This window comes from Lygodium microphyllum, chromosome 21 (genome assembly GCF_053477565.2).
Source record: "Lygodium microphyllum isolate KBCC chromosome 21, Lygodium_microphyllum_v1.1.10, whole genome shotgun sequence".
Taxonomy (NCBI): domain Eukaryota; kingdom Viridiplantae; phylum Streptophyta; class Polypodiopsida; order Schizaeales; family Lygodiaceae; genus Lygodium; species Lygodium microphyllum.
In genome coordinates this window covers 67835794-68124151 of record NC_141155.1, presented here as the reverse complement: position 1 = coordinate 68124151, position 288358 = coordinate 67835794, and the positions used below count along the sequence as shown (strand labels likewise).

Here is a 288358-nt window from a genome sequence, read left to right as displayed (position 1 = left end):
TGCTAGCTCTTCCTAATGCTACTATACCAATGGATAGCGAAATGGCTCCATTAAATAGGGGAAGCTAAATGACAAATACCAATGTAATGCCAACTAATTAGACACCAATACCTAACTAGGTGGTAAAGCCATGGGGACACCAAGTGAATGATTACAGTTATGAGTCTAGTGCATCAAACATTATTGTGAAAGTTAAGGAGATGATGAAGCATTATACTAACATGATAACTGAACAATATTTATAAATAGTCATAGACATAAACTTTTTGAAGAAGCAACAAAGCTTAATAGGAAGTCAATGCCCTAAAGAGGGTGGTCCATCAAGATTTAGTTGTAAGTGGTGTGGTGATCAGCACCTCCCACAAAATTAAGGACATGATGAAGCATTATACTAACATGATAAATGAACAATATATATAAATAGTCATAGACATAAACTTTTTGAAGAAGCAACAAAACTTAATAGGAAGTCAATGCCCTAAAGAGGGCTATCCATCAAGATTTAGTTGTAAGTGGTGTGGTGGTCAGCACCTCTGGGGTTGTTCGGTGTCGAGACACTCAATGGGGAGGCCACGCCTATCCCATTGCACATCATGACCTGCACCTAGACAAAGCAGGTCGGCATATAATTGCCAGGGCCTAGTAACCTTGACGCAACCTTTGGTGGAAAGAAGAGTCAGAGACGGAGGAGGAAGAGGCCAGATGCTAAGATCACTCTCAAAACCGAAAGTGCCACAACACTACCTGTGGAAAGAGAGCCATTGACATAGAGGCACAGTTGTCGGCTCCATGGACAGCTGAGAAGGGGAGTGCTAAGCTCGGGGAGTACTGTTAGAGTGCAGCTATGCGGAAGCGTAGGACAAAGACTAAGAGAGAGTGAACACAGAGAGAATAGAGAGAGAGAAAAGGAGAAAGTGTAAAGGCAGAAAATCTGTGGTGTAGTATGATATATAAGAGTGTAGAAATACACAAGGGGGGAGATGAAATATCTGCGTATGTCTTTGACTTGATGACCTTGATCTCTGTCAGCCCGAGCACACTCTGTCTTAGCCACCAATAGATCTCAAAATCAGAATCTAAAAAATAATGAATGCTGGAGTGTGCCACGAATTGGCTATAAATAGCCAAAAAATAAGAAATTCCCAGCACTAGGCTGCATTTAATGCAGTCGACTGCAAAAATTGTGCCATGTGGCACCCTGTCCAACCAACTGATGTGGCATCCACTTTGGTCATACTGCTTTGCTGTTGGACTGGTCAACTGTCCAGGAAATGACATTGTCTAACACCCCCTCTCAGATCCTAGACGAGTCAAAAGACTCACGGATCTGGAATGCTACCAAAGAAGAGCTTGGGAAAGCACCTTCATAAACAAATTCACAAGATTATCCTCCGTCTTGCAATACTCCACATCAATGGTCCCATCTAGAAGCTTCTCCTGCATGAAGTGATACTGGATCTCAATATTCTTCATCCAGGCATGGAATGCAGGATTCTGTACCAAGGCAATGCAACTCTCATTGTCGCATCGCAGACGAGTAGGACAAGTCTGGGGGCAGCCAAGCTCCTCCAACAATCTTTGAAGACACACAACCTCACATGTGGTGGAAGACGCAGCCTGATACTCCGCCTCAGTAGAAGAAAGGGTGACTGTGGGTTGTTTCTTGTTACTCCAAGAGATAACACCTATACCCAAGATAAAACAGTAGCCTGTAGTAGATCATCGATGATCCACACCGCCAGCCCAATCCGAGTCACTCTAACCTGCAAGAACCAGATCAAAAGCAGTTGTACCTACGGGATAAGAAGTCCCTAAGTCAGAAGTCCCCCTCAAATACATAAGAATCCTCAGGGTAGCCTGCCAATGCACTTGTTTGGGTTCCATCATAAACCCTGCCAAAAGACCCATAGCAAAAGAGAGATCAACATGAGTGTTGAGAAGCCAAATCAAGGATCCAATCAACTGACGGTAGCGTGAAGCATCCATCACAGGAGAATCTGAGTGTGAAGTGGCCGTCCAATTCGGATCCATAGGGAAGTAATGGGCCGACAAGTCTCCATCTCAAAAGTCACCAAGAGCTCCTGAATGTACCTCTGCTGAGAGATGAGAATCCCCCTCTAAGACTGATAAATCTCGTGACCCAAGAAGAAATGAAAAAGCCCCAAATCCATCATCTCGAATGCTTGATGTAAAGCTGTCTTGGTCTCTTGAACCTTCTGTGCATGATTCCCTATCAAATCATCAACATATAACACAAACAACACACGGCCAATCTTACAAGTGTGCACATAAAGCTAAGATCGGTTGTATAGTGCCGATATCCCAACTTCGACTGAAAAAACGAGTCAATCTTCTCGTTCCATGCACAGGGAGCCTGCTTGAGGCCATACAAGGCCTTCTTCAACCTGTAAACTTTCCCATCCGAGGATCCAAAGCCAGGAGGCTGCTCAATATAGATCTCCTCCTGCAAGTCACCATTAAGAAAGGTTGACTTCACATCCAACTAATAAACAGGTCATCTCCTATGGCCAGCTAAGGCAAGAACATCTCAAATAGTTGCCATACGAGCAGTGGGGGGCAAAAGTATCATGGAAATCAATGCCTGGGCGATGAAACACCATATTGGGGAATATGGAAATTTCCCATAAGTTTGGGACACGTGGTCAAATCTTTGGATTTGTCATAATTTGAACACTATAACTCCAAATCGAGCGCTCTATATCTCAATAGATTCCATTTTTCAAGCACTTTCCAATGATAGGTCACATCATATGGTTTTGAGAAACTTATGGGCATGTTATCTGGGTGCCACCTTCTTAGTATTCAAAAAATGGAAATTGGGAGATTCCCAAACTCACTAATATTGTGTTATGAGAAAAACCCTTAGCAACAAGGCGAGCCTTATGCTTGTCCAAAGAACTATCGCTAAGGTACTTGGTCTTGAAGACCCACTTGACACTAATCACTTTCTTGTGAGAGGGACGAGGCACAAGAGACCAAGTGCCATTCTCCAACTCGGCTTCCATGGCCTTCCGCCAATGATCAGATTGCAAAGCCTCCTTCACTGAAGTGGGCTCACGATCATGCATAACACGGGCCAGCAAACAATACTTGGAGCAAACAAGCTCTAAAGTATGTGATTGGGTTCTCCGTGACCTCCACGGTCCATCCTCCGGTGCCCACTCCTTAGGGACCCCCTCGATCCCTAAATCGCGGAGTGTGTCACGGGCCCAATGAGGAGGAGGATGAACCTCTCCTCATCGCTCTCCACCTGCTGAAGACTCAGGAACATCCACTGGCGAAAGCTCCTCGGGGGTTTCCAGTGGAAGAGAAGACTTTGAAGCAGAAGAAGAATCTCCATCAAGAGGCTCTAGCTCCCAAGGAACTGTCTCGAGAGCCCAATTCTCCCCTGGATCTCCAAGGATGGGGTGCTCCTCACCCCCCTCTGTGGTGGCTGGAACTTCCACGAACCACACATCTCAACTCGTGTAGATATCCCACTTGACAGGATTAAACAGACGATGTCCTTTGGACTGGGAGCTATAGCCAACAAAAACATGTCATCGGGAAGCTACCTCGAACTTATCACGCTGCGTCTTCGAAATGTGCACATAAGCGTCACACCCAAAGATCTTGAAATAAGAGACATCAAGCTTAGTCCCAAAGTAAGCCTCAAAAGAGGTCATCCTGTCCATGACCGAAGTGGGAGATCAATTGAGGATGTGAACTGTGGTAGCCATTGCCTCGGCCCACAAAAACTGACGTGTTTATCAGTGCTCCATCATGGTGCACACCATTTTGATCACACTGCGGTTCTTCCGCTCCAAAGTGCCATTCGGGAGTGTTGGTGTTAGCAAACTCCTGGTGAATGCCCCTATCTGCACAAAAACGAGCAAACTCATTAGACATAAATTCACTGCCCTTATCTGAACACAAGGTCTTCAGTCGCCGACCTGAACAGTTCTCTTCAAAGAGAAGCCAATCCTTGAAGTGAGAGAAAGCCTCCTTTTTCAAAGTCAAGAAATAGGCCCAAGTCGTCTTGTTGTAGTCATCTATGATCAACATGAAGTACAAGCTCCCCTTCAACGAGTCGGTCCTCATCGGGCTGCAAAGATCTGTAGATACAAGCTCCATGGGTGAAGTAGACCGCCTAGAAGCTTTATTGGGAATCACATCCCAATACAGTTTCCCACAAATGCAGGAGACACATGGCTGATGGCTCACCATTATGTCTAGCGAGCCTCAGACAAACGACCCTCGTAATGCCTTCCAAAGGTACTTGTAGTTTAGGTGGCCAAACCGAGCATGCCATAGCTCGAACTGTGTCTGAGAAGTAAGAAGAAGAGAAGTAAGAGCTAAAGAAGACTTCAATTTGTAGACTCCATTCTCCTCATACCTTGCAAAGAGAACCTTTCTCGATCCACAATCAAGGACTTGAACAGTATCACTGTCAAACTCCACCAAGAGGCCAAGAGTACAAATCTTATGGACCGCAAGTAAATCATACCCCAAACATGGCACATGCAACACTTCTGAGGTGTGGGTACCACCACGTCCATCTGGAATAAGCTGCATCTCACCTCACGTAGCAATAGACATAGAAGAGCTATCTCCAATGAGAATCTGCCCACGCGAAGGTTGCAAATGGGCAACACCAATGGGAGAAGGAGTCATGTGCCAGGAGGCACCACTATTCATGATCCACTCTCGAGCTTGGGGAGCTATCATTGCAGCATCAGAAGTCTTGGGTATAGAGTCCTCAATGACTACTAAGTGTAGAAAAGCAGCTAATGAGGGTGCAGTCACCGCTCAAGAATCCTTCGTGTCCTTCTTCTTGGTATCCTTCTTGTCTTTGTTGAGGCAATCCTTCTTCCAGTGACCGGTCTTTCCACAAATATGGCAAGTCGATTCCTTCTCCTTGTCCTTCTTGGATTTGTTGTCCTCCTCAAACCCGCATCAAGCTCATCCTGATGAAGAAGGGTCTCTAGGCCATCACAAATGGCAAACAGAAGAAACCTCGAGATGTGGACCTTGCAGTTACTTGGCAGAAGAATGATGACAAGGCACAAGCCATCATTAAACTCGAATTGGATGGCAGCTACATCCATCATGTGGATGCCTATGACACGTCCCATGACACTTGGGACAAATTGGATACCTTATTTGGTGCACATTCAAAGTCGTCTAAGTATGGTCTATTAATTGAATTTTTTCGACTTGATATAAAGCCTCATACATCCCTGGCATCCCATCTAAATTACATGGAAAGTCTCCTAACCCAACTTGCAAGGATAAAGCTAAAAATGGATGAAGATGTTTGTATTGGTGTCTTGTTAAAAAGTCTGCCTCCTACCTATGATAATGTATCAACCACTCTAACCAATATGCCTGATCCTCAACTTGTTGATATTAAAGCCTCTCTGCTAGAGGAAGAAAAGAAACTTAAAAGCAAAGAAGAGCCTAGCACTTCAAAGGATGAACAAATGTTATATGTAAACAACACATACAAAGGCAAAAAGGAACCGCTCTTCTGTGGCTTCTGCAAAAGGACCAGACACACTGAGAAGTTTTGTCATGCTAGGAAGAGGTCCCAAAAGGCCTATCTTGCAACTGTGAACGAAGAAGAAGACCATGGACCAAAAGATGAAGATGAAGACCACCAGGATCGGAAGGACAAGACTCATCAGTCCTTCTACTCTCATTACTCTGATAGACTATTGAAACCACTCTCAGCAAGGTGTCACATGAAAGGACACACCTGAGTCCAAGAGCCAACATTGTGCATACATAGAGTGTATCTCTATCATCTGCAAAGCACTAGAAGAAGCTGCTAGGATATAATCATCATCATCAACATTCTCAGGCTACATAACATTGATCTCTTCAATTTTAACAATGGACTTTGCAGGTACTATGCTGTGATCAGAAGACTTATCTTACACTTTGTCTTTCCCCTTATCTTTGCGTCTTTCATTGCGCAATTCATGGCATTGTGGCCTAATATGGCCCTTTTTTCCACAATGGTGACAAGTAACATTTGCATTCCTACCACGGGATTTGCTACGTGACTTCCCATGAGACTTGGACCGAGATTTCTGAGAATCCCGTCCACAACCACTACCACTGCCATGCTTTCCATATCCATCATTCCTGCATCTAACTGTCATAGCATAAGACACACGAGAGGCATCCAAATTCTTACGATTAACCTCTTCCTGCAGAAGAGCACTCTCAATATCATATAATTTCAAGGTAGCAGTAGAGGCACATAATGCAGTGTGGAATATATCCCATGACTCATTAAGAGTACCAAGCAAGAAAAGAAGAGTGACATTCTCTGCAAAAGTGATGTCCTGCGAAGTCAAGTTCTTGATTATAGCATGGAACTGGCTTAACTGAGCAGACATAGTCACATTCTCCTTCATGCGCAGATCCATAAGCTGCTTCAACCAATACATCTGACTCGCTGGACTTTTCTTGTCATAGAGATTTTTAATCTTTTCCCACAACTGCCATGCACTCTGTTCTTCCTCAAAGACATCATAGTGAACCTGTTCTATGAGAGACAATACAATAGTGGACTTGCATAGCTCATCAAGCTCAAGCCATTCCTCATTTGGCATAGTTGCAGGTGGATGCCCGCTTAACCTCAAAGGTTTGATTTGCGATTTCTGCACCAACACCTACCAAATTTGGCTCTTCCAATAAGAGTAATTCATACCATCAAGCTTAGTGATGTTGAAAATAGCATGATCAGTGGACGAACTCACCATAATGCCGGTTGGAAGACTGTAGACAGTTCAAAACTGCTTGTTGTTTACTGCAGAAAATGACCAAAAAATCACCAAAATCGAGAAAAAATGGCAAAAAAAGTGGAACCAAAGCTGCTGCCCACCAAGTACTAGTGAAAGTACATCATTTCAGAGTGTTTCAGCATGAAAAATCCATGTCAGTCCATACATATATGCTTGCTGTAATAAATTTCAAATTTCAGTAAAAGAGAGCTAAAAGTGCCAAAATTGGATCCCAAGGCAATTACATATTGCCAAGACCAAAGCCGGTATCATGCGGGTATAGCATAAGCATATGACAGTCGATAAGCATGAATCCAACACCCAACTATGTCATACAAACATCTGCCAGTAAGTAGGCACACCCCTCAGTCGGGGCAAAGTGTTCTTGCCACTACCAAAACTTGACACAAGTAGGTGTCAGTTCACAAAGATATGGATCCAAAACTGAGACTTAGCTCATAAGCATACAGTGAACCAAGACATATGATGTATCATCCCAAAAGGTAAGAAGTCTCAAAGTCTCAAGTGTCTGTAACTGCTCAATGGCATTAACAGCTCAATGCATAAAAGTATCACCTACTCAATGTCTGATAAGCATTCAAGAATGCTCCCACTGGCACAAAAGTCGTATGTATGAGCCCAAGAGCTCAAGCCAAAGGCAAGACATAGTGCCAATGACATAAGTCCAAGACAATATATCAATAGTACATCCCGAACATGTAGGCGGTAGAGCATCCGTATGTAGCATCCGTAAGCATGTAAGGCATCAAATACATCCCAATCCAGACTCTGACAAGCCAAGTAACATCCAAGACTACTCTAGATAATCCAAAATGCATCCAAGGTGGAGCTTCAATGAGCACTCAAGCTCAACGTATGCATAGGGTAATCAACTGTGACATGAGCATCAAGCCATAGGCAATGGGTATGCATAAACCCAAGAAGCATCACTGTCAAAGCATATATCAATGTCAATAAGTATGGGCTGAAATAAGCTCAAGATTCCAAAAGCATCCGGATTCAATGACAAGCTCAAAGTCGTCCCTCGATGATCAATACATCATAGTATAACCCAAGACATACATCCGGAACCAATAGGCATATGTCAAAGCATGAAAGATAGCTTCAGCCCAAAAGTATTCAGCATGCATTTACTGTTATAAACTGTGTATTTCCAGCCCCAAAATGAGGCCAAAATCATAGCATTACATGTAGCTCAATCCCCCAATCAATCGGGATGCAATAGGCATCAAATCAGTTATGTAGTCATACCGAAACAAGCATAGGCATACAAATACATGCTGTCTCAGACCTGAAATCTGTTGCAGAAGATTCTATCATCAGAATTTGGAAAATTCAACATAACCATCACGTCCGGAGCGTGCCAAAACCCCAACTTAGACTCTTACCTTGCCTGAATCGGGTTCCGAATGCCCGAGATATGACAAAAAGAGTGATTTTTGGGCTAGATTTTGAAACATGCACAAAAAAAACGTGAGCTGGCTGGGGGGTCTGTTGTCCCACGTGTCAACAATACAAATGAGGGCCAAAGAAGGCCTACACCAAGCCTCAACAAGCCTTGATAGGTTGGAAGCAAGATCCAGGTGAAGGAAGCTCCAAGAGGTGTGAGCTATGGCTGCCCACAACTTGTTTACAGCCTGTGAGACCTGAGAATTGAAGTAAACCCCGAAGAAAATGATCAAATACCTCTGATGTAATGCCGAGAAGGTGCTCAACAATGCCGAGAAGGTGCTCGGGAAGCCGGGGAGTGACGGGAGCTCGAAGGAGTCGGATACTGCTGCCGGGAAGGAGACCCAATACAAGTAGGGAGTCGATGGGATGCTGAGAATGCCACGAACCAAGCTCAAGAGTTGAAAAGCAAAGCTCTGATACCAGTTGAAAGGGACCGATGGATCGAAGGTTGGACTTGAGAGCTATGGCGGGAGAGCAAGAGCAAGAAAGGGAGAGACTAGAAATGGGAACTCCAGCAGTCACAATGTGTGACCGGGCCTTCCTTTATTCAAACTGTCACTAAAAGAATAAAGAATAAAGTGATGGTGATGGGCACCCGCAACCTGCAGTGTGTAGTGGTGGTGACTGTTAGTGTAGTAATACACAGGCGGCTAGGCAGAGGCGCCTTTACCCCCAACATAAGGGATGCTTTGTATCGTTGAAGCTCCTTTTGTAGTTGCATTAAAAGTCTATGGGCATATGTTTGAACTCTTCTATTATGTCCTTTGTTTAAAGAACATGTTAGAATTTCATTGAATAAAAAATGATAATCAAAAGCATGAGTCTTACAGACATATTAACAGTGCAAAGACCCTAAGGTTGATATCTCAAAAGTTTGTTGCGATCTTTGTTTGAATGTTGAAATATGATCATCTTCTTGTGTCCTTGTGAGCAAAAGATTGTCAACATAAAGACATATGACAAGCAAGGATCCCCCCTCTTTCTGTATGTAAAGTGTAGACTTTGATGAGCCATTAATGAACCCTTGGCTAAGTAAAAAGGCATCAATATTTTGATACCAAGCTCAGGGAGCTTCAAACCACACAAAGCCCTTTTTAGCTTGCATACCAAGTGTTCGGTTCCCTTTACAAAACCAATGGGTGGTTGTACATGCACTTCTTGAAGTTCCCCATGTAAAAATGTAGTCTTAATATCAAGCTAATGCACAGTCCAATGATGATGGGTAGCCAAAACAACTATAGACCGAATGGTAGTCATGCAGGTGTAGGAGCAAATGTCTCCTCAGCCAATGCCTTTCTTTTGTACATAGCCTTTGGCCATAAGGCTAGCTTTATACTTATTAATGGATTCATCTGCATTCCTTTTCAACTTATAAATCCACTTTGTGATCAATGAATTTATTCCCAATAGGCAAGGTCACTAAATCCCATGTCTGATTCTTTATTATAGAATCAAGCTCAATTTTCATTGCTGCCATCCAATGCACACTTTGCTGTGCATCCTCAAAACATTCAAGCTCCTCATCATGAAGAGTATATGCTACCATAACAAAATCCATTATATTAGCACCATCATGCAAACAAGCTTGTGTCTTCTAGTATGACCAGCAATAGAAGCATCCGAATGACTATCTTTCATAGTCTAGAAGTACCATTTGGGTATCTGCTTAGCTTTTTGATTGTGTACAAGCTTCTATTGAACCTCAAATTTAGTATCCTGTTGAATACTCAGATCAACCATAGACTAAATTTCTACATTGCTCAATGGTGCATCTGGCAAAACATTATGTTTACTTGTTAAAGCTCTAGCTGTATCACTAAAAGGAATGGGCATATCAGTCCTTTGAATACATCATTGGCAGCCTGATATGTATCAAAAGTAGCAAGGGATAACTCTCATTTTTCATAAAAAACCATATCCCTACTAACAAATAACTTATTGGAGACAAGATCACAAAATCTATAATCTTTGCTATTGCTGCTATACCCTATAAAAATGCATTTAACAACCTTGTTGTCCAACTTCTTTCTTAGTACCTTGGGAATGTGAACATACGCAAGATACCCAAAAGTATGAAAATGTCCAACAGAAGGTTTCTTGATGTTCCAAGCCTCAAAAGGCGTAACATTCTCTAATTCCTTGGTATGATACCTAGTCAAAACACGACAAGCACACATAACTACTTCCATCCAAAACTCTTTGCTTTCAGTATACATCTGGCCATCTCGATGAGAAACCGATTCTTCCTCTCTGCAACCCCATTCTTTTGTGGAGTATATGTAGTAGTGTATTGATGGAAAATGTCTTTTTGCTTCAAAGAATTATTCAACATGGAAGACATGTATCGGTCCAAACTGAGAGTCTTAATCCTGTAGCCAAATTGATTTTCAACAAGTGTTACAAAAGCTAAAAATGCATCATACACCTCTAACTTTTTCACCAATAAGTAGATCCAACAAAAACGAGTAAATTCATCAATGAAAGTGACAAAATAAAAATACCCATCCTTTGACTTTGTTTGCATAGGACCACATATATCTGAATACACAATCTGTAATTTGGTAGTTTTCTTAAAAGAAACATCACAAGGAAATGAAAAATGATGCATTTTTTCCAAAATGCATCTATCACATATATGCTCAAGAGGTCTCTTCAAGAGAGGTAGGCCATCAAGCATCTGTGTATGCTACATAAGCATCAAGCTACCATAGTTAACATGCCCCATGCAAGCATGCCATAACTCTGCTTGTGACATAGCAGAAGTAAGAGTAGATGTTAGATAGACCGATTGATCAACTGAATAAGCATCTAACTCATATAGTCCATGACATAAAATGCAAGTCAAAATCAAAGTCATGAGTTCTTTATCTCTAACTATACATCTGTCATCATTAAATGTGACTTGCAAACCACACTTTGCCAAATAAGAAATAAACAACAAATTCTTCTTTATGCCTAGCATAAACAATGCATCTTGCAAATGGAGAGTAGAGTCATTAATGACTATCAACACAATCTCCTCAATACCTCTAATAGGGTATGATGTATTGTTGGCATACTATATATACTTGCCAAAAGAACATAAAAAAACAAATCCCTACGGGATGTAAAGTGCCTAGAAGCACCCATGTCAAAGAACCAAGTGCTCACATCCTCAGTAGAGACATCCTTGACTCATTCTTCTTCTCCTTGGCTATGTGCTTCCCACATTCTATGATGTAATGGCCTAGCTTCTTGTAATAGTTACACTTGCCCTTCTTGGCTTGTGTGTCCCCTATTTCTTGCTACTCTGTGAAGTACCTGAAGTCTCATAGCTCTACAAAGTATTTTTAGCTTGACTGCCCTCACCCTTCTGTGTTGCTATAAAAGTTTGCTCAGAGGCTATTACATCCACCCCGCTATTCTTTCTTGTTGGCTCTTCTTCTAGAGCAAACTAACCAAATGAAGGAAAGTAAGTGGCTGTGGGGAAATCATCATGGTGAGATTTAAGGCTGTATGAAAGGCCAAATACGAGGGCAACAATGAATTCAAAGTAGTATAGATCAACTATGCATTTAAATAATATTCATCTACATTCATAAGCCGCTAAAAAAGTCTTGAATTTTATTGAGATGATCCTGCATAGAATTACCTTCATCCATCTTCACATTCTCAAGCTTTTTCTTCAAGAAAGAGATACATGTCTCATTTTTCCTAGCAAACATCTACTCAAGTGCCAACCATGCTTCTCATGAAGAAATTGCAGACTGTATGTGCAGAATGATAAACATTGAATTGCCAATGCAATTTGCAACAATGCTTGGGTATCCCATGTGTCCCAAGCCTTTTGTGTTGTTGGTCTCTTGGGAAGCGACTAAGCTAGAGTGGGCTGAGTAGGTTGAGTGGTCCTTTGACTTCGTCTTCTTCGAGTAGGTTGAGTGGGCCTTTGACTACGTCTTCTTGGAGGAGGTGTGATGGGAGCCATAACTCCAAACCAAACTTCTTCACCACCAACATAATCCCAAAGATTATTTGCAATCAGCACATTTTTCATCATAAAAGACCATAGAGAATAGTTGTTGCCATCCAATCTATCCTCCTTGGACAAATATGTGAATACATCACCTTGTCCGTGATTGGCTATGGTACATGTCACTGATGAAAGAGAATGAGTAATACTTCGAGCTGGACCAACCTGAAAATCTAAGAATTTTCAAAAGTTATAGCAAACACCTTGCTGTAGTTAGCCAATCTGATCATGCTCTATAAAGACTATCCAATGTGCACGTTGTGCAATGTACAAGCAATGCTTGGCAGCACAAAAAATGCAATAGCCCCAAAATTTGTTGTCCCAAAATTCACAAATTCAATCTTTTACAGATTGGCACTAATGTACATTTGCCAATGTTTGAACTAACTTCAAAAGCCCCAAATTTCTAACCTGAGATTCATGAAATCTTTGCAATAAATGTGTACTAGACACATGCAGGAACAGAGTTATACTGCTAAGAGAAAGGTCCCTTTCAGAGGATCAAATCAAAATAAAATTTAATAATTTTTCGTTTTTACCTCTGATGCAATCGATGCCGAGCTGAACCAGGCACGTGGACTTGGTGGCTGAGTTGGCGATTTCCAGTCCAAGGGGCTGACTATTGGAGGAGGCGACTACAGCTTTGTTGTGGTAGTGGACAAGACTGCAGGTGGCGGTGCAAAGCGTTTAGAGACTGGGGCCGCGACTGAGCTGGAGGCGGCGGCGCATAGGACTGGTGGAGGTGCAACCTGTACGAGGTTTGGGGCAACGCCACATAGGATTGGAGCAGGCGAGCAGGGAACTGGAGGCTGGCTGGACGCATGTTTGTTTCACCTGGTGGTGGTGGTGCAACCAGAGGTGCTGCCTGGATTCTGTCCGACACTACTAGTGGTGGACGTCCTAGCGTGGCTGGTGGCGAACCTATTGTTGCAGATGGACAGGCTGCTGGTGGGACTAGAGCTACTGTCACTACGCGTGGCGGCTCAGTTGGTGGTGGCAGCCTTCAACGCTGAGCTGAAGGCCATGAGCTGAATGCCAGCACTAATACCACATGTGAGAGGTGAGAGGATGCAAAGAGATCAAAGCTCAACCGAGAGTACAGTTGACACTAAAGAGAGTGTGAGAGTGAAGACATTACACCAAATGCAATAATCAAAAGAGTGTAATGTGCAAGTACAAAGTATAAACCTTAGGGTTGCCAATATGTGTTCACACCCAAAAGGTGTAAAACACAATAAATGCCCAAACTATGTAACATAGGCACGTAAAATAAAAGAGAATAAAGCTTGGGGGGGGGGGGGGGGGGGGGGGAAAGTCTCTTATAAGGAGAGTAAAAAGTACCCCAATGTCTTACCGAGGATCACCGACACTCCTCTGTGAGCGTAAGCATGAGTAAAACCCATCATCTCCCTAGAGATGATTTAGCCTCATGGCATACAATAGTTTCGTTGGTCCCTATCATATCCATTTAGTCCATTTGTGTTATGTGGATCCACATAAAGCAATACTCCTTATGTCTACTCATACCTATTGGACATACTGTAGATCCCTAGTGTATAGAAGAATGACTCCCCCTAATCTCTTAGTGCCTCCTTGTGACCATGCCTAAGAGCAAAAACTAGATTCCATTTGTAAGTTACATAGTCAACAAACTTAAAAAATAATAACTTACAAAATGGAAAGAAACAAGTTTCAGAATTTTGGCCATTTGAAAATTTTGTGGAAATTGGGTTTGAGAATATATGTATATATATATATATATATATAAAATAGGCAATATATGTGTGTGTATGCATACACACACATGTACATGCACATGTATGCAAAACATATGTGAAAGGACATGGCTAAGCATACTAGAGTCACTTAACACTCTTAACTTTTAAGACAGTGGACATGAGTAGTTCAAAAATACAAAATGTGCGATTCACAATTTCACTTAGTCTTAGGTTACAATTGCAAGGTTGTACAATTACCCAAAAATTACTAATAAATTACAAGATTCTAAACAAAAGGATGCCACATGTCATATTAAACTTGAATTAAAAGAGTAACATTCGAGAATCATGGCTTGAAGGTTCATGATTACGTTATGAATTAAAGTAAGACAATTCAAACTACTAATGTCTACCACATAAGGGACCAATCATGGCAAAAAGATGTCTTGTTTTATATCTAGCACATACAAGGTATCTAAAAGTTTGGAACTATTGCTATTAGCAACAACAATCAATATAATTTTACCAGCTCCTTCAATAGGATAAGAGGAGTTATTGGCATATGTATCTTTACTATTAGTTAAGGGGAGGTTGGGGGCGGGTGCCACGTGGCAGCCCCCAGCCTCCCCACAAAGAATGGCGGGGGCAGATGCCACGCGCCCGATACCCGCCCTCCCCGCGAAAAGGGCGTCGAGGCCCGACAGCACCTGCCTGTCCTCGACCTGCGCACCACCTCGACCTGCCCTCCTCGACCTGCACCAGCCCCCGCCATTCTTGTATTACCCTCAAAGTAGGCTCAATAGAAGTAAACAAATTGTGTTGTAAAGTAGTTTGTTTTGTGGCATCATTGTTAAGGTACCATACTTGTGCATCCATAATAGACATGCAAAAATCATGTAGCAAAGGTCATAAAAGTACATTGCGTACTAAATGCCCATTTTGCATCTTGCTCAACACTTAATATTTTGAATTAGAAGGAGAGGCATCTACAACAACCTTACAAGCCTTACTTCTTCTTGGCCTCTTTTGCAACTAGTTTTGGATAATCCTTATGGCATGATCTCTTGCCTTAAAATACTTGGCAAATCTTTTACTCCCATTTTCCTTCTCATCCTTAGCAATCTTTTTTCTGTGAGGAATATTTACAAATTCTTACTAGTAGAAAAGATAGTTTTTCTTTTACCTTTCTTACCATCCGCAAAAGCTTGATATGTCATACACACAATGGATGTGTTTTGCCAACATTGGTCCTCTTGCAGTAAAACAAAAACCAACTCCTCAAGTATCAAAGCATTGGGATTGCCCTCTGTCATCAAACAAAGAGTTAACCAACTCTTTAAATGACAACATTTTGATTGCCTTATTTCTTTCTTAATACACACATGCAAGTGTATTCCAAGCCTCTTTAGATGTCTTAGATGAGGGAATGTGTGGAATCATTGTACGTGTAAAAGGTAATGTAATCAGGGCATGAGTCTCTACATCTTTACCATCCCAATGAATTTGCTCAATAGTAGGTGGTGGTGCTCTAGCATTAACTATAGCAGAAATCAAATGTGGAATATCCTCAATAGCACTTGTTTATGCTACAATTATACCTTCTAAAGCCACAATAAATGCACTTCAACTATTGGGAAACCCCACAACTTGGTAATTTAAGCATGCCATTCTAGACAGTTATCCATATTGTAGAAGTCTTTGCATCAATGTCTCTCTGATAGTATTGCCACAAAAGGATTGGATTGGATCCTTTCTATGAGTGTTTCTAATACTCCTTGGTTGCACTATTTTATAGTGCTCAACTTTGTTCTATATTGTACATTGATATAGAATAGTCTTTTTTACCCAAACTAGAGAGAAAGAAAGAAGGAAAGAAATATATATTAAGCTCTAAATAAGGCCAATGTGACGTATGAGACAAAATCCAAAGTACATCCATATCTAATGTCATCTCATTAGTAAGGTAAAGATAACATTAAAATAAGTAAGTGGCCTTTGAAACAATGCTTAGAAATAACTTTACATGGGACTATGCTAGACTAAAACCATAATTAGTGTTGTCCCATTAGTAGAAAGAAAAAGGAACCCAAATGTGATAGACCTATGCATAGAAAAATGTGGTGGGGACTGTAAAATGTAGCCAATCTCAAGGTCTCCACATGATCTCAGCTATGATCCAGTTCCTAACTACTCCACTGATATGCTTAGTAGTGAGTCTTCATTGTTTCATGATAATGGCCCTGATTTGAGTGTGGTGCAGCCTCCTCAGATGTATTCCTAGCAAACATGGCCGTCTTTCTCGACAAAGTGAAATGGCTCTATCAAATGTGACTCCATGGCATGGAATGAGAGGTGTCTAGCAAGGTGGCTCTATCTCCACAAGGCTAGTAGTGTTAATAGAGTCGAATCTATGAAAACAATTTGTCACACTGCTCTTTTTATGGATCCCTCTAGGTGAGCTAGTTTCATGTCTCACAATAGTGCTTTGTGGTGCCTTTGGAGATCCAGGAGGAAAAGACTTGGGTATCTTTGGTCCTTTTATTCCATGACACAATGAAGAGGTCCAAAACCACCAAGAAAGAGGAAGTGGTACCGTCCTGGTATTCCATAGTATATTGTACATCTACATATGCAATGCTTCTCTATCTCAAGGTCTGAGGTACAAAGTTGGTAAGTCCTATCCTCTATTGGAGCATCTGTCCATCTACGTGTTTCCATCTATCATCTATGAGGGGAGGTACAAATCTGTCTGATAGTAGCCCATATGCTACACAAGAAATGGGTGCCCATGTATGCTAGCCGAATAGTGAATCCATCATCAAAGAGACAAGAGAAGTGACTCTAGTAAAGCTCCATCCTCAATCCTAGAGAGAGTGGTGGGCCGATCTATATCCTTGTTATTTCAATCCTTGGGATATCAACTCTGATCATCTAGTTCATCCAATCAGCTAAAATGAAATGTAGGGCAATCAAGGCTGTAGTCAAAAGGTGGAAAGAGGTTAATATCCAAACCATGTAGGCTCATCCAAATACTCATATGTGAAAACCGAAAATTCTTCTCGCTCTCCACTGCTAGTTTTCTAGATGAAGTTAGTGCCAATTTAGAGTTTTCTGATGTGGGAGATCCCATAATCTATGCCAAAGGTCACTGCCCTAAAGAGTGCCACCGTGACTATAGATGATGCCACTAGCTCTACTCTAATAATGGGATGTGGGGTGGAAGGCTTACTCCTAATCATAAATCCTATCATCATGATCAGTGACCTTTTCCTTGTGCTATCCCAATGATCATAATAATCTCTCTCTATTATTCCGGTCTGATCAATATGTGGACCAAGTTGTTTGTGGTACAAGCTATAGCCCCATACCTTTGCTCCATATAGTACTATAGGTGTGACCAAGGCGTCAAACAACCATAGTTTGGTGCGAGGCTCCTGGAACTATATATGAGCACATTGACTCTCCAGTGCACCTAGTGCTGCATAACCTCATGCCAAATAAGCCTCTGTTGCCCCTCTCAATGTAAATTGTGGGCCAGAGAAGGTAACTCCCAAATAAACATATTCCCTCACATGCTCCACTATGTTCTCTCCAAATGTCAACTGGTACATGGATCTAGTCACCCATGTTGTTGAAGTATTGAAGATCATGGTTTTGGTCTTTTCAAGGTTTATTGTGAGATCTCTATCTCTACAAAAGATACACAAAGCATCCAGGTGGTGTTGCAATCCCTCTGATGAATCCAAAACAAGAACAATGTCATCTACATACAATAATATATGTATCAACACTCTTTCCAGGCTAGCTTTGGATCCTCCACCTTGGTCAATGTACTCAAACACTTCATCTATATATAAACCAAACAATGTTGGTGAAAGCAAGCATCCTTGTTTCACTCCTATGGTACTATCAATCCTCTCAAATAGCCCCTTGGGTGCTCATACATGACCTATCACACTATCTAATACAATGCATCGATACCCCATCGTATGCCTTCTAGCACTCCAATATCCTGCAATCTCTACATAATGTGTGTACGAGGCACTATATCAAAAGCTTTGCGAAAATCTACAAAAAGCAATAATCGATCCTCTTATGTTGAGCTTGACTCTCCTTGATAATGACTTTGAGTGTGAGGATATGGTCCAATGTGGTATATCCACATCTGAAACCTACTTGTCCTTGTGCTCTCTTACCTTGCATCTTAGCCCTCACTGAGTTTGAGAGGTGGATTTTAGGAGCCGATTTTGAGTTGTGCTTGAAGCATTTGAGGCCATTTTGGAGCAAAAAAGTGCTCGGAAAGCGTCAAAGACCAAATTATCCTGAAAAATCAAATAGTGGCAGATGGTCGAGCTAGAGTTTTCCTAGATGCATTTCGATGTCATGAATCCAATGCAAGTCTTGGTTTGTCAACAATCGGAGGTCGTTTGACCCTTCATTTAATTCGCGCAAGGTTCATCTTTCTAAAGCAGCTACTAGATCTAGGAGCTGAAAAACGCATGATATGGCCCAACTTTATAGATTTCGACGTCATGGAGCCAGCCGTCCAGACGGATCTCGATTCCAAGATCGTTTGCCCCTTCAAAATCAAAATATCCACTCGCTGGACAATGTGAACATGAGGAGTATGAACTAGTTTCTTTAACAAATGAAATGAAATGTTAATGAAACTTTGGCTTAAATGGAAAAACATGCACAATAGAGGGGGGGGGGGAGGGGGGCGGCACAAATTTTTTTGCACCCCTCAAATTTCCAATTTGGCATCTCTTAAACGCTACATAATGTAGAGAGAGGGTGGAGGATTGCTAATCTACGAGGGAAGAGCAAGATTTTGACTGTTCATGCATGTGATATGGTTCAGCCAATCAAATTTTGAAAATCTAGTATTTCTCTCTCCTCTCTCTTCTTGCTATTTGTTCATATGCTTCAATGTATGGGAGAAGGGGGGGTGTGTTGAAGGATGCGCATCAAATGATGATGTGGGAGTGATGAAGGGCGTAGATCCGGTTTGAGAGAGTGCATTAGTGGTAAAGAACGAGCATCAACGGCCTCCCATCTATGAGATATGAGCCTCAAAATCACAGTTGCTATGTGTAAGTGATATTTCTTTTGCTTTATGATAGATAGTTGGAAGAAATTGCTTGAGAATGATTGTTTTTGGTTCCCCATGTTGTGTTTTCTCAGAAATGCTAACAAAAAAATCAAAAAATTTAGAAGTACAAGAATTTTCCCTTAAATACACAAAACCCGCAAGTTGCCATTTTCATGGAAATAATGGAATTTTGGGTTTTTGTTAGGCTTTTTGGGTTCATATGAGATGAAAATAAATATGGAAATAATGCTGAGTATACTTGATCAGAAAAAACCAATAACTTTGAAATATCATAAATTTTTGGACAAATAAAAAAGAAAAAAAGAAAAAATAGGGAAAATTTTAGTTTTTATGCCTAAAAAACTTGGAAAAATACATTTTATGTTCGTGAACATATAACAAGGCTGGAACATGAGGATCACACCTCAATCAAGCCTTGTTTCTATGCTATCGTATGTTTTTATCAATTTTTAGATGAAAATTTTACATAAAAATGAACCCTACACCTACCCAACAAAATCAAAACCTAAATGGTAGAAGGGAAGAGGGTTTGTGAAAGTGGTTACTTGCTAAAAATGACTCAAATTCTGATCTGTTTGTCTATGCACAACATATAGGAGGTACTATCATTTGAGTTAAGGAGACTAGTAGCACGAATAAATTCGGTGCTAGTCTCTATCAACACCGCACGTACGATTAGTTGGAAAATCATTGAAGGGTTGTCTTTGCACTTTATCTAGTTGGTTTCTAATGATAAAATGCTTGAGCACAATGGGCATCCACACTTTCATTAAGCATAATATGGTATCAAACCTGGACGTATTGCAATTGTTTTCCAAGCATTGACCTACATGGTGTGTGTAAGGAAACCTGAGCTGTAGGTAGATGAACGGTTTCTTGGGGCAAGCTTGGTAAGGAAATATCGAATCTCTTGGATCGTTCAAAATAGATAAGAGTGGAGATGGTTGGTATGTTCTTTATGTTAGAGTAGTGTATTGAGGGACCAATCCCCTCGGTATAGGAGAGCTACAATGAGGGCCATGGCATTTAGCCGGAGGGGTGCCTCCTTTATGTTTGTGTTATGTGGTATATTATACCAAGATGTATGGGATCACCCTCTAAGGAGTAAGAAAGGGCAATCGTTAGACTATGTTCTACTACAAACGCGATATCTATAGTAGTAATTATGGCAGTGTGTCCTCCTGGCCATTGCGAAGTCGTGTGGGGTTGTTGTGTGTGTTATAGAGGCTCAACTAGTGCCTATAGCTAGTGTCGTGCCCATTTTAGGTCCTGACAAGTGGTGTGTTTGCCAAGAGCTACTAATACGTGGCAGTTTCGGTGCCTTGGTCAATTGGGACCTATTCTCTAGTGGTTTCCAGAAATTAGTGAGCTAGACTCACAAGACCGTCAAGCAGAGCTCCAAAAGCAAGAAATTTTGTCAAAGGGTAGAGTGAGAGTTGTGGAATGGTTTATTGTGTATTTTTTGTATCAGCTTGATACTTACTTTGATTGTTGTCTATGCACATCAGTTTGTGGAATTCAACTGGATGAGTCACCCTATCCCATGGTCGCCAATGAGACATGGATTTTAGGAGTCGATTTTCAACCGTGCTTGAAGCATTTGAGGCCATTTTGAAGCAAAAAATTGCCCATGAGGAGTCAAATATCAAATTTTTATGAAAAATCAAACGGTGGCAAATGGCTAAAGATCGAGTTTTCCTATATGCATTTTGACGCTAGGAATCCAGAAGTCTTGGTTTGTCAATCGGAGGTCGTTTGATCCTCCATTTAATCCCTGCAAGGTTCAACATTCTAAAGTAGCTACTGGATCTAGGAGCCGAAAAGTGTGTGACGGGGCCCTAGTTTATAGATTTCGAATGAAAATTTGGCTCAAACGCCCCCTTAAATTCCCAATTTGACACCTCTTGGCGGCTGCACAATGTAGAGAGAGAGTGGAGGGTTGTTGATATATGAGAGAAGAGCAAGATTTTGATTGTTCGTGCATGTAATATGGTTCAGCCAATCAAATTTTGAAAATCTAGTCTTTCTCTCTCCTCTCTCCTCTCTCTCCTTGCTGTTCGTTCATATACTTCAATGTATGGGAGAAGGGGGTGGGGTGTGTTGAAGGATGTGGATCAAATGATGATGTGGGAGTGATGGAGGATGTAGATCGGGCTAAGAGAGTGCGTCAGTGGCAAAGAACAAGCGTCAGTGGCCTCTGTCTATGAGATAAGAGCCTCAAAATCACAGTTTCTATGCGTAACTGATCTTTTTTTTTGTTTTATGATAGTTGAAGAAATTACTTGACATGGATTATTTTTAGTTCCCCACGCTGTATTTTCTAAGAAATGCTAAGGAAAAAATCAAAAAATTCACTAGTATAATAATTTTCCCTCAAACACACAAAACTCGCAAGTTGCGATTTTCATGGAAATAATAGAATTTGTGGTTTTTGTTGGGTTTTTCGGGTTTATATGAGATGAAAATGAATATGGAAATAATGCTGAGTATATTGATTAAAAAAACCAATAACTTTGAAATATCATAATTTTTTGGACAAATAAATATGAAAAAATAGGAAAAATAGGGAAAATTTTAGTTTTTATGCCTTAAAAATTTAAATACATTTTATGTTCGTGAACATATAACAAGGCTGGAGCATGAGGATCACACCTCAGTCAAGCCTTGTTTCTATGCTATCGTATGTTTTTATCGATTTTTAGATGGAAAATTTACATAAAAATGAACCCTACACCTACCCAACGAAAGCAAAACCTAAATGGTAGAAGGGAAGAGGGTTTGTAAAAGTTGTTACTTGCTGAAAATGACTCAAATTCTGATCTATTTGTCTATGTACAACATGTAAATATCCTAAGTCTTTGGTACTCTACACATGCTTGTGGATCAACTTTGAAGTCTTGACTCACCAAAATTACTGATGTGCTGCTCTATAAACCATAATGCCTAGCTAGAAGCATGTCAACTTGAATATGGCCTAAATGATCCATATTTTTCTAGACTGAAAAACTTAACCATTCGTATAAGTACCAAGAGTCTTCATTCACAACCTCAAATTGTATTCAACTTCTAAAACTTGAAGTCATATTGCAATGAAAAATATTTTATATAGGTAATTTACCTTGGATTTGACTTGATTGGATACATTCTTTTCTTGATTTGAGAGAATCAAGGATTTACCTTAGAATTCACTTGAGTTGGATACAATATTGCTACTTGAATACCTCAAGCATACCCAAAAACTCCTCTATCATTTTTTGGAAGGACTAACCAAAGTGGAACTTGGATTTCTATCCAAGGTGAAGGTCTCATCACCTTGAGCTATTTTCCTTGAGTAGTTTTGATGCAACTTGGTCAAGGTGAAGGCTAGCTTGAGTAGCACTAGTTGTTACAAATGATTAAGGAGGATGAGTTTCCATATTCACCATTAAGATACTTGTGGAAATATAGTCAAGGTGATGACTACCTTGATCAAGGTCATGATCACTTTGAGTGGAAATGCTTTTTGTTTACCTTGATCAAGGCGGTCTTATCAAGGTGATGGCTATATATCAAGTTGAAGGATCACCTTGAGTGGATTTGTCCAAGTCTATATACTTAATGAAAGCTAAGTGGAGATTTCCTTGAGAGTGACATGGGATAAGCTAATGTGATGATCACCTTGATCAAGATCATTGGATTCTAATCAAGCTAATGATGTGTTATGACCATCTTGAGTAGTTGAAATAAAATAATTATAGTAAGATGCAATAGATGTGATGATTTTCAATCAAGATAATGACTACCTTGAGTGGTTTTGGATCAATTTAAAAAATGTATTACCTTGATTGGGGTGATCTGAATTAGTAGAGGTGGTCCATTCAAGGTGATAATCATCTTGAGCAGAGGTGATATTGCTCAAAGAGAGAAAGAGACAAACAAAGACATGGAGCTGCCAACCGAGAGCTGTGTACTCTCTTATTATTTTATTATTCAATCATATTATGTAATATACACCAAAGTCATGTGTGACTATACACCTAATTATGTAATATATTATTTTATTATGACTATACTATCTAATTGTGGTTGAGTTTAGCTGACTCATTTATTACCACATACATGGATGATGACAGCTAGAACTACAATTTTCTAACAGAGTAGATAATACTAATGAGCTTGATTCTCAACACCCCCCCTCAAGCTTAAGTCAATTGTTAAACTCAAAGTAGCTCTCTAAAGTGAATAAACTTATCTCTACCAAGTGATTTTGGTAAATATGTTAGCTACCTAGTCTTCAATCTTCACATAAAGTAGATATATATGACTTGCAAGTACCATTTTCTTGATGAAATGATATTGAACTTATATGTGCTTTGATTTAGCATGAAAGATTGGGTTGCTAGCCAACAGCATACTATTTACATTGTCGTGCTGCTATACGCGCATCGCGTGAAAAACTCTAGAGTGCGGCTTTCTTATAAGTCTAGAGAGCCAATGCTACTTTAGACATTAGTGTTAGTGTCCATATTCAAAAATATTAGATTTTTGGACAAGGTTTAGCCAATTTTTGATATTTTAGATATTATCTCTTGTAAAAATCCATAAAACTGTAGATGACTTCTAGATTAGGATAACATGTAAAAGAAACCATGTAGCTTTCAGCGATTTTGAGAGGATTTTATGTAAAAAGAAAGATTATCGAAATCACACGACATGTGATCGTTGTTTTCAGGCAGTGAACATCACTCTGAAGTGGGAGATGAAGAGGGAGTGATCGGGTAGAATTCTGGCCATGTGTGCTAGTATTTTTTCCCCCTTTTGAAGCCAATGGAACCTTCAGATTGGTGATCTGAGCAGCATAGAGGAAGGTATTATTTTATATATATTTTTGTCTACAATAGTTTTTTCTTCTCATAATGCATAAATAAACTGACAAGCTTCATCTATGTTAGTATTATTCAAGCCCCTTCTCTTCCATCTACTCCTCTCCCTTCACCCTATTGTCTCTTACCCCCGTGGTAGACTTTCGACACCAAACACACCGACATTGTGTTAGGGGTAGTTTATGCTATCATCAAAGGTGAATTTCGAAAGATATTTGGGCTGATTTGGAGCTAATATCTTCAGTCATATTTAGAGAATTAGCTACAACAATGTTCTTTTAATTCATTTCTTACTCTATCGAAGACATCTTGTCAAAATATGCAAGTATTATGTGCCCCTATGGTAGGGCAATGTTTGTAGATCATTCATAGATGCTTTGAGTTGAATTAAGAGGAGATTTTTCTCTTATTTCTTGACTGTGGTAAATTATCCTTATCAGGAACTCAATTTGAAGCTCTCTTGAAGCAAGTCTCTTTGCCCTACAAGCCTTGTAATTGACTCATAAGCTTTTGTCCCTAACAGTCTACATTGAATGTAATCATGCAAAGTTGATTCATGCTATGGCATCATGTATGAATGATGGGATGCAAAGTTGTTTATGATACATGACAGCATATTGTACTTGATTTTATAATTTGTGATTGCTCTTACAGTCAAGAAAACAAGCTTGATTTGAGCTAGAACATATGAGATAATACTCTTGTGATCTTTGTTAAGAACATGCTGTTGGAAGCTCTATTAACATATTCAAGAACTTGGCTTGAAACCTTCAACCCTTCTCTTATCTCTACCATTTCCAGAGTCTAAGCTCTTGAACCCCCATACATTCTTCTCTCTCAAACCCCTATGATTGATCGTGAAGTACCTCTTGAACCTTTAAACATTCACTATAATCTACTTATCTCTTGAAGACACATCTCTATCTATCTTGTCCAATTTTCTTGCCAAACCCTTGTGGTGACCTTCAACCCTACGCACTACGACATTGGTGAAATTGATGTGAAGGTCGGTGTAAGAGAACTCCAAGATGGGGGATTCTTCAGGAGATACTTTACAATAGTTGGTGTGCATACTGCAGCAAACGCAGCAACAAAAAATCCAAATGTTACAACAACAACAACAAAGGCAAGACGAAGAGAATATTGATTCCACAGCTATCAAGGCCCTAGAGGAAGTTGGGCAGAAATTAAAACAATTTAATGGTCAAAATGTCTATGTTTTCATTCGCTTATATGTTGAGAAAATGCTCTTCTTTGGTGTACCGCAGCATGCATGGAGTCAATATTTTGCCAGACTAGCCAAGCATGGTCTTCAAGAAAGAATCCATGGTCTTTTTCAGCGAGATGTGGATTGGGTTACATTTAAAAAATCCCTATGCGAAGAATTCTTCTTAGAAGACTCTGGCCTCATGACAAAGAAAAGTTTCACTGATTGGGTTGAGAAACCCAACAAAGGTTTAGCTGCAACAGCTTTATACCTGTAAATTTGGACAATTTTATGCTGAAGACCAACAAAGTATGGAAGGTCATAAGATTGAAATATTCCTTAAGGCTGTAGATTCCATCCTGCAAGAGAAGCTTGTTGATCGCCTAGAAGATGCTACCTCCGAATTAGGAGTCAAGACTGCATGGATAGATGATACTGATGCAGTTAACATGATTGCTAGAAGAGAGCGGATTGGGCTCTACTTCAACTTCAACAACTCCATTGATGGAGCTTGTTCCATGTTCAAAATCCCCTATTCCTTTGACTAATCAACCAACCCTTTTTTCTTCTGTTCCTTCTAAAAATGATGTCATGGATGAACTCATTAAAAGTATGCGTGACCTTCATCTAAATCTTACAGAAATTAGTTCCAAGGTGGAGAAGTTGGATGTCAAAGTTGAAGAACGAGGACGATCATCAACTCAAAGACCTATGAGAGAAGGCTATAGGAGGTGTTGTATTTGGTGTGACAGCCAACAACATGACAAGAGGGAGTGTTCTGCCTTCCGTGAGGCTAAAGTAGAAAAGCTCGTCTTTTGGAAAAATGAAAAAATTCATGTAGCTGAAACTGGTCTTCCACTGGAGCCAAATGTTGGCAATGGTGGAATGAAGAAAATATTAGAAGATTTAGTTGTAAAGAATGCCTACGCAGCAATTGATGCAGCTACCTATGGGTTGCAAATTGAGCCAACTAAATCAAATTTGAAAGCATGTAAAGATAATGTGCAATCTAGAGTATGGATGCAGGCATTAGATCAAATGGAACGCGGCAAAGTAGCCAAAGATGATTTGACTAACGCCACTTAGTGCATTCGAGGAATAACTGGCTGGAAAGAACCGATAGATTCTTTTTCTGCCTTTGCACATTTGGCTGACGTCAATCATAAAGAAGTCTTGATTGAAGAAAAGAGAAGAAGAGAAGATGAACCAGAGCCTTCCTCTTCTAGCCCTTTGAAACGGGCAACTAGAAGAACGCCTGAAAACAACCAAAGCTTGCTGAAAATATAACCCAGATTAAGAGATGGAAGATGTGCCACAAACAAAGAAGACCAAAGAAAAGAAAAAAGGCAAGTAGTCATGCCACAAATTGCAGTCTGACATAGAATCTGCAACCTATCTCAAACGAGTTCTAGAAGAATGAATTCTGGGAAGTAAAATTGATTTCACCTTAGGTGAAATTATCAAAATTGCCAAATGTGAATTTCTTGATGTAATTATTAATGTAATCAAAAGAAAAAGACAATATGTTGGTGATGATGCTGAAGAAATAGTGTATGATATTTTGTAAGCTCTTCGAGTCTTTGTGTAGGATGAAGAGAAGCTGACTGCACAAGAAATTCAACTTGAAGCAATTAAAGAGTTAATTGCAGTAATTGAAGTTGAAGATAAAGAAAGCATGGATGCAAAAATTAAAGAAGTGAGGGCTGAAAATGTAATGGTCGGCTAGTCCAAACTAGTTGGGCAACCCACCTCTTAAAAAGAAGGTCATCTACATCACATGCATGATGAGGAAGAAGCCCAAGCAGCCACTACTCCCATACACATTGGGCAAGAGCAACAATGGAGACAGTCGTCAAAATTGGAGAAAAAGAAACACCATGTATTGCACTCTTAGACCATGGTTGTGAGATAAATGTCATGGCAAGGAGTCTCTATGAAAGCGGTGGATGGCCCATAGATGTTGATCTAGGTTGGTGAGTGAGAGCTGCAAACAACTCTTCTAGAGAGTTATATGATGCATGTCCTAATGTGCAGGTAACTATTGGAGACATAAAAGATAATTTTCACTTTTTTGTTCAAGACCCTTGTAGTTACTCTATCATTCTTAGGCAACCTTACATTTTTTAAGCCCGCTTGGAAACAAAAGCTCTTGATGATGGTTCTTCCTATGTTCGAATCCTAAGCAAGGATAATGAAGGAGCTATCCAATTTCTTACTATGTGTGTTAACCATCATCAAAACAAAGATTGACTGCATGATTATCATGAGCCTCCTAATGCCCAAGAATTCAAGGGTTTTCAGGCTGCGCTGTTGTAAAAGGAGGCTATGGTAGTGCGTTATGTAAAAAGATTGAACCTCCTTATTCTATAGAAACTGTGTCTCTAGCAAATCTGTATGTATATACAACCAATAGTATGGGCTGTTATAAGTCTCTTCCAGCCATGACTAAAGCTAAAAGAAAACATTTGTCATGTAAAAAGGATGCTGAAAACTTATGACATGATGGCTAAAAATGAAGACATTTCGAGCTTTTTTTTTTGGATTGATTACTACTAACACATTGGCTGAAATATATGCAGCTGCTCATATAGAAAATCAGGCTGAAAATTAGTCCATAGAAGTATATAGATTGGATTTTTATCAAACAATTCAAGAATTTGTTAAGCAAGAATACATTGGTTTACTCAACAAGATTGAAGCGCAAGTGGAGACAAAATACAAGACGGTGGATAAGAAAGTTAAGCATGTGGTAGTCCCACTATCTCCTGAAAGTGAAGGGCTAACTGATAGGGCAAAAAATCAGCCAAGTCTTCGTGATCCTTCCAACATTGGTTACAAGTTCACATCTGAAGCTATAAAAGAGCTCAAAATAGGTGAAAATTCTTTCCTTTCGCCTGCTGAAAACACTCTTTTATGCAAATGTTAATGAAACATGGAAAAGCTTTTGCATTTTAGGCAAGTGAAATAGGCTGTGTGGATCCAAATATTGTGGCTCCTATGGTCATTTTTACGATCCCACATGTGCCTTGGAACCTCAAGCCCATTCCTGTTCCAAGGGCGCATTTGCCCAAATAATTAGAACTTCTAAATGAGAAGATCAGAATAAAGATTTTAGAACCTTCTTTAGCACCTTACTCAAATCGATGGTTTATTGTGCCCAAGAAAAATGGATCCTTACAATTCATTCAAGATCTACAACCTGTTAATTGTGTCACAATCTGAAAGGTTGGTTTTGGTCCAATTGTTAACGAGTTTGCTGAAGCTTTTGCAGGTAGAGCAATTTATTCTATGGACGACCTATATTCAAGATATGACCAATTTCAGCTTTCATTAGAAAGCCGAGACATTACCACAATCAAGACACCTCTTGGATCGGTCCGCATGTGCACTCTACCACAAGGTTCAACGAACTCCGTAGCCCATATGATGAATGCCATGCACAAAGTCTTAAGAGACTTTATTTCCACAACTTACTCTTCTATTTCTTAATGATGTACCTATCAAGGGATGTGAAGTCAATGAAAAGAATGAGGAGCTTGACGAATATGGCTACAAGACATTTGTAGTTAATCATATTCATGATTGTGGCAGGATTTTGACAAGGCTAGAAGAGGTACATCTTACCCTTTGTGAAGCTAAGTCGATTTTTGGAGTAGAAGTAGTCCTAGTGGTCGGACATCTGTGTGGCCCCTACAGACATAAATCTTCACCAATCAAGATAGATGCCATCAGTAGAATGCAAGAAAAATGCACATATATTTCAGAGGTGAGAAGATTTCTTAGCGTATGTGTATTCTATCTTGTATGGATATCACATTTTGCTCATGTAGCCAAAAATCTCTATCAAATATTAAGAAAATGCCAAAGATTCTCTTGGGGGAAAGAGCATACTCTCACTATACGCAAACTAAAAAAGTTGTTAATTTTAGTCCCCCACTCTCAAAAGGGCTGATTATGCAAATGGTCAACCCATCATTCTTATTGTGGATATAAGTCCCATTGGGATAGGATGGGCTGTTGACCAAGAAGACCTTGAAGGTAACATGTATGCAATTCGTTTTGGAGCAAAGGTTCTCAATGAATGTCAAAGAAGGTATGGACAAGTAAAAAGGGAATTGTGGAGAGTTGTAACAGCATTAAAGTGTGATTGTGAATACTTTATAGGTGCTTTTGTAGTGGTAGAAACTTATTGTCTTCCACTCTTGGGCATGATTGCCAAGTGCTCTACACCCGACATTACTATGCTAAGATGGATTGCATATACTAAATATCTCAACCCCAAATTAAAGCATATTGTAGGAAAGGTAAATCCAGTTGCTAACATGTTGTCATGTGCAAGATATGACAGTGAAGAAGAGCTTATGGAAGAAGATGAAGCTGAAGAATCTATACTTGCTAAATTTCATTCCATGGCTACTGAAAGTATCTTTTCAATTGCTGCATATACAAACTCAAAGCTGAATCTTGTAGGTGAAGCTGATCTTTTTAATGGTATAGCATTAAGTACAGTAAGAATAGGAAAATGTACTATTGTAAATCACCATACAACAAGAAAGATCAAAGATTTATCTATGGAAGAAGGGTGGTCAACTAGAAGCCAGCATGCTCATTGCATTGCTCAAGTTCTAGTTCATTTCCTTGAAGAAGATTGGCTGAAGATTGCAGCCAATATTTGAGCACAATGAAGAAGAAAGAGACTTTGGATTGATGAAGAGTTCAAGCATATTAAGAGGAAAGATGATGGCTTCTTTCATAAAAATGGGCATCTATGGAAGCACGCAAAGAAGAAGAAAGGAGCGTCTGTTCGAGTTTTAGGTAATAAAAGGTTGCAACTACAGGTAATGAAGAAATTTCATGAAAGCTTGTGGGCTGGCCATAATGGGAAACATTTATTAAAGTCAAAGAAAAATACTAATGGCAGAATATGTATCGAGATATAGAGCATTTTGTTGAAACCTGTTATGTGTATCAGATGTATTCTATGGTCAAGCATCGAGATGGGTTACAACCGACTTATCCCTTGCCTATACATTATAGATGGATTATTGATCTTGTAAGCATGCCTATAGGGATATGGAATATGTGGTACTTTTGCTTGAAGAAATATTTTGTAGATATGGATGTGTTGGCAAGGTAACTGCAGAAAGAGGAGAATTGGATGCCAATGAGGCACGCAACTTCTTCGCTCAATCGAGTATCAAGTTGGCTTTAACATCAGCCTACAATCCTGAAGGCAATGGAAAGAGTGTGAGGTGACATCAACCTATTCTCAAAGCTCTAGCAAAGTCTTGTAGAGGAAAGATCAAAGAATGGCCTAAAATGCTACCTTTTGCATTATGGGCTGACCGGACTAATCATAGTACAGTGACTGGCTATATGCCAACTAAACTTATACATGGACAACAACCAATTATGCTAGTTGAAGAATCTATTCTCACATGGAGTCTTCTACCTTGGGAGGAAGGCATAATTAGAGAAGAGTTGCTGACTTTGCGCATATGCTAGCTAGAAAGAAGGCCTGAAGATGTTCAAGTAGCTATTAAGAAGTTAAAAACAACAAGACTAAAAAAGAAAAGAAGATTTGATGGGCAACATCGACTTCGGCCAAGAGCTATCCAAGAAAATGACTAGGTGCTTTTCTATGACAGTAGCCTAGATAATCAATACAATGCTTCTAGGAAGATAGTAAAACATTGGTTTGGTCCGTATGTGGTAAAGGATGTTCATAACAATGCCACATATTCATTGGCTGAATTGGATGGGACAAGCATGAAGATACCTGTAGCTGAAAAAAGAATCAAGCTCTTCAAATGAAGAGAAAGTTCAAAATATGAGTTAGAAGACTTGGATATAATTCAAGAGCATGAAGACATAGAGGAAGAAGAAGAGGCAGAAGATGAAGACATTGACAAGGCAGAAGATATTTCTTATGACATTGTAGATCCGTAAGACTTTGGTACATGCCAAAGTCATGTGCATGTTAGGAGGGGGTGGATGTCGTGTCGCTACATGCACATCGTGTGAAAAACTCAAGAGGACTTCCTTATAGATCTAGAGAGCCAATGCCACTTTAGGCATTAGTGTTAGTGTTCATGGTTCAAAAATATTAGATTTTCAGAGAAGTTTTAGCCAATTTTTGATATTTTAGATATTATCTCTTGTAAAAATCCATAAAGCTGTAGAAACTTCTACATTAGGATAGCATGTAAAAGAAAGCATGTAGCTTTCAGCTATTTTGAGTCAGCTATTTTGAGAGGATTTTATGTAAAAAGAAAGATTAGTGAAATCGTGTGATGCGCGATTGCTGTTTTCAGGCAGTGAACAACACTCTGAAGTGGGAGATTAAGAGGGAGTGATCTGGCAAAATTCTGGCCATGCGTGCTAGTATTTTACCCCCTTTTTGAATCCAATGGAAGCATCAGATTGGTGATCAGAGTAGCATAGAGGAAGGTATTATTTTATACACATTTTTGTTTACAAGAAATTTATCTTCTCATAATGCAGAAATAAACTGACAGGCTTCATCCTTGTTAGTATTCTTCTACATTTTCTATTTCTTTCTATGAGTATTCTTCTACGTCTTCTATTTCTTCAAACCTCTTCTCTTCCATCTACTCCTCTCCTTGAATCTCCCTTCACCCTGCTATCTCTTACCCCCGTGGTAGACTTTCGATACCAAACGCACCGACACCATGCTAGGGGAAGTTTATGCTATCATCATAGGTGAATTCTGGAAGATATTTGGACTGATTTGGGGCTGATATCTTCAGTCATATTTAGAGAATTAGCTACAGCAATGTTGTTTTAATTCATTTCTTACTCTACAAAAGACGTCTTGTCAAAATATGCAAGTATTATGTGCCCCTATGGTAGGGCAATGTTTGCAGATCATTCATAGATGCTTTGAGTTGAATTAAGAGGAGTTTTTTCTCTTATTTATTGACTATAGTAAGTTATCTTTATAATGAACTTACTTTGAAGCTCTCTTGAAGCAAGTATCTTTGCCCTACAAGCCTTGTAATTGACTCATAAGCTTTTGTCCCTAACATTCTACATTGAATGTAATCATGTAAAGTCGATTCATGCTATGGTATCATGTATGAATGATGGGATGCAGAGTTGTTTATGATACATTACAGCATTTTGTACTTGATTTTATAATTTGTGATTGCTCTTATAGTAAAAAAAACAAGCTTGATTTGAGTTAGAACTTATGAGATAATACTCTTGTGATCTTTGCTAAGAACATGCAGTTGGAAGCTCTATTAACATCTTCAAGAACTTGGCTTGAAACCTTCAATCCTTCTCTTATCTCTACCATCTCCAGAGTCTAAGCTCTTGAACCCCCATACATTCTTCTCTCTCAAACCCGTGTGATTGACCATGAAGTACCTCTTAAACCTTTAAACATTCACTTTAATCTACTTATCTCTTGAAGACGCATCTCTATCTATCTTGTCCAGTTTTCTTGCCAAACCCCTGTGGTGACCTTCAACCCTATGCGCTATGACAACGTTCTCAGAATGCAATTTGACTTTCCTATCCAACTATATACCCAAGTCATGTAGCAATTTCACGAGCCAAACTGCTTTGCATGCAGCTAAGGTTGCACCTCCATATTCTACCTCGATGCTAGAGAGAGCAATTATCAATTTCTTTTTACTACTCCACTTGTTCATACTACTTCCAAGACTGAAAGCATAATCATTGGTTGATCTTTTATCATAGGTACCACTAGCCCAATTAGCATCTATATATCTTGTCAAATCAAGTGGCTTTCCAAGCTCATAAAACAACACATAATCAGAATACCCTTCATGTACCACATAATCCTTCTGAGTATATCCAAATGTGACCTATGAAGCTTCTACATAAACTGGCTTATCAACCCTACTAAGTAACTGAGATCAGGATGGGTAATAGTAAGATAGATTAGGATGCCCATACATAGTAGCATTCCCTATCTCACTTCCAACCTAAACTCTAAGTTTGACATTCTGATCAAGTGGTGTTTCCATGGGCTTACATTCCATCATCCCATATTTTAGCAACATATCTTGTGCATCCTATTTCTGTAGTAGCTAGATTCCTTAAGGTGTAGACACAACCTCAATACCAAGAAAGTATTTCAGCTCTCCCAAATCTTTTACCTTAAACTCAACTTGTGACATGGATTTAATTTTAGCAATGCCATGGTCATCATCTCCAATAATGATAAAGTCATCTACATAAATCACCAAGAATACATGACTTGTCTCTATCTTCTTCATAAATGGACTATGGCCTTTTTCAGGCCTACACACATGATTCGAGTAGTTAGGGTGCATATAGCCTTTAGGTTGTTTCATATACACCTCGTCAATCAAATCTCCATTTAGAAATGCATTATTGACATCCATCTCCAAATCTTCCATGCCTTAGATGCTACTAATGTAATGACAGTTCTCATGATTGCAATCTTTGCAATTTGGATGAAAGTCTTCTCATAATCCAAACATACTACTGTGCATATACCCCTTAGCAATGACCTAGGTTTTGTATCTTTCCAACAATCCATCTGCCTTGAAATTCACTTTGCAAACACATTTACAGTCAATGGGTGTTTTGCCTTCAGGTAGACCAACCAAATTTCATGTGTCATTTTCAGCCATAGTTGTGTACTCCTCATCCATGGTAGCACACCCATTTTTATCTCCAATTGCCACATTGAACTTCATAGGCTCTTTGTGACCCATCACTTTAGTCATGTAAGAAAAATGTCTAATTGAATACCCTAAGTAAATCAGCCCCTTTCTGACCTTCTTAACTGCATTTCATTATGTGATTGCCTCTCGTGAGGAGGTACATACCTACTTTGCCTTACTCGAAGTGTCATAACGGATGGTATACCCAATTCACTATCAAGACTTTCACTACTAGGTGACTCATATCCAAATGTAAGTGGGCCAGTAACATCATCAAACATCTCCTCTTTGCCTTTATCTAATCTCCCCCTAACTAACATATCCATGTTAGTGGTGGATGCAAAACCATAACTACGCAGTCATCACAGATCACCTAGGTCCACTCAATCATTGTATAACTAGAGGAAGGATAACTTTCATCATGAGTATGTCTAGCTGGTCCATTAGAAACCACTATATTTTGATCACCATACCATGATGCCAACTCATCAAATACTACATCCCTACTAATTAGTATCTCATGAGTAGATAGATTTAGCACTTATAGGCTTTTTTGTCTTGTGCATAGCCAAAAAAGACACTCTTAACAGCTTTCAGATCTAACTTATTTCTCTTCTCATCAAGCACACGTACATAAGCAATGTAGCTCAAAAAAAAGTTCAAAGAGAGGGGAGGATACATATAAAGGCATGGAGCTACCTTTTGATGGTATACTTAGCCCAGTACCTATCAAACTCCTGAGAAACATACTCACCACCTCCATAGATCTCAAGCATGAGATATAATATCCAAATTCATTTTTAGTATGCATTTTGAAATGCTTGAAAACATCTAGCACCTCATTTTGTGCTTCAAAATATACAACCATATATATATGTTGAAATCATTAATAAATGATACATACTATAATGCATCACCAAAGGATGCATTATGGGCTAGACCCCATACATCCGAATGCACAAAATGCAAAGGTCTAGACCTATCTTTGACATGTCTGACAAATGAAAACCTTTCTTCCTTTCCAAACTGACAAAGTGGAAGATATATGTCCTAAATCCATATACTTGAACATTGGCATGTCAAGTATGATCTCTTCTACTACATAGCTTTTCACTTTTGTATGTTTACATGACCAATGCGCTTTTGCCAAATTTCCACATCTCTAATTGCTTCATTATCATGGGTAAACATGGCTACCTTTAACTTAGGAATAGAAGCATCCATGCTATCTTTTTTGCCTTTTAGCAATCAGCTTGTAGCAATTTCCATACTCTACAATAAAATAGTCATCTCTATTGAATCTATGACTTACAAATTCAGTTTTTGTCCAACAAATAGTAGATTCTTAGTGATAGATGGTACATGTAACACATCATACAAACTCTTTTTCTTGCCATCATGCATGACTAATGGTACCACACATGTATGCTTGATATCATGCTATGTATCATCACCACTATATACATAGCCATGAGAACTTGTAGTCATTTCATCAAACCACTCACCATGTGAAGTCATATGATTGGATGCACATGATTCTATATACCATTGTTAATCGGTCTTGTCTTGCTTAGGCATATCCTCAGAAACATATTGAGAATCTCCAAACATTTGTCACACCCTCTGGGGATAGTGGCACTTCATATAGATCTCATTGGATGCATGAAGCTCATGTAGGTATCTCCCAATAACTAATGATAGATAATAATTTGAAGAAATTAGAAATGAAATATATGCTAAAACCCAAGTGTTCTCTACTCATAACAACCTCAAAACATATTAGGTATGTTTCATAACCTCTAGTCAATACATGGACATACAATCATCAATGCTTCTACATTCTTCTAGTGGCAATGGAGAGAAAGACTTCAATTAGGCTATAACCAGCCAATAGACTTGTTAACCAAGCTATAAATTAGTCTTGATCTAAGCATTCAGTGCTCAAACATTCCACATACCATCCACCACTCATGTAGCAACATCCAAGCATAAGTAGGTACCAAAAATAAGCTTCATGAGCTCTAAGTTTCAAGTACAAGCTATCCTAAATTTTAGATAGCACTCTTCCTATCAAATACATCTAATTTCTAAGCTTCAAATACTCTAAGGGTACCCAAGTGTATGGAGATGATGCTATGGTTGTTGCTAAACACCTCATTGATGTTTGAGGATGCCAATGTCAAGCATTTGTGGGCCGAAACCTTCTAATCCACTATCAAAAAATGGCACATTTTTTTACACTGATTTGTGGGCTTATTTGGGGTATCTAATATTGTTGCTAATGATAGCTATGATGATGTTAAATAGGCTCTTGATGACAAGCTTTAAGTGGCCCTCAAAGGTACCAAGTATGCCAACTATATCAAACACAATGATCATCATTGTTGATGTTGCCATTTGACTCCCAAGAGAAACAAGTGCAGTTCTAGAAGAACCATGTTGATCTACTAATGTTGATGCTATTATGAGCACTTTTCAAGCTCCAATGGATGCTAATGAACTCATTTTGGAAGCCTTAATAGGAACTGTCAAATGTAGACACCAAAACACACTTATACATACCACATCAAGTGCAAGCTATGGCTACCAATGTTGCAGGGGCAATCTTCTTCATTGGCTGCAGGTCACAGTCACCCTCTAGCTTCTAACTCCTCTAAGACTGAGCTCTTATGCACTGTGAAGCCAAGCTCTCTAGCTTTGATACCATGTTCAAAGAGAGGGGAAGAGACAAAAAAAATGCATGGAGCTACCAACCAAGAGCTATGTACTCTCTCATTGTTTCATTATTCAATCATACCATATAATACACACCCAAAGTATTAGTCACACATGATTGAAGGAACTAGGCTATTAATTGCCCATATTACCCAACTATGGTTGAGTCTAACTGACTCATTTCTTATCGTGCACAAGGATGATGATAGCTAGGATTGCAGCTATCTAACAAAGTCAGTGATATTGATGAGCTTGATTCTCAACAAATGTAATATAGTTAGATACAACAATCTAGATGGAGGCAATCAAGGTGAAGGATCCCATTTAGTGGAGGTAGTATTATTTATCTTGAGCTAATAAAAGTCAATCTTGGTGTGTAGTTGAGGTGGTGTGCACATTGTTTATACCACCTTGATCAATGTGATAGATAGTGGAGGTGAAAGTGACTCAAGGTGCTAACCACATTGAGCGAAGGTGATGGATAGCATGCAATGGTTGTAGTCAAGTTGATGACCACTTTTAGTGGAATGGGTCAATCACTTTGAGTGAGTTTTTGTGGGATCCATGGGAGTGATGATCACCTTGATCAAGGGGATTTTGTATGGTCAAATTGAAGATCACATTAAGTAGCTTTATGTTAGTTAAAGCGGAGGATAACCTTGAAATGGCATGGATGTATCAATGCTCCCAAGTTTACATTATATTGAAATCAAGCTCAAATCTAGACTTCTAATATTTTTTATCTCTTTGCAAGAATAAAAAAAGAAGTGAAATCTTATTCTAATCTACTCCATAGTCCATGTCTATTTCCATTTAACTTATCCTTCTTACGTATACTGTGTATGTCTTGGAAGGAGTGTCTATTCGAAGAGTGAAAGACTCGTTCATTTTAACATGCTCAACCCTCAGTTTGTTATAGTGGGTTGTCCTAAATTCATGAAAGTATGAGTAGCTACTCAAGTAAGAATTCCATGCTTGGTCTAAGCAATGAAACCAGAAATGTTGATCTTTTCCATGCAACATTGGGACTTTCTAAAGACACTTATTATTTTGAGAGCTTGTATATGGTCTACCTCTCACATATCTTATTCATACTCTAGCTTTGAGCCATCTATACCCCCCTCTCTCAATCCCATAGCAAAATGACAAAGAAAACTCAAAGTCTATAGTAAGCTCACCCAAACTCACCCTTCTTATTATAGTCCACCACTAAAGAAAATATTTATGGTCTAACGACTCAAATGTGCTTCTCTTGCACTTCAACTATTGCAATTTGCAACTACTTTACTCCTCTCTATGTTGCCAAGAAGAAGAAGAAGAAGTAGTACATAAATATAGGGGTAGAAGCTTTACCCTCTTGGTACTCCTTCACTTACTTTATTTCTCAACTAGAAATGGAGATGTAAGAACACCATGTGGTATGCAAGTAAAGAAATAAATAAGAAGAAAGGAAGCAATAAAAGTGTTGGCCATAATGAGAGCTCAAACAGTAGCACATTAGATGGATACTCTATTTGACTCGTGGTCTCACTTCTTCCATGGCTCAACTACCATCTCACTTAGTTGGCTCACTCTTTCTTTGAACCATTGAGATTATTCTTGCACTCCCTATGTAAGCAAGAAATCAAGAGATTTGAGTTGTAGTAGACTTGTCCCCATATTGTAATCCAAATCTTGAAGGCTCCTAGGTTGGGCTCACAATCAAGCGGTGCGCTACTCAAGCCACAGCTCCAAACCATTCATTTTCATCATCGAGAAGCCCCACTATAAAGAGGAGAAGATATCATAGGAGGAAAATGAAAGGAAGGAGAAAATCTTCTCTTCAAATGATGCCTCACTGTCTCATAATCTCTCCCTCACATAAACTCATAGTCATAGCAGTCCCCCCCCCCCCCCCCCCCAAAAAGTAATGGTGCATAAGAAGTTTAGAAAAAAATTTAGAAGAGTGGAACCTCTAAAGTTTACCCACATATGCATGAGCCCTTTGTTTAACTTTTTATATTATGGGTTAAGATTTTCTACTTAATGCTAGGTAGTTCACCCTTTTTTCACTAGGCTTATAGGTGTAATAAAGCAAATTTTCATGCTACCTTAGTTAGGTAATTAGCCTATTTTAAACTAGAGTATGAAAGGAAAGATGGTGCCAATGTAAATCATATTTTAATCATTTTTCACATCTCCACTTCTTGGAGCTTGAAGGTATTTCCTTCCCCACCATTGTAAGGGGTGAGTTCCTTGCAGCAGCAACTACCATCAAATGATTCCCAAGCTTCCATGGCTTCAACATCTCTTGTAATTCTTAGTTGTAAGACATCTTGAATTAAGAAATGGCAAGCTATGGTTTCCAACATTTCTTGTTGTTTAGCATTTCTTGTTAGTCTTTGTGTAAATTTCCATTAAAGAGGCAATCTTTGTTTCGAATGAGAGCTGAAAACAGGTTTCAATATAATTTTAGCAAAGTTCCAACTTACCCTCTAGCATATGCTTCAAAATAGGGCAATAATTTCAGATATAATGCTAATCCAAAAGGAGAATTCAAGAGGGCCAAAGTTGCAACTAACCAATATCCCAACAACAACAGCAACAAGGCACTTCCCAATGACAAATCCAAGGGTCTATGTTATAAATGTGCAGAGAAATGGTCTCTTGAGCACAAGCAGAAGTGTAAAGGATATATGACAAAGTCTAATATGTTGAATATTGAAGACTCTGATGAAGAGGAGACACAAGAAGGAAATCTTTTGCAAGTAGAGGCAGTTGCTACTTGTGATGAGATGCATGAGCATGATGATTAGGACATAGAGGAGGAGTTAGAGCCAGTTAATAGTTTCCCTTATGATCTAGGTGGTCCATTTGATCCTGGTGGATCAGAGATTGATGACCCTTCTATGGTTTCTTGTCATCCCATGTTATGTTCCATATCTCAAGATGCATGGATGGGTTGTAAAGGTAAAAATACACTTCGGCTCAAGGGTACTATAAATTCAAAGATGTCTCATATTCTCATTGATACGGGCAGCACACATAGTTTTGTCAATGCCAAATCATTGTATGAGCTGAAGTTACTACCTCAAGAAATAAATGCCCTACTGAAGGTGCAAGTGGCTAATGGTGCTCAAGAGTTGAGCAAAGAGATACGCTGGCAAACTCCTATTGAATTATCATAGTCTTGCACTATTATGATGGACTTGATTGCAGTCCTAGATATGGGTCCTATTGACATCATCATTGGTTGCAATTGGCTTAAACAGCTTGGAAATTTTTCTTTGGATCTAAATCAGATGTTCATGGAGTTTACTTGGAATGGGTAGCAAGTAAAACTTAATGACATGGAGAAAAAGCAAGTGGAAATAATCAACAAGAAAAAGATGAAGAAAGAAATTAATGCTATGTCTTACATTTTCACACTTCTTCTATCAAAGGCAGATGAAAATAAACAATCTACTTCACCTAAGGAGCAAGATCCACGTCTATGTAAACTTTTGGAAGAGTTTAAGGACATATTCTAGCCACCTACATCATAGCTTCCTCAGTGGGAAGTGGATCATCCTATTGACTTAATGCCTGACACTAAACCCATCAACAAACCTCCTTATAAGTCATCCAAGTATGAGAGAGAAGAAGTAGAGAAACAGGTTAAAGACTTGATGGAAATAGGGTTTATTCAACCTAATCAGTCACCTTTTGCTTCTCCCAAACTACTTATCAACAAGAAAGACGGGTCATTTAGGATGTGTATTGATTATAGAGACTTAAACAAGAGTACCATAAAGAATAAGTACCCAATCCGCCGTATTGATGATTTGTTGGATGAACTCAAGGATGTAAGAGTTTTCACTAAGATTGACTTAAGGTCAGAATATCATCAAATCAAGATGAAAGTAGGGGATGAGTACAAGACAACTTTTAGAATAGAAAGAGGTCTCTACCACTTCCTAGTTATGCCATTTGGACTTCAAATGCACCTACAACTTTCCAGGATCTTATGAACAAGATTTTGCAGTCATTCTTATATAAACCAGTCTTAGCATCCTTTGATGATACTCTCATCTATAGCAAGAATAGAGAGGAACATTTGAAGCATGTCAAAGAAGTCATTCTTACCTTGAGAAGACACAAGCTTTTTGCAAAGGAAAGCAAGTGTACTTTTATGGCTGATGAAGTAGAATACTTGGGTCATATAGTTGGTGAAAAAGGGATTATGGTTGATCAAATATTTTATGACCCCCTCAAGATGGATAATATATGCTTTATTTTTAGCCATGCAGTTGGATAGCAATGAAAATCTATATAAGCCAAGAAGGTTCAATGCATTAAGGATTGGCCCATACCACATAATTCTACTTAATTGCGAGGATTTGTTGGACTATCTTCTTTCTTTAGGAGATTAATCAAGAATTATGCCCATGTAGCACCTCCTCTCACTGACAAATTGAGAAAATAAGCTTTCTTTTGGGATGCTACAACCACTAAAAGTTTCAATGAGCTAAAAAGTCTTCTCATCTCAGCATCTATCTTAGTGTACCCAGACTTTTCCAAGGAGTTCACTATATTTGTTGATGCTAGTGACAAATGTATAGGGGATGTTTTATGCCAAGATCATGGTGCTATTGCTTATGAAAGTAGCAAGTTGGATGATAAAGAAAGAGAAATCCATGTCTATGAGTAGGAAATGTTAGCTATTCTTCATGCAATCAAGAAGTGGCATCACTACATTTATGGCAACCATTTTAAGGTGAAGAGTGACCATCATGTGTTGAAGTATTTCCTCTCTCAACCAAATCTCTCTCCCAAACAAAGAATATGGTTAGCTACACTTCAAGGCTATGATTTTGAGATTTCTTATATGGCAGGCAAGGATAATGTAGTGTTCCATTTCTAGCATCTCTACCACACATAAGGATTGGATCCACGACATTCAATAATAATATCTTTTAGATGAGCACACTGCCAATATTGTGAAGAAATTATAACAAGATGATGGATCTGAATTTTCCAATTTCAAATGGCAAAATGGAATTCTTTGATTTAAAGGGAGAGTATACTTGACCCCTTAGTCATCCTTTAGGTCTCGAATTCTACAAGAGATGAACTCTTCTCCTTGGCAAGACATATTGGATTGTTTAAAACCTTTGACAAGATCCATAAATGTTTCTATTGAAAGGGACTTTGGAAAGATGTCAAGGATTATGTAATGTAGTGCTTACCATGCCAATAGAATAAAGACTCAAATTTATTGCCTAGTGGTCTACTTCAGCCTTTACTTATCCCACATGGTAAATGGACTGATATCAATATGGATTTTATTACATGACTTCCTACCACTAAGCAGGGTTGGAATAGTAGTTTTGTTGTGGTTGATCGTCTTACAAAATCAGCCCACTTCTTACCAACCAAAGTCCTATATTCAGCCAAGCAAGTGGTAGATCAGTTCATGGAACAGATTTTCAGACTTCATGGATTACCTATGAAGATTGTTTCTGATAGGGATTCCAAGTTCATGGGGAATTTTTGGAAAAGCCTTTTTACTTCCATGGGCACTAAACTAACTCCAAGTACTACCTACCATCCACAAATAGATGGCCAAACTGAAAGGGTCAATAAATGGTTGGAAATCTACCTTAGACACTTTTACCATAATACACAGAATGCATGGGATAATTGGATTCATCTTGCAGAGTTCTATTACAATAATACTCACCACATGAGTATTGGTATGTCATCATTGAGGCATTGTATGGTTATAAAGTCCAAGAGGCAGTGAATCCTCTTGCTCGAGAAGAGTTGGAAAAGATGGAACCCTTGATGAAGCAATGCAACGAAAACATCAAGAAGGCACAAGAGACAATGAAATTATATGCAGATGATAAAAGAAGGCATGTGGATTTTGAAGGAGATTGGGTATTTTTGAAAGTACCCAAGTCTCATTATGCTTCTCTCAAGGGTGGAGAAAATAAGCTTGCTCATCACTATTATGGTCCATATCAAATCATAAGGAATGTTGGAGATCTTACTTGCCAACTTGATTTGCCTTCAACCACATGCATTCACAATGTTTTTCATGTGTCTCAACTCAAGAAATATATTGGTCCTGACATACAAGTTCTTGAAGAACTACCTCCTCTTGATGAAGATGGTTTAATCATCCATGAGCCCGAAATGATTATTAGCAAGAGAGAAGGTTCTAAGAAACCATATTGTTATGGAATATCTTGTCAAGTGGAAGGGATTTCCTATGGAAGAATCATTACATGCTTCATATTTAGTTAAGGTTCCGTGGCTTCTTCAAGAAGATAATTAGTCCATTGTGCAATGGACAACTTGCTATTATAATTTTCTATCATGAAAATAATTGACCTATCGACATGAAAATTGGATGTTGATGATATGGATGGATACTTCATTTATATATCTCATATACATCATTCCGACATTTCTATCCAAAGTTATGGGCCATTTACTATTACTATCATGTTCAAGACAACATTCCATATTTCCACCGTTTTGAGGTTATTTTGGAGATTCTTTTCATGGAAATTTATCTTCTTCAATGAAAAACTTTAGCAAGGTTATTCAACATTGGCCTCTCATCTCTTCACATTTACCATCCACTTATCCTTTCAGTCTTCAAAGTTTTGAGGACAAAACTTTTGGGAAGGGATGGATTGTAATAAAGCAATTTTTAATGCTACCTTAGTTAGGTAATTAGCCTATTTTAAACTGGAGTATAAAAGGCAAGAGGGTGCCAATGTAAATCATCTTTTAATCATTTTTCACATCTCCACTTCTTGGAGCTTGAAGGTATTTCCTTCCCCACCATTGCAAGGGCTGAGTTCCTTGCACCAATTGCCATCAAATGATTCCCAAGCTTCCATGGCTTCAACATCTCTTGTAATTCTTAGTTGTAAGACATCTTGAATTAAGAAATGGCAAGCTATGGTTTCCAACATTTCTTGTTGTTTAGCATTTCTTTTTATTCTTTGTGTAAATTTCCATTGAAGAGGCAACCTTCATCTCAATAGGATTAGTTATTTTTCCTTTTACATGCACTTTGGCCTTTGTGGACATAATTTTTGGTAAAGATGAATATAGATTATCCTTAACCTTCTCAAAAATTACGAGTCTTCTAAATGTACCACTAGATGATATTAGAATTTTTATGAAAGTGAACCTGGTCCTTTAAAAAAATATAGTATACTCTAATTTTGCAACAAGTAATAGATGGGACTAAATGTCGAATGCACTTTATGGATTAGTGGTGCCTAAATTAATACAATGAAGTTTGTAAAAATTATCCCTTCCCAAAAATAATTTATAATAATTTAACTAGGCCTTTTCAGCTTTGGCTTTGCATTCTTGATTGTCTTCCTTGTCTCTTAGGGTTTAATTTTTACTCCCTCCTACAAAACTGTAGGCACCTTCGCATTCACTATTGAACATAGCATGATATAGAATGTATCAAACATTCTAAACTTTATATATCTCATGGTTGCACAGTTTACTTTGCATATCAATAAGAGAGAATTGTGTACTTTTCAACACATCATAAAATTCTATATGATGAATTCTAATTGTGGTAATGTACTTGACTATAAGTTTAAGAATTGTAACCAAAATAGATTTGACACATGTAAGGGAGAAAACATTGTGATTGTTGTCCTATATATGCAAATGTCCTTTAAATGAGCTAGAAGAGAGTGCTAATGATCATAAGAGAATTTCTTCTATTATGTAAATGAGGTGACGTTGTAGGTGTTTAGATACATACCAACTAGTCTTTATATTTATGTAAATATACCAATGTAAATTCATTATTAGAAACCTCCATTTTTCTTAGGTCTCATTAAGATTAAGGTTTCCCCTACATGCATGCTTACAAAGATGATTGAAGTGCCCCTTGTTTACATCACTTTCATAGTAATTAAAAAGAGGCAAGTTGATTATACTGAGCTCAAAAGTCTTGTAACCAAAAACTTACAACTATCCTTTTGTCACTATTAGCACCACTAAACAAAAAACTATAGCTAGTCTTTAACATTATTTTCAACCTTATTGAACTCACCTACATACCTGGACTCTCTTAGGATGTTGCCTCATCTTTAGGGGAGCATGAAGGTGACAAACCTAAAAGCTAGATCCAAATCTAGGGGGGACTTTGGTTAACATCACAATCCCAATCCCTCAACACAGCTAACTAAAAGAATACACATTAGGTTTTGAATAAAGAATGCTAAATATTTCTTACTTTATTTAAAGCTCAAAAGATCTTAAGTTTGGAGAAGCTTAGATGATAAGAGTATTTTAACTTCAATTTCCCCTAGCGATCTTATAGGAGATAATATGGAATTTCTTGCAATTCTTTTAGTTTTTGCAAAACTATTTAAAACCAAGAGTGGCATAACCTATGAATGACCTTTTAATCAAGGACAAAAAAAAGTAAGATGTATTTGAAATGTTCATAATAGTTTATTTTCATACAATGCAAAAGACGATACAAGGCACCTTGAAAAAGAACAATTATCATTTTTGTTAATTGCCATAACGTGTTTATGTAGTTTGATAGGAGACAGATTTTAAAAAAACCAAGTATCCTTTTATGGATTGCAACTAATGTAATAATGCAACTCAAGCCATAATTATGACAAAGTATGATTACATTATTTCATAGTGTATCAAGATCAATTTCATGATAATGATGCAATAGATGTGCTTATTTGTTTTTTCCAATCATACTAACATAAAGAAAGAAATTATTAGAATAACTATCCATTATGGATAAGAAAGGAACTACAAATGCTCCTTGATATGTCAAAATCATAAATTTTGGTCTCTATTGGGGAGTAGACAATATGCCCTTTAATTTGGTATTGTAAGATTAGAAAATTTGCATGGCATTACTTTCATGTTATTATTCTTAATCACAACTTGCCATTTATTTTCCAAATTTTCTATGACAAAGCAAGATTTATGAAGGATCCCCAACGAGAGAGAGAGAGAGAGAGAGAGAGAGAGAGAGAGAGAGAGAGAGAGAGAGAGAGAGAGAGAGAGAGAGAGAGAGAGAGAGAGAGAGAGAGAGAGAGAGAGAGAAGGGAGCAAGGAGAATTGGTTAATGAGAGAGTTTGGGGGGGAAGCGAGACATGGAGGATAAGGACAACAAGATGTTGGTGGTGGTAGAGGAGGTGGTGGTGCTAGTAGTGGTGCAAGTGAAGCTTGTCACAAAGGGGGTGGTTGCAAAAAAAATTAGAATAAGTGAAATATGGAACAAAAGTTTGGAGGTTGCTTTAAAAAAAAGTAGCCTAGTGCTAGTGGTATTGAGGACAAGGACAACAAGATGATGTTAGTGGTGGTTGAGGAGGTGGCGGTGCTAGTAGTGGTGCAAGTGAAGCATGTCACAAAGGGGGTGGTCACAACAAAAATTAGAATAAGTGAGCTATGTGGAACAAAAGTTTGGAGGTTGCTTTTAAAAAAATAGCTCAAACTATCGCTCCAAAAGCTCCCTTCTTGCATGCACTCACAAGTCATTAGTCCATGGGGATGAGAAAGAATTTATGACACTTTCATTTTAGGTCAAAAACCCAATTCACTTATTCTTTTAGAGTTTGTTTATTTTTCATGGAGATCTTTTTTCAATGACCCTTTAAACTATCGTTGAAAATCATGCCCTTGTCCCTTTAAATGTTTTGGGGAAGTAAGTCCAAGTTAACTAGCAAACACAAGCTCCATGTGGCCTTTAAAAAATGGGAGGCAGCTTTCATTCCCCTATTAGTTTGACCCTTTTATGAATTGACTAAAAGATGCCTCAAATAGCTTGCCCAAGTTAGTACCTAAATAATTGGTAAGACTTAAGGAAAGATGACCCAAATAGATTGTCCTCAATAATACCTACATTATTGGCTAGACCTAAATCTTATCACAATCACTTATTGTATGCTCAAGGCCAAAATGTTGACAAAGTGATGAACACTCCAAAGCATCATACACTAGTATCTGAACAATGTTTTAAAGAAAAAAACTTCTAAAAGACATTATAAAATAGTATTCCAAATGCAAGACCATGAATAACTTCAAGTCCATGGATACATGTTCCTTTCTTAAAATTGATAAGATAAATCTAGATGAAAATATCTCAATAACTTAAAATATATATAACTATTTTCCTTAAAATTGAAAAGATAATTTGAGATAAAAGCATCGCAGTCCATAACATATGTGAATGTATAGCGTTTGTTTTTTATGATGAGGCATGAATACACAATGTTGGCTTTTAGGAGTATTTGTTTTGAAGGTGAGAACAAAATGAAAACATAAATAGGGGATGGCTTTGTTTATATGGGGAGACCTTAAAAACGCTTAGGGACTAAGGGTGCTTTGTATACTGCTAGTAGGGGGGTTAGCATAAGGCATGTACCACGAGAGGGGTAGAGGAGCTGATGATGCTAGGGCGCTCTCTCTCTCTCTCTCTCTCTCTCTCTCTCTCTCTCTCTCTCTCTCAAGTATGCATATATGTAGAGTGGTGGACGTCGTCCCTAAACCAAGCGGACGGCTGGTGGTGGGGCTGGCGGAGATCCTCGGCGTTGGGTGGCAGTGACGTGTGCAGATCCTTGCCCTCCGGGACGTAGACGCCTGTGGAGGGGTGCGGCCCCCACCACAGCTTGCCACGCGGCGGCAAATCGGGCCCGCCAGCGAGAGAAGAGGCCGATGAGATCGAGCCGTCCCTGAAGGCCACCTTCTGTTCCAGGTCAACCTGGATGCTCTCCTCTTCGGCTTCCTTGTACTTGCCCTTTGCAGCAGCTGCACTTGAGATCAAAGCCCGGCTGATCATATATTTGCAGGATGGCGCATTGCTGCACGTTGATCAAATAAGTCGAATTAGCTTTCACACAGAGAGAGACCAGAGACACAGAGACACAGAGAGAGAGAGAGGGACTGCGCGTGCTTGTATTTACTGTATGATTTCCTGCAGCTCACTAGGCTGTAACACAGTGTTGAGAGAGAGAGAACGTGTACTCTGTGCGTGTGTGTGTGTGTGTGTGTGTGATTTCCTGCATACTCCGCTGGAGAGAGAGCGAGAGAGAGGGGATTGCATGCGCTGTGTTTACTGTGTATGATTTCCTGCAGCTCACTAGCCTATAACAGAGAGAGAGAGAGAGAGAGAGAGAGAGAGAGAGAGAGAGTGTGTGTGTGTGTGTGTGTGTGTGTGTGTGTGTGCGTCTGTGAGTCGTGTGCATGTCTGTGTGTTTTCCTGCATATCCCAAGCGAGAGAGAGAGAGAGAGAGAGAGAGAGAGATAGAGAGAATGTTGTTGAAGATTAGTATCCCTTCTCCATTATTTAAATTAATCATAAGAAAGAGAGGCTAAAAGACTGCTTAGCCCCTTGCTGTCCATGCACGGAGAGAGAGAGAAAGAGAGCTTGCCTGCAGCTCAAATTCCCCAGTTCTATCACAACGAATCACAAAATCAGAGAGTCCAGAGAGTAGAAGGCTTACCCCTTGCTGCTGCTTCCTGCAGTCTGATTTAACAAGAAGATCTTCTTCTGACTTAAGCCAATAAATCTCTGTGCCATTTGCTAGCTAGTTGCAGAAGATCTCAGGGAGCAGAGAATTGGTAGAGATCAGAGTCTTGAGGAAGTTGCGAAGACTGTGTAATAACCTACCCATCTATGTGCCCCCGCCTCGTTATATATAGACGGCTCTCTCTCTCTCTCTCTCTCTCTCTCTCTCTCTCGTTTCTTGTCACTGGTGACTAAATTCAGAGACAAAATAGCACGCTACCCTCGTGATTTTCAACCTCTAATCCCATCTTTTCAAGTCCACACTCTTAACTCATCGGCATAAGTCACATTAAATAATTATATCTCTTCTTTCACACTCGCATCAATTCAATGCCAATGTTTTCCTTGCTTTTGATGACTGGTCTCTTTTCCTTTTCTTCTTCCAAAAGTGACATTTTGCTCACCTTTTCTTGTCGCATAGACTCCCCCTTTTACCTAAAGACCATTCTTTGAAGTCTACCTAGTACCAACTATGGCTTGCTCCGTCTAGGAGGGGGTGCAACTCTTAGCAGGGTTGCCATAGTTAGACTTCAAAGGCCATTCTTTGAGGTCTCTGACTAGGGCTTGCTCCTTCTAAGAGGGAGTGCAACTCCTAGCAGGGATGCCATATGACTCATAAATCTACAAGTGTCATGAAGGAGATCATATAAGGGATTTAATCATGCCCATGTAACCTAATTTGATGCCATTGTTCTATGGATTTCAAATTTATATCTAATGCCATTGAATGAGGTGCCATATGAGTCACTAATGTGAGTGACATAAAGGAGATCCTATAAGGGATTAGTCATGCCCACGCAAGCTAAATTGATGCTTTTATTGTATGGAATTCAAATTCATATCCAATGCCATTGAATAAAAAGTGTTGTAAAAGGTGTAGAGGACACTTTTCTCTGCTTTTCTTCCAACCTCACTAGAACCTTTATATTTGAAGGTACTAATAAGGGTCCCACAACAAAGCTTGTTTTGTGAGATATCCACCTTTTGAACTCCCATCTTGCCATGGGGACAAGCCTTAAGTGGTTAGCAAGTAACTCTTGTTGTGAATAACAGTAACAAAGAACCAACCTTAGATAAGGAACAAAAGTTGGTTGTCCATTGCCCTAGACATAAAGTTGAACAAAACTAGAACAAGATTGGGATCTATGTCTCCCTATTGGGGATTGCCCCTTCACTAGTGTGTTTACCCTAAACTCCAATTTGCTCTTTACAAGTCGTAGTTACACTCAAGAAGGACAACCTCTAGGATTTAGCATGTATGTTTGATCTCCACCATTCTCCGTCAAGAAACATGGCATCATGCGTAGGAGAAGATACATAAACTCGAGGTAACTACTTATGATCATCCAAAACATAATTACCAACAATGAACATGCACAAGGCATGCTTTAAAAGCAATTAATATACAACCATTCCAAATGTTGTGGAGATTTCATCATAATAAAAATGGTCTACCATTTCACAACCTTAAACATATTTTATTTTCTCTGTTTGTTTTACGCTAGTTACGGTTAAGACATCCAAGTTAATTTCTTCATCATCTCATAAATGTGGTAAAAAAATGTAACATTTAAACAAAGAAGGTATCGCTTGTATATCACTACCTTTAGCCAATCTAAAATAACCGACTTCAACACAAATGTTTCTTAGCATTGGGGTGAATTGACTCACAAAAGAAAGTGCTATAAGATGAAAGACATATATGCAAGCTACTCACCTTGATGCTTGTACTAAAGATGAGAGAAGGACCACTCAAGTTTGTACTCGAAGGGCTGTCCTTCAAAGGGCCAATCTTATGATAGGTGAGCTAATCTCCTTTGTGAAGTACTTTCTACACAAGGATATACTTGGAGAGATAAAAACAACATACTTTCGAGATCTTATAGGTGCGCTTTTCACTTTGTAGCCCCTCTTCATGAGTGGAGTCTTGGAAAGTGAAGGGGTAGCCTTATTCTTTTTCGAGGGGAGAAAACGTTGTGAGAGGAAAGGGGATAGTGATGGAGTATGGAAGCATGGACATGGATAATTAAAATTTGCAAATCAAGGGGAGGGGCTTGGGATGGGTGCTCCACATGGATGATGGAGTGGTGAGTAGGATGGGACGTCTCGAATAAATAAAGGAGATAGGGAAAGGCTAAAGGGGCTATGTAGTATGCATGGTATGGTTAGGGGAAGGGTAGGCAAATAGACTAAAAGTGAGGATGCCATACGGAAGGTATGGTACTTGTTTAACTCTTCTTTAGTGCCTTTAGGTACAAGGTGCCAATTGGTGAGATATTGACACCATGCCCAATGACCTTGCCTTACTCATAGTTATAGATGATAGAAGGTACTTCGAGCTTATCCACTCCAAGGGAGGAGATGAGTCATGGCACACATCCCCCCACACCTTCTTGATTACCCCAAGTTCCAACCTTCTTAATACCATCCCTGACGCTTAAACATATCCACACACATACCACACCTCACATGCTACAATCATCAATCCATTCCACATTGCTCCCATCCACTTCACCATGAACATGGCTTTTAACCTTCATGATGCCATCCATCCATATCCTCCTTTCTATATTTCTTTCTCAAATGTGAATTCCAAGTCCCAATAACAACCGATTGCATGACTAAAGCTTTTATGCGTACACTTATTTTCTTTGTAACGTACTTATCTTATCGTGCCTTTCTTGAATATTTATCCCAATTTCTTTCCTAATTTGTTGCTATATGGTTTTGGCATTTTTCTTGTAGATGTCTTGCTTAGCAAATGATAAATTAAGTGCTTTGATCTTTATTTTGAGTTCTTGTCATCATGAGGTTCATGTGTTGTATTAATGTGAAAATCATTCTATAAAAATGTTTATGGATTCAAAAAGCAAAATTTATGATGAGTAGAACATACCAATATTGATTAGTAAGATATTATGGTGTCTTAACATAGAAATTGTCACACATTGCCGCCAAGCTTACACTTAGAATAAAGATGTTGGCTAGAAACTACCTAGTTCCATAGCATGTGCAAGGCTAACATTATGATCCACACAAATAACTTATATGGTTTATTTCCTTATAAGTATTGTGGTGCGTTTCCCTATAATCAATATCTTAAGCAATATGATCATCCCCTTTGTTGATATTCCCATTGTGCACATTGGGCATATATGGTTACCAATCTATTTAATGGGGTAAACAATAAAAAGAACAAGATATGCAAAGATATTGTAGCTCATATAGAGGGCCAGAATGTTAAGAAATAGTAATTCTCAAGAGGCTTATGTATCCTTTATTGATCTTCAACAAAGTGGCAAATCTATTGGTGAAAAGGATCAAAATATTAACTTGTTTGTAATATTGAAAGCTAAAAACAAAGGTGTTTGATGTGGAGCTTGTGCATAGTAACACAATCAAAGTTAAATGAAAATCTACAAAACAAAATATATTTTCATGTCAAGTAGACACAATATGCAACTTAGCGCAAAATACTCTTTTGAGGATTTGTTATGTGATCTATTAGGTTTGTGTGTGTGTGTGTGTGTGTGTGCACATGTGTTATCAAATTCTGAAACTAGAGTAATGAACTTATCAAATTCTAAGTTTTAGAATATGGAGAGGGCAAAAGCATCCATAAATAATTATGGTACAATAATAAATATGGTGTAAATTTCAAAGTTTTCAAAGATGTTATATGAGATTGGAAATTACAACATTCTTCAAATATTGCCATGTTGTGCATCATCATAAGCTACACGTAGGCATATCTCAAGATAAATAATCTACCTACCTACATATATATACAACACACATGTGTGTGTGCACATACACACATGCAAGTGCACATGCATGCATGCATGTATGTTTGTGTGTGTGTGTGTGTGTGTGTGTGTGTGTGTGTGTGTGTGTGTGTGTGTGTGTGTGTGTGTGTGTGTGTGTGTGTGTGTGTGTGTGTGTGTGTGTGTGTGTGTGTGTGTGTGTGTGTGTGTGTGTGTGTGTGTGTGTGTGTGTGTGTGTGTGTGTGTGTGTGTGTGTGTGTGTGTGTGTGTGTGTGTGTGTGTGTGTGTGTGTGTGTGTGTGTGTGTGTGTGTGTGTGTGTGTGTGTGTGTGTGTTATGAGTTTTATAAATTAGTCCATACGAATGTTTATTTCTATTGGCAAAATTGTAAGCCCATTTTCAAGTAGACTATTTCTATATATTTGTTCTCAAAAAAGTAGGACTAGCCTACATGTTGCCTTGAGCTTTGTTTAGGATTGTCGTTTCTTTTGTAGTATCACGTACACTTAGATCGGGTAAGTTAGATAGGATTTTAGCTTGAATTGTATTGGCTCATAAAGAATAAAGGCTGCATTTGATCATCATCTACAAGTCTAGTGAGTACCATAGGTGGTAGTCATGTTTATCAATAGACACTTGTCTCTTATTAAGTGCTCTTTATGCTTATATAACATGTCTAAATTGCATTTGTTTTGCCTTGATAGGGTACACATAATTCAAGTTTATCATGATTTAGTTTGATGTTTGATCCTTTTCACAATGGACAATGAACTCTTCTTAACTAGCATTGCCTCTTTATAGATCAATCATTAATCTGTAGAAGTTTCTAATACATATATTGATGTAGGCCATGATTTCACTAGTGATGATAGTGATTTATGAGTTTAGTTGAAAATGAACAAATATTATGTATCTTTTTGCATAAATTGAAGTATTCATTTATTGTTACGTTTGCAACTTCCTTGTTCTTCTTTTGATTCTTTTTCCATGGTGTAGTGATTGATGAATTTCTTAGTGTCTTGCACATATCCTAGACATTAGCTTCTTCCTTATGGTAGCCACTGATACCGATAAGTTTTCACTAATTGACCATAATAACATGGATACACAACTTGGTCTAACTTGGCATGGTTAATTTGTGAGTATCTAAATTTATGATGTGAAGCCAGTCTAATGATTGAAAGGTGAGAAGGATTTAAGCTTGCACATGAGAGCTATGGCAGGAGAGCAAGAGCAAGAGAGAGAGAGACTCACAATGTGGTAACTCCAACAATCACAATGTGTGACCAGCCTTCCCTTTATTCATCTGTCACTAAAAGAATAAAGAATAAAGTGACGATGATGGTGGGTGTCCACCATGTAGTAATACACGGGCGGCTAGATGGAGGTGCCTTTACCCCTAACAACCTCCCACTTAAAGGCGAATTAGGCCCAGTGAGGAGTGAAAAAGAAAAAGAAAAGACAGTACAACATGTACACATGTACAACAGGATGAGGAAAGATATCATCTCATCCCATGCCATTAATCTCCTGAGGAAGGAAAAGTGCTCTGTAGAGAAGCTTTTGGTGAGCAAATCTGCAGGATTCTGGTTAGTCGAGATCTTGACAAGGTTAACAGACTTGTCCTCGACGACTCCATGTATGAAGTGATACCTCATCTCAATGTGTTTTGTCTTCGCATGGAAGACTGGATTCTTGGCTAACTGAATAGCACTCATAGAATTCGAATGGAGTGTAGGGATAGCATCAATACCAAGGACATGAACCAAGCGGCCTAACCATATGGCCTCCTTGCAAGCCTTAGTGGCTGCAACATACTCGGCCTCAGTGGTGGAAAGAGCCGTACACTTTTGCACCTTGGACATCCAAGAGATAGCACCTCTAGCATAGGTGAACACATAGCCAAAAGTGGACTTTCTACTATCTATATGTTCTAATAATCAAAGCCATTGTACCCCATGACTCTTGTATCTAAGCTGCCATAGCATATGCACATATTTGCAGTGCCCTTCAGGTACATCATGATACCCTTCACGGCATCCCAATGCTTCTTGCCAAGTGTAGTCATAGAGCATGCCACAACACCAACTGCAAAGGCAATATCTAGACGAGTGGCTATCATGGCATACATAAGACTGCCCACTACGGATGCATAGGGGATCTTGACCATCTTGGCCCTCTACTCATTTTTTCTACAAACAATCGGCTTGTGATACCTTCACATAAGAAGGCAATGGGTAGCCAATAGGTTTTACGTCATGCGTGCAGAAGCTCTTAAGGACTTTATGAATGTACTCCCTCTGTGACAAGTAGAGGAGTCCTTGATGCCTGCCGCATCTAATGCACATACCAAGTATGTGAGAGGTGTGTCCCAGATCCTTCATCTCAAAGCTCTTATTGAGCTGAGCCTTAAGAGCATCTAGCTCATCATGAGTTTTCCCTGCTAATAGCATGTCATCCACATAGAGTACCAAAATAAGCAAAGATCCATCACGGGTTTTCTTCGTGTACAAGCACAAATCCATAGCACTACGACTATAGCCCTGTGTGACTGCATAAAATCATCAAACTTATGGTACCATTTGTTGAGAGATAGACAAATGATGTATGCTCCAGGAAGAGATGACCTGAATCCCATATGCACAGTGAGGAGAGAGGAATAACTCAACTTCTATAAAGCATTGTACTTGACAATGGAATGAACACAATATTATGATGCTTTGTACTTTCACTTAGTATCTTGTCAATGTTAGACAGTTCATTACACAAGATTGTCTTTATGAGTCCAAGCTAATCTATCTTGGAACCTAATTCACTTGTGTAACAGTCGGTCTCTCTTTGTCTATGATAACATGAACATAGTCTTCATCTTCCAACCTCCATAGCTGCCATGCTCTAGATCCGTGATCTTCAACATGGTATCAGAGCCCAGTTTGGCATGGCTTAGCTCATCTCCATCTCTTCTCAGCTCAGGTTAAGTGCTGGATCTTATCTCCAACTCCATTTACATTTCTACCTTCAATAACTCTTCCATGGCAGCCATAGCCAAGAGTACCCTGTCACTTTGAAGCTTCTATATCTATCTCCATAGGCTAAATTTCTCTAGACTTCCTTCTAGAGAGGTGTTTGTGTGCTTTAGAGCTCCTCCCTTGCGCCTCAATCACTGACATTGGGCAACTGTAGCCTTAGCATTGCCTATTTTCAAAGTTGCTGCTATATCTGTGTCTTTGGATAGCAGCACCTACCTTACTTGGAGGAGCTAGATCTCCACATACATGGTATATATCCCCAAGCTCTCTTCTGAAGAAACATCCATGAACTCCTTGCGCTCCTAGCTAGTACATCACATTGGGACATTGTTGCTTCTAGACTCCAGCATTGATAAATTTTGCCACACTGCCCTGAAATGTGCCTGCTGATCATTCGTATGGTGTTACTCTCTATACAAAACATGATGCTTACCAAGACTATAGGGCTTTGGAAGCTTGGGTCATAAGCTTCTTCCTCACCAAAGGATTCAAGATATAAATGTGCCTACAAGCTGCACCAATCGAAAAATCAGTTGCTTGCCTATGTAACCCTAATTCCACCATAGCTCATTTACACTAAGAACTCATAAAACCCCTCATTTTTCTCACTCTAGTGCCTGCCACCTTGATCTGATTCTAAACTTAGTCTCCAGTTTAGACTTTAGCAAGAGGAAGGTTTGAGAAACCTAAGCATCAACATCAAGGTTTTCATTTAAAACATAGTATCTATTGATACTCAAATAGTGTTTCTTGGCACTTGAGTTTTAGCTTACTCAAAAGTAGCTCACCTTTTGATTCCTGTTTTGAAGATTATCCTCAGTTTATGTAATGATTTAAAGTCACCTTGATCAAATCCCTTGTAAATCTCAATCTTCTTGTAAAAGGATAGACACTACTAGAGAGTTCTCATGGTAAAACCTCCTACTAAGATAACTGAAGTGGAACAGATAGCAAAGTTTAGTGGTGAAGGCTTTCATACCTGGAAGGAGAAGACCATGTACCACCTTATGCGGAAAGACTTGTGGGACTTGTTTGAAGATGAGGAAGAAGATGCAGATGACAAGAAAGAAGATGCTGCAGAAGACCAGCCTAAAACAAAGGCATGAAAGAAGATGAACAACAAAGCTCGTAAAATTACTTATGTAGTTTTATAAGTTGGATGTAAAAGACAGTTCATCTATGACTTTACACATCAATAAGTTCAAGAGCCTTAAAACTCAACTAGCAACTCTTAAAAAGAATATTGATGAGAATGAGGCAATAGTAGTGCTATTTGCCAGTGTTAATCATGAACCGTATGAGAACCTTGTTTCAACACTAAGTAATGTTTCCAGTCTCTCACTCAAAGACATTGAGCACTCACTGCTTGATGGAGAAAGAAAATTTAAAAGTAAAGATGTAAAAGAGACAAGCTCAAGGGAAAACCTCTTATACACCAAAGGAGCTATTGGACCCAAAGGAAGAGGTCAAGGATTCAACACTGACAAAAAAAGTTGGATGACATGTCATTATTGTGGTAAGACTGGCTATATTTCTAGTGAATGTTTCCACAATAAAAGAGCACAACAGATGCAAAATGACCACCACCACAACCAATTCATGAATGAAGAAGAAGAAGAAGATGCTTCCGCTACCGTCAATAACTTTGAGGTAGGTGGCTTTTTGAGTTTGTATACAAGCCCTGGTTGAGGGTGTGTTGGAGGGATTTATGCATTTGAAATTGAACATCGTGTTGGACGGATCCCTCCCATAGCCCTCAATAGTTGCCTTCTCTTGCGCTATTCCAAATGAGATTCTCCATTCACTTTTTGATTGGGACTGTTGCAGTCTACCCTACTTTGTTGCACTGCATGGTGCCATTGTCGCATAAGATGGGGAGTGCATTGCATGGATGATGGGGCCTCTGGAGCTGGTGGTTGGGACCTTTGTTTATACCTGAAAAGAAAAGAATGTGCACTACCTGGGTGTGTACTCAGTTTGCTATGTGGTGGATTGTGCTCGTGCTAGTGGGACTGGGAGCAAGCCTGGGCATTGTCCCTCACTTGAGGACTTAGTTTGTGCCTAAGGGAGATGCCGTAGGTGAGTGCTACCTCCCTTGGTATGTCTTTCTCTTGATGTTCCCTAAGCATGTGTCATGGGGAATCAAAAGGGCTAGGGGGTTAGACACGGAGCTAGCTGGATCGAGGCCACCGGATGCACCTAACTTGAGAACCCCTAGGTGCAGTGATTGTGACCTATGTGCAGCCTGTTGTGTGATAACTCTTTCTATTTCCATGCTCTGTTATTGCCTTTTTGCTTTGTACCTCCTTGTCTTTTGTTTCTTTTTCCTTATCTCTCATCTCCTTCTTGTTCATCATCATCATCATCATCATCATCATCATCATCATCATCATCATCATCATCATCATCATCATCATCTTCTTCTTCTTCTTCTTCTTCTTCTTCTTCTTCTTCTTCTTCTTCTTCTTCTTCTTCTTCTTCTTCTTCTTCTTGGACAAGTTACATAGTCATGATAGAAGTTAGTTTTCATCATCAAAGTGAGGTGGAGAAGGGGGTTTAATAGATTTGCTAAGGAATTGGTGGCTTTGGAGATATCCCTTGAGGTTTAGGCAGACTTGAAGGGTAGTGGTGGAGAGGAATGGATGATTGCAATGGGTGAAGCGGCTATCATTCATACCCTCTAGAAGAGCTAAGCAAAATGAAGGTAGTAGATTAGCTCACACCATTAGTCAAGCCATTGCGCAACTATCTATAGCGTTAGGATCAAAATGGAGGACTGGGAGGCCGCACTCCTATGGAGTGGGATCTTGCCTAAGGAGAATCCTAAGCAATCTAAGGTAATTACAAGTGGCAATAAAGGCGTGGCTAGGGCATGAAGAGAATTTGTTGGTGAAGTGTATTAGGGTATCATACAAATTTTCTGATGTGAAGACAAGGGCATCTTCATATGTAGTACAATGTGGATTATAAATTATTGGGTAATCATAGCAACCATGGACATTGGAGTCAAAATCCACTCCTACCCTTTGAGGGTAGGGCATAAAAGTTGGGTCATTCCGCTCAAAGAGTTGAGTGTTGCAAAAGGCCATCCAAGTGTTTATGTTGGTGTTGTAGACCCTTCTTCTCCATGTAGGTTGGCATTCATAGCCAAGCACAGACCTTGGCACTTCAAAAACTTTATTTTGCCAAAATTTTGTATTTTTAGTGCCCCATAGGGTGGTATTCTACTCTCTCTCCACTAGCCACTTATGTTCCAGACTGCCTTCAATGTTAATCACCTCCTCCACCACCTTGATGGCCAAAACACTACACAGGGTGGTGGGAATTGGAAGTTAAAGTTGAAGGGGGTCCTGGTCATTTTTTGCCTCTCCCTAATTGCAAGGTCGGCATGGAAGCTTGCAAGGGCATCGTCCTCACATGATGGGATAGGTGCCTGGGGTGCCCTCACTCCCTTGGCATTCCATTTTCTTATCGTTTCATCCACCATTTGTTTTCTTCTTTCCCTCAACACTGCCTTTCTTTCTATGGAGGTGTCTGCATATTCTACTCTTCAAGCCGCAGGGAAGGAGGCGGTGGGACAAGCTCTTCATCATGTGGTCCCATTTCAAAGTTCATATCCACCTCCCTCTCCTACCTTGTCTCCTGCTGCTCTTCCTTGGTGAATCCAAGTGCGTCCATTTCCTGTGGGGTTAGGCTTGTCAATAGGAGATAGTGGTATTGCTCTTCCAGGCTTGGTCCAACTCCACTAGGTTATGGCGGTATCTGCAAGCCTGCTTTCAGGGCTCTACGAGCCATTCCCAGTTTCTTCTTCATGGACTCTGTGGACTCTCCCTCCTCTTCGTGGGTGATGTCCAACATGGTATTCAGGAAGGTGCGTTGCTACATTTGGAAGCTCACCTGGAAGGTCTCTACTGCTCTGCTTTTCACAAGTATTTTGTCTTTCTCTACTTGAGCCAGACAGTGTGCCAGGGTTCTCACCATCCCTTCATTGTGGGTTGCCCACTTGGCTCTTTTCATCATCTCCTCAGAGCTCTCCCCTTACTTGCATGTTAGGGATGTTATGATCGATTCTTGTTCTTTCCCCTTGTGGGTGAGCTCCTCCTTCTCTTTTTCCAAGTTTTCAATCTCTCTCTCTAGCCTCTCCTACTCATCTATTTCTAGGAATACTTTGACTATGAGGTCTTCGACCTCTCGGTGATGCTCCTCCTGTTCCTATTTCCTTTCTGCTTCTCTTTCAGCCAGCTCTTCCATGCTTGATTGGATTCTTTGCAGTTGAGCTTTCAAATCTTGGTGCTGCAGTATCAAGGTTTTATATTCGTGTTGTAGAGCCACTAGCTCGTGGTTCTCATCTTCGAGGCGCTGCCTCCAAGTTTTCCCCTTTTCCTCCTCGGCGCTGAGCTTGGTCTTTAGCTCACTAATTTCTTTTTGGTACTGGCGACCTGTTGAGATTTTTCCAATTGGAAGGCTGCCATTGACTCTTTCTCAGCTTCCAACTCAACCATATCTATTCTTTTTTTCTCCTTGGCCTTGTCCAGTTGGAAAAGGAGCTCCACGTCGTAGTCATCGTAGTTAGCGAGTGGCATCACAATTGTGGGGATGGGAGTCATGGAGGCCCTCACCTTTTGCCGCTTAGGGTCCTGCCTTGACCCGGCATCTATTGTGTTGTTGATGGTCTCTTTTGCCCCATAGTTGGGGCTTTCGTGCTCTTTGCCTCATCTAGCTCTTTGCTAACAAAATATTGTACCCAAGCCATAAGATTAGTGGCAACCATGGCTAGGGTGCTCTGTGTGGGCATTGGCATTGCAAGGATAGGCACGATGAGGGGTGGGATGGAATCGACGGGGGCTTTTCCCTTGCCCTCCTGTGCCATGGTCGGCATGCCTTCAGGTACTTGAATGCTTGATCCTGGGCCCTCCTCTCTCCTTGGGTTCAAGGTGTCCATCTCGCCCTATTCGCCCTACTACTCCACTGATCTTTGTTTGGCTAGCTCAATGTCTTCCTCTTCCTTCTTCCTCAACTCCTCCTCTTGTTCTACGGCTTTTCTCCTTCTCTCTTCCTCCTCTTCTTAACTCATTCTTGGCTTTTCGCAAGTCCGTTTCCTCCTTTTTTTCCTCTCTTCCTCTTGTTTTTTCTGCATTGTCTTCTTCTTCAACAAAGAAGGTAAAAGGCACAACAAAAAGATAATGCCAAAATTTATTTATAGAAAACACCATGGCCAAGCCCTCTCTCTCCGTTGTTGAGTAATTCATTTCGATCTCAGTGAGTTGTCTGCTAGGAAAGCTCACTAGGTAGTCTAGGTTGTGTTCACCAGGTTGGCACAACACAACTTCTATGATGAATTTCAAAGCATCAATGTGCACATGGAATGTGAGTGTCCAATCTAGGGCTCATAGAATTGGTGCCATGGTCAGAGCCTTTTTCAATTCCTCATACGCGTGGTGGCATTCATTCAAATATGATCAACATCTTTTATATAGGTCTAGCAATCAATACATAGTTCAACACAAACCGTCAATAATACCCTATATGTCCTAATAAGCACTGAACGCCCTTGTAACTAGTTGGGGGTGGAAGGTCAACGATAACCCTGATCTTTGAGAAATCTGTGGCAATGCCATTCTTCGAAACCATGTGTCCTAGGATGCATCCATGATTCACCCAAAACTGGCACTTCACGGGGTTCAATGAGAGGCGATATAGTCGACACCGTTCAAAGACTGCTCAGAGTCTGTCTAAGTGTTCCCTCCAATTAGAGTGAACACACAAGTCATCCACAAAGACCTCTAGCTCTCCTTCTTAAGTATGTCTTTGAATATAGTGCACATCAGTCGTTGGAAGGTAGCTAGCATGTTAGTCAACCCAAAAGGATACTTTGTAGGCAAAGATGCCTCATTCAGTGGTGAATGTGGTCTTATGTCTATTGTTAGGATGCACTTGCACTTGATTGTATCTAGAGAAGCCATTGAGAAAACTATATGCCTCTTTGCCTGCTACTCTCTCTAGCATGTGCTCGATGTATGGCAATGGATAGTTATCTTTCTTTGTAGCCACATTTACCTTCTTGTAATTGACACACACTGTAATCTTTCCATTCTTCTTTAATATAATGACTATGAGTGAAACCCAATCCATGTGTTCAATTTTGTAGATGAATCCTTCTCTCATTAGCTTGTCAATTTCTTCCTTGATGGCGTGGGCATGCTTTGGATTCATGGGGTACGATCGCTGCTTAGGATCAATGTTGTGTCAGGTGTCATGGGTATGTTGTGAGTCACCACACTCGGGTCTACAACTTTGGGCTCTTCTAGGGACCAAGAAAAGACATCTATATACTCTCGTAAGAGAGTAATGAGACTTGCTTCCTATTTCTTAGTCAAGTCATCGGCTATAAAGATAGGTTGTGGTGTCTCCTCTTTCTTGGCTAAATTGACCTCTTTAACCTTGGCGGGTCCTTCAATTGGTTTGCTTACTTGCCCCTGTCGTTTGGCTCCCAGTAATATCACCACCCTATCTCCTTTTTTGAATTTTGTGAATCACTTTGGTAGGTCTTGGGGTTTTCGCTGCTCTTCTGCCTGTGTTTCCTTAGGCAGCTTTCATTGTTCCTTCTTTAACCATCAGTGTCTTAGGTGGATGGGTAGGTCCCCCTTGGTGTGTCTAGTCTTGGGAGGTTGAGGTATCTCAAGATCACTATCTGAGCCGACTTATGATTCAGAATCAAACTCTTTGTCTTTGCTAGAAGAGGGGCTCTCTCGTGGTGGTGGTAGCTCAAAAGGTGAGTCCGTTCTTAGTAGTGGTGAGTCACTCGGTTGGGCTAGGCCTACCTGCTCATAGTCGATTGCACCCGTGTGCTCCAACCAAGTTCGATTGCAGTCCTTGTGCACGACTCCTTTCTCTATTCTAAGGGTGCTTTACTTGCATGGTCTGGAGTCCATTCGTATTTGTTTGATTACACATCTCCTAGTGTCGTATTCTATAGTATCGATTTCCCTTTTGCTCTCATCACTGAAGGAACATTAGTCCTCATATTCCTCGTTAGAGCTATCTCTGTCCAATTGCTCATCATTCTCCAAGTTTTGATATGTCTCTTCTTGTTGGTCAGGGATTCAAGCCCAATTGTACCTCAAGTTTAAATCATGTACCTTGGACCATCACCATTTAGGCTCGTCCAAGAGATCTTGGAGTGGCTTGAGATTCATTGTTGGATTGTCATCCAACTTGTCTATCAGATATCCTAGGATCTCCAAGAGCTCTGTTTATTGTTTGGGACTCAGAATGTAACATGAATGTAACATGGTTGGGTCTTCTGCGTAGGCTTCCAGCCATCATGTAGATTGGCACTGAGAGTGTGCCCTTGGCTTGCCAGTTGCCTTGATGGCTTACTCCTCAGTGTCCAAGAATGGCAGATCGATGGTAGCAAGAACATACATCCAGTCTTGCTCGTCCTCACGGCATAGGATATACTTGGTTACGGTCCCATAGGATCTCCTAATGTGTCCATCACCCTTCATCATGGTGGAGATGGCATCTAGGTTGACTGGTATAGTCTTCCAAGTGTCCATCTCTACTCTTACAACCTATGTTCCATTGCCTAAGAAGACAAGATTGTTGCCCTAGTCTTCTACGACTCTCGCATTGCACATCTAGGGTCGGTCTAGCAGGATGTCGTAGTCCACTCCCTTCATGACTATAAACTCAACAGAGAATTGGATTCATGTGATTTTCACTAGCCAATTTTTCAACACTCCTAATGGTTTCACCTTCGTTTCGTTAGCTAGTGTGAAGTTGAACCTAGCAGTCTCGACCAGTGTGTTACCCCAAGTTTGGAGTACCGTATGGCTTCACACACTCACTCCTGCCCCTATGTCTACGATTCCCTTTCTTGTGACATTCCATAGAGCTAAGACTGGCAAGACTGCATGCATTTTCATGCCTTCCCATAAAGCATTAACGTGCAAGGATTTAGGCATGGAGTGCATTGTCAGACTCAGTATTTGCATTTCTACGTTGTGCTCAGGCAAGTCTGTGGAAAATGACTCATTTGATTCTTTGACCCACTGTTTCAGCTCTTGCTATAGCATTGGATGCTACCTAAGCATTTTGCCTATGCTTAGAGTTACAAGAGTGGTCACTAATGTATTAAGGAGGTTGCTAGCCGCTTGTGTCTCTCCTAATTCTGTAGTTCTTGGCCAATGGCCCTGACTAGTCTGCTGGCCCATAGCACTTAGACCTTGTCTAGGCGTGGCACTGCTTGTGGTGCTAGTGCATCCCTTGATCTTGGTCGTTGGGGAGAGATCGGCATGCTTATGCTTGAGAGATAATTGATTCCATCTTCTAGTATGGGCTCAACGTCTTTTAGGTGCTCTTGGGCCTCCTTCACCCATTCATTCACTTTCTCAATGGCTTTGAGTTGGTGCTTTGGGTTGTGGTACTTGTTAGACAGTGTCATTTCTTGGACAGTCGACTAGTTGGATAGCAGAGCAATATGGCCAGAGTGGATGCCACATCAGTTGGTTGGACAGGGTGCCATGTGGCATAGTTTTTACAATCGGCCAATTTTCTACAGTTGGCTGCATTAAATGCAGCCAACCTGGTGCTGGGAATTTCCTATTTTTTGGCTATTTATAGCCAGTTCGTGGCACACTCTAGCATTCATTATTTTTAAGATTCTGATCTTGAGATCTGTTGGCTGAGACAAACTCTGCTTGGGTTGACGGAGATCAAGGTCAAGTTGGAGACATACATAGATATTTCTTGTGCCCCCTTGTGTATTTCTACGCTCTTATATAGCATACTACACTGTAGATTTTTTGCATTTACACTATCTCCTTTTCTCTCTCTCTCTTCTCTCTGTGTTCACTCTCTCTTAGTCTTTGTCCTACGCTTCCGCATCACTACACTTTGACATGGTATCAGAGTGGTGAAGATGGACTGACTGAGGGTTGAACCTATCTAAAGAGGAGATTTTAGCGCAACACAAGGCTACATTTCCAGGATTCGAGGGCGAGCGGGAGGGCTGTGCATCGGATCGAGTGTGGGCATGCGGGAAAGGAGTCTAATCAGTGAATTTTCTGTAGGTTATTGTTGTTCGAAGGGGAGGAAGGCTGCATTTGAGGCCTTCCATTGCAGATTTTACCTTTTCATTGCCTCCGGCGGGTGAAGAAGGTTTGGGCAGCAGAGGAACCAGCCCTAGAAGGTTGTGTTTTCACAGTAAGAGGGGGCTGATTTTGTGTTTGTGCAGGTATTTCAGGTTAACATGTCTACAAAGACTGATTTGGAGTTCTAGGCAATCATCAATAGGAAGGTGCCTGCCCTACCAACTCTTCCATATCGGATTAAAAGCTTAATGGTGACAATTATCGCATCTGGCGGGTGATAATGTTGGCCATTTTGGAGTCTTATGATTTGGCGGAACTGGTGATGGAGGAGATTAACAGGCCCTCAATGAGGGATGAGTCCAAACTCTCTTCCAATGCTCATACGGAGTTGACTAAGGCCCAGTCTCATTGGGACAAACTGAATGCCACGATTCGATCTTTTCTGTTTCTATCTTGCATCACAGCTGTGATAGCTCACATCGAGCACTTGATGGTGGCTCGTGATATATGACTAGAGCTCAATCAGATGTACAACCGGATGACCCTGATGAAGAGAGTTTCTTTGGAGGTGTAGATGCAGACTTTGTTTGTGAACAAGTCTTCTTCACTTTGAGAACACATCAACAAGCTTCGACAGCTTCAGATGTAGGTTCAAAATGCGAGGAAGCCTATTTCCTCTGAAGACATGGCGATCACTTTACTATCCTAGTTGCCGCCACGATTTGGTACCTTTTATTTTGCTCTTATTGCATCAGGGTGGGAGTTGACTCTTCGGTGGGAAGAGTTGGTTCCTATGGTCTTGGATGAGGAGGAGCAATTGAAGGGACAGAATGCTTCCAAATTGGAGGCATTGGTTTGTCAAGCCTCTCAGAAGAAGGGGAAGGACCAATGTTCATGGCTGAAGCAGTAGAAAATCAGCACCAATTTCTCAGATTTCAGCAGAAGAGTTGGTTGTGTCACAAGACACAAGTGCTAAGAGCACTAGATGAGTGTCAATGGACACTATGTTTGTATCTTCTTCCTCGAGTCTTCCAAATCTGTAAAATTCTTCAAGATCTTCAAAATCCAAATCTTCCCCTCCTTGATTTGATGCTGGGAACTTCAGATTTAGTAGGCTTTAGCTTGGTTTAGTGGCAGGAGTGAGAAAATGAGAGAAAAATGAGCTTGGGAGATTTTGGCTATGGTGGAATTAGGATTTCTGAGACAGGGGCCTGGTTTTTCAGTCTGTGTGGACTGTAGCCTTGATCATTTTTCAAACTTTTTTTATGGATAGAGAGCTTATGACATGGGCTTCCAAAGCCCTAAGGTCGTGGACCAATGGCTGTACGAACCGGGACTGGCGCAGATCTGGAAAGTGAGGACGAAAAATCGCAATGCCAGGGTTGTCGGTTGCCAATGTGCCTCTATGATGTGCCAAGAAGGAGCGCAGGGAGTCAAGAAATGATCCTCCAGAAGAGAGCTTGGGGAGATATTGCTTGGTTCAAGACATCTAAGAGCTCCAAAGAGGCAAGGTCCTGCAGGCTATGGTAGCCATTGGAGCTTCATTGAAGGTAGAGTGAGAATGGAGCTGGGAGTGAAGTCATGAACTCAAGCCGAGCTGAGGAAAGATAAAGAAGAGCTGGAAGAGCAGAGACGAGGCTAGGCCATGCCCAATTGAGCTCTGATACCATGTCAGAATGAGCCTGATCTAGGACATGGCAGTTAGTTATGGTGGATGAAAGGAGAAGAGTAAACTCATGATGTAGAAGACAAAGACACTGTTTGTCACACAAGTGAATTAGGTTCCAAGATTGAGACTTGGACTCATAAACACAATCTTGTGTATGTGGACAATCTCAACAACAGGTTATCATGTATCTTTTGGAGACTCTGCATGGAAGATCACTCGTGGCAGACTTGTGATTGCGAGAGGTGCCAAGGCTGGCAGTCTCTACCCCTTGATTGTATCAACTTCTTCCCTTGATCATGTTTTGTCTGTGGGTTCGATCCCACATGTATCTCTTTGGCATGCCCCTTTGGGCCATATGTCTTTGAAGGGAATGAAAATGCTTTCTGGTTTGCAGTGCTTACTCCCCCTTGATTATGCATGTTTTGATTCATGTGAGCGTTGTCTTTATGGCAGGTAGACTAGGTTTACGCATAAGAAGTCTGGTAGGCCACGCATGAGTAAGCCCTTGGCATTGGTACATTCGGATGTCTGTGGGCCCATGCCTTGTCAGTCTATGGGTGGTGCAAAGTATTTTGTTACGTTCATAGATGATTTTCACGGAAAGTTTGGGCTTATTCCATTAAGCTGAAATCCGATGTCTTGGCTGTGTTTCAAAGATGGCTTGCATTCCAGTCTAGGTATAGACTAAAATGCCTAAGGACAGATAATGGAGGTGAGTATGTCTCACGTGCTTTTGAGCAGTTATGTGATGAGAGGGGTATTAAGCTGAGCGGTTATGTGATGAGAGGGGTATTAAGCATCAGTTGACTGCCCCCTACACCCCCCCCCCCAAGAATGATTTGGCTGAGTGGATGAATAGAAACATCCAGGAGTGTGTACGCAGTATGCTTAGTCATACATGCCTACCACAGAGCTTTTGGGCTGAGGCAGTTAGTACAGCTTTTGGGCCTACCACAGAGCTTTTGGGCTGAGGCAGTTAGTACAGCTGTGCATGTCATGAATAGATCACCCTCTAGTGGTTTGGATTTCCAGGTTGCAGAGGAGGTATGGACTGTAAAACCTCCCTCTTATGCGCATTTCCGTCTTTAGATTTGAGGCATTTTTCCATGTGCCCAGGGACAAGAGAAGTAAGCTGGATCCCAAGAGTGTCAAATGCATTTTCCTTGGTTATGGGGATGTAGGCGAGATGGGTTATCGTCTCTAGGATCCGCAGGCACAGAAAGTCATCCGCAGTCATGATGTAGTCTTCCATGAAGACAAGATGCATAGGCAGCCTGAGAGAGTTGTTGAGATCCGCAGGGTCATATTTTAGGAGGAGCCGAGAGCTCTCGCATAGCTTACAACTGCAGTAGATGCTCATGGTCAGGGCATCGGATAGGCAGCTGGGCAGGCAGCAGAGCCTACCATGAGATGGTCTACTAAAGACAGACGTCCACCAGATAGATTTCAGCCCTTGTCTTGGTTACAGATGCAGGAGAGCCTTTCACTTATGATGAGGCTATGTGCAGGGGTGACAGTCACTCCTGGGATAGGGCTATGCAGTCTGAGATAGACTCCCTGCATACGAATGACACTTGGGATTTGGTTTCCTTGCCTACGGGCAAGAAGGCTTTGCCATGTAAGTGGGTGTACAAGCTAAAAAGTACCCCTGGACACCCCAAGCCGGCATACAAGGCTAGATTGGTAGCAAAGGGTTTTAAGCAAGAGCATGGTGTGGACTTTGATGAGGTATTTTCTCCTGTGGTTAAGATGACCACCCTGTGCTTAGTCTTGGCTTTGGTTGCTCAGCTTGACTTGGATTTATACCAGATAGATGTCAAGACGGCTTTCTTACATGGGCACTTGCATGATGAGATTTATATGGAGCAGCCTAAGGGCTTTGCAAAACCTGGCAGGCAGCACCTAGAGTGCAAATTGAAGAAAAGTCTTTATGGATTGAAACAGGCACCTAGGGAGTGGTATCATAAGTTTGATGCCTTTATGCAGTCATAGGGCTACAGCCAGAGTGCTATGGATCCGTGTGTTTACACGAAGAAAGCCCGTGATGGTTCTTTATTGATTTTGGTACTCTATGTGGGTGATATGCTGATAGCAGGAAAAGCTCATGATGAGCTAGAATCTCTTAAGGCTCAACTCAAGAAGAGCTTTGAGATGAAAGATCTGGGACAGGCCGCTCACATACTTGGTATGCTCATTAGACGCGACAGGCATCAGGGACTCCTCTACTCGTCACAGAGGGAGTACATTCATAAAGTCCTTGAGTGCTTCCGCATGTAGGATGTAAAGCCTATTGGCTATCCATTGCCTTCTTATGTGAAGGTATCACAGGATGATTGTCCGCAGACAGATGAGCAGAGGGCCGAGATGGCCAAGATTCCCTATGCATCCGTAGTGGATAGTCTTATGTATGCCATGATAGCCACTCGTCCAGATATTGCCCTTGCAATTGGTGTTGTGGCATGCTATATGGCTACACCTGGCAAGAAGCATTGGGATGCCGTGAAGGGTATCATCAGGTACCTGAAGGGCATTGCAGATATGTGCATATGCTATGGCAACCAGGATACAGGAGTTGTGGGGTACATTGACTCTGATTATGCAGGACATGCAGATAGTAGAAAGTCTACTTCCGACTATGTATTCACCTATGCTGGAGGTGCTGTTTCTTGGATGTCCAGGGTGCAGAAATGCACGACCCTTTCTACTACAGAGGCCGAGTATGTTGCAGCCACTGAGGCTTGCAAGGAGGCCATTTGGTTGGGTCGTTTAGTTGCTGACCTTGGTATTGATGCTATCCCTACACTGCATTCGGATTCTATGAGTGCTATTCAATTAGCCAAGAATCCGGTCTTCCATGCAAAGACGAAACACATTGAGGTGAGGTATCACTTCATACGTGGGGTCGTTGAGGACAAGTCTGTTGATCTTGTCAAGATCTTGACTGACCAGAATCCTGCAGATCTGCTCACGAAAAGCCTCTCTATAGAGCGCTTTGCCTTCCTCAGGAGGTTGATGGGCGTGGGATGAGATGACGTCTTTCCTCATCCTGTTGTACATGTGTACATGTTGTACTGTCTTTTTTCTTTTTCTTTTCACTCCTCACTGAGGCAAATTCGCCTTTAAGTGGGAGGTTGTTGGGGGTAAAGGCGCCTTTGCGTAGCCGCCCGTGTATTACTACACTGACAGTTCACCACCACTGCACACTGCAGGTGGCGGGCGCCCGTCACCGTCACTTTATTCTTTATTCTTTTAGTGACATTTTGAATAAAGGAAGGCCCAATCACACATTGTGACTGTTGGAGTTCCCATTTCTAGTCTCTCCCTTTCTTGCTCTTGCTCTCCCGCCATAGCTCTCAAGTCCAACCTTCAATCCGTCGCTCCCTTTCACCTTACAAATATACACACATATCCTTGCACTACATTCAAGTCCATTAAGGATGGGTTTGGGAACACGTTGAGAAGAGCAAGACCTTGTGTGTAAGGTGGATTATTTTCAAGTTTTTCTTGATATGTTTAGAGCACTGCAAAATTATAAACATGCAAGGTACACCTAATTCATATGAGAATGCTAGGATAGATGAGGCTCAAACTCTACTATCAAAGCTTTATGAAAAATAGAAAAGGAAGCATCATTCATCCAATACTTCAAGGATACATGGTCATCTTGTATAGGTAACCCTATATACAATAGCATGCTTGTAGTACTATAAGTCTATCAAACTAATAAAGTTACATATAATTTTCTATTTATGTGAAATACATTATATCATTTCACTTTCAATATGTAGGAACGTGGATATGTGCTACAAGAATTCTCCCTCATGCAAATCAAGAGACAAATGTAATCATTTAGTCTTACCACTGAGTTTTGAAGAGTCACTTTCTTAGTGAGAGCAACACAACTTCCATGGTCAGTGCATCGACTAGTCAATTGAGAAGTTGGTTTGTTCTTATTATCCATACTATTGGTACCAAGATACCCTAAAAGATCACACGATATGTTTTCAAATTATTAAATGCAAGTTCTTAATGATGTTGATCTTGTTTGATCTCTCTATCAAGTTCGACATGTGACACACGTCTAGCTAGTTTCACTTACATAAATAATTCACTTGCACATGTGATGGAGGTCATCCTTAAGGAGAAGATGTGGGCTAGTTGATGATGATCCAAAATATTTTCCCTCTATTGCACATTTCTTTGTGTAATTATATATATGGCTAAAGTATTATGAAATGCTTTACTTTTCTTTTATAATATGAGTGCGTACTACTCCTTCTATATGAATGTTTTCAAAGTGTTAAATGCATGCTCTCAACAGTATTGATCTTATTTTGGTGCATAAGACTCCATTTGAAAGCTAAATGATATGTTTAGTAAAAGTGTTAAATGCAAGCTTTGCATAATCTTGACCTTGTTTAGTAGTTAACATACAACTTGAGTTACTTTTTGAAAGATGCTATTTTGTGTATGCACATGTAAGGGATGTTGTAGACATTTGTAAAGCATCAAGGTATAAGTGTAGATGCATGTGTAAGATGTAATGCTATGTGTATTCATGTGTAAGGTATGGTGTAATATAAGGTTATATAGGGTGTAAGGGATGGTGTGCAATGGTGGTAAGTGTATAAGGCATAGCTTTTGAGAGGTGTGGTCTAAAGGTATGAGAATGAAATGTATGGTGTAAGAATAATGATGTTAGAAAATGTCATAGGGTGTAAAATGTAATGATAATATGCAATATATAGGGTTATATAGAATGTAAGGGATGGTGTACAATATTGATTTATGTTCGATAGCATCATGGGGTAAAGCAAGAAGAGGTGTGCCACAAATCTATTGTAGAAGTAATCAACTATCATTAGCTTTATCATATGCCCCATGGTCAACATACATATGAGAGCTTGGATTTTGTGAGTTCTTTCACAAATGTATTTGACCTAATAATTTTTACACCATCATATAGTTGTCCCAATAAAAACTTCAATACCTTAAATGTGGTCATGGACTTCGTGATATGAACCAATGCCACATCAAAATATCATGCAAAGTTTTTGAACTTGAAGATACAAAGTATGAGTCTTAGGTATAGGTGGTATAATTTTATGAATGTAGCTTGTGAGGGAGCTTGTTCTGATTGCATTTGTATTTGCAAACACAACGCCTTCTCTCTACTATAGGAAAGTGGTAAAAAAACTACAAGAAAATATCTCAACTAATCCTAGATATGACTCACATATAATAGTGTGGCTTTTCTTGATTATCATTATAATTGTTTGCAATGAATTAATTTACAATGATTGATTGGAGTGAATCAATACTATCAATGTTTGTTATCAATTACATTTTAGTTCTATTCCAAATTTATTACTTAGTTAATTATATTCCACATCTATGGATCCCATGTATTTTAGCATCCTCTTTAGGCCTCTAGTGTCTCGAATTACCAAAATCATGTGCCTTATCCTAGCATCCCAAGTGTCCCTAATTACCAAAATCATGTACATTGTGCCTGCATTCTATCCTGGAGCCTCCAATGTCTACCTATATCACCTCTCATGCATATTAGGATAGTAATATTGTAGCCTAGGTGCTTCAATGTCTAGCTATATCACCAAGTTTCTCACTTAGTCACCATATCATACCATGTGTCCTTTGTGTTAGGTAACATTATGATAACACTTTAGCCTAGGGCCTCTAATGTCTAGATATATCACATATCATGGACATTATGCTAGCATTTTACACCATGGACCCATGTCTAGCTAAAGTACCCATTTACACATTATGGTACCATTCTAACCTTATGGGCTCAAGTATCTACCTATATCATCAAGTTTCTCACTCAAACATTGTGCCATACTACAATTTCTCCTCTTTATATCATGTAACAATTCACAAGACACCTAATTATATATGACATAATGCACACAAGTTTGAACCTATTATGCCTTTTCTTTCCTATGGACTTATATCTTATAATCTTCTACTATGTCCTTAGAATTGATAGAACTCAGAGCGAACAAATTTTATGGATGGATGATAACAACATGCTTTCAATTTTGGGTATTATATGCCCTTAGGAAAAACCTCAAGGGGGGGTTGATGCTAATGAAGAGGTTGCCACTTGTCATTCAAAGCTACTTGCCTTGGTGGTCATGCTAGTGCCCCTTGTGGTCATGTTAGTGCTTCTAGTTTCGAAATCATTGCCTAGCTACCTAGGGGCTAGAGAAACGATGCCTCGAAGGAGGCTAAATTTCCCAACCTAGCCATTTGATTGATTTATTTTATGAGTTTCTTAGATTATTAATATGATATTGTTTCAATAAGCTCAAGGCTAATGAAGGGCTCACTACAATCTGCATGAAAGTATAGCTAGGAATTAGCTGATCAATATTTAGCCATTAATACTTGAATCTTGCCCCTCATAATATAGTTATTCTCACAGCCCTACTGCAATCGTCCTATAGTCATTAATCTCTCAACAACCAATGCCTTCAATAATATGTGCAAGGATACATGAGCACTCTAGAGCTTTAACTCATAATTAGGGTAGCGGTAGGAAGCTAGTGCTCCCATAGGTTCAATCTCAAATAATAACCATTCAAATTGGTATGGAATTAGCTGCAGTGGATCAGTTTTGATAAAATATTGAGGCTCGATTATTTCAGCTATAGCTAGCATAATTACTTAGAGGGTGCTGGCTCTTGTAGGGTATTAAGTGCTAATATACAATTCAAGGTCTCAGGATAGTGAAGGAGCGAGGTCATAGGATAGCGAAGCAATGATGTTGCAAATTGTTGTGATCTCAGTGAAGTCATACACGATATGTGCTTGTTCACTGTGCAAGTGGTTGGTAAAGGAGCCATGTGTATGATTTGGGACTTCAAGGAAAACATGTGAAAAGGTGACAAACAATACATTAGAGGGAGAGAGAGAGAGAGAGAGAGAGAGAGAGAGAGAGAGAGAGAGAGAGAGAGAGAGAGAGAGAGAGAGAGAGAGAGAGAGAGAGAGAGAGAGAGAGAGAGAGAGAGAGAGAGAGAGAGAGAGAGAGAGAGAGAGAGAGAGAGAGAGAGAGAGAGAGAGAGAGAGAGAGAGAGAGAGGCTAGCAATGAGTCATGTTGCTTCAATTCTTTTGTGGGCTCTCAGTTTGTGCATACTCACCTACCTACCTCTCATTCCTTACCCTCGTGCTCTATATATTCTATTCTATTTTAAGACTTTAGTATAAAAGCAACATCAAGACTAATTTTCATAATACTAAGCAATAACTACTATGATCCTTGAACATCAAGATAAAGCCAATAGCATCAATAGTTTAATGATTCATACATACCAAAGTAACACAACCATTAACATGCAATATTCAATGTAGTCATAAAGCAATAGTGTTGATTGCAAACACTCAGGTCACAAGGAAGCTCGCAATGGTGATGTGTGATTCTCCAAGCTAAGATCTTGACCACTATTGGTCTAGGGTTTTGCTGCACCTCACGACTATGGACCCAAGCCGTCACACTAAAAAAAAGGGGGGCAAGGGGCAGAAATTCCCCAATCATTCACGTGCACAATGAAGCGTTGATAGCTTCTAATGAACCTTATTGTGTAGAAAAAAAGGGGGGTGGCAGTAGAAGCAAAACCCCATAACCAATCAAATGGGTCTGTCATGGCTCCACCACCAACCCAAATCATATGAATGATGCTTACAAACAATTGGAAGATATGGAAGGAGAGATTTTTTCCTACAGAAAGGATTTCTTATGGTGTGACTAGAGTATCATCTTTAGGGCCAAAGTAACACCTTACATGAGTACTCGGGATTTCAAGCTCTTTCTATGATGGTACGACTAGCCATCCCAAATAGAACACCTAGAAAGGTTTTGTTTGACATAAGGGATAAAGTACATAGTGTATTTCATAAAATATAGTGTCCTAATCATCTCTTAGATGTGAGTCGAGTGTTCTTAGCTGTATTAGCTATAAAACCATCATTATCAAGTGTCTTTACTTTGGACACTATCTCTTTAACTATCTATCTTGATTCCAAAATCACAATGTCCATCTAATCCTTTTCACATAGTCTTGTATAATCACTTCACACTCCTCTCCTCTAAATGTTTTCATGATTTTACATGAGAAACCAACCAAAGCTTGTAGCATCAAGTCCCACATTAGTAAAAATTTAGTATGAAGCTATATGCATGTTGTTAATAATAGCTAGGTATACTTGTCTCCTAAGAGATGTAGCCTTCAAACTCTCATAGAGTATCACCCATGTCTTGCTACACAAGAATTCATCCCAAAGGTCTTCATGCTACAATTGCCATTGCACACCCATGTATTGCTACAAAAGCACTCATCACAAAGTCTTCATGCTACAATTACTCTTGCACAACCATGTCTTGCTACATAAGAACTCATCACAGAGGTCTTCATGCTACAATTTTTTTGCACATCATAATGTTTCTCATGTCCTTGTATCTCTCACTCTTTTGCCCATTCGTTGAGTGCAATACTCCAAATGTAACTTCTCCTTTCAAGTCATCGTTGTCTCAACTTATCCTATTGATCCCTCATGGTTACACTCAACATCTCAACTTATAGACCTCTTATCTCAAACACAATGGATATATTTAATCAATCTCTTGTTCAATTACATGATCTATATTCATATCATTCATGTTTGGCAACACAAATTCAAGATATGACTCTACAAAATGCCTCTTCCTAATACTAGTACTCTACCTAACGCAAATGTCTTTACAACACAAATAGTAGGTAGGTAGAGGCCTTCTTTTCACCTCTTAGAAATCTATTTGCAACCCTAGAATATATATGAATCTACCTAATGCCTCTGTTAAAGCATAGATTTCACATATAGCCAATCAAGGAGTGATGGCAATGTGACTCAAACCAAGACTTATGGAGAAATATTTTCTAAGGGATAAATTTGGTGACCAAGGTATTGCATGGACCAAATTTCTTTCATATCTCATTCCATACCTTTTGTTCAACATTGAAACCCATGAAGGCAGGGAGGATGAGGTCAAAGAGGAATCCCTTCCTCATAAATAAGAATGATTGAAATACCACTCTAGCTTGGTATGCCATTGCAAACCACCTCTAAAATTTGGCCTCAAAGTGGATCCTTCCTTTCTAAGACAACAATAAGAAGTTTGGCCTTAAAGTGGATTTGTTGGTCGTAGTGGCATGGCTTGCTATGACTACAATGCTTGTCATAGCTCAAAACTTGAAAGAATGGAGCCCAATATGGACACACAGTCACCTAGAGTTTGAGAAATTGTCGGGCAAGGAGTGGCAAGACTTGAAAGGAGCCCAATATGGAGACAAAGTCGCCTAGAGTTTAAGAAGTCATTGATCAAGGAGTAGAAAGACTTGAAAGGAAAGAACTTTTTAGTGTGGGATGGTAATTATTGTCTGAAGACATGGATAAACCAAATAAAGGATGGCAGATTTTTATTTTATAGTTGATTTCTTTCACATAAGTATTTTATTTTTTGAGATAGTATATAATATTTATGCTTTCCTATGATATATAGTGTAAGATCTTTGTTATTTGGTTTTTCGAATAATCCTCTCACTCCAATGTAGAATAACAGAGCCTATGTCACCCCAAACATTGGTCATGAAGTTTACATGTTTGAAATTTTGCGAACAAAGAGAGTATCTTGGATAGCCTCACACTTGAAGAGTGAAAGTGGGTTGAGGTGGAGCTGTCCATTGAGATGAGATTCTATCACTACACTCCACCATGGCATAATACACAGTGTATTCTAATATCTTAGCTTATTTAGAAGTATTCACAACAAGCCACTCCTTTGCACAGTAATAGTGTTGACTTTAAATTCAATGTGGAAGCCTCTTAAAGAGATAGTCTTTTTTTTGAAAAAAAAGCTCCAAATACAAAGGAGCTTATCTCTACTTTTCTTTAAAATCTATGCATTTTGATCATTTTTTATCATTTTAATGTTTATTTTTTAAAAAATAATTATGTATAATTACAAGTTCATTGATACCCTTCATTCACAAATAAGATCCTCTTGAAAAGATAAGCTAATTTTTTTGAAGAAATGCTCCAAATAAAATGAGTCTATATCCAATTTTGTACAATTCAATGTTTTCAAGATCTTCGTTATTTTTATCATATTTATGTTTTCATAATCATATACTAGTTGAATTCAGGCACAATATAATGCATTCATTAGAGTCCCCAAGAGAGACACCAAGGAAAAAGGGTTTCTACTGCAAGAAAATCTATCTTTTAAAATGAAAAAAAATCTCTTTAATCTTCTATATGATCACAAAAAAAAAAACAACACCAGAAACAAATAATCGTCATGTAGCTTCATAGAAACAATTCTCCCACGGCTTCAACTTTAACAAAATTAATCATTCTCTTCATATTCTTTATAGAATTCATCAACCAATAAATAGAGCACAAAAGAAACACCACTTTAATGACACATAGTATTCATCTTCATTGTCTTCATAGTTTTCTTTCACAATCTCTCATAGATAGATACATTGTTTGGAATAGAATTGGCTATCTCTGACTCTCTCTTTCTCTCTCAATCAATAGTACATCATCTCCTTACTGCAATACTCAATAATCACTCATGATAATCCTTCTTTGGTCGTGGATTGTCCCTTTCAAATGGTGTGTCTGATATGAAAAGTCACCAGAGCCACTACAGTGACTCTTTATGGCTTACTACTATCACTTCACTCCATTCTTCTCTTGAGTCTTCAACATCTACTTCTTCCACTTCCTTTAGCTCTTTTGAACTTACATTCACATCTTTCTAAGGCTAGAAAACTTTCACAAAGTCACATATACATTCCAGAGAACACTTACAGAGGCATACAAAATAGAACATAATAAGAATAGAGGCTCTACAGAAGCTCAACAGAAGATTACAAAAGGTCAATAAAAGGCATCAAAACCACATAACTCATACTAAAACCATTCCAAACTATCAAAAATCATTCAATGAGCTTTCAAACATTCTCAACTTCCATCAATCATTAATCCATGCTACATAAAGAAGAAAATCAGAACAAAACAGAAGCTATCAGAACATATCAGAACCTATCAGAATATCATAGACCTCATATTTCTACTAGAAATCATCATGAGCTTCCAAAACAAAATCAATATCATCCAACACACTCTCAAATACTTCCAAAACAACTAGTCATCACTCAAAATCCATAAAAAATCAACCAGTCTACAAAAACAACAAAAATCAACAAAAAAACCAAGTCATTTTAACACTCAACATATCCCCACACTTAATAAGGAAGCGTCCTTGTGACATAAGAAAAAGGGAATGCAAGTTCATTAAAGAGCTTAACACGATCTTCTTTAGCATCTTCAATAATCCATCTAGCCACGACCCCAACTTATCACCTATATCTAAGAAACAATACAACAAAATGAAAACACATTTACCCATTAACAGATCTTATAAACATCAAATTATGACAAAAATTCGTAAATGATATAAGAGGTTCATTAGCTTTGCATTTTAAGCTTTTCATCCACCATCACCATCACTGCCAATAGTCGAAAAGAGAGCTCTTGAACAAATCTAATATTCAACCACTACGAACTCATCACATAGAAATTAACACATCACAAACACAAAACAACCATCTAAATGGCACTTAACACCATATTGGAAAATATGGAAATTTTCCAAAAGTTTGGGAGACATGATCAAATCTTTGGATTTGTTATAACTTGAACACTATAACTCCGAATGGAGCACTCTATAGCTCAATAGATTACATTTTTCAAGTGCTTTTCAATGATAAGTCACATTATATGATTTTGAGAAACTTATGGGTATATTATATGAGTGCCACCTTTTTAGTATTCAAAAAATTAGAATTGGGAGATTCCCAAACTCACTAATATTGTGTTACTTCCAAAAGAGAGATATATCATTAAAAAGCATAAAAGATACATCTAGGGATATTAGTGAAGATGATCCCTCTTGAAGGCTTGATGATTACAAAAACGATCCATAGACAATGATTCATCTATAAAAGTTTTTAGAGGATTCTAGAAGAATTGAAGGCAGCACGTCCTTTTGAGTAAAACAAGATATCTACTAGGAAGATAAAGGGACTCAATATTCACATTGACATTCAAATATAACTTTGGAATGGCCTTTTGATCATTATGTGAGTGCCTATGCATATATGCTAGGTACCAAGCAAAGTGGGCTATCAATCTCACTGAAGGATCTGGAGATTGTGAATATTGTTGGGCAAAATGGAGATAATTTTGGTATGCTTAACTAGCATGCTTAACTAGCAGTCATCTACTCCCTTGGAATTAATGGCCAATTAATCTATGGTCTAGTAAGAGAATCAGTTGAGATCCATCCTCTTCTTCTTGGAATCTGCTATTCAAACCCTTCATACCCACTAACCAACTAAGGAGACTGCGAAATAGAAGTGGTAGGAGATGGAAGAGGAACGGGTAAAAGAGGATGAAGAGATGGATAGAAAAAATCATAAAATGAGGAATAAGCTAAAGAAGGATTAACTGAGAATTTAAGCGAATCAGTTAAGAAAGGCATTAATTGATAAGCAGAAAAAGTGGAAGGAATATGGATAGATGGGGAAGGACAAGATGAAGAAGGGAAAAATACTCAATCTTCAATGAAAAAACAGTAGGCAAAGAGTTGGAATTTGAGGAGCACCCTGAGGTTGGAAAAGGAGAGGTAAAATGGTTGTTAAGTTGGATTGATAAAGGAAAAAATAAGCATCATATCGATGGGTCATTTGTTGATAATAGGGTAAGCTAGGAATTGATGGATAATATGGTAAGCATCAGATCGTCGATGGTAAGCATCTAATGGATGATGCTTGGAAAGATAAGCTAAAAGATCTACGGTCAGTTGGTTAGTGTTTTACACATGAGTAGAGGCTTTATTCTATCTTTGGTTCAGGACTACACGATCAATCATTATATGCCATGAAGTGTCAGGGCAAGCAGCCACTTTAAAAGAATAGTAGTGGAACATTTCGTCCATCCTCAACTCCAAATGTTTGACATACAAGGCAGCTTGTAAGACCATATCCCCAACATACCAAGCTAAGTCTTCATCGTCTAGAATCAATAGATCACCTTTTAAATACATATAAGGCATTAGCATTGTATTCAAAGTCACAAAGACTTCAAAGATCATGTGGACTACTTGTGTCATAAAATTAGAAGACCAAGATCCACTCCAACCATCCTCGGGAAGAGATAGATCCATCGTTGAGAGCTTAATAAAGAAGGTCAACTTCTGCAACTGATAGTGGACAAAAAAGGAATGATTGAGAGGAACATACTCCTGAATTGCTCAAATGAAGACCATAATAAGTCTGTCTTGGACTGAAGCCTTTTCACTTTAGCTTGGAATAAAGGGCATAACGTGGCTTGTCGTTGGAGAATTGGCAAGTCCGTAGGAGAAAAAGAAGGAATTGGATGTACAATAGGACTCTGTGAAGAAAAACATGACTAAACTAGTTGATCATTAAGTTGGTGAATTTGGTTTCTGCTCTGTTTTAGGATGGTATTTGCTATCTTAAGCTTCTCTGTTTGGGCAACTAGCAAAGCCTGAAGCTCTTGAGATCCTTCAGCAATCTCTCTTTCCTCAGTCAAATTAACCACTTGGGTGTTAGTGTCAGCCAACTGAGTGCGTAAACTAGAAATTTCCATTTTTTGAGAATCAATGATAGTCTACTGCTTCATTTTGGTACAAAGATCAGAAAAGAGTTCATGAGTAGAAGCTATAATCACTTGGGTATTAGTGTTAGCCAACTAAATGTGTAAACTAGAAATTTTCATTTTTTGATCAATGATCTTAGTTTGCTGCTCCATTTGGATACAAAGATTAGAAAAGCATTCATGAGTAAAAGCTAGCTCTGCATTTTCTTTTGTCAGCTCTTGTTTGGTTTATTGGACTTTGTCATAACAAGAGAAATAGAGCTAGTGGATATAGACAGCCCACTAAGAGCTCAATAAGCTAGTAGGTGATTGCTAGATTGGATAAGAATGGAGACTGGAGGAGCTGGGGCTAAATCATCCACTCGTTTTAAGTGTTTCCTCTGAACTACCATAGGAGAGATAAGATCAAGATCCTCAATGACAACATCAGAGTGTTCAGTAGGGGGAGGAGCTTCTGGTGGATCAACTATCAAGGTAAGAATTTCTTTCGAAGGGGCGGCATATGTCAAAAAGATAGAAAGGTAGGAACCAAATGTAACATTAGTTACATTATCCCTTGTGGCTCTGACAAAGTGTTAATCCATCTTTGACAAAAGATAGGAACTCCTATCAATAGTTATGCCTTTCAACACCATGCTGGAAGTTGTAAAAAACTCCTTTGAAAGGTAATTAGAGGGTGTCTTCATAGGCATAAACCTGTCCTGGAGAAATTGGCATAGTTGATTCCACACAAGATTGGAGATCATGGAGACACTGATGCCATAAGTAGTAAGAACCTTCTTGGAATCTAACATATCTTGTGTCTACTTTTGAAACAATTTAAGAATATCCTGATTAGAGAATAGTTGTCTAGCATTGGGGAAAGAGTCTCCTCAATAGGGTAAAGACATAGCCTTGCCCAAACTTTTAGGCATCAATTGGACAGTAGTTCCTCTGATAGGGCAAGACCTCTTACTATAAGCGACTAGAAATTGATCACAAGTATCAGTATTCTCCAGGATGAGTGGCAATGAGAGTGTGATGAACTTGGCTAAGCCTACTTTACCAATAAGTTCAGACTCCAGTAATAAAGAATAGTTGTGAGATACCAATGGGACGTATTGGATTGAAGGAGTACGAGATGCCATTTAGATGGATTTTACACACACCATACACAAACAGACAATCACAATGAATGCCTACAAAACAACATGATAACCATAAATAAGAGATCAACCAGAATAGACACAAAGACATGACTGACTACCCCAAGCAATCCACATCCTTGAAAAATTCGGCAGGACCTATACTCATATGAGACCGAAAGCTTCCTGTGATGCAAACTGTCAAGGCACCTTGAATCCCCGTATTAGGCAGAAAAGAAAACTACAGACCGTACCTATAATTGTGCCATAGCAACTAAACCATAATACAACAACAACCCACTCATAATATGACCAGAGCTTCTATAATCAGATTTGACAAGAGAAACAACTCGAAGGATTGCACGTACCCATCCTGTGAAGCATATTTATTGAAAATGAGAAAAAGTACATTGAAGAAAATTAGTTTAATGAATAGTTCGTTTTAAAAAATTATTTAAAAATGGGCAAAATTTTATTAGGTGTGAAATATTTTTTAAAAAAATAGTAGTTTCTTCTTAAAATGTTAAATACAAATTATTAGGGTGAAGCGGTGCTTTAAACAAAATTCGGACTCAATTTCCCAGACTAAGGCCTCTAAATGCAAATTCATTCATTAGAAATTAATGGTATGTGGAGCGCTTTTTTGCCAGTGCGTGCTTTTTGTGATAGTTGGTTCATTTTTAATCAAAATTACACGTGTCTATAGCACACAAAGCACATGCTAAGTGAACGTTGGATTTATTTTAATTTATTAGAAAAATATGTGTTTGGCGCAAGCATGCGTGAAAAAGTGGGTGATTGAAATTCATTTTAACAATTAACAATGGTTGTGGGATAATCAAAAATAAATAAATAAAGTAAAAAATATAAAAAAAATACCTAGCAAGGATGTGCATGCAAGAAAACTAAATGCGTATGTATCAATTTCCAAGATGTAATGAGTCCAAAAAGGCAAAATCTACTAATTGGAAAAGATGTAACACCTCATTTTAAAAAAAATAAAATATCAAGTCAAGGTTAGTGTGGTCGTATTTGGTTTATTTGGTTGTTATTAGTGTTTGCATGTTGTTGTTTTTGTTTTTTTTAATTAATATTTTTTAGAATTTTAATGGTGAGCTTTCAACAATTAACCCTAAGTGAAAATCGAATCATCAAGTGTCAACCATGTGTTTAAATTTACTGAGTATTTTTCAGCTTATTTTTGAAATTTAAAATGATTTTTTCTTGAATTTAAGTATTCAATTAACATTTTGACCTTAAAATAACTGTTTAACCATTTGGTAGAGCCGTTTTAGCCTATGAAATATTCCAAAAATAAGCAATAAATGTGGTGTTATTTTTTATTTTTTATTTTTTATTTTAATTGATTTTTAATAAGTTTATTTAAATTTTCATGAGTTTTAAATAATTTTTAATATTTTTAATTTCATGTAATTAATTTTTTGCATTACAACCAGGAAAACAATCGAAAAAACTTTTCATTTTCCCTAAGAAAATTTTAGCTATTTTTTGTTTTTAAATTGAATGCATATGAATTTGTTAATGTTTTTAGCTGTTTTCTCGAGTTTTATTAGGTTTTTGGAAAAAAAGGAGATACCCGGGTTTGCGTGTGAACAGTTGTGTGGAAATGGCTGAGCATGCAGCACCATACACAGACAAGGCCACGCATGAAGACTCACGAACAGCTCCAAGACACGACACGAAGACTCCCCGCGGACACGACACGTGCAATCTTGGTGTGGTTAATTGTAATGGATGGTGGTAAAGGGGGGACTGGCTACAGGGTTGCTACGGGTTGGGGGAATGGTGGCAAAGGGGGCCAACAAAGAGGGGGGGAGGGTTTTTGTAGGGTTACGGGGGAAGGGTGGGAAAGGGGGCTAGGGAGGGGGGGGGTTTCTGCGACGTTATGGGTGAAGGGTGGAAAAGGGGGTTTGAGTGGGCGATGATGGTAGGAAACAAGGCTGACGGGTGGGCTATAGCAGGGGCAGTGGGTGACAATACTAGGGTGGCAGTGGTGTGGTTGTCGGGCGGCAGATGGTAGCACTAGGGCGGCAATGGCGTGTGCATCGAATGACAGTGGCGAGTGATAACTTGAGCGGCGGCGTGGAGCGACAACTCGGGTGGCTGCGTGAAGCTGCAACTTGGGTGGTGGCGGTGTGGAAAGGAGGAGAATAAGAAGAAGAAAAAGAAAAAGAAGAAGAAGGAGGAGGAGGAGGAGGAGGAGGAGGAGAGGGGAGAGAGAGAGAGGGGTCGGGGAGAGAGAAGAAAGAGAGAGAGAGAGAAAGAAAATGAGAGAGGAGAGGGGGAGAGGGGGGAGAGAGACGCGGGAGAGGTAGTTAGGGGGGAAATATTAATTTAAAATTTTGTTTTGTAAAATAATAATAATAATTTATTTAAAAAAAGAAAAAGAAGAATAGGAAGAGAAAAGAAATATCCCATCCATCCTGTGTTGTGTATGCACAGATGGGGAGTAAAAAAATTTACCGTGCCAGGAACATGGAGTGGATGCAGGCAGGCATAGGAAGGGTACGCACGTCAAAAGACGGAAATGAGGGCGTTTGCATGCAAATTCGCACATCTTTGGAATGCAAAAAATGGAAAAAATTAATTGCGAAAATCCATCTATCAGAACAAAGTACGAAAAAAAGGGTGCAAGATGACGTGTCGGACATGCCGATCATGTCAAACGTGGTTCCATCAGGGATAGGACCCATTCACATGGAAAAAACCTGAAAAACATATCCGAAACGAGGTATAAAAATTAATAGAAAACGATCTGGCAGTCAAATCGCGATGAAATTAATTGGGGAAGATCTGTACCTCGAAACAAAAGACAATAAAAAGGAAAAATGTCGAGACAAGTGTGGGTAATAGGGTGGTTAGGGTAGAACGCATTTTCGGCGTCATGAGGAGGACTTCACATGGAAAAGCGAGAAAATAGGGCTCGAAAACACGTAAAAAAGTTAATAATGAAAAATCTAGAAGTCGCAACAAGGTGGAGTAAAAATGAAGAATGGGCAAGAAGGGGGGTCGAACAAGGCTATCAAATCATAAGAAAGGTCCGAGGAGAATAGGACAGGCTTGCATGGAAAAAGGACGAAAAGACACATAAAAAAGACACAAAAATCTGCAAAAAGTAATAACGGACATACCATACCTCAGAATGACTAGTGGTAATAATGAAAAATGTCAAGTGGAAGGTATAGGTCAGGGTTGTCACATCCATGGGCTGTTCCGAAGCAAAAAAGATGCGCTCACATGGGAGCGCATTAAATTTACGTAAAATTCTTCAAAAATTAATAACTAGAAAAATTTTTACGTTCAAAAAATTTTTGTTCACATGGATGCCGATAATCTTAGGGTGTGTGCACTTGGAAAAATATCAAAATAAGGGATAAAGAGAAATGGGGAAGGAACATCCTCGGGAGTGGGGTGAGAAAGGAAGAGTGGGTGGGAAAGGGACCCCATCAGGGTAAAATCCCACTGTGGCATAGATGCATGATCTGAATCGGGATATGTATGAGGGTATGCATTGTAGCAGGGACACGTCCCCACACTTAAGACCTTAATACGAAGGGTGAACCGAACAACAGGGACCTAAAACCACACATTAGACCACAACTACTGACGTCCCCAAACTTAAAACATGACCGTCACTAATAAACAAGAAGTGTAGGGTTGGAAAAACTTGGTCCATATTGTCGAAAAGTAAAGTCGATTGTCAATGTCGCGTCTTGTATCGTTGTCGCGGCTGCAGAAGGTACCAAGGTATCTTCATAGTATACATCCAATGTGGTAGGGACCATGTACAAGCACCCAAGGAGGCAACTTTGTTGAGGGAATTGCGAGAAATCGTCGATGGCAAAGGATATTGCACTCAGCTCTCACAATCACTCAAATGGAATGAAAGAACAGTCACTCGCCCCATTACAAACACCATTCGACTGAAAAATGATGAAAACTCAAATCTCACACCCGATTTAGAACTCATCAAGAGAGATGGTTCAAAGGGAGTATGCCAGGATGCACAGTTGATGGTGCATGAGTGTGTCCCACCCCATTTAGCATAGGTGCAAGCAGAAAGGCCAGGAAGCCTTGTTGGTGTAATGTACAAAACAGGGTGACATGCCCTGTGGTGATAGTAGAAACCCATCCAATGTGTGCATAGGGAAACGAGAATGTACCTGACTCCGAGTGTCATAACGTCCCTCAATCCTCACCTCTTGATAATTGATTGAGGAAACACTAGTCACGCTCAACCCCCCCTCCGTCGCACACTTTGTTGATAGATACAAAAGGGCAGCCCGTTCCTGAAACCCATTGATTTAATCCTCACTATTACTTGTACAGAGGGTGTATGCCTTGCGCGCAATTGATGGTGCACTATGCATCCCGCCATGTGCCAGCATAGGTGTAAGAAGGAAGGCCATGGAGCCTTATAGTGTCGTGCACCGAAACAAGTTTGTGCTTTGTGCATTGAGAGGCCCATTGCCCATACATGCAACACTCCATTCACACATCTCACCTCTCTGTTGAATATCAACGGTAAGGACCGGTTACTCAACCAACCCTTTGTCTCACATTCTATTGATGAATAGCGAGGGAAACCCCATACTCACATCCCCATCCGGCTAGGATGAAACACAGGGGATTCACTAGTAGTAATAAGGAGACGTCACCTACGTGCAAGAAATATATGAAAATACCCCTTATCTACCCCCTATTTATGGAACCTTACCTTATAAAATGTACCTTCCTTCCCTTAAATGACCCCCCTCCCTTACACTCATGTGGTACCATACGGTAAACCCTAGTGGACCCCCTGGGGGATGAAAGCTCACGATGCTCTAAGTTTGTTGATGAAGATCAGCTTCGTCTAGTTGATGGTATCAATGTGGATTGGTTGATGAAGATGCCTACCTAGGGAGGTAGCCAACAAGTTTGGTGCTGGGATTGCATGTTGAAAACTTAGTCTGTTGTTGTAGGAACTAGAAGCACTGGAGACGTTACACGATTTAGCGCACCAAGGGAGGTGGCTTGAAAACCTCATCTACAAGAGTTCAGCTAGAGATTCGGCAATCCTCGACTGCAAGGTGTTACCATCTTTTCCACAGCTAGCTTTCCATCCAAGGGTGTGTGCCACCTTGTCTTGGAACGAGACCTATTATGACAAGAAATTGCTTCCATTTCTCCAATAACAATTTTATTTTATTCTTCTTTTCTTTTCTTTTACTCTACTCCCGAGGGTGTTTTCACCTTTTCTTGAAGAATAGGTCGGCATGACCGGGATTGAAGTCCTTTTCTCCCATGATCGATATATTTTTATTTTATTTTTTCTAATTTTTTGTTTTTGGTTTTTTTTTCATATTGTAGTTGAAGCGTCAAATGACAGGAACACCAGGTATCAGAACCATCCTTGCCACCTCTATTGCATTAGACGGAAAGGAAGCCAAGGGGGAGGGGAAGGTGGCTACAAAGGGCTATCAGAAACGGAACCACATAATCAAAATCAGCAAGAGGGTTATCAAGAGCATTAGGTACAGGTGTATCGACCGCTAGATAGAGGAAGCTATTGACAGTGATTATCAGGATCCCTAGGGGGGGGGTAATACTTCTTGAGGTGATAGCCATTAATAAGGAAGGGATCATCTGAAGCATCGACAATTTGGACTTGGACTTGGACTTGGACTGAGCCATCTAGATTGACGGTAAATACCTTATAAGGACCCATCTAGTGTTGTTGAAGCTTGCCTAGAAACTTGCCAAATCAGGAATTTTCTACGAGCTTGCGTGGCTTCCATGCACTGTAGGGCCATCCTACGGATCTCATCGAGACACTCCAAGTGTAAGAGATGGCATTGTAGGGACTCGTCATCTCCCAAGCGTTCGTTGATGGCCACGCGTAGAGAGGGTAGATCGAGCTCAACAGGAAAAACGACTTTTGTTTCATATACCAACTGGAAAGGAGTTTGTCATGTAGTTGCCTTATGGGAGGTCGTGTATGCCCAAAGGGCCTCTATAAGTCGATCATCCCAATTAAAACGATGTGCAGCTATCATTTTTGTTAGAATCGAGCAGAGGATGCGATTGGTAACTTCGACTTGGCCATTGGCCCTGGGGTAATAGGGTGTGGACTTATGATGACGAATCTTATATAATTCTATCAATTCTTCCATGATCTTATTAAGGAAGTAGGTACCTCACTGACGAGCTCTAAGGGACTGCTAAAACGGGTGATAATGTTCTCGTACAGGAACAAGGCCACACTATTACCATTGTCCCGTTTTAGAGCTTTAGCTTCACACCACTTTGTTACGTAGTCTACACATACCAAAATGTATCTATTTTGTTTTCTTCTGGTTGGTGGATCAATAGGGCCCACAAAATCAATTCTCCACTTCTCGAACGACTTTAGGGGAAGAATGGGTTGCAGGGGCATGGCACTGGATTTGGTAGGCTTTCCCATTCGCTGATGACAGGCATCAGTGGAATGGGTTGCAGGGGCATGGCACTGGATTTGGTAGGCTTTCCCATTCACTGATGACAGGCATCACACAGTTTGTAGTAATCATAGGCATCCTTATAGAGGGTCGGCCACCAATATCCTGCAAGTAAGGCCTTTCTGGTTGTCGCTTCTCTTGCGAAGTGTCCATCACAGGGCTTGTCATGGCATGCTTTCAGTACTATGCCAATCTCTTCTCCTGCAATACATCTTCGCAAGACTTAATCTTTATCTTTCTTGTATAGGGCACCTCCTAACATGGTATAGGGGGACTAATTCCAACAGAAGATTTTTCTTCTTACGGCTTGAGATACCCAAGGGATAATGTTGGGTTGCCAGGAGGTTGGCTATGTTTGTATACCATGGGTTAACGGTTTTGATTAGAAACAAGGAAGCATCAAGGTCTGGATCATCTTGATCTTCTTCATCATCACTTTGAGGGATTCGTGAAAGGTGATTAGCTCGGACACGAGAGCAATCGGGGTTTGATAACCACTTCAAAGTCAAACTCTTGAAACAAAAGGAGCCATCTCATTGTTCTTCCCTTCACGTCAGCCTTGTTCATCAGGAAGGATAGGGCTTTATAGTCCACGTAGAATTTGAAATGCGTCGATAGTAGATAGTGTCAGAATTTCTCCAAGGGAAACACCATTGCTAGACACTCAAGCTCCGTCGTTGTATAGTTCTACTCTCTGTCAGTTACTTTTTGACTCACATAATAGATTGGTTGATCTAATTTAGAGGGACCCTTTTGGCATAACACTGCGTCTAGACCTTTAACTAATGCATGTGCACATGGAACTCCTTTCATCCAATCAGGAGGCTATAGGATGGGTGCTTTAATCAAATACTGCTTCAAGGTGTTAAGTGCCTCATCACAATCAATGGTCCATGTAAACTCAGTACCTTTCCTTAGGAATTTATGCAAAGGGGTTGCCTTTGTCACAAAGTATGCAATGAATCTTCTGTAATAGCCCACATGGCCAAGAAATCCCCTCAATTGCTTGCGGTTGGATGGCACTGATAAGGTAGCAATCTTCTCAATCTTAGTAGAATCTATTGTTGTCCCTTGTGTAGAGACAATGTGACCTAGAAGAACTTATGATGAGACGTCAAAGACATTTGTCGGGGTTGAGAGAAATCCCATACTCTCAACATCTGTCAAAACACTGCGCTAGGTGCCCCCAATGATGGTACACCTCAATGAAATTATGTAGATAGTTCTAGAAGGCAGCCATCATCACTTGTTGAAAGTAGCTGGAGCGTTATAGAGCCCAAACGGCATCACTCTTTAAGCATAGGTTTCCCATTCTGTTGTGAAGGTTGTTTTGGATTGGTTCTTTTCTGCGATTTGGACTTGGTTATATCCGCTGAATCCATTTGAGAGGGAATAGAGCCCATGGCATGCCACTGTGTCTAATAATTGGTATGTGAAAGGGATAGGGAAATGATCCTTCTTCATCCTGGAATTCAACTTTTGGAAGTCCACACATATTCAAAGTTTCCCATTCTTCTTGGGTACAACCACAATGGGCGAAACCCATTTACTATTAGCCACTGGATAAATGAACTCAGCTTTAAGGAGCTTCAATAGTTTGGCCTTCACCAAAGCAGAATAATTGAGATTCATACGCCTCTGTCTTTGCCTCACAGGTTTGGCATCAGGCTCTAGGTCGATGTGGTATTGGCATACTGTGGGATCAATATCCTTTAAATCTTTATATGACCATGCAAACATGTCTAAGTTTTCCTTTAGTAGGTCTTGTAGAACCAGTAGTTCTTCTTTTGGAAGATTTAGACCAACCTTTAGGTAACGTTTAGTATTGTCAACATCCATGAATGTCAAATGCTTTTCACCTTCCACTTCACGGATAAATGTCCCACGGAATCGCTTTTGGGTAAAATTTCCAACTCTTTTAAGGGAATGGTCTCATTTTCTAATGATGTACTAGAACTATTATCCTTTTTTAATGGAGGCCTAGCTCGCTCTTTGGGAGGATGAAAGGATGTCATTGAGGTTTCAGCGGAGATGAGTTGCTTCTTGCCTCGAGGATTCATCTTTTGAAGATGCATCTAAGAACGTCACATAGCAAGAACCTTCTGTACTCCATTTAAACTGCAAGGCTAGGGATTGTTGGTAAGGTGCATCGTCATCATCTTCTTTAAGGAAGGGTAACTTTGGATGACAAGAGCTACTGCTAAATGAAGGCCTATTCTTATTAATCCATTTCTTATAAAGGCTTTGCTCATGACATGATTCATTGATTTGTCCAAAGGGCACCATAATCAATTTGTCAATAAGAAAGGAATGTTATGCTTCTGAGGCTTTAAGAACTTCTTGTTGAGATATCGAGCTCCACTCGTGATACGCCAGGGTGACCGTTGTGTATTTATGTCACCGACTTGTCAGTTGCAGACGCGGTTGGTACACCGCCCATGAATAATAGCTACATGATAGCTATCCTTATCTACTCTAGTTCGTGGCTGAGTTAGTATGCCACCTTAGTTAGTTGAGTTTGGTTTGAGACCCATATATAGGGTTCTTCTATTTCTTTGTACTAGAGTTCTTTTGGCTTACACAACTAAGAAGAGGAAAACTGTTTTCAGCCTCTACCTTTGTGTGTATTCCCCCATTGTGCAAGCAAGAAAGCTACAAGTGAGACTCCTTCCTTCTCTCCCAAAATCTTGACACTTCTTCCTCATCTTCACCTTCTGCGAGTAGAATAGATTCTTCTAGCTCGCTTTCATAACCTTCTTTTGCATTATCACCTTCGTCCTCTTCAAATTCTTTTTCTATCTCTATAGGGGCTCTATAAGAAAAGAATAAGCTCTCTATTATGTCCTCTACTTCTGCTTATATCTCTGTGTCTGTCTCTGCCTTTGCTCCTACCATGTAATAGGGAAACAAATATATCCATGCTTCTATCTCACTGTCAAAGGTGATTTCAGAAGTCAATTCGGGTTCAGGTAGGAGGCATTCTTTTATGGACAAAGACTTTGCTTCTTTCGATAGTTGGCTTACAATGCCCACTGTTAGGGACTGTGCCTCTATTTTATTGGGAAAGATTTGTTTGATGGCCTCTTCGTCTCCTGATGTTCCATATGTTACTTCATCGAAGGAGTTCATTACTTCGATGGATGTGGATCCATTGCCTTTTTGCAATTCATACAACTTCAACACCACTTTGTTGGGTCCTCTGCTGAGGGTTAGGGTTTCTTTTAAACCAGTTAATCCTTTCTCTTGCTTCATAAAGCCAAGGTCTTTCCAACAACAGAGAGTATGAGGTCTCGTAGGAATTTTGTTTGACCACTAGATATATCAGCCAATAGTCTCTTTTTATGAGGGTTGTCTTCACATATGGGAGAATACCCAACATTTTAATTATGCTTTGATTTACCAATCTGATAAGCCATTGTATAGGTTGCATTTCTTACAAGCCTAGATCATTCATTGTCACATCCGTCATTATGTTTACTGATGAGCCTCCATCAATCAATGCATCTACAATAAAGCCTTCTTCAATCTATACGCCAATCTCTGGGGTTCCAGGATGGTCACCACGGAGGGAACAATTCTTACGCCTCTTCTTCTAGTCAATATGCTTTTGAATTTCTTTCAACAGCTAGGAGACAACATCAACAACTATGGGAATGTTAAGTTTGGTTTGAAAGTATCTAGGTCTTTGACTAAATCATACTCTTTGATAAGATCCATAGGCTTTTCCAATCGGTTGGGGAATGGGGCCACTCCCACTTTTATCTTTCCTTTTTCTTCTAGGAGCGGCAACATCTGCACTTCTTCTCCATGAGGAGGTACTTCGGCATCCTCTATCTCCCAGATCTTTAGTCATGCCTTTGCAATTGTCTCTATGGTTCTCCATGGCTCTGTAGTGCTCTATACTTCCTTATTTTGGACTGCTTTGTTTTGCTTTTCCTGAGGAAGGTTGAACTTCATAGTCTTGGTAGAGGGAACGTTCTCTTTTGGAACTACGGGTTCTTCTTTCTTTGCCCGCGTTATTGCAGCCACTTCTAATTCCACCAAATTGGAAGCAGGTTCTTAAGTCTTCTATTGGGTATCAAAAGTAGATTTCACTAAAGCTCAACTTGGACAATCTTTTATAGTGTGACCTTCTCCTTTGCATCAACTACATAAGGGCTTGTGATTCACATACCTTATAGAATTTGGACAATTTGGTGAAATATGACCTTTTTTTCCACATATATAACACTCCACTTTTGATCTTTGACCATTGCCAAGCAGATTATCATCCTCTATAACTCTGAGAGAAAAACCTCCTTGGATCGAAAATAGGACCAAACTCCCTAGACTTTGGTCCAATGTCCTGCATTGTTATTTTGGATTCCAACAAGTTGAATCTTATGTCTTCATCTTTCTTTCTTCATTCCTGCATCTCTTTCAAAGAGCAGATATCTTGTATATGATTCTTCCTCAAATAGTATGAACAGAAGGCTCTAGGAATGGTTGGTTTTCGGGTACATTCATTTGCTAAATGTCCCGCTTGATGGCACCTTTCGCACCATGTATTAGAATGTATCACATCTCTCCCATCTCCCGCAGGAGTGGATATATTGGCAGTATTCACCTTCAACATCTATAGCTATTTTGTAATCACATCCATAAGCTCTTTCTTGATACTTGCGATTGAGTTAGACAGGTAGTCCTTTAGATTTTCACCTCTTAGAGAGTTTGTAGGGTTTCACTGTTATTGAGCCGCAATTTGAGGAACTGATTGAGGCCATTGTTGTTGTGGTTGAATCATCATTTGAGGCACTGTCATTTGCGGCCACTATGGATTAGATGTATTGTATTGCGGCATTCTTTACATTTGGGGGTAGAGATAGGGAATTGTCCTTTAGATTGCATTTGGTGGGTATACCATTCTTGGCATGGAAGGAGGTAAGACTCCTCTTTGTGAGGTAATTGACAACCTTGCTTCAACTTCGTCGTACAGTCTTGCACCTTCCACTGTAGCTTGTAGATTGATTGGTATTCTCAATTCGCAAACCTGCAAACTTCTGGTTGTAGTCATGGATTCCATTCGCGAGACATAAGCTTTTACTCTTTCTCTAGAGAACTGACTTAAGTTTATGAATTTCTATTGCATCCGCTCTTGAAAACCTTGACATCTGAATTTAGTGAGGAAGACCAACTTTAGGTCATCTCATATGTCAAAAGTTCATGCTACTTGTCTCTCATACCATTGAAGTGTCGTGCCTTTAAAAGTCGCGAGGAATATTGCTAACCAATGCTCTAGGTTCTGGCATTGTTAGCTACACATACTACCATAAACTCTGCTACATGAAGATCAATATCTTCAATGTACTCTCCCTTAAAAATGGGCAATGGGACTACATTTGCTAGTTTGTCATCAATATTTCTAGGATGGATTTGACTAAGAAGGGGACCTTAAGTCACCATGGGAACTTCTGTAAAGAGTGTTTTTAGGGTGTTAAAAGAGGCTTCTATTGCAAGCTCATTCTTGGCTTTGATTTTTGCATTTTCTCTTCTCATATACCTTTGGACTCGTTCTAGTGCTCGCCTCTTGATTGTGTAATTCATTAGAGGGTTGGCTCCAACTAGTTAGTATGTACTCAACAGAATAGAATCAAAGGGACTTCAATCTCTAGAGGACTCTCTGACCAACATCTCTTCTACTTCCTTCATTTCTATGTCTCGGAATTCAGCTTTTAAACCACTATAGAGAGGAAGATATTCCGTTCTGAAGGTATCAAAACTCATTCGTTTGAGGATCGATGTTGTACCATCACCATAGTAATGCTAGTTTCTGATGGTTTCAATAGTGTATGTTGTGAATAACACTCTATCTACCAACTTCTAATGGACTGCTAATTGGATAAACAAGAGATCCTTAGTGCACCAGGCATCCCACGTGTCCTGTTGTTAAGTATCCACAAACAAATTTCAACTCTTTTCTCTCTTGTTTTCATGAACCTCCACTGACTACGACTGCAAAAACTTCTTTATGATCTCTCACTTAATGATGTCTGAAAACTTCTCAATGAATACAAAATCTTTTATAGATGGTTATTTTCTTCATTTCTGTACTTCAGTTTGTTCCCAAACAATTGGCCACCAAGATACACATCTCAGTTGCTTCAACTGAAAGAGGAAATAATCCACCACATAGAGCTTGCATCATGATGATAATATATTTTCGCCATTTGTGGGATGAACTTCTTGTGAAAAGTGGCTTTGGTTATAAGAATCTCCAATTCTTTAGTGGAAGAAGGAACTTTGCAAACATCCATTGAATTCTTCTTTCCTTGGCAATGTCATTTTCTTCATTTTCAACCTCTTTTAATGCTTGTTGATGGCATATTTCCTCGATTGTGCACAAAAAACATGGAGCCCCAAGAGAGACAAAAAAAAAGATTTCTACTGCAAGAAAATCTATCTTGTAACATCAGCCACCATCTCTTTCATCTTTTATATAATCACAACAAAGAAAAAAACACCAAGAAATAAAGAATTTTCATGCAGCTTCATAGAAACAATTCTCCAACGGCTTCAACTTTAACAAAATTCATCATTCTTTTTATATTCTTCATAGAATTCATCAATCACAACAAAGAGAATACAAAAAACATGCCACTTTGAATAAAAAGATATGACATAGTATTCATCTTCATTCTTTTCATAGTTTTCATTCATAATCTCTCATAAATAGATACATTGTTTGGCATAGAATTGGCTATCTCTGACTCTCTCTTTTTCTTTCAATCAATAGTACATTATGAAGCATGGATTATCATGAGCATCCAAAACATAATCAATCTTATCCAAAACAAAGCCTTATATTTCTACTAGAAATTATCATGAGCATCCAAAACATAATCAATCTCATCTAAAACACTCTAAAACACTTCCAAAACAACCAAGTATCACTCAAAAATCCATCAAAAATCAACCATTCAATCTACGAAAACAACAAAGCAACAAAAAAAACCAAGTCATTTGAACATTCAACATTTATTTCCAAAGAAACGGTAATAATCAAGGGTCAAGGATTGCTAGAACATGAAACACAAAAAAGGATTGAAGTTTCCATAAGAGTTTAGGAAGAACAATTGAAAGACCACATCTACAAGTAGCTCTTGATTGCCAATAGTATCACCAGAGAAGAGTTTTTAAAGGTATTATATGGGATTCAATGGGATGAACCAAGCATGGTGAAGAATACTTGTACAACAAGTTATACTGTCTGCTATCAAGCTCTGAACTTCTCCAAGAGCTAAGATTACTTGGTGTGGCGCTTCAATCTAATGAAAACAAAGGCTGTATTTCTACTTTTATGGATTTTCATATTTGTCATACAAGCATATGTGCATTTCTTGAACATAGTGAAGTCATTTGAAAAAGACCAAGACAAGACACTTGATTTAGAATCCTCAGCTAAGAGACTACTCTATGGGTATTATGGTGGTGTTTCACTCAAGTATACCTATATTTCTATCATTGGTTGGTAGCCATTGCAACCCATGAAAGGGTGGTTTGTTTTAGATTTATTCTCTTGCTTGTCATACATGTTTGCAAATCCATGGTAGTGGGTGGCTCTTATTTGATTTGAAATAGAATACCTAAGCAAGGAAGATTGTTGGTTTTTTTGGACAATATGCTAACTTGCATTATGGTTGCTTAATCATGGTTATAGGTGGTTCTTGCATTACATTACTAAACAAATGCTTGATGTAGTGTCTATAGTGACCAAAGAGTGGATTGATGTGAAAGATGATAACACCATGTACTCTCTAAATATCCAAGAACATGGAACCACAAAATGGAAGATAAATGTCTATCTTTGGTGGCTTGATTACCCCCTTGCAGTCATTCCAAAACAAAATATGGATTTGTAAACAAGGACATTAACTTGTTTATTTTACAAAAGTATAGTATGTTTGCTAAATGGTTGTTTAGTTGAGGATGTGATAGTTAAAGTAATCATGACGTTGTTCTTCTAGGATTCATAGGTGAGTATAGCAAGGCTTTCACTATAGATACGTAGTTTGACAATGTTCCTAACCCATTTGGACTTGAAATAATTCATGCACATGCTGTGCAATTCCTTCTGAAAATTTGTGATACATGCTAGGTTATAAATACATGAACCTTTGTATCTTACCCCTTGTATAACCTCCCACCTTTGTATTGATGTTGCCTTTGATTAGGGATTTGTTGAGTTAGTTGAATGATATTTTTATTGTTATTTGCAAATGTAAGAAGTTGATGGATCCACCTAGTGAAACTCCTAAGCCCATGCAAGCACCTCCAATTGAGCCATTAAAAAAATGTAGTGCTCAAACCTCATTCTTTGTGACCGAGTCATCAATTGGATACCTTAATTAGGAAAGATAGCCCATTACACGTAGAGTGTTGGTGAGTACTAATTAAATATGGATTGTTCACCATGTCATGAGGTTGCATGATTGATATTTATAGACTTTACCATGAGTCTACTAGTGGATGCATTAGGTCTAGAGTCAGTGGGTAAGTTATGACGTGCCATATGCAAGGCATATATTATATGTTGTATGCCACTTTTGAAGTTCATAAGTCAAGTTTTGATATGTATAAAGAGTATGTTTGTACCAAAGTGGAATATCTTTTCAAAGAACTTGGTGATCGATACCATGGACCTAACATATGAGTAATTTGTAGGTGAGGGATTCTTGATTACTATGTGCTTAGTACAGCACATTGGAGAGTTCATTGCAAATCCCACAAGGGTAAGTCTTGCTCGTTATTACACGACTCTTTTTTGCATTACAAAAGCCTATAGACACCCTATTACTCTGGAAACAATAAGAACCTAAAATCTTCTTTACTTTTATTATCTAGTATTGTGAGTTTCTTTAGGTTGCTAAATATACACGTATTCATTTTCATAATGCTAAAACAAATATTAGACCTCACCATTTTTTTGTGGCCATTGATGCAATTCACTTCCTAGCTCATCGAAGCTATATGCTAGATGGCTCTCTCTATCCTATGGAGATGCATGAGATTTCTACTAGGGGTGGTGCGAAGAGATCATTATTGTTTTATAGGTTATGTCTCATATAGTTGGAATGCAAGAAAATAGTTTATTGAATGTATTTTAACAAGTTGTGTTTTCAGTAGGTGGCCACTCAACCTTCACAAAGCAATGCAATTATGTCTTGAATGTGTTTACATAATGTGGCGACCTTAAAAAAGCCATTGCCAAGGATGGTTGCCATTGCCTTTGCATGGAGATTGATATCTTATGGAGATGCATGGGATTCCTACTAGGGGTGGTGTAAAGAGATCATTATTGTTTTATAGGTGATGTCTCATATACTTGAAATGTAAGATTTTTTTTTATCAAATATGATTTATGCCCTTTCACTATATTGTAGGCATTTCTCTTGTCATAATAATTTTACTACAGCTATGGTTTTGTGTATATGTATCTCTTTTTTAGGATGGACACTCTAAAAGACAAAAAATAGCCTTGGTCATTGTGTGCCATGCAATTTTACTTATTAACTATGCATGACAAGCTCTTGGTATGCTTAAATTCAAAAAACTATTTTTGTATTTCATCAAACTTAAGATTTGCAAAAACCTCAAGAAATTTACTTGAATAATTAATCCTACTCCACTCAATGAGGGTTTCTAATGGTTCAATTTATATTTTTGACAAAAGTTTAACCAAAAGGTTTACATGTGGGAATATTAATTTTTGAAAGCTATGAAAAACTTAAACATTACAAAAGCATGAAACTAGAAGCTTGCAAATATTAAATCCTTGGTATGTTGCACAAAAAAGCTCGAAAAAAAAGGATTGATTGCAAATAACGAAAAGGAAATCTTGCAATAATAAAATCCCCCTTCAAAGTCATTGATGCAAACGCATCCCAATCATGACTTTCAAGTGCATCCATCAAACCATGTTGAGAGGTTAAGTGAGAGAGAGATCCACGCATGTTAAATTCCCTCATCAAAAGGATTGGCCTTCCAAGTAAAAGGCATGTTTGTAGCTGCCACCATAATTTATGATGGTGTAAAGCATCATTCGGTGCATAGACACCAACTCGCTACAAAATTTCACCATCATAGGCAATCTCAACAAGAAGAAGAAATCGACCCAACACATTTCTTTTAATCAATGCAAGCTGAAATTTCTCGTGCATAAATAGCAAGACACTCCAGTGCTTCCATGTAGGGACTCCTGCATAAAACAAAGACCATAGTAATTATAAAGTACCTTAGAGCTCACATTTTGTTTATCATTTAAGAACAATTGAGGAGTTTTATCCTTATGATAGATGTAGGCATGAAAAGCATCTTAAATACCAACTAAAGTTGCACAATGTAACACAGTTTAAGGTTTCTTCCCCTTTTTATTGTGCATTTTTGCCAAATCATGTAGGGACTTCTGCATAAAACAAAGACCATAGTAATTATAAAGTAATTTTGAGCTCACAGTTTCTTTATCATTTAAGAATGATTGAGGAGTTTTATCCTTATGATAGATGTAGGTATGAAAAGCATCTTAAATACCAACTAAAGTTGCACAATGTAACACAATTTTAGGTATTTTTCCCTTTTTTGTGCACTTTTTGTCAAACCATGGTTAGTATTAGATAATGACCAAGCTAGTTTTTTCCTTCACCCATATCTCTTTCATCAAGAAGTGGATCCATCTTTAAGTCCAAAGTGGGACCATCATGCTATATATAGATGTGTCATTTGAGTGAGCAACACATCTTGCTTGTCCAAACATTTGCCATAAAATGATCCAACTTCCCATAAGAAAAACACGTCTACAAATGCTTTCCATTTTAGACAACTTTAATTGATGCATGTTCAAGGAATTGATATGAAGCTAGTTAGGATCATCCCTAGTAGTGTCTCGGAGCATGAACAATCAATTTTGGTTTATTACATGGACACTTGGAGGAACCAAGGCTTTTCCAAAATCAACCATAGCATTAATAAGAAGCAAACAATATATTTTTGGACAACCTTTAAACCTCTATCCAAATTGGACATTCTTGCTTAAGCAATTGTTGAAAATTTATCATTCACCTCTAAGGAATAATACGAACTAACTCCCTATTGAAAAACAAGGGGAGCTTTTCTCAAGAGCACAACACATTGTTGTGGTGATTTAAGTGCAACCTCATAAAACCCTCTAGGATCCGCAAAAATCTCAACACATTCCTTCTACAAAATGTTTATAGCCATATTCTTATTTACAATAAGATGGGCATTTCAATTGTGAAAAATAGATATCCCCTCTTGAATGGAAATGGATTTTTTTTTTCAATATCTTTGTGTTTATATACACATCAATGACATCATTTTCTCTAAAATCTAAAAGATTATTTTGACTAATGTTGAACATATTTCCCAAGGAAAGTATTTGCAAAATCCAATAACTATTTTGAATCCAACTCCTAAAAATCATTCCATTGATTAGCAACTTCAGCATAGGACAATGACCAAGGCATGTAAGAGAATGAATCACCAATTCTACACATGGGATCATTCACAGTATGCTTGCTACATTCAATGGCTAGCTCAAAATGGTCAAAATCAAAGTATTTAGTGCTGAAATGTCTTTTCCTCCATATCCCAATCCAAAGCTGCCACTTCTTGATCCAAAAAAGCTATATTCAATCATCAATGAGGATAGTTGATCAATTGAACTAATATTGCGTGTTCACATATACACCCTTTAGTACATGCAAGCTTCGGTGTGCTTGCAAGTTGCTTTGTGATCACTATCACTTGTCAACAGAATGAGAGATGAGCTTAATGAGATGAACTCTAATTTTGGTACCTTGAGCTCTTGGCATAGTGATCACTGCACCAATAGTGAAGGATTTGACACGAGGGCATGTAGTGAACAAGTGTATAGGCTATGTGGCTAAAAGACGCAGCAAAAGAAACAAGATGCAATGAAGACTTTCATAAACTGAAAGTTTGCACCTAGAGCTTAATGGTCATTTGAAACTTTCACTTAGTAAGCAGCTCACTTAAGTTTTAAGATAGGCCCTAAGCTTAAGTTTGGTTTAGTGAGTAGCTCACTTATGGTTAAAGACCAAGTCATTAATTAGCTCTTCATAAGGAACGAGATTGGATTAAGGAGCAATTGGTTTCCCATTTTAAAACTTAAGTTTGGCTATTTGGGGGCTGTTTCTCTCTCATTTGAGCGGCAAAAGTTTGGAGACAACTATTATTCTCTTCTTTGTTGTAGAAATTGCAAGTCTTGACCATGCAATATGGGTTGGCAGTACAAATGGATTGTGGATAATAGTCAAGCTTCTCCACATGGGAAATCCATTGGGCAATTTCGTAACTCCATTTACAACAAGATATGCTACTATTGTTGACCTAATTTTCTCATGAAAAAGGTTATTAAAGCAATATACATTGAGATCCTCACTTTTCCTTTCAGATTTCAAGCCTTATGCACTTTTTAGACAACTTTATTGCAAAAAAAGTAAAATTCTCATAGTTCTATTGTGACAAATCTCTCTATTTGTGAGCGAAACTGTGTGGGATTACATGGAGATTATTCAAGGTAGCTGTCAAAGCAAATACTTTGTGAAATTGGCCTCAAATGTTGGATGTCATTTATAGGATTTTGCACGCTAAACTATTCATGCACATTTTTGTACACTCTATAGTTGGTTAGCAGACTAACATTCAAGGCGTTAAGGTCATTGTGCACATGTGGATTACTTGTGCTAGATGAAATAGCTTAAATACAACCATTATATCATGATAAATGCATGGAAAAACAAGGGAAATGCGAAGCAATACCTAATGGAATGCATATTGCATGGAGCAAAGCACTTGCTCTTTGTTTTCAAGCATGAATTGAATGATGGTTTGCTATGGCAATAATGCAGACTTGAAGTATTGGGCTGAATTAAGTGTGCAAATTTGTGGGCAAAGCATTGGGATTGATACATGAATAGGGCTAAGGCTTCAAAGAGCAGTTCATATCAATTTTTGGAACTAATATATGCATGTTTAATATATCATTTGTAGCATGTAACAATGTGGGACTAGCTTCGTACCTTGAATTTCACTTTTATAGGTCATTGGACTATGGATAGTATGTATTCTTATGCATTACACTTGTTAGAGTGTGAATGGACAGATTTGTTATATATTTGGTCAAGGTTGGTGGGAGGAATTAAGGGCAATGGAATGGAAACAAGTCTAGGCTAATTCAAGAGCAAGGCACAAGGGAATCACTAGCATTGAGAGAGTGTGGGTTTGTGACAGCAGGTCACTTGTGATTTGTGCAAGCTTTGAATAATCATAAAGAAATACCAAAAGGGGATGCTAAGCTTTGGCCTTGGGTAATCATAAAGAAATACCAAAAGGGAATGCTAAGCTTTGGGGCCTATTGGGTATCATCTACTGTGTAGGAGCTTCTATTCTCTTGTTAAGCATGTCTTTTGTTTATTAGCTGATTTATTTCATGTGTGCAAGTAAGTTTATGTTCATTGCCCTGTTCAACCACTGCTTGTTTGCTTACTGGAGTGAAGTCTTCACTAAGGACGGTTGCTATAGATCAACACCCAGCAGGTTGTGGCATTGCTGCAAGTCTGCCAGTCTGCCCAATGGCCTGCGCTGATGCAAGACTGCACACCTTGAAGGGAGCAGCCTTTTCAGCTTTTTGCTGTTACCTTCCAATGTCCGTGATCGGACAGAAAAAATCTCTCTGCACACAGGTCGTCCAGCACTGCAGGTTGCCACACTGCTCTTTCCAGGTCTGCTGCATGTTGTCCCATGCCTGCTCTGCCGCTGCATGCCTAATCATGTGTTAATCTGGCTGTATTTGTCCTGCGCCTGTCTGCAGTAAAGTGCATAGGTCTGTTCACGTTCCTTACTGCCTGCAAATGATCAGCGCCTGTCAATAGGACAGGTGCAGGTCTGATTACAGGCCTGTCTGCCTATCAGACAGCAGCGGGACATAAAGGGGGTAAAGGGGGTTCAAGACTAGCTGCTCTCTCTCTCTCTTTTTTCATAAAAGGTAATTGTATTAATTACGAAAAAAGGTACAAGATTATATGATTACATAATTACAAGAGACACGAGGGCCCTAGGCCAACGTGTGGGAAATCCCCATATTAATGCACGAAAAAGGTTACACCAATCATGGCAACGACCCAGAGGCAATTGCCATATGCCAGGGAAGTAAATCCTCCCGAGGGAGCAAGTCGGAGTGCCGGATGAGATCTATCTGCCAATGCAAGAGCCCTTTAAGCCTAGCAATATGTCTCGGTACATTAGAGGCCGAATCAAAGAGAAAAGCATTGCGCGTGGTCCAAATGTGCCAGTATCCCCAGTATCTGAAAAAGTGAAATAAGATCTCATATGTAATTGTGGTGGTGTGGGGTACTTTGGGCGCACAAAAACCCAATCGAAAGGAGTTAGTGAGGACCCCACCACTGCGCGCCAGATTTGCGACAAGAGTGACCAGATATTCTTGGCGAGCGAGCAAGAAAGAAATCGATGTCGGGCCGATTCCGCAGTAGTGGTATAGAAGAAACAATTGCCATTCGAGATTCTACGCTTGGAAAGGGCCGAGGCAAGAGGAAGACCACCAATCATTACCCGCCAAAGAAAGACCTTGCATTTGAAAGCTGCTCTCTCTCTCTCTCTCTCTCTCTCTCTCTTTGTGAGCTTGTCATCCCTATGCAGCTTGCCATCCTTTCCAAGTCATCTGAAGCACTCATTCTAGTCCTACCATCCCTGTGCCCAGCCTGCTCTCTCTCGACCTAGTCCCACCAGCCCAATCCATTCCTCCCTCTACCCAGAGCCTACATTGCTGCCCAATCTGCTGTCCCTCTGCCTAATCTTGCCAGCCCCTCTACCTAGCCCACTATTATTTGTTTATACAGCAGTCCTGCATGCATGCTCTCCCTGCTCCTCCTTCCTACTTGCCTAGTAGAAATAATCCACCCAGCATATCTGCCTTTGCATGCCCCCTTCGGACGTCATCCATTCCGTATCCAGAGTATATGTTGAGGATTATCCACTGAGGCAAGAAGATCGGAGGAGGCATCCAAGCTAGTGGAAATTTTCTTAATGAAGATAAAGTGGTCTATTTAGTTTATGTTGTATGTAATATCAAATTGCTTGCACATAGATATGTGGATCCAGGCAACTCCTACAATGCACCATGCAAATCAAGACACCAATGGCTCTATTGAAGCATACCGTGGTGTCTTGAAAAATGGAGCCTTATGTGGTCATCACTCAATACATGGGTGATGAGCAGATTGGCTTCTCCACAACTTATAGGAAAATTAGTCATAGTTTGTCAACCTTATTATTGGTACAATGAAGCTATGAAGGAAGTTGGTTTTAGACAAAATTGTATAATACAAAAGATTATAGTATCTTCCTTGGAACAAGCAAAGAGTATTCCAAATCACTTATAAAGTTAATGGGTGATTATCATAGCCTTTCCAAAGTAAAAAGTATAAGCAGCACCAAGCTATGGTACACTATTCATAATGTTGATTGTGACTGGGAAAATTGTAATTGTAACTCAGCAATGAAAGAAAATCTGTGCAAGCATCAAATCAAGGTTATGATGGTGGCTGGTATTGATATCAATATTGTTGTCACTAAGTCCATGGACATGTATCATAAGAATATAGAAGGTAACTTTGTGCTTTTTATAATTTAGTATCTAGTTTCAATGATAATAACACATCATTCTTGTATTCAATGAATTATCTTCATCCCTAACTTACATGTGGCATTTATGGAGAATGACATCATAGAAGAGGAGGAGATACATGCAATCCATAATATTGATGCGCCACGATCAATGGTAAGACCCTTTATTGGTCGTAAGCTTTGAATAATCTGTCCATGAAGATACTTAAGATATTTTTAAATGAGCACAAGGCTTTCACTTTTTTTGATGACCCATCATGTGCTCATTTGATTTTAGGAAATACAATGCAAGCTATACATGAAAGATTTCAAGAGGATGTGCTATTGGCATGTATATTTAACATACACTTAAGTGTGAATACTTTGTATATATAGTCATTATGTCAGAGTGAGAAGTTTTTTTGCAACTTGTGTAGAGGGAGACCCTACTCTGAATCCACATCTTGAATGATTGCAAACTCAATTACTTGCAAGCTTGAAACTAATCAAAGGGAGTTTGCAAGAGACAAGGCCACATCCATGTGATGAACGGGTGCCAATGAATGAAGGTTTTGTTAAATATTTGAAGTGTGCAAACCCCTTTGTTGAAAATATGCTTCAACTACTAGGTGACAACCACATTCATCCAATATACATGACTTCCCAATTTCAACAAAGAAAAAGAAACTTTCTATATAAGGATGTTTGGACAATGAGATTGGGTGTTATGAGGATGTTGCCAAGAAAAAATTTTGACGTATCAAGTTCCTCTTCTATGTGTAAAAATTACACGGCACAGTGAACAAAATTTGAGAAAGAGATAGAGAGTACACAACAGATAAGAGGAGAATTAAAATTTTTTCTTTAGCTCCAAACAACTGATATAAAGATGGCTCTATCCACCCATGTGCTTCCACTATGAAGCTTGGATGGTGATCTAGATAGAAGATAGGTGAAGAGCTTAAGGCTAGCTAGAACAACTCTAACTGGGTGAAAGATAGATGATGGATGGCTGTGAAGGGGCTTTATAGCCCACAAAGTCGGTTAGGTCAGTCTAACTAACCTACCATATGACCCCCCCCAGCTATAGGGGCCACTTTCACGGCCCTCGAACCCCAAAATAGAGGCCCCTGATAACTCCCTTTCCCTGCAACTCGATGCAATGTGCCTCGAGTTGCTACCAGCTTAACTACTCTATCTAACCCAAAGATTAGACCCACAACGGTCACCTTTTTTCCATTTGGTCACATAGACCTCATCTGACATACAACTCAGGACTCAACCAATATCCAAGGTTCACATATGGTTTCTCTCATGGGGAATTAACTAGTAGTAATAAGGAGACGTCACCTGTATGCAAGAAATATATGAAAATATCCCTTATCTACCCCCTATTTATGGGAACTTACCTTATAAAATGTACCTCCCTTCCCTTAAATAACCCCCCTCCCTTACACTCACGTGGTACTATACGGTAAACCCTAGTGGACCCCCCGAGGTTTCTCCTTATAATGGGGGCCTTACAACTTTGAGCACCATGGATCGTTGGTGACACCTTATGAGGGTGGGACATTGAGCATATCTAACACTATGTTGACTATATGCCATCAATTTAGTTCAATGCTTATTCAAATGTGATTATGGTCTTATTCATGCTTGATTTGATTTTAATTCAAGGGAATGTCCTTGCAATTCTAGTGCAAACATGATGGTATCTTCAAATTGGTTCTTATTTAACTCCAACTATTTCTTTTGGACTTGTAAATAAGTTTACTTTGCATCACATCTTGTTTGTACATACATAAGTTGCAAGTGTGATACATGAATGTGATAAGATCTTAGTTATAACATGGGCTATGGTCATTCAAGGGAAAAACCTTAGTTCTATATAAATGAAGTTGAGTAGTCTTTTAGAGTTGATGGGGGAGCTTTTTATGTTACATCCTATTTGCTATAAACCCTAAAGTTATGACAAGGCCTAGGTCAAGATTAGTGAGTATCCCTCTGTGTGTGTGTGTGTTTTAGTGATCTTAAGTGACTTTCTTGTTTTTTAATATAGCCTGCATAACATCACTTGAACCTTGCCCAATGTTTAGTTGCAAAAGGAAAAGGACTTGATTGTGTATGTATGCAGGGTTTTTAAGGATCTATGATGTCTAAGGAGGAACGCACTTAAAAGGAAGTGTGGACACATGTGTTGCCTAGGGTAGAGTGCTTGGATATTCCAATTTAGAGATCAAAGTTCCAACTAGTCCTTGGTATAAACCCTAAGATGATGGTTTTGCAAGAAAGCACAATTCGCAAAAGTACAATTAAAAGGGGTGTATGCCTACTTATTTGTGTAAAAGGTTGTATACCCTTGTGATGTCTTAGGGGTTTCAAGCTCCTACCTAAGTGTTAGAACTTGTCCCAAGTTCCCTAGAGTGAAAACGTCTAAGTTGCCATGGTGCTTGCTAGTCCTAACTTAAATTGGATATGTGTACTACAAACTTTGCAATTACAAGTGCATGAGAGGTTTGAATGAGTCTTAGGGTAGTCTATAACTTTTCCAACTCTATGTGCACACAACTTCTATTGCAGAAAGTTGGACTTGCCCTAGCTTTGTGGTTTGCATATCTATGTTGGAAATCAAAGTTGTAGCATTGGAATTTGTGCACAAGAGGGAGAAGAGAGATCAAAGTACAAGAACAAAATCTTGCTTACTAAGTTGCTTAGAGTACAACTTGGGTACACTCTCCCACACATGATAGTGACCCATAGGTTGTTTATATAGCCTCTACCAAGCTAGGGTTAGGGTTTCCCCTGCCCCTAGGTCTATTCACACTCATCTGCCCTTATACTCCCTTGCTTATAGTGGGTTCCTATGCCTATCTTCTAACACCCCCCCTCAATGCCAGGGTGGCATTGGATTACAAGGCATATAAGATGTTCTCCCCCTTCTTGGGATGCCTTTATAAATCAGGCTTACAAGGTTGTTTTTAGGTAGATGATTTTAAAGAGTCAAAACAATTGATCTTCAGATGGATTGGAGGCATAGTTGGCCACCAATTATTTGGGTATATCAGGAGTGTTGGGGCATTTACTAGTGATATGCCCTGTCTTCTTGCATTTGTTACATTTCATATTCTCGGGATACTTCTTCGAGCAGTTGTTTACACTTTTTTCTTACAGAAAGAACATCTAGTGAGAGTTGTATGTACCAATACTTAATCACGGGAAGTTGAAGATGCCTGACTGTTGTTGCTTTCTTTGTGGTTCCTCTTTTCTTCATCCAAACAGGATTGAATGGTACTTGCTAATGTAGGATCTGGAATGTTGGTGAGAGTGGTTACAAGAGTAGGAAACACCTATTTTACAGCTTTTAGGAGAATAGCAATAGCATCCTCTTCATGTATTGGAGCTTGTACAGAGGCAAGCTGTGCCATAAGTCCCTTCATATGAGAGATTAATTTTCCCAAATCTTCTCCTGATCGATATTCCAAGCTAAAGAATTCAATTTTAAGGAAGATTTTAGTATTTTTACCAGTGGCTCCATAGAGATTTTCAAGCTCATCCCATTTTTCTTTAGCAGTGTTTAGTTGATCAACATGATGAATCAAGGATTCATCTAAGTGTAACATTATGATTGCTTGAGCACGTTGGTCATCCTCTATATCAACTAGATTTGCAGAGTTTACAGCTCTACTGCCTTGAATGAGAGGCCAATACCCTCTCTCCATCATTTTGTATTTTATAAGTACCTGCCATGGGTGGAAATCTTTTCCATCAAACTTTCAAATTTGAAGACGGACATCAGCATATGTTGTGGTCATTGGGAAGGTCTTACCACTTGTTAGGACAATGACAGTGTCTAGTCCCTTACAATTTTTCCACTAAATGCGGAAGATAATCAAAAAATTTGAAATCAAAGTTGCAATGAAGAGAAAGGTTGAAAATCATATAAATGTAATATTTCAAAGTATGACTATGGTGGTCCTTTCTTATGTGCAAACTTCTTCCGAGGTTTAATAGTCTTTTTAGGTTTTAATGAAGTAAACCTAGACTAGACTTCAGGCTCCTCCTTGTGGTATGGCTTAGTGGATGAAGCTTGTGTTGGACAAGGTTGGTCTATGATCTCAATGCTTGTTGCTAATTATTCCGAGGAGAGTACAATGACACTCATCCTTTTGATTTCATTGACCAGTGTACTTGAAACAAAGTCACTCATGGTATGCAATACACTTCTAGTGTATGATGGTCTATGTGTTTATAATTGTACACATAACCTTACAACAATATACGAAGAGGAATAAAAACTCACTAGATTTTAGTAAATACCCAGCAAGAAAATGATTAGATGATTAATGATTAGTTTTTAGAAACACTAATGTCAAGCTTAGTGAAATGCTTGAATGAAAAAATTAATATGATAGTAATATTAATCATATGCTTAGTGATAATAATATTAATCATATGCTTAGGTCTCACTAAATGATAAATATGAATCTATGTGTCTGTAGTTTATTTTAATTTAAGAAATTAATATGACAGTAATAATAATATGCTAATATTTCATGGCAGGTGCCCAAGGGAGGGGGAAGGGTGTAAGGGTATGGACTTTGTAGCTATACCATGGCGTTGGAGCCAGAAACACCTATATAGGGAGTAGTAGTGACTCTGAGCTCTATTTGGTTTCCACTCTACGTGTGATTCCTATACTCAGTGGTGAGCCCTCACATGTGCCGCATCACAAGGGTGTAGTCCTTAGATGCGCCTCAATGTTCTATGTTTCAATAGCATGAATGGAAAGATTCCTTATTGATATATCTTGTATGCCATTCCATTGTGACTTTTTTGTGTCTCATGAGAGGCTATGACTTGAGCTTTGACATTGCTCATTTGTCTTTGGAAATTTGTCATCATGGCAAATCAGGGAGGTGATGTATTTACGTATGTATCCAAAGAAGACAGATTGGATGGAAACAATTACTCACTATGGTCATTCATGATGAAGAATGTATTAGTGGCTAAGAATTTATGGGATTATGTCAGTGGAGAGGAAACTCGACCGGGAGTTGTAGCTCCCGTTACTCCTCCTCCTCAAGGGGCACGTGGACAACGGGGACCTCAGCCCGCTCCACCTCAGCCACTTCCTCCAAGAACTGCAGCTCAAAAAGCTTGGGATACACGTAATGCACAGGCCTTGTCGTTGATTGCTTTGGCAGTTCAGCGTTCCATCATCCCTCACATTCGTTCAGCATCTTCTTCACGAGATGCATGGCTGACTTTGGAGCATATATTTGCAGGAAAGAATGAGACTCGAATCTTTTTCTTGAAGAAAGAGTTAGAGACTTTGAAAATGAATGAGGGTGATTCTATGCAGGATCACTTGAATAAGATTCAAGACTTGCAGAAGCAGCTCATGAATGTAGATGAGTACTTTTCGGATACACAGTTGATATCCACCACCTTGAATTCCTTACCTCCTTCGTACTTTTCTTTTCATACTGCATTGAACCTCACCATGAGGATTGCCGAGCACCCACTCACTTTTATTCAACTGGTTAGTTTGCTTCTAGAGGAGGAGCAAACAAGAAAAAATAGTGGTGTCGATGCTATAGTCTCTGAGCAGGCTTTTGTGGCAAGACAAAAAGGCAAAAATAGCAAGGTGAAAAATGCTCCACAGAGTTCTAGTACTTCTGGCACATCACAGAATCAGACACGAGGGGGGACACAAGCTAAAAAGGAAAAATGTCATTATTGTAAGAAGCCAGGCCACTATATCACTGAGTGCAGGAAGAGCATTGCCAAAGAGAAGAAGAAGGAGTCAGGAATGTCTGTTTCTACTGCTCCTTCCACTGCTAGTGAGTCCGCGTCCTTTGTTATAGACAGGGACTATTGTTTTTACACTTGTAGTTATAACATCTCTTGGGCTGATAGAGCACTTAGCTCTACAGAGGATGTTGACACTTGGTTCTTTGACAGTGGTGCTTCTAGGCATATTACATCTCGCAGAGATTTGTTTGCTTCAGTTAGTGCACCTCCCGTTGGGAAATCTGTACAGTGTGCCAATAATGCATCATACCCTATTCATGGTATTGGGGAGATTCAGCTCACAGCCATTGATGGCTCTATTCTCCGCCTGCAGGATGCTTTGTTTGTGCCTAGGATCAAGAAGAATTTGCTTTCTATTTCTTCTTTGGCACGTTGTGGTTTGCAGGTCACATTTGATGATGACCATTGCATGGTTAGAGATAAAGAACGCATGACTTTGGTCTTGACAGGATCTTTGTGTCATGGTTTATATGAGTTGGATACTCTTTCAATAGATCAGTCGGCATACTTGACATCCACTCTTACTCCTGCTATGATACAGGCGGAGTTATGGCATGCTCGTTTGGGGCATGTAAACTTTGGCAGCTTAATGCTTTTGCAGCGTACTCAGATGCTGGATGGCTTACCTCTCTTGGAGAGACCTCCTGAGCACTTATGCGAAGGATGCATCGTTTCTCATTTCCCCGTGATGTTGCTTTCAAAGCAACAACCAGATTGCAGTTGGTACATTCAGATGTTTGTGGGCCTATGCAAACAATGTCATTGGGCGGTTGTTACAATTTTGTGACATTCATTGATGACTTTACACGTTTTTGCTGGGTCTACAGTTTGAAAAAGAAGTCAGAAGTGTATGATGCATTTTTGGCTTTCAGTGCACTTGTTGAAAATCAATCTGGATGTAAAATTAAGACTCTCCGTTTGGACTGAGCGGGGCGTTACATGTCCTCTATGCTGAATTCTTTTTTGAAGCAGAAAGGCATAGTCCATCAGTACACTACTGCCTATACTCCACAGCAGAATGGGGTAGCAGAGAGGAAGAATCGGTCACTCATGGAGATGGCCAGATGTATGCTGAAGGCAAAGAGCTTGCCTCATAGTTTTTGGATGGAAGCAGTCATGTGTGCTTGCCATATTTTGAACAAATGCCCTACCAAAGCCTTGAAGACCATCACACCTTTTGAGGCTTGGTACAGCCGTAAACCTTCTGTTGGCCACTTCCGTACCTTTGGGTGTCTTGCCTATGCCCATATTTTGGTTTGGACACATATCAGGCTGCCCGTGATGTTTTTGAAGGGCTGCTGCCCATTACTTTTGGTGATTCAGCTGGAGCTTCAAAAAATGAACCTAATGTTCAGCCAGCTGCTCCTATGGAAAGTGCAGAAATTCAGCCATTGGCTGATCGAAATATTCAGCATAATGCTGAAACTGAAATTCAGCAAGAGCTTGCACACAGTCAGGAAGCTAGATAGTTACCTAGATGGTATTTGCAGACTATGCAAGATAGTCTTTTGGATGCACCCATGGCTGGTCGTACTAGAAGGCAAACTCGTTTGCATGATTTAGCACATACCATGGAGTTTGTTATGGCAGCAAGTACTTTTGATAATGAAGAGCTTGAATGTTTTGAGGATGCACAACACAGTGTGCATTGGATGGCAGCAATGCAAGCTGAATTAGATTCTATCACTAAGAATCAAACTTGGGATTTGGTGTCTTTGCCATTTGGGAAGAAAGCCATTGGAACGAAATGGGTCTATAAACTGAAAAGGAAAGCAGATGGATCCATTGATAAATACAAGGCACGGCTTGTAGCTAAAGGCTACGCACAGCAAAAGGGCATTGACTATGAGGAGACATTTGCTCCTACTTCCCGTATGACGACCATCAGGTCTATGATTGCTTTGGCTGCACATTATGGTTGGACAGTGCATCAGCTGGATATCAAGACTGCATTTTTACATGGGGAACTTCAGGAGGAAGTTTATGTACAGCAGCCCATTGGTTTTGCAGTTGAAGGCTCAGAACATTTGGTATGCAAGCTCAAAAAGGCACTATATGGTTTGAAACAAGCTCCTAGAGCTTGGTATGCAAAAATACATGCTTTCTTGCTTGGTCAGGGGTTTCTAAACAGCTCATCTGAGTCTACCCTTTACGTATGTAAAGAAGGGGGATCTATGCTGATTATATGTCTTTATGTTGATGAACTTTTGCTCACTTGAACACATGCTGATCAGATTTCAGCATTCAAACAAAATTTGCAGCAAACTTTTGACATGTCTAACTTGGGAATTTTGCATTACTACTTGGGCATCTAGTTCATACATGATGCTCGAGGTATTGGGCTATCACAGTCGAGGTATATTGGGCAGCTTCTTGAGAAGTTTGGCTTACAGGATTGCAAGCCAGTTTGTACTCCCATGGAACCTGGACTGAAACTATCATTACATGATGACAGTGATTTGTTTGATATACATACATATGCTCTTGCAGTTGGATGTCTTATCTACCTATGCAACACTAGGCTGGACATACAGTTTGCAGTTTCAGCTTTGAGCAGGTATATGCATCAGCCACGTATGTCACATTGGCAAGCTGTCAAGCGCGTGTTTTTCGTTACTTGCAGGGTACTAGATCTCTTGGGCTGCTTTATGCCAAGGGGGGACCACTGCAGTTACATGCTTATAGTGATTTTGATTGGGTTGGTGATTATGATACACGTCACTCCACTAGTGGCAATTGTTTCTTTCTTGGCTCTTCTTGCATTTCTTGGCTTAGCAAGAAACAATCCACTGTTGCCACATCGTCATGTGAAGCTGAATACAAGGCAGCTTTCACTACCACAGTTGAATGCGTATGGCTTAGACGCTTGCTAGCTGATCTGGATGTATCTGTTACGGAGCCTACTCCTTTGTTCACTGACAGTCAGAGTGCCATTGCAGTGGCATGGAACCCAGTGTTTCATGCCCGCACGAAACACATTGAGATCCATTATCACTTTGTCAGAGAGAGGCTACATACAGGTGATATCAGCCTTGTCTATTGTCCTACCACCAGTAATGTGGCAGACATCTTCACCAAAGCTCTTCCTCGTGAAAAATTTGAAGCATTTCGCGATGCTTTAAATTTGATATCCTTTGGTGGCGGGGTTGATCCTTGTACTCTTGATCACTCTTCACTCCAAGGCGGTTTGTTGGGTATTTGACTCACGCCTCACTTACGGCTACGCTCATATGGGAGTGTCGGTGATCAGTAGGACACTCGGGCACTTTTTACTCTCGGTAGGAGAGGTTTTTTCCCCCAGACTTATAGTCTTATTTTCGTATGTGCTTATATGCTTATGTTACACACTTATGGGCACTTACCGTGTTCGGGTGTGAACACCCCCTACAACCCTAAGGTTTAAGGGTTGTACTTTGTACTTTCATTCTACACTCTTTCAGTCAATTGGATTGGGTGTCCTGCTTCACTCAGTCTCTCTCACTCTCAGCTGCACCTCGATCCTCTCACCCCCTCACAGCTGCTGCCCTACCATCGCGCCTAGCTTTCCCCCCTCCCCCGTTCCCCCGCCCCTATTCCCCCCGTGGCGTGCTGCCCATCATGGCATTCTTCTTCCTCCTATTGCACAAACCCCCCCCCCCCCCCCGCGTGCTGCCCCCGCCTTCTTCACCTTGCAACCTCGTCCAGCAGGTTCCCCACCCGCGCCGTTTCGGTCGTGCAATGGAAACATCTAGCCGTCAAACACTGGTGCATTTTGCGAGTGCTTCCCAGTCAAACACCTTGCGCATCGTCCTCTCCGAGGAATAGATCTTAGCCGTCTATGCCACAGAGCTGGAGCTGAAAGAAACAACGATCTTTGGTCAGGTCATAGGACACTCCTCATCTAGGGCCCAGCTTTGGGATTGGCTTTACTCCACGCTGCACATTGGCACAACGCAAATCGCAGAGGTAGTTCTCATGGATCAATGGATCTTTGTGGTTTGGCTTACCTCTGCACACACATCCCTGATGAGTTGGAGTGGAACACTGGAGAGTGGCTATGGCCAGCCACTGTGGTCACCAAGAAGCCACTGAGGTTCTTGGAGTACATAGTCAGGATTGACAGACATATACTAATGCAGAAGGACATGGACTAGGCACCTTCGCGTAGCAGATAATGGGTAGAGCACAGCATCACGAATGCCTTCCGTCGAACTTTTTGGTGCCGCCTATGGGATAGCTAGAGGCCGAGGAGAGTATTGTATTTCCTATGGCTTTTGGCACATGGATGTCTTGCGGTTGGGAGTTGGCTAGCCCAAATGCAACAGAATGGAGGGTGCAAATGCTGCCCACATTAGCTTTTGGAAACTCCAAAGCACTGCCTTTGGTCTTGTACATGTGTGTGTGTGTGTGTGTGTGTGAGGCGGCATAGCTCGTGTGGAGAGAAGCCTGCCCATTCTTCGCCGTCTCGCACCCAACCTTGGATGTATCTCATGGGGAGCTTTCTGTTGGCAGGCAATTAGCCGAGGCTGTCACCTTTTGTATGAGGCCGGGATGTAGAACATGATTTTCATCATTGAGGCTAGGTCTTGCACAGTGGTCGGCTTGGAGGCTTTACCCTGCCGCCAAGTACTAGAGCCCACAAGAGAGCGCTCTGAGCTATGGGAGATCATAGGGAGTCTTACAGGATGGCACATTTGGAAGGGACGTTGTTAGGAGGTTTTTGGCGGGGAGTGCCTTTCAGTACAGGCGACTTTGACAAAGCTTTGGACTTCCATCATCCACTCCCTCCACGGCCAGTGGGACCAGGTGTAGGGCAAGTCTCAAGCTCGTCAAGAGCTCCGTTTCCACTTTCTACGCACCTGGGGCGACTAGGACCTATTCTTCATGATGTAGGCAAGCAGCCCTAGATGGCGATACCCCCCCTCCATGGCTTCTTGCCCCCATCCCCCTTAGACCGCCTTGAGAGGCTTGTATACATGATGTATTTGTGACTTTGTATCAACTCCAACTAGTCTGTTGAGCATGAGCACTCCGTTGTGATCAGCTTTTTAAGTAATATAATCAACCACATTTTACTTGCAAAAAAAAAAAGATAAAGTGAGCAATTCCTCAACGAGGGCGTTGTCCAAGTGGCACCATTGCATAGCATTTTGCTTGAGCATGATATTTTGTGTTACCCGATGCATTTGCATTCTATTCCTATAAACCTACATTTGTACATATTTATCCCATTTGGTAAGAGAGTAGACAACTGTGAATCCATTGTACTCATGGCAACTCACACGACAATCTCCGTGGGTAGTCCTTATAGCAACATTCCACACATACTCCCCATATCTTTCTTCTTCATTGACATCTAGAAGTGGTCACGATAGCTTGTCTATTTTGTTGTGTGTTGCATTTAACCATCTCTTTTATTTCCCCATGGGACACAAATACTTAATAGGATCGAAACAATCTCAAAAAAGAAAGTTTAAAGTGATCTCATCACCTTTGCAAGTCCTGTAAGCCACTAGGAAGTTGATAAACATCCTTTGTTCAATGCCTTGGCCTCTCTGGGGTGACCCTTTAGGCTCTCTTTGTAAGATAACCATCACCTTTGTAGTCATGGTAAGTCCTTGGGCAGCTGACATGCACCCTTGGGATGATTATGGGCCAAGCTATGCTTTGAAGTCTCTTCCTAGTTCCAATTTTAGGCCTAAGAGGGGATGCTAAGCTAAAAAATGCATTAAATACTTATAAGCTCTTTATTACAACCCCAAAACATGGTTGTTACAAAAAGATTCATTAAATGACTAATTTGCTAGAGTGTCTGTGTCCCACATGCCAAACCCTAATTTGGGAGGATCCACTCATCTATAAATAGCATGCTACCTACCACTCAGTCCTTTTGATCATCAGCTGCCACCTGCTTGCCACACCATCATTTGGAGCTGCGTTTGTGATTTCTATAGTCATCTACCACTGCCAGACTGTATTCAACTTGTTGTTCACTGTTCCAAGTTGTCTTAGTCATGTTCAGCCTAATCCACACACTGTAGATCCACTCATCTATAAATAGCATGCTGCCTACCACTCAGTCCTTTTGATCATCAGCTGTCACCTGCTTGCCACACCATCATTTGGAGCTGCGTTTGCGATTTCTATAGTCATCTACCACTTCCAGACTGTATTCAACTTGTTGTTCACTGTTCCAAGTTGTCTTAGTCATGTTCAGCCTAATCCACACACTGTAGATCTGTGTTTGCTGTTGTCGAATAGATTCAAAGGTTATCTACTGCTTTTCAAGATCTATTCAAAGTACAATACACTCCAGCAAATACCCTCTACCTTGATCCTTTGGAGACATATGAGTTCGAGGTTCCGTATTCACCTTGCATATAATGTGTTTACTGCACTGAGCATTGCATTTATTCATTCATCTTTTGTGTTCATTGTCTCTGAGTTATTCTAACCCTCTTGATTTCTTTTATCAATCAATGCTCTCTCATACAATTGTGTTTGTATTCTATGTTTGAGTATTTCTATACATGACTAGCATGCCAAACAATGTCATGAAAGCAGCACTGACACACCATCCATGAGTTAGAGGTGTCACAACAAATCAAATTGTGATGCTTTATAGGGCACAGTGCCCATCTCCACCCAGGTATTATTTCCTAGATTCTTATCTTTAACATATCCAAGCCATTCATCACTATCATGATCGTAGACCAATATCTCCTCCTAGGGGATTTGCCATCTTGGATCACCCAACAACATATATTTTTTCCTTAAAGATAATATACCACCTTCAGTGATTTCTATTGGTCAAGTTTGGATCCTATGGGTCGGCTAGAGTAACATTCATAGACCATTTTGTACATGACGGTAGCCTATGCTTGTAGTTGTTAGGATGGTAAGCATAGGTAGATTAGTTGTTTTCATTTTTATTGTTGTTCTTGAGTCAAGGAAACATTGTCAAATGTACTCATTACTTTGTCTCATAGGCTATTCTCGCATTTTGGAGATGTAAATATGTCTTTGTTCCTATCCTTCTTCTCTTTCTCTCTCTCTTGTTTGTGTAGAATGCGATATTTCATTAATTTAAAATGTACATACTTAGTTGCCCCAATGAGGAGCAACTAACATCAAAGGTAAAAAAACACTTCAAATTAAACCTATCTAAGGTGAACATGAAAGAACCATGTAGGAAACTTCAATTGGTCAATCTTATCATGGAGCTTTGTCAAGATCCATTCTCTTTCCTATGCTAATGATATATGCAAACCAATAGGACAAGCCAAATGATGTACAACTTGATTAGGATGCAACACTGCCATGCAACAATACTTGACCCCAATCACATTCTTTTAATAGCAACCATTTGGATTCATTGAAATTAACTCATAGCCTTGCCACAAGGCTAGATAACTCCAAAGTGATCTATTTTTCTGCACATTTGATTGTGTATTGCAGAAATATAAGGAAAGCATATGCTTGATTCACAAATGAGGTGGCCCAATGAATGCCAACTTCCAAGGCCATGCAGTGCACTTTGAAGAGACCAGATTATCCATGTAAAGAAACATTGGATGATTGGCAGTTGCACATAACAAAACACAAAGAGAATATCCTTGTCAAAGAGATTGATCTAAATTCCAAGAAGGGATAAGGCATCTAATCGCAAACATGAAGCAAAGCCCTATTCATATAGCCAATAAACCACATGGCCCACACACACGTGCACCTACAAGCACAGACATAGATTAATGTCTAATAGAGGCTCCAAATTTGCATACGAGTCCATGTCCTTGATATCATGAAAATTTTGAAAAGAAACTGATTCTAATCAAATACATCTCATATCTAGTCTCTATATATAGCATGTTCAGATGAGTAGGAGGGGACAAGGGGGAGGATCCCTCTTACGCCTTTTGTGTCCTGTTATAAGCTCTATACTCTCTCCTCAATACCTCTATGAACTCATGCCTAGAACTGAGCTATCTTTGGCTGGTAGCAATGTGGCGACTAAATCCATGTAGCCTGCTTCCTTTGGCCCTAATAACTGAGGCTCTTTATACTAAAGCCTGAGGGAGGAGGAGAGGCATGTGCAATGTAGCCAAGAGTTTCAGAAACGTGAGGTTTCATACAAGTTTCAATTGTTGCAAACGATTTCATACAGTTAACAAACAGCACAAAACAAGTTCAATTTAAAACAGAGTATACAAATGGAAGTTTCCTTGCAATACAACTTGGAACATAACAATAAATTAAGTTTATGATCAGGGAAATTCTATTGTATTATATGAATGAAGAAAAGCTAAGCTTCTTCCTAGTTTTTGAACATTTCGTGAGTTTTGAGTCTTTTGCCTACGGAAAGTTAGATTTCTTTTTCCTTCTTTAGAAATTCACCTTTCATTTGAAACATGCGTTGTAAGTATGAAACACAACAGTACAAAACAGGTTTCACATAAAGGTATTTGATTTGAATTAACGATTTTTGTAGAAGGAAGAAAGAAAACCACACTTCAAAGTCACTTATGATGTTTAGGAGTAACCTATACTTCAGAAATTTTTGCAGAGGCGTGGCTGACTACAAAATGCACGCCCATTTGCCTTGATAGCAGCTGCTATGCCAGCAGTGAGACCAGCCCAGAAGATAGATTTGACAAAGTTGAATGCATCTTGCCCAACTGTATTCAAAGCAATCACAAATTGAAATTACACTGACAAAGCAAATGAAAAATTAACAAGCCATTGTTTAACTATTAAAACAGATAGTATTATTTATGGATTTAAAGGACCATTGCCTTCTTCCAAAGAAAGAAAGCAGAGCACCTACTTCTCCAGATGGAATTTGTGGTGAAAGTAATGCCTGCTACTATCAACGCTGAAGCCAATGGTAGATACTGCAAGAGTAGCATTGATCTCTCTCTCTCTCTCTCTCTCTCTCTCTCTCGCTCTCTCAGGTCAGGTCATGACATGGAAGTGATGGGCAGGTTGTGACAGTTCAGGGGGTGGGGAATAGACAGCCCTGAGGCAGCATGTGATGGTGACTAGATCCATGTACTAGTTCACATTTGGAGAAGCCATAGTGGAGAATGTGAGGGAATATATTTATCTGGGAGTAACCTTCTCTAGCCCACAATTTACATTGAGAGGAGCATCAAAGGCACTCCTGGCACAAGGCTATGCGGCACTAGGGGCACTTGAGAGTCAACGTGCTCACATACAATTCCACAAGCCTCGCACCAAACTAGGGTTGTTTGACACCCTAGTCACACCTACAATTCTATATGGAGCAAAGGTATGGGTTTGCAGCTTGTACCACAAGCATCTCAATCCACTCATTGATCAGACTAGAATAGAGATAGATTTTTATGATGGTTGGGATAGTATGGAAAGGCCACCAATCATGATGATAGCACGTATGATTAGGAGTAAGCCCTCCATCCCACATCCCATTGTCAAAGCAGAGTTGGAGGTAGCATCTATAGTCATGGAGGCACACTTCAAGACAGTGACCTTTTCGCACAGATTATGGGATCTCCCATGTCATAGATACTCCAGATCGGCACTAACTTCATCTAGACAACTAGCAGCAGAGGCAAGAAGAACTATTGGTTTTTACAAATGACCACCTCGATGAGCCTACATGGTTTGGATATTGACCACTTTCCACCTTTTGACTACAGCCTTAATTGCCCTAAATTTCCTCTCAACTGATCAGAGTTGAACTAGGTGAGCAGAGCTGATATCTTAAGAATTGAGACAGCAAGGACATGGATCCACCCACCACTCTCTCTAGGATTGAGGAAAGAGTTCTACCAGAGTCAATTCTTGTGTCTCTCTGATGATGGATTCACTATTTGGCCAACATACATGGACACCCATCTCTCCCACAACACTATCGAACAGATTCATACCTCCTCTCATAGTCTACAAATGGACACGAGTAGATGGAAAAATATATAGGACTTGCCAACTTTATAGCTGAGAGCCTGAGATAGAGGAGCATTACATATGCAGATGTACAATATACTATGACATATAAGGATGGTACCACTGCCTCTTCCATGATGGTTTTGGACCTTTTCGTCATGTCATGGAGTACTAGGACCAAACATGCCTAGGTCTTTTCCTCCTAGAGCTCCAGAGGTGCTACACACCACAACTGCAAGACAGGAGACTAGCTTACCTAGAGGGATCCACACAAAGAGCAGTGAGACTTTTTTCACAAATTCAACCCTACTAACACTACTAGCCTTGCAAAGACAAAGCCACCCCACTAGACGCCTCCCATTCCATGCTGTGGAGTCACATTGGGTAGAGCCATTTAACTCTGTCGAGCACAAAGACCCTGTTTACAAGGACCACGTCTGAGGAGATTACACCACACTTCCATTATCACGAAGCACCAAAGACTCATTACAAAGCATATCAATGGAGCAGTTAGGGATCACATCATAACTGAGATCATGTGCAAACCTTGAGATCAGCCACAATCTACAGTCCCCATCACATTTTTCTGTACATAGTTTTGTCAGATTTGGGTTTCTTTTTCTTCCTATCGATGGGACAACACTAGACTTGGTATTACTCTAGCATAGTCCCATTGTAAAGTTACTTCTTAGCATTGTTTCGTAGGCTACTTATTTTAATGTTATCTTTAGCTTGCTGATGAGATGACATTAGACATGAATGTACTTCGGATTTTGTCTCATAGGCAACATTGGCCTTATGTAGACATATATATATATATATATATATATATCATAGGAGAAGTTTGAATTAATGAATGCAAATATTTACAAGGGGCCTTTTGGCCTACCAAGTGTACCCAGCTATGGATCAGCCACCTCTTTGAGAATCACATCAATAGAAACCATGGAACTACCTTGCCATAATAACAATCCTCAAATGTGGTGCACATGGCCACAACTATTGAGGCCAAATAAAAAATAAATGCATTGCATGTGCATGAAATGCGCCAAAGACCAATCCAATGCAAAAACTGAAAAAGATGAGGATGCTCCGACTATGAAGTGGTCAAGAATGGCATCTTAACCAAAACCTAGAACACATGTTTGTATGGTGACATTTTACCAAAGTCCATACTCGGGAAATGAATCCCCATATTTGTCTAGCACAAGGCAAGAAATAAAAAGATAAGCAAGAGTCTCATTATATGCAGAGTATAAATAACACATCTAGCACAAGAGATCTTGTGATGTTTGCATATCCCTTGTGCATATAAACATTCTCCTAGTAGGGAAGCTTAGACCTCCACAATTGAAGCAACTAATCACACCATTTAACTTTACTAGCCTAAGAAGCCCAAACTTTATCTCCTATCCCAGCACCTATCTTTATCTTCAACCATCTTATGATAAACTTGACTAGTTGATAGTTTAAGGAAATCATATGGGCACATAAAATTCTAGTCCAACCATGGTGATGAACGCTAAAATGCAAACAAAGGGGAATGCTTTCAAGGTTGTTCCTCCAAGCTATTCCAAATCAGCCCATAGGGTCCAGATCAGCCCGTAACCCCAAGGAACCCAAAAATATAGATGGATATAACGAACAGAGTAAACCTGAGACTGACCATGAATGATAGTATACTCAAACCTAGTCGTGCCATCCTATCAACCTTAGAACATTCGTGTGCTTATCATACCAGTCAAGCAACTTAGATGTGACCAAAACCTTAGCTTGCAATGAGTTAACCTCCTTTCTAGAGTCAAGGGGATGCTCATAGTGAAGTGAAGGATTCCTTGCTAGGAAGAAATCAATCGTGAAAGAAGAAAAGATTGTGGCATTTTGACTACTTGAGTCAAATTCAAGACATGACACGAGACATGGATACTAGTGTGACAATCTGAGATGCCAATTTCTAAATGAAAGCCATAGCAATGTCTGCCCAAGGGATGCTGCTCACATAAGGACTATAACAGGGCCATCCAAAAAGTTGTCATATGAATCTTGACATCCAACAAGGCGGCATTGCCAAAATGTTTTGGAGTGGTAACATGTTGTCAAGATACCCATTTCTAACCTAAACAATCTCCCCGCTTTTTCCATAGCATAGAAACAGATAAGATGCACCAATTCTTGCAATGACTTCCAAGGAAGTAAAAGCAAGGCATAGGAGATCATACTTATCATCACCATCTATGCAACTTTGAGACGAACATGTAGATGCTTGCATTGGGATTTTTCTCCCTCCCTTCCTCTAACCTCACACCAACCTAGTTGACCCACATGAGGCAGTGCATGCCAATAATGAAGGTGGCCAAGGAGGGAAAATTTGCCATTTATAAAGGGAGAGTTACGATCGTGGAGAGACCCACCAAATGATGATATGAGGCCTATGGAGCCAACCTCAAAGTAGCAATTTGCAATGGATCCTTGTAATTGGATGTGGGAGCATTCAAGGAGACATTCAAAGAGAGGACATGGTATTCTACTTGAAAAATACATGAGGGAGATACGCATAGATCACAATAGCCACAGTTCAAGTGGAGTAGCAATGTTGTTCAAAGAGGCACTAAAATAGAAGATCCAAGTAATTTGTAGGGATGAGCATGCCAAGTATATGTGGGTGAGAGTGCAGAGCAAAAAGCGTACTCTCTACATTATGATATGCTACTTCCCCCCTACAATGTCCCAATATGCCCATCCAAGCGATAATCAACATACATAGCCCTGGATGAGGAGATATGGAAGTCCTCAAGGCAAGTTATATCATTCTACTAGGGGACTTTAAAGCTAGGGAAGCATAGCATTGGGTGTTCTTTTTTGACACACTGAGGAGATGTTACACAAGTGGGATGTGTCAAAGCTACAAATGGAGAGGACCTCCCATGACGGGGGAATTCATCGAGTATTCAAGGTATCTTGTGGAGATGGGCATAGCACATGGACTAGCCATCCTCAATGGCTTAGCTAGATACCTTCTATCAAGTGCCTTCACATGTTACCCCCTACGACATGGTGCCAGCATAATAGATTATTTACTTGTCCCTCTAATACTTATAGCTCATATTTAGGATTTCATAATCTCACCACGCCTCATCGAAGTTGCAATGGATCATGCTTACTTGTCATCCACCATAGATCTCATGTTTACTCATGGATAGAACCATCCCACAGTCTAGCAACATGTGTGATACTACTTTCCTAGATAGACAAAGGATATTTAGATGGCGGAGATTACCATACAATTATATGATGTAAGACCTGATATTCCATTACAAGAGCTCACCCAAAATTTCAGTGAGGCTCTGCACACAGTAGTAGGTGCAATCTTTCCACATTCACAACCTGCACAAAAAGTCTCCTTCAAGGTGATATCTCAAAAAAACTAGTTTGATGATGAGCGTTGTGAGACCAAAGCTTGCCTACAAAGGAGAGGTAGCATAGGGATCCACCACACATAGACAAGCATAGCTACTTGTTAGATAGCTCATATGGTGGAAGAAGAGAGAATTCTTGAACCCATTGGCTAGAGACTTATACTAGTTGTTCTTGAGTTTGGATTCTAGAGAGGCCTATAGGCTTCTCAAAGAGCATTGTCCAACCACACCCATTACACCCTCTAATATGTGAGAGTAGTATGCAACTAGTCTCTACACAGTAGTAGATCAGCCTCCTCTCCCTAATCCACTGGAGCCATGCCTAGACAACTCCATGTTTTTCTACAGAGAGTAGGGTCCAAGATGCTATTGATAGACTTAGTGGAGTCACGACACATGATTGCAATGGATTAGTAGCTAAGCACTTGATCAATGCAAAGGACTTGGTGGCGAGACTAGTAGCTTACATATTTAACGGTCATGTACAAAGGCTTTACACAAAGCTAGAGCACTAATACCATTGTGGCTATCCTCAAGTAAAGTGATCCCACCCTACCCAATAACTATTAGACTATTATGGTTGTCCACATATTAGCCAAGCTTAATGCCTCTGTTCTTGAGCATGAATTGAGAAATTGGACATAGAGATGGCCCTCAAAGCACGACAAGTAGGCTTTAGGAGAGGCTTCTCTAAATGGAATCACATCCTCACGCTCAAAGCAATTATTGAGGAGGATAAAGCTCATGGCTGACTGACCTACTATTGCTTTGTGAATTTCTGCAAAGCCTTTAAAACACAATCAAGAGACAAGCTCCTTTATAAACTATGGCTGGTCGGCTTGGAGGCTTTACCCAGTCGCCAAGTATTGGAGCCCACAGCAGACCACTCAAAGATATGGGAGATTGTAGGGAGTCTTATAGGATGGCACATCTGGAAGGCACGCTGTCAAGAGGTTTTTGGCGGGTAGTGGCTTTCAGTACAGGCAACTTTGGCAGAGCTTTGGACCTCCATCATCCACTTCCTCCCCGGCCAATGGGACCAGGTGCAGGGCGAGTCTCGAGCTTGTTAGGAGCTCCATTTTCATTTTCTGCGCACTTGGGGCCGCCAGGACCTGTTCTTCATGATGTAGGCAGGCAGCCTCAGATGGCGATACACCTCCCCTCCATGGCTTCTTATCCCCATCTCCCCCAAACTACCTTGAGAGGCTTGTATACATGATGTATTTGTGATTTGCATCAAGTCCCTAGCTAGTCTGTTGAGCATGAGCACTTTGTTGTAATCAACCTTTTGAGTAATATATTTAGCCACATCTTATTTGCAACGAAAAGAAAAAAACTATGGCTCATTTGGGGGATTTTGGCACCACATGAGAGGGTTTCTGAAGGTCAATCCAACTCATAGTACATGCTACTTATCTTCTTGGTAATCTACAAGGGGCCACAATAAATCAAAGATAATATATAGTACTTGCCAGTAATTGTCTAATCAAAGTCCTTTGGGACTTTAAGGTAAACCCACATCCTCTCCTGGAGCTCTCAAGAAATACAATGTTGATTAGCATAAAGTGTGGCATGATCTTGGGCCATTTTAATGCTTTCACTAGCAATCATCAACATCTCCCACGTATTGTGCAAAAAGTCGACTATAGACTGCACTTTTATCTTCTTAAGCTCAAGGACAATGAGTGGTTTCGGCTCATGACCGTACATAATCATAAATTTGGGCTACAACTAGTAATAGAATGCTTAGCATTGTTATAAGCAAACTCAATCTAAGGTAACACTCCTAGATTGTCTAAGGGAGACATACGCATGCAACATATCCTGCATGGTTTGATTTGTCCTCTAGGTTTATCCATTAGTTTCAGAATGCTCTGATGACGATATGAACAATTGAGTTTCCAGTTTCAAGAAAATGGCTTGCTCGAAATGGCCACTAAACATACGGTCCCTATCATTGATTATTTTGCCAAGCAAACCATAAGTCTATAAAGATATTCAACAAAGAGACCAGTCAACTCATGGCTTTTCATGATCCTCTTTATAGGAGTGAATTGACCATCATCGTCAATCGTTTCACCACAATCCAAATTGCATCATGACCTTAATTCACATCGTGTAATCCTATGAAAAAATCCATAAAAATGCTACTCCATTTTCTATTGGAAATTTGTAAAGAATGGAACATCCCTGCTTGTTTGTGCATTCAATTTTATTAAGCTGACATTGTAGATACTCATGCACATAAGACTCAACCATAGTCTTAATACTAGTTGCTCCCTCCCTCTGCAGCAACTTCCCCTCCCCCTCCGACAGCGCAGCAACATGTTTGGTAGGTTCTTAGCAGGGACGCACAATGGAAACCTCTGGTCAAACGCCGGTGCATTCTACGAGTGCCCCCCAGTCAAACACCTTGCGCGTCGTCCTTTTTGAGGAACGGCTCTAAGCCGTCCGTGCCACAGAGCTGGAGTTTAAAGAAACAACGATCTTTGGTCAGGTAGTAGGTCACACCCCATCTAGGGCCCAGCTTTGAGATTGGCTTCACTCCATGCTACACATCAGCACAGCGCAGATTGTGGAGGCGGTTCTAATGGGCCAAGGGATCTTCATGGTATAACTCACCTCGGCTGACGCAATCCGTGAGTTATTGGCCAGTTCACCCTATGCTTCCACAAAGGGGGTCATCTACATGGTCCCTTGGCATAGTGGCTTCACAGTGGAGGCATTCGCACTCCACAACAAGTTCCTTAGACACTCGGTTACCCTTCTCTTCTCTCGACTGGCGATAGAGTATCGCTAGTTGGTGGAAGACTTTGGACGGCTCTTCGACACTGTCCTTCCCACCTCTTTCGCGGACGCAGTGACAGCCACATGAGTCCCCAAGGTACAGGAGGCACTGAAAGAGATCAAGAATATTCCACAGTTCCCAAAGGTTGAGGCTGGCGGACACTCCTTCAGGCAGCAGGTCATTGTGACTGGGCAGCCAAGGTAGTGTCTGCGCTACCATGACTTTGTGAACCAGTGTCACAACTCTATAGAAACAGAATTTGTATCCTTTTTCATTAATTTGTCTATATAATGATTTATTAAATTTGTTTCCTTTGCACTAATTAGATATAAAGAAAAGTGCATTGGAGCTGGCCACTGATGAGTGGTCACAGGTTATGGTGGATCCATGCGGTGGGTTAGAGAAAAGATAGTTCACACTTCCACCTATATGGCCCGATTGGGCACCTATGACCAGAACTCACGCATATTAGGGTTAGACTCACACACAGAAAGGATTGATGCCTTGAAGTGCGGGCTAGATCCACCAGAACAGACAGTTACAATCAACAAGATGGCATGATCATGAAATGCTTGTACAATGTGCATGTGTGGGCTGAAAGCTTGAAATGCACATTTCTTTGCATAGGAAAGTCACATGAAGATTCTGATACCGTCTTTGCGATGTACACGGAAAAAGCTTTCATATGACATCCATATTGGGGGGGCTCCTAAAATTTAGGGGTCAGAGACATCTGATAAAATTGGAACGATACAGAGAAGATTAGCATGGCCCCTACGAAAGGATGACACGCACAAATCGAGAAATGGTCCAAATTTAGTAAGCACAGTCAGAATACAGAATTTACTATTTTTAGAATGACATCCCTATTTTTTAGGACTAGCATTTTTAGGCTAATTCGAGGCTCCTAAAATTTAGGGACCTCCTAAAATTTAGGGACCCCCCCAGCCTCAGTTAGAGGACAAATGTAGATAGCAGGTCTAGGATCACATACTGTCCCTCCTCACAGAGGAGATGGGACTCTCCCTCCTCGCCCCTTCACAAAGAAGGAACTAGAGGAGGCTTTCCATACATAGGACGGGCAGGCCTCTCTAAGGCTTTCTTCGCTACCTACTGGGAGGTGGTGAAGGATCCCCTACTGATGGCTTTCTAGGGGATTTTCACTTCTGGACGACAGATGCCAAGGAGTCTTTCGGCAGGCCTCATCAGTCAAAGGGGGAGACCGGTTGGAGCTTTCCCAGTGAAGACCAATCACCTTATTGTCAGTGGCCTATAAGGCACTGGGAAAGAAGATTGATAGGCAACTACACCTGTGCTTCCAGACATCATTCATGGCACACAGATAGGCTTTGTCTAGGATAGCAGCATCCTAGACAATGTGTTTACCTTCTTTGAGGTGACAGAGTGGACTCAGCACAGTGGGCAGGGACTAGCCATACTACTCTTGGATTTTGAGAAAGCTTATGACAGGGTGGACTGGGATTTCCTAGAGGGCACCATGGTGAGGTTGGGCTTCTCCCAGGCATGGATCCGCGGGGTCTCTGCACTTTACAGATCGGCTATCAGTAGGGTTCTCATAGGTAGTAGGCGAGGGGAGGAGTTTTGGCTGGAGAGACTGGTCCGGCAGGGATGCCCCCTGGCCCTGTACCTGTTCCTACTCTTTGTAGAGGCGATGTCTCACTTCGTCAGGTCACGTGTGAGTAGGTTACGCGACCTCCGACTTCCAATGAGAGAGGAGACTGAGCTATTAGACTCAGAGTATAAAGATGATACAACACTTCACATAGAGGATGATGAGTTGATGCTGGAGAGAGTGAGGTTGGCTCTTGACGTGTTTTATATTGCAACGGGACCGAAAATAAGCTAGCGAAAGTCAATTGGTTTCCTCACAGACCCGGACTTAGCATGGAGTGGGGCGTCCACCTAGGATTTAGATGGGTGAGCAGAGGGCAAACCGTCCGTTACCTAGGGTTCCAAGTGGGACTCGACATCACTCCCGCCTAGCAGTTTCTTCTAGTTCTCACCTCTATTCGGAGAAAGCTGACCTACCCCAGATCACCCCCCTAGATTCCCCTTCCTATGCAACTTGCTCCGTGTGTGGCAGGGCTTTCGGAAGGCCCTAATTCAAAGCCCCCCAAAAGGCCAGGAGGAGATAGACCGTCAACCAGTGATCTGGAACCCCCAGGTCAGAGATCAGAAAGGGACACAAATTAGCGAGCGCCCCCACATCGAGTGGGCTGGTTGGGAGGCTGGCCGCCCATCTCGTATCACCAGGACATGGCAGGAGGTGTACAGCATGGTAAATGAGGAGGTGTTGTAGTGAGTATTAGGCTGCTAGAGAGGAATGGATTTGAGGAGAAGGGGGATAGACGCAGCAATACCTCAGGAGTGGCTTGCTCCCCCAATACGAGAGCCGATAGAGCCTGTGGAGGTATGGGCCGCTAGGTTTTCACCAGTAGGTATCCCTCTACAAGTGGCAGGTAGAGTGGGCGGGGCTCCACATAGAACCTTCTTCACCGTGTAGGAGGAGGGGCATCTGGCTCTTGACAGAGAGCAGTAGGGTGAGGGGATAGCTATCCTTTCATGGAGGAGGATCCAGGTGATTAACCTTCAGGGGAAGACATGGCAGCTAGATCCTTTTATCTTCCAGGAGGAGCTCAAGGAGTGACGCCTCTGGATCTAGGAGGGTAGGTCACTTGATGAGCTCGAGTGGGATCCGAGAGAGTGTGGCTATGGCCGGTCATTGCGGTCGCCAAGAAGCCACCGAGGTTCCTGGAGTACACTACCAAGATTGGCAGACACGTACTAATGCAGGAGGACATGGATTGGGCGCCGTCACGTAGCAGGCACTAGGCGGAGCACAGCATCACGTAGCCTTTCCGATGGACCTTATGGCGCCACCTATGGGATAGCTCGAGGCCAATGAGGGCATTGTATTTCTTATGGCTGGTGGCACATGGAGGCTTGGAATTGGAAGTTGACTTGCCCAGATGCAGAAGAAGGGAGGTTGTAAGCGTTGCACACAGCGGCCTCTAGAAACCCCAAAGCACTGCCTTTGGTCGTGTGAGGCAACGCAACTCGTGTGGAGAGGAGCATGCCGCATCCTTCGTCGTGTAACACCTAGCCTTGGATGTATCTCATAGGGAGCTTTCTGCTCGCACATAGTCAGCCAGGGCCGTTACCTTTTGTATGAGGCCGGGATGCAAAACACGATATTCATTATCAAGGTAGGGTTGTGCGTAGTGGTCGGTTTAGAGGCTCTACCCATCCACCAGGTATTGGAGCCCACAACAAACCGCTCTGAGGTATGGGAGATCATAGGGAGTCTTACTAGATGGCATATTTGGAAGGCATGGTGTCACGAGACTTTTAGTGGAGAGAGACTTTCTATACATGCAATCTTAGCAGAGCTCTGGACCTCCATCATCCATTCCCTCCGCGGCCAATGGGATCAAATGCAGGGCGAGTCTAGGGTTCTTCAGGAGCTCCGTTGTCATTTCATCCATGGCTTCTTGCCCCCCCATCCCCCCTAGACCGCCCTGAGAGGCTTGTACATCTGATATATCTGTGACTCTGCATCAGCTCTAGCTAGTCTGTTGAGCATGAGCACTTCCTTGTATTCAGGGTTTATTCTAAAGTAATATAATCAGTCCCATTTTATTTGCAAAAAAAAAAACCAGTCTTAATATGTGTTTAATAAAAGTAGTAAGTAACCAAGACCAAATTCCGATATATGCCAAGGTGTCCAGCACTTGGTACATCATGACTCGTACAATTTATTGTGGATATCCTAATCATCAATACACACACTTTGCCTTGTTTAAAAAGCAATCCATTACAAATGGAATATTTTTTTGCCATCTTTCCCTCAATAGCCAGCTTTCGAGTATCTAGACCACCAATGCACCCTAAGCTCCTAGATCCATCTTGAACTAACTGTTTGATCCTACCAAAGCGAGGATCATTTTGACAATGCCCCTCAAGAGAGAGAGAGAAATCAATCAAAATATTGGAGAAGGATAAGGCATTGACTTCAAGTATTCGACTAAGGGCATTGGCAACCATATTAGTTATCTCAAGATCCCATAGGTCTAGGCAATTACAAGACCATCATGGTAGGCTAGACATTGGCCAAGATCTACAGAGTACTGCTTGAGGTGAAGCTTAGTGCATATGCAGAGAGGGGTTTTGAGAGCAACACGACTGGTTGGATTCACATAAGGTTTCTCTACAATTGACCATGTTTTCACCCTAAGGACCATGGTTGAGCAAAAAAAGGAGCTCTTAGCTTCTTTGTGGATTTCCGTCAAGCTTTCGAGACAATTCCACAAGATAGATTTCTAGAGAGGTTGTTGACATTGGAGATCCCATTAGCATGATCTAGGGTATTCATGTACTATATGAGAAGGTGACTACTCAAGTGAGATGCCCAAGAGGACTATTGGGTGTGGTTGTCAATGCCATAGGAGTGAAGCAAGGATGGCCCCTCTCTCCCACACTCTTTGGACTCTATACTGATCAGATAGAGGACCACATCATACAAGGAGGAGGAAACGGAGTGGATATAGCAAGTACGTTGATCTCCATTTTGCTTTTTGTTGATGACATTGTCTTGATCTCTAAGTCAGAGGAGGGTCTATACCAATATCTACATGCCCTTCAAGATTCCTCTACACAGCATGGATTAATAGTGAATCTTGGAAAACCAAGATTCTAATCTTTCACGCATCTTCACCCTAGGAGATGGTTAGCTAGAGGTAGAGAAATCATATGTCTCCCTAGGAGTCGCATTCAGTGTATTCGCTAGCCTAGGCTACTAAAGATTGACTAACATAAGGATATGCTATATTGGCTATGTTGGAGTGGCTATGTTAGAGTGATAGTGCCACCAGGCACACTTTCAAGAGCCTCGCACACGAAGGTGGCTATTTGATACATTGGTTGCACTAGCCTTAATGTGTGGTGCACCGATTTGGATCCTTGGCTTGGCTATGTATTTATGGACACAAATTGAGAGACCACAAATCATCATACTTTGATCATAGATGATATGTAGTAAGTCATCAGTACCACATGAGAGCATGACCAGTACCTAGAAGAGCTGGAAGTTTAGACTAGATACTACCCCTATACTATCTCTTGAGGGATGTATAACATATGCTACCCCCACTCATTTGGACTGGGTGGAACTAGGGATTATTATATCTTCATACCTAGCAACACAGCTACTCCCACTGATTTGGACTGGGTGGAACTAGGGATTATTATATCTTCATACCTAGCAACACAACTAGATGAATACAGGTTCACATATACCCCCTCATTATCCCTCCATTATATCCCTTGTACCCTCTGATGTATACCTCTTTAGTCTCCCTTTTGCATTGATATCACCATCACTCGTCACAGTTTACTACGTCACACTTTGATGTTTAGTGATGATCATCATTGTGCATGGTTATGCCTCATAGGCTGACTTTGGTCTCTGTAGATGTTAATCTCTCTCTCTCTCTCTCTCTCTCTCTCTTTTTCGTAAAAGGTAATTGTATTAATTACGAAAAAATACAAGATTACTTGATTACAAGATAGTTGATGACACTAAGCCATCAGGAGAAGAAGTTCTCTCGCTCTCTCTCTTTCTGATTACAAGAGGCACGAGGGCCGTAGACCAACGTGGGGAAAATCCCAGTAGTAGTGTACTAAAAAGTTACACGAATCATGGCAACGACCCAGAGGCAATTGCCATATGCCAAGGAAGCAAATCCTCCCGAGGGAGCAAGTCAGCGTGTCGGATGAGATCTAACTGCCAGTGCAAGAGGCCTTTAAGCCTGGCAACATGGCGCGGTACATTAGAGGCCGAATCAAAGAGAGAAGCATTGCGGGTGGTCCAAATGTGCCAGCATCCCCAGTATCTGAAGAAGTGAAATAGTATCTGCATATGCAACTGTGGCAGTGTGGGATACTTCGGGCGCCCAAAAACCCAGTCGAAAGGAATTAGCGAGGAGCCCACCACAGTGCGCCATATGTGCGACAAGAGTAACCAGATATTCTTGGCGAGCGGGCAAGAAAGAAAACGATGTCGAGCTAATTCCGCCGTTGTGGTACAGAAGAAGCAAGTGATATTGGAGATGCGACGCTTGGCTAGGGCCGAGGCAAGAGGAAGACCACCAATCATTACCCGCCAAAGAAAGACCTTGCATTTGAAAGGTGCCTTATTCAGCCAGCCCTCCATCAGCGTTGTCTGCCACCATGTCCGCGATTTCCGCAGACCCCAAACAGTATTAGCTTTGTCACCCAGCCATTGGCGATCCTGAATAAGAAGATGATAGACCTGATTAGTAGAGGCCTTTTCCAGACTCAACCGGCCTGCAAGGTCCCAGTCCTGCCAAGGGCGATCCACAGCCAGGGCAGGAAAGGGTTGCCTGCCCTGAAGCTCCGCCGACAGCTTTTTCCATAAGTCACGGTATCCGCGCGGGATCTTAAAAAGTCGCCTAGCAGTCCGAAAGGATATGAGGACATTGCGCGTGGCAAGGGTCTCTCTCTCTCTCTCTCTCTCTCTCTCTCTCTCTCTCTCTCTCTCTCTCTCTCTCTCTCTCTCTCTCTCTCTCTCTCTCTTTTTTCGTAAAAGGTAATTATATTAATTACGAAAAAAATACAAGATTACTGGATTACAAGATACATGATGACACAAAGCCATCATGTGAAGAGGTTTTCTCTTTCTCTCTCTCTCTCTGTTTTCTGATTACAAGATACACGAGGGCCCTAGGCCAACGTGTGGGGAAGCCCCGTAGTAATGCACTGAAAAAGTTACACCAATCATGGCAACGACCCAGAGGCAATTGCCATATGCCACGGATGCAAATCCTCTCGAGGGAGCAAGTCGGAGTGTCGGATGATATCCAGCTGCCAATGCAAGAGCCCTTTAAGCCTGGCAATATGTCGGGGTACATTAGAGGCCGAATCAAAGAGAAAAGCATTGCGCGTGGTCCAAATGTGCCAGCATCCCCAATATCTGAAAAAGTGAAATAAGATCTTCTCATGCAACTGTGGCGGTGCGGAATACTTTGGGCGCACAAAAACCCAATCGAAAGGAGTTAGCGAGGATCCCACCACCGAGCGCCAAATGTGCGACAAGAGTGACCAGATATTCTTGGCGAGCGGGCAAGAGAGAAAACGATGTCGGGCCGATTCCGCCGGTGTGGTACAGAAGAAACAATTGCCATTCGAGATGCGACGCTTGGCAAGGGCCGAGGCCAGAGGAAGACCACCAATCATTACCCGCCAAAGAAAAACCTTGCATTTGAAAGGTGTCTTATTTTGCCAGCCCTCCATCAGCGTTTTGTGCCACCATGACAGCGATTTCCGCAGTCCCCAAACAGTGTTAGCTTTCTCTCCCAGCCATTGGTGATCTTGAACAAGAAGATGATACACCTGATTAGTGGAGGCCTTTTCCAGACTCAGGCGGCCTGCAAGATCCCAGTCCTGCCAAGGGCGATCCACCGTCAAGGCAGGAAAGGGTTGCCGACCCTGAAGCTTCGACGAAAGCTGCTCCCACAAATCACGGTATCCACGCGGGATCTTAAAGAGTCGCTGAGCAGTCCGAAATGAGACGAGGACATTGCGAGTAGCAAGGGTAGCATCCGCAACCGACATCACACCTAGACGGGCCATGCGATTAAATCTTGGTCTGAGTTGATGTTTATCTTCCCATGAAAGGAGTCTCGATACTGCCAACAATTCCAGCTGAAAGGAGTTAGTCTGCAAGCGGTCCCCCACTGGGTGCCAGCGGGCCTTTTGGAGCACCACTTTCCAAGAGCCGACCAAGTGCAGTAACAAAGAGGAAGAGGGACTGGAAACACGAGAGTCAGCATTAAGGACATGCCACCAGGAGGCCCGAAGCCGTGTGTTGCCATGGCGGAGCCCGCTGTCCTCAAGAAAATAACGGGCTATGATGGACCAAGGGTGGTGGTCCACACACATGGCACGAAAAAGGGACCAACGGAGAGCTAACATATGAGTGTGTGCATCCAAAATCGCTCCGCCACCCATGCGCTTAGGGGTACATGCGTGTGACCAAGAAATCCAGGAAATGCCGGCCTGCAGTGAGTCCTTCTTCCATAGCATGAAACGGATGGGATGAGTGAGGGCCTTCAAAGTAGTAGGAGTCCATGGGTCTCTCTCTCTCTCTCTCTCTCTCTCTCTCTCTCTCTCTCTCTCTCTCTCTCTCTCTCTCTCTCTCTCTCTCTCTCTCTCTCTCTCTCTCTCTCTCTCTCTCTCTCTCTCTCTCTCTCTCTCTCTCTCTCCCTCCCCGTGCGTGATGGGCGTGACATGACGTGACATGGGTGTGCGTGACTAGTGTCACTCTGGCGTGACATTGGCGTGACGTGATCGGCGTCACTCTAGTGTGTGTGACGTGACGGGCGTCACTCTGGCGTGACACTGGCATGTGTGACAGGACAGGCTTGGAGTGACATGATGGGCGTGGCATGACTCTAGCGTGACACCGCGATCGTTGACGAGGATGCTGTGATAGGATCGCCTGAGCTATCGTGATCGCTGACGAAATACTGACGGGGATGCTGACGTGACTGGCGCGAGTGGCAAGAGCTGGCGTGACTATCATGTCCGTCCTACAAGAGGCAACAGTCTGGTGGGAGCAACGGTACTGACAGTAGTCTTGCGGGACTGGCACGAGTGCTGACCCGAAGGAGCTGCTCCGCAAGTGACTGTAAACAGTGTGAAGGCATTTGGGCTCGTAAAAGATTACTGGGCTTGCAAAAATTTAGTGAGGGGTTAGGGAAACCTTGGAAATTTACAGGAATCACAGAATTTGCTCTGATTTTGATAGTACAAAGTACAAGCTGAGTGGCTTTGCACAGAGTGTGTGAGAGATGGATAATGAAGACAAACGCAAGCATCAAACCATGGAAAATGAATATCTGGGAGACAAATTTGATGAAGAACTAACTCAACCGTCCATGGAAGCAATGTTCAACACCCCTTCTAAAAACACACGGTACAAGACGTATGGCCATAGGGTCCGTAATTGGACCTCTCCCCAGCATCTGACAGGCATGGAAAGACCTCGCGCACCATGAATGAAAAGAAATATGAAGAAATTCATCTCATGATTTGCTCTGAACTACGAAGTATGAGACAAGAATTGGAGAAAGAAATACAAGAGCAGGTCAAAGCTGAATTGATAGTAAATCAGAGGGCAGAAATGCAAGACATGCAGATAAAGATTAAGAATGACTTACAGGCACAAATGCTGTCCGAAATGCATACACTGAAAACTGAAATGTTGAAAGTGGTAGATGCCTACAGATCTGAAATCTTAGAGCTGGGGAAAGAATTGAATACATTTAAGAAAAAAGAAATGAATGTGCAAGAACTACAACAAGAGAAAGAGGCTTTGAAAGCATGTGAAAGGGAGGTTCACTCATGGGCAGAAGTGGCAAAGACAACCCAGAAGCAAATAGAAGAAGCTAGCCCATGGATTGAGGTAGTAAAAAAGAATAAGGGAACATCCTAAACAAGATTGAAGTAATGAATGCTACCTTGGAAGAAGAGGCTAGGAGATGGGCTAGGGTTTTACACGTACGGGTAGTAGGATGGGAGGAGAAGAGCAGCCCACAGGAAGATGCTAAGACACTTGCTGACAAAATTGGGGCTTTAGTCGTACCTATCGTTAGTGCTTGGAGAGTGGGGAAAGAGGACTGTCCAAGGCTCTAATTCTTCGCTTTGGGGAGAGAGAAAAAAAAGGCCTTCCTCTCCAAGAGGAGAGCTCTCAAGGATGAGAAGATCTATTTGGATGAGGACCTTACCCCAACACAAATAGTGCATCGCAGAGAACACATGCCCAAGGTATTCGAGGCTCGCAAAGAGGGAAAGTGGGTTGTTTATAGGGATGAACGAGTCATTATCACTGACAAAAGGACTTCATGATGGTACGAGGCCTATGAGACACTTCGGATGTCAATATGGAACTGTAATTGAGCCCTACGCTTGGATGCTGCTTACTTTGAAGATAGCTTCCAAAACATAGATATAGCAATGTACACAGAAACACACCAATGTAAAGGTAGCCGACTACCAGACGTGCGGAGATACAGGTGGGAAAGTGTATTTCGTCCAGCAGCTAGAAAACTAGGAAGCACTAGGGGTCTTGGAGGTGTGGCCATACTATACCGAGAAGACCTCAAAGGGATAGTGCAAGTAATGAAAAGGGATGATGCACGATATTTATGGATTAGGATACATGCAAGAAGACCACGGGATATATTCATCGCAATATGCTACTTCCCTCCTACAAATTCTACATATGCCACACGAGATGGATCTCCCTTTGATGTACTCTATGAGGATATCATGAGATATGCTAGCATTGGGGACATATTATTAGTAGGAGATTTCAATGCACGCACTGGAGATAGCCATAGTGACTTTTATACGCATGATGATGCCATGTTCAAAGAGATCAACATAGATGAAATAGACCTACGTAGAAGAGCCCAGGATATAGAAGTGAGTACCTATGGGGCACACCTATTGACTTTGGGAAGTGCACATAGACTAGCCATCTTTAATGGTCTACCATAATGGCCAGGATCTGACAATTTGACATGCTGGAATCACAAAGGAGGGGCAAGTACTGTGGACTACTTGATGGGCTCACCAACATTGATACCAGACATCCAAAACTTTAAGATATCTAAGAGACCAATTGGCTAGCAGCAGATCATGCTATTTTGACATTCATGCTCTCTTGTATACAAATGAAACATGAAACACCATGCCTCCCTAGACATCCCAAATACTACTTTACAGAAGACACCTCACATATCTACAGTGGTTCTCTGTAGACCAGTTTACATACATTGGACTTGAGTAGATCATTGGAAGAATGTACAAGGGATTTAGCAGAGGCCATACATGGATCAACCATGTACGCATTCCCACACACCTTGCCCCAATGTAGACCCACATGATTTACTGCTCCCCAACATAGTTGGTATGATGATGAGTGTAGAGTCACCCAAGCTTGCTTAGAGAAAGAAGTGGAGCTAGGCATTCAGACACATCACCAAGCAAAGGTGTTCTTCAAACACCTTGTGTGGAAGAAGAAACGAGACTACATAGCGAAAGCACAAACAGAGATATATCAGCTATTTTTGGGACGGGATAGCAAGAGCGCATGGAAGATGTTTCATGAAAGAAAGCCCCCCATACAGATTACATCAACAGATGCTTGGCTTGACTATGGGAGACAGCTGTATGACCTGCCAGGACAGCCACCTATGCAGCCCCCACAAGCTTGTAGGCCAACACAGTGGTCTTTCTTCACATGGAAAATGGTTAGGGATGCAATTTATAGATTACAAAATGGGAGGGCACAGGATGAGGATGGACTAGTAGCAGAACATTTCTCACATGCTTGTGACATATTAGCACCCATATTAGCACGTATGTTCAATAGAGCAGTATGTGAAGGTTTCCCTATGAGTCGGTCGGACAATACTATAATCCCGCTATTTAAAAGTGGTGATCCCCTGATTCCTAGCAACTACAGGACTATCATGATTGGTCATACTTTGGCCAAGATATATGGATCTATATTGGAGCATGAACTCAGTGAGTGGGCTGAAATGCAAGGCAAGAGAGCACAAGGATAGGCAGGTTTCAGACGAGGATATACCATGAGAGACCATATTCTCACACTTAGAGCCATTATTGAGGAGGGTCGAGCCCGAGACAAGAGGATCTATTGTTGCTTTGTAGACTTTCGCAAAGCTTTTGATACAATGCCTCGTACACGCATCATACAGAGATTGCAAGGCATTGTAGTACCAGAGGGTATACGATGGGGTGTCTATGCATTATATGAGACAGTGACAAGTCATGCACGAGCACTTGGGGGGCTATTAGAGAGAATTGACAGTACCATAAGAGTGAAACAAGGATGTCCACTTTCACCCACATTGTTTGGTCTATACATAGATGAAGTGTCTGATTACATAGACCAAGGAGAAGGAGCTAGAGCCAGCCTGGCAGGGGTGCTGATACCAATATTACCGTATGAAAATGATATTGTTCTCATTTCAGATTCACCGGAGGGATTGTAGTGCCATCTAGACGCTTTCTATATCTTCTATAGAGATAAGGACCTCACAGTGAGCCTTGGGAAGACCAAAACAATGGTTTTCAATACTTCAGTAGCATGGGTGACTAGATCTATGTACCAGTTTACATTTGGAGAAGACATATTGGAGCATGTGAGGGAATATGTCTATTTGGGAGTCACCTTCTCTGGCCCACGTTTTTCGTTGAGAGGGGCATCAGAGGCACGTCTGGCACGTGGATACGCAGCACTAGGGGCACTTGAAAGTCCATGTGCTCACATACAGTTCCAGGAGCCCCGCACCAAACTCTGGTTGTTTGACACCCTAGTCACACCTACATTACTATATGGAGCAAAGGTATGGGGTTGCAACTTGTACCACAGGCGTCTTAGCCCACTCATTGATCAAATTGGAGTAGAGAGGGATTATTATGATGGTTGGGATAGCATGGAAAGGCCATTGATCATGATGATAGCACGCATGATTAGGAGTAAGCCCTCCACCCCACATCCCATCGTCAGAGCAAAGCTAGGGGCAACACCTATAGTTACGGAGGCACTCTTCAAGGCAGTCACCTTTTGGCACAGACTGGGAACTTCCACACCATGGATACTCTAGATTGGCACTAACCTCATTCAGACAACAAGTAGCAGGAGGCGAGAAGAACTATTGGTTTTCACAGATGGTTATTTGGTGAGCCTACATGGTTTGGATATTGACCATCTTCCACCTTTGGATTATAGCATTGACTGCCCTACACTTTCTCTCAACCAATCAAAGCTGAACCAGGTTCTACAGGAGTCATTTCTTGTGTCTCTCTGATGATGGTTTCACTATTCGGCCAGCATATATGGACACTCATCTCTCCCATGGCATATGGGTTGCAATCGGACAGATTCGCACCTCCTCACATAGGCTTCAGATGGAGATAGGCAGATGGACAAATACCCTAGCAGAGAATAGGACTTGCTAGCTTTGTGGTCGAGAGCCTGAGACGGAGGAGCACTACATATGCAGATGCATAGTATACTATGACATACGAGGACGGTATCATTGCCTCTTCCGTGATGGATTTGGACCTCTTCGTCGCGTCATGGAGTATGAGGACCAGAGATGCCTAGGTCTTTTCCTCCTGGAGCTCGAGAGCACCAAACTGCACCACTGTGAGACAAGAGGCCAGCTCATCCAGAAGGACATACACAAAGAGCAGTGACAGACTTTTTCTATAGAGCCGACCCTATTGACACTACCAGCCTAGCAGAGACAGAGCAACCCTGCTAGACACCTTACAGGCCACACCGTGGAGTCACATTGGATAGAGCAATTTCCCTTCGTCGAGCACGACAACCCCGTCTACCAGGACCACATCCAAGGAGGCCACACCATAGTTAGATTAGATCCATTATCACAAGACACCGAAGACTCACCACCAGGCATATCAGTGAAGCAGCTAGGGACTACATCATAGCTGAGACCATGTGCAGATCTTGAGATCAGCGACAACCCATAGTCTCCACCACACTTTTGTACATGGCTCTATTAGATCTGGTTCTCCTTTCCTTTCCTTTTCTTTTCTATCGATGAAACAACACTACACATGGTTCAACCCTAGTATAGTCCCATCGTATAGTTATTTTCAGTATATTTTCAGTATTGTTTCATAGGCCACCCACTTATTTGTAATGTTATCTTTACCTTACTGATGAGATGACATTACACATGGATGTACTCTGGATTTTGTCTCATAGGCCACATTGGCGTTATGTAGACGTTAATATATCTTTCTTTCTTTCTTTCTTTCTCACATTGCCAACTCTTGCTAGCTTGCTGTCACCTCTCCCAGCCTGCCACCAGCTCCTCCCATCCTCCTTTTTGTGTTTCTACCTTTCTTAGTCTCCTCTTACATTTTTTTTCTTTTTGAAAAGAATAAAAGACTAGTAAGGAAGCCACTTCTTGGGTGAAAATACTCGAGAACAGCCTCAAGCAGGTGGAGAAATGAAGCAATGGATACAAGTGGTAAAGAAGGGTAAGATCTAGCTCCCAAACTCCAGCCTCACCGCCACCACCATCATCAATGATACCTTGCAAGAAGAATAGAGGAGAAGGTACAAGCACTACATGCTATAGGCCAACTTGACCTATTAGTCTAATATTTTTGTGACCTCAAGAACTTCAAAGTGACACCCATATTCACCTCTTACTCACATAAATCATGTGCCAACTAGTCATTACTTTTGCAGCCCTGATAACTCACAAATGCATTATCACTCATTTGATGTAAAGTAAGAAATGGTTTAAAGACTTACAGCAAATGCTTCAAAACCATTCAGTTGGAATGGTGAAGGCTTGTGCCGGCTCACAACATAATGTCCAGATATTAGATCTAGCGCATCCTGCAATACTATGAACTTAGGTAACATACAGAAATGAATTCCCAAGAGGATTTTATTGACATTCAAAGAAAACAATCTTTTAGCTTAAAACCACAAGTCACTTAATATGTCACTTGAGCCTTACATGTGTACCTGCTTACTTCCATCATGAAAGTTATTGAAATAGTAACGCAAAAGTGCATTATATCCATCTTGTATGAGTCCAAATATGGTCCGCTTCCCATGCCTTCCTAATAGAAAAATTACCATGATGCCCTAATCAATATGTGAATGAAGAGTTACAATCAAGACATCCTATTTCAACGAATCAGCATACCGGACGAAGTCTCCCTTCAATGCATGAGTACCACTATATTGAATACTTATATCATCACCATGTGTTGCCCATACTGATCAAAAGCCAACAGCACACTTCAATGCATAGCTTTCATGAGTGAATCAAAAGATGATTTCCTCACTGAAGCATAAACTAAACTGGATCTAAATCTTGAAAATATTGGCATAAACTTCAGTAAAAGTCCTAAGCTGCAGCAATTAATTGTTACTTTAGCAATATGTCTTTGCATTAACATCCTTCATATTGTCAATTGCTAAAACTCCTCTTCCAAACATTCCTCTTGAGAAGCCCAACCTTTCAACTAGCATAAGCCCAACCTTTCAACTAGCATCTATGAAGTATCATATCTAGATTCTATGGTTTAAACCCACAGCTTCAGTTAGCTGCCATACCTAAAGTTAAATCAGTTGACTTTGTTGTGGCTGAGATTGATTTCTGTTTTAAGTTGCTGTCTTTGTTTTAAACTTTCAAATGAGATTAATTAGTGATACCATAACCTTGATCATTGGGTGTTAGAAAAGAATAAAAAGTTCCATGGCAACAAGAAGGCAAATGTTGTGCTAGTGACCCATACTTTGAGATGGGAATCTTGTGGACACTCAAGGGCGGTGCAAACAAACCGTCCCACACTGCTGCCTCTAATGACCATGTAGAACCTATAAGCTACTTTAAAAGGTTACTGTCTAAGCAATCCCATCCCTGAGATGACCTTTTCTGCATGGGAATATCTCCCTCCCCCCCCCCCCCCCCCCCCCCCCCCCCCACATCAGGCACCTGCAACAAACAATGTAGTCCATGGCCTTGAAAGGACTCAATTCACCTCCTGGTCACAAGCATTGTCCAAAATCCAATCCTTTTTCTTTGAGAAGGAAAAACTCTTTACAAGGTACCTCAAAAACAAATATCACTAAGGTATATACACAGTACAAAATTCAAGTAAATGAAAATAAAAGAAAAGCATGAGGGTTCATTCCTCCTTGCCTATCCACTCGAGCAAGATGCACAATGAAAGGCTGATAAACTGGTCTCGGTCTATAATGCCAGATTAGATGGGGATCCATAAGTGACAAAAGGTGAATGATTCCCAAGCATGTAAGAACCATAGATTGTGTTTTGGCAGCTTGAAACAGACACACTTCAGAAACTTTAAAACTTATTTCAGGATGTCAAAGTGGAAAAGGCAAATATCCTCAGAACTTTTGGACTTTTTTTAGCCCCAGTTAGTTGAATGGTTTGCAGACAAGATGTTTTACATCAGTCTACTCCACTCAGCTGCTGCTTGTTTCGGCCCACTTTGACCTTCAGCTTTCAGCCCTCCCTTGTTCTCCATTTTCCTCTCTTGCCATCTTTTCCTTTGCTTGCAGCTGGTTCTCCCTGTTTAGAGCAAGCTGCAGCCATGAGAAAGAGAGAGAGTTTTGGTAGTGTCTCTCACACTTCATCACCAAGTATGGACTTAGAGATGGCCTGAACTCGTGGGAATGCAACTATTGACATGCCATGAGAATGGGGAGTGTGACCAAGTGAAGGATCATCTTGCCTATATAAGTAGTAAAAACATAGACAATCACCCTGATGTGCCCACTGATGGTTTTGGAAGCTTAGAGCAATGGAGAAATCAACACCTTGTCGTAGATCTGAGAAATGAAAAAGCAAAAGAAAAAAAGAGCTCACTTCCTATCGCAGGTGTTAGTTCCCCAATGAGGGATAAAGCATGGATAGATGGTGCTACCACTCATTCAAATAACTTCCTAGATCAAAATATAGAAATGTGTGTAGGTGACCATAGAGATCCAATTCCTACAAGGACATCCTGCAGCCTTCAAAGGGTGGTTATCATGATACTAGTACATCATCAAGCAACAAATCAATACAAATAGTACATGTTGCTGGGGACATTCAAAAACCAACCAATAGTGTAGTAAACCTTTTGTATATCCATTGTTACCAACACATATTGGCTCGATGATTCCAAATTAATTTGATACTCTTGTACTTTGAAAGGTGATTGTATTATTTAAGTGTTTCAAAATATAATTAAATGTTCATCCTTCCATACCAAGGTGAACAATAACCACCACACCCTGTAATTATTCTTGGGTCATCACTCATTGACAAGATGTCCAATGAACTTAAAAGTTTAGTCAAGTAATCAAATTGACCAAAAAGATCAAATGACTAAGACTTTTACACTCACATAGTCACATTGACTAGAAGCCCATATACTAAGTGGTTTCAAAACGTGAAACCAGATGCTCATGATCAAACCGGTGAACCTATATAATGAAGCTCTTTAGGAGCTAAATTTAGCGACTCCCAAGATTTAAGAGCTTACTATTTTTGGAATTTGCTCAAATGGAAATTTTATTTGTGTCAAAGGCTCCAAAATTTTGCAAGGAATAATTTTGTCTTTGGTAGCTATCTCAAATTCTTAATCATTTGAGATATTTTTAGAGTAGAAGGTTTGGAAACTTCTTTCTTTAGAAAAGTGACATGTGGTATCTAGAATAGGACGTGTCATTTTGAAGAGACAAGTGTCCCTACACTTGTCATTTTTAACAAACACTTGTTATTTATAACCTCTACTTTTCACTTTTGAGCACCCAAGCCCCACACCTATGTATTGGAGGTCTCTATTTATAGCCTCTACTTTTTACTTTTAAGTACCCAAGCCCCACACCTAAGTATTAGAGATCTCTCTCTTCATTTGAAATAAGCTATCATGCTGAAAATTCAGCCACGTGCTTTGTACTCTCCTATCTATTTCTCATCCAGGAAGTACTTTCTACTTAATCTAATCCAAGCACTAAAGAAGAAAATTAGCTTATTGTAGTTCGCAAAAAATTAGCTTACTGCAGTTCTGCATAGGGAGACTCTGGCTGCCCTGGAAGTCACTGTATATTGGGAGTTGTCTAAGAAGGGTCTGCAGGGTCAATGCAAGCACACTGAGTAGCTGTCCTAAACTGCGAGATGGTAGAGACTACTGACAAAGAAACTAATGGACATGAGACTGAACTTGATAAATGTAATAAAGCCCCATAGCAAGCTTTTAAACTGAAAATACAAGAAATAGGCATAAAATGCCAAGAAGCCATAGCCAAGGTGGCTTGGCAAGAAATGGTATTACCAATATTGGTTGAGAATCAAATGATGAGAGGCTGCAGCAAGGTATGGTGGCCAAGAGTATTCACCCTCTTAGATGGTGGGATGTTGAGACCTCAAACAAGTAATGTTTGTAAAATGGCAAAAAGTTGCTATACATGTTACATCTCCACCTTTTATACTTACCCTAGACTAAGGCATTTATGCTTTATTATAATAAACAACGAATTGGGCCAACCACAAGAGGGACTGCATCAAAAGGGCAGTACAAGACCCCCACTAAGGACGAAAAGTTCTACTATAAACAAAACAGAAGGAAAGCTCGTAAAAATGCCACTCCCACAAGTGCCAAGCGATGGACAAAGATACAAAGGATGACTGCAACAAATGGTTTGGATGACATGAAAGCCCTCATAAGAGCTGAGATTGCAACAATATGTATGCGAATGTTTGACAAGGTGACAAGTGACATGAATGTGATGCATGAAACATGGGGAAAGCAATTGAATGCTAAAATGGATGCAAACCTGAAAGCGTGCATGAGGGTGTGTGGCAACATGCATCAAAAAGTCATGAATGACATGGACACAAAGCAAAAAGATGTATATGGAAATTTGCAAGAGATATTCAGGGAAGAACTAAGTGATGTTATAGAAGCAAATGGGATATCATGCTCTAATGGCTGGAATGATGCAAAATATAAAAAAATCAAGGCTGACTTGCAAATGGATATGATAGATAACTTGAACAAGGTAAGGGACACTTGGAAAGCAAATATGGATGCATTGAAATCTGATACACATGCACGCATAGCAGCCAAGGACATGGAGATTGCTGAGCTCAAAAGGCAGTTAGAGTCATGTAAGAATGAATTAGTGACATACAAGTCAATGATGGATGCACAAACTACAATGCCAGATGCACCAGAATAAAAGAAAGAGGTGGAAATTTTAAAAAAAGACATGCACACATGGGTGAATGTGGTAAAGGGAGCACATAAGTAAGTAGAAAATGTTCAGCAAACAGTGAATGAAAATGCACAATGAAACGAGGTAGTCAGAAGAAACAAAGGGGTGCCTCAAAACAAAGTAGAAATGATGAATGCAACACTAGAGGAGGAAGCAAAGAGGAAACTCCGTGCATTGCGTGTATGTGTGGTGGGGTGGACTAAAAAAGGAAACCCCCAAGAGGACGCCAAAACACTTTGTCCTAAGATGGGTGCAGACGAGACATGCATTATGGATGCTTGGAGGATAGGTGATCCAAATGGCCAAAGAGGTTAGATCCTCAGGCTGAAATTTGGGGACATGGGTAGCAAAAGGGCCTTCTTATTAAAAAGAAAGGCTTTGAAGGGTGAAAAGATTTACCTCGATGAGGATCTCACACCCGCACAGTTAAAGCAGAGAATTGCAAGTATGATGTGTATAGAGATGGCAGAGTAATCATCGCAGAATGGAGGTCACAATGACGATACGAGGCCTATGAGACGTTGAAGATGTCCCTTTGGAATTGTAATGGTTCAATGAGACTCAATGCAGGTGATTTTGAGGACATTTTTCGTGAGATAGATACGGCTATGTATATAGAGACACATCGGTGTACAAATTCTAGATTACTGGATATTGCGGGATATAAATGGGAGATCGTATACAAACCTCAACCCCATAGACCAAGAGGAACCAAGGGGTCAGGAGAGGTGGCTACTCTTTATCGTGAGAGCTTCCAAGACATAATTCACGTGGTGTCATGAGATGTGCATGCTAGATACATGTGGGTAAGGCTAAGGATAGGGCACCTGACGGATCTATATGTTGCAGTATGCTACTTCCCACCTGCCTCTTCAACATTTGCTATTGGGGAAGCATCACCATTTGAAGTACTACATGAAGATATTACGAGATATGCAAGTATTGCAGACATACTACTAATGGGAGACTTTAATGCTCAAACAAAAAGTGAGCAGCCTACCTTTTATGATACCGAACATGAAATGTTTAAGGAATTGGCTTTGGATGAACTAGGGCTTGCCAGGACATCTCAAGATAAGGCGTTGACAGCATATGGATCCCATCTGCTAGCTTTGGGAAGTGCTCATGTCGCTTTTGGATCCAACTTGGATCTCAACTCATCTGGCACATGAACATAGGCAATGCAACCAAAAATCTTCAAATGAGAAATATCTGGTTTCCTACCAGTATACCTTTCCTCTGGAGTCATCCCATGTATTGCTGCTGTGGGAGTCCTGTTCATTATGTAGACTGCTGTAGCAACTCCTTCAGCCCAATAAAAATCTGGCAAGTCTTTTTCGTTGAGCATGGCACGAGATACCTCTCCAATATGCTTGGCTATATTCAATAGCCTATTAAGATGGCCGGGAGTGGACTTTCACTTGTTGGAACAGCAAAAAAGGGGCCAGTGTGGTGGACTATGTAATGGGCTCGACAGCGTTAATTCCAAAAATTAAGGATTTCAAGAAATCTGATAAGCCGATCAGTATAGCGGCCGACCATGCGATCTTAAAATTTACTCTCTAGCATGTAGTCACAGACAAGAAACATGCACACACTCACACACATTCCCACATTATGAATTTCTAGAGCAAACGTCGCACATCTATAGTGATGCATTACAAGATGGCTTAAGTCAACTAGACCAACATGAACCATTGGAAGATGCCACTAAGTCTCTAGCGAAGGTTTTACATGCTATAGCTTCAGAGGCATTCCCATATAAGATGGGCCCTACTGCAATACGCAATTGTACTGCCCCTCAAAATGCTTGGTATGATGATAAGTGCAAACCCACCTACAAAGGGATATTACACTAGGGACATGTACACATAAGCAAACACGGAATGTCTTTCATCGTCTGGCAAGATTATTTAGCCAAACTAGAGTCAAAGATGTATCAGCTCTTTCTGAGCAGGGACAGCAAGAGGGCATGGAGGAAATTTCTCGGGAGATATGGTTTGCAATGAACATGCTAGGGCACTATACGATGTTCCATCACAAGAGCAAATACCTTGTCCATCAAACTCTAGGCCAACACAATGCGGTTTCTATACAGAAAAGATGGTGAGATATGCCAATTGGAGGTTGAAGAATGGGAGAGCACATGATCAAGATGGCCTTGTGGCAGAGCATTTTGCACATGCATGTTTTGCACTGGCCCCTATCTTGGCGAATCTCTTCAATAGAGTTGTATGTGAGGGGTTTCCAGTAAATTGGTGTGTCCACACAATACTAAAGTCACTTCTTGCAGCTTTCTCATGACGGTTTCATAGTGAGGCCTAAATACATGGATGCTCAACTGTCCCACGGACTCCGAGTTGCTATTGGTCAAATCCGCACATCATTGCATCAGCTGATGATTGAGACAGGTCAATGGAGCCATATTGCAATCGATGAGAGGATGTGCCAGCTTTGTGGATGGGAGCCAGAGACGGAGGAGCACTACATTTGTAGATGTACTGTATACTATGATATCCGAGGCCGCTATCATTGCCTCTTTAAGGAGGGCCCTGGACCACTAAGACAAGTGATGGAATATGAGGACCAAAGATGTTTGGGCCTTTTCTTGTTGGAGCTCCAACGACACAGATCATTATTATTGTTGGGTATTTCACTCACGCCTCACTTACGCCTATGCTCACATCAGAGTGTCGATGATCAGAAGGAGATTGGGGCACTTTTTACTCTCGGTAGGAGAGGTTTTTTTCCCCGGACTTATGGTATTATTTCATATATGTTTATGACACACACTTACGGGCACTTACCGTGTTCGGGTGTGAGCATCCCTCTACAACCCTAAGGTTTAAGAGTTGTACCGTGTTCGGGTGTAAGCATCCCTCTACAAACCTAAGGTTTAAGGGTTGTACCTTGTACTTTCAGTTTACACTCTTTCAATCTATTGCATTGGGTGTCCTGCTTCACTCTCTACTGTCTATAGTTTTCTCTGCTGAGCTTCGATCCTGACCTCCACTCTCACATTTGGTATTAGAGCAGCATTGGCTCTGTTCAGCCGAGGTTCTGTTCAGCTCAGCTCCGCTCAGCCTGTGGGAGCTCCAACTCTGCCCATCGGATTCGACACGACTACAGCAGCTCGACTAGCGCCCTGTCCTACAACACTTCGTCCTGCACTCGCCAGACAGCTCTCACCCCGCCAATGCCTGCCTCATCAGCTACTCATCCAACTCCTACTGCCTAGACGTCAAGCGCTTGCCTCTCCCTACGCCGTTTCAAACCTGCGTCCACAACTCGTCTGTTTGCCCAACACGGCCCCCTGTGCCCATCACTAGCGTTGCCTGCCAACTGCCGCACGCATCCACGTCACCCGCTAGCTCAGCTCGAGCGCCGCCAGTTCCAACTTGTCACCCGACGTCCAGCACTGCCCCTACCCTGCGACGTTAGTCGCCAAGCCCACCAACTCACCTGCGATGTCAGTCACCATGTCCGTCAGCTTGCCTGCGACGTGTGACGCCAATGAACCCGTACCCGTCGAAAGATGCCTGACGGCTCTGCGTTTTTTTTTCTGGTATTTTTTTAAATTTTTAATCTCTTGCAATTTCTGCAAGCAAGGGTTCTTACGCAACAGGCACAACATTCAGAAACATGTCTCGGACGCATTGGATGTAAATTTTTTGGGCACATTCTTCAAAAAATTTGGGCCTTTTATGTTTTCTGGGAACATTGGCATACGCACTGTAGTTACAATCACTGAGACTGATTTGACAAAAGCGAGGCAAGGAAATTTTGGGGATTTTGCTAGTACAGTGTTGCTGAACACTGATTGCACATTAGACTGTGTGTATAACAGACAGTTTTGACAGAGTGCACCTCTGTACACTAATTGCAGAAAGTTATTTCCTACAATTTCTGAAAATTTTCAGATTTCCAGGGTAGTCCTGCTTCGAAATTGCTCTTTTGCATTTTTTTGGTAATTGAAAATCATGGCCAATCAGGGAGGAGATGTTTTCATCTATGTATCCAAGGAGGACAGATTGGATGGAAATAACTATTCACTTTGGTCCTTCATGATGAAGAATGTACTTGTGGCCAAAAATCTTGGGGATTATGGCAGTAAAGAAGAAGCTCGACCTGGAGTTGTGGCTCCAGCTACTCCTCCTCGAGGAGGACGTGCACCACAGGCACCTCAGCCTGCTCCACTTCAGCCACTTTCCCAAAGAACAGCAACTCAAAAAGCATGGGATACACGGGATGCACAGGCTTTGTCGCTGATTGCATTGGCAGTTCAGCGGTCAATCATCCCCCACATTCGTTCAGCAGCTTCTTCATGAGAAGCTTGGCTAACTTTGGAGCATATGTTTGTAGGCAATAATGAAACTCACATCTCCTTCTTAAAGAAAGAGCTAGAAACATTGAAAATGGATGAAGGTGATTCTATTCAGGATCACTTAAACAAAATTCAGGACTTGCGAGAGCAACTCATGAATGTTGATGAGTACTATTCGGATGCATAGATGATATCCACCACTTTGAACTCATTACCTCCTTTGTACTTGGCTTTTCATACGGCCTTAAACCTCACCATGAGGATTGCCGCACAGCCAATCCCTTTTCTTCAGTTAGTCTGTTTGCTTCTAGAGGAGGAGCAAAACACGGAGGAATAGTGGTGTGGATGCTATAGCCTTTGAGCAGGCTTTTATGGCTAGACAGAAGGGCAAAGGCAGCCAAGTGAAGAATGCTCCGCAGAGTTCTGGGACTTCTAGCACATCCCACGCAAACAAAAAACAAGGGGGCACGCAAGCCAAAAAGGGAAAATGCCATTACTGCAAGAAACCAGGACACTACATCACTGAGTGCAGAAAGCACATTGCCAAAGAGAAGAAAAATGAGTCAGGAATGTCTGTTTCTGATGCTCCTTCCACTGCTACGGAGTCCGCGTCCTTTGTTACAAACAAGAACTATTGTTTTTACACATGCAGTTATGACACCTCTTGGGCAGATCGAGCATTAAGCTCTATTGAGGATGCACGCACTTGGTTTTTTTACAGTGGTACTTCTAGACATATTATATCTCGCATAGATTTATTTGCATCTATTCATGCAGCTCCAAGTGGCAAGTCTGTACAGTGTGCCAACAATACATCATACCTTGTTAGAGGTATTGGGGAGATTGTGCTCACAGCCATTGATGGCTCTATTCTCCGCCTACAAGATGCTTTATTTGTGCCAGGCATAAAGAAGAATTTACTCTATCTCTTCTTTGGCACGTTGTGGATTACACGTCACATTTGATGATGACTGATCCATGGTGAGAGAAAAAGAACACATGACTTTAGTCTTCACAGGTACTTTATGTCATGGGTTATACGAGTTGGATGCTCTTTCAGTTGATCAGTCAACGTATTTGACATCCACTCTTACTCCTACTATGATTCAGGCAGAGTTATGGGATGCTAGGATGGGGCATGTGAACTTTGGCAGCTTAATGCTCTTACAGCGTATGCAGATGCTAGATGGATTACTTCTACTGGAGAGACCTCCTAAGCACTTGTGCGAAGGATTTATTGGAGAAAATGCATCGTTTTTCGTTTCCCCGTGATGTTGCTTTTAGAGCAACAGCAAGATTGCAGTTAGTCCATTCAAATGTATGTGGATCTGTGCAAACAAAGTCATTGGGAGGATGTTACTATTTTGTGACTTTTATTGATGACTTTACTCGATTTTGCTGGGTCTACTCTTTGGTAAAAAAGTCATAAGTGTATAATACATTCTTGGCTTTTCTTGCACTTGTTGAAAATCAGTCTGGTTGTAAAATTAAGACTCTCCGTTCAGACCAAGGGGGGAAATACATGTCCTCTATGCTGAATTCTCTTTTGAAGCAGAATGGCGTTGTCCATCAGTACACTACTGCTTATACTCCACACTAGAATGGGATTGCAGAGAGAGAGAATCAGTCACTCATGGAAATGGCTAGATGTATGCTGAAGGCAAAGAGCTTCCCTCACAGTTTCTGGACAAAAGCCATCATGTGTGCTTGCCATGTTTTGAACAAATGCCCCACCAAAGCATTGAAGAAAATTACGGCTTGGAACAACCGGAAACCTTCTATTGGACACTTTCGTACCTTTGGGTGCCTTGCATATGCACATATTCCAAAGGTACTCAGGAAAAAGTTAGATAACAAGCCTGTTAAATGCATTTTTATGGGATATAGCAGTGAGAGCAAAGGCTACAGACTCTATGATCCTGTTTCTAAAAAGATATTTGTCAATAGGGATGTACTATTTGATGAAAAATCAGAATTGTCCTTGGCTGGTTTAGATACATATCAAGCTGCCCGTGATGTATTTGAAGGGCTGCTGCCCATTACATTTGGTGATTCAGCTGGAGTTTCAGCAAGTGAACTCCAGCCAACTACTCCTTTCGAAAATGTAGAAAATCAGCCATTGGCTGATCTGAATATTCAACAAAGTGCTGAAACTGAAATTCAGCAAGAGCTTATACACAGTCAAGAGGCAAGACAAATGCCTAGATGGTATTTACAGACTATGAAAGATAGTCATTTGGATGCACCCATGGCTGGTCGTACTAGAAGGCAAGCTCGTATGCATGATATTGCACATACCATGGAGTTCGTTATGGCAGCAAGCACCTTCGATGATGAGGAGCCTGAATGTTTTGAGGATGCACAACAGAGTGTGCATTGGATGGCAGCAATGAAAGCTGAATTGGATTCTATCACTAAGAATCAAACATGGGATTTGGTGTCTTTGCCATTTGGGAAGAAAGCTATTGGAACAAAATGGGTCTAGAAGCTGAAACGGAATGTAGATGGATCCATTTACAAATACAAGGCAAGGCTTGTAGCTAAATGCTATGCACAAAAAAAAGGCATTGACTATGAGGAGACATTTCCTCCTACCTCCCGTATGACGACCATCAGGTCTATGGTTGCTTTGGCTGCTCATTATAGATGGACTCTGCATCAGTTGGATATTAAAACTACATTTTTACATGGGGAACTTCATGAGGAAGTATATGTACAGCAGCCCATTGGTTTTGCAGTTGAGGGCTTGGAACACTTGGTATGCAAGCTGAAAAAAGCTTTGTATGGTTTGAAACAAGCTCCTAGAGCTTGGTATGCAAAGATAGATGCTTTCTTGCTTAGCCAAGGGTTCATAAACAGCTCAGCTGAGTCTACCCTTTACGTATGTAAAGAGGGGGGATCCATGCTGATCATTTGTCTTTATGTTGATGATCTCTTGCTTACAGGGACACATGCTGATCAGATTTCAGCATTTAAACAAAATTTGCAGCAAACTTTTGACATGTCAGACTTTGGGTCTTTGCATTATTACTTGGGCATTCAGTTCATACATGATGCTAGAGGTATTGGGTTATCACAATCAACATACATTGGTAAACTTCTTGAGAAGTTTGGCTTACAGGATTGCAAGCCAGTTTGTACACCAATGGAACCTGGACTTAAACTGTCATTACATGATGACAATGATTTGTTTGATATACACACATATGCTCCAGCAGTTGGATGTCTTATTTACTTATGCAACACTAGGCCAAACATACAGTTTGCAGTTTTAGCCCTGAGCAGATATATGCATCAACCAAGCATATCACATTGGCAAGTTGTTAAGCGTGTCTTCCGTTACTTGCAGGGTACTAGATCTCTTGGATTGCTTTATGCCAAGGGGGGACCACTGCAGTTACATACTTACAGTGATTCTGATTGGGCTGGTGAAAATGATTCACGTCACTCCACTAGTGGCAATTGTTTCTTTCTTGGCTCGTCTTGCATATCTTGGCTTAGCAAGAAACAATCCACTGTTGCCACATCGTCATGTGAAGCTGAATACAAGGTAGCTTTCACTACCACAGTTGAATGCGTATGGATTAGACGCTTGCTTGCTGATCTGGATGTATCTATTACGGAGCCTACTCCTTTGTTCACTGACAGTCAAAGTTCCATTGCAGTGACACGGAACCCAGTGCTTCATGCACGGACGAAACACACTGAGATACATTATCACTTTGTCAGAGAGAGGCTACATGCAGGTGATATCAGCCTTGTCTATTGTCCTACCACCAATAATGTGGCAGACATCCAGTAATGTGGCAGACATCTTCACCAAAGCTCTTCCTCGTGAGAAATTTGAAGCATTTCGCAATGCTTTAAATTTGATCTCCTTTGGTGGCGGATGATCCTTGTACTCTTGATCACTCTTCACTCCAGGGGGGTTTGTTGGGTATTTCGCTCACTCCTCACTTACGCCTACGCTCACATCGGAGTGTCGGTGATCAGTAGGACACGGGGGCACTTTTTACTCTCGGTAGGAGAGGTTTTTTCCCCCAGACTTATGGTATTATTTCGTATGTGCTTATGGCACACACTTACGGGCACTTACCGTGTTCGGGTGTGAACACCCCCCTAAAACCCTAAGGTTTAAGTTTACATTCTTTCAGTCTATTGCATTGGGTGTCGTGCTTCACTCTCTACTGTCTACTATTTTATGTGCTGAGCTTCGATCCTGACCTCCACTCTCACAATTATTATAGGATAGGAGGCGATCCTAGCATCATCCACCCCTCCAGAGAGCAATTACAGACTACTTCAGCGTAGCTAAACCCTTGCTGCGACCACCCCAGAAACTACATCTCCTACTGATAGGCATTGCCGAGATACATCATCAGGAGGCATCACAGTTGATAGAGCTACAACGCTACGCAGAGCACAATGCCCTAGAGTACCTACTCAGCAACATAGGCATGCCCATATGCACCACATTCGCATCACGATTGCTCGTTACAGAGGCAGATTAGCATGCTGACTCAGTCGGAGGTAGCTTGCAGAGTCTTAGTGGATTCCATAGACTGAGGGGGAGATACCCTACACTCTTCATCTTTTTAAACTTAATTTTTTTTCCAACTTTTTCAGTTTCCATACATCTCATTCCAATATACCATGTAAACTTACACATAAATTTTATCTCTTCTTATCTGATGAGAGATGATGATACCAGTTGTATTGGTTATGGTCTCATAGGCCACTCTGGCCTTTTAGAGACATTAATAGATCTTTCTTTCTTTCTCTCTCTAATTTTCATGGTGCTAATTGATCAAACTGGTTAAGTTCAAAGTATTGTCATTCTCACATTTTTCCCTACACTTACAAAAGCATAAGCTAGTCGTGAGATCATGAGATTATTCATACATTTTTGTATCCCATTTCTTGGCTTATACACAAAAAGGTAGAACAGGTCAACCTTAGCCATTAGTTTGATTGGTTGTGAATGGGAGGGCCCATCTGCACAAGAATATTGGTTAGCAAAAACACATTGTGATGGTACATTTGAACAGCACTTGGGTTGAATATGAATCTCCAAAAGCTTATGCCATAAATATAGACATCTCAAGAAAATAGATGCATTGAAACTAGCTTTTCTTCTTGGAAAGATTGGTGAAATCTTGATCAAGCACTTAATTACAATAATTAGCAAATTCACAAAAATTGAAGTACACACTTTGCCATACCAATATTGGAAATTTGACACCTTATTGAAACTAAAATTGGCGCCCCTTGTAGTATTTCTTTATCTTATATTGCAATTGGATGGAGTAAGACCAAGATTTCTTAATCTCCTATATTGATCCAAAAGCCCCTTGTTGGCAAAGGTCCCAAGGTGGTTTCTAAACCCCAACTTTTACTAATAATTACGGTTTACAACTGAAATTCCTTTGCTATCCATCAAATTTGACTGAGATCTTCTCCAAATGGCTGAGATCTGCTAAGAATGGCTGAGCACAAGCTAGAGAAGATAAAAGAATGCTCTAGAGAGAGAATTTTCAGAGTTTCCACAGCAAAATCTCAAAAATGGTTGCTGCGTTGTTTGACCCAACCCAAAATCTCTCGCCTACTATTAGGAGGTGCAATAAACACTGTCACCAGCCCCTGGTTGTTGTTGCCTACTTGTTGGAAGAGAGGGAGAGAGACAGAGTGGAGCGGAAGATAAGCCTCAACTCATTGTTCTTCTTCTTCCATTATTCTTCCATCATACTAACTGAAACAAACTTACACACATAGGTAGGACTAACCAAGACTAACTATAGTTAAGTCACTGACTACACCGACTTATTGAATGTCACACACATGTACAACTATATCCAACTAATGTTGGTCAAACACATAAAGATAGACTGACTGAAGAGTAGCAAGAGCTTGATATTCTAACACTCCCCCTCAAGCTCAAACCATCTGATAAACTCCAAGTAGCTGTTTGAAATATATTAACTTTTCTTTACGAAGAGACTTGGTAAATATGTCTGCTACCTGGTCTTTAGTCTTCACATGAATCAAGTCAATCTGTCCTATAAGAACCATTTCTCTGATGAAATGGTAGTGAACCTCAATATGTTTGGACCTAGCATGGTAGACAGGATTGCTAGCCAACATAACACTGCTGACATTATCACAATGCAATCTCACTCTGCTTTCCAGCTGTATTCCCAAGTCTTTCAGCAACCAAATTACTTCGCAAGCCGCTAAGGCAGCTCCTCTATACTCAGCTTCTGTACTAGACAATGCAACAGTAGGTTGTTTCTTACTCTACCAACTAATCATACTGTTGCCCAATCCAAATGCTTAACCACTGGTTGACCTCCTGTCATAGGCACAACCAGCCCAATCAGCATCAGTAAACCCTATCAAGTCAAGAGATTTTCCATATGCATAAAACAGCCCATATTCTGTAGTACCCTTTACATATCTCATAATCCTCCTGACTATATCTAAATGTGGTTTGTGAGGCTTTTGCATGAACTGACTAATCAGCCCCACTATATAACATAAGTTAAAACGGGTAATAGTCAAGTATATCAAGCTGCCCACCATCTGTCGATACATGGTTACATTCTCTATGTCATTCCCAACATCAATCTGTAGCTTGACATTCTGATCAAGAGGTGTCTCTATAGGCTTGCATTCAGCCATACCATACTTCTGTAACATGCCATGAGCATACTGCTTCTGTAGCAGCCATATATCTTGAGGCGTAGAGACTACCTCAATCCCAAAAAAATACTTTAGTTCACCAAGGTCTTTGACTCTGAATTCAGCCTGTAAACATGATTTAATTTTAGCAATGCCCTCTTCATCATCTCTAGTGATGATAAGATCATCTACATAAACCACTAGAAACACATATCCATGATCTATCTTCTTCATGAACAGACTGTGATCTGCATCACCCAATCTAAATCCATGTTGCTATAAATAACTGCTGATCCGAGCATTCCATACTCTAGGTGCTTGTTTCAATCCATATAAAGCCTTTTTCAGCATACATACATGTGTAGAAACGTTCGGGTGAACATAGCCTTCAGGCTGCTCCATATATACTTCCTCAACCAAATCACCGTTCAAGAAAGCATTCTTGACATCCATTTACCATAATTTCCAGCCTTTGCATGCTACCAAAGCAATGACAGTTTTGACTGTTGCCATTTTAGCCACCGGACTGGAAGTCTCCTCATAGTCAAGGCTATATTGTTGTGCATACCCTTTTGCAACCGGCCTAGCCTTATAGCGTTCTGGCGAACCATCTAACTTGCACTTAACCTTGTACACCCATTTGCAGCCAATGGGAACTTTGCCTTCAGGTAACTCAACCAATTCCCATGTCTCATTTCAGCCAGGGCTGCATACTCCTCATCCATGGCAGCACACGAGTTATCATTTGTAACCGCATCATCAAACTTTGTAAGTTCTTTGTAACCTGTCACACTAGCCATATATGTATAATGGCGGGCTGAATAACCAGTGTACGTAAACCTGCAACTGGTTTTTTGACTTTCTCAGATCTCCGTAACTCTGGCTCACTCTTAGCTTGCCTCTCATGAGGCGGTACATAACGACTCTGCCTTGCTCCAGGCGTTATAATAGACGGAATGCCCAACTCACTATCCAAACTGTCCCTGTTAGATAACTCATAACCTACTGTAAGTGGACCTGTCATATCCTCAAGCATCTTTTCTTTTCCCTTATCCAATCTTTCCCTCACTAACATATCCGTGTCAGTGAATAACAGTACGACTCCCCAAGCGTCCTGACCAAGGACTTACTATAGGTGATCCATCACCTATAGGACCACTCATACATGTACTCATTGTAGGTGTATTTTTAGCATTACTAGTGCTGATTGATCCATCAGTAGCTACTGCAACTGGATTACCATATCACGATGCCAACTCATCAAAAATAATATCTCTGCTAATCAATGTTTCATGTGTAGACGGTACATAACATTTGTAAGCTTTCCGATCTTGTGCATAACTAAGGAGCATACTCTTGACAGCTTTAGGATCCAATTTCTTCCTCTTTTCATCAGAAACATGCACATATGCAATGCTACAAAATACCTTCAAGTGTGAAATGTCAAGCTTATGACCATACAACCTCTCATATGGAGTTACATCATGAATCCCTACTGTAAGGGTTCTATTCAGCACATAGACAGCAGTCACTACTGCTTCAGCCCAATAACCATTTGGCAAACTGTTCTCATTGAGCATAGCTCTTGCCGATTCCATCAATACTCTATTTTTTCTTTCTGCTACACCATTTTGCTACGGTATATAGCTGCAAGTTAACTATCTTCTAACTTTCTCATGCTGCGGTATATAGCCTAACTTTCTCATGCAACAGTAAAGCAATCAGCTCATCCCAATCAAGGGATTCAGCTCTCACAGAAATAGACATATCAAATGCTTTATACTCTTTGTCAAGTCCATTCAATGTCACTGCAATCATATCATCCTCAGACACTGAAGATCCAATGGTGACAAGCTCATCCGCTATGTTCTTGATCTCTATAGTGTAGGCTTGAATGCTTCTGCCATTCCTAGACATTTTATTGAACTCTTTCTTTAGTTGAATCTTTCTTGCATGTGTTACATTTCCATAATTCTTCATGAGTACGTCCCATGCATCCTTTGGAGAACTGCATCTAGTAATCTGTATAACCATAGCATCTGATATACATAAGGAAAATCAATGTAACACCTTGCATGCTCTCTTAGTCCATAGCTTATGAGCCCTTTTCTGATCATTTGTCAAATTCCTTTCATGCATTTCAGGTTCATCCTCATCACCTATACATAAGTCCCAATAACCTCTACCAACCAAAAAATTCTTCCTATGGAACTTCCATAAAGCAAATTTTTTGTTGTCTAGCTTTTCTCCCACAATTCGAGTGATATTGTCAGTGCCTTGAGCATTTGCCATAGTTGCAGCTTAGGTATTCACTGATGTATACAACCTGTAGGTATCTGACTTCTTTTCCTATAGTTTAGGACCAGTTTCCTACTATTCAGGACAGTTTTCCTAACAACCTGCTTGCTGTAAATTGTATTCCAATAATGAAAAAAAACAGTCAATTGAGCATAAACCAAGCTCAAATCAGTTCAAAACATTCTATGGTAGTGGCAAAACATCCCAGCAACAAACTATATCCATACAAGTATCAATGTTTATACTATATGCAAGTAGCAGTACCAAATACAACCAACCCACTGCTATAACCAACAGTATTTTCTCTCCTGAAACAAGAGTATTCAGACCTCAAAACAGCCCCAAAACATCTCATTCAGTTGCTACTCTATGCAGGAGTTGATACATGTCCAACCGGTCAAAATATATTGCATGTATGTCAAGTGAAGATGATAGGTATCTTTCCTGCAAACAATAACCAGTAACAAATCAGTCCAAATTTTGGACTTTCAGCACTCACAATATCCCAAAAGGTATCAACCACTCAAGTGGTACGATCTAAGCATTTGTCACTAGCAAATCAGCATCACAGATACTTCAACCCCATAGGTATATTGTTTCCCAATTCAGGACAGCAACTAGTTCACTGTTTCCAGCCTGCAAATAAGCTCCAAAACTGAGCATTTAACACTACAATATCATACTCAAATGCATGATAATTAGAACATATACATTGTTAGGATGAAAGCCACCAGTGCCCTCGAATCACCTGCTGTTTACTACAATAAACAGTCAGTTTGCACAGGTCTATGCTGAATATCTCAAAATCTGTGAAGAATTTGAAAAAACTTTCTTTTGCAAAGTTATAGACCACGTCGAAACATTTGGAAGGAGCCAGCCATTTCTCCAAAAAACAATTTTTGTAGCAAGATATAGCTTCTGCAAAAAAACGGGTTGCAGGCACAGTCTCCTTTGATGGCGTTTTCTTCAGATCTGATGTCTTGATGTCAAATGGCCACTGCCAAGCCTTCAGGCTCCAAGCGTTCAAGCTCTGATACCATGTTGAAAGAGAGGGAGAAAGACAAAGTGGAGCAGAAGATGAGCCTCAACTCGTTCTTCTTCTTCTATTGTTCTTCCATCATACTAACTAAAAGAGACTTACACACATATGTATAACTAACTAAGACTAACTATGGTTAAGTCACTGACTACACCGTCTTATTGAAGATCACACACATGTATAGCTGTATCTAGCTAATTACAGTCACACACATAAAAATAGACTGACTAAAGAGTAGCGGGAGCTTGATATTCTAACACTACTCCTACTGGGTCTCTTGCTACAATTGGTAGCCTTGAAAGGTCCTCCACAACAGGCCAATAGAATAAATAGCCTCTCTTCTCTCTCTTCCATAACATGAATAAATTAAACCAACTGTTCCAACCCCCAAACAACCTTCTCTTCCATCACATGGACATTTTTGCCAAGTGGTAGCCTTCTAATTCCATTTTCCAACAATTTTCCACCATTTTATTAATTGGTTCTGAAAATTAATATCAACTCTTCTGACCCTGCTCAAAATTAGATGTGCCTATCCACAATTTAATTGGCGAGGCCATTTGCAACCCCAAGTGGTCCCCAATCTTAATTGTCCCTTAGATAGAAATTATTTATTTATTTATTTAATATCTAGTCCCTAGTGTCACCACTAACACTTATTGGCCAATTAATTGTCCTAGGGCCAAACTGACAACAACTATTATCCAAAACCCAGCTGGCATAACTTCTCACAACTTTTGCTTTTGACACCCACAATATTGCACATTACTAGCAAAAGAAAAGCATCCAAAAATGTCACATCCTCGTGACGTACCTCCCCCTTGAAACACTTGCAATCATCCTCAATTGCACAACATTGTATCCAAGAAAAATTATACTGTACTCGAATTTCCATAAGGCATCACAGTCAACATAACATTGGCCACTGTTCTTGAACCATGCCACATGCCCAACAATCACTGAAAATTTCCAGCTAATACAAACATAGCATAAAATTGAAAAAAAGTCTAGAACTATTGCATTAGATGCATCCATTTCTCATGTTTCTGAATTGTTCTCACTAAACAACCATAGTAGAGCATAAATTGAGCGCATAAAAGGTGGCTGAACTATCAATGGCATTCAACAAACATGCTAGTGTCCATAGATCCAGCTGAAAACCATTGATAACTGAGCATGTACTAATCATAAACTGATCATATGCTGATTTGAGTAGTGATCGCAAACTAATGCCAATGTGTTCTCAAACTGATCTGAAGGTGATTATAAACTAATGCAAATGTAGAGTTTCAGAGCTGCAGTAAAAACCATACTCATGTGCATATATATCATAGTTAGTAGTACACTAAGTAGTGACCTAATGGCAAATATACTATTACCAAAGTACCTTGAATGTATACTAAATGCATCTGAGATTCACTATATACAAGAGCTGTCAATGACAGAAGCAGTAGAAGTGCTATCTCCCCCTTGAGCATCAGGGACCCTTGCTCTGTTGAACTTGATTGAGCTCAATCCCAAGTCCCGTCTAACTGAAACACATCAAGGTAAAGTTGCAATAACTAAGGGATGACTCTGTGCACATAATGCCTGCGAAAGGGCCAACCTCAAGGCTTTCATATGAAAATTAGCATCCAATAGGGCTGCTCCCTCCATTCGTTTAGGCGTAGTCACATGCTGCCATGAAATCCAAACCTGACCCAACCGATTCCCCTTCTTTTTCCACAACATAAACCTGATAGGCTAAACAAGTTCCAAAAGGGACTTCTTAGTCCAAGGAAGGAGTGGCAAAAAGAATGATATCATACAGATCATAATATTTTAAGCAACTTTCAGTCTGACATGTAAAGGCCAGCCTTGAGATTTCTAATACATGCACCTGTCATGAATCCGAGAGGCCATCTAATCCAGTAAGGCTCGAGGTGCTACCTCCACCCCAATAGGATATCCCAAGTGTCTGGTTATATTTCCCTTTGGGATCACAATTCCATGCCAGCCCAAGGCCTGCACATCAGTCTCCATACACGAGAGAGAAGTGTAGATTTCTATGTATTAATATGAAGACCACATGCCACAGCAAAAAGATTCCATGCCACCATTGCCCGATTAACATTAGTGCAATCAGCCTTAAGGAACATAAAAGAACCATCTACCAAAGATTGACCCACAAGTTGAGTACCATTGGGAAGAGTCAAGCCAACTATCTCGCCTTGATCAGCCAACTTGTCCAACAATGAGAGCATCGGGTGAGTGACCAAAGCAAACAGCAAAGGGCTGAGAGGGCAGCCTTGCCTAAGAGATCGAGATAAGGCAATTTCTTCCGTGATCCCTCCATTAAGAGCAATACGAGCTACAGCTCCCTAACCAATAGTGTCAACAAGAGAAACCATGTGAGGGCCAAATCCCATTGTAGACAATAATTGCCGCCAAAAAGGCCAGCTAACATGATCAAATGCCTTCTCAATATCAAGCTGAAGCATTACTACTTGCTGTCCTCAAGCTTTAGCATAGTCAATTCCCAATTGAACATTCAAGATGTTATGCATGATATTCCGACCTTTAATGAAACCATATTGATGTGGATGAAGTAGGTGCGGACAAACTTTGTGCAATCCGTTTGCAATGATTTTGGAGAAGATTTTATATAACGAACCTACAACGGAAATAGGTCTCCATTGTTTCAAAGAGATAGGGGAGGGAAACTTGGGCAACAACCGAATGACAACAATCTTCCAATCGAATGGCATGGTATGAGAGTTCCACATTTGCTGGCACAGGCGAGTCAATGGGTCTTTAAGCTGCTGCACATTAGCTGAAAATAGGTCATTAGGAAGCCCATCCCAGCTAGGGCTTTTCCTTCAGGGTAGATGGGATAGCACTTCTGCCACTTCATCTTCTGAAATATCCGCCTCCATTAAGTCCACCCATTCTGGTTTGACCTGGTTGCTTACCAACTCACAAATATAGCGGCGAGTAGAGAGGACGGCATCAAAAGAATTCTCTTGCGGACCCAACAAGGACTGATAAAAGTCGACACACGTACGAATGATGGAGGTCGGATCCATCACCATAACACCTTGTTCATCCATTAAGAGCAACAATATTTTCCCTAGCATATTTCTGGTGCAGGCGAGCAAAGAATTGATGGGATTGGCACTTATTATCGTATAAAGCTTCTGCTCTGGCCAACAGTTTGTATTTTGCGTATTCTTGTTTTTGAAGACAATGAACCCTGCCTTTCAACCATTCAATGCATGTGAAAAATTCATCATTAGAATCCCCTGATTGACTTAAAGACAAGGAGTGGGCCAATAAAGATTGGGCATTCTGCAATTCATCTCGCAAAGAGGAAGCCTGCTGAATATCATACTGACGGGATAATTGTCGGCCATTGTCCCTAAAAACAGCCCATGCATCCCTCTCTCCAGATAGGACCTTCAAGCTAAAGGAAGCGATCAGTTGCTGAGCATATTCTAAAAACTAAATCTGCTGCAGAAAAGATTGATTAAAACGAAGTGGCAACTGAGTAAGAAGAGCCTTAAATACATGAATAGGTCTATGGGTCATTTCCAAGACCAAAGGGAAGTGGTCTGATAAGACATGCCGTCGTTCCACCCACATGTCAATAACTGCAAGAAGAAAGGAATCACTCTAACAAATATATATCCTATCCAATCTGGCCCAGGTGTTAGGATGTTGCAAAGATCAATAGGTATAACCAGATTGTGATGGATACATCCAAGACTACATGTCCTGCTTCAAAGATCCAACTGCAAGGGCATCCCAACCCTGTCGCTCACGACCATCCATAACTAAGTGCAGAAAGAAATATATATATATATATATATATATATATATATATATATATATATATATATATATATATATATATATATATATATATAACGTCTACATAAGGCCAATGTGACCTATGAGACAAAATCCAGATTACATCCATGTCTAATGTCATCTCATCAGTAAGGTAAAGATAACATTACAAGTAAGTGGGTGGCCTATGAAACAATACTGAAAATAACTATATGGTGGGGCTATACTAGGGTTGAACCATGTATAGTGTTGTTCCATCGATAGAAAAGAAAAGAAAAGGAAAGGAGAACCAGATCTCATTTAGCCATGTACAAAAGTGTGGTGGAGACTATGGGCTGTAGCTGGTCTCAAGATCTGCACATGATCTCAGCTATGATGCAGTCCCTAGCTACTTCACCTATATGCCTGGTGGTGAGTTTGCGGTGTCTCGTGATAATGGCTCTAATCTGACTGTGGTGTGGCCTCCTTGGATGTGGTCTTGGTAGACGGGGTCGTCGTGCTCGACGAAGGGAAATGGCTCTATCCAATGTGACTCCACGGTGTGGCCTGTAAGATGTCTGGTGGGGTGGCTCTATCTCTGCAAGGCTGGTAGTGTCAGTAAGGCCGACTCTGTAGAAAAAGTCTGTCACTACTCTTTGTATGTGTCCCTCTGGGTGAGCTGGCCTCTTGTTTTGCAGTAGTGCGATTCGGAGCCTCTCGAGCTCTAGGAGGAAGAGACCTAGACATCTCTGGTCCTCGTACTCCATGACGCGACGAAGGGATCCAAATCCATCCCAGAAGAGGCAGTGGTACCGTCCTCGTATGTCATAGTATACTGTGCATCTGCATATGTAGTGCTCCTCCGTCTCAGGCTCTCAACCACAAAGCTGGCAAGTCCTATCCTCTGCTAGGATATTTGTCCATCTACCTGTCTCCATCTGGACTATGTAAGGAGGTGTGAATCTGTCTGATAGCAACCCGTACACTATGGGAGAGATGGGTGTCCATATATGCTGGCAGAATAGTGAAACCATCATCAGAAAGGCACAAGAAATGACTCCTGTAGAACTCCATCCTCGATCCTAGAGGGAGTGGTGGGTGGATCCATGTCCTTGTCGTCTCAATCCTCAAGATATCAGCTCTGATCACCTGGTTCAACTCTGATCAGTTGAGAGAAAGTGTAGGGCAATCAAGGCTATAATCCAAAGGTGAAAGACGGTCAATATCCAAACCATGTAGGCTCATCCAAATAGCCATCTGTGAAAACCAACAGTTCTTCTCGCCTCCTGTTGCTAGTTGTCTAGATGAGGTTAGTGCCAATCTAGAGTATCTATGGCGTGGAAGTTCCCATAGTCCGTGCCGAAAGGTCACTGCCCTAAAGAGTGCCTCCCTCCATGACTATGGGTGTTTCCCCTAGCTCTGCTCTAACAATGGGGTGTGGGGTGGAGAGCTTACTCCTAATCATGCGTGCTATCATCAAAATCAATGGCCTTTCCATGCTATCCCAGCCATCATAATAATCCCTCTCTACTCCAATCTGATCAATGAGTGGGCTAAGGCGCCTATGGTACAAGCTGCAACCCCATATTTCTGCTCCATATAGTAATGTAGGTGTAACTAGGGTGTCAAACAACCAAAGTTTGGTGCGGGGCTCCTGGAACTATATGTGAGCACATTGACTCTCAAGTGCCCCTAGTACTGCGTATCCACGTGCTGCGCATCCACGTGGCAGACGTGCCTTTGACGCCCCTCTCAACGAAAAACGTGGGCCAGAGAAAGTGACTCCCAAATAGACATATTCCCTCACATGCTCCAATATGTCTCCCCCAAATGTGAATTGGTACATAGATCTAGTCACCCATGCTGCTGAAGTATTGGAAACCATGGTTTTGGTCTTCCCAAGGTTCACTGTGAGATCTCTATCTCTACAAAAGATGTGCAAAGCATCTAGATGGCACTGCAAACCCTCCGGTGAATCTGAAATGAGAACAATATCATCTACATACAGTAATATCTGTATCAGCACCCTGCCAGGTTGGCTCCAGCTCCTCCTCCTCGGTCTATGTAATCAGACACTTCATCTATGTATAGACCAAACAATGTGGGTGAAAGTGGACATCCTTGTTTCACTCCTATAGTACTGTCAATCCTCTCTGATAGCCCCCTAGGTGCTCGTACATGACCTGTCAGTGCCTCATATAATGCATAGACACCCCATCGTATACCCTCTAGTACTCCAATGTCCTGCAATCTCTGCATGATGCGTGTATGAGGCACTGTATCAAAAGCTTTGCGAAAGTCTACAAAACAACAATAGATCCTCTTGTCTCGGGCTTGACCCTCCTCAATAATGGCTCTAAGTGTGAGAATATGGTCGAGCGTGGTATATCCTCGTCTGAAACCTGCCTGTCCTTGTACTCTCTTGCCTTGCATCTCAGCTCACTCACTGAGTTCATGCTCCAATATAGATCCATATATCTTGGCCAAAGAATGACCGATCATGATAGTCCTATAGTTGCCTAGGAATCAGGGGATCACCACTTTTAAATAGCGGAATTATAGTATTCTTTGACCAACTCATAGGGAAACCTTCACATACTGCTCTATTGAATATATGTGCTAATATGGGTCCCCAGATAGACATGCATTAAAGTCGCCCATGACAAAACCTTGGCGAGCCATGGAAAGGCAACGCAAGTCATCCCAAAGTTGACGACGCTCCCTTATCGTGGAAGGAGCATACACACCCACCAACCACAAAACCTCTCCCTCATAAAGTATCTCCAGAATTACAATCGACCTAGAGGGTCTTGAGAAACCAGCAATGGCTGCAGGCAGGATTTGACAACCAACATAACTCCAGATTTATATGAAGCTCAACCACTGAAAAAAACAACATAATCCTTATAAACATAGGAGGATCCAGCCAAAGCATGTTGCTTATGCTCCACGACACAAAATACATCCCACTTTCCAGCAAACACAACTTTACACAAACGATATTGCTTACTATGCGAAAAGATACCTTTCACATTCCACAAAGCATTTCTCATAATAAATCGGAAATGAGAAAACTATTGAACCACCGCTTTTCCTTTCCCTTTTACATGTATAGCTTTGATTGCCTGGAATCTTTCCATCTCGCTTCGGATTACATCTACAAGGTCCGCCCTTTGCAAACCAGCAATCGAAGCACGAGAAGAAAACTGTTGTTGTTGTGAACGAAAAACATCCCTAGGAGGCACAAGCCTCCCTTGCATATCAAAGTGCAAAGCAGAATTGGAATTCCTTTTATCATCCCCAGTCGGAGCACGTGAAGATTGAGGGTTCATATAAAACCCCCTACCTCTGCGTTGAAGGTCTGAGTGATAGGGTTGCGATGGGTGGGCAAGAGCCGAACAAGATGCTTGTCTTGCATCACGTCTAACCACCGATACCCAAGAATCTTCCCGAGAAGACACATTCCGGTTGACCGAAAGGGAAGTATGCTCAAGGCCCACTTGAGGAACCTCCTTTTTACCTTCATCACAACCATGTTGGGGAGGCATCTCAAAATCAGCTTGAAGCTGCTGATGTATGTGGGGAGAATGGTGGTCTTGCATATCCATGTCTAAATCTATAGATCGCTGCAAAAAATCCAGATTTTTGTCACATTCCGAAATAAAATGGCCCAATTGGCAGCATCGGAAACAATGTCCTACAATAGTACCCTATTTCAACTCATAAACCAAGGTTTGCAGTCCTGAAACCTGAAAATGAATTTTGGTCGAGCGAGGTTTTCCTGTGTCCCAAAGCATGCATGACCTGTTCCGATTGCAGGAAGCCAGGCGAGGCTCTACCAACACGTCGCCTAAGGTTCTCAAGACCAAAGGGAGGAGTCTCCAAAGATGTGCAGGGAAATCAACCACCTCCACCCAAGTAGGGCATGCCTGCCTCAACACCTCTTGAAACTCGGCCATGGGCCTCCAAGGGACCATGTGAACCAGTTGCCCATCCAAAAACAAAGGGATGCGCTGCATGATGATGACCGCACTTCCGAGAAGCGAAAAAGCACCTCAAAAAACCCCTAAGGACCATCATAAATCTCTTCAACAAGAGGGACCTACACATGCCCTGGAGCATCTTCTTGGCACTCTTGCACATTTACAAGCATAGACAGCAGCCAGGTACGAATCCTTGTGATCAAGGGAGTCCTTCCTGTAAAATAAAAGATGGCTACCCTCTCATAGAAGGCAGCAATCTGCTATAGAACCAGTTCTGTTCCCATAACTGCATCTACATGATCCCCTTCCGGAAAAGAGTTAGCTTTACTCTCATTAGCATGAACATAATCGGACATAAGATGATTGGCAATGGCCAGCATGAACTAAAGAGACCCATCAGCCTGGACCTCTGGCTGAGGCAAATTTAGGGGGTATAATAGCGGATCTTCAACCGACATCTTTTGACGTTTACCTGTCTCATACCCTTCTGCCAACTGACCGGAATCCTCCGCCAATGAATCACTATCTGAATCCGGCAAAAGTTGGTCATTTCCATTCCCTAGATGCTGGTCCAGAAAGGCCACATCGATACCATTTGTCTCCTGCAGATTTTCCATCACTAATCTAGATGCTGAGCATGAACTACTTTGTCTTCCTTATTGCAGGCTTGAAGACCACAAGTGTGTCTCTCTCTCTCTCTTTACGACTGGCAAGGGTGGCATCTGCAACTGAAGCCAAGCCCAAACGGGCCATGCGGTTAAATTTTGGTCTGAGCTCATGTTTGCCTTCCCATGAAAGTAATCTCAAGGCTGCCAACAATTCCAATTGAAAAGAGTTAGTATGCAACCAGTCCTCCGCTGGATGCCAACGCGCCTTTTGGAGCACCACTTTCCAGGAGCCGACCAAATGAACTAGCAGGGATGAGGAAGGACTAGAAAACCGAGAGTCTGCATTAAGAACATGCCACCAGGAACTCCAAATTTGTGTATTACCATGCAGAAGCCCGCGGTCCTGCTATAATGGCCCACGGGTGATGATCCACACACATGGCACGAAAAAGAGACCAACGAAGTGCCAGCATATGAGTTTCGGCATCCAAAACAGCCCCACCACCCAGGCGTTTGGGGGTACATGTATGTGACTACGAAATCCACGAAATAACTGCATGCAATGAATCCTTCTTCCATAACATGAAACGAATGGGCCGAGTGAGAGCATTCAAAATAGTAGGAGTCCAAGGCAACAATGGCAAGAAATATGTGAGCATTGGCAGCATAATTGTCAGAGCCACTTTGAGTCAAACATGGAAGGGCCAACCTTGCGACTTCCAATGCAGAAACTTAGCTACCAGATTCTGTGACATCCACTCTAGTAGTTGCTTTGGCCGAACATCAACACCCAAAGGGTACCCAAGATGCCTGACAATGGAACCACGGGGAACAACCTGTCCCTGCCAGCCCAATGACTGTAAATCGGACTCCGTGCAACTGAGAATGGCTGATTTGAAAGCATTGATACGAAGACCAGAAGCATGGCCAAAGAGCATCCAAACATCTAATGCCTTGCGAATGTTGTCCTTGTCCGCACTCAAAATCATAAAGCTGTCATCAGCCAAAGATTGACTAATGAAGTGATGTCCAAAAGGAAGAGACAATCCGGCTAGCTGAGTAGAAGCTGCCATCGAAGATAACATCAAAAGAACCGGATGAGTCGCCAAGGCAAAGAAGAGAGGTCTCAAAGGGCAACTCTATCTCACAGAGCCTGCAAGGACAAATGGCTCTGTAACACCACCATTTAGCATAACTCGTGAAGAAGCCGCAGCACTAATGGTGTGGATCAAGCGAGACATCCGAGTACCAAAACCCATAGTAGACATAAGTTCTGCAGTGAAAGACAAGCCTAAATAGTCAAAAGCCTTTTCCAGATCCAATTGAATCAATACCACTTCTTGAGTAGAGTGCCTTGCATAGTCAATAGCCATTTACACATTTAAGATATTATGTAGAATGTTGCGGCCCTTAATGAAACCATATTGAAGAGGATACACAATGGCTGGAAGATGCTTGTGGAGCCAATTCGCCAGCACTTTAGAAAAGATTTTATACATCGATCCCATCAAAGAAATTGGTCTCCAATGTTGCAACATTGACAGCGAAGGAACCTTTGGAAGCAGTTTGATAAGACCTTCTTTCCATGAGGAAGGCATGAACCCTGTTTCCCAAACTTGCTGAAACATAGCCGTCAATGGCTTCACCAATTGGGTAGCAGAACTCTCAAAGAATTCATTGGTGAGACCATCCCAACCGGGACTTTTATCCTTAGGCAGGCGTAACAAAACATCCATAACCTCCTCCTCACAAATATTTGTCTCCAAAGTAGTTTGCATATCAAGTGGAACCTGATGGCGGACCAAATCATAGAAGACTGAGCGTGCATGCGTAACCTGGTCAGAAGGTGACGGAGAAGAACCAAGAAGATCTAGAAAATAATTCCTACACATATTGACAATAGTCTGAGGATCAGTGACCATTCGACCTTCTGAATCCTGGAGTCTAGCCATATTTTCTCGAGCAAGAGAGGCATGCAGAGCGCGAAAAAACTTATGAGTCTGACAAGCACTATCTTGCAAATTCTCAGTCAAATTTTGCAATTTGGCATGCCGATAAGATTTCAACTGAAACTCTTTAATAAGATCAGCCAAACGCATCGCCAGTGACAGCAGAAATTCATCATCTGGGGTGTCCACTAGCAGATAACGAACCAAAGCCAGTAAGTCCTCTGCTGTGTGTCGACGCCGCCGACAAAGAGAGGCATGATGGATCCCATACTGCCGAGCAACCCGCTGCACATTAGAGAGCAATCGTTCAAAGGAAGCCATGCCCTCAGAGGCGAAGTCCAATAAAAATCTATCAATCAATTGCTACATATAGCCTTGAAAGATTGAATGCTTCAAATAAGACGAGTTGAAACGTAAAGGGAGTCTATCCAGGAATTGCATAAAAGGTGCAATGGGTTGTGCAAGTATCTCAAGTTGGAGAGGGAAATGGTCCGACAAGGCATATTGTTGCAAGACTTTCATTTCCAGCATCTCAGGAAGAAAATCATCTTGCATGATGACATTCGGTTCAACCGCGACCATGTAGTTGCATACTGCGCCGAATGGAAAGTAAACCCTGTAGAAGAAGGGTGTAGCCAAGACCATAGATCTTGCTTAAGTACCGCAAGAGCAAAGGCATTCCACATCCGACTTTCCGGAGCGTCCATCACCGAATGCCCTAAAGTGGACTGTGAAGAATCAACACACATATTAAAATCCCCCATCAAAAAACCCCATCTACCAAGTGACAAGGAGGTCTGCAAAGTATTCCAAAGATCCCGGCGGGATAAAGGGTCATTTGGAGTATAGAGGCCCAGCAACCATAAGATCTCTCCTTCAAATAAAACTTCAATTACCACAAAGCGGCCATGTACATCATTTTTAATAAGAACAGGCTGATATTTCTCATGTACAATCATAAGCACACCAGAATAATGCATGGCATGTGTCCCTGCATAAAACAAGCAAAACCCATGGCAATCCACAACTTTTTCTGCTTCACCGTGACTCTTGTGCTCAACCGCACGCAAGACATTCCACTGATTCTCATGCAATACAGTCCACATGGCATGTTGCTTATGGCAAGAACAAATGCCTCGCACATTCCACGTGGCTATCTTCATGTGTATTCAAAAAGAAAATCAGGAACGAGGCACCGCTTGCCTCGATTTAACCTTTTCTGCTAGAAAGTCAAGGACACCCTCATCCAAAAAATCAGCTAACACGGCAAAAGAGTTCTGACGGCTAGCTTTAGAGATAGACGGAATATGCACTGTCTTGGGGATGGAACGGGGATAGCGACGATCCCATGGTGTAATCACATTACCTCTAGTATCAAAAGCCAACTTAGCGGGTGGGCCCTTTGGATCGTCTGTATATACTTTCCTAGTAGACTAATTACGGGGAGCAGAAGGAACCATAGTACGCGCAGCGTGCTCTGAAGACAACATTTCTTTCCTGCGCATATACGTGCGCATGGAATCTTGTGAAACATTAGGCCCAGTATTCGCCAGGCCAGCATCAAACTTTTTCCCTTTTTTGGGACATGCCTCTACCCAGTCATTGCCACGGGAATCCAAACCCGAAACAGATTGTTTACCTTTATCCAAAACATTAGGTGGCTGGGTTGCCTCCTGTGATGGAGCATCGAGCACCATGTCTTCCATAGGTAGCACAACATGCTCATCATCTGAAGACGGTTGCTTCTCTGGGCATTCGGCCATAAAATGCCCCAATTTTCCACACGAAAAGCAGTGTCCTGCAAAGTTGCCCCATTTCAAACGAAAGTGCAAAGAATACATGCCAGAGTAATTAAGACGAAGCCACACAAGCCTTTTCTTAGCAGTGTCCCATAACATACACAAACGGTTTTGATGTATGGCCCTTAGGCTCGGGGGGACAAACACCGTTCCCACAACGGCCATGGCATTCTTTAACAGTGGCCAATAGACAGCCGGGCAATTTTCCAACTTAAACCCACACCGGGCATTCACGTTGAAGCAGGCACTGAAAGTCTGCCATAGGGCGCCATGGCACAACATGGACCAAACGGCGATCAAAGAACAATGGCAGTTTAGACAGGAGATCAGCCCGATGCTTCTCAGATTTCAACAGCACCTCATAGAAGCCTCGGGGCCCAACAAAAATCTCCTCAACACACTCCCCTTGTAGTAAATGGTGCAACCATTGGCGAATATGGAAACGCACTAGGATCCTACTAGTGAAGAAGAGTATAACAGCACGGTCATAAAACACCGAAAAAGAGCGCAAGACATTTTTCGGGTCCACCGTGGCTTCCAAAACATCTTCACTTCCCGAGTCAGAAAGAGCTTCATGATTATGTTGGACATAATCGCCAAGCAGAGTGTTGGCAAACTCCAGCAAATGCTTCCAGTCAATATCCTGAGAATCCACCAAAATCAGAGGTAACCTGAGCATAAGAACGTTCCTGATGACCCATTGTCTCTTCTGAAGTATGCTTGGAGCATTTGCCCGCAGGCTGAAAGTCAAAACCAGGAGGCATCTCCTCTGTGCAAGGAACCATATCCTCTGGTTCCTCTGTATCAGAATCCGGACCAAGGGCTGCCACCGTTTGGTCGATAAAAGCCATATCCAGACCAGCCATGCTTCTCTCCTTTCCCTCTCTCTCTCGCTCTCTTGCTCTCTCACTCTCGCTCACTCTCTCTCTCGCTCGCTGTACAAGGGCAGGTCAGCTCTGTACTCTGTACCGAGTCGCAGTCGCGTGCTCCCCGATCATGTGTCTCTCTCTCTCTCGCGTCACAACAAGATGCACTTTGCAGGCACCCACCGGCAGCAGACAGAGTACGGATGGCAGACAGGGCAACAGCGAGGGCGTAGTGGTTAGCGGGATACCTAGCAGAGCCTATCGAGGAGGCCTAGTGTGCAGCACGTGAGCAGCGTCAAGGCAACTGCCTGACGAACACAATTGGGCACAGAGCCAGACGTCGATGGTGGCGCAGTGAACGGGCGATGAGGCGACGAGGATGCAGCAAATAGGCAACGGCGCAGGTCCAGGAGGCAACAGGAAGGGGGGCCCAAACCTTCAACACGTAGATCGACCAAGCGAAACAGCGACGGCAGGGTTCGACGTCGACTCAAGGATAGAAATCACGTCGCTAGGTCACGGAGGCGCCAAGTCTGCCATCGCGAGGGCCTTCGTCATCTCTCTCTCTCTCTCTCTCTCTCTCTCTCTCTCTCTCTCTCTCTCTCTCTCGTAAAAGATAATTGTATTAATTACGAAAAAAGATACAAGTTTACATGATTACGCGATACCCCCAGGTCCTCTCAAGATAAGGACATCTCGATTCCTCTAAGGGGGAGAGAATGTAATGGGCCATAGGAACCCTCCCCTAAATTTTCTTTCGTAAAAGGTAATTGTATTAATTACAAAAAAATATACAACTTTACATGATTACAAGATACCCCCAGGTCCTCTCGAGATGAGGACATCTCGATTCCTCTAAGGGGGAGAGAATGTAATGGGCCATAGGAACCCTCCCCTAATTTTTTTTTTTTAATCCATCGGATTATGAAGGTAAAAGCTTCAAAACCCTAATCGATTGTGGCAGTACACATTCCTTTATTTCACCGATCTATGCAAAAAGGCTAGGGATAGCCACAATAGACGCACCTACTTTACTTGTGGAATTGGCAAATGGTCATGAGGTCTCTTGTACTAGGCAAACTACTATGGTGAAATTCCTACTGGGTGCGAAGCCGACTTCGGTGAGATTCACTGTAATGTGGCCGCTTATCCGCTTGCGGGACACGTCTTAGCAGCCCATCGGGAGGAGGGTCTAGAAGGCTCCGCTTGGCACTCGCAAGGAATGATACAGGGTTTGCGATCTAGGTTTTCCCGAGTCTGCCCCGAGCGGAAGTGTCTAGCCGTTCCCACTTGGGATCGACTTGAGGTCAGGGTTCCTTTCCTATTAGCAAAGTCTCTAAGAATGAGCTAGTGTCGAGCTCCAGTTGTACCACCTTTCGTAGGTACAACAGAGACGAAGCGGTTTCAAGCTGCATTTGGTTCATGGAGAATGGGAAACGAGAGGGATGCGAAGCCCAACCTCTCTGCCGTATGGCTTAGCCCCATTCCTTTCCCCTAAAACAGAATAAACCGGAAATTCTACATCTACTGACACTAGGTCTTCATTGTCTTATCATCTCATCATTTGAGAAAAGTTCCCAGCTAATCGAGACCACCCTTCCCTAGGACGGACCTAAGTCACATCCACCGCACTTTCCTCAATTTGCTTTAGTTATCTAATTACCTAACACATTACGTTTTGACATGCAAAATCAACTTTCTTAATTAAACAAATTAATCACGGGTTCCTTCACGTAACTTAGGCACTGACACAAAAACAATGTCAAGCAAGTTTCTTTTTCTCAAGTATCTGTTCATTATTTATCATAATTCCGGATTACATCCAATATCATGCCCGAAGGCTATCCCAGCAATCTACAGGATTGCTGCTCCAAGTTCCGCCTGTTGACTAGTACACGGGCCTCGAGATTCCATCTCAAGTCACGTTGGCCTCTTGTACGGGATCCGGAGGCAAGGGATTTAGAGCCATAGCCTCCCCTGGCACCCAAGCGTCCTCCCGCTCCAAGTAGCACCCACGGAGAGACCTCTCGCGGCGGGTTAGGTCCATATACCCAACGCGGATAACCCCCCCCCTTGGATAGGGCTAGGTAGACAATCGGACGTAACTGTTCCTGCCTCTCCCTCTCCAGGCTTTCAACTTGAAGCATTAAGTGTTTTCCTTGAATTAGTTCCTTAAGCAAAGAGATCAAATAATGTATCTAAGTACAAGCACGAACATTTTCAGAGGTCGTTTGTGCTGCCAACTGCTAAGATGTGACTCCCTTTTTCCCAAATGCTCCTAGCACCCGATCTTAGGTCTTTTCGCGACTTGGCGAGATCCCAATAATTTCGAACAAGATACACAAGCAAATGGTCTTGGTAAATTGACTTATACTTGCCCTTTTCCCTTGGGTTTTACCTTAGGCTATCTTAGTCCCTAAATCAAGCATTAGCTGGTCAGTCAAGGCAACGGACATGCCTTATTCGCAGCCCAACCAAGGTTATTTTAATCTCTAATTCCAACCAAGCTCGGTTAACACACATGGCAACACATGATGTCTCATTTAGACTTTGAAGATGCAATCTAGATGCATGCGATCCTTCCAATTTTCTTAGTGCGGTTCTATGCAAGATTTCCCAATCAACCTTAACTATCGTGCACATTGTGCGTTTAGTGTAGTTGTACCTCCTAAACAACTTTTATCTCTCTTTATTCCTGGCAACAAATACTTATTTCTAATGCACCGGAACACATGTGACTTGCGTCTATGAAAGTCTAGGGTTTTGTCTAACGATGCAAGTGCATCTCATGAACAGAAATTAACATTTCATGTGTTTCTTTTAACCATGATTGCGAAACGTGAATTCCAAATGACTATTCATGCACTGAACTGGTTAAAAAGCTATCATTTTATGTGAAGTAAGATGATAACCCTATCATTTTATGTGAGTAAAAGCTATCATTTCATGTGAGGTAAGGCGATAACCTTATCATTTTATGTGAATTCCAAACTCTTCCGTTCGCGCATGCAACTTAGTTCTTAGAGTAAACAAAACCGTAAGACTCATTCTTGTTCCATGCACGTCGCAAACCATTTCATCTTTTCCACGAGACATAATACCTAACTAATTTTAAAGATTAAAACCTGGATTTGATTCGTGTGTGCTGCATTGGTCGTTCCGCTCGCCCCTCCAACATTACCGGTGGCTTGGGCGCCTATGCTTCCCGCAACTTTCTTCTTGGGAGCCATTCATCTCGCGGAGATTGGGCAGTCTGGACCTTGACGGGTTTCGGGTTGACAGGTTTGGTAGAAAAGACCGCTGGATGGGGGTCCTTCGCCGAGAGGGTGGTTTGGGTGTGGCTCCTGGCAATTACCAACTCTCACTTCTTTCTTTCTCCCTCTCTCTCTTTTTCTTCTTTTCACTTAATCTCCTCTCTCTCTCTCTCTCTCTCTCTCTCTCTCTCTCTCTCTCCTTCCACTTCTTTCTCCTGCTCCTTCCTCTTCTCCTTCTTCTACTACTTCTCTCCTCTCTCCCTCTCCCTCTTCTTCTTCTTCTTCTACCTCTCTCCTTTCCCTTCTTCTTCTCCTCTCTTCCTTCTCTCCCTCTTCTTCCTCTTCCTCTACCTCTCTTCCTCCTCCTTCCCTTCTCCTACTTCTCTCCCTCCACTTCCTCTTCCTCTACCTCTCTCCTACTCCTTCTCTTCTTCTACTACTCTCCCTCTACTTCCCTCTCCTACACCTTTTTTTCCTCTCTCCTTCTCATTCTCTTCCTCTTCTTTTCTTTTTTCTCCTCACTCCTTTTCCTCTCCTCACTCCTTATCCTCTCCTTCTCCTTCTCTCTCCCTCCTCTTTTCTTTTTTCTCCTCACTCCTTTTCCTCTCCTCACTCCTCTCTCCCTCCTCCTCCTCTTCTCTCTCGATCCAATCTCGACCATGTTGTTGCATACTGGGCAGAATGGAAAGTATACCCTGTAGAGGACGGGTGTAGCCAAGACCAGAGATCTTGCTTAAGGACATCAAGAGCCAATGCCTGCCACATACGACTTTCCGGCGTGTCCATCACCGAATGCTCCGATGTGGACTGGGAGGAATCCACACACATATTGAAATCCCCCATGAAGAAGCCCCGTCTGCCAAGTGACAAGGAGGTCTGCAAAGTTTGCCAAAGCGCCCGACGAGATAAGGAATCATTCGGAGCATAGAGGCCAAGTAGCCATAAGATTTCCCCTTCGAATATAATTTCAATTACCAAAAAACGGCCATGAACATCATTTTTAATCAGAACAGGCTGATATTTGTCATGGACAATCATGAGCACACCCGAATAATGCATGGCCTGTGACCCAGCATAAAACATTCTAAAGCCATGGCAATCTACCACTTTTCCGGCTTCATCGTGACTCTTGTGCTCAACAGCGCACAGAACATCCCACTGATTTTCATGCAATTCCGTCCACATAGCATGTTGCTTGTGCCGAGAGCAAATTCCACGCACATTCCACGTGGCGATTTTCATGTATACTCAAAACAAAATCAGGAACGAGACACTGCTTGCCTCGATTTGACTAGGACTCCCTCGTCCAAGAAATCTGCCAACACTGCAAAAGAGTTCTGCGGGCCATATTTGGAAGTAGACGGCATATCTGCTGGCTTTGGGATGGAACGGGGATAACGACGGTCCCATGGGGTAATGACATTACCTCTGGTATCAAAAGCCAGCTTAGCAAAGGGACCCTTTGAACGATCCGACGACATTTTCCTGGCGGGCTGATGAAGGGGGGCAGAGGAAACCATAGCAGGCGCCGAGCGCTCAGAAGACTGCATTTCCTTCCTGCGCATGTATGTACGCATGGAATCTTGTGATGTAGTAGGCACATTGTTCTCCATGGCCGCAACAACCCTGTTGCCTTTTTTTGCACGTACTTCCACCCAATTAGTGGCGCTAGAATCCAGACCCGCAACCTGTTGTTTACCTTTGGCCAAAGTTTGGGGCTGATGGGTAGCATCCAGCGATGGGGCATCACACACCATCTCCTCCATGGGCGGCACAGCATGGCCCTCATGGGAAGTGTGTTGCTGTTCCGGGCACTCGGCCATAAAGTGCCCTAACTGTCCACAGGAGAAGCAATGCCCTGCAAAATTGCCCCATTTCAAACGAAAGTGTAATGGGTGCATGCCAGGGCAATTGAGGCGTAACCAGGCAGGCCTTTTTCTGGCAGTGTCCCATAGCATACACAGGCGGTTGCGATTCACAGCCCGAAGACTGGGAGGGACCAGAACAGTGCCCACAATGGCCATGGCATCCTTCAATAGTGGCCAATAAACAGCCGGACAGTTTACCACCTCGACCCAGACCGGGCATTCACGTTGCAGCAGACGCTGAAAATCTGCCATTGGACGCCATGGAACCACATGAACCAACCGGCGTTCAAAAAACAAAGGCAGTTTCGACAGGAGAGCAGCACGGTGCGTCTCTGATTCAACAGGACCTCAAAAAAACCCCGGGAGCCAACAAAAATCTCTTCAACACAGTCCCCTTGTAGCAGATATTGCAACCACTGGCGAATACGGGAAAGCAACGGGATTCGACCAGTGAAGAAAAGTATCACAGCACGATCATAAAATACCGAAAAGGAGCGTAGGACAGTTTTTGGGTCCACGGTGGCGTCCAGCACATCTTCAGGTGCAGAGTCAGAAAAGGCTTCCTGATTATGTTGAACATAATCGCCAAGCAAAGTGTTTGCAAATTCCAGCAAGTGCTCCCAGTCCACTTCCTGAGAGTCCACCGAATCCGAAGCAACCTGGGCATAGGACCGATCCTGAGAAACGCCTATCTCTTCCGAAGCATGCTTGGTACGTTTACCCGCAGGCTGGATGTCGGGACCAGGGGGCATCTCTTCGTTGCACGGAACCATATCCTCAGGTTCCTCCGCATCAGAATCCGGGCCCAGTGCTGCCACTGTTTGATCTATGAAGTCCAGATCCAAACCAGCCATCGTATATGATGATTTGATCTCGAAGGAGGACTGACCCTCTGTTTTGCCGGCTCTCTCGCTTTCCCTTTTTTCTGTCTCCGTCCAGGGGCAGACAGGCGAAACACAGGCCGGGCGGTCTCCACAGCAGGAGGTCTCTCTCTCTCTCTCTCTCTCTCTCTCTCTCTCTCTCTCTCTCTCTCTCTCTCTCTCTCTCTCTCTCTCTCTCTCTCTCTCACACACACACACACACACACACTCTCTCTCTCTCTCTCTCTCTCTCTCTCTCTCTCTCTCTCTCTCTCTCTCTCTGTGTGCAGAATCCGCAGCCCTGCAAAACCAGGGCACCACAGGGCTACAGCCACAGGGCCGCAACTGGGCGCCGGTACAGAAGCGGGCAGACTCGAGCAGGTGAGTCCCAGATCAGCAGGGCAAGCGAAAGCCGCGGGAGTAGGCACAGGAGGTAGGCGCCTGCATCAACAGGTCAGGCACGCGCAGGTGAACCCCTGACCAAGGGTGCGTGAGCGAGCAGCGGGCGGCCACAGCGCTGCTCAGGCGGCGCGAATCTGGACGAGATAGTCTTCGTCTGACACCTCGTCACGATTAGGGTTACAGCAGGAGATCAGCCCCTCTGCAAAAACGAACGGACGCGAGCAGGAGGGCCAGCAGACAGCAGGACGATCGCGTCAGGGCAGGCGTCTGCGAGGTGGCAACGAGATGGGGCAGTAGTAGATAGGCGTGACAGGCGACAGGTCCCGCAGGTCTGACAGGCGACAGCAGCGACAGGCAACGGTCGCGATCACGACCCGCAGGTCAGATTGGCGGCGGCAGGTCAGACGGGCTCTCCTCCCGCCATCGCGATCACGTCTCTTCTCTCTCTCTCTCTCTCTCTCTCTCTCTCTCTCTCTCTCTCTCTCTCTCTCTCGCATACAGAGCACTAGGTGGTTTGGAGAGGATGTGCTCACAAGTGCAATTCCAAGAACCCCGCACCAAGCTATGGCTCTTCGATACACTAGTCACATCCACACTACTTTATGGAGTACAGATATGGGGCCCAGTCTTAACCACCGTAGCAGATCAGGGCGCACTTATGACCGATGAAGGTCGATGGAGAAACCCCTAGTGTCCATGATATCCAGGATGATCAGATGTAGGGCCTCAGTCCCACATGAGATCACCAGAGTCAAGCTAGCAGCTACCCTAATTGTGGTAGCCGCCCTCACCTGATCAGTCACATACATATATAGCCTATGGGACTTACAGACATGTATGCATGGTTGGCCCTTGAGTCCTCCAAGTAACTTGCTCGAGAGAGTGATACTTCATGTTAATATGTATAGATGTCGTCGTGGTTTGAGCTGCATGGCTTTAGCATGGACAACTTACCCCCCTTCCAGTACTCCCTTGATGCACCATCTCTTGATCTGAACAGGTTAGAGATTCGCAAGATCATCATAATCGATCTTACCTAGTTGGATATCAGACAGACATGGTTGATGCCAGGGCAGGAGCTAGGAACAAAGATGGCTTTCTACCGCGAGCATTTCCTTCATACTACAGATGATGGATTTATTGCTCGCCCGAGATACATGGACACCCACCTTTCCCATGGGATCAGATGTACTATTGGTCAATTGCGCACCTCACATCAGCTAGAGATTGAGACTGGCAGATATAGATCCATCCCATCAGAGGAGCGCATATGCCAAATGTGCCAATTACAACCAGAGACAAAGGAGCATTATATCTGTCGCTGCCCAGTGTATTATGAGGTCCGTGGTGGTTTCCACTGTCTCTTTAGGGACGGATTTGGACCACTATCCAGAATCATGGATTTCACGGATCAACGATGCCTTGGCCTTTTTCATCTTGAGATACAACGGCTTTGTGACATGCGCCTCAGGAGTACAGCTACTCTAGGATACCAAGATCCTCCACAAAGGCAGCTCACAGACTTCTTTGCAAAGAAGACTCTGAAGACTTCAATATGGTTATAGCCAGAGTCCACACGAGAGCCTCTCTCACCGCCACACTCCACACATAGACAAGGAGTATTGATTAATCGAGCCGTTTAGCTTAGCCAATCCAAACATCCTAGGCCTCGACACAGACACCGACAACACCTTCACAGGCGCATACAAGGGATTATTGCTCAGGCTAGAGTTACACCCTCCATACCCACATGAGATTGTACCATTTGGAGCTCATTGTTACCAAATAGAGCGCTATGTTTTACACATAGCCATAGTTACTTTCCTTTCTTATTTTACTTTGTGCTACATATTTTGCCCAGACAGTTGTACCATCATTCACATGATTGTAACTCATGGTCTCATAGGTCATTTTGGCCTTTTGTAGATGTTAATATATCATTTCATTTAATCTCTCTCTCTCTCTCTCTCTCTCTCTCTCTCTCTCTCATACAAGATATGGGAGCTCGTGTGCAACAAATATCCCAGATTGGCATTGACTTCCTCCAAACAGCTAGTGGAGGCAAGTGAGAGGGATTGTTGGTACTCACAGATGGACACTTGGATAGGCTTACATGGGCAAGACATTAACGAGCACCTGCCCTTTGACTATAGCTTGGATTGTCCTACACTCCCTCTCAATTGATCTGAGCTAAATTCAATCATTAGGCCCAATGTCCTAAGAGTTGAGATAGGGAGGACTTGGATCCAGCCACCGCTCCCTCTAGGATAGGAGTTCTATCGGAGCCACCTCCTACACCTCTTTGATGATGGATTTATTGTCTGACCACAATATATGGACATGCACGTCTCCCACAATATGGGAGATGTTATTGGACAAATGCGTGCCTCCTCCCATCAATTAAGGATAAAGATAGGTAGATGGACAGATATTCCAGTAGCGGATAGGATATGCTAGCTCTATGATAGAGAGCCTGAGATGAAGAAGCACCATATATGTAAAAGTACAATGTAGTATGACCTATAGGGAAGGTATCACAACCTTTTCTGTGAGGGCTTTGGACCTCCTCATCATGTCATGGAGTACAAGGCCCAAAGATGTCTAGGGCTTTTCCTCCTAAGGCTCCAAAGGTGCATCATGTCATGGAGTATGAGGGCCAAAGATATCTAGGCTTTTCCTCCTGGGGCTCCAAAGGTGGCCGACAGCACTACTATGGGACAAGATATTAGCTTGCCTAGAGTGACCCAAGCAAAGAGCAATGACAAATTTCTTTCATAGATTACACCACACAAGCACTACTAGCTCAATAGACACATCCATCTCACCACACTATCCCTACTCCATGCTGTAGAGTCCCACTAGACAAGGCCATTGCACTTTGCTGAGCATGGCAACCTTGACCATACAGCCAATGATTGAGGGGCCCATACTATAGTTAGATCAAAGCCATCATTACAAGACACAGGAGACTCACCCCTTGATACATTAGCAAGGTTGCCCTCCATCACATTATGGTTGGGATTATGTGTTGATCTTGACATTTAGAGAGGAGCTACTATAGCTAGATATTTTATACATTTAGTTTTTTAGACATAGAGATCTTTAGATGTTAGCCTTATACTAGGATGCATTTTGTTTCACTTTCATTGATGAGATGACATTGGACAAAGATGTACTTTTTTTTTGTCGCATAGGCCACATTGGCCTTTTGTAGACGTTAATCTCTCTCTCTCTCTCTCTCTCTCTCTCTCTCTCTCTCTCTCTCTCTCTCTCTCTCTTTTTCGTAAAAGGTAATTGTATTAATTACGAAAAAAAGTACATGATTACTTGATTACAAGATACATGACGACAATCTAAGTCATCATGTGAAGAGATTCTAAGCACTACAAGTTACAACGTCGTGGCAAGGATGCAGAGGATTTCCTGATTACAGGATACACGAGGGCCCTAGGCCAACATGTGGGGAAACCCCGTAGCAATGCACTGAAAAGGTTACACCAATCATGGCAACGACCCCGAGGCAATTGCCATATGCCACGGATGCAAATCCTCCCGAGGGAGCAGGTCGGAGTGTCGGATAATATCTAGCTGCCAATGCAAGAGCCCTTTAAGCCTGGCAATATGTCGGGGTACATTAGAGGCCGAATCAAAGAGAAAAGCATTGCGCGTGGTCCAAATGTGCCAGCATCCCCAATATCTGAAAAAGTAAAATAAGATCTTCTCATGCAACTGTGGCGGTGTAGGATACTTCGGGCGCACAAAAACCCAGTCGAAAGGAGTTAGCGAGGACCCGACCACCGCGCGCCAAATGTGCGACAAGAGCGACCAGATATTCTTGGCGAGCGGGCAAGAGAGAAAACGATGTCGGGCCGATTCCGCCGGTGTGGTACAGAAGAAACAATTGCCATTCGAGATGCAACGCTTGGCAAGGGCCGAGGCCAGAGGAAGACCACCAATCATCACCCGCCAAAGAAAAACCTTGCATTTGAAAGGCGTCTTATTTAGCCAGCCCTCCATCAGCGTTTTCTGCCACCATGACAGCGATTTCCGCAGTCCCCAAACAGTATTAGCTTTCTCTCCCAGCCATTGGTGATCTTGAACAAGAAGATGATACACCTGATTAGTAGAGGCCTTTTCCAGACTCAGGCGGCCTGCAAGGTCCCAGTCCTGCCAAGGGCGGTCCACAGTCAAGGCAGGAAAGGGTTGCCGACCCTGAAGTTCCGACGAAAGCTGCTCCCATAAATCACGGTATCCACGCGGGATCTTGAAGAGTCGCCGAGCAGTCCGAAAAGATACGAGGACATTGCGAGTGGCAAGGGTAGCATCCGCCACCGACGTCACACCTAAACGGGCCATGCGATTAAATCTCGGTCTGAGTTGATGTTTATCTTCCCATGAAAGGAGTCTCGATACTGCCAACAATTCCAGCTGAAAGGAGTTAGTCTGCAAGCGGTTCCCTGCTGGGTGCCAACGGGCCTTTTGGAGCACCAGTTTCCACGAGCCGACCAAGTGCAGTAACAAAGAGAAAGAGGGACTGGAAACACGAGAGTCCGCATTAAGGACATGCCACCAGGAGGCCCGAAGCCGTGTATTAGCATGGCGGAGCCCGCTGTCCTCAAGAAAATAGCGGGCTATGATGGTCCATGGGTGATGGTCCACACACATGGCACGAAAAAGGGACCAGCGGAGAGCTAACATATGAGTGTGTGCATCCAAAATAGCTCCTCCACCCATGCGCTTAGGGGTACATGCGTGTGACCATGAAATCCAGGAAATGCCGGCCTGCAGTGAATCCTTCTTCCACAACATGAAACGGATGGGATGAGTGAGGGCCTTCAAAGTAGTAGGCGTCCATGGCAACAAAGGCAGGAAATAGGTAAGCATCGGAAGCATGATTGTCTGGGCCACTTTGAGGCGGACATGGAATGGCCACGCTTGTGACTTCCAATACATAAACTTCGCCGCCAGTTTTTGTGAAATCCAGTCCAGCAGGTCTTTTGGCCGTACATCCACCCCCAATGGGTATCCAAGATGCCTGACAATGGAGCCACGGGAAACCACCTGGCCTTGCCAGCCTAAGGACTGCAGATCAGGCTCCGTACAACTGAGGATGGCTGACTTAAGGGCATTGATGCGAAGGCCAGAGGCCTGACCAAAGAGTGTCCAAACATCTAATGCCCTGCGAATGTTGTCCCTATCCGCCTGCAAGATCATAAAGGTATCGTCAGCCAAAGATTGGCTAACGAAGTGCTGACCCAACGGAAGAGACAGCCCGGCCAGCTGAGCAGATGCTGCCATGGAGGATAACATTGAAAGGACCGGGTGAGTCGCCAGGGCAAAAAAGAGCGGGCTCAAAGGACAACCCTGTCTGACCGAGCGCGCAAGGACAAATGGCTCTGTAACTCCACCATTAAGCATAACTCTGGAGGAAGCCTCAGCACTAATGGTGTAGATCAGTCGGGACATGCGGGTACCAAAGCCCATAGCCGACATGAGGTCTGCAATGAACGACCAGTCCACATAATCAAACGCCTTTTCCAAGTCCAATTGGATCAATACCACTTGCTGACCAGAGTGCCGCGCATAGTCAATCGCCATTTGCACATTTAAGATATTATGCAGAATGTTGTGGCCCTTAATGAAGCCATATTGGAGAGGATGCACAATAGCTGGAAGGTGCTTGTGAAGCCGATTCGCCAGCACTTTGGAGTAGATTTTATACATGGAGCCCATCAAAGAGATTGGTCTCCAGTGTTGCAACTTTGACGGCGAAGGGACCTTTGGAATTAGTTTGATAAGGCCTTCTTTCCATGAGGAGGGCATGACCCCCGTTTCCCACACTTGCTGAAACATGGCCACCAATGGCTTCACCAACTACGTGGCCGAGGTCTGAAAGAATTCATTAGTGAGACCATCCCAGCCAGGACTTTTATCATTCGACAAGTGCAACAAAACGTCCATAACCTCTTCCTCGCAAATATTCGTCTCCAAAGCGGCTTGCATATCAAGTGGAACCTGCTGGCGGACCAGTTGATAGAAGACCGAACGGGCATGCGTAACCTGGCTAGAAGGCGAGGAAGAGGAACCAAGGAGTTCCATAAAATAGTTTCTGCACATAGTGACAATGGTTTGCGGATCCGTGACCATGCGACCTTCCGAATCCTGGAGTCTAGTCATATTTTCGCGAGCTGGAGACGCATGCAAGGCGCGAAAGAACTTATGAGACTGGCAGGCGCTATCTTGCATTGTGTCCATCAAGTTGTGCAGCTTGGCCTGTTGATAAGATTTCAACTGAAACACTTGAATAAGATGGGCCAACCGTCTCTCCAGAGACAGCAGAAAATCATCATCAGGGGAATCCAGGAGCAAGGAACGGACCAACGCCAGCAGGTCTTCTGCTGCATGTCGACGCCGGCGACAAAGTGAGGCATGATGGATCCCATACTGGCGAGCAACTCGCTGCACATTGGAGAGCAGTCGTGCAAATGAAGGCAAGCCCTCCGAGGCGAAGTCCAATAAGAACCTCTCAATCAGCTGCTGCATATAGCCCTGGAAAATTGAATGCTTCAAATAAGAGGAGTTGAAACGTAAAGGGAGCCTATCCAGGAATTGCACAAAAGGTGCAATAGAGAGTGCTCGCATCTCAAGCTGGAGGGGGAAATGGTCCGACAACGCATATTGCCGCAAGACCTTCATCTCCAGCATCTCGGGAAGAAAATCATCGCCCTGCATGATATATATTCTGTCCAGTCGCGACCAGGTAGTTGCATATTGTGCGGAATGAAAAGTAAACCCTGAAAAAGAAGGGTGAAGCCACGACCAAAGATCTTGCTTGAGCACGTGCAAAGCAAAGGAATTCCACACCCGGCTTTCCGGCGTATCCATTACCGAATGCCCTGAAGTGGACTGTGAAGAGTCAACACACATATTGAAATCGCCCATCAAGAACCCCCTTCGGCCGAGTGACATGGAGCCTTGCAAAGTGGACCAAAGATCCCATCGGGATGCGGGATCATTCGGAGCATAGAGGCCCAACAGCCATAAAATCTCTCCTTCAAATAAGACTTCGATCACCAGAAACCGGCCCTGCACATCATTTTTAACAAGGACAGGCTGATATTTCTCATGGACAATCATCAGCACGCCCGAATAGTGCGAAGCATGAGTCCCTGCATAAAACAGACGAAATCCATGACAATCTATCACTTTCCCTGCTTCACCGTGACTTTTGTGCTCAACTGCACACAATACATCCCACTGGTTCTCGTGCAAGACGGTCCACATGGCATGTTGCTTATGGCGAGAGCAAATGCCTCGCACATTCCACGTGGCTATCTTCATGTATTCTCAAAGAAGGAAGTCAGGAACGAGGTGCCTGCTGCCTCGATTTCACCTTTTCCGCGAGAGCATCCAGGACACCCTCATCCAGAAAATCAGCCAATACAGCGAAAGAATTCTGGCGACCTGCTTTGGAGGTAGAAGGGAAATCCACTATCTTGGGAGAGGGGCGGGGATAACGCCGATCCCAAGGTGTAATAACATTTCCTTTGGCATCGAACGCCAGCTTGGCAGGTGGGCCTCTGGGGCCGTCGGTATAGGCTCTCCTTGGAGACTGGTTGCGAGGGCCCGACGGGGCCGTAGGACGCGCAGCCTGCTGTGGAGTGGGCATGTCTTTCCGGCGCGTATACGTGCGCACGGAATCTTGGGAAGCGGGAGGCCCAGGATCTGCCAGGCCTGCATCCAACTTTTTACCTTTTTTAGGACGTGCCTCAATCCAATCAGTGTGACCGGAATCCACACTCCGGACCTGTTGTTTGCCTTTATCCATGACATGAGGAGACTGAAGAGCTTCCTGGGGCGTGGCATCAAGCACCATGTCGTCCTTGGGCAGCGCAACCTGCGCATCCTCCGAAGACGTCTGCTTTTCAGGGCATTCCGCCATGAAATGCCCCAGTTTTCCACATGAAAAGCAGTGGCCCGCAAAGTTGCCCCATTTTAAGCGAAAATACAAAGGATGCATGCCCGAACAATTGAGGCGAAGCCACGCGGGCCTTTTCCTGGCCGTGTCCCAGAGCATGCATAAACGGTTGCGGTTCATGGCCCTGAGGCTTGGGGGAACCAGCACTGTTCCCACAACTGCCATCGCATCCTTCAACATGGGCCAATAGACCGCCGGACAGTTTTCCACCTCCACCCACACCGGGCATTCGCGTTGAAGCAGACGCTGGAAGTCGGCCATGGGGCGCCATGGCACAACATGAACCAACCGGCGATCAAAGAATAGCGGCAACTTGGACAGGAGCTCAGCGCGATGGGTTTCTGATTTCAGCAGGACCTCATAAAACCCGCGAGGTCCAAGGAAGATCTCCTCAACCGACTCCCCTTGCAAGAGATGGTGCAACCACTGGCGAATGTGCGAAAGCACTGGGATCCTGCCAGTGAAGAAAAGTATAACGGCACGGTCATAGAACACCGAGAAGGATCGCAAGACTGATTTGGGGTCGACCGTGGCTTCCAGCACATCATCCGTTCCCGCAACAGAAAAAGATTCGGTATTATGCTGGACATAATCACCAAGCAGAGTATTGGCGAAGTCCAACAAATGCTTCCAGTCAATTTCCTGCGAATCCACAGGATCAGAGGCCACTTGCGCATAGGAGCGTTCCGGAGGGCTCATTGGCTCATCAGGCGTATGCTTGGAGCGTTTGCCGGCAGGCGGCTGTTCAGAAGTCGGCGGTAACTCCTCCGTGCATGGCACCATATCTTCCGGCTCCTCTGCATCGGAATCAGGGCCAAGGGCTGCCACCGTCCGGTCAAGAAAGTCCAAATCCAGGCCAGCCATACTGCTGTCTTCACACGCGTCCTGTCAGCTTGAGTCGTGGCCTGTCCCACGAGCGCGTGTGGCAGGGCGCAACCCTAACGGTGCACGGGCCTGAGGGTGGGGCACAGGTCTGGCAGTCGACGGCAGCACGGGATAGTCGAGGGCGCAGGGCCGGGGCCTCGCCAGCAGAAACCCTAAAACTCAGAGGGCAAACGAACAAAAACGGGTGCAGAGCTCACCACGCAGGCGGGCGACAACAGGGCAGGGACCGCTGGCGATGGGCCGACCAGCAGCGGGGCGAAGGACCCAGCTGCGCCCGACGGAACAGGACGCCAGGGGCAGCCGCGGCCAACGGGGCGTCAGGGGCGGGCAATGGGTGACAGGCCTACAGGCGACGGGCAGCTGCAGGCTCAGGCAACAGGCGACGGGCGATGGGCGCAGACGACGGGCGAACCTGGCTATGGCGGCGACGGGCGCAGACGACGGGCGAACCTGGCTATGGCGGCCCTCTCTCTCTCTCTCTCTCTCTCTCTCTCTCTCTTTTTTTTCGTAAAAGGTAATTGTATTAATTACGAAAAAAAGTACAAGATAACTTGATCTCTCTCTCTCTCTCTCTCTCTCTCTCTCTCTCTCTCTCTCTCTCTCTCTCTCTTTTTTTTCGTAAAAGGTAATTGTATTAATTACGAAAAAAAGTACAAGATAACTTGATTACAAGATACATGACGCCAATCCAGGCCATCATGTAAAGATGGGCTAAGTGCTACATGTTACAAAGTTATGGCAAGGGGGCAGATGAAATAGCCATAAGCCAGGGACGGAAGTCCTCCCTAGAGAGCAAATCAGAATGCCGGAGAAAATCTAACTGCCAATACAAAAGGCCCTTAAGCCTCGCAATATGTCGCTGAACATTATAGGCGGAGTCAAAAAGAAAAGCATTCCTAATTGTCCAGTTATGCCAACAACCCCAATATCGAAGAAAATGATACATGAGCTTCATATGTGGCTGTGCAGGAGTGGTGTATTTGGGCTGCCCGAAAACCCAATCAAAGGGGCGCAGCGTGACTCCAACCGCTCCTTGCCAAACAGCCGACAAAAAGAACCAGATTTTTTTTGCAACAGGGCAAGAAATAAATCTCTCTCTCTCTCTCTCTCTCTCTCTCTCTCTCTCTCTCTCTCTCTCTCTCTCTCTCTCTCTCTCTCTCTCTCTCTCTCTCTCTCTCTCTCTCTCTCTCTCTCTCTCTCTCTCTCTCTCTCTCTCTCTCTCTCTCTCTCTCTCTCTCTCTCTCTCTCTCTCTCTCTCTCCAACAACTCCAAAAGAAGGAAGAAGAGATGACAAAGGAGACCGTATCTTGGGTAGAGATGCTCAAGAAAACTCAACAACAAGTAGAGGAAGTAGAGCAATGGATTTAAATTACAAAGAAAGGGACTGAATCAACAAAAGCATCCGCTATATCCATAATTAATGACACATTGGAGAAGGACAGTGAGAGTGCTCCATGTTTGGGAAACGGGGCTGCAAAAGCAATATATGGTCGGATGCACATGTATGCACATGTGTACGGATGCACATAGGAACATGTGGATGCACTATAGTGTATGGATGTATCCTAAGGTGGTGGGTGCATGGTGGGTGTCCAAGGGCATTCCGATGCACAATGCATGAGTGTCTCTTTTTTCTCTCTCAACCGAAGAAGACATCAACGAGTTATACACACTCATGAATATCAAGAAAGACATACATATCTTGACTTGGTGAGTGGGTAAGAAAAGCATAGAAAGACAAACCTCAAAGGAGTGTACTCTCATCCTCCACTTCCCCCCCATGGAGGCTAGGAGACACTTCCTAGCTCAACATTGCACATTAAAAGGTATAGGCATGTTTTTGGCCGATGATCTCACACCAACCCAACTAGCCCACATGAGGGAGTGTAGACCAAGAATCAAGGTAGCTAGGGAGGAGGGCAAGCTAGCCTTCTACAAAGGAGAAAGAGTGGTGGTCATGGAGAGGTGCACCAAATGACAATGCGAGACTTATGGAACCAGCCTTGTAGTAGCAGCTCACACTTGTAATGGAGCTCTACAACTAGATGTGGGAGCATTTGAGGAGACATTTAGAGGGAGGAACATATTATTTTACTCAAAGACGCATAAAGGACAACATACTACACCCGCATGAGTGATAGGTTATAGATGGGAGTCAGCATACACGGAGACACGCACAAACCAAAGTAATAGGGGGTCAAGAGGAGCAACCTTGTTATTCAGAGAGAAAACTCCCACAATGATTCAAGTGGTTCGTAGAGATGAGCAAGCCAGATATATGTGGGTGAGAGTGCAAGGTGAGGAGTGCACTCTGTACATCATCGTATGTTGTTTCTCCCCTAAAACATCTCGCAATGCTCAATCACTATATGTAGCATTAGATGAGGATATTTGAGAGTCCTTGAGGGAGAAAGATGTCATCCTACTAGTATACTTTAATGCCAGGACGACCTTCCATCATACATCTAAGGAGGTATTACAAGAGCAAGATGTGGCAAAGTTACAAATGGAGAGGATCTCCTAGGACATGGGAGAAGTGACAAAGTATGGGAGATATGCCATCCTTAATGTCCTAGCTAAATATCCCTTACTAGGCTCCCTCACATGTTATGCCTATCGGTAGGGTGTCAACATGATATCGATTCAAGAGAGTAGTTAAGATGATAGCAATTCAAGACACACTACATCAAGTTATAGGATGTGGCAACTATCAAGGAACCCTATCTCGAAATTCAAGGGTTAATGGAAGTAGCCCCTAGCTTGGGGGTCCTAAGGAGGCTACTGGCCACTCAAGCGAGGGTTTCAAGGGCAGCACCCTTGGCCCAACAATAAAGGGAATGGAATATTCCCTAGCATTGGTGAAAATTCATAATGGTAAGACAATTAGGCTGACCTGACCACCTTTGTGGGCTATAAAAGGGTGACCGTTTCAGAATAATTGTCATCTATCTTTCGCCCAATCAAAGTTCTTCAAGCTAGCCTTAAGCTTTGCACTTATCATTTATCTAGATCACCATCAAAGCTTCATAGTGGAAGCACACAAGTGGACAAAGCCATCTTATATCAATCTGTTTGGAATTAAAGAAATTGCTATTCTTCTCTAATTTGTTATATACTCTCAATTCTCTACTCAAATTGTGTACCCTACACCATGTAATCTTTACACTCACCAGCATGGACATAGAGCTAGTGGTTTCTCTCCCAAGGTTGGGTTTCACGCATCCTTAGCTAGCATCTTGTCTACTGTTCTTCCTTACGAGTTTCCTTCAAGTGTTTCTTCCTTCCTTTGGATTACAAGTGTTTCCTTCATCAACTACCTTTCCCTCCATTTTCCTTGATTGGGAATCCTACTATGGTCTTACTAGCCATTTATGTAAACAACTATACACAAGTGGAGAGTGTCTCGTACCTCATTAGTTCCTACATTTAGTCTCCAATTACAGCCCCAAAAAGCCGTTATCGTATTTTATCATGTATAGTAGGATAAATGCCCAAACTTTTCCCATAAATAGAAGTTGGGCATTACGGTTCAGACACTTCTACCACATCACTTTTCATTCCTCCACAAAAACCCTACTATTTCACAAGAAAGCCAGCCATTGTAAGGACAAGGTCACTTGGATCAGCTATAGCCAAGTGATATATCATCAATGCCACCACTAGAATGACCTTCTAGGAAAGCAGAAGTATCCCAAGCTTCACCTTATTAAGTCACACATGCAAACGGACCCAGGCCAGAGATCCCCAGGGTCAAAGCATGGCCAACAGCTACATCAGAGCAAACAATGCACCACAGGCTTCTTCAGTGGCAACTCACTGGCTTCCAGGTCAACACAATGTCTGCTCCACTAGTTCAGAAGAGGCAATCACAAGTCGTGTCAAAGAGCCACCGGGCCAGCAAAAGGATCAGCTAGACAAAGAATGCAGCATTGTTTCCTGAATCATGCATCAGGTACATCAAAGAATTAGAAGAAGCTCCAAAGATTCAAAGTCAATTGAATTGAACCAATGGTCAAAAGCACTTGCATCAAGCTCACTCCTCATATAGAATCAGATAGATGGATTAAGAACCTCTATCTTTTGTTATATATCGAAGGGGAGCTTATGTATTACACACCTAGCAAAGGAATGGGGATAGTAAGCATCAACATGAAAGTCTATTGCTAAAAAAATATGGTGAGTAAAAACAAATTTCGGTAAACTATACCTTATCCCAGCAAGAAGAATCGAGTCATTTACTTCTCTCACTTTATTCCATTGGGTCAAATGTACAATCCTAGAAGAGCATGTTACCACAGCAGCAATGCAACAATGGCTACAGAAGCAAGCAGGTCAGATCAACAGCAATATGACAAAAAAACCAGCATCGTAAACATGAGTGCAACTCCTTGGAACCTGAACATCTGATACTATGGTAAGAAAGCAATTACCACTAGAAGCATATTGTAAATGCAGAATACAAAGTTACACAAGGATATGAACTAGGCACATGCAGAGCTGAGAGAAGTGCTACTCTCAAAAAGTTTTATGAATTTAAGGAGGGTTCTCTTCCAGCAGCAATTTTCTGAGAAAAAACAAAAAGGAGATTTTTCCAGAAACACACACTAATCATAAAGCTGTACAAACAATTCAGCTTTCCCCTCAAATGTAATCAGAGTGATGGCACAATCAAAACAACAGGATAACACTGGTGAGAAAGAACACCTACTCCTTTTAAACCTTTGATCAAAGTCAGGATATTTGTCAATTGTTTCTTGACTATCAATGAATCGTACATCTTGCAAAATTACTTCCAGAGCTTTTCTCCCCAACAGACTCTGTATATACAACATTTACTTTCATACTTCCAACCAGTTGGTAACACTTTTACAGACATCTGGAAAACACATAAAGAGGAAATCTTACTAACAAAAGTTTACCCTGTTCAGTATGTAGCATAAGTTTATGAAATACAGTCTGATAATGCATATGTATGCTTGTTATTTCGAAGACTGTGCAATCCAGGATAAACTGATTTAAAAAATTTGGCAAGATCACTAAAACAATAGTAGTATATTTTGCAACTAAAACCCTTTAATAAAGAAGAGAAGACTCTACTTAAAAACTCCTCCGAAAAAAATTCCCAAGGTATAAATACAAAAAAAGCCCTTTCTTTGATGATACATTACAAATAGGTATATGTTGGTAATTACACAACCTTGTCAGTGCTAAAGAGCCTCGACATAAGCACTAAATGAACCAGTGCACATATCATCTCCAGTCATTCATGAAACCAATAAGTGTTGATAGTATCTTGAAGACACCAAATCTAAAAAGGAAAGGTCAAGTCATACTGAATGCTTTTTTCCATGTCTATGATAGTGCTTTGCTAACTAGGCAGCCAGATAATCCTTATGGAAAATTTGCCTATCTTACCTTTTCATCACAGATACAAGATAGAGAGATCTAAGTGTAGATACAACCTGTGTTATATTTGTCCGATCCAAACAATCCACACAGTTTACTCTCACCACACCTTTCTGTTCTTTGATTTCTCCATTTGCTTTCACCAAGAAGTAACTGTTCTAGGTAGCATTAGATTAACAAAGATTGTTGAGTAAAATTGTAAAAACAATGATATTTTAAAAGCAATCTTTCTAAACTGCACACTCACCATTGCTCCTTGCAAGCCTCTGCAATTTGATCATAAAGAAGTGATAGACGCTCAAAATGTAAATGCCCACATATTTTATTGAAGTCAAATGGGACATACCTGCAAATCAGTCATGATGCTTTAACTTTTAAGTTTATCACACTTTCTTGACACAATCAGCTCTATTTTTCTTCCTTTGTTATAAAAGGTTGACAACTTACCTCCAGGTTTGAGAGAGAGAGAGAGAGAGAGAGAGAGAGAGAGAGAGAGAGAGAGAATACAAGATGCATGGCCACAAAGAGAATGAATAGGAATTTGATGCCCCTTTTCAAAAGGATCTTGCATAGGCTTTACAAGACTTGCCCTCAAGGAAGTGCCCAAGAGAGGATGGATTGGACAGCACATTCTTCTTGAGCTACTGGGGCTCGGTCAGCACAAGGCTACTTGCAGCATTCCAGGAGATTATGGCTTCAGAAGATATGCCAGAAAGCTGTCTGAAGGATCGGTTCCCCTCATCCCAAAAGGCAGCAGAGACAATTTGGAGATTACTCAATGGAGACTGATCACTTTGCTTTGAATTGGATATTGGATCCTAGCTAAAGTGATCAGTCTCAAAACTATCTCATCTTATGCGAGACCTCATTCACCCACATTTTGTTCAAGAGTGTCACACTCTTGACAATATCTTTACCATTTTGGAATCCATAGCTCTTACATGATTCAGAAGGTAGGACCTCATTGTGTTACTTCTCCATTTGGAGGATGCCTATGATAGAGTTGATTGAACTTTTGGGATGTCACTATGTTGAGGATGGGCTTGCTAGAGCAAAGGATCAAAGATGTAGCAGCTCTCTATTCTTCACCTCAGTGTCACTGCTGTCCACACCCCGTACACAGAGGATATCTTAGTTGGAGCTGTCCACCATTTCTATCTACCATTTGGTGCCTACAATCCAGCCTTCTGCTGCTGTTCGGGACTGTTTACCAGCCTTCCAGCCTGCTGTCCAGCTAGGCAACTGTCACCAAGGACTGTCACAGCCTGCGTTTGCTGCCTGTTGATCATCTAGAGCTGCCATACAGCCTGCCCTGCTGCCGCCCTATGCAGACATCATTTAAAACTGCTGTGCTGTGTAGTCCCTGCTGCCACATAGTCCACAGTCAACACTAGAAAACCTATGTTTTGCTGATCAGCCCATCCATATAGGTGTCACATCATCAATATTCCATGGATGAGCATTTCTTTACATGGTGTTAGAGCTAGGTACTAACTGGAGAAACCTAGGCCCTTGATTGAAAAGCTTCGCCTTTAGAAATAGAACTACAAAGGGAAGATGACATCGACCACTTCCACACCTACTCAGTCCCCAATGGAGCCTTTGCCAAGAACTTAGCAAGAGTGGCTTCCATAGCCAACTCTGCAAGGTTTCGAGACGGCTCGAGATCCTTCTAACTATGGTGGAGACACACGTCATTATCCTATCATGGATTAGAAGGTGCAACTGATCATGACTCACAAAGCCAAGAAGAGTGAAGAGCTTACGAGAAAAGTCTTTTGACAAAAAATACTTGAAGAAGGTATAATTGATTCTTTCTTGTCAAACGATACACATAAATCTGAAGGGCCATCAAGAGATTCGTCAGGGATGGTTCCCCCCTCTTGGAGAAAGAGATCCAGAATATGTCCCTTAGTTTCAGACTATCCCTATTACTTCGATGCAAGGTAAACAAGTTTCTATTTTTGTTCCTTCTTCTTCTTTTACTTCACTACCTTTGCAACATTACAGTAAAGATCAAGATGAAGCTAGAGTGTCATATGTTGATCATGGTCAAAGTTCCATTGAAGATCCATTTATGTATGTTAATACACGAAGGGGTCACTATACAAAAAACATCGGTAACTCTTCTTCCTTTCCTTCTTTAAATTTTTCTTCTCAAAGTTAGAATGAGTATGGTATTTCTTCTTGTCAAGAATCGCGTGGTGGGGGGACTTGCTCAAGATGTTACGCCGAACACACACAGAATGCACAAGGAGAAGCTCACTCAAGAGACAAGAAGAGAGATAGAGGCCAAAACGTTTTCTTGCTGGTTTCTTCTTCTTTTTTCACACACTTTACAATGTACACAAAGTATAGATAAGATACAACATAAAGGAAAGTGGCCTACTAAGTCAAACAATGCATAACTGACTACAATAGTCGACTGGCGCTATAACTATGCCAGCTGTAAATAGGTGTAACAACCTGAATATAATAAGTAATGAGTCAGTGGTGGCCATGTGAGAGTCATAATGACCACCAATGTGCCAAGTGTAGACGTGTGAACCCATCTAACCAAGCGATCCATCATTAATGTCCGCATGTGTTGAGCTTGTCATCTCAACACTTCTTTCATGCATTCCGCATCATCATCATCATTATTTTAATTTCCATCTTTAAAACAAAACCAATTTAATGCATCATTCATATCACACTCTCAAAAACCCGCCCATCCCACCCACTTCTTCCACTGCATCACCTTTACCATTCACCTTTCCATTTCAGACACCACTTATCATTGCACATACCACACTAGGGTATTCTTCAAACATAGACAACCTTTAGGACCTCTCCACCTTCTGTTCCAAGTGGTGCTCATGCACCTTTGGGGGAGGATCCACCTCCACCTTACACACATTTGGGCTATTCATAGAATGGGATCCCTATCCCTACTTACCCAAGTATCGACCAATTGCTACTACAGTTTGCCTCCATGGCAATTCCTAATGGACCATCTCGTTATGCAACTCTACCTCAGACAACAATTGCACAAAGTGTGAGTCCCCATGCCTGCTTCACACGTACCTATGGGTCCCTCTCTGACTTTTTTGTCTATGCACCCTATCCTTGCTACCTTTCTTACACTCGAGCACCTCACAGATCCTCATTCACCAAGCATGCTTTTATTGACAAGACTCATTTTAACAAGTCCAATTATACTACTTGGTCAACTGTGATCAGGTATGTTCTTGACTCATAGAACTTGTGGAACCTTGTCTAGGGGTTGGAACCCCAACCAAACCCACATCTTGCTCCACCAAAGATTGCCTACTCATGGAAGGCCACAAATACCTTTGCTATTGTAGAGCTGATGCAAGGTCTCTTACCTAAATTCCACTCACAACTACAGCATTATGACCTAGCAACAGAGCGGTGGGAACACTTAACTGACCTTTATGCAGCTCCAAATAGGACCCATCATATAAATCTCAACTATGAGCTTCGAAATTTCAAAACCACGGATCGAGATGACCTTAAGGTCAAGTTGGCTGAGTATTGACGACTTCTCACCAAATTTTCCACTACATCTGCTCTTAAGTCCCTTAATGACCAAGTTAATTTGTTTTTAAAAAAGCAACCTAGAAAATACTTCCATTTTATGTAGCTACTGATCTCACAGCTTACCATCCCTACATTCTATGAATTTGAGTGTCAACTACTACATTATGCTCAGCTTTTTGATTAGTTCCATAATGCTTCCTTCACAAAGGGACTCTTGTTGTCTCTTCCCAAAAGGAGCAGCAAGAGCAAGGTAAGAAACCACATACAAAACCAAAATCAAAACCAAGCTAGTAAGACACAAGGGAGCTCCTAGTCATCCTTAAGACTTAAATGGCAAAATGTACCAAAGAAAAAATCATATTGCCAACAATGTTAAAAGGCTAGTCATATTTACGAGAAGTGTCGATCAAAGGCAAGAGGCATGCAACCAAAACAGAAGACTCACACTCAAGTTCCTAAGTTGGGTAAGACCTAGCATGAGAGGTAGGGTGGTGGCACCTACAATTAGGGAGAGTGGCGAGGCCAAACCCACACTACTACAAGTCAACCATCACAACCCAATATCATTCTCAACTCTAGAGAGCATGTCTAACTAATCTACTAGATATGAGACTCACATTATCTCTGTGAAGACATCAGAGGCTTCAAGCTTAGTCTACATTTACAAGTTACCTCCTAATGAGGTAACTGTAGAGGTCTACTCTATCCAACCGAGTACATCTTCTCTTCTTTGGATCGTGGTTAGTGGAACCATCCACTATATGATCCCCATCCAAGACATTTTGGTCTCCGGAACCCCTCTAGCCACGAATATTTGGTGTGGGAACAAATCCTCAGTCAAGATCCATGGTCTAGCTCGTGTCAGGTTTGATATTGATGAGAGCAAAAATCTTGCTTTGCTAGACAATGTATACTGTGTCCCCCAACTTGGGGTGAACTTATTGTCCATTCAACAACTTTGTTGATTGGCACAAGAAGTTTTCTTTACAATGACCACAGTTGAGGTCATAGACTCTCACATTGGTTTAGTGATTGCTTCCAATGAGGCACAACCTAGTGGCCTCTACATGACCACCCAGTTTCTTTCCCAACCAATAGCCGAGGACATAGAGTTCAACCACCTCCAAGATTTAGCTACCACACAAGAGCCTACAAACAATAAGCACCTTTGATACTATTGCTTAGAATAACTAGGATATGACTTACTTTATAGTTGTCACAAGGTTGTCAGGTCCGATGGAATCCGATTAGTATTGTTGAATAATGCCCATCACCATAGTTGCATTCCTACTACGTATGGACTAGTTCGTTCCGTATGGTTCGTACCTTACCATACGGTACATATCTATACCATTTCGTACCAAAAAATAGGCTATTTTTGGCCTCTGAAGACTAAACCATACAATATCTTCCAACTCCTAAGCCTTATGTTTATTATCATAATTCCAAGTCTCTCTCACACACACACTCTCTCTCTCTCTCCCGACTTCCAAGATGAGTATGCAATTCCATGAGCATCCCTCCCCCCCCTCTCTCTCTCTCTCTCTCTCTCTCTCTCTCTCTCGTCACTACCCCCGGCACCCCCCGTCACTACCCCCGTCACACTGAAGGCCATCACCCCCTGTCACTGCCGGCCAGCCCCATCACAGTAGATGTACTGCTGCCCATCACATCACTGCCCCGTCAACAATCACTGAGCATGCCGGCTATTACTACCGCCACTGCCCCGTCACAGTCGTGATCACTGCCGCTTGTCACCGTCACTGCCCTGTCAGTCCACCACGTCACTTGGCTAAACGTCCAATCACGTCACTGCCCCGGCCCGCCATCTCTCCCCCGTCACTGTTCCTCACATACACTGAAATGGTTACCCTCTATTCTAAACTATGAATCAAGATTGCCCACAGGCCCAATAAAACAAGACGGAGTTCGCCCCCAAAATGGAGAAGGTCCAAAAAGAGCAAATGATTACCAATGCCATCAACAAAGTCAAGGAGTATAACAACGGACTGAGTATGACAGCCTCCCATCAGGTGTCTTTCTTTGATGCATCTGAGGAGATGCTGTAAGAGCAAGATGTGTCAGAGCTACAGCTGGAGAGGACATCTCAGGATATAGGGGAAGTCACCGAATATGGGAGATACCTTGTGGAGATGGGCACAGCACACAGGTTGACCATTCTCAATGGCTTGGCTACATACCCCCTATCCGGCGCCTTCACATGTTATCCTCATCGACATGGTGCCAACACAGTAGACTATGTTCTTGCCCCACCGACACTCATATCTCACATCGAGGACCTCTCAGTATCCCCACACCTTCTCGAAGTTGCAGTGGATCATGCCTACCTATCATTCACCATTGACCTCCAATTCACTGACAAGCAGACCCATCATGCAACTCACCAACACTTGAGATACCTCTTTTCCAGAGAGACAGATGATACCTATGAGACAAAGATCCTTAGATTGTTACATGATGCAGACCCCGACATTCCATTATAGGAGTTGACTCAGCAGTTCAGTGAGGCCCTACACATCGCTGTAGGTGTAGCCTTCCCACACTCACGACCCGCACAGAGAGCCTCATCTGCGGGGACACCTCGGAACAGCTAGTATGATGATGAGTGCCATGAGACCAGAGCATAGCTACAGAGAGAGGTAGCACTCGGGGCCACTACCCACAGAGAGGCACAGATACTCTTTAGATGCCCCACACGATGGAAGAAGAGAATATTCTTGGCCCAACTGGAGCGAGACCTATATCAGTTATTCTTGAGCCAGGACTCTAGAGAGGCTTGGAGGCTTTTCAGAGAGCATTGCCCGACAGCACCTATTACGTCCACCACTGTATGGGAAAGTATGCAACTAGTCTCTATACTGTGGAGGCTCAGCCACCTCTTCCTGACCCACTTGAGCCTTGTTCTAGAGACCACCACTTTCTTTACAGAAAGTAGGGTCCGAGAGGCCATTCACAAACTTAGTAGAGGAAAGGCACAAGATCATAATGGACTAGTAGCCACACACTTAATCCATGCTAGAGATTTGGTGACAGGATTCCTAGCTTACATGTTTAACAGAGCCATGTGTGAAGGCCTACCAGAAAGCTGGAGCACGAACACTATTGTGCCTATCCTCAAGTCAGGGGACCCTACTCTACCAAGTAACTATCGGACTATCATGGTTGGGCATACATTGGCTAAGTTATATGTTTCCATCCTTGAGCATGAGTTAAGCAGGTGGGCAAAGATGTGGGGTCTTGGAGCACAGGGACACGCTAGCTTTAGGAGAGGCTTCTCCACATTGGATCACATCCTCACACTCAAAGCGATCATTGAGGGAAGGGCCCATGGCCGGCGGACCTACTATTGCTTTGTGGACTTCCGCAAAGCCTTTGACACAGTACCGAGAGACAAGCTGATACATAGATTGCATGCCATGGGAGTATTGAAAGAGCTCAGTTGGGGTATTTTGGCACTATATGAGAGAGTTGTGGGCAAAGTCCGAACACCTAACGGCCTTTCGGCACCTATTTACTCCACCATTGGGTTGAAGCAAGGATGCCTCCTCTCTCCGACATTATTTGGCCTATACATTGATGGGATTGCTGATTACATTTCACATGAAGGAGATAAAGGAGCTCCACTAGCTGGCACTTCAATACCTCTCCTATTGTATGCAAATGACATTGTATTGATAGCTGACTCTCCAGAGGGTCTACAAAGACACTTGGATGCATTACATTCCTATACTTTGGACAGTGGGCTTTCAGTGAACCTTGGTAAAACCAAGGTGATGGTATTTAATACTACACCACAGTGGGTCAACAGATCAGCACCTAAATTCACATATGGATCTGAGGAACTGGAGTATGTGGATTGTTATACATACCTGAGAGTCTTATTCACAAGGCCCACCTTTTCTATGCGTGAGGCAGTAGACACAAGACTCACTTGCGGATACACAGCACTAGGTGGTTTGAAGAGAATGTGCTCATAGGTGCAATTCCAAGACACCCGCACCAAGCTATGGCTCTGCGATACATTGGTCACATCCACACTACTTTATGGAGTACGGATATGGGGGCCCAGTCTTAGCCACCGTAGCAAATCAAGGCGCACTTATGACGGATGGACATCAATGGAGAAACCCGTAGTGTCCATGATATCCAAGATGATCAGATGTAAGGCCTCAATGCCACATGAGATCATCAAAGCCGAGCTAGCAGCTACAACGATTGTGGTAGAGGCCCTCACCCGATCGGTCGCATACATACATAGCCTATGGGACTTACCCAAACACAAATACGCACAGTTGGCCCTTGAGTCCTCCAAGCAGCTTGGCAAAGAGGGTGACACTTCATGTTGGTATGCACAAATGTCGGCCTGGTTTGAGCTGCATGGCTTTAGCATGGACAACTTACCCCCCTTCCAGTACTCCCTTCATGCACCATCTCTTGATCTGAGCAGGTTACAGATTCGCAAGATCATCAGAATGGATCTTCCTAGTCGGATATCAAGCGGACATGGTTGATACCAAGGCAGGAGCTAGGGACAAAGATGGCTTTCTAAGGAGTAACACCTTGCGCATTGTCCTTTCTAAGGAGTAACCCTTAGCCATCCCTGCCAAAGAGCTGGAACTGAAAGAAACAACAATCTTTCGTCAGGTCGTAGGACACTCCATCCAGGGCCTAGCTTCGAGATTGGCTTCACTCCACGCTACGCATTGGCACAGCGCAAATCGCGGAGGCAATTCTCATGGGTCAAGGGATCTTCATGGTTCGACTCACCTCTACGGACAAAGCCCGTAAGCTAGTGGATAGCTCACCTTATGCCTCCACGAAGGGGGTCATCTATATGGTTCCTGGTATAGTGGCTTCACAGTGGAGGAATTTGCGCTCGACCACAGGTTTCTTAGACACCCAATCACCCTACTATTCCCCAGATTGGCGGTAGAGTATCATCAGTTAGTGGAGGACTTTGGACGGCTCTTCGGAATAGTTATGCCTGCCTCCTTCGCGTATGTAGTGACAACTGCAGGAGTCCCGAAGGTATGGATGGTTGTGAAAGCTACAAAGAAGATACCAAAGTTTCAGGAGATTGAGGCAGGTAGACACTCCTTTTGGCAGCAGGTTATTGTAACTGGGCCGCCAGAGCAGGACGTGCGATGCCATGACTTTGAAAATCAGGCAGTAGATTGCACATGCTTCAGAGACAAGGCGGCTCCACCGACATGCCCGCAGGTGGATGCTAATGGTTTAACATGGGTCTAGCGACGACAAAGAGGGAGACGGCAAGGGAGGGCCTCAATCAGCCCCTCAAACTCAGCCATGGCAGAGCAGAGAGCAGGAGGGTGAGCGACGGACCCTCGATAGAGCACCTCGCAGCATCCCCCAGCTCGTTCCACCCAGCAAAATCAGAGACCTCCACCTCCACCCCCCATGGAGGTGTCACATGCTACCCCACCCGAGATCCCATAGCCTCCACACCCACCCTCTCGTCATGGATCCCCTCCCAACCATATCCCACAGCCTCCCCCTTCCAAGGCCACCCCCAACCCCCCACATCTGCCTCCTACCTCCGATCACCCACCATCCCTCGATCTGCCTCCTCCCCACCATCTCCCCCGCTGATCATTACCCCTTATCCTCACCAAGTACATGTGACCGCCCCCCCACCCATCCCCCGCCTTCTCATAGGGGGTAACGAGCCTCATACGCCTATATCTTCTCCTCACAACCAGCCTAGCTCCCCCCTCCCCACACAACCCCTAGCTCATCTAACCCAATCGCCCGCCACACCTTTCCTAGACAGGCGCAACTGCTCCCTAAGGAGTTCCTCCGCAGTGGTCCATGGTCCTACCTAAGAGTTACGGAGCACGGAGAGTTTCCACTACCCCTAAAGGTGGGGATCTTCGTGGTCCGCAAGTCAAGGAGCGGCAAGGTCCATTTACTAGCACCACCGGATGGACCAAACTATGCTTTCTTGCATTAGACCTCTCATTCAGGAGAATGGACAATGACACAGATAGAGGAGGAGGTAGCGGGCCAGGTTGCAAACCATGGATGGGAGAAGGACTAGCACTCTTTTCCCAGTAATGGCCAGGGTGCCGGATGGACATTAACTGGTGGGTTGGGGCTGAGGTCCCGCATCTGAGCATTATTTTTCGAGCCCCTCCACAGTGGAGAGCACCAATGGATATGATCGAGTGGCCCCTCACACAGGCTGCCTGCTTCTACCCAGTGCACAAAATCACGTCTCTCAGCCTGGCTCATAGATGCCCTGGTGGTGCCACTTGGAGCATCTATTACCCCCATGGTCCGCCTGAGAGCCACCATGGGGGAATGGAGTTCACCTTCCAGGCCTGCCGCAAAGCGCATTCACATGCCCTATAGCTCTTCTTCTTCATCAGTAGCTTCCACACCGAATAGATGTCTATTCAGTCAGTCACAAGCTTCCCTATGAGTTTACATCTAGCATCCTCGAATGTGAATAGCCTCCACTACAGTGGGGCATGTGGTTCCAAGAAGTTGATAGTTTGGTAGGAGTTGTAGCGTGCTTGTCTCGGACGGATGGACATCTTACTTTTACAAGAGCACAAGCTCACCCCCCCTAGGCGCATCGGGTAGGGAAGGTACTTCCAGGCAGCTCACACACTTATAAGGAGTACTACATCAATGCCCACGGTAGGAGTGGAGGCATATGCACCTCTATTGGCCTGAGGCTTACCGATTGTGTGCGTGACTACGGGACAATTGTGGAAGGGAGGGTCCTATGGATCAAACTGGATATGGGGGACTCGTGCCTTGGAGTCCTCAATGTCTATGATCCTACGTAGGTTAGGGCACGCAACAAGTTCTCGATGGACATTGCAGCAAGACTTCCAGAGGTGGACTCTTGGATTGTTGGAGGAGACTTCAACAATCTGGAAGCCCTAGAGGACCAATAAGGTAGAGGCAGAGACTACCAGGATATGGTAGGGGAGGAGCAGGAGGCATGGGAAGTCTTCCTCCTCGCGGTAGGAGCACGTGATGCCTGGAGGGACCCAGCTTTTCACGGGAGGGAGAGGTCGCTAGACTTCTCTTGGGCATACACACAATTGGGCAGGGCTCTCATGGAACGGCTGGACCGGTTTTGTGGGAGAGTGGGGGTGCTCTCGAGGAGGCGAGGTAGGGAAGTTGGCTAGCACCACCTTATCTAATCACTGCCCGGTTCTCCTCACACTTGATGCTCCAACTTCAGCCCTTGACATGCAATCCTATTGGATCCCTAACTCGATCTACAGGAGGGAGGAGGTGAGGAGGCTGATTGAGCAACTTTGGACTAGGGAGTGGGAAAGGAGGGATTGGATCGCAAAGGAGGTTGTAGAGGTCTTAGCGGAGTCGAGCAAGATCTTCCATAAGGAAGCCCTACAGCCCACGCAGCAGAGCTAGGAGGACGAGAGAGCACTCCGGTGAGACCTAGCAGCCACGCAAAGACTACTCTAGAAGACACCAAGGCATCCCACTCTCCACATACAAGAGGTGCGCGCACGGGCACCCCTTGCCGGTCTTGAGCACAAGCGCTCAGACTTTTCCTTCCGTACCTCACCATCCTTTTGGGCATGAAAAGGGGACACCATGTGCAGGGAGTCTTTTCAGATGCATCGGCCTCCAACCTTAGGAGATCAGATCCGTAGCCTTCGTGATCAATATGGGAGGATTCGCTCTAGCCCATATGAGGTGATGGAGATTGCCAACCATTGACTACTACAGACACCTTTTTCAACAGGAGGCAGTCTCAACCACGCGATAGTGTTGTAGACAGCAGGTCTCGGACTGCATTCTGTCCCTCGTCACAAAGGAGATGGGACGCTCCCTCCTAGACCTCTTCACAGAGAAGGAATTAGCGAAGGCTTTCCATGCACAAGATGGGCAGAAATGCCTGGGAGTCTTTCAAAGGCCTTCTTCACTACCTACTGGGAGGTGGTGAAAGCACCCCTACTGCTGGCCCTTCAGGAGATTTTCAGCTCAGGACGGATGCTAGGGAGTCTATCGGCAGGTCTTATCACTCTCCTCCCCAAAGGGGGAGGCCGGATGGAGCTATCCCAATGGAGACCGATCACCTTATTGTCAGTGGACTATAAGGCACTGGCCAAGATAATCGGTCGACGACTCCGCCCCCTCCTTCCACATATCATTCATGACACACAAACAGGTTTTGTCAAGGATAGGAGCATCCTAGACAATGTTTTCACCTTCGTTGAGGTGACCAAGTGGGCCCAGCATAGTGGTCAGGGATTGGCTATACTACTCGACTTCAAGAAGGCCTATGACAGGGTTGACTGCGACTTCTTACAGGGCACCATGGTGAGGTTGGGATTCCCCCAAGCATGGATCTGCGGGGTTTCTGCACTTTACAGATCGGCCACTAACAGGGTTTTCATAGGTGGCAGGAGGGGGGAGGAAGGTATCTATCCTTACTCTTTGCAGAGGTGATGTCCTACTTCTTCCGATCACGTGTAAGCAGGCTACGTGGCATCCGACTTCCGGCAAGGGAGGAGATAAAGCTCCTAGGTTTAGAGTATGCAGATGATACTGCACTTTATATAGAGGATGACGAGTTGATGTTTAAGAGAGTGAGACCAGCTCTGGAGATGTTTTGTATTGCACTTGGAGCAAAAATCAACCAGCAAAAGTTGGTTGGTTTTCTTACAAACCCAGACTCTAGCACAGAGTGGAGCGTCCACTTGGGGTTCAAATGGGTATACAAGGGACAGACTATCCGATACCTAGGGTTCCACTGCGAGTGCCCCTCAATCAAACACCTTGTGCGTCGTTCTCTCTGAGGAATAGCTCTTAGCCACCCGTGCCACAGAGCTGGAGCTAAAAGAAACATCGATCTTTGGTCAGGTCATAGGACGCTCCCCATCCAGGATTCAACTTTGAGATTGGCTTCACTCCACACTGCGCAGATCGTGGAGGCGGTTCTCATGGGTCAAGGGATCTTCATCGTACGACTCACCTCGACAGACACAGTCTGTGAGCTAGTGGCTAGCTCATCTATGTTTCCACGAAGAGGGTCATCTACATGGTTCCTTGGTATAGTGGCTTCACAGTGGAGGCATTCACGCTCCACAACAGATTCCTTAGACATCCGGTCACCCTACTCTTCTCCGGATTGGCAGTACAGTATCGCCAGTCAGTGGATGACTTTGGTCGGCTCTTCGGCACTATCCTTACCGCCTCCTTCGCGGATGCAGTGACAACCCCAACAATCCCCAAGATACGGGTGACCGTGAAAGAGAAAAAATATACCACAATTTCAAGAGATGTTTCAGGCAGTACGTTATTGTAATTGGGTAGCCAGGCAGTGCCTGCGTTGTCATGACTTTGGGCATCAGGCAGCAGATTGCACGCGCTTCTAAGCCAAGGTGGCTTCGCTGATAGACCCACAGTTGGATGCAGATGGCTTTACACGGCTCTAGAGTCAATAGAGAGGGAGACAGCAGGGGGGCTGCAATCACCCCCTCAGACACAGCCACGGCAGTAGGGAGCAGGAGGGCGAGCCTCGCCCCCCCGACAGAGCACCACGCGGTCCCCCCCCCCTCTCCTCATCGCACCCGACAGGACCACAGGATTCCACATCCACCTCCCACGGAGGCATCACAGGCCACATCACTCCAGAGCACTCATCCCCCACAACCTTCACCCCCCCCCCCCCAACACACAATTTCCCCCCCGACCCTAGCCCACAACCCCCTCCCTCCAGAGCCACCGGCCCCCCCCCACCCGCCTTGTCTCTCTGACCATCCCCCCCGCCGATCAATCCCCCTAATCCCCACCAGTACAAGTGACCCCCCCCCCCAACCATCCCCCCTCCACCCACAAGTAAGGAGCCCCATACGCCGACATCCTCCACTCACCAACACCCTAGCCCCCATCCTCCCCACAGCTACGAGCTCATCTATCCATGCCACCCATCACACTTTCCCGAGACACGCGCATTTGCTACCACAAGTTTTTTCGTAGTGGTCCATGGTCTTACCTGAGAGGTGCGAAGCACGGAGAGTTTCCACTACCTTTGGAGGTGGGAATCTTCGTGGCACACAAGTCAAGGAGCGACAAAATCCATCTACTAGCACCACCGGATGGACCAAACTATGCTTTCTTTCTTCAAACCTCTCATACAGGAGACAAGACGATGACACAGATAGAGGAGGAGGTAAGAATCAGGTGGCAGACCACATCTCCTAGTGGATGGAAGAAGGAGGACTAGCCACTCTTCTCCCAACACTCGCCAGGTTCCATGATGGACATCAACTGGTAGGCTGGGGCCAAGGTCCCACATTTCAGCATTATCTTTCGAACCCCTCCACAGTCGAGAGCTCTGATGGATGTGATCGAGTGGCCCCTGGCACAGGCGGCCCGTTTCTACCAGTGTACAAAGTCACGTCTCTCAACATGAGATACCTTCGTAGTACCACCAAGTGCATCTATCACCCCCATGGTTCCCCCAAGGGCTACCATGGGGGAATGGAGTTTACCGTCCAGGCTTGCAGCAAAGCGTATCCGCATGCCTCATAGCTCTTCTTCTTCATCTCAACAGCTTCCACACCGAATAGATGCTTGTTCGGTTGGTCACAAGTTTCCCTACGAGTTTACGTCTTGCATCCTACAGTGGGGCACATGGTTTGAGGAAGTTGATTGTTCGGCAAGAGCTACAGTCTGCCCTTGCCTAACAAATCGACCATTTACTTCTGCAGGAGCACAAGCTCGCTCCTGCCCAGGCCCAGCGGGTAGGGAAGGTACTCCTAGGCAATTCGCACACTTATTGGGAACACGCCATCGGTGCCCACGGTATTAGTGGAGGCATATGCACCTCTATTGGTGTGAGCCTCACCGCCAGTGTATGGGACCACGGAACAATTGTGGCAAGGAAGGTTCTATGGATCAGAATGGATATTGGGGACTCCTGCCTTGGAGTCCTCAATGTCGATGCCCCTACTGAGGTTAGGGCACGCAGTAGGTTTTGGGTGGAGATCATAGCAAGACTCCCAGAGTTGGACTCCTGGATTGTTGGAGGAGACTTCAACAACCTAGAGACCTTAGAGGACCAGCAAGGCAGAGGCTGAAATTACCAAGGCATGGTAGGGGAGGAGCGAGAGGCATGGGAGGTCTTCCTCCTCACAGTAGGAGCACGTGATGCTTGGCGGGACCCAGCTTTCCACAGCAAGGAGAGGTCGCTGGACTTCTCTTAGGGATGCAGGCAGCTGTGCGGAGCTCTTCTGGAGCCATTGGACAGGTCTTATGTGGGAGAGTGGGGATGCTCCCGCAGAGGCCAGGTAGGGCAGATGGCTGGCACCACCTTGTCTGATCACTGCCCGGTTCTCCAAACACTTGATGCCCCAGCCTCTGCCCTACACACACGATCCTATCAAATCCAACTCGATCTACAGGAGAGAGGAGGTGAAGAGACAGATTGAGAAAATTTGGACTAGGGAGTGGGGCCGGAGGGACCAGATCGCAGAGGAAGTTGCAAAGGCCCTAGCCGACTCAAGGAGTATCTGCCAAGAGGCAGCCCTATAGGCCAAGCAGCAGAGATGGGACAAGGAGAGAGCACTCTGGCATGACCTAGCAACCAGGTAGAGACTACTACAAGAGGCACAAAGGGATCCCATCCTCCACGCGCAGGAGGTGCGCACACGAGCAGCCCTCGCTGGCCTAAAGGGCAGGCGCTCAGAGTTTTCATTCCGCACCTAAACAGCCTTTTGGGCGCGCAAGGGGGACACAATGTGCAAGGAGTTTTTCCACATGCATCAACCCCGCACCTCAGGAGAGCAAATACGCAGCCCTCGGGATGAGTATGGGAGGATTCACTCTAGCCCAGATGAGGTGATGGAAATTTCCACCACTGAATACTACGGATGCCTTTTCCAGCAAGAGACAGCCTCAGCCAAAGAACAACGATGTAGATAGCAGGTCTGGGATTACATCTCGTCCCTTGTCACAGAGAAGATGGGGCGCTCCCTCCTAGACCCTTTCACAGAGAAGGAATTAGAGGAAGCTTTGCATGCACAAGACGGGCAAAAATGCCCGGGAGCGAATGGCCTTTCTAAGGCCTTCTTCACTACCTACTGGGAGGTGGTGAAGGACCCCCTACTGCTGGCCTTCTAGGAGATTTTCAGCTCAGGACAGATGCCAGGGAGTCTATCGGCAGGTCTTATTAGTCTCCTCCCGAAAGGGGGAGACCGGTTGGATCTATCATCCTAGTGGAGACCGATCACCATGTTGTCATTGGCCTATAAGGCATTGGCCAAGATGATCAGTAGCCAACTCTGCCCTGTGCTTCCAAACATCATTCATGACACACAGACAGGCTTTGTCCAAGATAAAAGCATCTTACACTTTTGGGTGCGAAAGGGGGACATGATATGCAACGAGTTTTTTCAGGTGCATCAACCCCACACATCAAGAGAGAAAATATGCAGCCTTTGGGATCAGTATGGGAGCATTCATTCTAGCCCAAATGAGGTGATGGAGATTGCCACTAACTACTAGAGACGCCTTTTCCAATAGGAGACAGCCTCAGCCAGAGGACAGCGATGTAGACAGTAGGTTTGGGATTAGTCCCGCCCCTCGTCACAGAGGACATGGGATGCTCCCTCCTAGACCCCTTAACAGAGAAGGAACTAGAAGAGACTATCCATACACACGACGGGTAGAAATGCCCAGGAGAGGATGGCCTTTCTAAGGCCTTTTTCACTACCTACTAGGAGGTGGTGAAGGACCCCCTACTGCTGGCCTTCCAAGAGATTTTCAGCTCAGGACGGATGCCACGGAGTCTATCGGTAGTCTCCTCCCCAAAGGGAGAGACCCGTTAGAGCTATCCCAATGGAGACCAATCACTCTGTTGTCAGTGGCTTATAAAGCACTGGCCAAGATGATCAGTAGGCGACTCCACCCTATGCTTCTAGACATCATTCATGACACATAGACACGCTTTGTCCAAGATAGGAGCATCATAGACAATGTCTTCACTTTCTTTGAGGCCACACAGTAGGCCTAGCACAGTGGTCAAGGATTGGCGGTACTACTTGATTTCGAGAAATTCTATGACAGGGTCGACTGGGACTTCTTAGAGGGCACCATGGTGAGGTTGGGCTTCCCTCAGGCATGGATCCGCGGGGTCTCCACACTTCACAAACCGGCTAGGGTCCTCATAGGTGGCAGGCGAGGGGAGGAGTTTCAACTAGAGAGATTGGTCCGGCAGGCCTGCCCTCTAGCTACGTATCTATTCCTACTCTTTGCAGAGGTGATGTCTCACTTCCTCAGGTCACATGTGAGCGGATTATGTGGCCTCTGACTTCCGGTGAGAGAGGAGACGGAGCTGTTAGACTCAGACTACACTGGAGAGAGTGAGACTAGCTCTCGAGATGTTTTGCACTGCAGCGGGAGCAAAAATCAACTGGCGAAAGTCGGTTGGTTTGCTTCCAGACCCGGACTCTAACATGGAGTGGGGTGTCCACTTGGGATTTAGAGGGGTGTGCAGAGGACAGACCGTCCGTTACCTTGGGTTCCACGTGGGACTTAACATCACTCCTGCCCAATTGTTTCTTTGAATCCTCCACTCTATTCGGCGGAAGCTGACCTACTAGAGTATTGCTCGCCTTTCCCGAGCGCACCGAGCCCTAGTGGTCAACTAGGTCTTCCTGGCGACAGCTTGGTACATCGTTTCGTATTGGTGCTTTTCCTCGTCCTATGTAGTTTAGCTACCTAGTGCAGAATTTTCTCTGGGCCAGGTCAAACAGTTTCAGGGAGACTCCCAAGCCAAGGTGGCATGGGCGACCATCATCTGGCATCGGTCAGAGAAAGGGCTTGGGATCATAGACCCAGAGTATCAGAGTCTTGCCCTTTTGGGCAAGCTAGTAGTCCGTGGTCTCACACCAAGAGGGCAGGCATGGAAGGTTCTATTGCAAGAGGGTCTCCAGAAGTGTAAACCAAGGCTTGGCAGTGATTGGAGGCCGTCCTTGAGATGGACCTTTGTGACGGCCCAAATCACACCCCCTAGATCTTCCTTTCTCTGTAGCCTACTTCGTATGTGGCAGGGCCTCCGTAAGGCCCTATTCAAAACCCCCCATGTTGCTAGGAGGAGATAGACCGCCAGCAAGTGATCTGGAACCCCAAGGTCAGAGATCGGGATGGGGTATAGATTGGCAAGTGCCCCCACATCTTGTGGCCTGGTTGGGAGGCCGGCCCGGCTCATACCATCAATACATGGCGAGAGTTGTACAGGATGGTGGACTAGGAGGTGTAGCAATGAGCATCAGGTTGCCAGAGAGGAGTTGAGTTGAGGAGAAGGGAGATTGACACAACGATACCTCAGGAGTGGCTTACTCCCCCAATACGAGAGACGGGAGAGCCTAGTGAGGTATGGGCCACTAGGTTTTTACCAACAAGTATCCAACTTCGTGGCAGGTAGAGTGGGCGGCGCCCCATATGGGACTTTCTTCACCGTGCAAGAGGAAGGGCATTTGGTCCTTGACAAAGGGCAGCTGCATGAGGGGATAGTTGAGTTTCTGTGGAGGAGGATTTGGGTGGTTGGCCTTCAAGGGAAGACATGGCGTATCGACCCTTATGTGTTCTGGGAGGAGTTCCAACAGCGGCCCCTATGGATATGAGAGAGCATGCCTCTTGATGAGCTGGAGTGGGACCCTGGAGAGTGGCTATGGCCAGCCACTGTAGTCGCCAAGAAGCCACCGAGGTTCTTAGAGTACATAGCCAAGATTGGCAGACACGTGCTAATGCAGGAGGACATGGACTAGGCGCCTTCACATAGCACATACTGCGCAAAGCACAGCATCACGGATGCTTTTCCGCGGACTTTCTGGCGCCACCTATGGGACAACTAGAGGCTAAGAAGAGTATCGCATTTTTTATGGTTATTGGCACATGGAGGCCTAGAGGTGGGAAGTTGGTTAGACCAAATGCAGAAGGATGGAGGTTGTAAACACTGCACACAGCAGCTTCTGGAAACGCCAAGGCACTACCTTTGGTTATGTGAGGCAGTGCAGCTCATGTAGAGAGGAGAATGCCGCATTCTCCGCCGTATAGTACCCAGTCTTGGATGTATCTCATGGGGAGCTTTCTGCTGAGAGGCAGTCTGCCAGGGCCGTCACCTTTTGTACGAGGCCAAGATGCAAGACACAATCTTCATCGTTGAGATTGGGTCATGCGCAATGGTCAGCTTAGAGGCTCTACCCATCCTGTGTTTATGAGTCCAAGTCTCAATCTTGGAGCCTAATTTACTTGTGTGACATTCTATCTTCAACTCTATGTCTTCATGGCTTCACTCTATGTCTTCAAGCCACCATAGCCATGCTCATATCCATGCATCCCAACATGATATCAGAGCCATGGTGAGCATGGCTAAGCTCAACTCAGCTCTTCTCTCTGCTCTCTCAGTCTCTGTCAACCTCAGTCCAGCTCAGTGTTAGCTCATGACTTCATTCTCAACTTCATTTTCATCTTCCACCATGTGGCAGCCATATCCAGCCTGCATCCTACTTCCTTTGAGCTCTTGGATCTCACTCTACAAGCCATATCTTTGCAAGGTTTCTTATGGGGACTTTCTCCTCTGCTCAAGGAGCAACTTCCCATTACCTTAAACCTCAACATTGAGCAGCAAACCGCTCTGAGGTATGGGAGATCATAGGGAGCCTTACTGGATGGCACATCTGGAACGCGTGGTGTCATGAGGTTTTTGGCGGGGAGAGACTTTCAGTACAGGCGACTATGGTAGAGCTCTGGACCTCCATCATCCACTCCCTCCATGGCCGATGGGACCAGGTGCAGGGCGAGTCTCTAGTTGATCAAGAGCTCCATTTTCACTTCATGCACACTTGGGGCGGCCAGGACGTGTTCTTCATGATGAAGGGAGGCAACCCCAGATGGCGATACACCCCCCTCCCCCATGGCTTCTTGCCCCTATACCCCCCAGAACACCTTGAGAGGCTTATACACATGATTTATTTATGACCTTGCACCAGCTCCAACTAGTCTGTCGAGCATGAGCATTCCATTGTAATCAGTCCTTTTTCAAATAATATAATTAGCCACATTTTACTTGAAAAAAAAAAGGGAGTTACATATTTTATTTGGGCACAACTCCCATTTCTTGGTCAAGCCATAAGCAAGAGGTAGTGATTGCTTCTATAGTAAACATAGAGTATTAGGCCCTCTTTGATGCACAACAAAGGCTATCTACTTGAGGGGATTGTTGGCAGTTCAATATTTCCCATGTGCTTCACTAACTATCCTCTGCTACGACAACCAAAATGCCATTGCACTAGCTAGTAGCCCAATCATCAATCGAAAGAAATGGCATGTTGGTGTACACTACCATTTCACCAAAGAGCAAGTTGAGCTACGCACCATCTATTGAGAAACCCAATCATTCAATACATTTCTTTTACTTCATTCCTTTTCATTCCCTACCAGCAGCCCCAAAAAGGGTTGAATGCTCACTTATTAGGGCACCACTTCGGACAATCTGTGGCTATAAATATGGCACTAACTCCCCCCATTTGAAATCTTCCATTTTCATTGTGACACTCAGTCATTCTCTCCCATATTCTTCTCCTCTCTAGCCTCTCCACTGCTGCCCATACCCCACGAGGAGGAGATTGCAGCTCATGGCTTGTGCTCCTCTACTGCCAAATGACCTGTCCCTCTCTCTGCAGGTTGCATTTTGGTTGTAGTCTTCTCTATCTAGCTGCCCATCACCCCCAAGCTGCTTGGCAACTTATCCCCTTGGCTAGCATCATCTATTCTTCACCTAGCAACAGCCCTCTAGGCTGCATTTTGCGGTCTTGAGTCGTCCTCCACACCTGGCGTCATCCTCCATTACCTACCATCAATCCTAGGGCTACATTTTGCCCTCTCCACCCTTCCTCACTTCGATATCGGCTCCAACGAGCATCATCTATAGTCTACAAAAGATCAATGCCAATTTCGGGCTAACGAGTGCTCAAGATCACTTGAGTGATAAGTTGGCCTAGCCAATTTAATTGTTGGATGGTTAGATTACTTTTTACAGCACAAAAAAAAATTACTAAATTAATGTTCAGAATTTGTATTCTGAAGGTAATGCTGGAAATTCAATTCAGACAACTGCCACTTGGAAAAACTAGCCCATAAAAATTTTGGGAAAGTTAAATTGGGGCTAAAGGGAAAAGAAAATCTCGTTTTTGCATTTTAAAGCTATTGTGAATAGAGGTTGGACTGCTGCTACCTACTTTTCGGGCCATTTCTCAACCATTGGAGACCATTTTGCTCAAGGCGATTGCATATTCCTCTAATGCTCCCTTTGTTGTTGACATCCATTTGGGGCTGGAAAACTCAGTCAAGAGATCAATTTCACCGAATTCTCACGACAAATCTCTTCATTTTCTCTCTACAACATTATCTCCCTTTCTCTAGCAATAACAAAAGAAGACAAATCCCTCAAAGATGTAATCTGCTTAGAAGCGCCATTCTCAAAGAACCAAGTGCTCACATCCTCAGTAGAGCTAAATGATCTATCAGCCCCATAAGAGTCATAACTACAAGTGTAAAAACAATAGTCACAGTCTATAACAAAAGACGTGCTCTATAGTAGTAGAAGGTGCATCAGAAACAGACATCCTTGACTCCTTCACCTTGGAAATGCACTTCTTACATTCCGTGATGTAGTGACCTAGCTTCTTATAATAATGGCACTTATCCTTCTTGGCTTTCGTGCCCGCTATTTCTTGTTGCTCTATGAAGTATCCGAGCTTCCAAAACTCTACGAAGCATTTCTAGATTGGCTGCCCTTGCCCTTCTGTCTTGCCATAAAAGCATGTTCAAAGACTATAACATTGAACCCACTGTTCTTTCTTGTTTGCTCTTCTTCTAGAAGCAAACTAACCAACTGAAGAAAAGTAAGTGGCTGCAAAGATATTCTCATGGTGAGATTTAAGGCCATATGAAAGGCCAAATAAGAGAGCAGCAAAGATTTCATAGTAGTACAGATCAATTGTGCATCAGAATAATACTCATCTAGATTCATTGATTGCTCACGCAAGCCCTGAGTTTTGTTAAGATGATCTTGCATGGCATCACCTTCATCCACCTTCACATTCTCAAGCTCTTTTTCCAAGAAATAGATGCATGTCTCATTTTTTTCAGCAAACATCTGCTCAGTGTGACCCATGCTTCTTATGAAGGAACTGCAAACTATTTATGCGAAATTATAGACCGCTGAACTACCAATGCAATCAGTGACAATGCTTGGGCATCTCGTGTGTCCCAAGCCTTTTGTGTTGTTGATCTTTGGGGAAGTGGCTGAGCTGGAGCACGCCTTTTGAGCCTTTGACCACGTTTTCCTAGAGGAGGTGTTGTAGGAGCCACAACTCTAGGACGGACTTCTTCACCACTAACATAATCCCAATGATTTTTTGCAATGAGCACATTCTTCATCATTAAAAACCACAAAGAATAATTATTTCTATCCAAACTATCCTCCTTGGATACGTATGTGAAAACACCATTTTGTCCCTGATTAGCCATGGTAAATGTCACTCTTTCAAAGAACACAAAAGCAAGAGCCAAAATTGGAACAACCTGGAAATCTGAAAATTTCAGAAATAACAGCATGCACCACGCTGTAATTGACAAATCTATGTCACACTTGATCAAAACTGTCCAATGTACATGCTGTCCAATGCACAAGCAGTGCTCAGCACCAGAATCAGTGCAAAAACCCAAAAATTTTGCTATCCAAAATGCACAATTTCAGTCTGTTTCAGATTGAACCTATAGTGCATGTGCCAATGTCTGCTCAATACCCAAAAGCCCCAAATTTTGTGGCCTGTTTCCCAAGAAATCTCTGCAATAAGTGTGTCCAAGTCACATCTAGGAGCAGAAGTGGACTGCTCGGGCAAAAGCCCTCTGCTATGATTCAGATTTTTAAATTAAAAAATGAATAAATGCCTTCTTTACCTCTAATGTTGGCTATGACAGCTGTGGAAGAAGAGCTGGTGGAAGGACAGTCAGAGGCGAGCAGGTTGTTCAGATGGCGATCTGCATGTGGTGCTGGTGGCTGCTGGGCGGTGCCACTAGACTAGGCAGAGCTAGCAGGCGCTGGTGCAAGGGGCGAGTGGAGATGCTGCTGGTGGAGCTGACCAAGAGGCGGGGGAGCTGCAATTGGCGGCATGCTGCAGAGGGCTGACACTCACAACTAGCACACCAGGAGGCGGACCTGCTGCAGGCAGAGGCGGTGCTGGCGAAGGTGGGCCTGCAGGTGGAGCAGATGCTGGTGATTCCTGAGCTGGCATCTGGCAACCAGGGCTGGAGGCAACATTAGTGGCAAGAGCAGGAATGGCTGCTGGTGCTGCAAAAGTGAATGGCCAGCAGCTAAGCGGCTGGCGGAGTTTAGGTCCAAGGGCCGCAAATAGACAAGCTGAAGCCAGAGCTGACCACAGCTCTGATACCAAATGTGAGGGATGGAGATTGAAGCTCTCAGCTGAGAGTACACAGTTGATAGTGGAGAATGAGAGAAAAGTGAAGACACAACACGACTTCCATTACAATTACCAAGAGTGTAATGAAAGTACAAAGTACTACCCTTAAACCTTAGGGCTGTTAATGTGCATTCACACCCGAAAGATGTAAAACATGACAAATGACCGAACTATGTAACATAAGCACATAAAATAGAAGATGATGTAACTGGGGGAAAAACCTCTCGTAAGGAGAGTAAAAGCTTCCCTAGTATCTTACCACGGATCACCAACACTCCTCTGCGAGCGTAGGTGTGAGTCAAACCCAACAACTCTTAATATGTAAACTCCAAGTATAAAGTCTCTAAATATTTAAAGTGTGTTATTTTGAGTCCCAACATTAAGTATAGGTATTAAAATTATACGTACAATTTTTTTCATCGGACATAGCATCACATTTGGCTCCAAGTTTTATTAGTCCCATCAGTACCGTACTAGTATCAAAAGGTACTAATCACACACCATCGGACGTGACAACCTTGCCACTCACTATCCCTAGACACTCACAACCCCCCTTTGCAACCTTTCAAACGCAGGGATATCCGTTCTCTGCTTATGGATCGTCATCACACATCCCTTGGGTCACTTCTACGCACGGATTTTCCTCCTCTGCTTCTTGTGTCCCTATCTCTCCACCTTGGGCCCCTCATGTGATTACCATGCCCATACTTAGTCCCCCATACTTAGTCCATCCATACCTACATTTTAATCCACTGTGCACACTTCTCATATGCATGGTAGGCACTCTAGGATTGCTTCCCAAGTGTACTTCACTCCCCCACCCTATTCACCCTACCCCCATTATGCACCTTCTCCATCTCCTAGCACTACCACTCCTATTGCAACACAAAAATGCCTTCACAAATAAGACACGTTCTAACGGGTCAAATTTTACCACTTCGCGAACTTCATGCAACAACTGCTCTCGTCGTGGGTACCATAAGCAACTCTTGATTGGCTCACCCTGATCACATCTGTCAATGGAGAGCCCACAATGCCACAGCCAATGTTGAGTTGAAGCAGGGGTTGCTTCCTGAGTTCCACTCTCAATTATAGAATTTTTCCCTCGCATCTAAGCATTGTAGTCATCTCATTGACTACTATGCGGCTCTAGATCACACTCGGCGTATCAATCTCGATTTTGAGTTTCACAAGTTTCCCATTAAGGAAGGGGATGATTCGAAAGTCAAGTTGACTAAGTATCAACAGTTACTCAACGAGTTTGCCACTACTAGCTCCCGGAAGTCAGAGTCGATCAAGTCATGTGCTTTTTAAATAAGTTGCCCAACCTACGAGTTTGAGTGCCAATTCTTGAGTTACACAAGATTGCACGATCAAGTCCTCCATGCACATCCATTCAAAGGGGCGAGGGTTGGTTGTCTCTTCTTCGAGAAAAAAAACCAATAGTGGAAAGAACTCACAAGATATGAAGGCAAGCCAAAACAAGGGTGGCCCCACTTCCTTTGACAAAACCAAAGAACGCGACCACTTTGATAACAAATTTCTAAGAAAAAAAGGTTTTGCACACACTATCAGAGGTCACAGATCATGTGGACAAGGAGTGTCGTACCAAGGCCCAAGGTCTTTCTCCTAGAAAACAACTCAAAACTACTATGATTGCCTCCACTCTAGCTGGCCGTCCAGTGGGGTTCCGCCTCCTATTGCTACACTATCTGCTCCATCTACCAAAACGGCTACAGGATATGTGGCATACAGATAGTCTCCACAACCTATCCCCTTCACTACTCCTAAAGGATTGGTTGATTGGTCTGCTAGTGGCTCACCTATTACACTTTACGCATCCATTCCTAGGGCATCCAGTGTACCTTCTCAAACCCCTTCCCCACCTTGCTATACGTGATGGTGGCCACACACTTAGCCTTTCCCTTTTTAGACTTCCACTACATACTTACATACTCATTGCATTGCACTACACTAAGCTTTCCTTTATTTTCAGCTTGTTTTTTTGAAGCATCTCACTACTCACCTCTATGCTTGCAGATTTTGATCTCTTTTGCAGGGTTTTGTTTCAATGTAGGGCTAACATACAGGCTTGCACCAATCCTTCATAAGATGGAGACAGGAGATGGATGCCATTCCTTTCATGGTTCCACCTACTTGGAGTTTTGCTCTTCTAACAGCATGGAGACTTCCCCTCTTGTGGCGAATCATGCAACCCCTCTCTTGATGATATCATGGCAGTGTCTTCTATCCTTGCTCTTCTAGTAGGGATGCTTCATCATTTTCATCCACATGGTTCTCGATACCACACCAAGATTGATATCCTTAGACTCCTCTTCCTTCTTCGGCATCAATATCCAAGTTGAGAGGGGCTTCCTAGCCATCGTGGTATTCTACAGGTTTCGGCACTTGTCTTCAACATCAGCCTTCCTCCCCCCCCCCCCCCCCGCCTATTGTACCTTCTCTTATGCATTGTAAGATTTCATCACCTTTGTACTCAGGCACTTGGGCAAGTGAAAAATTTTCCCACGAGGGACACTATCCAAGTGGCACTTGCTACATGAGCATTCTTCAACACATAGCATACTACGCATCCCATTGTGCAAAGCACCACTGGACAGATCCTAAGCTATTTTTCCAACAGATTACACCACCATCCTTCTTCACACAATACTTCTTCACCTTTTCCTCGTCATCGACATCCTTGAGTGGATGAGTAAACTTGTACTGATTTGTGATGTGTTGGGTGTACCATCCCTAATCCTATCTTCTAGGTCACTCTTACTTAATCAGCCACTACCCTTAAAATTAACTTTCCATCTTTTTTTATTTTAAAAAACAAAAAAAGTTCAATGTGGTACTATCTATCTCTGTAGGGCTTGATAGGCCACTAGGCAGCCAATGAGCACGCTTTGTCCGATGCCTTGTCCTCTCTAGATGACTACTTGGACTCCCTTGGTAAGATAACCATCACCTCTATAGTCTTGCTAGGCCACTAATAGATAATCGAAGGTGTGCCCTTTGTCAGATACCATGGCTGCTTTGGGATAAGACGCCTTAGGATAACCTTGTTGGCCTTTACTTTTAGGCTACATTTTGAGCCTAAGAGAGTGTGTCCAGCTAAAATATGCTTTACAAATGATTAGCATTTTGAAACAGCCCCAAAACACACTTAATTAACGAAAAACATAAATTTGATGCATGGTTCAAGAGAGTTTTAGTGGTCTCCCAAAACCCTAATTTTTGGGGAACCCTTCAACATCTATAAATAGAAAAGCTATCCACCATTCAATTTTATTCTTTTAGTGCGAATTTCAGCCATTAGCCTTCACCCACAGGATGGCCTATCCTTAGCAACTACTACCACTCATCCATCAACCCTTGCAATACCTAGCATCTTTTTTCCTAGCTATCGCCCACTATTTGGCGCCCTTCTACGTTTCGACTCTTCTGCCATCACCAACACACAATATACCTCCTCCAACTTACTTTTAGACACTCCTCCACCAAACGACAATTGTCAGTGATCTCCCATACCTTCTAGCAACCTCCTCTTGCTTGTATTTGACCTTCATTCTACTTGACGGCAGCTAGCGACCTTCTATATTCTCTTCCCAACTCTCCTACTACTACATTTGCATCTTTCTACTACACCCACATCATCAAGTATCATCCATAGTTGTTGCCTCATTTCCTTGACACTCTAGTGATCAATGTTTGGTGTTTCCCACACTCCACATTCCAACCGGTGGTTAGAGCACTTGGGATTTGTCTCTGGTGGACGTCACTCTCCGACACTCCATTACTTTGCCCTTGGGCATTCTGTATTCATTTACAGCATTCATTCACTTCAGAGTTTCTTCTCTCTGTGTTTGTCTCTCTATTTGAGTTTTGAGTTTCTATATTTTGCGTTTTGAGTTTAGGGTTTGAGTTTTGCTTGTTTCTATGTGAATCTTTATGTTTCAATCTCGGTTATACATGCTGTGTTTCCTCAAAGCAAACCCTGGCATATCTTCCCAACATGAGGATATTTATATGTAGTAGCTAGAAGGGTTTGTTGTGCAAGGCGAGGAATAGTTGGTATGCAAGCTCCACAAGGGCTTGATGAGCAGAAGACTGGCCAACATGAGGATATTTATATATACTAGCTAGAAGGGCTTCTTTGCAAGGCAAGGAATATTCGGTATGTAAGCTCCACAAGAGCTTGATAAGAAAAAGGTTGGCCATGATACCTTACACATCTACAATTGGTAGGCTTAAGATATGCTATGATTGGTACATGTCCAAACGTTGCATATGCACTAGGAGTGGGTAGTAAGTTTATATCAAACACTGGCAAGAAGCATTGGGAAGCAATGAAGAGTATCATGAGATACTTGAATAACACTATAGTTATGTGCATTTACATTGAAAGGAAGAATGGATTTGTCCTTAGGTATACAAATGCTGATTATGCAAGGAATGTAGAATTTAGGAGGTCTACCACAAGTTTTGCTTTCACATTCACATAGGAGGTGCAATCTCTTTGGTCTTTCGAATGCAACCATGTATGTCCTTATCAACGACTGAGGCCAAATATGTTACAACAACTGAAGCATGCAAGAAAGCCATATGGCTTACTCATCTTGTGGAAGATCTAAGCATTGCTGGAGAGGTGCCCATTTTGCATTGTGATAGTCAAAGTGCCATTCAGATGACATGGAATCCTATCTTTCATGTAAAGACAAATCACATTGAGGTAAAGTATCACCTCATCAAAGGAGGTGCTTGAGGACAAGCGCATTGATCTTGTCAAGATTCATATAGGTGACAACCTTGCAAGCCTTCTCACGAAGAGTTTATCTTCCAAGCACTTTGCACACTGCAAAGCGATGATGGGCATTACATGGTACCTTCATCATTTATTCTCCCTTAAAGGGGCATTAGCCTTAGCCAATGGCCAAAGGCTAGGCATGTACCACTTGTATAAATACACATTGTACACTCACATATAAGTGAAAACAATGAAGAATAAAGGTAACTGAGTACCTACAAAAACTTCTCTCGCACTCTCTCTCAACCTTATATTAGGATACATTTATTTATTTCATGTTACTTCACATCAGCTCTATTGTGATAAGATGACATTGCATAGGCCACATTGGCCTTTTGCAAACGTTAATATATCTTTCTTTCTCACTCTCTCGCACCAAGTTCCAGCCCCTCTCCTGGCTGCTATTCTCAGCCGGTCCACATCATCAACAAAGGCTATGTTTACTGCTGTAGACCAATATCAGCATGTGTTTAACACAGATCTGCTGCCGGTAGCTGTCAACGTCATATTCTGCACTTGCATTTACTGCCTAGCTTGGCATACAATTTATCACATTACCAGTGCAGCTGTGTTTTGCTACAGCAGCTATCGCCTGGCAATTCTGGACTGTTTTCTCCCTATTGCTCACCGTTAGTGCTGTCCAACTTCATCCGACACTAATCCAGACACTCCCAAATCTGCATTTGCTGCTGCCTGGGCTCTCTGTTGTGTTTCAAGATCTATTAGTGTACAACACCCTCTCCAACTCATACTCTTTGCCCTAATCCTAGAGACATGGGAGTTTGGAGTCTGTATCTACTTTGCATAGTGTGTTTGCTGTATTGAGCATTGTATCTATTCACTATTCATTCTTTCATCTTCAGTGTTCATTGTCTCTAAGTTACCCTAACCCTAATGAGTTCTTTTATCAATCTGTGCTCTTGTTATATGATTGTGTTTGTTATTTGTAGATGAGAATTTATTTACATGTCCACTAGAGAAGCTGTGCTAATGGTCATTGACAATGAGACAACCACCCCGCCACATATGACTTTGCGAGAGAACCCTTTCCAATCTTCTCTTGCCTGCTACTTGAAGTGAGAGACATTTTACAATGCTAGCCTAGTAAAAATTTCTAAATGATTATACATTATAGAGAAAGCATCCCTAAGAATGCTGCCTGTCTTCAGCTACATTTGGATGGTGCTTGCAGAGTATATGGAGGACAATATATCCTGTCAACCTAACCAAGATAGAAAATAGCTTTTGGGTTGGCAGCTAAAGCCAACATTTGATGATTTGTTAGAAAAAACATGTTCAGCACACACAAATAGTGAAATCAAGATGTTTTTTGTGTTATAAATATGCCAGTATATAATTCCAATGAATGACTGTAGCCCAAGAATTTCTCAAGATTGCTCAGCTGCTACGTCTATCATTAGCCCGTAAAAGACACCTGGACACCCTCATATTTATGCTTGCAAACTAGGTATGTCAAATTAGAAAATGAAATCTGTCAATCTCTCTTCAAAGAAAGGCTAGTGTTAATGATTGATTCCAACAATTGCAAAATAGAAAACACAATCCTTTACAACCTCTCTTCCAAAAAAGGTGCTTAGAAAGCTTTGCACATTCAAAAAACTAAAGAAGAGAATTTCAGATGTTGCTAGCTGGCCCATGGGCCACTTGTGTTGTTAAAATCAATGTGTTGATGATGAGTTCTAGCAATATCACTTAAAACAAAACCCTGATCCATAATTACTTCAATCACAAAGACGAAACATGATACCTTACACTTTCACCAACTATATTTTGCATTGCATTTGCATATGCTAAGCTCAAGATTTCTTCAATACCTTCCTGAAACAGAGATACTGTAGTCACAATCGTGAGAAGCGAATGCATATTCAAGCTGCAATTTTGCACATGCAAGAGCAAGTTTCACTTACCTGATTCACTAAATCAACTGCCACAACTGACCCATATCTTTGAAAAAGATCATGAAAATGGCGCTTCACCACAACAGGCTGTTGCACATCATATAGATGTCTTATCATCAGCCCAATACATTATCCCCAATTGTGGTGAGCAACATGGAACAGAGAAAAGCTATTTATCTTAACTAAAACTGTCTAAGTTACCTCCCTGGCTTGCGACAGGGAGATAGATTACCAAAAACAAAATATTTGGTTTCCCATGTGTGCCAATCAATTTGATATTCTTTTAATACTTCTAGCATCTCTAAAGTAAGGCCCATTCAATCTCAATGGTTGGTCTAGAAAGTATACAAACCTGAATATTAATCAAAATACAAAATGTCAGAAACAGGTGTGCCCAAAGGTGTGGTAGTACTTGTTCCTTTCCCCTTTGATATATACTGGGTATACGTAAGATAAAATAAATCTAGGTTAACATTAGTATTGTAGAATACTAAAAAGAAAGAACAAGTCCTTAGTTGGCGATCCCATATCAACATGCTAGCTCTCCTTTAGCTCAGCATGAATATCCCAACATGTACATTTCCCATCACCACAAATGTGTATGCTGACCACATATACACAAGCACTCAGAATTAGACCCAACAATGCCCTTAGATAAGCTCACCAACTTGCTTAAGGAGGCATTTCTCACATCAAGGGAGACTTGAACCACCTTGTTGGAATATATAGCAAAAATGCTTGCATGAAGAAAAGCACCATGCATCCAGCCAACTTACCCATCATCGAGTGTAACATTACCGAGGTTTGCCATGCCAGAGTGTGAAAAACAAGCCATGGCAACCCAATGTGTGAAGGAAGTGCTTCCAAAGCTCCCGTCAATGCCAAGAGCACTCCTGAAGCTGCTCCTCGCGGCCTCCAAGAGAGTCAATGATGGACAACCAAAGCTTTGTCAAACTGGCATATACCAAAATGCTCTCTCTGCTGACTAACATCATGCAGCAAGCCATTTAAATGTACCAACATGTTAGGCTACTGAAAAGCTCCCACACCTCTGATCTTGATGCAGTAGGCTCCAGTACTAATTGATTGCCAACAGAAAGCACCCAAGGTAACACACCCAAGTCCGGGATCTCCTTCTCAGAGGATCTTGAAAACTCCTCTTCAACCTAGTTGCACAGCCTCACATGACCATAAACAATTCTTCGAGGTCTTCATGCACTGCTCAGGTAATGTTAGCAAATCCCATCATACTACATCGAAGCCAACCAGTTGCCAAATGCTAGACCCCCATGAATCACAAGCCATAGGAAGTACAAATCTCTCCTTGGAGACCGTTGTCTTAGACATCTCCAAAAAGTACATTTGAAGGGGTCCATGATGATATGCTATGCTCAATGTCTATTGCATGTGGGAATCCAATCCACATCACACTACATCAAAACATCCCTACCCATCCATGCTGTGTAGATGAAAAAGCCCATTGCCTTCTACTAAACTGAGGAAGCAAGCCAACTCCACCTCCTAGGTCCCAATCCAACATCCAAGGCCCAAGCTTGAGCCCTCCCAAATCCATAGGCACTCTTAGACATCTAGCTAAGCGAGGTATGGGTCAAGTTTCCACAATTTCCGTTGGAGTCCATTGACTGAGATCCTCCCCCAAGGGATGTTGAGAAAAGCTAAGCTATACTTCCCTCTATCCAATGCTAACTTGCCACCCACCAATATGGTAAAGAATGTGCCTGTGGGGTTGCCACTAGCACAACCTCTTACCTGTACATGAAAACCCAATAGTCAAATATAGGCCGCCCAACAAAGCCCCAGCTACACAGCCTCTCATTTTCACAGGGGGCATGGACTGGTGGTGGTGTGGTGGTGTGTGAGGGTGTCACTACATCCATCTAGCCCTGCTCCCCACCACCTATTGAAGGATCCCTGAGTCTCCATCCTTGTAGTATCTCCCCAAACTCAAATTGAACGAGCAAGCCAAGCCTACCAAAGATCCCATCAATGGTCTACATAATATCCAAGTTGTAACCTGTCTCTATCGCTAACTTGTGGAACCTCTACTCTAAAACCTTCCACAGGCATTGCCAAAGTTGCAACATACTACAAAGGCAAGATGATCTAAGAAGGGTAGTATGTGCCATGGTGAAGATCCACCTCAGACATGGTCTCCAATCTCCTCTCAGATGGGGATAACACTCTTGGAATCCCTCTTGAAGAAGAAGCTTCCAAGTCCACTAACTTGACATGAGCCCTCAAACCACTAGCTTGCTCAAAAGGTTCTGACTCTCTTACTCTAGAACAATAATCCCCAAACCTCCATCCAAATTGAACCACAAGAAGTTCCAAACTAAGCAGTGTAATGAGACACACAGCACGAAGAGAAGTACCAAAAGGCAATATACTAGGCCATCACTAGCAATACCTAGTTGACCACAAGAGCTCTACCAGCTAGAGAAGGATAGAATGTGGTCTAGTACATCAGCTTCTCCCAGAGATGGAATCTCTAACATTGGTAGAAATTGGTAGGCTGTTTTGATGTCGAGTTGATATCATTACATATATACTATTCTTTAAGGCAGTCCCTCTATTCCTTAATACCTACGTGACATTTTGGAACCCAAGGTATCTAATTGTTTGACCCCTGTTCACCCACCAAAAGCCCAGATGAAATCTCCAATTTGTGCCGAGTCAAGATCTGTAAGAAGATAAACTAACTTGCACCAGTTGGTTTCCACTCTTGCTGCCATGAAAAACACCTAAAATACAAATCTCACCATCTCTACCATCATCTCATCATCCTCAACATTAAAGGCTGTGTCATCTGCATACTTTGAATCCAACAGCTTCACCACTGCCCGCACAAGCAGCCTAAGATCCCTCAGTCCACTGACTCCTGAGTGAAGAAAACAAAACATTGCGTGAGCAAAGAGTAGGAAAAGCCTTGTTTGACTGAATAATCTGGCAGGCAAGATCTCGGCATCTTATGATCACCTTATTGTTAGCCACTAGGTAAAGTGTTTAGACAATTGATTAATTGTTGAGGAAAACCTAGCCAGGCCATGGCGATAGGAGTCACCTCCTAGACGGGCAGAACTCCAGCTAACAACATACACGTACTGTAATGGGCTTCTCCGTGAGTCACCGGTAACCAGGTGTAAAAAGGAAAGATTGGGCAGGGCAAGGTGTGAAAGCAGGTCAGCATGGGCAGTTTCCAGCCAATCACGAGCAGTTCCAGAATGGGCAGGCGTGCAGTCAAGCAGTACATGTGCCGACAGGTAAGCAGGTGGGCAGCACCTGCCCCCCAGTCTGCCCCTTTTGGCAGTCCAACCTGCATTTTTTTGTGCCGACAGGTAAGCAGGTGGGCAGCACCTGCCCCCCAGTCTGCCCCTTTTGGCAGTCCAACCTGCACTTTTTTGTGCCTCCAATTTCAGCCTACAAATAGGCTGCCCTTTGATCAATGTGACAGTCAGTTTTGTACTCTCCTGCTGGTCTGAACGAATGCAGTCGTGAGCAGGGAATGCAACAGTAATAATCGTGTGCAATGAACAGTAATGTGTGCGAAAGTAAGTTGTAATGTTGTAAGGTTCTGCGACAGTAATGCTGTAATGCTCTCTGACTGACGGGACAGCTTATGTCTGAGGGGGATGTACCTGCAGTGACTGACAGGAAGGCTGCAGTGAGAAAGGCAAGAATACTGCCATGATACTCTGAATGCTGCAGTGATTGCTTATGTCACAGTGACAGTTTATGCTACAGCCACATTTTGTGTTGCAGACACATTGACATGTTCTGCTACAGTGACAGTTTAGTGACAGCTTACTGACTGATCGACAGTGAGTCTGTTCCCAGCACAACAGTGAGTCTATTCCCAGCAAGGGGGTTCTTAATCAGTCAAACAGGCAGGGGCCTGCTTGCCTGGCATTGAGTGGATGTCTTAGATTGCTAGATGGCAGAGACTACTGAAAGAGAAACCAGTGGACATGAGACCAAACTTGACACAACCGATTGGACTGACCACAGGAGGCAGTGCATCATCAGAGGGGCAGTACAAGACTACAACCAAAGACGAAAAGTTTTACTATAGACAAAACAGAAGGAAAGCTCGTGAAAATGCCACTAAGCCTGTTTTTTATTCTGGCGACAATCAATTGGCAGGTAACTAAGCCTCTACTAGCTCCAAGCTAAAGAAGACCCCCCTTTACATACACAAGCATAAAATTTGCACAACTAAATTAAAAAAAGAGCAAGCTTTGGGATTCAACCAATCCCATAAACTTCTTGAGTCCATGGTCACGCCAACATGGAGATTCATAGTCAATCAGGTAATAGAGACTATCACAAAATCCTTATCATGAGGACATGTATTTTTGAAATCTCACTTAACATCATGTGGATGAATTTTTGATCGTATGGTTAAGTGAATGTTGCACATGTGAGGTGTAATTGGGGTTAGAGTAAATTTATGAGCCCAAGACCAGAGGAAATCACGGGATGTCAAAGGCAAAAGTTGCTATAAGTTATGTTGCACAGATACCTAGTGGTATCTAGTGCTAGTTGTTGGTCTAGGTCATTCATTTGGCCATAAGTGACAGTTGGTGACACTAAAGAAGTGGCGTTTAATGATACCTAGCGTCAATTTGATAGTCAAAGATGACGCAAAAACACTGCGAAATGGAAGTTTCCTAGCCAATTTAATTATTGGCTAGTCAGATTGTTTTTTACAACATTGAAATAATTATTAGATTAATTTTCAGTATTTAAAGACTGAAAATAAATATTTAATTATGGATAATGTTTAAAAAACCATTTGGAAAGGCTTCCACTTGTCAAAAAATGTCTACACTGTCACAAGACTGTGACAACTATTATCTTTTTGTTGATTTCTTTATTACATATTTTATTTGGTTTTTCTTTTTGGAAGGATCCCTCTTGAAATCTAAACATCTGAGTTGCATGGCCAGTTTGTGAAACGGACAGGAATGTCTAGTGAGTCAAGACTGGACAGTTAAGGTCCAGTATAAGTCTGGAAAAGACTGATGGCACTGTAGATTGACAAGCCTGGAAGAGACTTGTGAAAGTGTATATAGACAAGTGTGTTGAAAAACTAACCTGGAAGAGACTAGTTCAAAGTGAAGATGGACAAATCTTCAAGAGATTAGTCCATGTGGGGTCATCAGTGGAAATTCACTTTCAGTTGAGCTACATTACAGATTTGGATGTAGCCATAGTCTGCAAAGATGGTCAGAAGACTAGTGGCGATGCAATGGAAGCAACTCCTAAAATTTAGGAAGTTACTATTTTTGGATCCCAGAATCTGTTCGCACCATTATCTTCGTTTTTGTACGAGGATTAATCTTCTGGTCTGTGCCGAGGTCAAATTTTGAACCGAGGATGGAGAATTTTAGACCGAAAAGTTTAAACAGGAAAATTGTTACATGTATGCCATGTGTCACAATTTGGGCATAAATTCCCAAAAGAGAGAGAGGGGGCAGCACAAAAACGAGTTTCAATGCATGGGGGGCTCATTTTTGTGAAAGGGAGACGGATTGCTGCAGATGGAGGGCTCTTGAGAGCTAGTCTACCTTGTCTATGATGCACAGAGGCTTGAGTTTGCTTCCTACTCTCTCTCTTTCTCTCCCTGACAGTATGGTTATACTGCAGAATCAAAGGCCTTTCTTCTGATTCAGGTACAGCTGTGTGGAATATGCTATTTTTGCATGAGGCAAGAGCCTCCTTTCTTAGGAACAGGAGCAGTTGTTTGCAGTTCCCAGCAGGGACAGGTGAGGGTGGTAACCTCACCAAGCAAGTGTCTGAAATAGCACTAAATCAGAACTGATTCTGGACTGTTCAGAGGTTATTTCAGAGCCCAATTGATGTCAGAATCAAGGGACACTTGGCCCAGATGATGCAGGACAGTGCAGGGAACAATATGAGCTGAGAACAGGTGTCAGAGCAGGTCTGAACCAGTAATTACAATGGGCTGAACAGTACAGGGAACAGTATGAGTTGTAAATAGGTTTCAGAACATGTCTGAACCAGTAAATACAGCAGGTTGAAATGGTCAATTCTGCACTCCAACCAGAAGATTCAGACTTGGGCAGTGTTTCCCCTCCAAGTTAACTTGATTTGGGTCAGTAATTGTACTGTTATGCTGTCAAATTTCACCCAGAATAGGTGAAAGATAGCTCATTGTACTTTTTCTTTTTAAAAATAAAGAAATACCGCAAGGGACACCTAACTTAGGGGCCAACAGGGTGTCTGTGTGGCAACAGGAGCATTCTAGCTTCCTGTTTTTCTTCTTGATTTTGTGTCTTTAAGTTCAGGTAAAGTAGGCGACTGTTAAATTGGGTGAAAGCATTTATTTATTTTGGTTGTACACTACCGCCCTTCCCAGTGAACAGGCCAGTTACATATACAAGACTAAAAAATGTCTTTAGATGCTAAAGAGAGGCATTTTAGTGTATTCAGCCTGCAAAAGGGGAAAAGGAGATACTGCTGGTCTGATTTGCAACCATTGGAGGACCTTTTGAGGTAGCCAAGGGTAGGAGAAGACCAATCAACAGCACGTGACAGCATCTACAGGCTGTTGAGACAAGGCAGCAATAGTAAATGGCTGATTTTCTTCAATTCTTTGCATCTACCAGCTATTGAGACAGGGTAGCAGTAGTAAATGACAAATTTAATTCAATTCACAAAGAAATAGGGTTTAGCAAGAACCTCGCGAAGCATACCAGAAATCGGAAGCTCCAATACTTGGATTAAATAGGGTGAAGCTCTTTTTAGTCAAATTCAAGTGGAAGGACCAGCAAATCAATGAATTTGGGACATTTTCCATCTCCATCAAAGCGGGTGAAGGCCAATTGACTGCCCAAATTAAGGGGCAAATCAAATTGAAGACTTGCTGGTCATTTTGGATAGCAAGGGAAGTTGGAATACCGAAAGGATTGGGAGAATCCCATAGTACATCAACTTCTTCTTCAATTAGGTTAAATAAATACCAAAAGAGACGCCAGTTTTGGGGCCAATAGGGTGTTCAATGTCCAAGATCATATGGTAAAGTGTGCATTTCAGTTTTGTGGATTTGTTAATTGCTATAAATAGTGCTTAATCTGGTTATTTACCACCCTATCCAAGGAGGAAGGCTGGTTTCAATCCCAAAGGTCAAAAGTATCAAGGATGCACTCAACTTTGCATGACCATAGACGATATCGTACCATCCAAATCTTCTTATGCGGGTAGAGAGGGTAGGGAAGGCACTTGCACAAGCGGTGTCATAATTGCTAATCAAGGACTGGTAGCCTCGAAAGATATAGACGGGAGAGAATGATAAGACGGTGGTGAGGAAGGAACCTACTCACTCTCCATCCTACAATCTTCATGCACACGGTCCGTCCTATAATCCTCATGGTCATGGCTTTGTGAATGCTCGTCTTCACGGTCTTGGCCGTTACTTTCACAATCCTCGTAGTCCCAATCCACATGATCCCCCTAGTTGTACTCATCCACCATAGATGTTATTCAAGAAAACTTGGAAAGAAACACGAGAAAAGACTGCTGCTCTTGGTGAAGATGACTAGAAAGTGGATGGTCTCTGCCTGTTCCAATGCCATGGATCTGCTGTGCAGCAAAATCTGATGTCCAGCACTGTAAAATGGCAAGTATCCAAGGCAAAAGGGACCACACCATGTTGGGACAGAGTGCTGGTCTGCGAACGCAAGATCCACAGGTGCTGCAGGCTGTAAACACAGACTGTAGCATGCTGAAAACAGTCAATTGAACCCCAAGAAGTGTGTCCCTGCAAAAAACACAGTCTGTCTGTGAATGTAGGATGACATCAGCACCTGAAATAGGCCACCCAGCAGAGATTTGATGTTGCCTGGCTGCTACAGCAGCTGTCCGGTCAGAAAATGCAGTAACAAAGAAGGTGCTTGTATAAATATGCAAGCTTGCAGATGGCTGTCCTGCAAAACATAGCAAGAAAGCGGCTGGAAACAGGCTGAAAACACAGGGTCTTCAGTGCCTGAAGATGTTGCCCAGCAGGTGCAAAGGTGGACAGCTACTCCTCTTCGTCATCTGTGGCTCCCACCAAGGCGAATGACACCATGTGAGAGTGCACAGCGAAAAAGAAAGTGAACGTGGAGCAAATAGAGAAGGAGACTCAATGAAATGCAGGAAAAAGAAGGAACAAATTGATTGATGGCTGAAAGATACAAGGCTGCAACGGTCATCCCCAGCACACACCACGAAGCATCAGTATGGGTGCTAGACAAATGCATAGGGAATGAGAGAAGAATGAAGAGGGCTGGATGAATGACTAAATGGAGTAAGGAGACAAGCTGCCTATAAAAAGGCAAACTGAGGCCACAACTGGCATACAAATTGGGCAGGCCCAAAATGTAGGCACCTAGGTCAGCCCACCAAATTGACCAAAATGGTCACATTGCCAGAAACAAAATGCACTAATGTACCCTCCATCTAAAGTGTCTAAAACACAAAGTGACTGACAATCACATGTTAAAGCTCCTAATGTCTTTGTCTTACTCACACTAAGGCTCACAAGTCACAAGCAAGAGATGACTGTACAAGACAAATGTCTACTAGCAGTCAAAGGAACTGATTCACATCATCCCAAAGGGCACTGAAGAAAAATTGAAGATCACCCAGTGGGATTAATCACTTTGCTTGAAACAGCATAAAAAATCCTAGCCAAAGTGATCATCAATCTATTAGTCTTGATGCCAAACCTTGTTCACCCTACCCAAACTAGTTTTGTTCAGGAGCACAGCCTTCTAGACAATATTTTCACCTTTTGGGAGTCCACAGCGCTTGCATGATCCACGGGACAAGACCTCAGTGTTTTGCTGCTTGATTTGGAGAAGGCTTATAATAGAGTCGATTGGGAGTTCCTAGAGGGCACCGTCCTGAGAATGGGTTTTCCAAAGCAATGGATGAGAGATGTAGTGGCTCTCTACTCTTCAGCTCATAGCCAAGTTCATATTGGAGGGCTAGAATTAGAACCACAGTTGGGCTTCGGAGGATAGACACCCCTCATCAAACCAAGTCATTGGCATGGATCTTCAAGAGGAAGGTCCGCTCACTTGGTACCTTGGACAGGTACAAACCTTGCCTAGTGGTCAAATGCTATGTTCAAGAAAAGGGTATGGACTACACAGAGACATAAGCTCCTACAACTAGGATGGCCATCATCTGGTTGGTCCTAGCCATTGCATCCCATTATTGGTTTCCCATTCATCAAATGGATGTCAAGAATGTCTTCTTGCACAAAAACATGTACGGTTCCTATCATTTGGAATAATGAAGGCCGGTTTTAGGAGAACATTTTTGGATGTTTGGAATCATCTTGTTGAACTAAAAACCCTGCTTGTTAGATCTCTATTTATCATTTTTTCTTCAAAAATTTGAGACACGTGTCTTATCATTTGAAAGGAGGGTGTGATAGCTTTTGTTAAGTCAAAGTAGTCTAAGGCATCCTCATAGAATTGATAAATCTCCCTCAACATCCATCCCAATACATAAATATCTAACATTGGTGTATGAAAACCCTTCAATGCTATATCTTCTAACTCAAGCTAGCCATTTCCTTCGTGCATGATCTACTTTGGAGTGATTCAATTTTCTTGCATATGTTTCATTATTATCATCGTGACACTCTCTAGGTGGAAGCACTTTCTCACTAGATTTATGCTCAAAAACCTTCATGCAAGTCTTTGATGTTGTTGGCCTTATATCTAGGTACACCATAGGGCAGGAAACATGCACTCACATCAATGAAAAAAATTCACAAATGACCATATTATACAAGAGTGCGTGCATAACAGGTAATTGTACCATGTAACGCAGATATGATTTGTGGTTCCCCTACTTGGTACAAGCACTAGTTCTTGCTTGCTCTAACAAATATACTTTACTTTTTTATATTACATTTACAATAGACATCCAAGGATAAATGCCTAGGTTATCCAGAAACAAGATACAAGTCACCATATTGAAGCCATGCCAAAACCATACATGCCTTTATGCAAGACATTCCATTGTTAAGCAAAGAAAAGAACAATAGAAAAGAGATGCCCTAAGAGAGTGTGAAGTGAAGTCAGTAACCAGTACTTTATCATGACTTACATAGTGCCACAAATTATTCACATGGAAGTTGGCTCCATTTCCTCAAGGATTCTTTCAATTCTTTGTTTGAATCAAGTCCTAGGCAGCCTACACCATTTCAAAATCTTGCAATCACATGGTTTTTGGTGATGCTACTTTGACTCTACTTCTTTAAGAGAGCTCTAGCCTCTATAGTAGTCCCATTATAACTATTACAAACTCCAAGATATTGATCAAGGTCACCATTGTCTTCTTTTTCAATATTTTGGACGTTGAATGTAGTCATACTGAACATGGCCATCTTTGTACATCAGCATACTGTAATACTGAACATTTCAATCGTTTAAACATTGACTATATTTGCATTAAATATGGCCATCTTTGCACATTAATATAATATAATTGTTGTGAGAGAGGAGGGGTTCTTTGGACATTCCAAGTTTGTGGACCCAGTGCAAGCTGATATGACAGTGCTCTCTCCTTTCCTATGCTTCTAGGGTTGTTGGCATATATCGACCATGAGGAATGCATTCATTTTTTATGCTTCATCAAGCGTGCAAAGTCATATAGCCCGCTTGAAAGGACTTCTTCATTGGCAACTCGATTGAGTTAACAGATATTCTCCTTAGACAACATTTGCTTGCTTGGCACACTGCAATTTCTTCTGCCCTCTTTTAATCACTCTACTTCCCTTGTACCTTGACTATGATGTTTCGGATTTTACACATGATGGCCTAGAGCCATCCTGTATCTTCTAACCACGTAATCTTGTAATTTTTTTGTAATTAATACAATTAGCTTGTATGAAAATAAAGAGAGGAGGAGGAGACACACCGCATCATCAACACGAACTAGTTGTGGACTTGGCTTGTAAGTCAAATCTACAATCTGCTCCCAAAGTAAAGGGATAGACCCACGAACCTACAAACAAGCTGAACAGCTTCATTAATTCAGTGAATCATGAATTAGCTACACCCAATACCTAGGTCATATTTGTCAAGAAACTCTTTTAACTTCAGTCTAAACAATTTTTATCAAGATTGACCATGATATGCATATGATATGCCCATAAATTATCCCTTCTGTCATTCTCAAACAAAATACAAGCATCCCAATTTTTGTTCAAAGAAAAGAATGATACTATTAATAAATCCCCTTGGGACAAAGTATCCCAAGGCGAAGTACAAAAACAGCCCTGTAACGGACTTCCAAAACAATATACAACAAAGGGGAAGTCTATTACAAGGCCTAAGTGAATAACCAATCAGGAGGTTATAGTGGCAAACCATAGGTGGCTTTACAATGAAAGAAAGCACCAGAATCCCACTGCAATGAGAAAAAAACTAAGACTGAAAAAAATGATTTTAAGCAAACATTAACTCTTCTTACAACCGATCATTATCCAACACTAAACGTTAAAAACTAGTAACATACGAACAGTACTTTGTCACAACTCAAAAAGCAAGATAGGAGCAACAAACAGTGCAAACAGCTCTAGATCATTTTAAGATCAAAGCACATATTTTACTTACTTATTTTGGTGTTGTAAATTTCTGCATGCATCACTTCCTCTATGATTCATGAAGTACGTTGACCAAAAGGCTGTGGAATTGAGGATACAAATATGGTAGAATATGTCACAAATGATAAATCAATGGCCACATGCAATATTGGTGCCACATAAATATTGACAATATTGGCACCTTTGACTGCCAATATCTTCTTCCTAAAAACTGATAGCTCTCCAAACAACATAGGAAGCACCACCACCTTACACTTAGAGGACCAGATGCATGTTGACTTCCAAAGCAATGCAAGACTTTCTATTTCTCGGGTCATCTAGCATACAAAGCTACATATGTATCATAGTCTCAAAACTGATCACCATTTTGCACTTTAGATAGATTTCATGAATATTCCATGACTAACTGTTGCAAGCATGGATCAAAAATGCAGTGGGTAAGCACATGAGTCTGCATTTTTCTTTCATAGAAAATGACTTTAAATTTTCAATGTTCACACATTGATATATTGTTGATCAGTTATATGCCATGGGACTGGTAAGGGGGGCTGGTCATTTTGCATATGTTATGCCTTGGGACCCCCATGTTGATCTTGCAGACAAGTTTGTGGCATTTCACCCAATGTGAACAAGCCTTAACTTATTGACAATGTATATTTTACTGCATGCTTCTTTCTTGGTGCCATTCTTGAGAGAGTGAAAGCTAGGCGAACACTGCGATATCTTTCAAATGGCTGATTTAAGATGTTCCTCAAACCATGTGCCAAAACTCCAAGCTCATCTTTTAGTCACAATCCAACTAGGACTAGGCTCCCAAGGACCCAGCGTAGCAATGCATCTCTACAATCTGTAAGGTAAAAACTCCTTTCAACCCTTGATGTCTAGAAAAGCTTTCTGACCACAAGTTTGTACAACATATACTAGAGCAATCTATGACACTAAACCTTCCCTCCGCTTGGCTTGAAGGATCACCAACAAAGTAACCTTGGCCCCAGCTGGAGTTCTCCGTATGTTACTCAATCTGTCAAATGAACTTCCTAATAACCCTCTCCCTAGACCAATAAAAGATCTACCATACACCTCACAATTGATTTGAAACTTAACCTCTACCAAGTCCTAGAAGGGTTGGGTTATTTGGGCACAATGGGCTTGGCAACTTCTCTGCACCTAGAAGTGTGGGTGAGGTAATACAAAGAGAGAATTGCTAGGCCTACTAGATTTAAGGACATCACTGTACCTGCTCTGTGGACCCTACTAAATGTAACATTGGTAGCTTGACTTATGCTAGGGCAGCAAATCGAACAACCCAAGGATGCCAAAATTGTACAGAATGGTATGTTGTTATAAAACAAGTTGTACAAGTGTGAGAGATTGACCTCAAATTACAAAATTTCTGAAAGCAGTGGAAGGTTTGAAAGACCCAATTAGCTAACCAAAACAATATGAACAAGGATTGAAAAGACAGCTGCAAGAGGGGCTCAATTAAGGTGCAAAATAAAATGAACATGTGTGAGTTACACATCAGGTGACTGACCATTAGTAACCTAAAGTTGTTAATATAGTAACAGTGTCAAAAAGAGCTACAAGACTTCAAGAATTATGTTAAATTATCAGCATAAAAGATTCCAGCATCATCCTTTCACGCCTTCAAGCACCGGAAGGGTTACAAAGTGTTAATGGCCATCTCACTGCTGACATTCTTAATCATCAGCATGGCTACTACCTTCAACCACTTACTCTAACATTTCATTTCAGTTGCAACATTTTCCTGTGCCTTGGAAACAAGGTATGGCAAAATGCAAGAGCCAGCAATCCAGCTTTACAGGTTACATAGTACCTGAACATAGGAAGCCACATGATCATTTATGTGCAATATCTGCTCTGTCTCAACAAAGTTTGCAGCATGTCCCTCAAGGTCAGCTCCTCTACGCCACATGCGTGTCCCTATTTACAATATCACAACACAATGACTGTAGGTAGCTTCAGAAAATCCTTGTGTCACTAGAAGGTAGGTACGAAGGATAATACCAAGCCGTCGGTTACATCTTCGTGCTATCAGAATGATCTTCATATAGACATCTTTGATTGGTATGTCTACAACCTGAAAACGTGGATTATATCAAGGGAAACAGTTGATCTCATTACAGATTTGGCCTGTTCAAGCAAAAGAAGCAACATGGTGCTGATATGGCAAACTAAGAAGAAGGATATTGCCCTGGATAACAGGAAGAATATAAGGTTCAAGCTGCAAACACGGAGCAAAGTGAGTCATGAATCAAAATGTATTTCAACAAGTGATGTAAATGCATAGTATAACTAACCTTGCATTCAATCAGCTCTTCTAGTATGTAGTTATTCCACAGAAACCTTGGATCCGCCTACACACAACAGGATATGAAGGAGACAAATTTTTAATGACGTTGTACAGACAAAATATTTGCATCTATTAACCTTGTTTTCCCACAAGTTCAGAAATCAGCAGCTCAACAACATGTAGGACCTGTTTCCATGTTGGTTGTGATTTTCTTAAGCACTCAATCTGATTCAATCTTTGCAAACTGAAAGATAAGAAACAGAGATCTCAGAGTAACCACATTGGCTCAAGCCTGAAAAGCACTATTTGCTTTGCAATAGCCAGAAATATGGATCCATTTTCTAACGTACCTTAGTGTTAGATCAGTTTCATAAGAAAATAGTAAGCCTGGAGTATTCTCGACTGACCTCAACAAACTTATATAATGAGCTTCATCTTTCTTCTGTCAAAATTGAGAGCAAGAAATTTTAGTGGCATAAACAGATCAAGAAACAAATATTATAAATTGCGGGGCAACCTCTTGTGCTGACAGCAGTTGGAGACCTAAGTTGCAGTGCAGGAATTTCATTCCTGTTATCTGAAAGACAGCACACCCATTGTGATAGCCAGCATGCTCTGTGCTTGTAATGACTAGAACATATGACCCTAAGAAGCCATCACACACCAGTTTAAATGAAATGTCAGTGTGTTGCATTGCCAATAATATACAGCAATTGATTTAAAAGATAAAAGACTGTTCAACATGCCTGCCAGGAGCTTTATTACACCGACAACACCATAAATTATGCTTCTTTTTAACAGCTTCTTTTCATAGAGATGGGGCATTTTATCTGCATGTTCAACAAAAGTTCAAAAGTTTGATATTAAAAGTGTTGCAACAATGTCACTGTTGATGTCAATACCTTCACACAGTAAGTAGGACAGCAAGAAACAAGGCAATTGACCAAACCTAAATTAAATTCATTCAATCACTTGTGTCAATTCTCTGGCTCAAGAATAGTAGAAAGCATGGTAGGACAGGATGAAAAAAGACAATTGCTCAAACTATTAAGTAAAGCTATTCAATCACTTATGTCAAACTTCTCTAGCTCAAGAATAGTAATAAATTAAAGCATAGTTGTCAGGTATGAAAGGTATGATACGGTACGATACGATAAAATACGGTACTAAATGGTACCTTAAGATTTTATAAGGTACGGTATGATATTAGTACGAAAAAAAATAACTTGATTATTTTGGACAAAAGATAATAGACATAGCAATGCTATTAGAGTACATAAGATGAGTTTTTTTGCAAGTAAAATGTGGCTGATTATATTACTCAAAAAAATTGATTACAACAGAGTACTCATGCTCAACAGACAAGCTGGTGCTAATGAAAGTCACAAATACATCATATATACAAGCCTCTCAAGGCGGTCTGGGGGGGATGGGGGCAAAAAGCCATGGAGAGGGGGGAGAGGGGGTATATCGCCATCTGGGGCTGCCTGCCTGAAGAACAAGTCTTGGCCGCCCCAAGTGCGCATGAAATGACATCGGAGCTCCTGACGAGCCCTGGACTCGCCCTGCACCTAATCCCATCGGCCTCAAAGGGAGTGGATGATGGAGGTCCAGAGCTCTGCTAAGGTCGCCTATACTGAAAGTCTCTCTCCGCCCAAAGCCACCTGACACCGCACCTTCCAGATATGCAACCAGTAAGACTCCCAATGATTTCCCATACCTCAAAGCGATCTGCTGTGGGCTCCAGTACCTGGCAGACAGGTAGAGCCTCTAAACCGACCACTGCGCATGACCCTGCCTCGATAATGAATATCGTATCCTGCATCCCGGTCTCATATAGAAGGTGACGGCCCTGGATGACGGCCTGCCACAGCAGAAAGCTCTCCAAGAGATACATCCAAGGCTGGGTGCTATGCAGCGAACGATGCGGCATACTCCTCTCCAGACGAGCCGTGCTGCCTCACACGACCAAAGGCAGTGCTTTGGGGTTTCCATAGACTGCTGTGTGCAACGCTTACAAACTCCCTCCTGCATCTAGGCAAGCCAGCTTCCCATCGCCAAGCCTCCATGTGCCACCAGCCATAAAAAATACGATACCCTCCTCGGCCTCCAGCTGTCCCATAGGCGGAGCCAGAAGGTCCGTCGGAACAGCTCCGTGACGTTGTGCTCTGCCCAGTGCCTGCTACGTGACGGCACCCAATCCATATCCTCCTGCATCAGTACGTGTCTGCCAATCATGGCGGTGTACTCCAGGAACCTCTGTGGCTTCTTGGCGACATAGTGGCTGGCCAAAGCCACTCTCCCAGATCCCGCTCCAGCTCATCAAGTGGCCTTCCTTCCCAGATCCAGAGGCGCCACTCCTTGAGCTCCTGCCAAAAGACCAAAGGGTCCAACCGCCATGTCTACCCCTGAAGACCAATCACCCAGATCCTCTTCCATGAAAGGATAGCTATCCCCTCATCCTGCTGCCCTCTGTCAGGAGCCAGACGCCCCCTCCTCCTGCACGGTGAAAAAGGTCCCAAGTGGAGCGCCACCCACTCTTCCTGCCACCTGTAGGGGGATGCCTGCTAGTGAAAACCTAGCGGCTCATACCTCCCCGGGCTCTATCGGCTCTCGTATCGAGGAAGCAAGCCACTCCTGAGGTATTGCTGCGTCTATCTCCCTTCTCCTCAGCTCCACTCCTTGCCGACAGCCTAATACTTGCTACAGCACTTCCTCGTCCGCCATCCTATACACCTCCCGCCATATCCTGATGGTACGAGCCGGACCAGCCTCCCAACCAGCCCACTGGATATGGGGGCGCTCGCCAATCTGTGCCCCTTCCCGATCCCTAACTTGGGGGTTCCAAATCACCGGCTGACGGTCTATCTCCTCCTGGCAGCCTGGGGGGCTCTGGATTAGGGCCTTACGGATGCCTTGCCACACGCAGAGCAAGCTGCGTAGGAAGGGTGATCTGGGCTGATGTGAAGATCCATCTCAAGGACGGCCTCCACTCACTGCCAAGCCTCGGTCTACAGTCCTGAAGACCCTCCTACAATAGGAAATCCCAACCTCACCATGGTGCCCTCTAGGAAATCCCAGTCCACCTTGTCATAAGCTTTCTCGAAATCCAAGAGTAGTACGGCCAGTCCCTGCCCATTGTGCTGGACCCACTCTGTCGCCTCAAAGAAGGTGAATACATTGTCTAGGATGCTCCTATCCTGGACAAAGCCTATCTGTGTGTCATGGATGATGTTTGGAAGCACGGAGCATAGTCGCCTACCAATCATCTTTGCCAACACCTTATAGGCCACTGACAATAAGGTGATCGGTCTCCACTGGGAAAGCTCCAACCGGTCTCCCCCTTTGGGGAGAAGACTGATAAGGCCTGCCGAAAGACTCCCTGGCATCTGTCCTAAAGTGAAAATCTCCTGAAAGGCCATTAGTAGGGGGTCCTTCACCACTTCCCAGAAGGTAGTGAAGAAAGCCTTAGAGAGGCCATCCTCTCAGGCATTTCTGCCCATCCTAAGTATGGAAAGCCTTCTCTAAATCCTTCTCTGTGAAGGGGGCTAAGTGGGAGCGTCCCATCTCTGTGACGAGGGACGGGATGTTATCCCAGACTTGCTGTCTACATCGTTGTCCTCTAGTTGAGGCTGTCTCCCGCTGGAAGAGGCCACTGTAGTAGTCGGTGGCAATCTCCATCACCTCATCTGGGTAGAACGGGTCCTCCCATACTGATCTTGGAGGCTGCGTATCTGCTCTCCTAAGGTGCAAGGTTGGTGCACCTGGAAAAACTCCCTGCACATCGTGTCCCCCTTCCACGCCCAAAAGGCTATTGAGGTGCGGAAAGAGAACTCTGAGCACTTGTCCTCTAGGCCAGCAATGGTTGCTCGTGCATGCACCTCCTATGCATGGAGAGTGGGATCCCCCGGTGCCTCCTGTAATAATCTCTCTGTGGCTGCAAGGTCCCACCGAAGTGCTCTCTCCTCCTTCCAACTCTGCTACGTGGCCTGTATGGCTGCCTCTTGGCAGATTCTGCTCGACTCAGCTAGGACCTCTGCAACCTCCTCTGCGATCTGGTCCCTCCTGCCCCACTCTCTGGTCCAAATCTGCTCAATCTGTCTCGTCACCTCCTCCCTCCTATAGATCGAGTCAGGGATCCGACAAGATCCTGTATCTAGGGCAAATGATGGGGGATCCAGTGTCAAGAGAACCGAGCAATGATCGGACAACATGGTGCCCGCCAACTGCCCAATCTGGCCTCTCTGAGAACCTCCCCACTCTCCCACATAAAACCTGTCCAACCGCTCCAGCAAGACTCCACCTAGCCGCCTATATCCCCAAGAGAAGTCCAGCGACCTCTCCCTCCTGTGGAAGGCAGGGTCTCTCCAGGCATCGCGTGCTCCTACTGCTAGTAGAAAGACCTCCCATGCCTCCTGCTTCTCCCAGGCCATGCCCTGATAGTTTCTCCCTCTGCCCTGTTGGTCCTCCAAAGCCTCCAAGTTGTTGAAGTCTCCTCCAACAATCCAAGAGTCCACCTCGAGGAGTCCATCCGCAATCTCCACCCAGAACCTGCTGCGTGCCCTAACCTCTGTAGAGGCACATTAAGGACTCCAAAGGCACGAATCCCCAATATCCAATCTGATCCATAGAACCCTCCCTGCCACTATTGTCCCGTGGTCTCGTACACAAGCGGTAAGACTCGGACCAATAGAGGTGCATACGCCTCCACTCCTACCATGGGTACCTATGGCGTGCTCCCAGTAAGTGTGCAAGCTGCCTGGGAGTACCTTCCCTACCTGCTGGGCCTGGATGGGGGTGAGCTCGTGCTCCTATAAAAGTAAGATGTCGATCCATTCAATCAATTTCTTGGAACCACGTGCCCCACTGTAGTGGAGGCTATTCACATTCCAAAATGCAAGGTGTAAGCTCATGGGGAAACCTATGACTAACCGAACAGGCATCTATTCGGTGTGGAGGCTACTAATGAAGAGGAGAAACTATAAGGCATGCAAGTACGCTTTGTTGCCGGTCTGGATGGCGAACTCCAATCCCCCATGGTGGCCCTCGGCCGGACCATAGGGGTAATAGAAGTTCCAGGTGGTACTATCAATGCATCTATCAGCCATGCTAAGAGTCAGGACTCTGTGCACTGGTAGAAATGGGCTGCATGTGCAAGGGGCCACTCGATCACATCCCTTGGAGCTCTCCACTGTGGAGGGGCTCAAAAGATAATGCTCAGGTGAGGAACCTCGGCACCAACCCACCATTTAATATTCATCATGCAACCACCCCACTGCTGTGCAAACAATGCTAGTCCTTCTTCTCCCATCCACTGGGAGGTGTGGTCCGCCACCTGACTCTTCAACTCTTCCTCTATCTATGTCGTCGTCCACTCCCCTAAGTGAGAGGACTGAAGAAAAAAGACATAGTTTGGTCCATCCGGTGGTGCTAGTAGATGGACCTTGCCCCTCCTTGACTTGCGAACCACGAAGATCCCCACCTCTAGAGGTAGTGGGAACTCCCCGCGCTCCGCAACTCTCAAAAAGGACCATGGGCCACTGCGGAAGAACTCCTGTGGCAACAAGTGTGTCTGTGTCTCGGGAAAGTGTAACGGGGGCACGGGTGGATAAGCTGGTAGCTGTATGGGAGGGGGAGAACTACTGGTGCAAGGAGGATGTAGGCGTGTGTGGCTCATCACCTCCTATGGGAGGAGGGGGGATGGGTCTGGGGGGAACCACCTGAACCATGTGCGGATCAGGGGGGGTGCTTGGTACGGGAGGTGGTGGGGGGAGGATAATCGAGGAATAGTGGGATAGACGGAGGTACATGGCGGGTTGGGGGGGGGGGGGGGGGGGGGGGGGGGGCATGGGATGTGGAGGGAGGTGGGTGTGGGGGCTATGGGAACTTAGGAGAGGTAGTTTGTGGTGCGGGTGGTGGATGTGGGGGGTTGCGGTCCTGCCAGGTGGGGTGGGCAAGGGGGGCTGTGGAGTGCTCTGCAGAGGAGGCGTCGCTCGCCCACCTGCTCTCTGCTACCGAGGCTGGGTCTGAGACGCTGGCTGCGCCCCCCCTGCCATCTCCCTCTCTATCGTCTCTCGACCCATGTGAAGCCGTCAGTGTCCACCTGCGAGCCTATCGGCGGAGCCACCTTGGCTCGGAAACGCATGCAACCTGCTGCTTGATGCCCAAAGTCATGGCAGCGCAGGCACTACCCTAGCTGCCCCGTCACAATGACCTACTGCCTAAAGGAGTGCCCACCTGCCTCAATCTCTAGAAACTGTGGGATATTCTTGACCTCTTTCACTGCTACCCGTACCTTTGGGACTCCTACAACTACCACTGCATCCGCGAAGGACGCGGAAAGGATAGTGCCGAAGAGCCGTCCAAAGTCTTCCACCAACTAGCGATACTCTATCGCCAGGCTGGGGAAAAGAAGGGTGACCGGGTGTCGAAGAAACCTGTTGTGGAGTGCAAATGCCTCCACAGTAAAGCCACTATACCAAGGGACCATGTATATGACCCCCTTCGTAGACGCATATGGTGAACTGGCAAGCAACTCGCGAGCTGCGTCTGCCGAACTAAGCCTAACCATGAAAATCCCTTGGCCCATTAGGACGCTAGAACGGCGGGTCGCGGACGGAGACTAAGCCACCAAGTCCGTTGAAACGGTAGAATGGCGGGTCGTGGGCGGAGACTGGCAGCCGAGTCCCTTGGGGGCGGGGGGAAGGACGGATAGGTGGGGCGGGCTATCGTGGGGGGCGAGAGCTTTTGTAGCGGGCGCTGGTGATGGCGCGACCGATCCGGGCGTGAACAGACGTGACAGGGGGGTAGCTTGCGACGTGACGGACGTGAGCATGTAAGATGAGTACTTGAGGGTAACATGCCAAATCCTAATGCAAAATGCGCAACATGCGCTACTGCTACCTACAACTTATAACTATATAGATGGCCCATGGAAGTGGATACATCATACATGCATGATCAGACAAATAAGAGAAGTGTGGGCTTGAGAGAGAGAAGATTGAGAGAAATTGTTTGAATCTCAAATAACCTAATCTCATGGGAGAATCATATTTAATATAAGGAGCATTTAGCTCGTCCCAAAGTGCAGTACGAATGGGAAAGATGCATCTATTAAGTTGGTACCTTATGGTACTAATACGTAAGGTACAGTACCTAAAGTATGGTATAGTATCAAACCTTTCGTACGTGGTACTAGTGCAACTAGAGAGAGGAAGAGGCTAGAGAGAGAGAGAGAGAGGAGAGGCTTGAGAGAAAGAGGGTGTGAGAAGCTTGAGAGAGAGAGGCTTAGGGGAGAAATAAGAAAGAAAGAAGGAAAAAAAAGAAATGAGAAAGAAAAAAACAAAGTTGTAGACTTAAAGTAGAGTGGCCAAAAAGTGCCCATTTTTTCGTACTAAATCGTACGGATATGTACCGTACCGTACTGTACGGATCAGTCCGTACTACATACGGAGACAACGCTGAATTGAAGTATGCAGACTAAGCACAGACCTGCCTATCCACTTCTTTTTGCTGGAATGCTTCTCCAACCTCTTCCACTTTAGCTTCCTTCATTTCCTCTGCATCCCCCTCCTTCCCTTCTCTCCTTCCTCCTCACACCATCCTCACCTCCTCCCACCATTCCCAGATCCTCCAGAGTTCCCACCTGCTCGTCCTCCTTGTGGTATGCCCAACCCAACCCATGGTCTCTACTTAGCTTGCCTCTCGATCCTCCACTTCTTTCATCCTCTCTACTCCTCCCTCCCTTCTTCCTCTCTGCCCCTCTTGTCTTTTTCAGAGAAGAGAAGAAATTCTATTAATAAGACTCCTTAGAACAAAATATTTGTTGAGCTAAAAAATGCATTCTATACTAATTAGCTCTTCATTACAGCCTCAAAACATGCTTATTAGCAGAAGATTCAATACATGACTACTTTCCTAGAGAGAGTTTGTGTCCCGCATGCCAAACCCTAATTTGGGAGGATCCACTCATCTATAAATAGATAGGCTGCCCAGCACTCAGCCCTAATCCTGTTATGCACATTGTTGGCAACTATTCTCTGCTGTCCACATTGCTTCCCAGCAGAGATCTCAATTCGAGTTTGCTGTCCATCAGTTGGCACCTGCATCCAGACCTTCTCCATCAGCTAGCGATGGTTTGCAGCACTTCATCTCTGCAATTTCAGCTGCCATTTGCTAATCTGCCATTAGGCGACAATTCCCAACCTTCTCCCACTGCCTGATGACCATCTACAGCTGCATTTTTCTGATATGGGGATTTCCAGCCTGTGTTTGCTGACCAGCAGTTGACAGCAGCCTGCCACATCATCATTTACTGCTATATTTTCAATTTACAGCAGCCACCCTCATCATTTTGACACTTTTCCTGCTGCTGCCCACTGTTCGAGCTGTCCAAGATGTGTTCGGTCTGATCCAGACTCTTCATATTTGTGTTTGTTGCTGCTATAGACATTCAGAGGTTGTCTACTGCATTTTGAGATCCATACAAAGTATGAGATACTCTTCATCCCATATCCTCTGCATCGGTCCTTCAAAGACATGAGAACTTGAGGTCCGGTATTCACCTTGCATAGTGTGTTTGACGCATTGAGCATTGTATTTTTCCATTCATCTTCAATGTTCATTGTCTCTAAGTTGCCCTAAATCTACTGAGTTCTTTTATCAGTCTATACTTTGTCATATGATTGTGTTTGTATTCTGTGTTTGTGTATTTTTTTAACATGGTATCAAAGCTAGGTACTCCCTAAAGAAACTTAAGCTTTTGATTGGAAAGCTCAACATCAAAAACACAATCTCAGAGGGAATATGACTTTGAGCACTTCTTCATCACTTAAACCTCCAAAGTAGCTTATGTCACAAACTAAGTAGGAGTCGACTTCACAACTTGCTCCGCAAGGCTTTGACACTAGTGGAGAGACATCAGACTACCATGGAGTCTACAAACCATATGAGCTTTCATCGGCTAAATTCAACCTTATCCTCATGCATCAAGCCCAACAACAGCTCTCAAAGGTGATATTGATTATTCCCCTTTCATTGGTTTTATAAGAAGGACAAAATCTCCACTTGGTCCTAAAGGGGATCAGCTTTTGTATATACACACAAGAAGAGATGCACATAAGAAAGGATCAAGAATCCCTTCTTTTTCTTCTCCCATTTTTCCTTCAAGTTTTGTATCTCACTATAGTTGGTACATCATCATTTCACACCATCTAATTTTCAATTCCCTAAAAATGAATTTCCATTCACTTTCATTCCACCTACACCTCAATTTCCAATCCCACCCATTCCACCTTTCTTTTCCACTGCATCTCACTCAACATGTACACTTACTGGTAAATCACCATTTACCACATCACATGTGCAAATTCACCGCACACAAGGGAGTTCTACAAAGTTAGGCACATCCTTTCCTCTTAGAACATCTATGTGTTTCACCTCAATGGTGTGGATGCACCAATGGGGGAGGCTCCTCCTTCACCTCACACGCTTTCAAGCTTCTCCTTGCAAGTACTTTCCTTCCTTAGTGTGGACCAATTAGTACCATAGTTTGTCCACATGGCTATTCCCTAGTGAATGAACCTTTTGGTTATATTCCAATGTCATAGCCAAGAATCATAGAAGCTAAGAAAGGCATTTCTTTGAATTTGAAACTTACGAAACGTTTCTAAGAGTAAAAAACGTGGGCTTTCTTTTTTCTTTTTTGGGTGAGTTGGAACCCAAAACATGGTTTTTTTGACAAAAACTATTGGGCAATGTTAAAAATGACAATGATGATGTGCAATGACTCATGAGGGCTCAAGATTTTGGATGAGAGTCTAATTTTTTTGTGATTTTGTTTAGTTATTGGACTTTGTCAATCGTTATAGATAGGCTATTTACATGTTAATTTCAATTTTCTTTGTATGATATATATGAATCATAATGTTTGAGTTCTAAACCATAGTATAGCTTGTCCAAAGACTAACTTTGACATAAGTGACAAGTCAATAATAAATCATGGATATGTAATATATAATATATTATTCTCAATTGACTCTAGTATCACTCAAACTCAATTGGCCATTCTTTGTTTAAGAGACACTCCCATAGAGGTTTAGAACCTCTTTTCCTAGTCAAAACTATTAAAAATCCCTATATAAAAAAACCCGTGTTTCTTATTTTACCCCCTCTTGAAAGAAACTCACGAAACACATTTCTGGCCGGCTATGCCAAGAATTACTTAGGGTTATCAGGTTCCAGTGCCTCCTCCATTGGCATATCATGGACACCCTAATCCCATTTTTGCCTATTCGCCCTATCCTCCACATCAACCAAGCATGCATTCATTGATGAGACTCATTTCAACAAGTCCAACTATAGTATTAAGTCCAATCTAATGAGACATATCTTAGACTCACAGAACTTGTGGAACATTATACAGGGGGTGGAACCCCAACCAAACCCTCACCTTGTTCCACCTAAGGTTGTCCATTCTTGGAAGGACCATAATAATGCCTCTACCATCATTAACTTAATCCAAGGATTGCTTCCAAATTCCATTCGCAAGTTCAATATTTTGACCTTGCATCTAAATGATGGAAACACTTGATTGGCCATTATGCAACTTAAGATGGGATCCCCATTGTATCAATCTCAACCAGAAGCTCCAAGAATTGAGGATTCTCGACCAAGATGAACTTAAGATCAAGTTGGCTAAACATCATGGCGATTGCTCGATGAGTTATCCACTACATGGGCTCCAAGAATTTAGGATTCTAGACCAGGATGACCTTAAGATCAAGCTGGTTAAACATCATGGCGATTGCTCAATGAGTTCTCCACTACATGGGCTCCTAAGTCATGTGTGACAATCAAATCATATTGCCTTTGAGTAAGCTTCCAAATAAATACTTCAATTTCATTCAACAATTGATTTCATAGTTGACAATGCCCAAATTTTATGAATTAAGTGTCAGCTCTACTGCATTGTGCTTAGTTATTCGATCAATTTTATAACACTATTACACTCTGTAGTAGGGGCTAACAATTACATAGAGACTTTACTGAAGGACAAAAGTACTATGACATTGCATTAGAAAAGAGAGCAAGTACAATGCTTTATAAGAAACTGGGTTGTGGTAGCACTTCTCCTATTGTGTATATGGGATTCTAGTCTTGAGCCCTCATTGCTCCTTACAAAGAGACTGAAGTAGGTGTGATTGCAAACATCTCAACAAGAAAGGATTGTGCTGCCTATCAGGAGGCTTTGGCACAACAGCTCATCTTTTGGAAAGATGGCAAGATCCATGCACAAGAAACGGGATTGTCTCTTGCTTTGAATTTTAGAGAGGGAGGTATGCAGAAGTTGTTGGAAGACTTGGCTGTCCGAAATGCTTATGCAGCTGAGTAAAATCTCTTGACATTGGATCCTAGAAAATTTGGGGTTTTTTTCCAGATTTGGGGAATGTGATGTAGGACAAACAAATCTGCCTCGGAAATTGCAGGAATTTGTGACATTTTGTCCCCGAGATTTGGGGCTTTTCATATACATGCACAAATTGGGCTGAAATTAACCCAATTTCTCGACATTGAGGCACATTGGACCCCATGCAATTTGGGTCTTTTGCAATTTGGGCAAAATCTGTGCAGCATTTGGTCATTTTATGTACATGCAGGTTGAATTCCATGCAATTTGGACATCAACACTTGGTAAAATTTGGGTGTTTTGCTGAAATTTCCCTATTTTGGCAAAATTGGCCTATTCTATGCATGACAGAGAAAATGCAGATGTGTATTTGATGCTTTGAGCGCAAAATTTTGGGGCTTTTGACCATTCTTGTCAAATTTTATGCCCGTGGGTACATGTACAACAAAAATTGCAGCTGAAATTTTGGGATATCTCATGTAATGTGATGCATATGCCCTTGGAACGGCTGTAATCAGTTGGATAATGCTGTAGCACATGGTTTGGGGCTTCTGAAAATTTATTTACAGATCTAAAATCTGTGCTTTTGCGTGGTCATTTATTTACAGATCTGAAATCTGTGCTTCTGCGTGGTCATTTATTGTTGAATGGTACTTGTTTGTACCTTGGTCGCTTGGGTGATAGTTTTGGGCCTGCATTTGCTGTTTTTTGGTCACATTTGGGCTGCAAATCATGGCTAGCAGCAATGACAGCAGTAATCTGATGCACATAAAGAAGCTTGAAGGCACGCATAACTTTGCAGTTTGGCAAAAGCAGTGCTACAATATCTTGTTGCAAATGAAGCAGACAAAGCTGATCCAAACCAAAGGGGCAAAGCCCCGGGGCATCAAATAGGACGATTGGGATGAGTTAAATGAGCTTGCATGCTCAACCATAGAGCTATCGATTTCTGATGCCTTGTTGTTCAACATTGAAGGTTTGGATTCTGCATATGCTATATGGACTAGATTGGAAGAATTGTATGCACAAAAGAGTGCTATAAGCAAAGTGTATTGGCTGAAAAAGCTTATGGATTTGTGTATGAAAGAGGGTACAGCAATGTCTACTCACTTGAGTGAGTTTAACTTCATTTTCAGCCAGATGGTTGACTTGAAGTTCATGATTGATGAGGAATTTAAGGCTACTTTCTTGCTTTGCAGTCTACTAGAGAGTTGGGATACATTCAGGACTGCTATGAGCAATTCTAATGTAATGCTTTTGTATGCTGATGTAGAGAGTGCTCTACTTATGGAAGAGATGAATCGGCAAAACAATGCATCCAGTAAGTCTTCCAGTGCTTTGCATACTTGGGGCAGATCACAGCAGAAAGGCAAATCTGATAGCAAGGGACACAGTAAATCACGTGGTAAGGATGTTGAATGCCATCATTGTGGCAAGAAGGGTCACTTTAAACGTGATTGCTACAAATGGAAGAAAGAGAAAGGAAAGGGCAAGAAGACAGATGATAGCAAGAAAGAGAAGAAAGAGAGTCAACCTAAGAAGAGCAGTGTCAAAATTGAAGAGATGAATGTAGTCACTCATGACAGTGACAGTGGGAATGACGTACTCTTTATCTCTTCACACTTTAGTACACTTGCTTTACTTGCAGATACAGATGATGACATGCACACTTGGATTTTAGATTCAGGTGCTTCCTTTCATGTCACCCCTCATCGTGAGTGGTTTTCTGACTATACAAGGGGTTGACATGGTGTTGTCCATCTTGGGGACAACTATGCATGTGAGATTGCAGGTATTGGCAGTGTGCAGTTACAGTTTCAGCATGGCTCTGTCTTTACACTTCAACATGTACGGCATGTACCTCAGCTCAAGTAGAGCTTGATTGGCACAGGGCAGCTAGATGATGATGGTTTTCATATCACCTTTGGTGATGGAAAATGGAAGATCTGTAAGGGATCTAGGGTTATTGCCAAAGGTTGCAAGAGTGATACTTTGTATCCACTTCATGTATCTAGTGTACGTGACCATGTTGTTGCCGTGACCGAGCAGCGAAGCGTTTCTTTGTGGCATGGCCGGTTAGGACACATGAGTCAAACAGGAATGAAAGTCTCATTTGGGTTACTTGCCTTGTCTTCATTATGCTGATTTTGAGCATTGTGATCATTGTATTTATGGCAAACATGCACAAACGTCTCACAACAAGTCTCTTTCTTTGAAATCTTCTCCTCTAGAGTTAGTACATTCGGATGTATGTCAAATGCCAAGATTATCTTTAGGGAGAAAGAAATATTTTGTCACCTTTGTCGATGATGCTACAGAGAAGGTATGGGTTTACCCTATTCGTAGCAAGGATGAAGTGCTTGACAAGTTTAAAAAATTCTTGGTATTGGCTGAAAAACAGACTGATAAGACACTTAAGTGTCTTCACTCTGACAATGGTGGGGAATATGTGTCCAAGGCCTTTCAGGCATTTTGTGATAGTAAAGGGATAAAGAGGGAGCTCACTGCCCCTCATAATCCCCCCCAAAATGGAGTTGCAGAGCGTATGAATCGGACCATACAGGATAAGGTCCGTACGATGCTGTCTCATGCTGCATTACCCCATGGTTTTTGGGCAGAGGCTGTTATGACAGCCGTTCACTTGATTAATCGATCACCAAATAGATCTTTTGGGGGGGGAGTTTCCCAAGAAGTGTGGTTGGGCAAGCCACCTTCATATGCTCATCTGAAAGTGTTTGGCTGCGAGGCTTTTGTGCACATTCGTAAAGAAAAACACAGCAAACTTGAGCCAAAGTCCTATAAATGCATTTTCCTAGGATATGGTGACGAGGGTGAAATAGGGTATAGATTATGGGATCCCGAAAAAATGAAAGTAATACGCAGCAATGATGTTATCTTCCAGGAAGATTGCATGCACAAACAGCCCGAAAAGACTAAGGAGGTCCATAGGGTTGTATTCCGGGAAGAAATACCTGTTGGACAGCAAAATGTGCCCGTTGTACAGCAGCAAATACATGTTGTAAATAAACCTGTAAATGCAGGAAACGATGCTGGAAATGATCAGCCAGCTATTGCCCATGAAAATGAGCCACTACATCTGCAGGAACAGCCAAGACAGCAAGTTGTTAATGCTGATTTGAAGGTTGAAATGCTAGGACAGCATGCTAAAATGAAAATTTGCAAGAACAGCCAGCAAACAATGACCATTGGGTTAGGAGATCGTCTAGGGCTACTAGACAACCTGACAGATTTGTTCCTAGTGCAAATAATGTGGCTGATTATGTCATGTTGACAAACTATGGTGATCCGTCTTGCTTCAAGGAAACAATGGACAGACACAACTGCAAGAAATGGTATACAGGCATGTTGTCAGAGATGGAATCTCTCGAAAACAATGGCACTTGGGACTTGGTGCAGTTGCCTAAAGGGCAAAAAACCCTTCCATGCAAATGGGTTTACAAGATGAAGGTCACTTCTGGTTCCTCAAAAAAGTACAAAGCAAGATTGGTTGCAAAGGGGTACAAGCAGGAGCATGGAATTGACTTTGGTGAGATTTTATCTCCTGTAGTCAAGATGACTACATTGAGAACCATTTTGGGCTTGGTTGCAGTTGAGAATATGAAGCTCATACATGGTGATCTGCATGAAGACATATATATACAGCAACCTAAAAGGGTTTGTTGAACAAGGGAAAGAAAAAATGGTATGTAAACTCAAAAAGAGTTTGTATGAGCTAAAACAAGCACCACAAGAATGGTATCATAAGTTTGATACATTCATGCAGTCCCAAGGCTTTCATAGAAGTCAAGTGGATCACTGCTTGTACACCAAGAAGGCAGCAGATGGCAGCCTGATTATCTTGGTTTTGTATATTGATGATATGCTGATTGCTGGCAGGAATACTCATGCCTTGGATTCATTGAAGTAAAGTCTTCATGGTAGCTTTGACATGAAGGATCTTGGTGATGCAAATCACATTCTTGGCATGTGAATACTCAGAGATAGATCGAAAGGCTTACTCTATCTATCTCAACAGGAGTATATCTCCAAAGTTTTGCAGCGTTTCACTATGGAGGGGGGGAAAACAATTGGGGTTCCATTGCCTCCATATGTGAAACTTAGTGCAGAGAACAGCCCTACATCTAATGATGAGAAGGCTGAAATGGCCAAGATACCATATGCTTCAGCTGTTGGCAATTTGATGTATACTATGGTTGCTACACGTCCTGACATTGCCTTTGCAGTGGGAATGGTTGGCAGATACATGGCAACCCTTGGCAAGAAGCATTGGGATGCAGTGAAAGGTATTATGAGATACCTCAAAGGCACAAAGGAGTTGTGCATTTGCTTTGGAAAGCAGAAGGCATCTGTTGTTGGCTTTACGGATGCAAACTATGATGGTCATGCGGACTGCAGGAAGTCCACTTCTGGATATGTGTTTACTTTCACAGAAGGAGCAGTCTCTTGGATCTCCAGGCTACAAAAGTATGTTGCATTGTCTACTATAGAGGCAAAGTATGTGGCTGCCACTGAGGCATGCAAGGAGGCTTTATGGCTTTCACGTCTGCTGGGAAAGTGCTATCATGCTAGCACGGAAACCTGTCTTTCAAGCAAAGACAAAGCACATACAGGTGAAGTATCACTTCATTAGAGATGTACTTGATAGCAAGAGCATTGAGCTTGTCAAAGTGCATACAAATGATAACCCTGCAGACCTTCTCACGAAGGGTCTTCCAGCAGAGCGGTTTGCTCACAGATAATGGGAGTTGGATAGGTATATATATTTCAGCTTTGTACATACCTAGACTTAGCTGATTCTTTTCTCATCTTAAGGCACATCGCCTTTAGGTAGGAGGTTGTTGGGAATAAAGGCCTCGTGCCTTTTAAATGTGCTCGAGTGTGAACACACCCTTAGCACTTGTACTTACATATATATATATCTATCTAAAAACCTAAAGGTACTCTCTCATTATTCTACCTAAAAAGGTGCTCACTCTCTACTCTGCTCTCACTTACTCTCTCTGTCTCTCACTGCGCGTAACGACAATCTGTCTCGATCTCCGTGCCTAACCGGTCCCTACAAACTCTCTTTGTCCTTCTTGGAATTGTTGTCCTCCTTCTTTTGGTCCTTCCCCTTCTTCTAGGAGGCTTGACCAATCAATGCCTCCAACTTGGAAGCATTCTATCCCTTCAACTATTCTTCTTGGTCCAAGACCATAGGAACTAACTCTTTCCAACGAAGAGTCGACTCCCGCCCTGAAGCAATAAGAACGGAATAAAAGGTACCAAATCGCGGTGGCAACTGGGACCGTAAGGTGATCGCCATGTCTTTGGAGGAAATGGGCTTCCCCACATTTTGAACCTACATCTGAAGCTGTCAAGGCTTTTTGATGTGTTCTTGAAGCGAAGAAGACTTATTCACGGACAACATCCGCATCTGTACCTCCAAAGAAACCCTCTTCATAAGGGTCATCCGGTTGTACGTATGGTCAAGCTCTAGCCATATCTCCTGGCCCACCGTCAAGTGCTCTATATGGGCTATCATGGCTATTGTACAAGAAAGAAAAAGAAAAGAACAAACCCTAGCATTCAACTTGTCCCAATGAGGCTGGGCCTTGGTCAACTCCGCACGAGCATTTGAAGAGAGTTTAGACTCATCTCTCACCGAGGGCCGGTTGATCTCCTCCATCACAAGCTCTACCAAATCATAAGAGTCCAATATGGTCAATATCATCACACGCTAGATGCAATAATTGCTGCCATCGAGCTTTTCATTTGATGAAAGAGCTGGTAAGACAGGCACCTTCTGGTCCATGATCGCCTCGAACTCCACGTCAGTCTCTGTAGACATTTTCACCTACAATGCCTGTACAAACACAAAAGAAACCCCCTCTGACTATGTAAACGCAGCCTGCTAAGGCTCTTGTCTCCACATCGTGAACCTTCTTCAGCCGCCGAAGGCGATGAAAAAGTAAAACCTGCACTTGAAGGCCAAAAACACAGCCTTCTTCCTTCTCTAACAACACGCCCAAGCTCGCCTCAGCCTTGTCTAATGCGTAGCCCACCTGCTCGCACACGAACGCTGAAAATGCAGCCTTGTGTTGTTAGAGTGCAGCGATGCAAAAGCGTAGGACAAAGACTAAGAGAGAGTGAACATAGATAGAAGAGAGAGAGAGAGAGGAGACAGTGAAACGCAGAAAATGTGCAGTGTAGTATGTTGTATAGGAGCAGAAATATACACGGGTGCAGAGAAAGTATCTGTGTGTGTCTCTGCCTTGAGAATCTTGATCTCCGTGCGCTGTCAGTCTCAGCAGGCCGTCTCTGTTAGATGTCAGATCAGAATATCTGAGAGTGTGCCACAAACTGACTATAAATAGCCAAGAAAAAATAGTGCCCAGCACCAGGTCAGCTGCAGCAAATGCAGCTGACTGCATAAAATAATGATAGAAACTGTCCAACTGATCAAACTGCTGTCCGACTGATCAGTTTGTTGCCATGTGGCATCTGCGGCAGCTGACATGGCTCCTACTTTGCACCTGCTCTGCTGACGTAGATCCTCTACTGTCCGTACTGCTGATGTGGCACTCTGTTGTCTAGGAAATGACTCTCTAACACCCCACTCAGAGCCTAGACAGGTCAAAAAACTGAGGGATCTAGCATGTCTCCCAAGAAGAGCCTAGGGAAGCGCCTTCATGAACAAGGCGGCAAGATTATCCTCCGTCTTACAGTACTCCACATCAATGGTCCCATCCAAAAGCTGCTCCCGAATGAAGTGATATTAGATCTCAATGTGCTTCGTCCCGACATGGAATACACAATTTCGTACCAAGGCAATGCAACTCTCATTGTCACACCGCAAAAGAGTAGAACGAGTCTAGGGGCAGCCAAGCTCCTCCAACAATCTCCGAAGCCACACAACCTCACATGTGGTGGAAGACACGGCCTGATACTCCGCCTCAATAGAAGAAAGGGCTACCATGAGCTGTTTCTTCCTACTCCATGAGATAACACATATAACCAAGGTAAAACAATAGCTTGTAGTAGACCGCCAATGGTCCACATCACCAGCCCAATTCGAGTCGATCCAACCTACAAGAACAAGATCAGAAGCATCTATACAAATGGGATATGAGATTCCTAAGTCAGAGGTCCCCCTCGAATACCGAAGAATCCTCAAAGTATCCTGCCAATGCACCTGTTTGGGTTCACTCATGAACCCCGCCAAAAGATCCACAGCAAAACAAAGATCAACACGAGTGTTGAGTAGCCAAATCAAGGATCCAATCAACTAATAGTAACGAGAAGCATCCATCAAGGGAGAATCAAAGTGTGAAGTGGCCTTCCAGTTCGGATCCATAGGAGTAGAAATGGTCTGAAAAGTCTCCATCACAAAAGTCACCAAGAGCTCCTGAATGTGTCCCTGCTGAGAGATAAAAATCCCCCTTTGAGACTGATAAATCTCCTGACCCAAGAAGAAATAAAGAAGCCCCAAATCCATCATCTCGAAAGTCTAATGTAAAGCTATCTTGGTCGCTAGGACCTTCTATGCATGATCCCCTGTCAGAATCAAATTATCAACATACAACACAAACAACACGCGACCAGCCACAGAAGTGTGCACATAAAGCTACAGATCGGCCTTGGAGCACCGATATCCCAACTTTCACTGAAGAAACGAGTTAATCTTTTTGTTCCATGCACGGGGTGCCTGCTTGAGGCCATACAAGGGTAGTTATTCTTGTTGAGCTTCTCAATAATGGGATTTCCACTATTCTCTGCCATTATCACAAACAAGGATACAACACAACAAGCTAGTCTTCTGCAATCTTTCACAACACGTACACAACAATACACCAAGCAACCTTTTTCACTGATTTCTCAATAGTACATGTAATCTGCAACCTGTTTGTAGATGAACCTTATGTTTGCTTCCTGGCAACAAACACCTCAAAAGTTACAGAATCAAAATCTGTAACCTGTGCACCCACTTTCAATCAATACAGCTGAAATCACAGTGTACCCTGAAACTGTTGTCTGCAACCTTGCGGTAGAACTAGCAAACCATGAGAGATTCAAGGATTCTTCCTCTAGATTCCATTGTTGAGGGACTAGAATATCTACCGAGCTTGCACTACATTGTTCTATCTTTATGGCAGATTATAGCACACTCTGAGCCGTAGAGTTTGTAGTAGCCTCTAAAGCATCCCCTTGGCAAGAAGGCATGGAAAGGCAGCTTGAGAACAATGAATGGAACCTCGACCTTGGTGGATCATCTAGGCCACAAGGAGGTCATCAGGACCAAGTGGATGTGAGGACTAAATTGAAAGCTGATGGGACTTTGGACAAGTACAAGCCTCACCTTGTTGTGCAAGGGTTTTGGCAGAAGCACAATGTTGACTATAAAGAGATCTTTGCTTGGATTTGCGTGGTTGAAATCATTCTGCCTATTAATTGCACTAGCCCCTCGTCACAATTGGATGTTCTATCAAATGGATATCAAAACTCTCTCTCTCTCTCTCTCTCTCTCTCTCTCTCTCTCTCTCTCTCTCTCTCTCTCTCTCTATAACGAGTAATTATATTAGTCACAGAATAGCAAAGCAGCTTGGACTACATCATGGTTGGAATCATGTGTTGATCTCAACATTTACAGAGAAGCTACTATACCTATATATTTTATACATTAAAATTTTAGACATACACATCTTTAGATGTTAGCCTTATACTAGGAAGGTTTTTGTGGAGACACAGACTACTTCCAAAGCTTGTGGCATACGAGCAAATCATGGTGGAGAGTTTACTTCTAACCTCTTTTCTCAGTTTTGCAAGGATCACGATATTCGGGTGGACTATACCCATCCAAACACACCTTCAGAGAATGATGTGGTGGATTGTGCAAATCGGACCATGCTAGAGATGGCCTAATCGATGTTGGAGCATCGGGTCTTCCTCATACCCTTTCAGGTGAGGCAGTGGCTACTATGGTTCACATCTCCAACCGTTCCCAAACTTCTACATTAAAGGACATGACTCCCTATGAGGCTTTCTTTGGTTGAAAGCCTTCCATATCTCACTTTCGCATTTTTGGATGTGATGCATTTGTCCATCTGGACAAGAAGAAGAGGAAGACAAAGCTTGACTCAAATTCCAAGAAGCTCATCTTTATGGACTACAATACTACCACAAAGGGCTATCAACTCTATGCCCCAACAACACAGAAGCTTGAGGTAAGCAAGGATGTGATCTTAGATGAGACTTCGGCCCTTGAGGATCCAATTGATGATTCAATTCCACATGATTCTTTGTCATCGACAGGCCCTCCTCCACTCTCAATTCCTCTCCTTTCCTCCAAGTTGCCTCTTCGCACCCCTATCTCATCTTCAGCTTCTCCCCCTCCTCCTCCTCCGCCCTCTACTCCAACTTTCCTACCACCTTTGACGAATGTGACAACTACTTCTTTGTCGCATACTTCCACCCCTCTAGCCTCCCTTCCAAAGTCTTCTAGGGCTAATCAACCGTTAGAGGGGAGCCTTCTTCAAATAAGAAGGATTTACCTTTCCTTGGTGAGGGGGAGTCCTACCCTAGACATGTGCATTATACGTACCGGAGACTACTCAATCTCCTTCACAGTACGATGAGCCTATTTGGGTCCCTCCTTGGTACCAGTTGCTCATGCAGAATTTAGATGTTTCTCACATTCCTGCTACTCTTCCAGGTGTACACAAATCAGCTCACTTTCAAGCCCAGCAAAATAGTTCACTTTGTGTGAACTATGCTCTTATGTCACAAATTCTTCATGCCAATAAGCCTGCTATAGTTGAGGAGGCTCTCTTACACAAGATATTTGGCATCAGGCCATGCAAGAGAAGCTCGATTCTATCGAGCGTAATCAAACTTGGAAATTGGTTTAGCGTCCCCCCAAGTAGAAGGTGATAGGTGTGAAGTGGGTCGATAAGACCAAGTACCTTGCAAATGGCTCCTTGGACAAGCACAAAGCTAGGCTTGTTGCCAAGGGCTTTGCTCAAAAGGGAGGTTTGGACTATTTTGAGACTTTTACACCTACAGCTCAGATGTCTACTATTCGGCTTATTTTGGCCCTTGTAGCCCACCACCACTAGCATGTTTATCAGATGGACATAAAGTCTGCCTTCTTGAATGGTGTCCTTGACGAGGAGATTTATGTTTCTCAGCCTCCAAGTTTTCTTGTGTAGGGGAAGGACTATGTCTATAGATTGTGGAAGGCCCTCTATGGCCTGAAGCAAGCTCCTCATGATTGGTACTAGAGGATTAATCACTTCTTTCTACAAAGTAGCTTCCATTGATCAACTCATGACCCCAACCTATACTTCAAGGTTAAGGGTAACAGGTGTATTTTGCTCATCTTGTATATGGATAATCTTATTATTATAGGGAGATCTACTCTAGAGGTTGATCGTACTCTCAAGATTTTGCGACAAGAGTTTGACATGGCGAATCTTGCAATCCTCCACTTCTTCCTTGGATTGGAGATCTATCAAATGGCACAAGGCATTTTTATTTCATAGCACGCATACATTTCTGAGCTTCTCTCGGAGTTTGATATGCCCAATTGTCAACCTCACCCATTATAGGTGCCTTGTTGGCTCCCTCATCTAGCTTATTCACACTCAGCCGAATATTTATTTTGTTGTGCAATTATTGTCTTCTTTCATAAAAACTCCCACTCAGAGCATTGAAGAGCGGCCTTGCACGTTCTTCGTTATTTACAGGGGACTCGATCCTATTGCACGATGTATAGAGAGGGGGTTACTCTCTCTGATTGGGGTGATTCTGACTGAGCAAGTGATGTGGATTCGCAACGGTCAAGTACAAGTTATGCATTCTCCCATGGTTCGAGAGTTATCTTGTAGACCAGTGAGAAGCACTCTATTATTGCCCTTTCTTCTACTAAAGCAGAGTATCATACCTTATGTTCTACAACTATGAAGGTAGTTTGGCTTCGCCACATGTTGGTGGAGATTGGTTTTCCTCAGCCTTAACCTACGAAGCTATGTGTGGACAACCAAAGTGCTCTCGGCCGAATATTTATTTTGTTGTGGAATTACTTGCAAGTCATCCATGTGGAGAAGGACACAAAGAATCCTAACTCCCGCCATTGGACTTACAAGTATTGCAAGAAGTACTATACAAGTGGTATGACTCAACTTCTCCAACACCTTTCCAATACAAAGGGACAAGTCACTCCATACAAGGAGATCCCCCAAAACACCTTGGATGAGATTCTCGCCAAGATGAGAGGGGGATCTACTAGAGGAGGTGGCATGTTCACACCAATGCCCACTCATGATGAAGCCTCAAACATAAGCTTATCTTCAACCGATGCATCCACTATCGATGGTGCCCACTCGACATCAATGTTTGGGTCCAGCAAAAGACAAAGAACAGAGGCTCATGTGGCATCAGAGAGGCAATCCACACTCTCCCAAGGCACCGAAGGCCCCGATAATGTGCGATAGTCAATGCCTTTCTTAGAGAAAGCCAATGACTTGCAGGCATTGAGAGCAAAAGCAATGAAAGAAAATGGTAAAAGCCATTGCCGATGTAAGTCCATGCAAAGGATGTGAACTAGTGTTACCTACAATGACATGTGGATGACGAATATTGATAAAGAGAAGGAAAGGATCAATAGAACCTTCAACTCTATTTGAGCTGCATGGATGAAGTATGGCTCTTCAATTCTCACCAATGAATGGAGTGACCAAAGGAAACGGGATATAATCAACATACTCATGGGGGCCTAGAAGACACTAGTTTAGGGAGGGGGCACCATATCTTCATGCATAGAATCATTTCCTCTCTTCATCAGCCTTGGAGTCTAGACCAAGAGCTGCCATCCTCCTATTGTATCCCTATATCAGCACTTTTTTGTTGTATGCATCACCTTAGCTTCTTTCCACAATATATCACTAACCATCTTTTCGCATGTCACACCTTGATATCTAGTGACGACCAGCATTGTACATGTTTTTGTCTCATAGGCCAATTTTGGCCTCAGCAGACTGTGTGTGTGTGTGTGTGTGTGTGGAAAGTATTATGCATGTAGGTGGGTCCCTCAAGTTGGTGCAAGTCATTACCGACATGCATCCAATTGTCAACACATGGGCCACTTACCTAAAGCCAAATCTCCCACAATTATGTGGACTCCATGTGCAAGCCCTTGTCTTGACTTGCTCGTGGAGGACATCAAGAAGCTCAACTGAGTGAAGAGGCTAGTGCCTAAAGCTACATCGATTGTCACCTTCTTCACAATAAAGGTAAAGATGCTTGCAATCTATCATGAGTATAGCAGCCTCGAGTTAGACGTCCCTCTCCTTCTTCTACATTTAACTAATTATCCTATGTGTTAGCCCAAATCCATAGTCCCCTTAGCCCTTGGTACTTCCTTATATTTGTCCTCCATACTCCCTACTTGTCACCCCTATATTGATTCTAACACATCAAGATACATTTGCAATACCAAATACTCACGTTACTTATACAAAGAAAGACGCAAAATAGAAAGAAAGTTAAAGTTTAGTATAAGTTTTATGTTGGCATAATATAGTAAAGACCTAATGGAGGGTGCATTTTAGAATGCATATGTTTAGAACCTCACAAGGTACTCTCTTCAAGGCTTTGGTCCATACACATGGACCATCATAACAACTGCCATCAACACCTTTACCATTTGGTCACAATATTCTACGTTAACATAATGAAATAGATTAATCCAAGGTTCCTCTACACTCCTAAGAAAGATGAGAAACCAACAATTTGTAACTTTTCTAGCAAAAGTATTTTTCTTACAAAGTGCACATAGCTCCCCCGTACTACGATCCAATAGCAAAGGTTGATAAAACCCAAACAAAGGCTCAATTATGAAACGATCGTAATACTCTAACAAGCACATTTGATTGCAAAAAGCGAGGGCGCATCCAGCATCTTCCATTTGTCTTCCATGTTGCTCCATATGACCTACTTCAAGAAACAACAAGAAATCATTCTTTGTAATAACAATTTTGTGTACACCAAGAATTTGCTTTTCTTTCTATAAAAACACACACATTAATACACAGAGAACATCTTGTTTTCATAAAAGACCTAGTTATACAACACACCTATCCAATTGTCCAAGGCCCCAAGTAACAAATGTAGTGATAGGGTACAAACATATCAACATTAGCATGACTAACACATTGCTACAAGGCAAAAGACAAAGCACATGATCCTGCAATGGTTAGGAACTCTAAATCAGAAGCTAGGGCATCTCATAGTAGTAAACCTACATTTCTCTAATTCTTTTTAAGCACAACAAACAGCTTGTAGTCATCCTCTCCGCACTTTACTAAATCTCTTTTGGCATTTATTACACTAACTTACAACCTTCTTCTACAAAGGACTTGTCATACTCAGCACTGCCACTAATGTAACTATTGTGGTTTTGTAAGGCACTATGCATATGAGTGTAGGAAGAAGTAGGCTGATATACACTCAAGGAAGATTCCCCAAAGTGATTATGATTCAAAAGATCAGTCATATGGTGGTGATCTATTGGCGATGTAGCATGTTCTTGGTGCTATGCATAAGGTAGATGAGGATTGGTATGTGGACTCTCGTGCATCCAACCACACGACGTGGTTTGATACTATGAAGCCAATAGCACACATGTCTTATGTTTACACAGCATCTGGCACCAAGTATGAAATTACACATACTAGAAACCTGCCTATTCAAAGTGATAGTGGTGCAAAACAAACTCTTGGTGAGGTTATATATGTATCGGGTACTACAAAGGATATTGTGTCAATCAGTCAAATGACAAAGAGATACAGAAGTGTGATTTGACAAGCATGGATGTCTAGTCTTGGATATGAAGAACAATATGTGTATGGTTGCCCATGGCAAGAAGGTTGGTCGCATGTTCAAGCTATGTGCAAGTATGTCCAAAGAAAAGATGAATAATTATATTATTACCATCCGTTCCAATGGAGGGGGAGAATACATATCCAAGGAGTTTACACATAAACTCTTAAAGCATACAAAGATAGGTTAGATGTGCTTATACACCACAACAAAATGGTGTGGCAGAATGGAAAAACAGAAGTATTGCTGAGGCTACTAGAGCATTACTAAATGAAAAACACATGCCTAGACACTTTTGGTGAAACATGCCCTGACCAGAGAGTTACAGCCTCACCTTAATCACATGCAGCTCAAAGAGGAAAGTATGCTAAGCTTGATATAACCAGAAAGCACTGCTGCAAATGCTCTTCAGAACCTGCACCAAACTGAAGATATGCAAATAGTTGTGGACCATTAAGGAAGAAAAAGCTGAAACTCCTTTGTCGCATGCTACTTCTACTCTATGTTATAACTTCTTATCTTTTCCAGCCCAAGAAGAGTATGCAGGCTTGTAATATCTCATTTACCTTATCTCCGGCTCATGAGATATACATGACTCTAACACTTTCCATTTATGGATTCATTCGCCACCTCCAGTAACTTCAACTAGAAGATTAAGATGTCAGCAAGTGACTTCTAGATGTCATTAGTGTGTGTCTATGACAAGGGACCAAACAAGCTACCCTCCTACCCCCTCTTGACCATCATGCAATGCTCCAAACCTTTGCTATGATACACTCTTAGGAGTCAGCTCCCTGCCATGTGGCAGCAATCGGACTGTCCGCGACTGCAGTTGGCTGCATTAAATGTAGCCGACCTGCCTATTTTGGGCATTTTTCGAGGCATTCTTTTCAGCCTTTTAAAGGCTGAGTTTCCAGCAGAATTCAACACTTGTATTTGACAGATTTCAGCTTGCTGGTGATGAAGACAGCGGTCGGGGCTGACGGAGATCGAGGTCCTCAAGGCACAAACATACGCAGATATTCTCTCTGCACCCATGTATAATTCTACATCCTTATACAGCATTCTTCACTACAGATTTTTTCATTCTCTTTTTTTTTTTTTTTTTCGTAAAAGGTAATTGTATTAATTACGAAAAAAATACAAGATTACTGGATTACAAGATACATGATGAGACAAAGCCATCATGTGAAGAGGTTTTCTCTTTCTCTCTGTCTGTCTGTTTTCTGATTACAAGATACACGAGGGCCGTGTGGGGAAGCCCCGTAGTAATGCACTGAAAAGGTTACACCAATCATGGCAACGACCCAGAGGCAATTGCCATATGCCACGGATGCAAATCCTCCCGAGGGAGCAAGTCGGAGTGTCGGATGATATCTAGCTGCCAATGCAAGAGCCCTTTAAGCCTGGCAATATGTCGGGGTACATTAGAGGCCGAGTCAAAGAGAAAAGCATTGCGCGTGGTCCAAATGTGTCAGCATCCCCAATATCTGAAAAAGTGAAATAAGAGCTTCTCATGCAACTGTGGCAGTGCGGGATACTTCGGGCGCACAAAAACCCAGTCGAAAGGAGTTAGCGAGGACCCCACCACCGCGCGCCAAATGTGCGACAAGAGTGACCAGATATTCTTGGCGAGCGGGCAAGAGAGAAAACGATGTCGGGCCGATTCCGCCGGTGTGGTACAGAAGAAACAATTGCCATTCAAGATGCGACGCTTGGCAAGGGCCGAGGCCAGAGGAAGACCACCAATCATCACCCGCCAAAGAAAAACCTTGCATTTGAAAGGTGTCTTATTTAGCCAGCCCTCCATCAGCGTTTTCTGCCACCATGACAGCGATTTCTGCAGTCCCCAAACAGTATTAGCTTTCTCTCCCAGCCATTGGTGATCTTGAACAAGAAGATGATACACCTGATTAGTAGAGGCCTTTTCCAGACTCAGGCGGCCTGCAAGGTCCCAGTCCTGCCAAGGGCGATCCACAGTCAAGGCAAGAAAGGGTTGCCGACTCTGAAGCTCCGACGAAAGCTGCTCCCATAAATCAAGGTATCCACGCGGGATCTTCAAGAGTTGCCGAGCAGTCCGAAACGATACGAGGACATTGCGAGTGGCAAGGGTAGCATCCGCAACCGACGTCACACCTAAACGGGCCATGCGATTAAATCTTGGTCTGAGTTGATGTTTATCTTCCCATGAAAGGAGTCGGGATACTGCCAACAATTCCAGCTGAAAGGAGTTACTCTGCAAGCGGTCCCCTACTGGGTGCCAACGGGCCTTTTGGAGCACTTCCTGACCGGAGTGCCGCGCATAGTCAATAGCCATTTGCACATTTAAGATATTATGCAGAATGTTGCGGCCCTTAATGAAACCATATTGGAGAGGATGCACAATAGCTGGAAGGTGCTTGTGAAGCCGATTCGCCAGCACTTTGGAGTAGATTTTATACATGGAGCCCATCAAAGAGATTGGTCTCCAGTGTTGCAACTTTGACGGCGAAGGGACCTTTGGAATTAGTTTGATAAGGCCTTCTTTCCATGAGGAGGGCATGACCCCCGTTTCCCACACCTACTGAAACATGGCCACCAATGGCTTCACCAACTGTGTGGCCGAGGTCTGAAAGAATTCATTAGTGAGACCATCCCAGCCAGGACTTTTATCATTCGGCAGATGCAACAAAACGTCCATAACCTCTTCCTCGCAAATATCCGTCTCCAAAGCGGCTTGCATATCAACTGGAACCTGCTGGCGGACCAGATGATAGAAGACCGAGCGGGCATGCGTAACCTGGCTAGAAGGCGAGGAAGAGGAACCAAGAAGATCCATAAAATAGTTTCTGCACATAGTGACAATGGTCTGCGGATCCGTGACCATGCGACCTTCCGAATCCTGGAGTCTGGTCATATTCTCGCGAGCCAGAGACGCATGCAAGGCGCGAAAGAACTTATGAGACTGGCAGGCGCTATCTTGCAATGTGTCCGTCAAGTTGTGCAGCTTGGCCTGTTGATAAGATTTCAACTGAAATACTTGAATAAGATGGGCCAATCGCCTCTCCAGAGACAGCAGAAAATCATCATCAGGGGAATCCAGGAGCAAAGAACGGACCAAAGCCAGTAAGTCTTCTGCTGCATGTCGACGTCGGCGGCAAAGCGAGGCATGATGGATCCCATACTGGCGAGCAACCCGCTGCACATTAGAGAGCAGCCGTGCAAATGAAGGCAAGCCCTCAGAGGCGAAGTCCAATAAGAACCTCTCAATCAGCTGCTGCATATAGCCCTGGAAAATTGAATGCTTCAAATAAGAGGAGTTGAACCGTAAAGGGAGCCTATCCAGGAATTGCACAAAAGGTGCAATAGAGTGTGCCCGCATCTCAAGCTGGAGGGGGAAATGGTCCGACAACGCATATTGCCGCAAGACCTTCATTTCCAGCATCTCGGGAAGAAAATCATCCCCCTGCATGATATACATTCTGTCCAGTCGCGACTAGGTAGTTGCATATTGTGCGGAATGAAAAGTAAATCCTGAAAAAGAAGGGTGAAGCCACGACCAAAGATCTTGCTTGAGTACGTGCAAAGCAAAGGAACTCCACACCCGGCTTTCCGGCGTATCCATTACCGAATGCCCTGAAGTGGACTGAGAAGAGTCAACACACATATTGAAATCTCCCATCAAAAACCCCCTTCGGCCGAGTGACATGGAGCCCTGCAAAGTGGACCAAAGATCCCGGCGGGATGCGGGATCATTCGGAGCATAGAGACCCAACAGCCATAAAATCTCTCCTTCAAATAAGACTTCGATCACCAGAAAGCGGCCCTGCACATCATTTTTAACAAGGACAGGCTGATATTTCTCATGGACAATCATCAGCACGCCCGAATAGTGCGTAGCATGGGTCCCTGCATAAAACAGACAGAATCCATGACAATCCATCACTTTTCCTGCTTCACCGTGACTTTTGTGCTCAACTGCACACAGTACATCCCACTGGTTCTCATGCAAGACGGTCCACATGGCATGTTGCTTATGGCGAGAGCAAATGCCTCGCACATTCCACGTGGCTATCTTCATGTATCCTCAAAGAAGGAAGTCAGGAACGAGGCGCCTGCTGCCTCGATTTTACCTTTTCCGCAAGAGCATCCAGGACACCCTCATCCAGAAAATCAGCCAATACTGCAAAAGAATTCTGGTGACCTGCTTTGGAGGTAGAAGGGAAATCCACTGCCTTGGGAGAGGGGCGGGGATAACGCCGATTCCAGGGTGTAATAACATTTCCTTTGGCATCAAATGCCAGCTTGGCAAGTGGGCCTTTGGGGCCATCGGTATAGGCTCTCCTTGGAGACTGATTACGGGGGGCAGACGGGGCCGTAGGACGCGCAGCCTGCTGTGAAGTGGCCATTTCTTTCCGGCGCGTATACGTGCGCACGGAATCCTGGGGCGCGGTAGGCCCAGGATCCGCCAGGCCTGCATCCAGCTTTTTCCCTTTTTTGGGACGTGCCTCAATCCAATCAGTGCGACGGGAATCCACACTCAGGACCTGTTGTTTGCCTTTATCCATGACATGAGGAGACTGAAGGGCTTCCTGGGGCGTGGCATCAAGCACCATGGCGTCCTTGGGCAGCACAACCTGCGCATCCTCCGAAGACGATTGCTTTTCAGGGCATTCGGCCATGAAATGCCCCAATTTACCACATGAAAAGCAGTGGCCCGCAAAGTTGCCCCATTTTAAGCGAAAATACAACGGATGCATGCCCGAACAATTGAGGCGAAGCCATGCGGGCCTTTTCCTGGCCGTGTCCCATAGCATGCATAAACGGTTGCGGTTCATCGCCCTGAGGCTTGGGGGAACCAGCACTGTTCCCACAACTGCCATCGCATCCTTCAACATGGGCCAATAGACCGCCGGACAATTTTCCACCTCTACCCACACCGGGCATTCGCGTTGAAGCAGACGCTGGAAGTCGGCCATGGGGCGCCATGGCACAAGCCTGGGCGTGCGAGAAAAGAGAAGATTTGCTGAAACTGCTGCTATTTTTGTGCCGTTAGAGAAGGAAAAAGGCTGTGTTTTTTGCCGTCACATGAAGATTTTACCTTTTCATCGCCTTTGGCGGAACGTTCGGGGATCGGAGACAAGCGCCCTAGCGGGCTACGTTTTCACAATCAGAGGGGGTTTCTTTTGCATTTGTGCAGGCATTGCAGGTGACAAGTTTAGGGTATCATTTACTTTCGATACATAAGATTTGTTCTCTTGGTCTCTTGGTGGAGTTTGACAGTGAGAAAGGTTCTCTCTTCAAGGTATGAGGAGAATGGCATAAGTCTTCTTCTGCTCTTACCTCTCTTCTTCTTACCTCTTAGACACAATCCGAGCTATGGCATGCTCAGTTTGGCCACCTGAACTATGAGTACCTTCGGAAGGCGTCGCGCGGATCGCGTGTTTGAGGTTTGCCGAACACAGTGGTGAGCCAGCAGCCATGTGTCTCCTGCATTTATGGAAAGCAGCATAGGAATGCAATTCCCAACAAATCTTCAAGGCAGTCTACTTTACCTATGGAGCTTGTATCTACGGATCTTTGTGGCCCGATGAGAAACAAGTCCCTAAAGGGGAGCTTGTACTTCATGTTGATCGTAGATGACTACAACAAGATGACATGGGCCTACTTCTTGACGTTGAAGTCGGAAGCTTTCTCCCACTTCAAGGATTGGCTTCTCTTCGAGAAGAACCGATCGGGCCGAAGATTGAAGACCTTGCAATCAGACAAGGGTGGTGAATTTGTTTCTGATGAGTTTGCTCGTTTTTGTGCAAATAGGGGCATTCACCAAGAGTTTGATAATACCACCACTCCTCAAGAGAATGGCATTCTGGAGCGGAAGAACCGAAGTGTGATCGAGATGGCACGCATCATGATGGAGCACCAACAGACACCTCAGTTTCTATGGACCAAGGCAATGGCTACGGCAGTCCAAATCCTAAATCGATCTCCCACTTCGGCCGTTGACAAGATAAGATGACAACTTTTGAGGCTTACTTTGGGACTAAGCCTGATGTCTCTTATTTCAAGATCTGTGGGTGTGACACCTATGTGTACATCCCAAAGAAGCAACGTGACAAGTTTGAGGCGGCTTCCTGACGACAAGCGAGTTGGGCTCCCAAGACGGTTCCTCTGGAGCCCGAGCCTCTTGATGGCGATTTTTCTTCAGATTCCGAGTCCTCTCTTCCACCGGCCACCCTTGTAAAGATCCCGCGGTGGATGTACCCGAGTCTTCAATAGATGGAGAGTGCCGGCCTCTTCCTTGTTGGGCCCGTGACACCCTCTGAAATTCAAGGATCAAGGGAGGCCCTGAGGAGTGGAAACTGCAAGATGGACCGCGGAGATCGCGGCAGCACCAGGCACATACTACGGAGCTTGTTTGCTCTAACTACTGTTTGATGTCCCATGTTATACAAGATAGAGAGCCTACATCAGTGAAGAAGGCTTTATAGTCTGATCATTGGCAGAAGTCGATGGAAGCTGAGTTGGAGGCTATTGAGCGGAATGGCACTTGGTTCCTTGTGCCTCGTCCCTCTCATAAGAAGGTGATTGGTGTCAAATGGATCTTCAAGACCAAGTACCATAGTGATGACTCTTTGGACAAGCACAAGGCTCACCTTGTTGATAAAGATTTTGCACAGCGCCCAGGTGTTGACTTCCATGATACTTTTGCCCCTACAACTCGCATGGCGACTATTCGTGTTGTTCTTGCCTTGGTTGGCCATAGAAGATGGCCTATTTTTTAGTTGGGTGTGAAATCGGCCTTCTTGAATGGTGATTTGAAGGAAAAGATCTATGTAGAGTAGCCTCTTGGATTTGGTTCTTCAAATGGGCAAGTTTACAGGTTAAAGAAGGCCTTGTATGGCCTAAAGCAAGCTCCGCATGCTTGGAACAAGAAAATTGACTCATTTCTCCATGCCAAGTTGGAATATAGGTGTTCTAGGGCCGATCCATAGCTTTATGTGCACACTTCTGAGGGAGGTCGTGTGTTGTTTGTTTTGTATGTTGATGACTTGATTATTGCAGGTGCTTATACCCAAAAGGTTGAAGAGAGGAAGGTAGCCCTACATCAAAAGTTCGAGATGACGGATTTAGGACTTCTCCATTTCTTTTTGGGCCATGAGATTTATCAGTCTCAAAGGGGGATTTTCATCTCTTAGCAGAGATATGTTCAGGAGCTCTTGGTAATTTTTGAGATGGAGGATTATCGGTCCATTTCTACTTCTATGGATCCTTTGGCAGCGGATATTACTCGCTATCGTCAACTAATTGGCTCATTGATTTGGCCTCAACACACGGGTTAATCTATGTTTTGCTGTATATCTCTTGGCTAGGATCATGAGTACACCTCAGCAGGTGCATTGGCAAGCTGCTCAAAGGATACTACCGTATCTGAGGGGAACCTCCGACTTAGGGATTCATTATCCAGCAGGTACAGGTGCTTCTGACCTTGTTCTTGCAAGTTGGAGTGATTTAGATTGGGCTGGCAATGTGGATCATAAGTGGTCTACTACAGGTTATTGTTTTACATTGGGGGCTGGTGCTATCCTTGGAGTAGCAAGAAACAACCCACAATAGCCCTATCTTCGACTAAGGCAGAGTATTGGGCTGCGCCTTCTACCACATGTGAGGCTGTGTAGCTTCGGCGGTTGTTGAAGGAGCTTGGCTGCCCCCAAACTCGTCCTACTATCTTGCAGTGCGACAATGAGAGTTGCATTGCCTTGGCATGGAATCCCGTATTCCATGCCCAAACGAAGCACGTAAAGATCCAGTATCACTTCATCGGGGAGAAGCTTCTAGATGCAACCATTGATGTGGAATACTGTAAGACTGAAGACAATCTTGCAGATTTGTTTACGAAGACACTTCCCCAAGCTTTACTTCATTGGCATTCCAGATCCCTACATCTACTGCCTTGTCTAGGATCTGAGAGGGGGTGTTAGGAGTCAACTTCTTGTCACGTCAACAGTGCCACATGGCAATAGTCGGGGGGCTGTCCGACTAGTAATATTAAATGTAGTCGACCTGCCTATTTTGAGCATTTTTCAAGGCATTCTTTTCAACCTTTTAAAGGCTGAGTTTCTAGCAGACTTCAACACTTTCTTTAATACATTTCAGCTTGCTGGTGACAGAGACAGCACCCAGGGCTGATGGAGATCGAGGTTCTCAAGACGGAGACATATGCAAATATTCTCTATACACCCGTGTATAATTCTACATCCTTGTATAACATTCTTCACTGTAGATTTTCTGCATTTCACTGTCTCTTTCTCTCTCTCTCTCTTCTCTCTCCGTTCACTCTATCACAGTCATTCGCTTCTGCATTGCTTCAATCTAACATACACCTGATAACTACAAACCTTTGCTCTAATGCAAGCGAACAATTCCCCATGAGGGCCCTATCCAAGTGGCAACATTGCATAGCATTGTGTTTGAGTATGACATTTTGCATTTCTGCATGAATTAGCATTGTGTTCTTATAAACATGTATTTGTACATATTTATCTCTTTTTCTTCATCAAAGGGTAGTTAACTCAGATCCACCATATTCGTGACAACTCATATGGCAGTCTCCATGATAGGACCTCTGTACCAACATCCGCACATACCTCCTTATCTTCATCCTCATCACTAACAACCACAAGTGGTTGGGATAGCATTTTGTTTTGTTATGTTGGATCTAACCATCTCTTACTGTTTTCCCATGGGCACAACCACTATTTTTTTATAAAGTTCAAAATGGTTTCATCGCCTTTGCAAGTCCTAGAATGCCATTGCGGCAGGTGACGAGCACCCTTTGTCCAATGCCTTGGCCTCTAAGGGGTGAGCCTTTGGGTTCCCAAGGTAAAATAACCATCGCCTCTATAATCTTGGTAGACCGCTAGGCAAGCAACCAACATGCACCCCTTGTCTAATGCCTTGGTTGCTTCTAGGTGGGACACCTCAGGGAATTATGGGTTGAGCTATGCTTTGCAAACCCTCCTAGGTCCCAATTTTGGGTTTGAGAGGGGGTGATGTGCTTAAAAACTGCATTACAAACTTAAAACCTTAATTAGCTCTTTAAAACAGCCCCAAAACACAAAATTACCAAACTTTCCTAGAGATTAGCAAAGTGTCTATGTCCCATAAGCCAAAACCCTAATTTTGGCAGGATTCACATTTATAAATAGAAGGCTGCCCACCACTTAGTCTTCACCTTGTCTTGCAAACTGTTGATGCCCTATTCACTGTTGTCTACACCCCTCTCTGCTTGTCTTGCAGATTGTTGATGCCCTATTCAATCTTGTCTACACCCCTCTCCAAGTGGATACCTCAGATCATGGTGCTGTCCATCACCCAGGCACCTACATCAGCCTCCTCTACTGCTGCATTTCCTGCAGCCCAGCCCTCTCCAGCCAGTTTTATGCCAAAAGACACCAGCCTACACTGCATTTTGCTGTCCAAAGCCTCCATGCAGCTGCTGACATCATCAAACAACTATCACCATGTGTTTTCCAGCCTGCATTTGCTGGTTGCAGCTGCCACCCTGCTCATGCTCTATCTCCAGGAGGAGCTAACAACTACTGTCCAGGTGCTTCCATCTTCATGAAATCATTCACCTTCAGTCTCAGTCCTGTGTTTTTGTGACAATGCAGCCTGCGCTGTTGTTAACAGCAACTGGTCACCGTTTGCAGGCTGCCAGCTGCGATTTGGAATCCATTTAGAAGACGATACACTCTCAAACTCATCTCTACCTCAATCTGTTCTGAGAACACATGAGCTCAAGGTTTTGCATTCACTCTTGCATAGTGTGTTTACTGCATTGAGCATCGTATTATTCATTATTCACACTTTAGTCTTCATTGTCTCTAAGTTACTCTATAACTCTATGTTCTCCTGTTATCACTTTGTGTTTTGTCATACACTTGTGTTCATCTATGGTGCTCCAGCATTTCTTTGCACCAACTTGTTGAGCTAAAACACACTTTTCAGCTGATTACATTGTTAAACAGTCCCAAAACACACTATATTAATGAAAAACCCTAAAAAGGGGAGTGGTCCGAGAGAGTTTGAGTGGTCCCCCAAAAACCCTAATTCTTTGGGGCACCCTTCAACATCTATAAATAGACAAGCTGCCCCCATTCAACCTCAACCCCTCTGGGCAGGTTTCTCACCCTTGAGTACAGATTTCAGCCATCAATCCACACACGTGGCTGTCCAGTCCCAGCATCTATTGCCACACCTTCCCTCTACTCCATTTGCACCTCCATTTGCACCTCCAGTGTGTAGGGGATAGCTGGCATCCCATCTCCCTCATCAGCCAACATTCTGCTGTTGTGTTTGGACCTCTTCATCACCTGGCAGCAGCTGGTGACTGCACATGCATCGGGTATGGGGGGAGACAAATCGTAGGATAGAGAATTCTCTGATTTTCAGCCCTGAAAAATGCCCAAAAACAGGTCACATGCACCAGATTATGCTCCAGATTTTATTGCTAGCTCAAATTGATGCATTTGATGCTGTCCCCAAACCCAATCAGTCCTACTACATCAGTCACCAGCCCTTGTTGCTGCTCCAAATCAGGTTGCATGCTGTAATTAGGGTTTCGCTGGTGCCTAATGCTCCAATGTGCGTGTGAAGATCAATGCTGATGACTGAAGGGAGAGGAAAAATGATGAGAAAAATGGCAGAAGTGACATGAAAGTGCCTAAGAACACTAACTATAAATAGGAGGGAAATTCTGAACTAGACCAACCATAAATGCAGGTCAGAGCAGTCCAGTAAAACTGACTGATTGCTTGACAAGAAGCAAGGAAAAATAGTTGAACACCTCCAACATGTTGAGAATGTAATGTCCAGGATGATTGATAATAAGATAGGCAGACTAGAATAAAACAGAGAGCATCAGAGTTCTAAATATCCCTGCCTGACCTGGGCTGACGCTCACAACCAGGAGATGGATGCACAGGAAGGACATGGATAAAGCATCGCTCTGCTGATAAGAAGTCCATGGCATGGGCCCATGTTTCTTTCAAAATAGACACTGCATAAATAAAGAAATTAATTTACCTTTACCAAAAAGGATAAACACAGGGAGTTTAATTGAGCCTTTCACAAGTACAAAATTATTCTAATTTTTATAAAGCTTTCATTTTCATGTAATATACTTTGAGTTGCCACTTGTACGTCAAGTGCAAGGGCAACACAACAAGGTCAAATTGGTGCATAGTTGCTGGCTCCAATTGTACACTGGACTTTGTATTTAACCTCAAGGGGATTTTCTCCGAGGTGTTATTGTTGGAATCTTCTTTTCTTGAAAGAAAAAGGATCAATACATATAGCACAATGATAATATAGTACACACAATTAAAACTTGTGAAAGAAAGTAAACATTTATTCATATATCAACTGAATTAAACACAGCATATACCACATCAAATGGGGTACATAACACCTATTACTAATGACCGCACTTTAGCATAGTATGCAAACTGCATTTATTGATCATAGCATACTCAACCATCACTAGTGATAGCATGCTCAACCCAAGACAAGTACCTTCCCAAATCCCTGCACTTATATCATTTGCAGCCCACTTGTTTGAAGAATAAATGCTATAAAAGCTGGAGTTATCATGCAATCCATAATCGTGATATCTCTATGTTGAGCACTCCTCTCAAGCAGCCAATTGTTAATGACCAAGCAAGCCATCTCCAGCTCGCAAGCTATGCAAGAAGTCCATTTTCGATATCTTTTCCAGTCTGTCTTCATGAATTGTATCTTCTTCATGATCTCACGCCGATAGTATCGAAATACTCCCCCATTATTGTTCTTGCATTTCTTACAGAAACCCGTCATTCGTACATGTCTAACATTGCTACCGGTCTAGACATGGATATCAAAGCAAACGTGTAAAAAGTCAACCAGCGGCATCGAAGAAGAAAGAATGGCTCGTAATGGAGGTACCTGAATCGGATAATTTGCTTTCATCCCAGACTGCTGAGTCTTCATCCTCAGCTGGCATCTCTCTCTCTGTATATATAGAATGTGTGTGTGTGCGTGTGTTAGATGCAAGAACAGTGCTTTATAAGTTCCTCACCATCATCATTGCAGGGGACAAATGTGCTTACGTGGACCCGTTGCTTAATTCTTTAAATATGTGGAAAAATCGTGTATTCACAAAAAACCATTTTGAAAAACCAAAACACTAAAAGCTTCCCTCCCTCTCATCGTTCATCATCTATCTTTCTAATACATTAATTATCCTAATGTTCCATGACCCGCGGTGCTCGGTCCATAGAGAAATTTCAAATGAGTGTTTCGAAACGCAATGTGCACACATTTTGACAATGTTGCTGTCACCCTTTGTCCCTCAACCACAATTCTATGAATCAATAAAACTAACACCAAATGTTCTTTCGCACACTTCACTCATGTTTTTTCTTTACTCGAATGCGCTTCCACTAGTGAAAACGGCTATAATTCAAAGGCACTAAAGATTATCTCTTGCATTCCCACGCACAATATATAAAGTAGGTGGCTCAGATATCGAAGCAAGAAATAACAAACTTTATTTCATCAATAATTGCATATCAAATTCCACTCAAAATCAAAATTTGTTAGAATAGGCTCTTCTTTCACAACTTTTTCGAAAGAGGAATGGGTGTTGGCTCACGTGTGTGTGTTCGGGACCTAGCTATAGCCCCTGAAACATGTGATATTCTCATAGATTGCATTGGAAGCGTTGACTTTTTGCAATCAATGGATTCTACAACACATCACAATTAGGTGGCCATTCACAAAGATAGGTATGAAGAAATTAAAAATGCATTATGCATGTCCAAACATCAATGTGAAAGAAAATAACACATACTTGGATGAAGGAAATAAGCTTGAAAATCTCATGTTTCACCCATATCAAGTTATTGTAATGCAACTATGCGACAAATATCATGGTATTCCTAGTGCTTCCAATGAGAAGGGATCCACTTTGTATGTGAACACAACACAATATGGGCACTAAGTGGAGGAGGAACGAAGAAACATGTAATATAACTATGATATCTAACTTCAAGAAACAATCCTTTGTAAGTGATCAACAAATCTTAGGCTCTGAAGAAGTTGAGCAAAACTTCTCTTGCAATGCCAATCGAATCTTAAAAGCACGATAATATCCCCATAAGTAGGAGTTGCCATCCACAATCAAAAGGATCAAATACTACAATGAAAAAAACAGCACATAAACACAATCAACCATGCTAACAAACTCTAACAAAGTTGAAAGAACTCACCAGCAAGAACATATTGCAATAAAATAATCACTATAACATTTTTTGCAAAACCTCTTCATACACAAGTAGAGCTTTTATTACATTCATTATCTTCTGGTAACACATTCAAAACATGTGGTGACTTGACCCGAGACAATGCAACATATAATTGCCCATTAGTAAAGACAATACTTTTGAGGTATAATCCTAGCAATGTCAATGCTTGACCTTGTGCCTTGTTGATGGTCATGGCAAATGCAAGCCTTAGTAGAAACTATCTTCATCTCATACGGAAAGGTAGATTCAATGTAATTGGAAAAAAAGTGATCCTTTGAATGAACACCCTTACACCAATATCATTCCCTCTTACTATCTCACCCTCTACAAATTTGACTATTGAATCCCTTGCATATAAGTATTATACCATTGCACAATCCTTTAGATGGGTCCAGGTTTTGAAGCAAGATGATAGGAGCATTGAGCTTCAAGCACAACAAATGAGGAGGGAAGCCAACCCCAAGTTCAAGTGAATTCAAGTACTATATAGTGTAAAGGAATAAATTTCATCCCTCAACAACATTGTCTACTAAAATATTATCTCACATCTCCAAGCATCATGTCCAAAAGCATTTCCATTGAGCACATCCACTTCATTCTTTCAAGGAGTAAGAACTGCTCTCTCACCAAAAAGCCTTGATAAGTCATGCACAAAAGACACATCACTATATATAGATGCAATAATGTCACGAATGGTCCCTTCTTGCAAAGCCATTTCATAATGGAGCTTTACCTTGTCAATGTCAACATCCAACAATGCACCATCCCCAACACATTGTATCCACTTCACAAGGTTGACCCCAATGGCCCCTACCCTAGGTCACATGACTCACATATTCTATGTCAATCTTAAAACCAATATATTTTCCCAAAACTTTGAGAAGCACAAATTTACATTCACAATGTCCCCATGTACACTATTTAGGGCATACATCACAAGAAAACAAAGAATACGACAACACATCATCACCCTGAAAATAGAGAACATGAACACGAATATACTATCTGTGCAGACTTCAATAACCATAACCGAGAGTTTTAGTGGTTTCATAATGCAAATCAGAGACTTAAACACGTAAAGATCATGACACAATTATTAAGAACAGCCTGCAACAGCCATAAGAGCATGACGTTCTCATCGTGTTGGGGGTTGAAGGTCTTCCACTGGGGTTTAGAGCAGAAGAGGAGTGTGGGATTCAAGGTTAGGAGAGGGAGAAAAGATTGGGGTTTGTTAAGATTTGGGTTTTTGAGATGACTTAGTTGAAGAAGAAGACCTCAAGCTTTTTCTTTTACTTAGCATACATGAATGGAATGAAAGACTTTATCTTGATTACATCAAATGCATATGCGGATAATAAGCCAATACATTTAGGGATTATCTCACATTTAATTCAAATGCATACTCCAAATGCAAGCTCAAACAGTTTCTATTTCATGAATATTAATGGACAACAACTCCAAGATACAAGTATTTTGATGGTAGACTCTACTACATCCAAGACATAGATCAAAAACTCATGAAATACATTGACAAAGCATAAAATTTACTTCAGCCCTGTTTTAAAACAGTAATTTCTAGCCCATAATCAAGCTCCAAAAGTGCACATAATCCCAAGAATAAGCTTCTCTAATCATTCACAAATGAAGCCCTGATGTTAAGAGGTCAATTCCTTCTCTTACAACCACATAGATAACTTGTTTTCTCATCAAAATGGGCAAGAACAGTGGGCTGCCCTGTTTATGACTGGTTTTTTCAGTCCAAAATAGTCCATACACCTTCAAAATCTTCCCCTTTGCTTGTCCCAACGTCAATCAAGTACTTGGGTACAAGACGGGCTTCATTGGACCATGAATATGGTAAAATAATGGAAGAAGACGTACGTAAGAGCAAGCTGAATCCTTTTCCTCAAGTTTCCCCCTTTTATGGACTGTCATACCACTCATTTTGTCATACCAAATGGATGGGCAAGAAGAGCTCTCACCTTCTTTGTTTGTATCTCCTTCTTTAGCTTCAGTTTGCCTTGAGTTTGCATGCTTTGGAGCATGCACCATAGCCCACAGCTCATCCTCCATTTGCCACAGGTATGCAGGCCCGATTTTTGTGCCGAAAAATGCGGGTTGCATTTCCTTCAGCTCCCACACTTCAGTTTGACCATTTAGGTCACTTATAATATAAGTCCATTATTCCAGGTCCCATACAAACCTAGTGGACTTTTGGCACTTCTCTTGATTTCCAGACAAATTTTCCTCTTGAACCAATGTGACTTAGCCTGCAAACTGTCAATTACCTCCAGTTGATCAAGTTATGGGTTCCCATAGACTTCATTTTTGTCAATATATATGGTACAACTGAAAATTGTATGACAGTTACAAAAGAACTTATGAAATTAAGTGATATCTAAGTCAGATGTTGGGTAATAATGACTGAATTATGTATGAAAGTTCCTCATGTGAATCCTAATGAAGTTCTTCTGCAAACATAAGAACTCTATGATTTATATCATGAACATAAAACTCTTTGACATTCACCCCTCCTAACCTACACATCCTCCGGCATGTGCCATTTCACAAAATTGCGGGTTAAGGAGGCTCTTCTTCTGACATATCTTCATCTTCATCCTCTAAGTCTTCTTCATCTTTCTTGTCTTCAAGTAGATGGCTCATATCCAAGTCATCAAGCTCATAAGTAGAAGACTCTCTTCGTTTGAAGAGCTTGATATGTTTACCGGCTATTGGTACCTTGACCATGGTCCCATCCATTTCAGCCAAAGTATAAGTAGCATTATCATGTACTGCTTTCACCACATATGGTCCAAACCATCGCTTGGCTAACTTCCTATGAGCACTATATTGATTGTCTAGGCTGCTGTCATAGACAAGTACCCAATCATTCTCTTGAATAGCTCTTGGACGGAGTCGATGATGCTTGTCAAACCTCTTCTTATTCTTAAATCTTGCTGCCTTTAGCCTTTCAACGGCTGTCTTGACATCTTCTGGCCTTCTTTCAAGCTGCCTTATGTGCAAAATCAGTAGCTCTTCTCTATTTATGCCTTCATCCCAAGGCAAGATACTCCGTGTGATAATAGACTCCTCAATAGGCATAATAGGTGGCTGCCCATATATTAGTTCAGCTGGCATATAACTTGTTACTGCACTATAGGTAGTTCTATTAGCCCATAACGCGAATGGAAGCATTCTAGGCCATTCTCTCATCTTTCCTTTGCAAGATTTTGCCAATGCTTTGAGAATTAGTTGATAACCTCTTTCACTCTTACCATTGCCTTCAGGATTGTAGGCTGATATAAGAGATAGCTTGATTCCCAATTGAGCAAAGAAATGGCGAGCCTCATCGACATCCAATTCTCCTCTATCAGCAGTTACTTTGGCAACACAGCCATACCTGCAAAATACTTTTTCAAGTAAAAATCTACAAACGGCTTGAGTGGACTTTGTTGTCAAGGCTTTTCCTTCCACATGATTTGTGAGATCTTCTCTAGCAAGTACTAGATATCTCATGTTTCAAATTCGTGTAAGCATGGTTACTAAATCAATAACCCATCTGTAATGAATGGATAAAGGAAAGGTAGGCTGAAGCCCATCTATATGCTTAACCATAGAGTACATTTGACAAACATGACAAGACTTAACAAAATGCTCAATGTCTTTATATATGTTTTGCCACCAAAATTTCTCTTTTATTTTGTCAAAAGTACCCCATATGCCTCTAGGCCAGCCAATAGGCTTTCATGAAAGTCTTGCATGACCTATCTTTGAGTCTTCTTGTCTCCTAAGACACGAACATGCACTCTTCCTTTCTTTTTCGCATGCCTCCAAAGGTAGCCATCTTTGAGAAAGAAGCCATAAGCTTTTCTCCTGATTCTCTTGAACTCTTCATTAGTTCAATCTTCCTTCTTTGTCATAGTGCTCAGAAATTGGCCAATTTTTAGCCAATCACCTGCATAATATTCTTCTTTAAAGTGCGAACAAACCATAACAAAACATTGAGCATGGTGTCTTTCAGCGGCCCATCATCCTTCCATGGTTGTTTCTTCTTTCATTGCTGCTGTAAAAATTGTTACAGCAGCTGAACCTATTGTACTTGCTGTAATTAATGATGTACCTACATTTTTTACAGCTGAACCATCATTAGGTACAGCTGTACTTGCTGTTTTCAGATCTAAACTTGCAATTACAGCATCATTTTTAGTAAATATAGACTCTGTTTCTTCCTCATCCATAATCTATTCTTCGTCCTTATATCTGGCACGTGAAAGCATGTCTGCAACAACTGGATTATCTCTTGCTGCAATATGTTTCAAATCAGGATTTCAGGATTTAATATAGGCTATCCATCTTAGCTTAGCTATGTCGGGAGTGGAGCAGTTGGCAATCATGCCCAAGAGTGGAAGACAATCTGTTTCAACTATTACATGTGCGTCCATGAAGTACTCCCGGCCACATTTCAATGCAGTTACAACTCCCCAAAGTTCTCTTTTAATTTGAGCATACCTTCTTTGACGTTCATTAAGAACCTTCTCCAAAGTGAATTGCATATCTGTTGCACTCAAGATCATCTTGACCGACTGCCCATCCTATCCCAATAGGACTTGTGTCTATTGTGAGTATGATAGGCTGTCCATTAGAGTAATTAGCCCTCTTTAAGGTGGGGGCAAAATCAGCAAATTCTTCAATTTTCCAATAGCTTGAGTATGCTCTTTTTCCCATATAAACCTTTGGCCTTTTCTTAGCAGTTGATAAATATTTTCAGCAACATGAGTGAAATGTGGGATCCAAATAAGATAGAAAACACATGCTCCAAGAAATATTCTCACCTCTGAAACATTTGTGCATATTTCTCGCATTTTGCTGATAGCATCAATCTTGGTTGGAGAAGGCTTTCGGCCATATGGACCAAACATATGCCCTACCACAAGAACTTCTTCGACTCCAAAAACAGATTTAGCACCTGAAAGAGTAAGATGCACTTTTTCCAATTTAGACAAGATTTGAGCACAATCGTTAATATGATCTAAAACAAACTTGCAGCATCCAAGCTCATTGAGTTCTTCATTCTTCTCATGAATTTCACATCCTTTGATTGGTACATCATCAAGGAAAGGAAGAGTTAGTAGGGGAATATAATCTCTCAATACTTTACGCATGGCATTCATCATGTGAGCTACTGAATTTGTAGCTCCTTGAGGTAGAGTACACATGCAGACTAAACCAAGAGGCGTCTTCATTGTGGTAATGTCTCGGCTCTCCAAAGCAAGCTGAAATTGGTCATAACCTGAATATAAATCACCATTGGAATAAATTGCTCTACCTGTAAAAGCCTTTGCAAATTCATCAACAATTGGCCCCGAACCAACATTTCTAATAGTGACTTTATTGGCAGGTTGTAAATCTTGAATGAATCACAAAGATCCATTCTTCTTAGGCACGGTAAACCATCGGTTGGAATACGAAGCTGAAGATGGCTCCAATATTCGCATCTTTATCTTTTCATTTAAAAGCTCCAGTAACTTAGGCAAATGAGCCCTTGGTACCGGAATTGGTTTAAGATTCCAAGGAACGTGTGGGACCGTGAAAATCACCATTGGTGCCACAACACTTGGATCCACACAGCCAATTTCATGAGGCTGAAATGAAAAAGCTTTTCCATGTTTCTTTAATATATGCATGAAGACTTGCTTTTCAGCTGGCAAGAGGAAAGAGTCTTCGCTAATTTTTAGCTCTTGTAAACTTTCAGCTGTAAATTGGTGACCAATATCTTTGGGATCACGAAGGCTTGGCTGTTTGGATGCCCTTTCTGCCAATCCTTCACTTTTGGGAGGTAGTGGAGTTGCCACTGGCTTGACCTTCTTGTCAACTGTCTTATACTTTGTCTCTATTCTTACCTCATCCTTGTTTATGGACTGATTTCCATCCTGATTTTCTGCATGAATAGCTGCATGTATTTCAGCCAATGTATCATTATAAATCAGCCCATGAAATAGCCCTGAAATTTCTTCATTTTCAGCCAAAACGTCAATTTGCTTAAGCTCTCATTCCACATGACATAAATGCTTTCTTTCAGCCCTATTCATGGCTAAAAACTGTTTATAACAGCCCACACTGTTGGCCGTAAAAACCTACAAGTCAGCTTTTGGCATAGCCCCCTTTACATGTGGAGGCAAATTTTTATGACATGAAGCACCGCCATAGCCTCCACTTACAGTAGTGCTACTCGAAAACCCTTAAATTCTCGGCATTAGGAGGTACAGGATGATCTCTCAATCGATCTCTATTCCGGTGATGATTTACACATACAGTCAGAAATTGGACGGCTTTGTCATTATCCTTACTTCTTATCCAATCATATGATGAACCATCATCAAGGGCCTTTGTCTCCAAACGAGACTCATAAATAAAAGGTTGACTAAGAATGATAGGATAGCTGCAGGAATCTTGAACAAAGAAATGAAATTCATCTTTTATATTACCAATAGTAACCCGTACATAAGGACATGCTGCATAGAGATCGCCAGAGGAGTTATTGGCTGCTTTCATGTGCCATCCCGGGTCCACATCTATGGGCCATCCGCTATTCTCATCGAGAATTCTTGACATGACGTTGATCTGCGAGCCATGGTCTATAAGGGCAATGCATGGAGTCTCTCTTTCTCCAATCTTGACAACGGTTTTGGTGGTCGCCCTTGCCCAATGGGTACGGGAGTAGTGACTACTAGGAATAAAATGAGCATCAATCTCTTCTTGCATGTTGTGAAGATGAGCTTCTTTCTTTTGCATGGGTTGCTCTTTAGATTGAGAAGATCCCACCATAACATTCTTTGCAATAGCTTCATCAATTTCTGCTTCATAGATGTCTTCATCTTTGGCTATCAATTCTTTGATTGCCTCCAATTGAATCCCTTGAATATTCAGCTTCTCTTCATCCTGCAAATACACATAAAGTGCTTGCAAAAAAGCATGCACAGATTCTTCTATTTCCTCACCAACATATTGTCTTTTCCGTTTAATTACATCAATTATTACATCATGAAATCCTCGTTTTGCAATTTTGAGAATTTCACCCAATGTAAATTTAATTCTGCGTCCTAGAATCCTTTCTTCTAGGATCCGCTTGAGATCCGTCGCAGTCTCTATGTCAGACTACAGCTTGTAGCTGGGATGTTTACCTTTTCTCTTTCCTTTCGTCTTCTTTGCTTGTGGGGCATTTCCCATATCAAGCTCTGGTAGTGGTGGATTTTCAGCAGCCTTCTGGTGATCCGGTTTACTTCTTGTCACACGTTTAATTGGCCCTGAAGAGGAGGGACTGGCAACATCTTCATCTCTTCTTCTCTTTTCTTCTATCATAGCTTCATGATTATTAATTTCAGCCAACCGAGCGAAAGCTGAAAATGAATCAACTGGCTCGGTCCATCCGGTTCTTCCTCGGATGCATTGACTGGCAGTAGTTAAATCATCTTTGGTTGCCTTGCCTCGCTCCATACAATCTAAGGCCTGCATCCACACTTTAGATTTTGCATCATCTTTACATGCTTTAACAATTTCATTAGTTGGCTCAATTTGCAGCCCATAGGTAGCTGCATCAATAATTGCATAGGCTGTTCTTGTTGCCAAATCCTCCAGTCTTTTCTTCATGCCACCGTTACCGAAATTTGGCTCAAGAGGAAGCCCGGTTTCGATTGCATGAATTTTATCATCCTTCCAAAAGACTAATTTTTGTGCTTCAACTTCACGGAATGCACTGCACTCCCTCTTATCATACTGTAGGCTATAACACCAGATATAGGATCTTTTGTTAATATCCGTTAGATTAAGATGGAGATCCCGCATGCTCTTGATGAGCTTGTCCATGACATCCTTCTTTGGAGGTGGAACATCAGGATTTCTTGGTTGCTCGGCCATAGAGACAGGAGGTCGAGATACAGGAACAAGCTCCTTCATGGATTCAGTTTTTGGTGCAGAGGTAGACCCCCACCTTAGGCGCATCCGCTCTCTTCGAGCAATCATATTAACTACTTCAGTGACATTACTCCAAGCAGTCTTCAATCCCGTCTCAGAGTCAGGATCTTCAAGCCAATCAGTTAGCTTCTCTTGAAGAAAAGGATCCGAAACCTTTAGAAACAATTCAATCTTCTGGCTTTCCATACCCTGCTGATCGTCAAGATCTAGTTAAGCAAATTTGCTTTCAAATTCGCGGTGAAGAGCAATGGCGGTTAGTCCCTTAGTGGGCCTTTCAACCCATTCAGTGAAGACTTTCTTCGTCATGAGGCCAGAATCTTCAAGAAAAATTTCTTCTCGAAGAGCCTTCTTGAATGCAGACCATCCCGCATCTTTTTTGAAAAAGACCATGAATCCGGTCCTGGAGGCCATGCACGGCCAAACGAGCAAAGTATCGGCTCCAAGTATGATGAGGAACTCCAAAGAAAACCATCTTGTCAGTATAGAGGTGGATAAAAGAGGACACATTTTGCCCATTAAATTGCTTGAGAGCTCCTGCCCAACTGCTTCCAAAGCCTTAATGGCAGGGGCATCATTTCGCTCTTCATCTTGTCTCCGCTCTTGTTACAGTTGCAACTGCTGCTGAAATTGCAATTGTTGTTGTTGGCTTTCTTACATCAGACCGAACCAACTGCTGCAAGGCATCTCCTCCCGAACTTGATGATTCTCCCATTGTACTTCCTCTTCTGCAGAGCTGACCTTTACGTCGGGTTCACCACTGTCGTCATGTTGGGGGTTGAAGGTCTTCCACCGGGGTTTAGAGCAGAAGAGGAGTGTGGGATTCAAGGTTAGGAGAGGGAGAAAAGATTGGGGTTTCTTAAGATTTGGGTTTTTGAGATGACTTAGTTGAAGAAGAAGACCTCAAGCTTTTTCTTTTACTTATAGCATACATGAATGGAATGAAAGACTTTATCTTGATTACATCAAATGCATATGCGGATAATAAGCCAATACATTTAGGGATTATCTCAGATTTAATCCAAATGCATACTCCGAGTGCAAGCTCAAACGGTTTCTATTTCATGAATATTAATGGACAACAACTCCAAGATACAAGTATTTTGATGGTAGACTCTACTACATCCAAGACATAGATCAAAAACTCATGAAATACATTGACAAAGCATAAAATTTACTTCATTCCTGTTTTAAAATAGTAATTTTCAGCCCATAATCAAGCTCCAAAAGTGCACATAATCCCAAGAATAAGCTTCTCTAGTCATTCACAAATGAAGCCCTGATGTTAAGAGGTCAATTCCTTCTCTTACAACCACATAGATAACTTGTTTTCTCATCAAAATGGGCAAGAACAGTGGGCTGCCCTGTTTATGACTGGTTTTTTCAGTCCAAAATAGTCCATACACCTTCAAAATCTTCCCCTTTGCTTGTCCCAACGTCAATCAAGTACTTGGGTACAAGAGGGGCTTCATTGGACCATGAATATGGTAAAATAATGGAAGAAGACGTACATAAGAGCAAGCTGAATCCTTTTCCTCAGGTTTCCCCCTTTTATGGACTGTCATACCACTCATTTTGTCATACCAAATGGATGGGCAAGAAGAGCTCTCACCTTCTTTGTTTGTATCTCCTTCTTTAGCTTCAGTTTGCCTTGAGTTTGCATGCTTTGGAGCATGCACCATAGCCCACAACTCATCCTCCATCTGCCACAAGTATGCAGGCCCGATTTTTGCACCCAAAAATGCAGGCTGCATTCCCTTCAGCTCCCACACTTCAATTTGACCATTTAGGTCACTTATAAGTCATATAAGTGCATAGTGGACTTTTGGCACTTCTCTTGATTTCCAAGCAAATTTTCCTCTTGAACCAATGTGAATTAGCCTGCAGACTCTCAATTACCTCCAGTTGATCAAGTTGTGGGTTCCCATAGACTTAATTTTTGTCAATATATATGGTACAACTAAAAATTGTATGACAGTTACAAAAGAACTTATGAAATTAAGTAATATCTAAGTCGGATGTTGGGTAATAATGACTCAATTATGTATGAAAGTTCCTCATGTGAATCCTAATGAAGTTCTTCTACAAACATAAGAACTTTATGATTTATATCATGAACAAAAAACTCTTTGACAATGTTTCCTTCTCTGTATTCCAAAATTACACGACTGACATCAAGAAAGTAACTCCATGAATACCAGAATCAGTGCCCTGACATAAAGTAGCTAGTCCCATGACATTGTAAGACACAATTACATAGGTTGATCCATACATGAAAGTAAAAGACTAAGGTTACTAATGGAATTCATGGCCTAGGGATTTGTGCCCCTAATACCTAGCACAACTTGATGGATGACTGGCACAAGCATGACCCAAATGGGACCCGAACCCACAAGCAAATAGTAAGAAACTATATGACATAAAGAACATACTTTTACCTTGCCAGAGGCCTTGCACCCCTTCAAGAGCCACACTGAGCAATAGTGAGCAGAGCCCCTCTAGGATACTCAAAGCCCTCTGATGCAGTTGCATAAGAAATTCTAAAGCTAGTGAACAAAACGGCTGAAATACAAAGATCAAAAAGACATAACAGCATGATACTAGAACAACTAGAAAGTAATAGGAACATAGGCAATAATGGCTATGCAGGATGATATCTGCATTCCAGAAGATTTACCCTCATGACCAATAGATACATCAACTCTCATCTCCTGGAATTCCTCATGCACCTCATGCACCTCATGCATAACCTCCTCCACAACATCAATGGCATCACCAGCATGAAAATGCTTTTCTTGCAATAAAGTAGCCACATAATCCTCACTGTTTCTTTTTGCCTCCAAAGCCTCTTGCAATTTGATCTCCAATTCATGGCATTTACTCTCAAGCAAAGATATCTTCATATGCAACTCTTCACTTCCATGCATATCAACTTGCTATTGTACCAAAAACACATCCTTGAACATACCAAATGGTTGGGACACTAAAACATCCAAAGCTTGAGCAACCTTTTGCCAAGAGTGTTTTACTTCCAAAAGAAAGCATTATGAAGTTCATCAAACTCTGATTTAAGCATTATAGACCCATCCACATCTACATCCAACTTGAGCAACCTTTTGCCAAGAGTGTTTTACTTCCAAAAGCAAAGCATTATGAAGTTCATCAAACTCTGATTTAAGCACTACATACCCATCCACATCTACATCCAGAATTTGCAGAATTTGCTACTCAATCACTTTCAAAGGCTCAAACCTGTTCATCAACAATTTATGCTCAACCTGCAACTGTGCATACATATCCATAAAATTTTGCATACTACCCGAATACTGAGATTTCACTTCTTCAGTCCATCTTCAAAAACACTGACTGAAATTTTGTTATGCTCTATCTGCTATTGCAATGCTGCAACCTGCTCATTGTGTTGAACCAATAGAGCATCATAATCTATTGCTTTTTGATCAAACTGTTGAGCCAGATCCTCAGCCCTCCTCCTCTTAGTAGTCAACTGATCTTGTGAACTCAGAACCTGTGCTGCAATACCCAAATGACCGTTTTCATAATGTCCCAAATGAACCATAACTTTCTGCATCATACCCATGACATTACTCATACTAGTAACCCCAGAAACATCAGCACCTAGCTCACCTAAAACCGAAGGAGTACCAGACACATGAGCAAACTCAAAGTCTCTATACAAAGCCTTCTTGATAGCAGTAGATGCACTAGCTGAAACCTGTTGCGGGTGATCATCCACCTTGGATGTACCACTGAACCAAAATTTATCAATCTTTTGCTTCTTTTTCCCCATAGTACCTATAGACTTTAATGTATCCCCTATGACCTCTACATCCAAATGCTCCATCTTCTCATCATGCATTGACTTCCCTTGATCTTTAACAAAATCCATAGCAACTTGTTTAGCATAAGACTCCTGATAACTTGCTTGCAATAAATCTTTATAGATAGCCAATCTATCTTCATCACCATCGAAAATATTCAAAGCATCATCACTATCTTTGCCATTATCAGTATCCTCTGTCAAATCCTCAACATGTCCTGCATCTTGAGACCTTAACTCAGGTTTCCAAGTCACTAAAGACTCCATAGTCAAACCAGGATATTGCTTAAAGGCATACTTCATATAGGGCTACAAGAAAATAGCCCATACGAGATTTGTGGAAAACCTTCTTAGTTTTCAACACTCTTATCTCTATCATTAACCTGTCATACAACACTCCAACCCAATTTGGCATCCCCACATTTTCTGCATAGTAAATTAGCCCACAAGTCTATGGAGTCGGTCTTAATGATAGCATGAATTTCTCCATAAACCACTTGAGATGCATCCTGCAATCAGCCTCAATTCTCTTCATGAGATAAACCTTGCACGGAACCGTGGCATCACCAAATGCATCATGCATTTGCTCGTCAGAGCATCTCCACAAGGTAGGGTTTACATTCATTGGAAGTGTGAACACATGACTTACCACACTGCTTGTAAGCTCTAACTGACATGAAATTTTACCTTGAGATTGTCTCAGGACATCTAGTTGTACCGAGGCATGTATGTTGGCAGCCCATGTGTGCCTGGAAGGCATGCAAATTCATACAGCAACCCGATTCTTTCCAACCATGCCTTAGTAGGTTCATGATCAACAATCAATGTCAAAATAGAGTCTACAAATGGTGTAGACACAGTACTTGTAGCATTTACCTTAGGAGAAGTCTTCATCATTGGTGTCGCCTCTTGTTGCTCCGAGCGTTCATCCTCACTCGGATCATACTTTGTATCTTCATCATCCTCAACATGAACTCTCATCTTCCTGGACAACACTTTGGTGGCGAGTATGTGTCATGTCAGTCAACGCACATCGACACACAAACGTAGAGGGAGAAAAAGAAGAGGCAACAAATGAGGAACTCATCTTCTCCATCTCGATGCTAAAGGCCCAATACACTACCAATTTACATCTTTTCATGCCATTTATCATTTCGGTACGACATACCTTAGGCCATTCCACACAATCACTGCATGTCACACTTGAATTAACTAACCATGGTAAAATTAAATTAACTTGTGCATAATAAGGTTGAACTAGTCTTTTGAGCCTGAATCCATTGACTGCAGGTTGCAACACCTTGCCCTGCAGATCCTTAAGCAAAAATGTGCAATGTCCAACATCTTTGAATACCACAAATGGGCTGCAAACGAAGTTTCAATTTACCTCGAACTTACCAAGTCAGGAATTATACACCACAACCCAATCACCTTCTTGAAAATTTTTCTTTTTGATATGCCTGTTGACCCAATCTTGCCTCCTCTAATGAGTAATTCCTAAAATGTAGGTAGCAAGAACCCTGTCTTCCTCTAACTTCAGGAGTTGTCCTAACCTATGGTTCACTGATTCCTGAGGATCCAATTTATGTGTGACTACTATCCTCAGGCTTGGTACCACAAACTCCATGGGCACCACAACCTCCAACCCATACACAAGTTTGAAAGGTGTCAGCCCTGTTGTAACCTTGTATGCAGTCCTAAATGCCCATAATGCTAAATCAAGTTTAATTTCCCAATCTTCCCTATTATCCTCAACAATTTTCTTCAAAATGCAGAGTAAAATCTTGTTGGAACTTTCAACTTGACCATTAGCTTGAGGATGATACGGAGTAGATTTCTTGTGTAAAATCATATGCCTGATAGTCAGTTCTCTGATCACTTGTTTCAAGAAATACTTTCCTCGATCACTAATCACCTCAATAGGACAACCAAATTTGGTCATAATGTTAGAGTATAAAAACTTGGCCACACTTGCTGCTTTATTATCTTTTAATGCCTGAGCTTCTACCCACTTTCTAGCATAGTTAGTGCAAACCAAAATGTATCTGTTACCTATCCTTTTAGTTGCTGGTTTCATGGGCCCGACAAAGTCAATTCCCCATTTCTGAAATGGCTCAAGTGGTAATACATGATGATCTTGCATCCTATCCTTGACCTTCTTCAGACATTGCAAACACTCTTTGGCATGTTGATGAGCATTTTTCAACACGGTAGGCCACCAAAGACCTGCCTGCAATATTTTCCTGCCTGTGATCTCACCTGAAAAATGGCCTCTTGATAGTCCGGAATGAGCTTCATGCAACATTGCTGGTTGTTTGAATTCAAGAACACACCTTCTCAATACATTATCAACTCCCCTTCTATACAATGTGTTCAAAATGACATGAAATAATCTACTCTTTAATGCCAACTTTCTTCTTTGATCTGCTGAAAGGTGCGCGGCATAATTCCTGACTTCACAAAATGCAGCATCTGGTCATAATAGGAATCGGGGTTAAGCACCTGAACCTCAAAAAGTTTAGCATCAGGTAACTGATCATGAATTCTTGCTTCAGACTCATCAGTTTGCAATCTACTGAGATAATCA

General features: G+C 42.5%; 1 protein-coding gene and 1 non-coding gene across 14 annotated transcripts; one reads left to right on the top strand and one right to left on the bottom strand.

The window, feature by feature from the left end:
• Positions 1-96844: 96844 nt before the first annotated feature.
• LOC148018114 (phosphoinositide phosphatase SAC8-like) lies at positions 96845-272773 on the bottom strand. Of its 13 annotated transcripts, none has more exons than XM_087661227.1 (24): positions 272605-272757; positions 271565-271681; positions 259585-259752; positions 236102-236185; positions 235873-236000; positions 235706-235797; positions 235542-235599; positions 235363-235419; positions 235253-235286; positions 235070-235150; positions 234879-234985; positions 232354-232440; positions 221404-221481; positions 221244-221314; positions 191847-191945; positions 191656-191752; positions 190902-191010; positions 139508-139580; positions 139324-139417; positions 139105-139191; positions 117373-117439; positions 117089-117223; positions 97416-97497; positions 96850-97290 (listed from the first exon to the last, which is right to left on the bottom strand). In XM_087661227.1, the coding sequence occupies exons 1-22, from the start codon at positions 272660-272662 to the stop codon at positions 117096-117098; spliced, it is 1974 nt and encodes a 657-aa protein (XP_087517353.1). In that variant the 5' UTR covers positions 272663-272757; the 3' UTR covers positions 96850-97290; positions 97416-97497; positions 117089-117095. The 13 variants fall into 13 exon arrangements, with proteins under 13 accessions (XP_087517360.1, XP_087517359.1, XP_087517358.1 ...); XM_087661226.1 differs by having other exon boundaries at positions 117095-117223; XM_087661234.1 differs by lacking the exon at positions 117373-117439 and having other exon boundaries at positions 96845-97290; positions 272605-272766.
• On the top strand, positions 125399-125496 carry LOC148018115 (U6 spliceosomal RNA). The gene has a single exon (XR_015687803.1). It is a non-coding gene; the product is annotated as a U6 spliceosomal RNA (small nuclear RNA).
• Positions 272774-288358: the final 15585 nt, after the last annotated feature.

Bases quoted from the DNA above. Each gene is read 5' to 3' on its own strand.
- LOC148018114 (XM_087661227.1), bottom strand. From the start codon at position 272,662: ATGCCAGCTGAGGATGAAGACTCAGCAGTCTGGGATGAAAGCAAATTA. The intron at 235,600-235,705 runs GTACGTTAGAAA...CTTATCTTTCAG, and splicing joins GAAACTGATCTAACACTAAG to TTTGCAAAGATTGAATCAGA. The intron at 139,418-139,507 runs GTATGCTGATTC...TCTATTAGGAAG, and splicing joins TTGAAGGGAGACTTCGTCCG to GCATGGGAAGCGGACCATAT.